Here is a 288,358-nt window from a genome sequence, read left to right as displayed (position 1 = left end):
CTACTATGAGCAATGATTTGCCGATAAATTGGTAAACCTAGAAGTGGACAAATTCCTAGACACATACAACTTACCAAGATTGAACCATGAAGAAATCCAAAACCTGAATAGACCAACAACAAGTAATGACAGTAAAGTCGTAATTAAAACTTTACCAACAAAAAAAAGCCCAGGACCCAGTGGCTTCACTCTTGTATTCTACCTAATTCTTTTTTTTTTTTTTCTTTTGAGACAGAGTCTTGCTCTGTCACCCAGGTTGGAGTGCAGTGGTGCAATCTCAGCTCACTGCAACCTCTACCTCCCAGATTCAAGCAATTATCCTGTCTCAACCTCCTGAGTATCTCGGATTTCAACCTCCTAGCCCACCACCACTCCCAGCTAATTTTTTGTATTTTTAGAAGATACGGGGTTTCACCATGTTGGCCAAGCTGATCTCAAATTCCTGACCTCAGATGATCCACCCTCCTCAGCCTCCCAAAGTGCTGGGATTACAGGCATGAGCCACCACGCCCTGCCCCTACCAAACATTTAAATAGGGACTAAAACTAACCCTCTTTAGTTTAGTTTTTTTAATAGTCAAACTATTTCAAAAAAATCAAGAAACAGGGAATACTTCCAAACTCATTCTACAAGTTCAGTATTATCCTGATACCAAAACCAGACAAAGACACAACGAAAAAAAAATAAAAACTACAGGCCAGTATCTCTGAGGAACATAGATGCAAAAATCCTCAGCACAAGACTAGCAAACCAAATTTAACAACGCACTAAAAAAAACATTAATCACGACTAAATGGGATTCATCCTAGGGATGCAAGGATGATTCAATATACACAAATCAATGAATGTAATAGATTGTATCAACAGAATGAAGGACAAAAACTATACGATTATTTAAATTGACACTGAAAAAGCATTCAATAAAATTCAACATTTATGATAAAACTTTATGATAAAACCTCTCACAAAATGGGGTACAGAACAACATACCTCAATATTATAAAAGCCATATCTGACAGACCCATGGCTAATATCATACTGAATGGGGAAAAACTGATAGGTTTTCCTCTAAGGTAGGGAACAAGACAAGGATGCCAACTTTTACCACCATTATTCAACATAGTACTGGAACTCCTAGCTAGAACAATTAGACAGAGAAAGAAATAAAGTGCATCCAAATTGGAAAAGAGGAAGTTAAATTATCCTCCTTTGCAGACAATATGATCTTATATTTAGAAAAACCTAAAGACTCCAGCAAAAAACTGTTAGCTCTGGTAAATAAATTCAGTAAAATTGCAGGATACAAAATCAACATACAATAATCAATAGCATTTCTATATGCTAACAGTGAACAATCTGAAAAAGAAACCAGGGAAGTAATTCCATTTATAATAGCTACAGATAAAATAAAATGCCTAGGAACAAACTTAACCAAAGAAAAAATCTCTATTATGAAACTTCTAAAACATTGATAAAAAATTAAATAAGATGCACAAAAATGGAAAGATATTCCATGTTCATGGGCTGGAAGAATCAATATTGTTAAAATGTTCATACTATCTAAAGCAGTGTACAAATTTAATGCAATCCCTATCAAAATACTGATGACAGTCTTCACAGAAATAGAAAAAGATTATTAAAATGTATATGGAATCACAAAAGACCCAGAATAGCCAAAGCCATCCTGAGCAAAAAGAACAAAGCTGGAGGAATAGAATTACCTGACTTCAAATTATACTACAGAGCTACAGTAATCAAAGCAGCATGGTATTGACATAAAAACAAACATGTAGAACAATGGAACAGAATAGAGAACCCAGCAATAAATCCACACATCTATAGTGAACTCATTTTTTACAAAGGTGCCAAGAACATACACTGGGAAAAGGATAGCCTCTTAAACAAATGATGATGGAAAAAATGGATATTTAGGACAGTAATTTTTAACCACAGGCAATTTTGCTCCCCAGGGGCACATGTGACAATAGTTGGCAATATGTATGGTTGTCACAACCGGGGAAAGCATCTACTGGCATCTAGTGGTTAGAGGCCAGGGATGCTGCTGAACATTGTACAAGAGACAGTGAAACTAGACCACTATCTCTTGCCATATACATAACTCAAGTAAAATGGATTAAAGACTTAAATATAAGACTGATGCTATGAAACTCCTGAAAGAAAACATTGAGTAAACTCTCCAGGACATTATTCTGGGCAAAGATTTCTTGAGTAATATCTCAAAAGCACAGGCAACCAAAGCAAAAATAGACAAGTGGGATTACATCAAGCTAAAAAGCTTCCTCACAGCAGAGGAAACAATCAACAATGTGAAGAGCCAAGCCACAGAATGGGAGAAAATATTTGCAAACTACTCATCTGACAAGGGATTGATAACCAGAATATACAAAGAGCTCAAACAACTCTATAGAAAAAAATCAAATAATTATATTTTAAAAAGAGCAAAAGGGACTAGGTTCAGTGACTCAAGCCTATAATCTCAGCACTTAGGGAGGCCAAGATGGGTGGATTCTTTGAGCCCAGACTTTCAAGACTAGCCTGGGAAACATGGCAAAAGCCTGTCTCTACAAAAATACAAACATTAGCCAGGTGTAATGGCGTGCGCCTATAGTCCCAGGTCCTAGGGAGGCTGAGGTGGGAGGATCTCTTGAGTCCGGGAGGTTGAGGTTGCAGTGAGCCATGATTTTTAGCTTGATATCACTGCACTCCAGCCTGGGCGGCAAAGCAAGACTCCATCTCAAAAATGAACAGGCCAGGCATGGTGGTTCATGCCTGTAATCCCAGTATTTTGGGAGGCCATGGCAGGCGGATCACAAGGTCAGGAGTTCAAGACCAGTCTGGCCAACATAGTGAAACCCGGTTTCTACTAAAAATACAAAAAATTAGCAAGGTATAGTGGTGTGCACCTGTATCTCAGCTACTTGGGAGGCTGAGGCAGGAGAATTGCTTGAACCCAGAAGGCGGAGGTTGTAGTGAGCCAAGACTAGGCCATTGCACTCCAACCTAGGCAACAGTGTGAGACTCTGTCTCAAATAAAATAAATAAATAAATAAATAATAAATAAATAATAAATAGGGCCGGGCGCAGTGGCTCATGCCTGTAATCCCAGCACTTTGGGAGGCTGAGGCGCGTGGATCACGAGGTCAGGAGATCGAGACCATCCTTGCTAACATGGAGAAACCCCGTCTGTACTAAAAATACAAAACAAAATTAGCCGGGCGTGGTGGTGGGCGCCTGTAGTCCCAACCACTCAGGAAGCTGAGGCAGAAGAATGACGTGAACCCGCGAGCGGAGGTTGCAGTGAGCTGAGATCGCGCCACTGCACTCCAGCCTGGGGGACAGAGCGAGACTCTGTCTCAAAAATAAATAAATAAATAAATAAATAAATAAATAAACAAACAAACAAATAAATAAATAAATATTAAAAGGGCAGGCCGGGCATGGTGGCTCATGCCTGTAATCCCAACACTTTGGGAGGCCAAGGAGGGCAGATCACGAGGTCAGGAGATCGAGACCATCCTAGCTAACACGGTGAAACCCCGTCTCTACTAAAAATACAAAAAATTAGCTGGGCGTGGTGGCAGGCGCCTGTAGTCCCAGCCACTCGGGAGGCTGAGGCAGGAGAATGGCGTGAACCTGGGAGGCGGAGCCTGCAGTGAGCCGAGATCGCGCCACTGCACTCCATTCTGGGCAAGAGAGCGAGACTCCGTCTCAAAAAAAAAAAAAAAAAAAAGACAAAAGGTCTGAATAGACGTTTCTCAAAAGAAGACATAGAAATGGACAAGCAGTGTATGAAAAAATGTTTAACATCATTAACCATCAGAGAAATGCAAATCAAAACTGCAATGAGATATCATCTCATCCCAGTTAAAATGGCTTTTATTCAAAAGACAGGCAATAACAAATGCTGGCAGGGATGTGGAGAAAAGGGAACCCGCATACACTGTCGGTGGGAATGTAAATTAGTACAGCTACTGTGGAGAACAGTATGGAAGTTCCTCAAAAAACTAAAAATAGGGCTACCATATGATCCAGCAATCCCACTGCTAGGGATATATCCAAAAGAAAAAATCAGTATATCGAAGAAATATCTGCACTTCCATGTTTATGGCAGTACTATTCACAATAGCCAAGATTTGGAATCTAAATGTCCATCAGCGGATGAATGGATAAAGTAAATGTGGCACATATACACAATGGAATATTATTCAACCATTAAAAAAGAAAATCCTGTCATTTACAACAGCATGGATGGAACTGGAGGACGTTACGTTAAGTGAAACAAGCCTTGCACAGAAAGACAAATTGTGCATATTCTCATATGTGGGACCCCACTTAGCCCCTGGTAACGTATATTGTTAAAATTAAAACAATGGATCTCGTGGAAATAGTAGAATGATTGTTACCAGATGCTAGGAAGGGTAGTGAGGATCAAGTGGGGAAGGTTAATGGGTACAAAAATATAGTTAGATAGTATAAATAATATCTAGAATTTGGTAGTGTAACAGGTGACTATAGTCAATAATAATTTATTGTATATTTCAAAACAACTAAAAGGCTGAAACTAGAATGTTCCTCACACAAAGAAATGATAAATGCTTGAGTAGATGGATACCCCAATTACCCTGATTTTATTGTTACACGTTGTATGCCTGTATCAAAACATTACATGCGCCCCATAAATGTATACACCTATTATACACCAATGATCATTAAAAAATAAAAAAAAATCAAGGCGATAAACCTAATCCTTCTGAAACTCATTTGGAAGGAATGAAAGATCAAGGACCCCAAGGCCGTGAGTACGTACAGAAGCAGTATAGTAATCGATAGGTATGTACTGCTGCATTTCCCCCATGCAGTCAGTGATACCTACTGGATATCTACAAAGCATCTGTCACAAGAGACAACAGAGGAGAAGTTTAACATAAAATCCCCTTCTTTAAAGAACTTCATTCTGGCTAGGCGCAGTGGCTCATGCCTGTAATCGCAGCTCTTTGGCAGGCCGAAGTGGGAGGACTGCTTGAACCCAGGAGCTGAGGCTGCAGTGAGCTATGACTGCACAACTGCACTCCAGCCTAGGTGACAGAGTCCCTGTCTCAAACAAACAAACAAACTTCATTCCATTTGCACAGTTAAGACAAACACATGTGAAGTAGTATATATACTCGGGAGCTAAGTGGGGCCTCCAAAATGTAATTTAATTATGTCAACCACCCTGTAAGGTAGGGATGGCTGTCCCCATTATGGTACTGAGGAGACAAAGCATAGAGAGACTAAACGAGTTGCCCATGTAACACAGCTCATATGTAGGAGTGTCAGGGCTGTACCCACATTCTTCTGATCCTGAAGTCCATTCACGGACCCACCAGAGCTTACTGCTTCCAAATCAAGAGGACACAAATAAGGGCCAAATAAATCAGGAAACATTATATGAAGCAGTGGGACTTATGCCTGACCTTGAAAGGCAAGCAACAGTTGGACAGGCAGAAACTAAAAGGTATGACACCATAAGATGCAGGAAAGCATGCACAAAAGCCCAACTGTGAGATTTAGCTTAATACAAGAGGACTAGGAGAGCAGGGAGGTAGTGACTGATTGATGGGATGAAGCGTGAAACCAGGAGGAGGTGGAAGCAGAGGTGACTTGAAATCACGTGGGGCCATTGACAGGTGTGAGGAGAGTTTGAACATGGTGTGATGGGCAGTAGAGAACCATGGGACTTTTAGGAGCATGGAAGTGATATCAAAAGTCACAGTTTAGGACAGTAATTCCTAACCACAGGCAATTTTGTTCCCCAGGGGCACATGTGGCAATACTGGAGACACTTATGGTTGCCACAACTGGGGAAGGCATCTAGTGGTTAGAGGCTGGGGATGCTGCTAAACACTGTACAATGCACAGAACAGCCCCCACAACAAAGAATTATCCACACAAAATGACAGTAGTAACAAAGTTGAGAAACCTGGCTTTAGGAAGATAGTCTGGCAGAGGCTGCCAAGATGGAACAGAGAGAAGAGGCCAAGAGCCCAGGGGAGATGCTCATTCAGGGAGATGGGAGTGAGATGAGGGACCAGAAGGGGAGAATGAACAGGAAATGGCAAACCCTCCAAGTAGTTCAAGGGAAAAAGAAAGATGCAATTTCTAATCCCTCTTACAGGAAGTTTTCTACAAAATGTGGAAAACTGCACTTAAGAACTTTTTCTTTTCTTTTTTTTTTAAGATGGAGTTTTGAGCCCAGGTTGGGGTGCAATGGCGTGATCTCAGCTCACCGCAACCTCCTCCTCCCAGGTTCAAGCGATTCTCCTGCCTCAGCCTCCCGAGTAGCCAGGACTGCAGGCATGCACCACCATGTCCGGCTAATTTTATATTTTTAGTAGAGATGCAGTTTCTCTATGTTGGTCAGGCTGGTTCTCAAACTCCTGACCTCAGGTGATTCGCCCTCCTCGGCCTCCCAAAGTGCTGGGATTACATGCATGAGACACCACGCCTGGTCAAGACTTTTTTCTTTTAAATCATCTGAGGGCACCTTATTTTCTGATCTAAAAAATTGTAAATAATACACAACTCCAAGAAAATCACCACCTTGAGAGTGTAGCGCACAAACCTTTAACTATTATCAGTAACATTTTCTGTCTTTTTGTTAGAACAGAATCTGAAGCAAATTTGGCAAAATGTTAACATCTGTTAAATTTGGATGATGGGTACATGGTTGTCTGTAATATTATTTTCTATACTTTATAGATACTTGAAAATTCTCACGACTAAAAAAAACAGGGTGGGGGAAGGAAGAAAAAGAAAGTCTTAGAGGGGCAGTTAATAACTTATACTAGAATTTTTCTTGGTATTTTAAAATATCATTTGTTAAATTACAGAAGTTATATGTGAATATGTGCTCATTGTAAAAACCATTCAACAGGCCGGGCGCAGTGGCTCACGCTTGTAATCCCAGCACTTTGGGAGGCCGAGGCGGGCGGATCACGAGGTCAGGAGATGGAGACCACGCTGAAACCCCGTCTCTACTAAAAATACAAAAGAATTAGCCGGGCTTGGCGGCGGGCGCCTGTAGTCTCAGCTACCAGAGAGGCTGAGGCAGGAGAATGGCGTGAACCCGGGAGGCGGAGCCTGCAGTGAGCCGAGATTGCGCCACTGCACTCCAGCCTGGGCGACAGAGCGAGACTCCGTCTCAAAAAAAAAAAAGAAAAAAAAACCATTCAACAATACAAAAAATAAAAAATAAAAAATAGAAATTCCCCTTTCATTTTATTTCAATCCTTTTCCTCTCTCCTTAGGTAAATACTGCTAAATGTTAGTGTGTGTGTATGTGTGTGTGTATGTGTGTATTGTGTATATATACACATTATACTACATATATATGTATATGTACTATATACATATACATGTATATAGTATATAATACATATACATGTATATAGTACATATACATGTATATGTATATAGTATAATGTATATGTATATAGTATATGTATATATACTATACATTGTGTATATGGTGTATATACTATATACATTAATGTATATAGTATATATTATATGTATTATACTATATATAGTATAATATATGCAATATCCTATATTACATATATTATACTATATATAGTATATACAGTATACATATATAGTATAATACATGTATTATATTATATGTATATATAATACATATATACTATGTGCATATATGTATATATAATGCATAATACATATATACTATATACACATTATATATACACACTAACATATATACTAACATTAGTATATTACTAGTATATTACCATTAGATATATACTAATATTAGTATAACATTAGTGTGTGTGTTTATATGTATACACACACATTTACTAACAGCGTGTATACATATGTGTGTGTGTGTATATACACACACACACTAACATTAGTGAGTGTGTATATATATTGATATGATTTGGCTCTGTGTCCCCACCCTAAATTTCATCTAGAATTGTAATCCTGATATGTCGAGGGAGGGACCTGGTGGGAGGTGACTGGATCATGGAGGTGGTTTTCCCCATGCTGTTCTCATGATAGTGAGGGAGTTCTCATGAGATCTGCTGATTTAAAAGTGGCAGTTTCCCCTGCACACTCTCTCTTCTGCCACCATGTAAGACATACCTTGTTTCCCCTTCTCCTTCTGCCATGATTATAAGTTTCCTGAGGCCTCCTCAACCATGTGGAACTGTGAGTCAATTAAACCTCTTTCTTTGTAAATTACTCAGTCTCAGGTATACTTTATAGCAATATGAAAGTGGAACATATAAATATAGTCACATAGAATAATATCTTATATATGTGTGTGTGTGTAAATACAGATATATGCCCCTAGTTATTTTCCTATGCATTTGTAGAAAGGAAGGAAGGGATGAAAGGGGAGAAAGGGAAGAAGGGAGGGAAGAAGAGAGAAAAAGAGATTTATGAGATATCTAGATAGATATCTAGATAGCTATCTACCTATCCATCTATCTTATGAGGGACCACAACACACAGGCAACATGTTTTCACATTAACACATTTTAGAGGGTTGCTCTTCCATGACAATTTATAAAGATCTACCTCTTTCTTTTTACTTCTTCAGAATATTTCATAGTATAAATGTACCATAATTTGTTTACTACTAAGATTGCTATATATTTAGGTTGATTCCAATGTTTTGCTATTTCAAACAATCCTGGAACATATAACTTTGTGTTCATATATAAGGATTTTTGTAGGGGAGATTCCTAGAAATATAATTTTTGTGTCAAAGGGTATATACATTTCTGGTGTTGATATACAGTAAGATTGTGCCCCCCCCTGCAAAAAACCGTGGGCTCTTCATTTCTCTAAACCCTCACAGATGCTGTATGCAATCAACCTTTAAACATTTTTCCACAATTACCAAAACTGCATCCAAAAACTACTCCACAGACATATTTACACTTATGGGAAGTCATGAATGTAAACTACACTGTTAATGGAAAAATACTAAAATATGTTTTAGACCCTGGAAAGAAAGGTGGGAGGGAGGCAGGGAGGGAGGGAAGGAAGGAAGGAAGGAAGGAAGGAAGGAAGGAAGGAAGGAAGGAAGGAAGGAAAGAAAGAAAGAAAAGAAAGAAAAGAAAGAAAGAAAGAAAAGAAAGAAAGAAAGAAAGAAAGAAAGAAAGAAAGAAAGAAAGAAAGAAAGAAGGAAAGGTGGGAGGTAGGGAGGGAAGGAAGGAAAAGTGAGAGAGAAGAAAGAAAGGAAAGAAAGAAAGGAAGAAAGAAAGAAAGAAAGAAAAGAAAGAAAGGTGGGAGGGAGGGAAGGAAGGAAGGGAAAGAAAGAAAGAAGAAAGAAAGAAAGAAAGAAAGAAAGAAAGAAAGAAAGAAAGAAAGAAAGAAAGAAAGAGAAAGAAAGAAAGAGAGAAAGAAAGAAAGAAAGAAAGAAAGAAAGAAAGAAAGAAAGAAAGAAAGAAAGAAAGAGAAAGAAAGGAAAGAACTATCAGAGAGCTTGGAGTTGGGGGAAGAATAATAAAACAAAACCCATATTCCTAGGTTGCTAAGACTTGCACCCAGATCTGTCAGCCTACAGAGTCCGATGTCATAACCATGGAACTCTACTGCCTCCCAAGCCTGAAAGTGCTATAAAATGACTCTTGAAATTTTAAAATCTCACATTTCTGTGTAGCTTTCTTTTCCCAGATGTGCATGCACACCATTTCTCTTACCAATCAGCAGTGTGTGTGTGTGTGTGTGTGTGTGCACCTGTATGTTTTCTTTTTACTTTCTCCATGATAAATTTTTCCAGGTTGTCTCAATAATTCAATACACAAATGTCCTATTCTACATTTTAGATATTCCTGTATCCAAATGTATTTTTTATAAAGCAGCTTTTACCTCCATGGGCCCAACTGAAATTTTTTTACATTTTAAAACCATAGGCATATGATAAACGTTTCACCTGCTTCCCAACTTTCTCTCCCATATGGAAACAGAAGCAGATATGTAGACTGCTTTCCTACATCCAAGTAAATAAAGATAAAATCTCTTTGGAGACCTACCATTTTGATAATGATCTTTTCCTACCCAAATTTCCATACTTGAAATTCTAAAGGGATCTAGAAAAACAGTTCCATCCAATAATCAATGTTTGCATAGTTCTCCTTGCTAGAACTCCTTTGGAGATAACTCTGGAGATAAGTGTAAGTATAAATTGGATTCAAAAAGCAACTGCCACGTAAAGAAATCTGTTTCTAAGAGCAACTGAAATTACAAGAGTCATGTGAAAGAGTGCTGAGAACACCATCTTTCCCCGAGCCCAGAGTTTGTCTCTTTTCTGAGTTATGTATCTGTTGTTTTGGTGCAATTTCTTCTGATCTATATGTTGTGCTACTAAGGCAGCTGAAGAGGTGATAAAGTTTATTTGAACTGGGCAGTGGAAGCATGAACAGACAGCTTGGATCAAGTCAGAGGACACATACGAGTAGATTCAAAAGACACTGGCAATTTAGCTTAACTCTAGATTATCTCTTACATGGAATTGCCAGTGCCAGCTACTGCATGGGAGTTATATTGCTTTCTTTAAATATTCATAAAGCCAGCAATAGCTGACACTCATGGATCTTCTAAAGTAGAAAGGCTCCCAAAAGCATGTTTAAAATATAAACTTGTTAAGAAACAAATCTAAAGGATAATGTCCAAAGATATCCAGCAATTTACACTTCTATGGGAAAATGGCTATCGCTGGAGTTGTTCTCTGTGCCAGGCCCTTTTTATATATACTTGTTATCGTCTGCAGGGCAAGTATTAGTATCCATATTTAGAGAGGAGAAAGCAGTCCCAGGAAGAAAGGCTGAGTTATCCAAAGGCACACAGCTGATGACAATCGTGTTTATCTGGTACCAATCCCTGGGCTATTTTTTACTCTACTAGGCTTATTAACTTTCTTTCCCGAAGACTCCTTCTCCAGAACACTCCTCAGTGACTTCTTGGACTTCACAATTTTATGTTGATTTACGTCTTCATCTTTCTAACAAGGAATCAGATTCCCTCAATAATTTCATTTCAGGCTATTTGTCATCAAGCTAACAACAAATGACTCCTTCAGGATGGAGTTATGTCGATATGTCTACTAATCACTCCCCTGGTTTGCAGATCTTGGTTACATTCAGTCTCTGGTCACAGAAGAGGCACTTTTGATCTCATATGATAGTTTGTGGAGCAGGCACAGGAATTATGAAGGACATGTTCTACCCTCCTGCCTCTGTCAGCCAAGAAGACCTTGGTCATCTGTCATGCATGGTAACCTTCTCTACAGAGCTCAGGCTTGGCCTCAGAATCCTTCTCAATCTGACACCCCACACAAACCAATCCATTAAAACTGACAAGTGAGAAGAAATTCAATTGCCATCACCTATATAGGAAAACCTTCTTTATGCCTACCAGTTACAGAAAACTTTCTTAATTAGTAAAATGTCCCAAAATAATAACTTCCAAGGATACACAGCTAGAATTCAAATTATCTTATTAAGCCAAAATTTAACCCATAATCAAGAAGAATTTGTAATTAAATCAGAGAGCTTGCTAAATAGGCATTAAAGTTTACTTTAAATATAACCAAAGAGGCACCTAGGGCTATATCTCAAAAGAAAAACAGAGGTATCTGGAAACCCAAATTCTTTGTCTGCTTTTATTGGGCCTTGGGTTAGTATATCAAATGCAACTCAGAATCAACCAATTAATCAAAGGAGCTGTTAAAAATCATCTGATTATTGGCTGGGCGCGGTGGCTCATGCCTGTAATCCCAGCACTTTGGGAGGCCAAGGTGGGCGGATCATGAGGTCAGGAGTTCGAGACCAGCCTGACCAACATGGTGAAACCCCATCTCTACTAAAAATACAGAAATGAGCTGAGCATGGTGGCAGACACCTGTAATCCCAGCTCCTCAGGAGGCTGAGGCAGGAGAATCGCTTGAACCCAGTAGGCGGAGGTTGCAGTGAGCCAAGATCACACCATTGCACTCCATCCTGGGAGACAGAGTGAGACTCCATCTCAAAAAAAAAAAAAAAAATCATTTGCTTATCTACAAGGAACTTAAACAAATTTACAAGAAAAAAACATCAAAAAGTGGGTACTTTTTGAACAGACTATAAACAGACACTTCATAGTCTATGAACAGACACTTCTCAAAAGAAGACGTTTATGCGGCCAACAAACTATGAAAAAAAGCTCATCATCACTGGTTATTAGAGAAATGCAAATCAAAACCACAGTGAGATACCATCTCATGCCAGTTAGAATGGGGATCATTAAAAAGTCAGGAAACAACAGATGGCTAGCAAGGATGCGGAGAAATAAGAATGCTTTTACACTGTTGGTGGGTGTGTAAATTAGTTCAACCATTGTGGAAGACAGTGTGGCGATTTCTCAAGGATCTACAACCAGAAATACCATTTGACCCATGAATCCCGTTACTGGATATATACCCAAAGGATTTATAAATCATTCTACTATAAAGACACATGCACACTTATGGCAATAGCAAAGACTTGAAACCAACCCAAATGCCCTTCAATGATAGACTGGATAAAGAAAGTGTGGCACATATGCAGCACGGAATAATATGCGGCCATAAAAAGAATGAGTTCACGTCCTTTGCGGGGACATGGATGAAGCTGGAAACCATCATCCTCAGCAAACTAACACAGGAACAAAAAACCAAACACCACATGTTCTCACTCATGAGTGGGAATTGAACAATGAGAACACATGGATACAGGGAGCGGAACATCACACACCAGGGGTCTGTCGGGGGTAAGGGGAGGGAGAGCATTAGGGCAAATACCTAATGCATGTGGGGCTTAAAACCTACATGACAGGTTGATAGATGCAGCAAACCACCGTAGGCACATGTATACCTATTTAACAAACCTGCATGTTCAGCACATGTATCCCAGAATTAAAGTTAAAATTTTTTTTAATTGTCTGATTATAAATCCAGGGAGATCAAATTTTCTCTTCTCTTGTTCAAGGGACCTTTTTATTTTTTTTCATTCATGTAACAAAGGCTTACTGAGTGCCAGCCCTCTGCCAGCCACAGTGCTTGATGCTGAGGTTGCCAGCAATGACTGTGGCAGAGGGTATCTCTGCCCTCACTGAGTGCTCAGTTTAGCCGTCTTCACTCATGCATGCATCCCTGGGCAGTAGCCTCCTGCTGGAAGCTCAGCCATGGCCTAAGGGGAGAGGCCCATAAGCCTCCAGTCTCTTGCTGTAGCTGCTGCTCCAGACAGCTCCAAACACTTCCTCATATCTCTTTTTTTAACCACATGGTGCATTTAACAGCCAATCTGATAAATCTAAAGGAAAAAAGTTCTAAGCACAAATACGATTTTTCAAGTGTTGGGAAAAGCCACGTTATTTCATGGAGAACTCCACTGTAATTCCTTGAAATCTTTAGTTACTCTAAATTGAGTGTAGCAGGCACATACTTAAATGTTTGGAAAATTTTACGTTACTTAATTTCTCTAATTTTTTTAAAGAGAAAGAAACAAGATTAAGGTAAATGGGAGTATGTGTTAAAGGGTGGGAAGAAGTTAGAGAAGTAAATACTGAGTATTTATTCCCACAAGTGAAATGTGAATTTTTCCTTTGAGCTCCTCAGTGGATTTTGGCATAGTTTTGTGACTTGGGTATTTAAAATATTTGAATATTTAAGCTATAGGTTTTATTGTAAATGAACATAACACTAGAATGTGATCCCTGCTACAGTATATACTCTCTGTAGGCAGGGATTATATCCATCCTCAGCACCCAACATAATGCCTGGTGCAGAGGAGTCACTTGATAAATATTTAAGGAGTCAATAAATAAGCAAACAACTGATCAGGAGACTATGGAATTATAATTACTAGACACTACTTTCTATATTTAGCATTTTCCTTTTGCCTTTGCATTTGATTTAAGATTGCACTGCTCCAGTGCTTTCTCTATCAATTTCAATGTACATAAAATTTTCTTTGGACATTACTTGGCTTAGGTGATTTCCTTCCTGGCATTTTCGTGCTTTGATCTGGAAAAAAAACTTGTCTGCAGCTTTGAAGGATACTACAAACCTGAAAATACATTTTAAAATATTGGTTTTACATTTCAGGGCTACAATAAATAAAAGACTGATTTACAAAATGCAGTCTCATCTTGAAGAATATGATGGAAAAAGAAAACTTGACTAAACCCAGGGCTCCAATCCTAAAGGCAGATGGATTCCAGCCATGCTTCTCCTAACACACTGGCCTTCAGAGCAAAAAACTATGGAGGAAGGAATTGTACCAAAATCCTTAGCCTGCACAGCCTCCTGGGAAGAAGGGGACTGTTACGGACAGAATGTTTGTCTTCCTCCGAAATTCATATGTTGAAATCCTAACACGCAATGTGATGGTATTTGGAGGTAGAGCCTTTGGGAGGTAATTGGGTCACGAGGGTGAAATCCTCATAAATGGGATTAGTGAGTGCCCTTACAAGAAGAAACCAGAAAGCTAACTAGCTCTTTATCTGCCATTTCAAGAGAAATGGGAAGTTTACAGTCCAGAAGAGGGCCCTCATCAGAACCCAACTATGCTGGCATCCTGATCTCAAACTTCCAGCCTCCAGAACTGTGAGACTATTTCTGTTGTTTATAAGCCACCAGTCTATCGTACTTTGTTATAGCAGCCCAAACTGGTTAAGACAGGGAACGAACGGACATCTGCTGATTTTGCCTGCTGAGAATTCTTGCTCTGTTAGGTAAAAGCACCTGGACTTTCCTTTGAATATACAGAAACCACTGAAAGCAGTTTTGGTGAACTGTCAATCATAGCCCTACCTAGTCCAGAGATGAACACATTCAATGAGCAAGACCAATCAAATGTTTTCTTCTAGGAATCTGAATCATGAACTGTAAAACACAAGGACGGAAAAAGATTACAACATAATCATTCCAACAGTGTTCTTAGTTTCTGATTCCTATATTTCAGGACCTGTGTAGATTCTTATCCTTTGAGCTACCTCAAATCTTTCCTTTAAATCCTTGTTTTGATTTTATTTTTGTGTTTTATTTAGACTGACTGGAATCGGTTGTTTTTGCTGCTCACAACCAAAAAATCCTGTTCATGCTGTAACTAAGGTTCCGATTACTTTGAAGTTAAAAGTTATCGAAAATTATCTGGTGGCTTGAGGTTAAGATAGAGCATGGTAAGACCTACTTTAAACCCAATGTCACAATTTAAAAAAATAGAACATGGAAGTAACAAATACAGAAGACATTTTCTTATGTGATGAGAGCAGGCATTTCAGACCTGACATGGCCCCACTCTGAGCCCATTGATGAGCTCAGGGATTAGGGTTCTTTCTACCCCAGATTCCTTACTCCATGCAAAATGCTAGGATCCCCACTTTAACAGGTACTTCTATGGAATGCAGAGGCCATTTGGAAGCTATGTCCTCTCATTGGGCTCTGCATGTGTGTGCTTTGCACTGAGTACTTGCTGATTCAATGTTTTAATGAGGAAAAGACCATTTTAAACCAAGTCCAAGTCATCCTTTTCTCCAGGATCCAAGTTCAATCCACTTTTTGTGGCCTGGCCCAGCCCAGGGATGACTGTGATCAAGGTCATAGAGATGGGAAGAAGGGAAAAGGAGGCTCCCAAGAGGGAATATTGTGTAGTTGAGAAGGACCATGAGTACTGACCTCTGTACCAGGAGTCAGTTGGATGGAAACTTTTAAAATAGGCCCAGTAGGCAGCTAAATCAGAACCTGCCTCATGCATCCCTGCTTCTTAGTGGTAAACATCAACCCACAGGAACTGGCAGTATGCAAAAAACTAATGAGCTATAATCCTCAGGCCCACCAATCCAGCAAAGGGCCCTGTTCCTTAAGTGTAACTCGGAGTGAAGATGTGCACCCCCTTCAGGGGCTATTGAGGCCTACTTTGGGGTTGGCTGCAGCAAGAGCAGCAAGAAAAGCCACCAGGGCAGGCAGATCGGCCCAAGCCACATCTCTTTCAACTACAGATAAACATTCCAAGTGCTGGTTTTGCCAGCAGCAGCAGCATGAATGAGAGATGATAAAAAGCAGGCACATGTGGCCACTTGGGTGTCTTTTCAAATGCACAGGTTTTATTAGGAGATGGTGCCAGGTCTCTAGATCTGACAGGAGCAGCAAATTCTGGAGCAGGCAGCATCCTGGGCAATGGTTGAGAGTGCTCAAGCCTCCAAGAGACACACACAAATTGTATACCTGAGGTGACAGCCCTCAGAACCAACCCTGAAGATCTGGGAGCTATTAAGAAAAGAAATCCTAGACAGAGGAAAAGGAGTAACAGCAGACTTGAGGGGAAGATAACCAGTTTGTTTGGTGCACTGCTGAGTTTGCTGTGTGACATAGAATATATATCCCTGCCAAATCTCATGTTGAATTGTAATTCCCAATGTTGAAGGTGGGCCTGGTGGGCGATGTTTGGGTCATAGGGGTAGAACCCTCATGGCTTGGTGCTGTCCTCACAATAGTGAGTGAGTTCACACAAGATCTGGTTAAGTGTGTGGCACCTCCTTCCCACTCTCTCTGCTCTTGCTTTCGCCATGTGATGTGCCTGCTCTGGCTCCTGCTTTGCCTTCACCATGAGTAAAAGCTCTCTGAGGCCTCCCCAGAAGCTGAGCAGATGCTAGTGCCATGCTTGTACAGCCTGCAGAAACATAAGCCAATTAAATCTCTTTTCTTTATAAATTATCCAGTCTCAGGTATTCCTTTATAGCAATGCCAGAATGACCCAATGCAGAAAATTGGTACCAGGCAGTGGGCATTTCTATAAAGATACCTGAAAATGTGGAAGCAACTTTGGAACTGGGTAATGGGAAGAGTTTGGATGGCTCAGAAGAAGACAGGAAGACAAGGGAAAGTTTGGAATTTTTAATAGCCTGGTTAAAATCCTAATAGTGATATGGACAAGAAAGTCCAGGCTTATGAGGTCTCCAATGGAAATGAGGAATTTTATTGGGAGCTAGAGCAAAGGTCACCCATTTTATGCTTCAGCCAAGAACTTGGCTGCATTCTGTTCATGCCCTAGGGTTCTATGAAAGTTTGAGCTTCAGAGTGATGGTTTTGGATATCTGGCAGAAGAAATTTCTAAGTAGCAAAGCATTTGAGAAGTGGCATGGCTTCTTCTAATAACCTATGCTCAGAGTTGGTAGCAAATAAATGATTTAAAGTGGGAATTTATATTTAAAGGAAAAGCAGAGCATAAAATTTGGAAAATTTGCAGCCTGGCCATGTGGCAGAGAAAGAAAAAGCTTTTTCAGGAGAGAAAGTCGAGCAGGCTGTAGAGCAATAATTTGCTAGAGAAATTTGCATAACTAAAAATGAGCCAAGTGCTAATAGCCAAGACAATGGAAAAAAGGCCTTGAAGGCATTTCACAGATCTCTGAGGCCGTCTCTCCCGTCACAGGCCCTTAGGCCTAGGAAGACTGAATAGATTTATGGGCTAGGTCCCCAGCCCCACTGCCCCATGCAGTCTTTGGGACAGTGCTCCCTGTGTCCCTGGGACAATGCTCCCTACATCCGGGCACTCTGGCTCCAACTCAGCTCAAAGGGCCCCAGATACAACTTGGACTCCTGCTTCAGAGGGTGCAAGCCATAAGCCTTGGTGGCTTCCACATGGCATTAAGCCTGTAGGTGCACAGAGTGCAATAGAGAAGGGGGCTTGGCAGCCTCTATCTAGATTTCAGAGGGTGTATGAGAAAGCCATGGGTGGAGTCCTCACAGAGAACCTCCACTAGAGCAGAACAGAGGGGAAGTGTAGGGTTGGGTGCCCCACACAGAGTCCCCACTGGGACACTTTCTAGTGGAGCTGTGGGAAAGGGGCCACCATCCTCCAGATCCCAGAATGGTAGATCCACTGGCAGCTTGCACCCTGCACCTGGAAAAGCCACTGGCACTCAACAATCTGTGATAGCAGCCATGCAGGTTGAACTCTGCAAAGCCACAGGGGTGAAGCTGCCCAAGGCTGGGGAGCCCAACCTTTGCACCAGTGTACTCTGAATGTGGGATATGTAGTCAAAGAAGATTATTTTGGAGCTTTAAGACTTAATGACTGCCCTGTTGGATTTTGAACTTGCAGGGTCATAGGTAGAAGGAATGCATTTCCACATGAGATTTTAGACTTGGGACTTTTGACTGAGTTGATGCTGGAACAAGTTAAGATTTTGGGGGGCTGTTGAGAAGCCATGATTGTATTTTGTAATGTAATAAGGACATGAGATTTGAGGGGCCAGGGACAGAATTATATAGTTTGAATATATGTCCCTGCCAAATCTCATGTTGGATTGCCAATCCCCAATGTTGAAAGTAGGGCCTGGTGGGAGGTGTTTGCATCATAGGAGCAGATCCCTCGTGGCTTGGTGCTGTCCTTGCAATAGTGAGTTAGTTCTCACAAGATCTGCTTGTGTTGCACCTCCCACACCTTCACTCTCTCTTTGCTTTCACCATGCGAAGTGCCTGCTCTTGCTTCACCTTCTGCTATGAGTAAAAGCCCTGAGGCCTCCCCAGAAGCTGACTAGATGCTGGTACCATGCTTGTACAACCTGCAGAACCATGAGCCGATTAAATCTCTTTTTTTAATAAATTGCCCAGTCTCTGGTATTTCTTTATAGTAGTGCAAGAATGGCCTAATACACTGTGTCTGCAGGATATAAAGGCAGAAATATCTACTTGGTAGTTGTTTAATAGGTTGGAGTCCAAGAGAAATGTCAAAGCTGAAGACATGGGTATAGGTAGGAGTCGAAGACATGGAAATGAATGGTGTGCACCAGAGAAAATGCATCAGGAGAGGAAAGTGAAAGGTTAAGGAAACTTGGGTAATTCCAAAATTTAGAAAATTATAATATGAAGAAGAAAAGAGAAGGGGTGATCAAAGATCAAGTTTCTAAATCTCAGCACAATTGATATGTGGGCCCCCATAATCCTTTGTCTCAGAGGGCTGTCCTTGGCATTTGTTTAGCAACAGCCCTGGCCTCTGCTCACTAGAAGCACTCTCCTCCCTGTTTTGACAATCAAAAATGCCTCCAGATACTCCCAAATGTCTTTTGTGGGTAAAATTGTCCCTGATGGAAAACCATTGATCAAAGATCTAAGAGGAAAACAGGAAACAAAGTATGTTACAGAAGCCAAGGGCTTGAAAAATAATTAACAATGTTAAAATCCTAAGAGATATTGAGTAAAATGAGAACCAAAGGAACAAGTGTTTGGCCAGAAAGTCATTGGTGAACCAATCAAAAGCAGTTTCAATGGAACAATTAAGGAAGGGCACCAGACTGGCTGAATGTCCATCCAACAAATAAACAGTAAATGACATTCACCCATTAAAAGGGTATTTGGTTGAACTAGGTGATCATTTTAAGATTCCTTCCAACCCTGAAATGGTGTCATTCCAAATGGTCTCCAAGGAAGATCTTTCAGGATCCCTCAAGCCCTGGGCTGCTGGTGGCTGCTCACAAGTTGACATGTCAAACTAGCATGTCTCTGCTTGCCTTACTCAGGTCACAGGAAATAAAAATCCAAGGGGAATTGCTATGTGATCTGGACCCAATGCATGATAAAAACTAAAATATGGTTTTGTTCATGTCATCACATAACCAACTGTTAAGCAATAGAATGTGTTAGACTTTAAAGGCAGTTGCGATTTGGAGAGAGGCTGAGTTCATAAGTGAAGTCCAGGTTTAAGGTTGGTCTGAGGAGAAAGGGCCATGGGGCTGAAGTTGCCCAGGGTCTGCTGGAAGTATGAGAGCATTGTCAGGTGTATTAGTCCATTTTCACACTACTATAAAGATACTACCCAAGACTGGGTAATTTATAAAGGAAAGAGGTTTCATTGACTCACTGCTCTGCATGGCTGGTGAGGCCTCAGGAAACTTACAATCATGGTGGAAGGCAAAGAAACAGCAAGTACCTTCTTCACAAGGCAGCAAGAAAGAGAGAAGAGAGAGTGAAGGGGGAAGAGATTCTTATAAAACCATCTGATCCCATGAGAACTAACTACTATCATGAGAACAGCATGAGGGAAACCACCTCTGTGATACAGTCGCCCCCCACCATGTCCCTCCCTCAACACCTGGGGGTTACAACTGGAGATGAGACTTGGGTGGGGACACAGAGCCAAATCATAACATCCAACACCTCTAGACTTGATCCTGTGGGCTGGATCAGATGAGGAGAGTCCTGTCTGCAGATCAAACCCACAGTGGCTGGAGTGCACTAACTGTGCCATGGAATGCCTGCATAGTAATTGACCTTCACAATTGCAGCACTCTTCTCAGGCTTTTGAACAATCAAACTAACTTCTATATGAGTAAAAAAGAAATTAAAAGCAAAGATCAGATTTTCAAACTAATTCAGAAAGAAAGGATAGCAGAGATTCTGTTTTTAAAATGCTGAATTGAAGGCTAGGCATGGTGGCTGACATCTATAATTCTACCGCTTTTGGGAGGATCACTTGAGGCCTGGAGTTTGAGACCAACCTGGGCAACATGGCGAGATCTCATCTCTACAAAAAAAATAGCTGGGCGTGGTGGCATGTGCTTATAGTCCCAGCTACTTGGGAGACTGAGGCAGGAGGATCGACTGAGCCCAGGAGATCAAGGCTGTGATGAGCTGAGATGGCACCGCACTGTACTCCAGCTTGGGCAATAGAGTGAGGCCCTGACTCAGAAAAAAAAAAAAAAAAAAAAAAAAAGCAGAATTAAGAAATAAGAGTTTTATTCCTGGCTTAGTTACTAACAAAGGGTGAGTCACCTCCCTTCTCTGCATTCAGTCTCCACACCTGAAAAACAGGGGTTTGAGCCAAGATGCTTTTTGTTTCTGTAGTAGAGTTGGGGTTCTTGATGTGTGTTTCCACTGTTGAGGTTCTTATTACACTTCATAGTATGGCTTGTTTAATTGACTGTCCTCCAATTAACAAGTGTAGTGGCCTGTTCCCTCACAGTCACTACACTTCACTTGTCTACCACTGAATCCCCTGCAGCCTGCAGTCCTTGACAAATATCTGTTGAAGGAATCGATACTTCTACCTACAAAAGGCAGCTCTAGGGAAAAAGTTATTTGGCATAAATTTCAATACCATGAGCTAGGATCAGAGCCCCCCATCACACTTTGCTTTAAGTTTTTATAAAAGCTCAGCTATGGGCTACAGTAAGTGGCAACATTCTACTAAAATACTTCCCACACCTCTGATACAGCTATCACTACCATCCTATCTTATGACTTCCAACTAAACCAAAATTGGAAGCTGCATCCCAAGTCATCTATTTTAAAAGACAAAAAATCCAACACTATTAATTCTGGTATGTCACTCACCTGCCCCAATGAGGTTAACTTGCCTTGGGACACCAGAAAATGACGCACAAGGTTTAATGGGTAAGGAATCATACTTTGGAGTGACAGGAATGTTTTATAGCCAGATAGAGGTGATGGTTGTACAATATTGTGGCTGTAATTAATGCCACTGGATTGTTCCCTTAAAACTGTTGAATTTTATGTTGTGTGATTTTCACCTCAATAAATTATTAAAAATAAGAAACATAGCACCTAAAATATATTTTTATGTGAATTTGCTGTTTCAAAAAACCCACTTTATTAAACATTTACTTGAATACAAAAATGAATTCCAAATTAAATAATTCCTTCTGGAGAAAGGCCCAGAAAAAGAATATAGAGCTGCTTATAATTCATTGTTAATTGGCAAATGATGCTGAACCCTTGCCATGCTTCTGCATAATGTGGTTCAGTCAAGGGTTTGGTAATGAGCAGTTCATTTGGAGCCATTTTTCCAGAATAAAGGATGCTATTCATGAAATGATTCCTCAAGTATTTATAGTTATATGCCAATCTTTATTTTTTAGTTTATGGGGAGACTTCTTTTTGAAAGGCTTAATTTGGGACTTAAGAAATTGAAGGGGCCTCAGGATGCTTCTCATTGATAACTGATCATTCCTTCTCCCCATATTCAATGTGTTTGAGTGGTGTAGTAGTTTTCTAAGGCTGCCATAACAAAATGCTAAAGACTGGGTGGTTTAAACAACAGAAATTAATTTTCTCATAGTCTGGAGGCTAGAAGTCCAATATCAGGGTGTCGGCAGATTTGGTTTCTCCTGAGGTCTCTCTTCTTGGCTTGCAGATGAGCACGTTTTTGCTGTGTCTTCACATGGCCTTTCTCCTCTGTGCTCATCTTAATTCTTCTTGTGTCCAAATTTCCTCTTCTTATAAGGAAGCCAATCAGGTTAGATTAGGGCCCACCTAATGGCCAAGGTTAGGGGTTACAGCTTCAACATATAAATTTTGAAGAAACACAGTTCAGCACATAACAAGTAGTATCTAAATGGACCCACCACATGTTACAAAAGTTTGTAATAATAATGCAATATTAAAGTAGATTCAACCTCAACATTGGCAAAGACAAGCAGCTTCATAATGTTTTTCCTGTTTTGCTTCTCCAGCCAAGAGGAGAAAAAAAGAAATATTTTAAATAGCATAAATCTGCTTTTGTTTTCCAAGGGTCTATTTTTTTTCTTTTCCTAGGCAAGTCCTAGTTATCAATAAAATAATCCTAATCAAGTTCTCAATAATTTCAATGCCCTTTTAATTAAGTACATGAGGTATTAAATATAAATTTAACTAAATCTGATTCCCATTGGGAAATGAATGACTACTCTGAGGTGATTCACATTTGTAAAATGGGAATGATACTCATCTATGTCACTGGAAACACATAAAAATAATATACAACAACATTGATTGTAATCTATGAAATGCAACATTAATATAAGGTGAAATTATTAATAATGCCATTCAATACAAACAAATGAAGAATGATGCAATTATATAAGAAATTAATTTGTGACAGAAAACTTCTCCATTAATTTTTATGTAAGCTTTGCTTTTTTGGCTTAGTTTTATTTCAAGAATTATTCAATGAGTTTAGAAAGAGTAGTGAGATGTATGTATATGCCATTAAGCAAGTTGCTCCTTTCGTTAGCTAAGAAAAGAATCTGGAGGTGGGGGTTTAGGAAGGAAAGAAGCTCAACCAGATTCTAATCTCGTTTTTCCTTCTATGTACACATTTTTTTTTTTTTTGCATGAATTTGTTTGAACTCAATCAGCACTCCTTTTGTGAAAGAAATGAGTGGAATAAAGGGGATTTGAGAATGGGCAAGTGTCTATGGCAACGCAACATTCTAAGGACTGACAGTGCACATCAATTTGTGCTATCTGATGGCAAATGAGAGAAGCTGGATGCATGACTGGAGAAAGGTGGCAATCAGCTTCAATTTGTCTGCCGTAAATAAGGATTCACTTTCTTTCAATGGAAGTTCAAAGCTTTTCATTTTTATCTTTCCTATCTGCATAGATGCTTACCAAAGAAACATTAGACTTAAAGAAGATCCTCACAATTTCGTAATCGCTTTCTCTTTTTCTCTTGTTAGGTACATGTTGTGAATCCTGGAGGAAAGCTGAGTTGTTAACACCAATTATTTTAATCCTGATTTATTATTCGGCTTTGCAAATGTCAGTCCCCATATGTCTCTGCTTCTACACCTAACTTTGAAGGTTATACATAAGATAAAGATACACATATTACAATTTTCAATGAGCAAATAATTCCGATCTTACACAAACTCTTCCAGAGAATAAAAAAGGAGAAATAAGTCCCAAGTTATTTTATAAACTTAATATAACCTCTACGTCAAAACAAGATTAGGAATATGTAAGAAAAGAAAATTCCAGGCCAATTACCCTCATGCACACCAAAACAAGAACCATAAATACAATATTGATAAGCTAAATTTTACACTACATATCATGACCAAGGTACGGTTATCTAAGAAATGTAAAACTGGTTTAACATTCGAAAAACATGTTAGTGTATTTAGTGACATTTCTAGATTAAAGAAGCAAAAAACCAAATGACCAACCCAATAGGACTGGAAAAAGTGCTTGATAAAATTGATATGTACAATAGAAGTTCTCATCCACTTCAGAATGAAAGTGAGTTTCCTTAACCTTCAAAAGGGTAACTATGAAATATCTACAGCAAATACCCTTCATAATGGTGAAATATTGAGCATTCCTGTTAAAAACAAGAAGATATTGGGGCCGGGCGAGGTGGCTCACACCTGTAATCCCAGCACTTTGGGAGGTGTGACCAGCCTGGCCAAGATGGTGAAACCCCATCTCTACTAAAAATACAAAAATTAGCCGGGCACAGTGGCAGGCACCTGTAATCCCAGCTACTCGGGAGGCTGAGGCAGAAGAATCACTTGGACCCAGGGGGCTGAGGTTGCAGGGAGCGAAGATTGTGCCACTGCACTCCAGCCTGGGCGACAGAGTGAGACTCCGTCTCAAAAAAAAAAAAAAAACCAAGAGGATACAAGTCAGCCTACGATCACCACTCCTGGTTTACATTATGTTAGAGATCCTGGTCAGCAGAGTAATATATGAAAAAGAAATTAAAGATACTAAGATTGGACAGGAAAAAAACCACATTTTTAATTTGAAAATGATATACCTGCTTACACAGAAAACCCAAAAGAATCTACTAACAAATTACTGAAATTAATAGTTATAAAATATAACATAAGTTTAATAGCAGATACAATAGTAATAAATAGCCAATATTGTTTTTAAAAGCCATACTGTTTACAGAAGCAAAAGCAACTATACAGACACCATTTGCAAGGCTGAAAACTGTGGGGTACATTAAAATAAATCTAGCAAGAGATTTTCAAGACTTTATGATGATAAAAAGAAGACTTTATGATAAAAATTGTAAAAATTTTATTTTTTAGATACAGAGTCTCACTCTCTCACTCAGGCTGGAGTGCACTGGCACAATCAGCTCACTGCAGCCTTGACCTCCTTGGCTCAAGCAATCCTCCTGCCTCAGCCTCTTGAGTAGCTGGGGAGCACAGGCACGTGCCACCATGCCTGGTTAATTTTTTTTGAATTTTTTTGTAGAGACAAGGTCTCTCTATGTTGCCTGACCTGGTCTTGAACTCCTGGCCTCCAGTGATTCTCCTGCCTCAGCCTCCCAAAATTCTGGGATTACAGGTGTCAGCCACCATGCCTGGCCAATTAACCCATTAAAAAAATGAAAAACTTTATTAATAATCAGGAAAGGCCAGGTGCGGTGGTTCATGCCTGTAATCCCAGCACTTTGGGAGGCCAAGGAGGGTGAATCACCTGAGGTCAGGAGTTCAAGACCAGCCTGACCAATATGGTGAAACCCTGTCTCTACTAAAAATACAAAAATTAACTGAGCGTGGTGGCAGTCACCTCTAATCCCAGCTACTCAGGAGGCTGAGGCAGAAGAATCACTTGTACCCCGGAGACAGAAGTTGCAGTGAGCCAAGATTGCGCCATTGCCCTCCAGCCTGGGCGACAGAGCGAGACTCAGTCTCAAAACAAACCAACAAACAAAACACACACACACACACACATAATAATCAGGAAAATGCCAGTTAAAACCAATGAGATACCATTACATATCTTCCAGATTGGCAAAAATTACAGATCTGAAGCAGAACATTTTGGTGAGGATTTGAAACAAATGCTTTTACAGTGCTCGTGGGAGTGTAATTACAAACTATTTAAAAAGTGATTTGGCCCTATCTGGTAAAGGTAAGGATACATATACCCTAGGAGCAGGAAATAGATATGAAATTACTTACAGCAGCATCATTTATAAGAAATAAAATGAAAACTGCCGGGCGCATGGCTCACGCCTGTAATCCCAGCACTTTGAGAGGCCAAGGCGGGCAGATCACGAGGTCAGGAGATGGAGACCATCCTGGCTAACACGGTGAAACCCCATCTCTATTAAAAATACAAAAAAAATTAGCCGGGCCTGGTGGCGGGCGCCTGTAATCCCAGCTACTCAGGAGACTGAGGCAGGAGAATCGCTTGAACCCGGGAGGCGGAGGGTGCAGTGAGCCGAGATCGCGCCACTGCACTCCAACCTGGGAGACAGAGCTAGATTCCATCTCAAAAAAAAAAAAACAAAAACGGCAAACAAACAAAAATTAATAGGTAAATGGATGTAAGTACAGCATGTTGTTATAAGTACTATACAGCAGTAAAAGAAGGAACTACTGGTCAAACATCAACATGGTTGAATCTCAGAAACCATGACATTGAGTGAAAAAAGCAAGGTACAGACGATTTCTTAGAATACGAATCCATTTATACAAAATTCAAGAGCAAATCAAATACTGCTAAAGATACTGAATTAGTTTTCTAGGGCTGCCATAACAAAATGGATTAAGCAACGCAATTTTATTTTCTCATAATTCTGGAGGCTCAAAATTTGAGTCAGCAGGCTTGATTTTTTCTGAGGCTTCTTTCCTTGGCTTATAGATGGTTCTCTTCTCTCAGTGTCTTCACATGGTCTTCCCTCTGTATATATTCTGTGTCCAAATTTCCTCTTCTTAAAAGGACACCAGTCATATTAGATCAGGGACCACCCATGTGACCTCATTTTAAGAGAATTATCTCTTCAACAACCATATTTCCAAATACAGTCACATTCTGAGATACTGGAGGTTAGGACTCCAACATATGAATTTGGCGTGGAAACACAATTCAGCCCATAACAGATGCATGCATATGAGTAAAACTATAATGAAAGGCAAAAAAAAAAAAGAAAAGAAAAAGAAATTTCCCTATGTAGCTAATCCATAAAAGATACAGAGAGTAAAATCCTGAACATGCGTTAATTGTGAAAGTTCCATATTAGCTCATCTAATTAGGAAATGAGTGCTTTACCATAATTTGAAAACTCATTTTAAAATTTGTTTCTTTTGTGAAACATCTATAACCTGAAAAAAAGTAATTATAGATGACTAGATGATAAAATGTTTACCCTTGAATTCGCGATTGAATCTCAAAAATGAATAGCATCAAATTCTTCTACTTAGAAAAAAATTAATGTATCAAGAAAAGAGAAATAAGGACATTCATATGATAAAATGAAACGACTTTAGCTTATTTCTACAATAGTAAACCCAGAGGGGCTCATGCAAACTTGAAAAGCGATATCCTCTCCACTTTCCTACTTTACAAGCTAATGGTCTTTATACTTATAGAAAGGAACAATAGACGAGGTGACAGTTAGAAAGTGCTCTCATTGACAATGGAAACATTATCCAAGAAGATTTGAATAAAGCATCTAGAAGGATAAATTGGATTGTTTTTCTCCCCTTTGGAACTCTTGTGGATACAGTATTTTGCACTCTGGCACAAGAAGGAAATAAATCTTAGAAAGTAATTATAATACATTCAGCAGACATTTATACATAGCACATACCAGGGGACTCAATTAATTGAGCACCTACAATGTGCCAGGGACTACATGTGAAGCCACAGCATATAAAACTTCTACATTTTTCTCCTGTTCAATTGAATTTAATTAGGTCAAAAACTTCTATATAGAGACCGAAAGCAGATCACTGGTTGCCTGGGGCTTAGGGTAAAAGTGTGGATTGGATGTCATTTACTTTTGAGATTGAATTTTTGAGATTTATTAGCTTGCCTGTTCAACAAGCATTTTATACTCTAGTCATTTACACATAATTACTCTTTTTTTCAGGTGATAGTTGTTCCAAAAGAAAAACACTTAAATTGTAGAGGAAAATTTCTGTGGTAGTAAGAATGTTCTGAAACTAGATGGTGGTGAATGGTAATGACAAATGAGTTTTCAAAAGGATTTTCTCCAAATCCTATAAATTAAACTTTGTATTAACATTAATAATGCTTGTGTGCATCAACTTTACATAAAATAGGTATTTGTGCATGAGAAATTTTTCTAAAAAACAATTACAAAATTTGACCTTTTTTTTTTTTTGATACAGAGTCTCACTCTGTCTTCCAGTCTGGAGTGCAGTTGCGTGATCTTGGCTCACTGCAACCTCCACCTTCCTGGTTCAAATGATTCTCCTGCCTTGCCTCCTGAGTACCTGGGATCACAGGCATGTGCCACCACACCGGACTAATTTTTTTTATTTTTAGCGGAGACAGGGTTTTGCCATGTCAGCCAGGCTGGTCTCAGACTACTGACTTCAAGTGATCTGCCAGCCTCGGCTTCCCAAAGTGCTAGGATTACAGGTGTGAGCCACTGCAACTAGCCTGACCTGTATTTTCATGACTATTTCATGTAACGGTTAGTAATATATTGCTAGAATTTTTAAAGCTCAAGTGAAATTGTTATATCTATGGTAAACATTTAATTTTATTTAGTAGGCAAATTTTAAGGAGTCATATTTAACTGATGATTACAGAGATATGAAAACATCTACCTTGGCTCTTGAAGTTTACACAAATTCCATATAATGATTTCCTACAGAAAACAGTTCATCTAAAATAAAATTCTTAAATTTGCTTTAAATTATGTTTTTTTTATTATTTGTCATATAACATGATCATTATTATATTTTAGAAAGCTACAGCTTGATAAAATTTGATTTAATTTTTACCACAAAATTTATATTTAACCAAGGGTATAACAGGTTCCCTCCAGCCACACGGCCTTTGCGCATGCTGTATGTCTTGTTTGCCATGCTCTTCATTCATCCTTCAGATCTCAATTCAGACATCTCTACCTATAGGAAGTATTTCCCCAGGCCCCTAGGTTAGATCAGACTCCTTTATTATACACTCTCTTGGAGGCATTTAGTTCCTTTAGAGCAGTTCTTTGGTTTGCAGTTGTATAATCATTAAGTTAGATGTTGAACTAAGGGCAATCTCAGACCAGGTGCAGTGGCTCATGCTGTAATTTCAGCACAAGGCGGGAGGATCACTTGACGCCAGGAGTTCAAGACCAGTCTGGAAAGCATAGTGAGATTCTGTCTCTGCAAAAAAAAAAAAAATTTTAGAGACAAGATCTCACTTTGTTGCCTAGGCTAGAGTGCAGTGGCAGAGGATCAAGGCTCACTGCAGCCTCGACCCCCTGGGTTCAAGATATCCTCCTGCCTCAGCGTCCCAAGTAGTTGGGACTATAGGCATATGCCACCATGCCTGGCTAATTTTTGTATTCTTTGTAGAGATGGGGTTTTGCCATGTTGCCCAGGCTAGTTTTGAACTCCTGATCTCAAGCCATCTGCACACCTCAGCTTCCCAAAATGCTGGGATTACAGGCATGAGCCACTGTGCCCAGCTTCTATAATTTTTTTTTTAAATTATCCGAGTGCAGTGGTACATGCCAGTAGTCCTAGCTCCTCAGGAGGCTGAGGTCGGGGAGGACCACTTGAGCCCAGGAGTTTGAGGTTGCAGAGAGCTATGATTGTGCCACTGCACTCCAGCCTGGGCGACAGAGTAAGACTCTGTCTCTTAAAAAAAAAAAAAAAAAAAAAAAAGTCAATCTCCCACAGTCCAACCCTCCAGAGGAGCAGACTCTGTGTCTGGTTTGGCACATTATTACTTATATCTCTTTCTTCTAACAGAGTGCCTGGAACATAGCAGATACATAAAATATTCACTGAAAAAGGAAAGAAGGAAAAGAAAGACAACACACCACATGGTTTTCCTGGAATCATCCCTTTCCTAGTCCTGCCAACTTTACTGAAGACTGAATGCTGGGTACTAATGTCACACACTCAGAAAGCAAACTGATTATGACCACATGCCTTGAATTAGGCCAATTAGACCTGTCTTCTCTCAAGAATTTGAATCTTAAGGGGTTACTTAGGCTGAGAGGTGCAGATGAGGCCATCATCTCAATGGCATGGGCCCCTGAGAAGATGACTGTCAGCTTTTGTTCTATTGGGTCCTGGACAGCCACTGAGACTTGGTTCTTCAACTTTCCTTAAATTCCATAAGCTACTCCAAAATTTTTCATTTTCGCTTAAATTAGCCAGAGTTAGTTTCTTTTGCCCACAGCCAAAGAACTGCAACTGTTATATCTTCCTATCTCTTTTACCTTAATCAGATGTAAAGATTTCTATATGCAGTACTTCTCAAGACTAGAGATGAATGCTATGAATTTCAGAATTGTAACTAAAGGACTGTGCTACATTTAACCAACACAAATGCTCACAGTAAATGGTTGCTTCAAAATGCTGTTTTGCATTGGCTCAGGCCAAGCCCTTCTCCAATTGCCCTTCTAGTTCATTTCTAGCACATCTTTTCCAAATCCTCCTTCATTCTCTGTCTCCACGCTGTGATGTGTAGTTCTTTCTACAGCCAAAGAATCTTTCTCAAAATTCAAACAGCTTTGTTAAGTCCCATATGTAAAACTCTAGTCCCATGAACTTCTTATTTATCTTGAGCTTACCTACCTCCATCCATCCTCCCACCTTCAGACCAGGCAACCTGGCACTTGTGTGTCTCTTACGGTCCTACCTTCTCGGTGCTTACAGCTAACATTCACTGAGCCAGGGACGGCTCCAAACACTTTACATGTGTTACTTCATTAAACCCTGACAACAGCCCTAAGCGATAGAGACTACTATTGCAGATCAGGGCAGTGAGGCTCACAGAAGGTAAGTAACTTGAGTAAGGACAGGAAAAAATATTTGACCTGGACAACTTGACTCCTGAGCAGGTACCCTTAAACACCATGTTTGTCCGCCTCAATGTTTTTCAAATTTCTCAATATTTTTCAGGTCTCACTCCTCTCCACTTCCCTCCCCATTAAAATAAAAGTCTGTCTTCATCTTTCATCTTCCTGTGGTCTTCTTCCCTTCACTTTCTGGTCTTCACTGCCTCCACTGTAGTCTAGCTTCCAGCCTTCCAGCCTTCTGTTCTCACTAAATCTGCCCTTGCTGAGATCACAAACAGGCTCCGCCAGGCACCAGGTACCTTACACATCCAACTGTGTTGAATTCATCTACTCATTCACCAAATGGTTTTGAGCACCTACTCTGTTCCAGAAACTGTGGAATATGCACTGGGTATATAGTAGTGAACAAAACAGATGGAGTCCCTGCCATCACATATCTGAGATCATCAGTGACTTCTTACCTTCCAGATACAGGAGCCACTTTGGCCACTCCTCATATTTTCTCCTGTTTAATCTCTGCAGCATTGGTCATGCCAATCATTTCTTCCTTGAAATTTGGAGCTGCTTTCGCTTCCATGAAGCCTCTTACACCTGATTGTCTATTTCTGGGACCATGCCTTCTCACTTCCTTTGATAAGTTTCTCTTTTTCCATCAACCCCTTAAATGTCGGAGTTCCTGAGAGTTCTATCATGGAGCACATTAAAGTCAATATGCCTGAAAAAATGTTTTTTCTACCTCCCACCCACATCTTTCCATCTTTATTCCTTGTTCTTGTGAATGGCAGCATTTGACACCCAATCTCCCACACTTTTTCTGCCCCATGCCCTTATCCAATTGTCAGAAAATCCTCAAAGTTCTACCTCAATATAACCCTTGCCTGTTAAGGCTCTCCTTACCTCTCCTTGGACAAATGCAATGGAATCTTTTTTTTTCTTAACAGCTTCATTGAGATATAATTGTTATAAAATACTGTTAATACCATTAAGCATATTTTTCATCTCAGACACTGTATTTTTCATCTTTAGAAGTTCAATTTGGGTCTTTAAAATATTTTCTATGTCTCTATTTCACTTTTTTTTTGAGATGGAGTTTTGCCCTGTTGCCCAAGCTGGAATGCCACGGCACAATCTCAGCTCACTGCAACCTCCGACTCTGAGTTCAAGCGATTCTCCTGTCTCAGACTCCTGAGTAGCCAGGACTACAGGTGCATGCCACCACACCCAGCTAATTCTGTATTTTTAGTAGAGACAGTGTTTCACCACGTTGGCCAGGCTGGTCGCAAACTCCTGACCTCAAGTGATCTGCCCACTTCAGCTTCCTGAAGTGCTGGGATTACAGGTGTGAACCACTGCGCCCACCTCTACTTCACTTTTAAAACATTTGCAATCCAGTTATAATAACTAATTTAATATCTTTCTCTGCTAATTCCATCTGTGTATGTTCTCAGTCAGTTTAAATTGATTGATTATTCTTATACTGGGCCATATTTTCCTGCTTCTTTGTAGGGTAATATTTGATTGGATGACAGACATCGCGAATTTTACCTTGTCTGAGTACAAGGTACACTTTTTGTATCCCTATAAGTTTTCCTGAGTTTGGGATGAAGTTAAATTACTTGGAAATAGTTTGATTCTTTCAGGTCTAGCTTTTATGACTTGTTAGGCAGATCTGGAGCAATGTTCAGTCTATTCCAATACTGAGGCAAAACCTTCCTGATTAATCTACCATGAATTTTGGGTTTCTCCAGTCTGGCTGATGGGAGGAGGTATTGTTCTTGGACCTGCCTGAGTACTAGCTACTGTTCTCTCTAACTCTTGTGAATGGCCTCACACGCGTGCTGCTCAGCACTTTGCTGAATACTGAAGGAGCCTCTGCACATCTCCAGGCTTCTCTGCCTTTGTGCAGCTCTCTCCTCTGTGGTGCTCTGTTCTAGGAACTTGTCTTGGTCTCCCCAAACTCTCAGCTTGGTCTCCTCACTCAGGGAGACCACTGGGCTCCACCTGGGTTTCCTCTCCCAGCATCAGAGTCTGGAAACTCTCTCAAAGCAGTGCGTAGGGCTGCAGGATTCGTCTATCCTTCATGTTTCCCATTTTACAAGGATCTCTGTCTTTTATTGTCTGATGTCCAGTGTTTTGAAAACCATTGCTTTAGGTATATTGTTTGTTTTTGTTGTTTCTGTTGGGAAGTTAAATCCAGTCCTGTACCTCCATCTTGACCAGAAGAGGAAGTCTTCCAATGGAATCCTAACCAATCAATCACCTTATCTCAAACTTTTGCAATCCAGTTTTCTCGATTTACCAAAATTTTATTTTTTCTTAAAATAATAATCTCGTTATTCCCTTGCTTCAAACTTTTTTATGTCACCCCCATATTTTTATAATAAAATTTGAACTGTAATTTTAAAAAGAAAAAACTGGATTTAACTTAGCATCTAACAGACGCCAATTTCATCAGGAATATTTGCCTTGTACTGACCAGATACCATCTAATAGTGGTATTGAAGTTAGACTTCAGAGATAGACTTTTTTTTTTTTTTTGAGACAAAGTCTTGCTCTGTCACCCAGGCTGGAATGCAGTGGCACGATCTCAGCTCACTGCAACCTCTGCCACCCGGGTTCAAGCAATTCTCCTGCCTCAGCCTCCCGAGTAGCTGGGATTACAGGTGTGTGCCACCATGCCCAGCTAATTTTTGTATTTTTAGTAGAGACGGGGTTTCAGCATCTTGGCCAGGCTGGTCTTGAACTCCTGACCTCGTGATCCACCTGTCTCAGCCTCCCAAAGTGCTGAGATTACAGGTGTGAGCCACTGTGCCCGGCCCAGTAGACTAATTTGACTCTACCCTTGCTCACCGTCTGACTTAATCAAGCTATTTTACTTCTCTAAGCCTCAGTTTTGTCTTCTGTAAGATGGAGAAAATATTAATATCTACAATGGAATTTTTGTTTGTTTAAGAATAGATTGAGACATCTTAAAAATGCTTAGTTCTATGTCAAATATAGTAAGTACTCAATAAACAGGAACTTATGTCAGTATATTATTACTAAAACAATCAATCAATTGGTCATTTTGTTGTCTGTTTAAGAATATCATGATTACAATTTTTGTTTCTATCCAGTGAACCTCTGTAGAAATAAAGTTGGGGGCTGGGAGTGGTGGCTCATGTCTGTAATCCCAACACTTTGGGAGGCCAAGGCAGGAAGAACGCTTGAGCCCAAGAGTTTGACGCCAACCCAGGAAACATAGTGAGACGCTATCTCTACAAAAAATTAAAAAATTAACCTGGCATGGTGACATATGCCTGTAGTCCCAGCTACACAGGAGGCTGAGTAGGAAGAATCACTTGATCCTGGGAGGTCAAAGCTGCAGTGAGCCACAATCATGCCACTTCATTCCAGCCTGGGTGACAGGGCTAGACCCTATCTCAAAAAAAAAAAAAAAAAAAGAAAGAAAGAAAGTTAGATAATTCTTGCTGTATCTATTTTGTTATTTTGTAGTCTAGGAAAATTAATGACACTTTCAAAAATAGATGCATTCCCTTCCAACGGTACAACATAAAATACAAAATTAAACTGTCACAAAAGTCTTCCCAAAAGATTGAAAATTATACGATTTGATACTTTTAAATATCTTTCTAAAGCGGCCCATTTTCAAATATTTCTAACATTAGGAGAAAAGCCCTTCTGCTGAATCTTCTAGTTGAAGCAAGGAGTTTTCAGTTCTCTTGAGCCTTTCCCAGGGAACGATAGGAAAGGTGGGTGGACCCAAAGAGAAGATGGCTGTGTACCCAGTGGGGAAGGAGTAAACAAGGCCTGTCACTAATTTCTGTGGAAATTCAGAGTCAATAAAGCTGAACACTGGTGAGCGAAATGAGACAGAAGTGGAGTTTCAGAATGGGAAAGAGGAAAGAAAGAAAGAAAGAAAGAAAGAAAGAAAGAAAGAAAGAAAGAAAGAAAGAAAGAAAGAAAGAAAGAAAGAAAGAAAGAAAGAAAGAAAAAACAATCAGGGCCTAACAAGGGGCAGCATATCAGAGACACATTGTTCCAAAGGCTGGGAAAGAAGGATGTCTGGTGACAGGTGTTTTTCCACATTCTGTAGAAGGGCAGAGAAAGAGAGAGAGAGTACATACAAGAGGAGAATAATGAGATTGGCACCTGGAAATCCTCAGGAACAGGCAGCTGTAGTAATAGTGTGAACACATTTTCACATTTAACTCTCCAAAAACCCTAAATGCCAAATTCTAATATTATCCCCATTTTATGGGGAAAGAAACTGAGACTTAGAGAGGCCAATGAACTTCCCCCGGACCACACAGCAAAGTTAGCAGCAAGTCAGGAATTTGAATCTGGGTGTATTTAATCAGAGCCCGCATTCTTCTCCACCTTGCTGTACTACTAGCTCTTGGTAATGCAAGGAAAGCAGGAGATTCAAAGGAATTTAGGAAAGCAGTGGGGGAATGTGAAGAAAATGTACTGGCAAAACTTCATACCTCTAGTTCTTATGTAAAAATTTATTTAAATTTTTCTTTGTGTGTGTGTTTTTTTTTTAAGTCTTGGCAAAAATGTTATCTTACACCACAGTAATAAAGCATGAGATTCTTGGCCAGGTGTGGTGGCTCACACCCGTAATCCCAGCACTCTGGGAGGCCGAGGCGGGCAGATCGCCTGAGGTCAGGAGTTCGAGACCAGCCTGGCCAACGTGGTGAAACCCCGTCTCTACTAAAAATACAAAAATTAGCCAGGCATGGTAACACACACCTGTAATCCCAGCTGCTCAGAGGCTGAGGCATGAGAATAGCTTGAACCCAGTAGGTGGAGGTTGCAGTGAGCCAAGATCGTGCCACCGCACTCCAGCCTGGGCAACAGAGAGAGACTCCGTCTCAAAAAAAAAAAAAAAAAAAAACAAAGAAAAGAAAAGAAAGTAAATAAATAAAATGTGAAGATTCTTAAGTAATTTTATATAAGGGGGCTTATTTGCAAAAGTCAAACTTCAAGTACTAGTTTATACAATGACTCAAATCTTGTGAAAATCTCTTTGGAGATGATTATTCCTATTTCTGCTTTAGAATTAGCTTTAGATTTATTAAGGAAGTATTTTTTAATAAGCTTAATATAATCAGAAAATGTGTCTCTAAGTCTTCAGGAAGAGAGTCATGATTTTCTAGAATTTTATATTTTCTGTTTAACCATTTAAAACCACGATTATTCAACTAAAATAAATTTCATCTGTGAAAACGTCCATATGGTATTGTTGTATATGAAGTTGGACCCACACTGCCATCTGCTGTGTCAAGATTAGTTTTAAAATCACCCACATAAACTGGGTTTAAGAAATGCAAAAAATATATATGGAAAATCTGTATTACTTTGCTTCTTGGAAAATGAATGCAGGGGAAAATATGTACTAGCAGTTATTTCAACTCTTATTAGCAGTGTGGGGAGGAATTGTATGTGTTTGTGTGTTTTAACATGACATATTTCAGGGACACAAAAATGAATAGAGAATAATATAACAAAACATATGTTTCCACCATCTTTACTAAAAAATGAATATTACCAATGCCATTGATACTTGCTGGGTTTGTCTCCCTGGTCTCATCGTCACCACTCCCACCCAAGGAAATTACCCTCATGGTTGTCATGTTTATCACTGGGAAAGCCTTTCATAGGCAAATATGCACATCTAATAGGTAAGTGTGTTCAACTTTTACTTCTGTGTGCTTTATTAAGATTGACCAGTGAATCTTCTCCATCTTCAAAGCCAACAATGTAGCATCTCTTTGATCCTGTTTGAAGAAGTTTCTATGCTAGCAACTTCACCCTGGAGAATTAGTGGAGATAGCTCAATTCCGAAACAGTCCTGTTATTCCCAGGAGGATTTTTTCCCAAATTTAAGATTCAGAGATGCCCAGATAATCTCTCCTTGGTTGCCACTAAGTGATTAGTGTTCCCTTTCTTTGGTATGTCTATGGTAATATGTAAATTATGAGCCCCCATTGTCTCATTGCAGGTTCAGGTGGGGAGAAAAGTATTCTACATGGAGGGAAAGCTGAAGAAGAGACACAGAAATGAGAGACGGTAGTAAGTATATTTGGGGAAGAGTAAGTAGACTGTCACAGCTGGAGCATCAGGGGATAGGGGACATAAAGATGGATTTCTAGGGGCTGGGAAAGCCACTGTGCCATTGACAGAATGAAGGGAAATGGAACCACAAGAGTCATGTTGGGAAAGGACAGTACAATGTAGCATTGCCTCTGCTGCATTCGAGGTGATTCCACACAGCCATGCGAGAACTGGCAGCTGCAACAGGAGATTGCATAGGTGAGGAGAGAAGTAGAAACTGGAAGTTTCAGACCCACTCTTACAATCCTTACAGAAATGAGAGTTCAAGGGAGGTAAGAGAGAGGTTGAGCAGTCAGAAGTAGGGCCTGGGAGAAGAGCAGGGGCCATGGATGCTAGAAAACAAAACTGGGGAGTCAGTCATGAGATGCAGCAGTATATCCCTCTACAAATGATGAAAATGCTCTTACTACAATTCTCCCCAGTATCTGACCACTCTTGCTAACTATAACTTAAACCTCTTTCTTTTGGTCTTATCTTGTAACTGCCCTTCTAATAATGAACCTGAATAGAGACAATTCCAGGAGGAAAAATATTGAGCCAGAGACACAACACCATCTGCAATCCAGTTCCCCATCTCCTTCAACGCTTTTATGTAAGAATAAACTAGTTTAAGGCCAGGCACGGTGGCTCACGCCTGTAATCCCAGCACTTTGGGAGGCCAAGGTGGGAGGATCACCTGAGGTCAGGAGTTTGAGACCAGCCTAGCCAACATGGTGAAACTCTGTCTCTACTAAAAATACAAAAATTAGCCGGGCGTGATGGTGGGTGCCTGTAATCTCAGCTACTCAGGAGGCTGAGGCAGGAGAATCACTTGAATCCAAGAGGTTGCAGTAAACAGAGATCATGCCGTTGCCCTCCAGCCTGGGTAACAAGAGTGAAACTCCGTCTCAAAAAAAAAAAAAAAAAAAAAAACTAGTTTAAATGTGTATCAGGCAGGCTAGAAAGAAAACAGAAAATAGCACCACAGAAGATCCTGCAAGGTCTAGGTTAAAGGACCCTAGAGAAAGCCATCTCAGATGGTATTGCTAAACAGAAATCTTAGACATATTGGTGACAGACTGCATCTTTCTGAGTCAGGTTTCTGTGCATGAAGTTGTATGTGTGTGTGGGTGGTGCAAGAAATGAGAGACAAGGAAAGCTGGAGAACTCCAAGCCATTCAAAACTCAAAAGCAAATCCCACAATTTGTTCATCTCTATAGATTTCAATTAGAGCTAGGGTCTCAACTCTTGTTGGGTACTGTACTGGAAAGGAGGGGTGCTTCATGGAACAAGTACAGTCATATGTCCCTTAATGATGGGAATACATTCTGAGAAATGCCTCTCAGGTGATTTTGTCATTGTGTGAACATCATGCAGTGTACTTACACAAACTTAGATGAGACAGCCTATTGCACACCTAGGCTATCTTGTATCGCTATTGCTCTGACCACCACTGTATATGTGGGCCGTCATTGACTGAAATGTGGTTATGTGGCACATGACTGTATATGCATTAGTTGTATTACTACTTTAACAAATTACCACAAATTTAGTGACTTAAAACAACACAACTTTATTATCTTATGTTTCTGTAAGTCAGAGGTTTGATGTGGGACTCACCGGGCTAAAATTAAGGTGTTGCCAGGGATGAATGTCTTCTGGAGATTCTAGAGGAGAATCCATTTCCCTGCTTTTTCCAGTTCCTAGAGGCCACCCGCATTCCTTAGCTTGTGGCTCCCCTTCTCCATCTTCAAAGCCAACAATGTAGCATCTCTTTGACCCTGTTTGCATGGTCATACCTCTTTCTGAATTTCTGTTTCCCTCTTTCACTTTTAAGGATCCTCGTAATTACATTGGGCCCACCCAAATTATCTAGGATAATCTCCCTATTTTAAGATGGGTTGACTAGCAATCCTAAATCCATCTGCAACCTTAATTCCCCTTTGCCATGTAAGGTTACATATTCACAGTTTTCAGGGATTAGGATGTAGACATTTTTGGGGGCACCATTATTCTGTTTGCTGCAAGGTGCTTCCATGTACATTGACCTGTCATAAACACAATTAATTGGTGGCACAATTCATTTTCCTCATAGATAAATGTGTTCACCTTTTACCTCTGTGTGTTTTATTAAGACTGACCAGAGAAGTCTCCTTGAAAGCAACAATTATCCTGGAGAGTTCATGCAGAGTTCTATTACAATACCTTTGCTCTCAAGATTTTCCCCAAATTTAAGAGTCAGGACTGCCCAGCTAACCTCTCCTTCATTGCTGCTAAGTCTTATAACAACCATAGTGTTCTCTTTTCTTTGATATGTCTAAGTTAATATATAAATTATGAACTTCTGTTGCCGCATTACAGGTTTAGAAGTAGCATGTTTCCATTTTACGTGATTCCTTTTCTAGCAGGCAGTTATTGGTTTACGGCAATTTTTATGTATCTTCTTTCCAACAGACATTTATTTAGAGCTTCCCATGTGTTAGGTTTTGGGGGGAATACAGAGCAAGGGCAGCATGTCCCTGCTCTCAGAGATTATACTCTAGTGGGCATTCAGGGACCGTCACAAATGCTCTGTGGAGGGAAGTGCAGAGTATACCCTGGAGTGGAAGAGGGGTCTAACCCAGAGATGGAGACAGTAAGGGAGGCTCCCAGGAAGATGTGACATCTCAACAACAACCCTGTAGAACAAGTTGCTCAGGTGAGGGGCATCCTGAGGAACAGCATTTCAGCAAACAGAAATAGATCCAGGAGGGCAGGGATTTTGTCTATTTTGGTTATAGCTTTATCCCTTGTGCTAAAACAATTCTGGGGACACATTAGGCACTCAATAAAATATGTGGAACAAATGACTATGCAAAGGTGGAAGATAGGAACAAGTGTGGCTATATTTGAGGAAATGAAAGATCAGTGTGTTAAGAGGGCAGTAGTGAGAGATGAAATGTAAAAGGTCGAGGCTGGGCGAGGTGGCTCACGCCTGTAAACCCAGCACTTTGGGAGGCCGAGGCAGGAGGATCACAAGGTCAGGAGATCGAGACCATCCTGGCTAACACGGTGAAACCCCATCTCTACTAAAAATACAAAAAAAATTAGCTGGGCGTGGCAGCGGGAACCTGTAGTCCCAGCTGCTGGGGAGGCTGAGGCAGGAGAATGGCGTGAATCCAGGAGGTGGAGCTTGCAGTGAGCCGAGATCGCGCCACTGCACTCCAGCCTGGGCGACAGAGCAAGACTCCGTCTCAAAAAAAATTTTAAAAAAGAATTTAAAAGGTCAAGATGGGACTCATGAGATTGTTAAGCCCTTTGTGCTTTGTATCAGGAGCAATAGGGTTTTTTAATTATTGAGAGGTTTTTCTTTTAATAGACTGTTTTGTAAGAGTGATTTTAGGTTCACTGCAAAATTGAACAGGAAGTACAGAGATTTCCCATATACTTTCTGCCCCTTCCCCAACCTACCTCTTTGTCAACATCCCTGACTAGAGTAGTACATTCGTTATGATGGATGAACTTATCCTAACAAACCATTCTTGCTCAAAGTTCATAGCTTCCATTAGAGTTTGCTCTTGCTCTTGTGCATTTTATGGGTTTGGATGAAAATGACATGTTTATTAGTCCGTTTTCATATGGCTATAAAGAACTGCCCAACACTGGGTAATTTATCAAGGAAAGAGGTTTGACTCATAGTTCAACATGGCTGGGGAGGCCTCAGGAAACTTACAATCACAGTGGGAGGTGACAGGGAAGCAAGGTGCCCTCTTCACAAGACAACAGGAAGGAGGAGGGCTGAGCAAAGTGGGAAGAGCTCCTCATAATATCATCAGATCTTGTGAGAGCTAATTCAGTATTACAAGAACAGCATGGGGGAAACTGCCCCCATGATTCAACTACCTCCACCTGGTCTCTCCCTTGACACAGGGGGATTATGGGGATTATGGGGGTCACAATTCAAGATAAGATTTGGGTGGGGACACAAAGCCTAACCATATCAACATGTATCCACTATTACAATATCATACAGAGTAGTTTTACTGCCCTGAAAATCCTTTGTGCTCTGGCTATTTATCCCTCCTTCTTCCAGTCCCCGGCAACCACTGACCTTTTTACTGTCTCCACAGTTTTGCCTTTTCCAGAATGCCATATAATCAAACTCATACAGTTTGTAGCCTTTCCAAATTGGTTCTTTCGCTTAGTAGTAATAATTTACACTTTCTCCATGCCTTTTCATGACTTGGTATCAAGCTCATTTTTTCTTAGTTCTGAATAATATTTCATTGTCAGGATGTGCCACAGTTTATGCATTCACCTACTGAAGGACATCCTGGTTGCTTTCAAGATTTGACAATTATGAATAAAGCTGCTATAAACACCCATGTGTAGGTTTTCCTGTGGACATACGTTTTCAATGCCTTTGGATAAATACCAAATAATGCAATTGCTGGGTCACGCACATGGTAGGAATATGTTCAGTTCTGTAAGAAACCACAAATGCCAGGTGCAGTGGCACACGCCTATAATTCCAGCACTTTGGGAGGCCGAGGCAGGTGGATCCCTTGAGCTCAGGAGTTCAGGACCAGCTTTGGCAATATGGCAAAAGCCTATCTCCACAAAAAAATACAAAAATTAGCTAGGCATGGTGGCACATGCCTGTAGTCCTAGCTACTCAGGAGGCTGAGGTGGGAGTATTTCTTGAGCCCAGCAGGTCAAGACTGCAGTGAGCCAAAATCATGCTACTGCACTCCAGCCTGGACAACAGAGTGAGACCCTCTCTCAACAACAAAAACGAAAAACGAAAAGAAAATCACCAAGATATCTTCCAAGTGGCTATACCATTTTGCATTCTCACCAGCAATGAATGAGATTGCATCCTCACCAGCACTTGGTGTTATCAGTGATCTAGAGTTTGACCATTCTAATAGGTGTGTAATAGTATTTCATTGTTGTCTTATTTTGCATTTCCTGATGACATATGACAAATAGCATCTTGCATATGGTTATTTGCCATCTGTATTCAGCATCTTTTTAGGTGAGGCATTCATCAAGGTCTTTGGCTCATTTTTAAAATTGGGTTGTTTATGTTCTTATTGTTTTTTTTTTTTTTTTTTTTTTTTTTTTTTTTTTTTTGAGACGGAGTCTTGCTCTGTCGCCCAGGCTGGAGTGCAGTGGCGCAGTCTCGGCTCACTGCAAGCTCCGCCTCCCGGGTTCACGCCATTCTCCTGCCTCAGCCTCTCCGAGTAGCTGGGACTACAGGCGCCCGCCACCGCGCCCGGCTTATTTTTTTTTTATACATTTAGTAGAGACAGGGTTTCACCATGGTCTCGATCTCCTGACCTCGTGATCCGCCCGCCTCGGCCTCCCAAAGTGCTGGGATTACAAGCGTGAGCCACCGCGCCCGGCTGATGTTCTTATTGTTGAGTTTAAAGATCTTTTTGTATATTTTGAATAACAGTCCTCTATCTGATATGTCTTTGGCAAATATTTTCTCTTAGAATGTGGCTTATCTTTTCATTCTTTTATTGGTGTCTTTTACAAAATGGAAAATTTTGATTTTAATGAAGTCCAGCTTATCAATTCTTTCTTCGATGGATCATGCCTTTGGTGTTGCATCTAAGCAGTTATCATCATATGATGTTAGCTGTGGGCTTGTTAAAAAAAAGTTATCATCAAATCCAAAGTCATCTAGATCTTCTCCTATGTTTTCTTCTAGGAGTTATACAGTTCTGCATTTTACATTTAGGACTCTGTTCTATGTTGAGTTAATCTTTGTGAAGAATGCAAGGTTTGGATCAGACTAATATTTTTGCATGTGGATATCCAATTGTTCCAGCACCATTTGTTGAAAGATAATCTTTTCTCCATTGTTTTGCCTTTACTCCTTTGTCAAAGACCGGTTGACTATTTATGTGGGTCTATTTCTAGGCACTCTATTTTATTATTTATCTATTTGTCTATTCTTTCACTAATACCACACTGTCTTAATTACTGTAGCTTTATAGTAAGTCTTGATGTCGGGTAGTGTCAGTCCTCTGACTTTGTTCATCTTCAATATTGTTTTGGCTGTTCTGGGTCTTTTGTCTCTCCATATAAACTTTAGATTCGGTTTGTTGATATCCACAAAATAACTTGCTGGGATTTTGATTGGCATAGTGTTGAATCTATAGATCAAGTTGGGAAGAACTGACATCTTGACAATATTGAGTCTTCCAATCTATAAACAGAATATCTCTCCATTTATTTAGTTCTTTGATTTCTTTCATCAGAGTTTTGTAATTTTCCTCACATAGATTTTACACATATATTGTTAGATCTATACCTAAGTATTTCATTTGATGGGATGCTAATGTGAATAGTATTTTGTTGTTGTTGTTGTTTTGTTTTTTGTTTTTTTTTTTGAGACGGAGTCTCTCTCTGTCGCCCAGGCTGGAGTGCAGTGGTGCGATCTCGGCTCACTGCAAGTTCCACCTCCCGGGTTCAGGACATTCTCCTGCCTCAGCCTCCGGAGTAGCTGGGACTACAGGCGTCTGCAACCACACGCAGCTAATTTTTTGTATTTTTAGTAGAGACAGGGTTTCACCGTGTTAGCCAGGACGGTCTTGATCTCCTGACCTCGTGATCCACCCGCCTTGGCCTCCAAAGTGCTGGGATTACAGGCATGAGACACCGCGCCCGGCCAGTATTGTGTTTTTAATTTCAGCTTCTATTTGTTCATTGCTGACATACAGGAAAGCAATTGGCTTTTGTGTATTAACCTTGCATTCTGCAACGCCGCTATACTCACTTATTAATTCCAGGAGGATTTTTTGTGGCTTCTTTCAGATTTTCCACATAGACAATCATGTCATCTGCAAACAAAGTTTTATTTCTTTCTTCCCAGTCTGTATACTTATTTCTTTTTCTTGTCTTAGCTAGGACTAAGGCTAAGTCTTAGGATTAGCTCAGACTTCCAGTGTGATGTTGAAAAGCAGCGATAAGAAGGGACATTCTTGCCTTGCTCTTGTTCCCAATCTCAGTGGAAAAGCTTCCACTTTTTCACTGTTAAGTGTGATATTGCGCTCTAGGGGATTTTTTTAAAAAAATAGAGATAGGGTCTCACTATGTTGCCCAAGCTGGTCTCGAACTCCTAGACTCAAGCAATCCTCCTGCCTTGGCCTTCCAAAGTGCTGCAATTACAGGCGTGAGCCACCACATCCGGTCTCTAGGAGATTTTTTTGTAGATATTGCTTATCAAGTTAAGGACGGTCTCCTACATTGAGGGATTTTAAGCAGCAGAGTGAATTAAGCAGATTCACATTTTAGAAATCATTCTGGCTACAGGCTCATGCCTATAATCCCAGCACTTTGGGAGTCTGAGGTGGGAGGAGTGCTTGAGGCCAGGAGTTTGAGACCAGCCTGGGCAACGTAAACAGACTCTGTCTCTACAAAAAATTTTTAAAAAATTAACCAGGTGTAGTGGTGCATGCCTGTAGCCCTAGCTACTTGGAAGGCTGAGACAGGAGGATCATTTAAGACCAGGAGTTCAAGGTTACAGTGTTATGATCGTACCAATGTAGGCAGCCTGGGTGACAGAGCAAAACCCTGTCTCTAAAAAAAAAAAAAAAAAAAAAAAAGAAAGAAAAGAAAAAGAAAAAGTGTTGGGGTGAAGAAATTAGAACCTCATATACATTGCTGGCAGAAATGTAAGATGCTGCAACTGTTATGAAAACAGTTTGGCAGTTTCTCGAAAAGTTAACCACAGAATTACCATGTGACCCAGTAATTCCACTCTTAGGTGTATACCAAGAAAATTGAAAATAGGGATTCAAACAGATACTTGTACATCAGTGTTCACTACGGCATCATTCACAATAACTAAAAGGTGGAAATAACCCAAATGTCTATTAATGGATGAATGAGTAAACGAACTGTGGTATATATATATACATAGAATGGAATACTATTCAATCATAAACAGATATGAAGCTCTGATACATACTACAACATGGATGCACCTTGAATACATTATGCTACATGAGAGAAGAAACAAAAGGACAAATATTGCATGATTCCACTTTTATGACATGAAATATCTATAATAGGCAAATTCCTAGAGACAGAAATAAGATTAGAGGTTTCTTAGGATTGAGGGGAGAGGAGAATGGGAAGTTATTGCTTAATGGGTACAGAATTTTACTTGGGGGTATTAAAAAGGTTTTGGAAAAATATACTGGTGTATTCCACAACATTGTATCATGGAATTGTCACTTGAAAATACCTAAAAATAGCAAATTTTAACACACATATTACAACAATAAAAAATAAAAAAGTAAAGGTTTGTGAGGCATTTAATAATTAATACCTTTCATTGTTTTTTTCTGGAAAGAGTGTGTGCAAAGATACTTAACAACCAAATGTAATGTGTGATCCTTGATTGGCTCTTGCTTTTTTTTTTTGAGACGGAGTCTCACTCTGTCGCCCAGGCTGCTGGAATGCAGTGGCGCGATTGGCTCTTGCTTTCTAAATAAAATGCCTATAAGATATTCTTAGGACAAGTGGGGGAAATTAAATTGGGAAGGGAATTATTATGAAATTAATAATCTTAGGTATAATAATTGTACTGTGGTTATATAGGAGAACATCTATTCTTAGGAGATACATGCTGCAATGTTAAAGGGTTAAGTGTTACAATGTCTGTAACTTACTTGCAAATGGTGACCCCAAAAAGGGTGTGTGTGTGTGTGTGTGTGTGTGTGTATATGTGTGTGTGCGCGCACGCGCTTTGTAAGGCTACAATTGAGAGAAGCGCAGGTCTCCGCCACAAGCCTTAGACTCATAAGCCGGGTCAGGCCAAATTCCGCTGCGCGTAGGGGAACAAACGGCACAAACGGGGCACAAACGGCAAACGCCACCGTCGCCACGGGGGCCTCGGCCTAGCTCAGCGCACCCGCCAGCATGCCCCACCCTGATTGGTCCACTTGTTCAGCTCGCCGGCACCCCTATATCCAATTGGCGTAGCGCTTGCTGAGCGGCGGCGGCAACCGACGTACACAAGGAGCTTGAGCGTTCTGTGGAGAGAGTGCGAGGTCAGGCCATGAACTTGGGGTAAGTGGGGTAAGCTGGGGTAAGCTGGGGTAGGGAAGGTGGTCGTCAGCGGAAAGGGAGGCATGTGTGTCTGGGTTGTCCCTTGGAGTCTTTACTGGAGAACGTTCCCAACTTGCGCCGCCGCGAGGGGCAGAGCCCAGTTCTCGGGTAGAAGATCGAGGCAGATGGGTCGGCCCTTAGCGACTCCACAGACCTTACGTTTTCACTTAATGACTCGCACTGAAACTGCCCGTGATCCCCTTTCGGTCCCTTATTTACCTTAGGATGGGGAGGGAAGAGAGGTGAGGAGGAAAGGAGAGAAATGACGAGACAGAGGAAGCGTGGCAGCTCCTGGGGAGGACTCCTGGCCCACGCCCCGGGTTCTTCGCCGCCTTGTTTTTGGAGTCTTGCAGAATGTTGGAACGCCCAGATTAGTTTTAGGCCCACGAGGCGGGGAACCAGGCTTCTCAAGAAATCGATGTAGTACCAGTGCCTAACATCTAGTAGGCGCTCCTTAAGTAGGGGTGAATAAATAAATAAGGACTGGTGCGTGGTCTTCATCACTCCCAAGTTTGATATTTTAAGAAGATGAGAAGCCACCAAACTCAGACCTAACTGCATATCGTTCAGCAAATGTTATTATGTTTTAGAATCTGGGGATAGGGAAATAAATAAGATAGTGTGTCCCTTAAGGAGATTACAGTGCAGTGCGTTATTGAAGATAGTTTACCATTGAAGGTCTTTTCTTTCTTGGTGACGTTTCACCAACAAACATGAACTGGTCATAACCCCGCAATAAGGAAAGCCGTAAAACCTATTCTTTGCAGTGTTTTACCTTTAACAGTTAAGTTGAGGTAATTTGATTTCCCCTACCTGAGCAACACCGCAAATTTCGCGTTCCTAATCAGACCTTTCCCAACCTTTCTCTCCCTTGACTGGCTTGCTGGATTTAATTTTCTCTCTCTGAATTATGAACTGTATGTATGGGCTGCCATTTTTGTTCTCAGTGGAGTTTTAGGACCTTAACAGACGTTCAAGTTTTGTTGGCAGTGCCTACTGTTACTTGATGCCTTTGCTTCTGACATGCACTTATAAAGCATCATACTAAATATCACTATGTATTATTTGAAATATTGAAAGTGGTACTCTTTGCTCAAGCAGTTACTAACCTTGATGGCATTGTTAGTAGTCATTTTCGATGCCCCAGCACTCCGTAGAATGTGTTAGTCATGAGTTCATTATGAAACTAATGAATGGCGGTTAAATATATCTTGCTCCTTTAACTTATGTGAGGAGTTTTGGTAACAACATTATAAAAAAATGGTGGTATGATAACTTAATTTATAGCTTACCAATAACAAAATGAGATTTCAGGTTAATGATAACAATGCTTGTATTATTGAAGAGTTTCAAGAATTTTCCCTCTGTAGTTGTGGGTTTTATCTTGGATTGCAAAACGTTTTTAATTAAAACACTGGTTCGATGTGTACAAGATTCCTGCATAAATTCAAAATAATGGATTTATTGTCAAGGTTCAAATGAACATTTCTGGTTATTTAAAATGTTGCGGTTTGTTAAAAATGGGAGACAACTTTCTTTTTTTATTGCAGAGATGGTTTAAAGCTTGAAACTGAATTACTGGATGGAAAAACCAAGCTAATACTGTCTCCATATGGTATGTTGTGTTACAGAAATCTGAAATGTTAACTTTTAAATTCATACATAAAATTTATATTAGTTCAACAGACTTTTTACTTGTAATAGAGTGATATTTAAATGATATTTTGGAAAAAGCTGTTTCCTCAAACTTCTGCAGATTTGCTTCTGGCCAGATAAAATCAGGTTACAACACTGCTTACTACTGTCAGTATTCAGACTCATAACATTTAATGTTCCAGTATATTGCGTGTTCATTATATTTGCATATAGCAGATATCCTTATTGCCTGATGAATAATACAAGTAAAATTTATGTAATTATGTTATTTGCATGTAAAGAATGTATCATTTGAGAAAAGTTTATAGTAAGACCACAGTAAAATGCTAAAGTCACTTTTAGTATTCGTTTTTAAACTCAGTGTACTTTGATACCTTCTCCGCATTTTTTTTCTGTTTATAGTTTTACCTTGGAAAGATAAAAAACAAAAATAAAATAGAAGTAAATCCTTGAACTGGATTAGAAAAAAATACTCAGTCAAGATCTAAAGTTAATGCTTTCGAGGATAATGTTGCTAGCTTAAAATCTTACAACAATATTAATTACAGTTTTCTTGCATTACCACCTTAGTATGTTTTTAGTGGATAGTTTAGTAATTTCTTTTTTCTTTTGTAGAACATAAATCAAAAATTTCTGTGAAGGTAAGCCATATGACTTTGACCTGACCTGTTTTCAAATGTAAAATGCAGTTTTATTTACAGTGGTTAGAAAATAATTCCTGGGAAATGTCAAGTGTTCTAAGGGGTTTGGAATTATAGTGAGAAGTTATTATTTTCTTGCTTTCAGATTGGTCCTTTCACAGAAATTGAATCATTTTAGGTTTAGCCCAAAAGAACCTCTTTCTCTAGATAAGTGCTATTCAGTAAAGCATCTATGTTAATGGAAGTATTCATTAATAAAATCAGTATTATCGAATATGAAAGCCACTAGTCATGTATAGTTATTGAGCACTTAAAATGTAACTAGTATGACTGAGCAACTGAATTTCTAATTTCCTTTAATTTTTAATGGAATTTAATGGATAATGGACTGTACTGGACAATGCAGCTCCAGAGATCTTTAAAAATAGATATTCAGACTTTAAACAGAAATGTTTTTTCTTTTCATACTCAAATTCCATTTGCCCACACCAAAGGGGAAATTTAATTCACAAATTGTAGCATGCATTTAGCTTTTTCCTTTAAAAGGTTGCACTTGAGCTTAAGGGTAATTTTCCTTTTAAATTATTTTCCGTTATCAGGAATCTATTGTGCTTTTTTCTACAAAATACATTATCACTTTATTTTAATTTTTGAGACAGAGTCTCACTCTGTCACCCAGGTTGGAGTGTAGTGGCATAATCATGGCTGCAGATCTTCCTCCTCCAGCCTCCTGAGTAGCTGGGACCATGTGCATGAGCCACCATGCCCAGCTAATTTTTTTTATTTTTAGTAGAGAGGGGATCTCACTATGTTGCGTAGGCTGGAATTACCATTTAAAAATTTTTTTGGAGGTTGAGCATGGTGGCTCATGCCTGTAATCTCAGCACTTTGAGAGGCCAAGGTGGGTGGATCACCTGAGGTCAGGAGTTCAAGGCTAGCCTGGCCAACATGGTGAAACCCCATCTCTACTAAAAATACAAAAATTAGGTGTGGTGGCGCTAGTCCCAGCTACTTAGGAGGCTGAGGCAGAAGCATCACTTGAACCCTGGAGATGGAGGTTGTAGTGAGCCGAGATCGCACCACTGCACTCCAGCCTGGGTGGCAGCGAAATTCCTTCTCAAAAAACAAAAGCAAAAAAAGCCAACTTTTTTGATACTTCTACTTTTCTTGGTACCTATTTCTTTTTTAATTTTTAGATTAATATCAGTAGGAATTTCTCTTCTCCTCTTTCATAACTTACTACAGCCCCCTTTTCTTTTATCTTTGCATTGTCTTAAAGTCTTTGCTTGTCTGTGGATAGAACCCAGTTTGGATGATGTACCACTTTGCCCTTCAACTCTAAGCCCTTGATGGCTTTACTTGCAGGTTTAATTAAGGTGAAGAAGTTGCTGGAGTACCCAAAATATCACTCAATAAATAGGTGAAGATGATCAGAACAATTCCACAAGCTATATATAAAAATTGTTTCTCTATCATATAGTTATATACCATGTATGCTCCCCTAATCACAGACTACAGATTGTATGTTATTCCTACCCCTTTCCCTATTAAAAATTGCAACTAACTGCTGTTATTTGAAACACATTCACAAATGCAGTGGCCTTTATCAAGTTCCTAGATGAAAAGCTATTTGTAATGGTTGATTTTTAGCTTCTCCAGGCTGATTTGTTATAGAAGCCACATTTGTGAAGACATTTTATTGTCATTTTAACCAACTCAGAACATCTGAAGATCCCCTTTATAGGCCTATAATAAACAGAATTCACTAGTCTTGGATTTTTGGTAGGCCTATAATAAAGTTACTAGTCTTGGACTTTTGATTACTAGACTTTTAATTATAAAATTCTATCAGCTGTCTAGAGGTGTTTTAGGATTTTTTTTTTTTTAAGAGTAACTACTATGTTCTCAACTGATGTTGAGCCTAAATTGTTTACTGCCTTAAAGCAAATTGTTTGGGTTTATCCCCATTGCATTTGGGACTTCAAAATACTGATGCAACGTAAGTTTCCCTTCTGTATTGATTGTTTTCAAGAAGTTTCTTTTCCCATATTGATAGAGGTTACAGAGATCCTCCTCATTTCTTTTTTGCTCTTCACAGACTATAAACACCAAAATCAGTAGTATTTTCTTCCTTTTTTGTTTTGTTTTTTAGTTTCCCAAATTTCACAGTTCTGCCACTAGATGTTGAATTCTCTTTTCTGCAAGTTATTCATGAATTATCTCTGCATAGTGCTTTTCTTTGTTCCTTCTAATGGGGTAAGCTCCTGAGTTACTACAACACCTACAGGTCTCTTTTTTTTCCCTATTTCCCACTGGTTGAATTATTGTAATCTCCATAGTGTGTTCTTTAAACACAGCTGAACTCTATCTCATTATCATCAAGTGTAACATATATGTGGTCGAAGCGCTTTCCTAATTCTATCAAAATCTGTGCATTTTTCTTTCTTTTTTTTTTTTTTTTTTTCTTTTTTGAGACAGGCTCTCTCTCTTTGTCCAGGCTGGAGTGCAGTGGGACAGTTATGGCTCACTGCAGCCTCGACCTCCTGGGCTCAAGGGATCTTCCTCCCTCAGCCTCCCAAGTAGCTAGGACTATAGGCGCATGCCCACACCACCAGGCTCAGTTAATTTTTTTAATTTTTTTGTATAGACGGTAGTCTTCCTGTGTTGCCCAGGCTTGTCTCAAACTCCTGGGCTCAAGCGATCCTCCTGCCTCAGCCTCCCAGAGTGCTGGGATTATAGGTGTGAGCCACTGTGCCCAGCCTCTCCTACATTTTTATTTTTCTTCAATCTGTGGTAATAAAGTAAACTTGGTTACTTGCCTAATTTCTTAGGTTTATAGGAAGAGAAATGGGAAAATACAGATAATACAGTATCATAAGTAATTTATTAAAATAATGGATTCTAAAACTCTTAAACTTAAAATAGTCTCAAAGATTAGTTGAACTATAAAACAATAAAAAAATTTTTATGAGTATGTCTGCATGTGAGAATCAGTGACATACTAAAAGGTATTTGTAATATTAGTGCTAGGTAGCACATTTTATATATATATATATAGTTTGTTTGTTTGTTTGTTTGTTATAGAGACGAAGTTTCGTTGTTGTTGCCCAGGCTGGAGTGCAGTGGCACGATCTCGGTTCACTGCAACCTCTGCCTTCTGGGTTCAAGCGATTCTCTTGCCTCAGCCCCTCGAGTAGCTGGGATTACAGGAGCCCACCACCATGCCCAGCTAATTTTTTTTTTTTTTTTTTTTTTTTTTTTTTAGTAGAAATGGTGTTTTACCATGTTGGCCAGGCTGGCCTTGAACTCCTGACCTCAGGCAATCCACCACCTTGGCCTCCCAAAGTGCTGGGATTACAGGCATGAGCCACCGCACCCTGGCCCACATTTTATATTTAAAAATGTTACTTTTCTCTGATTTGTTCTGGCCTTGGGATCCTGGCCCCATATAAATTGTGAAGTGAGCTGATATTAAACAAATCCATTGAACATTGTCTTTAAAATAATAAAAAATGGCTGGGCTTGGTGGCTCACGCCTGTAATCCCAGCACTTTGGGAGGCCGAGGCAGGTGGATCACCTGAGGTCAGGAGTTCGAGACCAGCCTGGCTAACATGGTGAAACCCTGTCTCTACTAAAAATACAAAAACTAGCCAGGCGTGGTGGTGGGCATCTGTAATCCCAGCTACTCAGTTGGCCAAGGCAGGAGAATTGCTTCAACCCGGGAGGTGGAGGTTGCAGTGAGCTGAGATCGTGCTGTTGCACTCCAGCCTGGGCAACAGAGTGAAATGCTGTGTCAAAAAAAAGTAGTTAAACAATTTTTTTTAATTGAAAAAAATAGAGGTAATGTAGGTGGTATAATCTAATGACATTAGATTCAAAGCTGGAGTATAGTGGAGATGTCCTATAACAACTATAATAAAAGTTCCTGAAGTAAGATAATTTCTAGTTGTTGATGAAGATTTGCAAGTATTAAGAGTTAGTTTCTTATGGTTATATTACCTAAATAGCAAAATGGAAAAAAGTTTAGAGGACTGATTTATCACAGATCATATAAATAAAGATAATTGGTGGTTTTTCTTGGACAGTTGTAAAGAATAAGCTTCTGGTGTTTTAACAGATGGGAAATAAGGCCAAGATTGCAAAATGTCCTTTAAGAACAAAAACTGGGCACATTCTAAAATCAACACAAGATACTTGTATTGGGAGTGAAAAACTTTTGCAAAAGAAGACAGTTGGTTCAGAAACATCACAAGCAAAAGGTGAAAAAAATGGAATGACTTTTTCATCTACTAAGGATTTATGTAAACAATGTATAGATAAAGACTGTCTTCATATCCAGAAAGAGATTTCATCTGCAACCCCTAATATGCAGAAGACTAGAAACACCGTAAATACATCTCTAGTAGGTAAACAGAAGCTTCACAAAAAACACATCACAGCTGAAAACATGAAGAGCAGTTTGGTGTGTCTAACACAAGACCAACTACAACAGATTTTGATGACTGTAAACCAAGGAAATAGATCTCTTTCCCTGACTGAGAATGGAAAGGAGGCAAAAAGTAAGATTTTTCTAAAGTTTTCATGAAGCTTGATTTTTTCAATATGTGTTTTAGAATATCAGATTCATTGGGTTTTATGTAACTGTGACTCTTAAACGCTAATTTAACCTGTTAATCTATTAAAATAATTGTTCTTTTAGAGGACTTTCTCTAATATGCAAAATTATTTCTATAGTTGTGCCATATTTTAAAGTTAGTGCTTAGAATATTAAACCTAGTTTCTGTGGATTTTAGAAAAAATGTTAGTACAAAAAACTATTATTATACTTATTTTAGAATATAGGAGGCTTTACTCATATTTAAAATAGTTATATGAAACATTGTTTAAAAACAAATTATGATATTTCCAGTGAAAATTAGGAAACCTTACTATGACTATTTGACTTGAGTTACTGAAAAACATTGCTTGGCCACTGCATTTACTCTTTCTATTCCTCATTCCATGCTAAGAATTGGCAGTACTTTTTTTAAAAAAACAAGGTTAACACAGATTTGGAAGGAACAGTAGAGTGTTATATGCTTTGTCTTTCACAAGTCCTGGCATTGTATTGTGTTTTTAAAAGCCTTCTAATTTCCACTTTGGGATAAGGAATTGCGAATATGAAGACAATAGAAATGTCTAAAATTGTATTAGGCAATAGTGAAATAAAAAATTAACAGTTCACATAGAGAGGCCCCACAAATGGTTTGGGGACCCAGTAACTCCTGAATATTCCCATGATACTCAAGATGGGATTATTTACTCTCTCTTGTTATAGATTATTCTTGGTAAAATGAGGGAGCTGGATTTTGTCTTTAAGGCTAAAATTCTAGCAACAACAACAACCTGCTTATTAGGCATAATGAGAAATCATATGAACAAAGTTAAAAGCAGAATTTGGCTAATCATGTAGACTTTCATATTAAGTATGCTTTCTCTTCATTGGGAGAACTAGCACATTCAAAAGAAATCAGAACATTTTTTGAGCCAGCCTGTGAGCCCTCTGTAAAACATCTGATTTTGATATTATAGCTGGGCATAGAGACAATTCATGAAAAGGTTTTCCACTGATTTCACAGCTAAATAAGAAAAATAATGTCAAGGTAATGAGTATTTATCAAGATATTTGTATTTATTTCCCTTTAGGTTGTGATTTGTGTTATAATTTTTATTTTATTTATTTATTTATTTTTTGAGATGGAGTCTTGCTTTGTCACCCAGGCTGGAGTGCGGTGGCATGATCTCGGCTCACTGCAAGCTCTGCCTCCCGGGTTCACACCATTCTCCTGCCTCAGCCTCCTGAGTAGCTGGGACTACAGGCACACACCACCACGCCCAGCTAACTTTTTTTTTTCGTATTTTTAGTACAGACAGGGTTTCACCGTGTTAGCCAGGATGATCTCGATCTCCTGACCTCATGATCCGCCTGCCTCAGCCTCCCAAAGTGCTAGGATTACAGGCATGAGCCACCGCATCTGGCCATATAATTTTTATTTGTATTTTTTATTTATTATTATTTTTTTAGATGGAGTCTCCCTTTGTCGCCCAGCCTGGAGTCTCACTCTGTTGCCCAGGCTGGAGTGCAGTGGTGCAATCTCGGCTCACTGCAAGCTCCGCCTCCCAGTTCACACCATTCTTCTGCCTCAGCCTCCCAAGTACCTGGGACTACAGGCACCCGCCACCATGCCCGGCTAATGTTTTGTATTTTTAGTAGAGACAGGTTTTCACCGTGTTCACCAGGATGGTCTCGATCTCCTGACCTCGTGATCCGCCCACCTTGGCCTCCCAAAGTGCTGGGATTACAGGCATGAACCACCGTGCCCAGCCAATTTTTATTTTTAAAAGCATGCTGGCAAGAGGAAATGGAGATTTGTTTTCTGTTGTTGCTCGACTGTTTTCTTCCTTATCTGATACAAGAAATTGTATGGCTATGGTCATGAGCAAGCCATTTAACCTCTGGGTTTCAGTTTCCTTTGTTTTTTTTGTTTTTTTTGTTTTTGAGACGGCCTCTGGCTCTGCTGCCCAAACTGGAGTGCAGTGGCACAATCTCAGGTCACTGAAACCTCCACCTCTTGGGCTCAACCCATCCTCCCACCTCAGCCTCCCAAATAGCTAGGACTACAGGCCTGTGCCACCACACCTACCTAATTTTTGTAATTTTTGTAGAGACGAGGTTTTGTCGTGTTGCCCAGGCTGATCTCGAACTCCTGAGCTTAAGCAATCTGCCCACGTCAGCCTTCCAAAGTTCTGGGACTACAGGTGTGAGCCACCACACCTTGCTTCCTTTTTTTCTTTTTGACAGGAAGGGAAACTTAATGGCCACCTCAAGGATTGTTTTGAGAGTTAATTTAAGTAACGTGTAAGACATGTAAGAACTGTATAGCACTATGCCAAGTATTATAATAGATGTAATTTAGTGTTAATTTTAAAACATGTATTTTACCTCCTAGGTCAATATAGTCTACGTTTAAACAGTATTTCTAATCAGCCAAAGGATGAGAACATTATGGGATTATTCAAAAAAACCGAAATGGTTTCATTTGTCCCAGCTGAAAATAAATCTGTCTTAAATGAACATCAGGAGACATCTAAACAGTGTGAGCAAAAAATTGCCATGTATGTAACTCCTATCTGTTGTTACTGTGTGGTCGTCTTTGGAATATGGTTTTGCTTTTCCGTTACTTGGATGTGAAATACTTACTCTGAATACTTAGAGCTATTTAAAAGCTTATTATTTAATATTTATGGAGTCAGTTGTGTAGAAATGTATGATACAGTTTCTGTTATCTTTTGTGTTTTACCTTAGAGACAATGAATGGAAACCAGCTGATGTATTCAGTACTCTAGGGGAAAGGGAACGTGATAGAAATTCGTTGGAAGCAAAAAAAGCCCAGTGGAAGAAAGAGCTAGGTAGGTAACTTTTATACCTTTATTATAGTATTATTGGCTTAAAGAATATGTATTGAAGCCGGGCGCAGTGGCTCACACCTGTAATACCAGCACTTTGGGAAACTGAGGCGGGTGGATCGGGGAGCAAGAGATCGAGACCATCCTGGCCAACATGGTGAAATCCCATCTCTACTAAAAATATAAAAATTAGCTGGGCGTGGTGGTGCACGCCTGTAATCCCAGCTACTCGGGAGGCTGAGGCAGGAGAATCGCGTGAACCTGGGAGGCAGAGGTTGCAGCGAGCCGAGATCGTGCCACTGCGCTCCAGCTGGGCTACAGAGCAAGACTCTATCTCAAATAAATAAATAAGAATATGTATTGAGGATGAAGTTTAGGGGCCAAGGGAAAACTTCCCCTTTGCCCTCTGAAGGTTTGCTGAAAAATCAGCTGACAAAAGGCAAATTAATAAAAGGCATACAAATTTATTAACATGCATGGAAGTTTTACAAAATATAAAAACTAAAATAAATGGCCAGATGGCTGACACTTGTCCACCATGTTGAGGTTACAGAAAGAATAGGGGTTGGAGCATGGCAAAACAGATTATGGGAGGGGGAGGAGAGCAACCTGGCCAGTAAAAGTGTTTTTTTGTTTTGTTTTGTTTTGTTTTTTGAGACGGAGTCTTGCTCTGTCGCCCAGGCTGGAGTACAGTGGTGTGATCTCGGCTCACTGCAAGCTCCACCTCCTGGGTTCACGCCATTCTCCTGCCTCAGCCTCCCGAGTAGCTGGGACTACAGGCACCCACTACCACACCCGGCTAATTTTTTTGTATTTTTAATAGAGACGGGGTTTCACTGTGTTAGCCAGGATGGTCTCGATCTCATGACCTTGTGATCCACCTGTCTCGGCCTCCCAAAGTGCTGGGATTACAGGCATGAGCCACCACGCCCAGCCAAAAGTGGTTTTATTATGTACATGAGACCTCAAAGGTAGTAGCCTTCAGAGAACAGATGATAAATGTTTCTTTCAGACCTTTAAAGGTGTCAGACTCAGTTAATTTATCCTAGATCTGGACAGGGGAGAATCCTCAGAGAAAGCCTGGCTGCGTCAATGCAGATTTTCTGTACAGATGCAAATCTTCCCCACAAAAGACAGCTTTGCAAGGTTACTTCTGTTTGTAGGCCCTCTGAACAGCCATCTTGAAATGTGTCAAATTAATATATTTTGGGGTAAAACACTGTAGTTTCCTTTAAAGTATAGTTATCCTTCAGTATCCATGAGAGATTGGTTCAAGGATAGTCTTCCCACTTCAGGGTATCAAAATGCACAGATGCTCATGTGGAACCCATGGATATGGAGGGCCTACTGTATATCTTTTAGTATGATATTATCAAAAGTCGTATTTTATAACATTTGACATCTAGAGTAGTTCTCTACAAATGTTTAAGAAACTTTGTGGTTTCATAATGCCTTAGGTCGTGTCTGTTACTCTGAAGTGGGCACCAAAAACCTTAATGTCATCAGTACATTCTGCAGCCCTTGTAAGGTCAAAGATTTGTAAACTTTTTGCATTTCCTGGAAATCCTTTTTTATAATTTTTCATAGCAGACATCCTATGCGTTTAAGTATGGTTTTACTAAAAACTAATTGATTTCACTTTTTTAAATAACCAAAATATTCTAATGAATAATCATTGTTGTATCAGACAGTATGTATTCTAGACAGAAATAAGCTTATTGCTTTCTTTCAGCTTTGGACCTTATAACAGAAAAATCTATAATTTCTTGAAATTTCATTAGTGACTAAGAAATATCCATTACTTCTTCAACTAAATTTGGGGTCTGCGTATCACAGTTTGCAAAACGTGTGACATAACAGTTGTATTTCTTAAGAATAGCTATGCTAAAGGCATGAGATGGGCTTCACCCTAGTTGAAAAACTAGAAAGTCTTGTGAGGCCGTCACTAACTTGGCTGGGATAGATGATTTAGAAAAAGAGATAAGCAAAACCAGGTGAGTGGCTCACATATAATCCCAGCACTTTGGAAGGCCGAGATGGGAGGATTGCTTGAGGCCAGGGGTTCAACATGAGCCTGCTGGAGCAACAGAGTGAGACCCTATCTCTACAGAAAAAAAGAGAGAAGCAGCAGAAATAAGGAGTGAATTGATGCTGGAAGTCAAGTGTGTTAGTCCGTTTTGTGTTGCTATAAAGGAATACCTGAGACTGAATAATTGATAAAGAAAAGAGGTTTATTTGGCCCACAGTTTTGCAGACTGTACAAGCATGGTACCAGCATCTGCTCGGCTTCTGGTGAGGCCTCAGGAAGCTTCTACTCATGGTGGAAGGCAAAGGGGGAGCAGGCATTTTACATGGCAAGAGAGATGCCAGGCTCTTTTACACAACCAGCTCTCGTGTGAACTGACAGAGTGAGAACTCAAGCATCATCCCAAGGGGATGCCACCAAGCCATTCATGAGGGATTCATCTCCTGTGACCCAAACATCTCCCCTTAGGCCCCACCTCCAACATTGGGGAATCACATTTCAACATGAGATCTGAAGGGGACAAATATCCAAACTGTATCATCAAGGTAAAAGAAGAATGAAGAGATTAAACTTACGTTAGCAGTATCAGAAGGTTTGGCGGTCTTGATGTATGTTTATATCACAATTTCATCTTTAAATATTTTCTTTCAGCACATTCCACATCAAAATGCAATACCAAATGTCTGAAATAAGATGGAACTACTTGGAAATGACCGGAATATTTTGTGCTTTAATCATTTTTGTTGTTGTTTTGAGACAGAGTTTCATTCTTGTTGCCCAAGCTGGAGTGCAATGGCGCCATCTCAGCTCACTGCAACCTCTGCTTGCTGGGTTCAAGTGATTCTCCTGCCTCAGCCTCCTGAGTAGCTGGGATTATAGGCACCCGCCACCATGCCCAACTTACTTTTTGTATCTTTAGTAGAGACAGGGTTTCACCATATTGGCCAGGCTGGTCTCGAACTCCTAACCTTAGCTGCCTTGGTCTTGATCCACCTGCCTTGGCCTCCCAAAGTGCTGGGATTACAGTTGTGAGCCACCACACCTGGCCTTATGCTTTAATTATTTTAAAAATCAGTTTACTGTTTTTTTTAACTTGTCTCAGTAAAATGCCTCTATTTAAGTCATGCTTCCAGTAACATTCTTGGAATTTAAGTTTATACAACATTGAATTTTGTATTTAAAGAACTACTGTTGATTGAGGGGTTAGTTTTGACTATATCTCTCAGACACAGGGTTTTATGTTTTTTACTTGTTAGCAATTAAGAAATAATAGCTAACATTTATTGAATATTTGTGCCAAGCCCTATATTGAGATAGGCACTATTATTATCCCCATTTTATAGAAGAAACCAAGGCTTAGAAAGCTTACCAGCAGTTGGCCAGGTGCGGTGGGCTCACTCCTGTAATCCTAGCATGTTGGGAGGCCAAGGCGGGTGGATTACAAGGTCAGGAGATAGAGACCATCCTAGCCAACATGGTGAAACCCCATATCCACTAAAATACAAAAATTAGCCGGGCGTGGTGGTGCCGCCTGTATCCCCAGCTACTCAGGAGGCTGAGGCAGGGGAATAGTTCGAACCTGGGAGACGGAGATTGCAGTGAGCTGAGATTGCGCCATTGCACTCCAGCCCGCTGACAGAACGAGACTCTATATTAAAAAAAAAAAAAAAAGCTTACCAGCAGTTTGCTAACAGTCACATAGCTGGGAAGTTGTTGAACTTGAATTTTAACCCATAGTTCTCTACTTCAGAATTCTAGCTTTTAATTCTCTTAATAATAATTGAATGAACATTACAGGAAACTAGAACCTCATGATAATTGACAAAGTATAAAATAAGTTATTCCAGTAAAACTGCTCCTTATTGGTAATTGTGATAATAAAATTGTACCATACTTAACTTTGGTTCTGATTAAATTTTTTCTTATTCTATGTCCCTAAAAAATTATTCTCCACTTTGTGAGTTAATCTCCTTCCTAAAAAAGAGTTTTGATTAGATCTGTGTTGGTATCTGCATTAAGAAGGTCATGATTTGTTTACATGGTTCTGTTTTTACAGTTTTTGTACATTTTTTTAAAAAGGACATTATTTACAGATGAACAGGTTGCTTTAAAGAAGAAAGAAAAAGAAGTTTCTGAAAAATGGAATGATCCTTGGAAAAAATCTGAAAGTGATAAAATAATATGGGAAAAACATCAAATTCTTGACCAATCTAGGGTAAGGCATCTTAATTGCAATCTAGGGTAAGACATCTTAATTGCAATTTTTAAAATACTAAGCAGTGTTCATATTATAGAATTTATTTTTAAAGCTTATTAAAAAAAAAAAAGTTGTTTTTTTTTTTTTTTTTGAAACGGAGTTTCTCCCTTGTTGCCCAGGCTGGAATGCAGTGGCACAATCTCAGCTCACTGCAATCTACCCCTCCCAGGCTCAAGCGATTCTCCTGCCTCAGCCTCCCGAGTAGCTGGGACTACAGGTACTCACCACCATGGCCAGCTAATTTTTTGTATTCTTAGTAGAGATGGTATTTCACCACATTACTCAGGATGGTCTCGAACTCCTGGCCTCACGTGATCTGCCAGCCTCGACCTCCCAAAGTGCTGGGATTACAGGCATAAGCCACCGTGCCCAGCCTATTTAAAAAAAACTTGTCATATTGTTGGGTTTTTTGTATGTGTGTTTTTTTAAAAAAAAAAGAAACAGGGTCTTGCTCTGTTGCTCAGGCAGGAGTGCAGTGGTGAAAACATAGTTCCCTGCAGCCTTGAACTTCTGGACTAAAGGGATCCTCCTGCCTCTGCCTCCCAAATGGCTGGTACTACAGGTGTACTCCACCATGCCCAGCTAATTTAAAAAAAATTTTTTTTAGAGACAGGGTCTCACTGTGTTGCCCAGGCTGGTGTCAAACTTCTGACCTCAAGCGATCCTCCCACCTTGGCCTCCTGAGTAGCTGGGATTGTAGGTGTGAGCCACTGGGCCTGGCTCATATGGTATTTTAAAACAGTGTTATTTTTCATTTAATTATGACCTCAACTGGTCTCTATTTACATTCTGTGAGTTGTCTCGTTATGTCGTTAGGTGAGTGTAGAGGCTCCCTTTAGAGTCTTATAAAAGAGCTGTGCAATTTTTGAAATGAATACAAAACTCTGCCACTATGTGTAAGTGTTTAGTTATCAAATATACGCATATGCCAAGTTTGCGTTGTGTAGTGCTTTTGTGATTTTTAAATTTTATCTGTGGTTAATTTTGGGTAAAGAAACAGTGTCACTGTTTTTCTATTTATTTTTACACTTCTGCTAGCTCTTCAAGCATTCTATCACAATCTCGTAGCCAGGTTATGGTGGTCCAAGCTGATGGGGCATTCACTACTTAGAGCTAGTCAGACTTTAGAGGTAAGTCCTAAGTGTCAGTACTTTGGATATTTAAACCTTTTAGTATTTGACCTCTAACCTATTTTCCTTGAAGGAGAGAATCTAAGTCCTCCTTATTTTTAGTTATCAGTTAATTTTTACTTGAGTGTATTATGCTTCATTTGCCTTCATTTCTTTTTTACATTTATTATCCCTTCCTCCTTGTGAACATTTACATTTTAGCAAATGTATTCTGAAAATAATGTAGTAACCTAAAGGGATGATTCTCCTAAAGTGATGATTCTGGTGGTAGAAATTTTTGGCACTATGGCCTAATTAGGTAAATTTCTTATAGAACGCCTTCAAGTTAAATTTTTTGCATGGCTGTCTATTCTGCTTCATGTAGAGCTGACTTGCCTACATTGAATACTTTTGTTGTCTGTTAATAATTTTACATTAACAAAAGGAATGAAATCTGAATTGCATTTGCCCACAATCCCAAAAGCACTTTGACTGAAAAGGCAATAAGGTTGTCTTGGTAGAACTCATTTTGGAAAATTCTGTAGCTCTGGGTGATAATTTTAAGTGTGTAAAGTTTAGAAGTTGTATGCAGACACCGTTAAAAGCTGTAGCTAAAACTAAGTTTTCATGAAGTTGGTGAGGATCTGTTGTTGGCTTATTTACTTTTCAACATCAGGATAAAAAATCTGTAATAACTAAAAATGTTAAATAATTTCAGTTGCCAAATTTTCAGTTCAATGTCAATATATAATTTATTTCTTAATTTGCATGGCTTTTTAGGTCGTTTATTATCTGGGGATAATCCATACCATGATTGTTAATGCAAGTAAAGAACCATTTGAGGTGACATTTAGGTTTTAAAATATTTTGTATATATTTTTTAATGATAGTATTTGTCAGCTGATGAAATGACGAGGCTCATGAATTTGGAAAGGAGAACTTTATTTCTCATCAGCGGTTGCAACCTGTAGCATGGCCATTCTGACAGGCTGGGAAGCATAGCCTTCAGCCAACCAGGAGCCAGAAACTTCAAGGTGTCGAGGAAGGGAACAGGAATTTATGCTGAGTGAAGTGGCTGAATATACGTATTTAATAAGCTATAGGAGGGGTCATGAATATTTATGAAAGGAGAAACACGCATGCACAATTGAGTTTTATGCCCCTTCATGGGTTCCATGTACAAAAAATGGCAGCGTTAGCATGATCCAAGGGTAGAGTTTTCAGCCCTCTGACATCAAAGAGTGAAGCAGAGGACACAAAAACCTTTTGGCCAGAAGCATCAGGTGGTTGGTTGGTATCAGTGCTGGCATCTTCTGAAGGGCTGGTTTCTGTTTAGCCCTTAGGCTAAATAATGGTTAGCCAGGGAGGGAGGAGGTATAATGTGGTGTGTCTGATTTCCCTATCCACTCATGGCCAAGAACTCAGTTTTCAAGGCACTTTGGGGTCCTTGGCCAAGAGATGATCCATTCAGTTGGTTGGGGGACTTAGAATTTTGCTTTTATTCCTCATGTGTATCTTTTTTTAAATGACTAAAAAAACCCAATAAAGTTATTTAAAAAATTTTTGGAATCAAAAGTTGTGGGGGTTGATGATGGGAGAAGGACTAGAAAACGAAACATATGCTATATCCAGGACTGGACAACGAAGAGTTAAAAGAGTATGATTATCGGCTCATTTTTTTTACTGTTTAAATGCAGTTTTGGCCAGGCGCGGTGGCTCATGCCTGTAATTCCAGCACTTTGGGAGGCTGAGGTGGGCGGATCACGAGGTCATGAGATCGAGACCATCCTGGCCAACATGGTGAAACCCTGTCTCTGCTAAAAATACAAAAATTAGCTGGGCATGGTGGCGCGTGCCTGTAGTCCCAGCTATTCGGGAGGCTGAGGCAGGAGAATTGCTTGAACCTGGGAGGCGGACGTTGCAGTGAGCCGAGATCGCACCACTGCACTCCAGCCTGGGCGACAGAGCAAGACTCCATCTCAAAAAAATAAAAATCAGTTTTTATGTATTTGTATGTGAATGTGGTACAAAATTGGAGAGATATTATTGAGGGAAAAGGAATTTGCTGTGTAACAAAAAAGCCCTCTTCTCAAATACCTCAGAGCAGTTGTTTTCAGAAATCCCAGCTGTAGCCACAACTATTTATATTGTTTGAATATCTAGTTAGCCTCTCCATATAATTGGGAGGGAAAGAAGTTTGGTTGTAGGCAGTCACCAAAGCCTGTAAAGCATAAGGAAATGCATATAAAGTGCCTAGAATAGTGACTGACAATAGAACAAATGCTAACGAAGTTTTGTTCTACTTATAACTTAAAGAGTTGGGGGTCTCACTTTGTTACCCAGGCTGAACAGGCACAGTCATGTTGCACTCCAGCCTCGAACCTCTGGGTTCAAGTTATTCGCCTGTCTCAGCCTCTGACTGGCTTATTTCACTTAGCATAATGTCCTCAAGGTTTACCCATACTGTAGCATGTGTCAGAATTTCATTTCTTTTTAATGCTAAATAACATCCTGTTGTATGTATATACCATGTTTTCTTTATCCATTAATCCATGGATAGAAATTTGGATTGTTTCTACCTTTTGGCTATTGGGAATAATGCTGCTATGAACATTGGTGTATAAATAATCTTTTTCAGTTCCTGCTTCAATTCTTTTGGGTGTGTACTCAGAAGTGGAATTGCAGGATTGTGTGATAATTTTTTGTTTAATTTTTTATGTTAAAATTTTTACCAATTTTAATTTTGTAATTTTGTGTTAAATTATTACACTGCTTTCCACAGCAGCTGTACCATTGTATATTTCTATCAGCAGTGCACTGTGTTCCAATTTCTTCACATCCTCACCAACACTTACTTACTGATTTATTGACAGTATCCATCCCAGTGGTTGTGAAATGGTATCATTGTGGTTTTGATTTGCATTTCCCAGTGATTAGTGATGTGGAACATTTTCCCACATGCTTATTGACTATTTGCATATATTTGAAGAAATGTCTGTTGAGATCCTTTGCCCATTTTAGTCAGGTTTTTTGGGTTTTTTTGTTGTTGAGTTGTAGGAGTTACATATTTTGTATGATAATCCCTTATCAGATACATGATTCACAACTATTTTCTCCCATTCTGTGAGCTACTTTTTCACTCTCTTGATAATAGTGTCCTTTGATGCACAAAAGTCCTTAATTTTGATGAAGTCCATTTTATCTGTTTTCTTTGGTTGCCTGTGTTTTTGGTGTCCTATCAAAGAAATCATTGCCAAGTCTGATCATCAGACTGTATTTTCTTCTAAGAGTTTTCTAGTTCTAGCTCTTATGTTTAGGTCTTTCATCTATTTTGAATTTTCTATATGGTATAAGGTCAGGGCCCTACTTTATTCTTTCGCATGTGGATATCTAGTTTTTCCTAGCACCATTGCTGAAGACTGTCCTTTCCCCATTGAATGGTGTTGGCTCCCTTGTCCAGAACTATTTGACTGTGTATTTGAGGATTTATTTCTGGACTCCTCTATTCCATTTGTCTGTATGCTACTGCCTCACCATTTTGATTACTGTGGCTTTGGAGTGAGTTTTGAAATCAGGAAGTATGACCCTTCCACTTTCTTCTTTTTTAAGGTTGTTTTGTCTATTCGTGTTCCTTTGAGATTCCATATGAATTTTAGGATGGATTTTTCTATTTCTCCAAAAAAAAAGATTATTGATATTTTCATAGGGATTGCATTGAATCTGTAGATTGCTTTAGGTAATATTAATATCTCAATAATATTAAGGCTTCCAATTCATGAATACAGGATATCTTTCCATTCATTTGTGTCTTTAATTTTTTTTCAGCAATGTTTTGTAGTTTTCAGTGTACAAGTCTTACTCCTTCTTGGTTAAGTTTTTCCTTTTAATTTAAAAAAATTTTTTTTTTCTTTTTATGGTTTTGGTTAAGTTTATTCCTAAGTATTTTTTCTTTTTGATGCCATCGTACATGGGATTTTAAAAAATTTCATGCCATTGTACATGGGATTTTAAAAAATTTCATGCCATTGTACATGGAATTTTTTTTTTAATTATACTTTAAGTTCTAGCGTACATGTGCACAACATGCAGGTTTGTTACATATGTATACATGTGTCATGTTGGTGGGCTGCACCCATTAACTCGTCATTTACATTAGGTATATCTCTTAATGCTATCCCTCCTCCCTCCCCCCATCCCACGACAGGCCCCGGTGTGTGATGTTCCCCACCCTGTGTCCAAGTGTTCTCGTTATTTAGTTCCCACCTATAAGTGGGAACATGCAGTGTTTGGTTTTCTCTCCTTGCAATAGTTTGCTCAGAATGATGGTTTCCAGCTTCATCCATGTCCCTACAAAGGACATGAACTCATCCTTTTTTATGGCTGCATAGTATTCCATGGTATATATGTGCATAATATTCCATGGTGTATATGTATTAATCCAGTCTATCATTGATGGACATTTGGGTTGGTTCCAAGTCTTTGCTATTGTGAATAGTGCCGCAATAAATATACGTGTGCATGTGTCTTTATAGCCGCATGATTTATAATCCTTTGGGTATATGCCCAGTAATGGGATGGCTGGGTCAAATGGTATTTCTAGGTCTACATCCTTGAGGAATTGCCACACTGTCTTCCACAATGGTTGAACTAGTTTATAGTCCCACCAACAGTGTAAAAGTGTTCCTGTTTCTCCATATCCTCTAGCACCTGTTGTTCCCTGACTTTTTAATGATCGCCATTCTAACTGCTGTGAGGTGATATCTCATTGTGGTTTTGATTTGCATTTCTCTGACGGCCAGTGATGAAGAGCATTTTTTTCATGTGTCTGTTGGCTGCATGAATGTCTTCTTTTGAGAAGTGTCTGTTCATATCCTTTGCCCACTTTTTGATGGAATTGATTTTTTCTTATAAATTTGTTTAAGTTCTTTATAGATTCTGGATATTAGCCCTTTGTCAGATGAGTAGATTGCAAAATTTTTATCCCATTCTGTAGGTTGCCTGTTCACTCTGATGGTAGTTTCTTTTGCTGTGCAGCAGCTTTTTAGTTTAATTAGATCCCATTTGTCAATTTTGGCTTTTGTTGCCATTGCTTTTGGTGTTTTAGTCATTTTTTCCATGCCTATGTCCTGAATGATATTGCCTAGGTTTTCTTCTAGGGTTTTTATGGTTTTAGGTCTTATGTTTAAGTCTTTATTTTTTGTATAAGGTGTAAGGAAGGGGTCCAGTTTCAGTTTTCTGCATATGGCTAGCCAGTTTTCCCAACACCATTTATGAAATAAGGAATCCTTTCCCCATTGCTTGTTTGTGTCAGGTTTGTCAAAGATCAGATGGTTGTAGATGTGTGGTGTTATTTCTGAGGCCTCTGTTCTGTTCCATTCGTCTATATATCTGTTTTGGTACCAGTACCATGCTGCTTTGGTTATTGTAACCTTGTAGTATAGTTTGAAGCGAGACAGCATGTGCCTCCAGCTTTGTTCTTTTTGGTTAGGATTGTGTTGGCTATTTGGGCTCTTTTTTGATTCCATAAGAAATTTAAAGGAGTTTTTTCCAATTCTGTGAAGAAAGTCAGTGGTAGCTTGATGGGAATAGCATTGAATCTATAAATTACTTTGGGCAGTATGGCCATTTTCATGATATTGATTCTTCCTATCCAAGAGTATGCAGTGTTTTTCCATTTGTTTGTATCCTCTTTTATTTCCTTGAGCAGTGGTTTGTAGTTCTTGAAGAGGTCCTTCACGTCCCTTGTAAGTTGTATTCCTAGGTATTTTATTCTCTTAGTAGCAGTTGTGAATGGGAGTTTGCTCATGATTTGGCACTCTGTTTGTCTGTTATTGGTGTATAGGAATGCTTGTGATTTTTGCACATTGATTTTGTATCCTGAGACTTTGCCGAAGTTGCTTATCAGCTTAAGGAGATTTTGGGCTGAGATGATGGGGTTTTTTAAATATACAATCATGTCATCTGCAAACAGAGACAATTTGACTTCCTCTTTTCCTATTTGAATACCCTTTATTTCTTTCTCATGCCTGATTGCCCTGGCCAGAACTTCCAGTACTATGTTGAATAGGAGTGGAGAGAGAGGGCATCCTTGTTTTGTGCTGTTTTTCAAAGAGAATGCTTCCAGTTTTTGCCCATTCAGTATGATATTGGCTGTGGGTTTGTCATAAGTAGCTCTTATTATTTCGAGATATGTTCCATCAATACCTAGTTTATTGAGAGTTTTTAGCATGAAGGAGTGTTGAATTTTGTTGAAGGCATTTTGTGAAACTATTGAGATAATCATGTGGTTTTTGTCATTGGTTCTGTTAATGTGAATAGATTACGTTTATTGATTTGCGTATGATGAACCAGCCTTGCATCCCAGATATGAAGCCAACTTGATCATGGTGGATAAGCTTTTTGATGCGCTGCTGGATTTGGTTTGACAGTATTTTGTTGAGGATTTTTGCATCGATATTCATCAGGGATATTGGTCTAAAATTCTCTTTTTTTGTTGTGTCTCTGCCAGGCTTTGGTATCAGGATGATGTTGGTTTCATAAAATGAATTAGAGAGGATTCCCTCTTTTTCTATTGATTGGAATAGTTTCAGAAGGAATGGTACCAGCTCTTCTTTGTACCTCTGGTAGAATTCGGCTGTGAATCCATTTGGTCCTGGACTTTTTTTGGTTCCGTTCTCCCCATCACTTTCAGGTACACGAGATGTAGATTTGGTCTTTTCACATAGTCCCATATTTCTTGGAGGCTTTGTTCGTTTCTTTTTACTCTTTTTTCTCTAAACTTCTCTTCTTGCTTCATTTCATTCATTTGATCTTCAATCACTGATACCCTTTCTTCCACTTGATCAAATCAGCTACTGAAGCTTGTGCATTTGTCATGTAGTTCTCGTGCCATGGTTTTCAGCTCCATCAGGTCATTTAAGGACTTCTCTACACTGTTTATTCTAGTTAGCCATTCGTCTAATCTTTTTTCAAGGTTTTTAGCTTCTTTGTGATGGGTTGGAACATCCTCCTTTAGCTTGGAGAAGTTTGTTATTACCGATTGTCTGAAGCCTTCTTCTCTCAACTCGTCAAAGTCATTCTCTGTCCAGCTTTGTTCCATTGCTGGTGAGGAGCTTTGTTCCATTGCTGGTGAGGAGCTATGTTCCTTTGGAGGAGAAGAGGCGCTCTGATTTTTAGAATTTTCAGCTTTTCTGCTCTGGTTTCTCCCCATCTTTGTGGTTTTATCTACCTTTGGTCTTTGATGATGGTGACGTACAGATGGGGTTTTGGTGTGGATGTCCTTTCTGTTTGCTAGTTTTCCTTCTAACAGTCAGGACCCTCAGCTGCAGGTCTGTTGGAGTTTGCCGGAGGTCCACTCCAGATCCTGTTTGCCTGGGTATCACCAGCGGAGGCTGCAGAACAGCAGACATTGCAGAACGGCAAATGTTGCTGCCTGATCCTTCTTCTGGATGCTTCATCTCAAAGGGGCACCCAGCTGTATGAGGTGTCAGTTGGCCCCTACTGGGAGGTGTCTCCCAGTTAGGCTACTCGGGGGTTAGGGACCCACTTGAGGAGGCAGTCTGTCCGTTCTCAGATCTCAAACTCCATGGTGGGAGAAGCACTACTCTCTTCAAAGCTGTCAGACAGGGACGTTTAAGTCTGCAGAAGTTTCTGCTGCCTTTTGTTCAGCTATGCCCTGCGCCCAGAGGTGGAGTCTACAGAGGCAGGCAGGCCTCCTTGAGCTGTGGTGGGCTCCACCCAGTCCAAGCTTCCCGGCTGCTTTGTTTACCTACTCAAGCCTCAGCAATAGCAGACACCCCTCCCCAGCCTTGCTGCTGCCTTGCAGTTTGATCTCAGAATGCTGTGCTAGCAGTGAGTGAGGCTCCGTGGGCGTGGGACCCTCCAAGCCAGGTGTGGGATATAATCTCCTGGTGTGCCGTTTGCTAAGGCCGTTGGAAAAGCACAGTATTAGGGTGGGAGTGTCCCGATTTTCCAGGTACCGTCTGTCATGGCGGCTTCCCTTTGCTAGGAAAGGGAATTCTCCAACCCCTTGCACTTCTCGGGTGAGGCGATGCCCCGCCTGCTCCGTGGGCTGCACTCACTGTCTGACAATCCCCAGTGAGATGAATCCTGTACCTCAGTTTGAAATGCAGAAATCACCCGTCTTCTGCGTTGCTCACGCTGGGAGCTGCAGACTGGAGCTGTTCCTATTTGGCCATCTTGGAACCACCTCTGGAATTTTTTTAAATACTCTTGAAGAATTGTTCTTTATTAGTATATAGATTAGTATATAGAAACACAACTTATTTTTGTGTGTTGGTTTTATCTCCTGCAACTTTGCTGAATTTATTCTAAAAGTATTTTGTAGAATCTTAGTGATGGTCATTGTCCAGTGCAGGAGTTTGATGTATATTGATGAGTAGATACATAAACTTTGATCTACATTAATGCTCAAGATACTCATATATGCATAATCATAACTGGATTCTACATATCTTTCCCTTTTTTGACTTCTCAACTTTCTTTATTATTATTTTTTTTTTTTTTGAGATAGGGTCTCATAATCTGTCACCCAGGCTAGAGTGCACTGGCACAATCACGGCTAACTGCAGCCTTGGCCTTCCTGGGCTCAAGCATTCCTCCCATCTCAGCCTTACAAGTAGCTGGGACTACAGGCACATGCCACCATGACTGGCTAATTTTTCATATTCTGTAGAGACGGGGTTGCTCAGGCTGGTCTCAAACTCCTGGGTTCAAGCAGTCCATCTGCCTTTGCCTCCCAAAGGGCTGAGATTACAGGCTTGAGCCGCTGTGCCTGGCCAACTTTCTGACTTTTAAAAGTATTATATATATTTGTGAAATGCAAAAAAACATAAAGGATAGTACAAAAGACATCTCTATCATGTCATACATGTTTAGGAAGAGCCCCTCGTATGGCATAGTTAAGAGTTTTTTAAGAAAATATTCACTCAGTTTTTATCTACTCATATCTTAAGGAATTGAAGTGGTCCAGGAAATCTTTGTACAGGAATAGGCCCAACATAAGATGAGGGGAAGAAAACAACAATACATACAATCATAGGAAAGAAAAAAGACTTGATATAACATTAAATTTAAATTACAGTGAGGAAAAAGAAGACATTGCTATGGGAACACTCCCAGAATATAGGAAGAAGTTTCAAAAGAGATGAAAAATCTGGCATCAAAGATATTATAAATAGCTTATAAAAATACAATCTTGAATCATAGGCTTTCCTAAAGAAGAAAACAGAAGTAATAATATATCAAGTTTCATAGAAAAAACTTTCTAGATCCAGAAGAAAATTAGGCTGAATGAATGAAGAGGCCAATTTGAAGGTATATCATAATAAGTTTACAAATATCAAGAATAAGGATATACTTCTTCAAGCATTTAAATATGAGAAAATGACAACAAAAATCAAAGTAACCTTTGTTTTCTCCTCTGTATATAGTATAGCAATATTTATAAAGGTTTAATAGGTAGAGCTAAAATATTCAATGCCTAGACAAGATATTCATGTATAAAGAGAACATAGACATACTCAGACCTGAATAATTACATAAAATATTTCTCCCAAATATTTCTTTTAATAGAAAAGTTCTTAAAGACCATTTCTGGATCAGAAAAATGTGTCAAAATTAAAACAATTTACAAGAATTTTGTAGTTAGAAAGTAATGAGTAGCTGACACAAAAGTCTCTAAGACATTGTGAAATGAAAAAAGTAAGTTGCAGAATAATGCATATACTATAACCATATCTATATTTAAAGAAAGACTTTAAAAGACTAGCACATACATAAACACACAAGCACACAAAAAGCAGAATGTTGGTATTGTCTCACTCTGGTGAAGGACAGTGGAAGGAAACAAGGAGAACTTTCTAATTCTTTATGCATTTGTTTTGTTAGAATATTGTGCAAAGTGTTTAGCTGTTGTGTGATCTCTCCATAAAGGCAGAGTTTATTATGATTGTGAAAATCAGATAAAAGTTAAAGAATGTACAAAACTAAAGTAACCAGCCAGGCGTGGTGGCTCACGCCTGTAATCCCAGCACTTTGGGAGGCTGAGGCGGTTGGATCACGAGGTCAGGAAATCGAGACCATCCTGGCCAACATGATGAAACCCCATCTCTACTAAAAAATACAAAAAAATTAGCCGGGTGTGGTGGCGCACGCCTGTAATCTCAGCTACTCAGGAGACTGAGGCAGGGGAATCACTTGAACCCAGGAGGCAAAGGTTGCAGTGAGCCGAGATCGTGCCACTGCACTCCGGCCTAGGGACAGAGCAAGACTCTTTCTCAAAAAAAAAAAAAAAAAAGAAAAAGAAAGAAAACTAAAGTAACCATTAGTATAATTATAAAGAGTATCTGCCAACATAGTTTGTACAGTAAACATCAGGATAAATAGTAATAGCAAAATAACAAGAATCAACTCTTGAAAAGTCAAAAATCCTTTGTTAAAAAGCAGAGGTATGAAAACTCCAAAGACTTGATGCTGAAAAGAGACACACTTACAATAAAATTATACATTATTAAAAATTATGGGCTGGATACAGTGGCTCATGCCTATAAGCCCAGCACTTTAGGAGGCCAGGGCAGAAGAGTAGCTGCCTTGAGCCAAGAGTTTGAGACCAGCTTGGGCAACATAGTGAGACCCTGCCTCCACAACACAAGAAAACTAAAAAATTAGCCGAGCATGGCGGGATGTGCCTGTAGTCCTAGCTATTCTGGAGGCTGAGGTGAGGGAATTACTTTAGCCCAGGAGTTAGAGGCTGCAGTGAGCTATGATTATGCTTGGGCCACAGAGCAAGACCCTGTCTCTAAAAAGAGATAAGATGCCAATATATTATTACTGTTTGTATTGGTGGTTCTAGGCAATATAACAAGGAAAATAAATTTCAAGTCCTAAGAATTGGAGAGGAAAAAATGAAAGTGTAGTTATCTGTCATGTATATAGAAACCCCAAAGAATCTGTAGATGAAATAGTCAAAGTAAAAAGTGAGAATTAATAATTTACTAGGCTATAAAAGTCTGAACAAATTTCATAGGTTCACATTACATAGAATGTTATAGTGGATTTTATTAGTTTGTTCTCTCATTACTGTAAAGAAATCTCTGGGGACTGGGTAATTTATAAAGAGGTTTAATAGGCTTACAGTTTTGCAGACTATACAGAAAGCATAGTGGCTTCTGCTTCTGGGGAGGCCTCAGGGAGCTTTCAGTCATGGTGGAAGGCAAAATGGAAGCAGGCATCTAACATGGCAGAAACAGGACCAAGAGAGAGGTAGCAGGGAGGGCTACACACTTTTAAACGACCAGATCTTACTATGAAAAACAATGTGGAGATTGCTTAAAGAACTAAAAGTTAGGCTGGGCGCGGTGGCTCATGCCTGTAATCGCAGCACTTTGGGAGGCTGAGGCAGGCGGATCACCTGAGGTCAGGAGTTCGAGACCAGCCTGGCTAATATGGTGAAACCCCATTTCCTAAAAATACAAAAATTAGTCAGGCATGGTGGCAGGCACCTGTAATCCCAGCTACTCAGGAGGCTGAGGCAGGAGAGTTGCTTGAATCCAGGAGGCCGAGGTTGCAGTGAGCCGAAATCACACCACTGCGCTCCAGCTTGTGTGACAGAGACTCCGTCTCAAAAAATAAAAGTAAAATAAAAATAAAAAAAGAACCAAAAGTAGAACTACCATTTGATTCAGCAATCTCACTACTGGGTAACTACCTAGAGGAAAAGAAGTCATTATATGGAAAAGATACTTGCACACACATTTATAGCAGCATAATTCACAATTTGAGAAATATGGAACCAGCCCAAATGCCCATCAATCAATGAGTGGATAAAGAAACTGTGAGATAGATATAGATATGGATATATGATGAAATCCTACTCAGCCATAAAAAGGAATGAATGAATAGCATTTGCAGCAACCTGGATGGAGTTGGAGAGTATTAAGTGAAGTAACTCAGGAATGGAAAACCAAACATCTTATGTTCTCACTTATAAGTGGGAGCTAAGCTATGAGGATGCAAAGGTATAAGAATGATAGATACAGTGGACTTTGAGGACTTGTGGAGAAAGGCTGGGAGGGGGCTGAGGGATAAAAGACTACAAATTGGATTCAATCTATACTGCTTGGGTGATGCGTACACCAGAATCTTCACGGATCACCACTAAAGAACTTACTCCTGTAACCAAATACCGCCTGTTCCCCCAAAACTTATAGAAATGAAATTTTTAAAAAAAGTAATTGCAGTTTTACCCATTACTTTCAATGGCAAAAACCGCAGTTTACTTTTGCATCAACCTAAAAATTAAAAAGAGCTCATGAGAACTTATCACAATGATAGCACCAAGTGGGGTGATGTTAAACCATGAGAAACCATCCCTGTGATCCAGTCACTTCCCACCAGGCCCTACCTCCAACACTGGGGATTACAATTCAACATGAGTTTTGGTGGGGACACAGAATCAAACCATATAATGGAATTAAGCTAGATATCATAACAAATAGTAACTAGAAAATTCCCAAATGTTTGATAATTAGGCAGTATACTTCTGACTGAAAGAGAAATTCACATTAGAAAATATTTTTAATTGAGTGATAATGAAAATATTACATATCAAAATGTAGGTTTCCTGTGCTGAGAGGGAAATTTTTCACCTTAAATGCATCTCTTGAAAGACTGAAAATCAAGTAACAGTGACCTAAAATATTCATCTCAAGAGGTTAGAGAAAGAACAGCAAAATTTAAGCCCAAGGTAGGTCAGAGTGGATATTAGTAAAACTGGAAATACGTACAATAGAATTAACAAAGCCAAAAGTTAATTGTTTGAAAAGTTATTTAAATTGATAAACTCCTCATAAAATTGAGATGAATTAAAAAGGAGATATTACCAGAGAATATGGACATTAGAAAGAGAAGGGGATTTTCTGAATAACTTCACCAATAAGTTAGAGAATTTGGGCTTAAAAATGAGCAATTATTAGAAACACATAGATTACTAAAATTGACACAAGAAGCAGTAAATCAGAATGGTACTATCTTTATTAATGAAATTGAGCTCATTACTAAAAACCCAACAAAATAAACTCCAGAACCAAATGTGTTTGCTGGTGAATTCTTCCCGACAATTAAGGTAGAAGAGAAAACCCTTTAGGTTGTTTATGAGGGTAGTAAACCTGATACCCAAAACTAACATTTTTTAATACCAAAACCTGACAGGAAATACAAGAAAGAATAATAAATCATGATGAGTTGGGTCTATTCAATGAATGAAAGCAAGCTAGGTTTAACATTCACAAATCGATGATAGTCATCATATTTATAAAAATAATAGGTAAATTTAATAAAGGTGGCTAGACACAAGAATTAACGTACCAGTGTCATTAGCACAACATAGAAAGGATGATCTGTTAAAAAAGAATTGATGAATGACCTAATCAAAAGTTTTGTTCTTGGAAGGTTAAAGTTAAGATTATAAAATAGAAGGAGAAAATGTTTGCAAATTAATCCTTGATAAAAGGACTTACATCCAGCATATATTTTTAAAAACTAAACATTCACTAATTAGACAACCCAATTTTTTTAATTGGCAGAATTTTAATAGATATGGCTCCAAAGAGGATATATGGCAAATAAATACATGAGAAACGGATTTTTAGCCGTTTGTTAAACCTCTATGGGCCTTCTGGTTCCAGAGGGATTTTAAATAATTTTTAAGTTCAAAGTAACTTCGTTTTTTAAAAAGTGGTTTCAGCTCTGTGTTTTGCTGCTGTTCCTCCTGTAAGGTAATGGTCTTTGTAATCCAGTGTCCTGACATCCCTACTACCCACATGAATACCTTTTCTGCCTGGCCAGTAGACAAGGTAGGCAGGTGGATGTTGTCATCTTAACTGGAGAATCATGAACTGGCAAGAAGGGCTGTTCTGGCCCATGGCAAAGTCAACACTGAGTGTTCTTTCCCAAAGCTGCATTTTTATAAGACTGCTTTAAGGGGAGAATTACATGAAATGGAAACAGGCATCTGTAGTGGACCATTTGAAAAGCCCTTTATTTTCAGTTCTGACTTAGCATCTGCCATTTGTACAGCATTTGAATCAAGAGTGAGACTAAGATTTCCTAACAGAATAATTTGAAGACTAAAAGAATTACATTAGGACTCTGTAACATCAGGAACTATTTTAGGGGAAGGTTGTAGTGGGTTTCCTATGAGTTTTCACACAAGGCTGTCATGTGAGAATAGGCCATGTGCAGTGGCTCTTTGGGAGATCAAGGCGGGTGGATTTCTTGAGCCCAGGACTTCAAGGCCAGCCTGGGCAACAACATGATAAACTCTTGTCTCTACAAAAAAATAAAAATAGCCGGGTGTGGTGGCGTGCATCTGTAGTCCCAGCTACTTGGGAATCTGAGGCAGGAGGGTCACTTGAGCCTGGGAGGTTGAGGCAGCAGTGAGCTGTGATTGTGTACTCCAGCCTGGGTGACAGTGAGACCCTGCCTAAAAAAAAAAAAAACAAAAACAAAAAAGAGAATAGGCTCAAAACATGTTTAGGAAACCAGTTTTTATGTAGGGGAAGTCTCAGGTCAATAATAGGGAGATACAGTGAAAAAGCCTGGGAAAAGAGGCTTCTTTCTTTAACTTTATGGAGGATTTAGTGAGAGGCAATGCTAGAAGAAGGTCAAAACACTTGTTACAGTATGTCTTGTGTTATACACAAATATGCCTTACTCACCTTCAACTAAATGCACGCAGTAAACCAAAAGGAATGCAGTTCTACCTACTACCTCTCCCCATCTCCCACCCCCATGTTTTTCATTCTTCTAACTGAATGCACGTTGGGAGAGACTTGTGAAAAAGAATGTAAGAATAATTTAAAGGCTTTCCCAGTCAACGACAGAAATGAAATGCAGTTAAGTGGTAGTAGCTTTGTAAGACATCCTTGAGTAAGAAATTAAAGACTAAACTGAGAGATCTGATTGTTCAGTTATCTTAGGGTTATGAATATATATAAAACATTTTGAGTGTTTAAGGAATTTTTCTTTTTTTTTTTTTTTTTTGAGACGGAGTCTCGCTGTCGCCTGGGCTGGAGTGCAGTGGCGCGATCTCGGCTCACTGCAAGCTCCGCCTCCCGGGTTCACGCCATTCTCCTGCCTCAGCCTCCTGAGTAGCTGGGACTACAGGCGCCTGCCACCGTGCCCAGCTAATTTTTTGTATTTTTAGTAGAGACAGGGTTTCATCGTGGTCTCGATCTCCTGACCTCGTGATCCACCTGCCTCGGCCTCCCAAAGTGCTGGGATTACAGGCGTGAGCCACCGCGTCTGGCCTGTTTAAGGAATTTTTAAGGGTTATTTTAACTGTTGTCTAATCCCTGAATAATTTGCAGTGCCACTACACTAAAATATGGAATCAGATCTGGTTACATCAAACTTAAACAAATATACAGCATTCTAAGACTATTTGTTACCTTGTTGAAAATTTTCTTTAGGGAGTTCAAAGGGTCCATTTGCAATTTGGGGGTATCCACTCTTTTAGCTTCCCTAGGTCACACTGGAAGAAGAAAAACGGTCTTGGGCAACAGATTAAATAAACTAACACTGTGATAGCTGATGAACTTAAAATTGCAAAACAGTTTCATAATATTTTAAGGAAGTTTACAAATTTGTGTTGGGCCACATTCAAAGCTCTCTTGGGCCACAGGTTGGACAATGCTTGTTTTTCTTTTCCCATTTTGACCTCTAAAACATTTCTTGAGGTATAAAAATTGTTAAATATTTTACCTAAAGATAATGTTCCTTTTGAAGTAATTGTTTTAGACTTAAATAAGTTTGACGGTTTTTAATCTGTTTAGAATGTACGAGGACCTGTGATAGAAGGATCTTTACTTTTTGTATAAATATTTCTTCTGATCAAAACAGCGAGTTGTAAACTATGAGCTTTGTGATCTTTTCTGGTAAAAACAAGGGAAGAAAGTAACATTGTGAGGTATATCGTCATTATAGGATTCTGTCAAACCATTTTTCTTAATTATGTCTTGTTATTTCATGTAATGAAATGTTTCATTGTTTGCCTGTTGCATTTCAGAACAATTTGAGTAGAATATATTTTTTCCTTTTTTAAAAAAGTATCCTAAACTCAACAATTAAAGTGGCAGCAAACTTTTATGCTACTGTTTTCATTTTTTACTTTTTCCTTAAGATTTAAAGACTTGTTCTGGACACAGTATATTTTTGTTATTGAAACATCATAGGCTGTGATAGAGCTGTAGTAGCAGAAACCTAGAGGACAGAGGTTCTCCTAGAGAGAGACATGATTCAGTAGGGAAAGTGTTGCTCTCACACATCTTTCTATATTCTCCTTGTTTGTGGTCCAAAGACAATATTTGTTGTATTCCAAAGCCAAATGTAAAACAATATTCATCTGTTTTAAATTGTTAATAACTCTTTCAGCCTCTAAAAGAGACTTAGAATTTTGAAAAACAATTTTTTTGAGACAGGGTCTCACTCTGTTGCGCATGCTGGAGTGCAGTGGCATGATTTCAGCTCACGTACAACCTCCACTTCCCAGGTTCAAGTGATTTGTGTCTCAGCCTCTCAAGTAGCTGGGATTACAGACATGCACTACCACACCTGGCTAATTTTTTTTAATTTTTTATTTTTTTTAGTAGAGATGAGATTTTGCCATGTTGGCCAGACTGGCCTTGAACTCCTGGGCTCAAGTGATCTGCCCATGTCAGCCTCCCAACATGCTGGGATTATAGTCATGAGCTGCTGCATCCAGCTGAATTTTGAAAGATTTTTAATTGTTTTAGAGAAAGAATTTTATGTTTTTCATTAGAAAATTCCCTTCCCTTACACTTAGATATCTTATTATGTCTCTCTGCTCTAGTATATTTAAAATATGATTCTGAGAATCAGAATATATCTACTTAATTCTTTGAATTCAAATTCATTTGAAGTTATTGCTCCTCTTACAGATAAATGCCTCACTAGATTAAATCTGTATAAGTTACTTTGGCAAGATTTGCACATATTAAGTGATTAGAAAAAGAACTGAACTTTAGATGGCTTTTATGACTGTTGTTTAGGAAACAGTACTGCTGGAGCACCCTTTCAGTGCTGTGAAACAAGAACTGCAGAGAAAATGGATTGAAGGGTTGAATAAGCAAATAGAAGATGACCGTCAAAGAAAAATAGAGGAAAAAATTATATATTCAAAGGTAACTTATGAGGTTTTATGGCTATAAAAGAAAAAATAAAATCAAATTCTTTAATCAATTAAAACTAGAAGTATTCTGAAACTCTTGACAAGACCAGAATATTCCATTTATTCCACATTTGCCCATGTGAACCTGTTTCATTGAATGCATTATGTGATGTTGCATAACTTCTTACAACTTTTTAGAAATTTCCTAATTCTTTGAATTTCTCAAATTTTCGAAGCTAGTTATCTATATGTATAAGGACTCTAAACAGTACAGTCTTGTTAATTTTTATGATGCTTATTCTGCCCTAAAGTGACTTAGAAATCATCTTTGGTTGTCATTTAGAATTATATATGAGAAAAATTGGAAAAATTCTTAGCAATTCTTATTTGTCATCATTAGGGTGAGGAACATGACAGATGGGCAATGCACTTTGATTCATTAAAGAGTTATCCTGGTTCTCAATCTCAGCTGTCCTCTCGGTCAACACACAAACAACCTGAGTACTTCTGTGTCTCTCCTGACACTCAGGAGCTGGCTGATGTCAGCAATGTTTGTACACCTACAACCGGAAGCCAGGTTGAACCTTCAGAGGAGGAGCATATAGCAAAACCTATTAAGGATGTGGTTATGGCAAACAGTAAGAAAACAAAGTAAGTTCATGCTTATGTATTTACTGATTTTTAAGAAAGTCTGTGTGCTTTAGTAAGGCTGTTGTTATGTCTAATTGGTTTCAGGTTTGATATTTGTCTTTGAAATAGAAATAATTAGTGGATTTATCCCAAACAAAAATGATTTAGCTTGTTGAATCTACCTTTTTGAGGTTTTGAATAGCTAATGAATGTATCTTGCCAGCTTTCTCCGTTCTATGACTGCTCTCTTGGACCCAGCTCAGATTGAGGAACGAGACAGACGACGACAAAAACAATTAGAGCATCAGGTATTGCATTGTTAAACATTGTTCTTTACCTTAATAAGTAACAGTCATGGTGAACATATACTTAAGTAAATGGAAATTTAAATTCGGATGTAAACTTTACAGCATAGGTCCTGTCCAGTTGTGTCACGAATCCAATCCCTACCCCAACTGGCATTGTAATATTAGAATTATGCTTATCACATACTACAGCCACCTGCTTTCCAGTAGAGAAGGTCTTTAATATATTAAGTTGTATATGTGAATTTGTACATTGTTTTAGGTTAGTACTTGGTTTTTTTTTTCATCAATTTATTTTTCCTGAGTTCTGTTTAAGATGAGAATTCATTCTTTGAGTAGGGATTGAACTAGAATTATGACTAAGAAATCTAATGCATAATGGCTGGGCACGGTGGCTCACGCCTGTAATCCCAGCACTTTGGGAGGCTGAGTGGGCGGATCACGAGGTCAGGAGATCAAGACCATCCTGTGAATGGTGAAACCCCATCTCTACTAAAAATACAAAAAATTAGCCGGGCGTGGTGGCAGGTGCCTGTAGTCCCAGGTACTCAGGAGGCTGAGGCGGGAGAATGGCATGAACCCAGGAGGTGGAGCTAGCAGTGAGCTGAGATCGTGCTACTGCACTTCAGCCTGGGCAACAGAGTGAGACTCCATCTCAAAAAAAAGAAATCTAATGCATAATAAAAGAAAGGAGGCTAAAATTAAAACTTCCTGTCCTGATTTTAGCCTAATGCTAAAGGGACTTTAATATCTGCATAATTCTTCAAATCCTTTGATATATGAATTTGGCATCATTAATGTTACGCTTAGTTAGTGAGCAGACATTTGCAGAGCATCTGCTACTTACCAGGCACTATGCTAAGCACTGAGATTATTTCTTCAGTTTTTTTAATATCATTTCCTCCAGTAGCCCTCCTAGGGTTGAAGAAAAGGCATGTAGAACTTGACAGTACAAATGAGAGATGGGAGAAGTGCATTGGAAATTTGACATTTCCACTTCACTTATATAAATAATACTTTCAGTATGCTGATAAAACGTATTTCTACAGTCACCAAACAAATGCTTCATGGATTTTAAAAATTGATATATAATGTTTTATATATTTATAGGATACATATGATACTTTGTTATATATGTAGAATGTATAATGATTCAGCCATAGTATTCTGGTATCTATCACCTTGAGTATTTATCATTTCTGTGTTGGGAACATTTCAAGTTTACTAGCCAATTTGAAATATATAATACATTGTTGCTGACCATAGTCACCTTACTATTGCTATCAAACATTAGAACTTATTCCTTTCATCTAACCATATGTTTGTAACCATTAACCTACCTCTCTTGATCACTACCACCCTCACACACACCCTTCCCAGCCTTTGATACCTATCATTCCATTCCTTAGCTCCTTGAGACCTACTTTTTAAGCTCCCACATATAAGTGGGAACATGTGATGTTTATCTTTATATACCTGGCTTATTTCACTTAACATAATGACCTCCAGTCCCATCTGTGTTGCTGTGAATGACAAGATTCTATTCTTTCTTTATGGCCAAATAGTAAGTATCCCATTGTGTATATACCACATTTTCTTCATCTATTTGTTCACTGATGGACACTTAGATTGTAAATAGTGCTACAATTAGCACAAGAATGCAGGTTTCCTTTTGATATATGGATTTCATGTTCTTTCAATAAATATCCAGTACTGGGAATGCTGGATCATATGGTAGTTCCATTTTTAGTTTTTTGAGACGTCTCCGTACTGTTTTCCACAGTGGCTGTATTTATTTACATTCCCACTAACAATGTATAAGGATTCCCTTTTCTCCACTTCCTTGGCAGCGTCTGTTAGTTTTTGTCTTTTGGTTTGTTTGTTTGTTTGCTTGTTTTTGAGACAGGGTCTTGCTCTGCTGCCCAGTCTGGTATGCTGTGGCATGATCATGGGTCACTCTAGCCTCATACCCCTGGGCTCAAGCAATCCTGCTGCCCGAGCCTCCCCAGTAGCTGATACTACAAGCATGCGCCACCATGTCAGGCTAATGTTAATTTTTTTCTTTTATAGAGACACAGTCTCACTATGTTGACCAGACTGGTTTCGAGCTCCTTGCCTCAAACAGTCCTCCAATCCCAGCCTCCCAGAGTGCTGGGATTACAGGCATGAGCCACCGGGCCCAGCATTTTTGTCTTTTTAGTAATAGCCATTCTAACTAAGGTGATATGATATCTCATTATGGGTTTGATTTGCATTTCTGTGATTAGTAATGTTGAGCATTTTTTCATATACCTGTTTGCCATTTATATGTCTTCTTTAGAAAAATGTTTATTAATGTTCTTTGCCCACTTTTTAATGGAATTATTTGAGTTTTGGTTTGTGTGTGTGTTTAGTTTGAGTTTCTTATGTGTTCTGGATACTAGCCTCTTGTCGGATGAATAGTTTGCAGATATTCAAACTACTGAATATGCAGGCTATTGAATATTCAAACTACTGAATATTCAAACTGGGGGACAGACTGTCTCTTTCACTCTGGTTATTGTTTCCTTTCCTGTGCAGCAGATTTTTAGTTCAATGTAGCCCTATTTGTCTGTTTTTGGTCCCTGTGTTTTTGAGGTCTCGACCATAAACTCTATACCAGTGTCTTGAAGTGTTTTCCATATGTTTTCTTCTAGTAGGTTTACATTTTTGGGTCATACATTTAACTATTTAATCCATCTTGAATTTTTTTTTTTTTTTGAAGTGGAGTCTCACACTGTCACCCTGGAATGCAGTGATGTGATCAGCTCACCGCAGCCTCCACCTCCCAGGTTCAAGTGATTCTCCCCACTCAGCCTCCTGAATAGCTGGGATTATGGGTACATGCCACCACACCTGGCTAATTTTTTTTTTTTTTTTTTTTTTTTTTAAGTACAGATGGGGTTTATCATGTTGGCCAGGCTGGTCTTCAACTCCTGACCTTAAGTGATCCACCTGCCTTGCCCTCCCAAAGTGCTAGGATTACAGGCATGAGCCACCACACCGGCCCTTGAATTGTTTTTTGAATATGGTGAGAGATGGGGCTCCAGTTTCATTCCTCTGCATGTAGATATCCAATTTTCCCAGCATCATTTATTGAAGAGTATGTGCTTTCCCCAACTATGTTCTTGACACTTTTGTTGAAAATCAGTTGGCTGTAAATACATGGATTTATTTCTGGATTCTCTATTCTGTTCCATTGATCTATATGTCTGTTTTTATGCCAATACCATGCTGTTGCGGTTACTGTAGTCTTGTAATGTATTTTGAAGTCAGGTAGTATGATGCCTTCAGCTTTGTTCTTTTGATCCACCTTGATTTGGTTATTATGGCTCTTTTTTGGTTTCAGAGAAATTTTAGAATTTTTTCTATTTCTGTGGAAAATGAAGGTGGTATTTTGATAGAGATAGCATTGAATTTGTAGATTGCCGTGGGCATAATTCTTTCTGATCCATGAACATGGGATGTCTTGCCATTTGTTTGTATCCTCTTTAGTTTCTTTCATCTGTTTTGTAGTTTTTTGTGTAGAAATGTGTAACCCCCCTTGGTTAAATTTATTCCTAGATATTTTATTGTTTTGTAGCTATTGTAGGTGGGATTGCCTTCTTTATTTCTCAGTTAGTGTATAGAAATGCTACTGATTTTTGTATGTTGATTTTGTATTCTGCAACTTTACTGAATTTATTGATCAGATGTGAGTTTTTTTGTGGAGTCTAGGTTTTGTTTTGGGGTTTGTTTTTTTTTTTTCTTGAGACAGAGCCTCGCTGTTGCCTAGGCTGGAGTGCAGTGGCGCGATCTCAGCCCACTGCAACCTCCGCCTCACAGGTTCAGGCGATTCTCCTGCCTCAGCCTTCCAAGTAGCTGGGACTACAGGCGTGTGCCACCGCACCTTGCTAATTTTTGTATTTTTTTAGTAGAGATGGGGTTTCGCAATTTTGGCCAGGCTGGTCTCGAACTCCTGACCTCAGGTGATCCACCCGCCTTGGCCTCCCAAAGTGCTGGGATTTCAGGCATGAGCCACTGTGCCAGTGGAGTCTAGGGTTTTTAAGATATAAGATCATAACATCATCAAAGGGGATGTTTTGATTTTATTTTGTTTTGTTTTGTTTTGTTTGTTTTGAGACAGCTCTGCCACCTAGGCTGGACTTCAGTGGCACAATGTTGGCTCCCTACAACCTCCACCTTCTGGGTTCAAGCAATTCCCATGCCTCAGCCACCCAAGTAGCTGGAATTACAGGTGTGCGCCACCATGCCTGGGTAATTTTTGTGTAGGGGACTTTTTATTTTATTTTATTTATTTTCTATTTTATTTATTTTATTTATTTTCTAATTTAGGTGCCTTTTATTTATCTTACCTGGTTGCTCTGGCTAGGACTTCTGTTGCTATGTTGAATAAGAATGGTGAAAGTGGGCATCCTTGTTTTGTTTTAGCTCTTAGGGGAAAGGCTTTCAGCTTTTCTCCATTAAGTATGATGTTAGCTGTGGGTTTGTCATATATAGTCTTTATTATTTTAAGGTATATACCTTCTGTGCCTAGTTTGTTGAGAGTTTTTATTATTTAGTGATGTTGAATTTTGTGAAATTTTTTTTTGTCTACTGAGATGATCATATGGTTTTTGTCTTTCATTCTGTTGATGTGATGTATCACATTTATTGATTTGTGTATGTTGAATTCTGCCTGCATCCCTGGGATAAATCCCACTTAATTCCTGGGTATTAGTTTTCTCATGTGCTGTTGGATTGAGTTTGCTAGTATTTTGTTGAGAATTTTGGCGTCTATGTTCATCAAAAATAGTGGCCTGTAATTTTCTTTGTTCTTTTTTGTTGTGTCCTTCTCTGGCTTTGGTATCAGGGTAATGCTGGCCTCACAGAATGAGTTAGGGGAAATTCCCTCCTCTTTGATTTTTTTGGAATAGTTTGAGAAGAATTGGTTACTTCTTTGATAGTTTGGTAGAATTCATTAGTGAAGTTGTCTGGTCCTGGACTTTCCTTTGTTAGGAGACTTTTTTATTACCGATTCAGTCTCATTACTCATTATTGGTTTGTTCAGGTTTTCTATTTCTTCCTGATTCAATCTTGATAGCTTGTGTGTGTCCAGGAATTTATCCATTTCTTCTAGGTTTTCTAGTTTGTTTGTTTGTAGTTGTTCATAATAGCCTCTGATGAGCTCTTGTATTTCTGTGGTATCAGTTGTAATTTCTCCTTTTTTATTCCTGATTTTATTTGGGTCTTCTCTCTTTGGTTCTTGGTTAGTCTATCAAGTAGCTTATTGGTTTTGTTTATCTTTTAAAAAATCTTTGTTTCTCTGATCCTTTGTGTTGTGTTTTTTGTCTCTATTTTGTTTAATTCTGCTCTAGTGTTTGTTATTTCTTTCCTTCTACTAATTTGGGGTTTGTTCTTGTTCCTTTTAGGTACATCATTAGAATGCTTTTTGAAATGTTTCCCCTTTTTTGATATAGGCACTTATTGCTAAAATTTCCCTCTTAGCACTGCTTTTGCTGTATCCCATAGGTTTTGGTATGTTGTGTTTAAATTTTCATTTTTTTCAAGAATTTTTTTTTTATTTTTTCCTTGACTGGATGCTTGTTCAGAAGCATGTTGTTTAATTTCTGTTTATTTGTACAGTTGCCAATGTTCCTCTCATTATTGATTACTAGTTTTGTTCCATTGTGGTTTGAGAAGATACTTGATATGAAGTCAGTTTTTTAAAGTTTGTTGAGACTTCTTTTGTGTCCTAACATATGATCTGTCCTGGAGAATAATCCTTGTGCTAATGAAAAGAATGTGTATTCTCTTAACTGTTGGTTGAGATGTTCTGTGTCCATGTGTTCTCATGGTTCAACTCCCACTTATGAGTGAGAACGTGCAGTGTTTGGTTTTCTGTTCTTGTGTTAGTTTGCTGAGAATTATGGTTTCCAGCTTCATCCATGTCCCTGCAAAGGACATGAACCCATCCTTTTTTATGGCTGCATAGTATTCCATGGTGTATATGTGCCACATTTTCTTTATCCAGTCTATCATTGATGGGCATTTGGGTTGGTTCCAAGTCTTTGCTGTAGTACTGCAATAAACATACATGTGCACGTATCTTTTTTTTTTTTTTTTTTTTTTTGAGACAGAGTCTTGCTCTGTCACCAGGCTGGAGTGCCATGGTGCAATCTCAGCTCACTGCGACCTCCGCCTCCCGGGTTCAAGTGATTCTCCTGCCCCCCCCTCCCAAGTAGCTGGGATTATAGGCGCCCACCACCATGCCTGGCTAATTTTTGTATTTTTAGTAGAGACAGGGTTTCACATGTTGGCCAGGATAGTCTCAATCTCCTGACCTCATGATCCGCCCACCTCGGCCTCCCAAAGTGCTGGGATTACAGGCGTGAGCCACCATGCCCGGCTGCATATATCTTTATAGTAGAATGATTTATAATCCCTTCGGTATATACCTAGTAATGGGATTGCTGGGTCGAATGGTAGTTCTGGTTCTAGATCCTTGAGGAATTGCCACACTGTCTTCCACAACGGTTGAACTAATTTACACTCCCACCAACAGTGTAAAAGCGTTCCTATTTCTCTACATCCTCTCCAGCATCTGTTGTTTCCTGACTTTTTAATGATCGCCATTCTAACTGGCATGAGATGGTATCTCGTGGTTTTGATTTGTATTTCTCTAATGACCAGTGATGATGAGCTTTTTTCCATATGTTTTTTGGCTGCATAAATGTCTTCTTTTGAGAAGTGTCTGCTCATAGTCCTTTGCCTACTTTTTGATGGGGTTGTTTTTTTCTTGTAAATTTGTTTAGGTTCTTTGTAGATTTTGAATATTAGCCCTTTCTCAGATGGATAGATTGCAAAAATTTTCTCCCATTCTGTGGGTTGTCTGTTCACTCTGATGATAGTTTCTTTCACTGTGCAGAAGCTCTTCAGTTTAATTAGATCCCATTTGTCAATTTCGGCTTTTGTTGCCATTGCTTTTGGTGTTTTAGTCATTTTTTCCATGCCCGTGTCCTGAATGATATTGCCTAGGTTTTCTTCTAGGGTTTTTATGGTTTTAGGTCTTACATTTAAGTCTTTATTCCATCCTGAGTTAATTTTTGTATAAGGTGTAAGGAAGGGGGGTCCAGTTTCAGTTTTCTGCATATGGCCAGCCAGTTTTCCCAACACCATTTATGAAATAAGGAATCCTTTCCCCATTGCTTGTTTGTGTCAGGTTTGTCAAAGATCAGATGGTTGTAGATGTGTGGTGTTATTTCTGAGGCCTCTGTTCTGTTCCATTTGTCTATATATCTGTTTTGGTACCAGTACCATGCTGCTTTGGTTACTGTAACCTTGTAGTATAGTTTGAAGTGAGACAGCATGATGCCTCCAGCTTTGTTCTTTTTGGTTAGGATTATGTTGGCTATTTGGGCTCTTTTTTGATTCCATAAGAAATTTAAAGGAGTTTTTTCCAATTCTGTGAAGAAAGTCAGTGGTAGCTTGATGGGGATAGCATTGAATCTATAAATTACTTTGGGCAGTATGTTCATTTTCACAATATTAATTCTTCCTATCCATGAGTATGGAGTGTTTTTCCATTTGTTTGTGTCCTTTTGAGCAGTGGTTTGTAGTTTTCCTTAAAGAGGTCCTTCACGTCCCTTGTAAGTTGTATTCCTAGGTATTTTATTCTCTTAGTAGCAGTTGTGAATGGGAGTTCGCTCATGATTTGGCTCTCTGTTTGTCTGTTATTGGTGTATAAGAATGCTTGTGCTTTTTGCACATTGATTTTGTATCCTGCGACTTTGCTGAAGTTGCTTATCAGCTTGAGATTTTGGGCTGAGACGATGGCGTTTTCTAAATATACAATCATGTCATCTACAAACAGAGACAATTTTACTTCCTCTTTTCCTATTTGAATACCCTTTATTTCTTTCTCATGCCTGATTGCCCTGGCCAGAACTTCCAATACTATGTTGAATAGGAGTGGAGAGAGAGGGCATCCTTGTTTCGTGCCGTTTTTCAAAGGGAATGCTTCCAGTTTTTGCCCATTCAGTATGATATTGGCTGTGGGTTTGTCATAAGTAGCTCTTATTATTTTGAGATACATCCCATCAATACCTAGTTTATTGAGAGTTTTTAGCATGAAGGAGTGTTGAATTTTGTTGAAGGCCTTTTGTGCAACTATTGAGATATATGTGGTTTTTGTCATTGGTTCTGTTTATGTGAATAGATTACATTTATTGATTTGCATATGATGAACCAGCCTTGCATCTCAGATATGAAGCCGACTTGATCGTGGTGGATAAGCTTTTTGATGTGCTGCTGGATTTGATTTGACAGTATTTTGTTGAGGATTTTTGCATCAATGTTCATCAGGCATATTGGTCTAAAATTCTCTTTTTTGTTGTTGTGTCTCTGCCAGGTTTTGGTATGAGGATGATGTTGGTCTCATAAAACGAATTAGAGAGGATTCCCTCTATTTCTATTGATTGGAATAGTTTCAGAAGGAATGGTACCAGCTCCTCTTTGTACCTCTGGTAGAATTCGGCTGTGAATCCGTCTGGTCCTGGACTTTTTTTGGTTGGTAGGCTATTAATTATTGCCTCAATTTCAGACTTGGTTATTGGTCTATTCAGGGATTCATGTTCTTCCTGGTTTAGACTTGGGAGGGTGTATGTGTCCAGGAATTTATCCATTTCTTCTATATTTTCTAGTTTATTTGTGTAGAGGTGTTTTTAGTATTCTCTGATGGTAGTTTGTATTTCTGTGGGATCAGCGGTGATATCCCCTTTATCAGTTTTTTTTTTTTTTTTTTTTTTTTTTTTTTTTTTGAGACAGTGTCACTCCGTCGCCGAGGCTGAAGTGCAGTGGCGTGATCTCGGCTCACTGCAAGCTCTGCCTCCCAGGTTCACACCATTCTCCTGCCTCAGCCTCCCGAGTAGCTGGGACTACAGGTGCCCACCACCACGCCCAGCTAATATTTTGTATTTTTTAGTAGAGACGGGGTTTCACCGTGTAGCCAGGATGGTCTCAATCTCCCAACCTCGTGATCCACCCACCTCGGCCTCCCAAAGTACTGGGATTACAGGCGTGAGCCACGGCACCCGGCCCCCTTTATCATTTTTTATGGCGTCTATTTGATTCTTCTCTCTTTTCTTCTTATTAGTCTGGCTAGTGGTCTGTCTGTTTTGTTGATCTTTTCAAAAAGCCAGCGCCTGGATTTATTGATTTTTTTTGAAGGGTTTCGTGTCTCTATCTCCTACAGTTCTGCTCTAATCTTAGTTATTTCTTGTCTTCTGGTAGCTTTTGAATTTGTTTGCTCTTGCTTCTCTAGTTCTTTTAGTTGTGATGTTAGGGTGTCGATTTTAGATCTTTCCTGCTTTCTCCTGTTGGCATTTAGTGCTATAAATTTCCCTGTAAACATTGCTTTAAATGTGTCCCAGAGATGTTGGTACGTTGTCTCTTCGTTCTCATTGGTTTCAAATAACATCTTTATTTCTGTCTTAATTTCGTTTTTTTTTTTTTTTTTTTGAGACGGAGTCTTGCTTTGTCGCTCAGGCTGGAGTGCAGTGGTGCAATCTTGGCTCACTGTAAGCTCTGCCTCCCGGGTTCACGCCATTCTCCTGGCTCAGCCTCTCCGAGTAGCTGGGACTACAGGCGCCCGCCACCACGCCCAGCTATTTTTTTTTTTTTTTTGTATTTTTAGTAGAGACGGGGTTTCACCGTGGTCTGGATCTCTTGACCTCGTGATCCGCCTGCCTTGGCCTCCCAAAGTTCTGGGATTACAAGCATGAGCCACCGCGCCCAGCCTTAATTTTGTTATTTACCCAGTAGTCATTCAGGAGCAGGTTGGTCAGTTTCCATGTAGTTGAGCGGTTTTGAGTGAGTTTCTTCATCCTGAGTTCTAATTTGATTGCAGTGTGGTCTGAGAGACTGTGTTTAGATTTCTGTCTTTTTTTTTTTGCATTTGCTTAGGAGTGTTTTACTTCCAATTCTGTGGTCAATTTTAGAATAAGTGTGATGAAGTCCTCAGAAGAATGTATATTCTGTTGATTCAGAGTGGAGAATTCTGTAGATGTCTGTTAGGTCTGCTTGATCCAGAGGTGAGTTCAAGTCCTGAGTATCCTTGTTAATTTTCTGTCTCGTTTATCCATCTAATATTGACAGTGGGATGTTAAAGTCTCCCATTATTATTGTGTGGGAGTCTAAGTCTCTTCGTAGGTCTCTAAGGATTTGCTTTATGAATCTGGGTGCTTCTGTATTGGGTACATATATATTTAGGATAGTTAGCTCTTCTTGTTGCATTGATCCCTTTACCATTATGTAATGCCCTTCTTTGTCTCTTTTGATCTTTGTTGGTTTAAAGTCTGTTGTATCAGAGACTAGGATTGCTTTTCTTTCTTTCCGTTTGATTGGTAAGTACTCCTTCATACCTTTATTTTGAGCCTATGTGTGTCTTTGCATGTGAGATGGGTCTCCTGAATACAGCACACTGTTGAGTCTTGATTCTTTATCCAGTTTGCCAGTCTGTGTCTTTTAATTGGGACATTTAGCCTATTTACATTTAAGGTTTATATTGTTATGTGTGAATTTGATCCTGTCATTATGATGCTAGCTGGTTGTTTTGCTCATTAGTTGATGCAGTTTCTTCATAGTGTCAATGGTCTTTACAATTTGGTATGTTTTTGCAGTGGCCGGTACCGGTTGTTCCTTTCCATGTTTAGTGCTTCCTTCAGGAGCTCTTGTAAGGCAGGCTTGGTGGTGACACAATCTCTCAGAATTTCCTTGTCTATAAAGGATTTTATTTCTCCTTCGCTTATGAAACTGAGTTTGGCTAGATATGAAATTCCGGGTTGAAAATTCTTTTTTTTTAAAGAATGTTGAATATTGGCCTCAACTCTCTTCTGGCTTGTAGGGTTTCTGCAGAGAGATCTGCTGTTAGTCTGATGGGCTTCCCTTTGTGGGTAACCCGACCTTTCTCTCTGGCTGCCCTTAACATTTTTTCCTCCATTTCAGTCTTGGTGAATCTGATGATTATGTGTCTTGGGGTTGCTCTTCTCCAGGAGTGTCTTTGTGGTGTTCTCTGCATTTCCTGAATTTGAATGTTGGCCTGTCTTGCTAGGTTGGGGAAGTTCTCCTGGATAATATCCTGAAGAGTGTTTTCCAACTTGGTTCCATTCTCCCTGTCACTTTCAGGTACACCAATCAAACGTAGATTTGGTCTTTTCACATACTCCCACATTTCTTGGAGGCTGTGTTCGTTCTTTTTCATTTTTTTTTTCTAATCTTGTCTTTTTGCTGTATTTCATTAAGGTGATCTTCAATCACTGATATCCTTTCTTCCGCTTAATCAGTTCGGCTATTGATACTTGTGTATGCTTCACAAGGTTCTTGTGCTGTGTTTTTCAGCTCCATCAGGTCATTTATGTTCTTCTCTAAACTGGTTATTCTAGTTAGCAATTGGTCTAACCTTTTTTCAAGGTTCTTAGCTTCTTTGCATGGGGTTAGAACAGGCTCCTTTAGCTCGGAGGAGTTTGTTATTACCTACCTTCTGAAGCCTTCTTCTGTCAATTCGTAAAACTCATTCTCTGTCCAGTTTTGTTCCCTTGCTGGCAAGGACTTGTGATCCTTTGGAGGAGAAGAGGCGTTCTGGTTTTTGGAATTTTCTGTCTTTTTGTGCTGGTTTCTCCCCATCTTCATGGATTTATCTACCTTTGGTCTTTGATGTTGGTGACCTTTGGATGGGGTCTCTGAGTGGACGCCCTTTTTGTTGATGTTGATGCTCATCTTTTCTGTTTGTTAGTTTTCCTTCTAATAGGCCCCTCTGCTGCAGGTCTGCTGGAGTTTGCTGGAGGTCCACTCCGTATCCTGTTTGCCTGGGTATCACCAGTGGAGGCTGCAGAACAGCAAAGAGTGCTGCTTATTCCTTCCTCTGGAAGCTTCGTCCCAGAGGGGCACCTGCCAGATGCCAGCCAGAGCTCTCCTGTATGAAGTGTCTGTCGGCTCCTACTAGGAGGTGTCTCCTAGTCAGGATACACTGGGGTCAGGGACCCACTTGAGGAGGCAGTCTGACCCTTAGTAGAGCTCGAATGCTGTGCTGGGCGATCCACTGCTCTCTTCAGAGCCATCAGGCAGGGAGGGATGTTTAAGTCTGCTGAAGCTGCACTCACAGCCACCCCTTCCCCCTGGTGCTCTGCCTCAGAGAGGTGGGGGTTTTATCTATAAGCCCCTGACTGGGGCTGCTGCCTTTTTTTCAGAGATTCCCTGTCCAGAGAGGAGGAATCTAGAGAGGCAATCTGGCCACAGCAACCTTGCTGAGCTGCAGTGGGCTCTGCCTAGTTTGAACTTCCAGGCTGCTTTGTTTATACTGTGAGGGTAGAACTGCCTACTCAAGCCTCAGCAGTGGTGGATGCCCCTCACCCCACCAAGCTTGAGAGTCCCAGGTCAACCTCAGACTGCTGTGCTGGCAGTGAGAATTTCAAGCCAGTGGATCTTAGCTTGCTGAGCTCCCTGGGGGTAGGACCCTCCGAGCCTGACTTCTTGGCTCCCTGGCTTCTGCCCCCTTTCCAGGAGAGTGAACGGTTCTGTCTCACTGGCATTCCAGGCACCACTGGGATATGGAAAAAAAACTCCTACAGTTAGCTCGGTGTCTGCCCAAACGGCCGCCCAGTTTTGTGCTTGAAATCCAGGGCCCTGGTGGCATAGGCGCCAGAGGGAATCTCCTGGTCTGCAGGTTGCGAAGACCATGGGAAAAGCACGGTGTTTGGGCCAGAGTGCACCATTCCTCACAGCACGGCACAGTCCCTCATGGATTCCCTTGGGTAGGGGAGAGATTTCCCTGACCCTTTGCACTTTCCGGGTTGAGGTGGCGCCCCACCCTGCTTCGGCTCGCTCTCCGTGGGCTGCACCCACTGTCCAGCCAGTCCCAATGAGATGAACCAGTACGTAAGTTGGAAATGCAGAAATCACCCGCCTTCTGTGTCGATCTTGCTGGGAGCTGCAGACCGGAGCTCTTCCTATTCGGCCATCTTGCCAACAACCCTCCATCTGCTAGAATTTTTATAGTTTCAGGTCTTAGGTTGAAGTCCTTAATCCATCTTGAGTTGATTTTTGTATAAGGTGAGAGATGAGGATCCAGTTTCATTCTCCTATATGTGGCTAGCCAATTATTCCAGCACCATTTGTTGAAAAGGGTATCCTTTCCCCACTTTATGTTTTTGTTTGCTTTGTCAAAGATCAGTTGGCTGTAAGTATTTGGGTTTATTTGTGGGTTCTCTATTCTGTTCCATTGGGCTACGTGCCTATTTTTATATGAGTACCATGCTGTTTTGGTGACTGTGGCCTTATAGTATAGTTTGAAATCAGGTAGTGTGATGCCTCCAGATTTGTTCTTTTTGCTTAGTCTTGCTTTGGCTATGTGGGCTGTTTTTTGGTTCCATATGAATTTTAGAATTGTTTTTTCTAACTCTGTGAAGAATGATGGTGGTATTTTGATGGGGATTACGTTGAATTTGTAGATTGCTTTTGGCAGTATGGTCATTTTCACAATATTGATTCTACCCATCCATGAGCATGGGATGTGTTCCCATTTGTTTGTGTAATCTGTGATTTCTTTCAGCAGCGTTTTGTAGTTTTCCTTATAGAGGTCTTTCAACTCCTTTGTTAGGTATATTCCTAAGTATTTTATATATTTTTTTGCAGTTGTAAAAGGGGTTGAGTTCTTGATTTGATTCTCTGCTTGGTCGCTGTTGGTGTATAGAAGAGCTACTGATTTGTGTACATTAATCTTGTATCTGGAAACTTTGCAGAATTATTTTAATCAGTTCTAGGAGCTTTCTGGAGGAGTCTTACAGACTCCTAAGGTAAACAGTTATATCGTCAGCAAACAGGGACAGTTTCACTTCCTCTTTACTGATTTGGATGCCCTTTATTTATTTCTCTTGTCTAATTGCTCTGGCTGGGACTTTCAGTACTATGTTGAAGAGGAGTGGTGAGAGTGGGCATCCTTGTCTTGTTCCTGTTCTCAGAGGGAATGCTTTCAACTTTTCCCCATTCAGTATTATGTTGGCTGTGGGTTTGTCATAGATTGCTTTTATTACATTAAGGTATGTCCCTTGTATGCTGATTTTGCTGAGGGTTTTAATCATAAAGGATGCTGGATTTTGTCTAATGCTTTTTCTGCATCTATTGAGATGATCATGTGATTTTTGTTCTTAATTCTGTTAATGTGGTATATTACATTTATTGAGTATGTTAAACCATCCCTGCATCCCTGGTATGAAACCCACTTGATGATGGTGGATTATCTTTTTGATATGTTGTTAGATTCAGTTAGCTAGTATTTTGTTAAGGATTTTAGCATCTATGTTCATCAGAGATATTGGTCTGTAGTTTTCTTTTTTGGGTGTGTCCTTTCCCGGTTTTGGTATTAGGGTGATGCTGGCTTCATAGAATGAATTAGGGAGAGTTCCTTCTTTCTCCGTCTTGTGGAATAGTGTCAAAAGAATTGGTACCAATTACTTGAATGTCTGGTAGAATGCTGCTGTTAATCCATCTGGTCCTAGACTTTTTTTGTTGGTAATTTTTAAATTACCATTTCAATCTCACTGCTTGCTATTGGTCTGTTCAGGGTATCTAATTCTGATTTAAGCTAGGAGGGTTGTATTTTTCCAGGTCTTTATCCGTTTCTTCTAGGTTTTCTAGCTTATGTGTGTAAAGGTGTTCCTAGTAGCCTTGAATGATCTTTTGTATTTCAGTGGTGTCAGTTGTAATATCTCCTGTTTTGTTTCTTAGTGAGGTGTTTGGATTTTCTCTGTTCTTTTCTTGGTTAATCTTGCTAATGAGCTATCCATTTTATTTATCTTTTCAGAGAACCAGCTTTTTGTTTCATTTGTCTTTTGTATTTCTTTGTTTGTTTCAATTTCATTTAATTCTGCTCTGATGTTGGTTGTTTCCTTTCTTCTGCTGGGTTTGGGTTTGGTGTGTTCTTGTTTCTCCAGTTCCTTGAGGTGTGACCTTAGATTGTCTGTCTGTGCTCTTTCAGACATTTTTGATGTAGGCATTTTAGGGCTATGAACTTTCCTCTTAGCACTATCTTAACCGTATCCCAAAGGTTTTGATAGGTTGTGTCATTATTGTCGTTCAGTTCAAAGAATTTTTAAATTTCCATCTTGATTTCATTTTTGGCCCAGTGCTCATTCAGGAGCAATTTATTTAATTTCCATGTATTTGCGTGGTTTTGAAGGTTCCTTTTGGAGTTGATTTCCACTTTTATTCCACTGTGGTCTGAGAGAGTGCTTGATATAATTTCAGTTTTCTTAAATTTGTTGAGGCTTGTTTTATGGCCTATCATATAGTCTATTTTGGAGAGAGTTCCACATGCTGTTGAATAGAATGTGTATTCTGTGGTTGTTAGATGAAATGTTCTGTATATATCTGTTAGGTCCATTTGTTCCAGGGTAGAGTTTAAATCCATTGTTTCTTTGTTGACTTTCTGTCTTGATGACCTGTCTAGTCAGTGGAGTATTGAAGTCCCCCACTATTATGGTGTTGCTGTCTATCTCATTTCTTAGGTCTATTAGTAATTACAAGTTTGGGAGCTACAGTGTTAGGTGCATATATGTTTAGGATTGTGATGTTTTCCTGTTGGACCAGGCCTTTTACTATTATGTAATGTCCCTCTTTGTCTCTTTTAACTGCTGTTGCTTTAAAGTTTGTTTTGTCTGATATAAGAATAGCTATCCTGTTTGCTTTTGGTGTCCATTTGCATGAAATGTGTTTTTGCACTCACATAAACTTTAGTTTAGGTGAGTCTCCTAAGAGGGCAGATGGTTGGTAAGTTCTTATCCATTCTGCAGTTCTGTATCTTTTTTTTTTTTTGAGATGGAGTCTCGCTCTGTCACCCAGGCTGGAGTGCAGTGGCGCGATCTCGGCTCACTGCAAGCTCCGCCTCCCGGGTTCACGCCATTCTCCTGCCTCAGCCTCTCCGAGTAGCTGGGACTACAGGTGCCCGCCACCATGCCTGGCTAATTTTTTGTATTTTTAGTAGAGACGGGGTTTCACTGTGGTCTCGATCTCCTGACCTCGTGATCTGCCCGCCTCGGCCTCCCAAAGTGCTGGGATTGCAAGCGTGAGCCACCATGCCCGGCCTGTTCTGTATCTTTTAAGTGGAGTCTTTAGGCCATTTATATTCAATGTTAATATTGAAATGTGAGGTACCGTTGCATTCGTCATGCTCTTTGTTGCCTGCGTACTTTGGTTTTGTTTTTTGTTTTTGTTTTTTAACTTGTATTTTTGTTTTATAGGTCCTCCTGTGTGATTTATGTTTTAAAGAGATTCTGTTTTGATGTGTTTCCAGGATTTGTTTCAAGATTTAGAGCTCCTTTTAGCAGTTCTTGTAGTGGTGGCCTGGTAATGGCGAATTCTCTCAGCATTTGTCTGAAAATGACTATATGATGCTTAGTTTCGCCAAATACAAAATTTGGCTGATAATTATTTTGTTTGAGGAGGCTGAAGATATGGCCCCAATCTGTTCTAGCTTGTAGGGTTTCTGCTGAGAAATCTGCTGTTAATCTGATAGGTTTTCCTTTATAGGTTACCTGTTGCTTCTGTCTCACAGCTGTTAAGATTCTTTCCTTTGTCTTCAGTTTGGATAACCTGATGACAATGTGCCTAGGCAGAGATCTTTTTGTGTTGAATTTCTCAGGTGTTCTTTGTGCTTCTTGTGTATGCATGTCTAGGTCTTTAGCAAGGCCAGGGAAGTTTTCCTCGATTATTCCCCTAAATATGTTTTGCAAGCTTTTAGAATTGTCTTCTTCCTCAGGAGCACCAATTATTCTTAGGTTTGGTCATTCGAGCTCTGAATTTCTTTCTTCTACTTGTTCAATTCCATTGCTGAGACTTTCCAGAGCATTTCATATTTCTAAAAGTGTGTCCACTTTCTTCGAGCTCTGAATTTTTCTTCTACTTGTTCAGTTCTATTGCTGAGACTTTCCAGAGCATTTCACATTTCTAAAAATGTGTCCAAAGTTTCCTGAATTTTTGGTTTTTTCTTTAAGCTATCTATTTCACCGAATATTTCACCCTTTACTTCTTGTATCATGTTTCTGATTTCCTTGCATTGGGCTTCGCCTTTCTCTGGTCCCTCTCTGATTAGCATAATAACTAACCTCCTGAATTCTTTTTCAGGTAAATCAGGGATTTCTTTTTGTTTAGATCCATTGCTGGTGAACTAGTGTGATTTTTGGGGGGTGTTGACAAGCCTTGTTTTGTTATATTACCACAGTTGGTTTTCTGGTTCCTTCTTATTTGGGTAGGCTCTGTCAGAGGGATTGTCTAGGGCTGAAGACTGTTGTTCAGATTTTTTTGTCCCACAGGGTGTTCCCTATGTATTACTCTTCCCCCTTTTCCTGTGGATGTTGCTTCCTGTGAGCCTAACTGCAGTGATTGTTGTCTCTCTTCTGGGTCCAGCCACCCAGTGAGCCTACTTGGCTCCAGGCTGGTGCTGGGAGTTGTCTGCACAGAGTGCTTATGTGAACTGTCTGTGGCTCTCTCAGCCATGGATACCAGTGCCTGTTCTGGTGGAGGTGGTGGAGGGTGCAGTGGACTCCGTGGGACTCCTTAGCGTTGATGGTTTAATGCTCTATTTTTGTGCTGGTTGGCCCCCTGCCAGGAGGTGGCGCTTTCCAGAAAGTATCAGCTATAGTAGTGTGGAGAGGGACCAGCCGTGGAGAGGGACCAGCCATGGCGAGGGCCCTAGAACTCCCAAGATTAAATGTCTTTTGTCTTCCGCTACCAGCGTGGATAGAGAAGGACCACCAGGTGGGGGTGGGGCTAGGTGTGTCTGAGGTCAGGCTCTCCTTGGGTGGGTCTTGCTGTAGCTGCTGTGGGGGATGGGGATGAGATTCGCAGGTCACTGGAGTAGTGTGCCTAGGAGGATTATGGCTGCCTGTGCTGAGTCATGCAGGTTGTCAGGAAGTGGGGGAAAGCCGGCAGTCACAGGCCTCACCCAACTCCCACACAAACCAAAGGGCCGGTCTCACTCTTACTGTGTCCCCCCACCCCCCAAACGCCTGCAACATCCCCCAAGTCTGTTTCCAGGTGTAGGGCCCAGCTATGAAAGAAGACCTCCCAGCTGCGAAAGAAAATGGCTTTAGTTCTTCCCCCACCTGTGGAGTCTGCAAGCCCAATTCATGCCCACCCCCCACCCCCCACGCCCAGTTCTGGCAAGGAAGCTTCTCGCCCTGTTCAAGTTGTTACAAAGTTCATCTAGAGAAGTCATTCTCCCTGTGGAGTTTTAAAAACCCTGCTTCTCTGCCCACCCGCCTGATGGATCCCTGTGGTGCCAGGCAGGGATGGGATCCTGGGGGATCCAGCGAGCTCCCAGTGTCTTTCTGCTACTTCCTCTACCCATGTATTTCACTGGGCTCAGCTCTCTAACTTGACTCAGCCCCAGGTGAAGTTGGGAGCTTCTCCCGCAAACAGACTTTCAGCTTCTCCAGTGGGGGTGTGTCTTCCGGAGAGGAGGGTCTTCCTTTCCCACTTCCACAGTTGGGGCACTCACAGTATTTGGGGTGTCTCCCGGCTCCTGCAGTGGCAGTCCGCTTTCTTCAGAGGGTCCTCTCAGGATTGCTGGTCTGTTCTTGCAGTTGATCTATAGCTAAAATTCACAATGCAAGCCTCCACATGCTGCTGTGTCCGGAGCTGCAGTCTAGTCCTGCCTCCCGTCTGCCATGGTCCTCAACTCCTATTTCCTTGCGTTTTTACATTTTCTGCACTCTTGATATCTGTGTATCTGGTATAACGATCACTTCTTCCGATTTTTTGAATTTGCTTTCATATCTATGATGGTGGTTGGGTAGGCACTTTGGCTTTGATTTTGGGTATGTGCAGCAGTGTAGTCTCTATAGGCCTTTTTGGGCCAAAAACAGTTATCTGTGGTATCTGTAATTTCCTTGGTGGCTTAGGGTGCAGTTGTTAGTGGAGGCTGTGGTAAAGTTTTGCTGTGAACGGGGACACCAAATGGACCAGTCGTCAGGTTGCAGGGTGGTAGCAGTAGGCTGAGCATGCCTGTCCTTGGGCCCCAGGGCTGTATACACTGGCACCAGTGGTAGCAGGTCAAGCCAGGTCAATTATTGGGCTTCTAGGTGGCTCGCTCAGGTTCTGAGAATGGTGGCAGTGGGCTGGGTGGGTGAGTAGGTTTTCAAGTCACTGGGCAGCAAACATGGGCAATGGCAGTAGTAGTAGTGGGACAACCCTCTGGGATCCAAGCAGCCAGCGGTGGTGTTGGCAGTGGCTATGATGGGCTGCGTGGGCCAGTCCCCAGACTTGCAGGTGGCATATGTGGGTGGGTGCTGTGATGGTAACGGCAGGTTGATTGGGCCCATACTCTGGGAGGAGTGCTCAGGTGCCACTGGTGGTGTCCTGGGCAGGGCAGTCCCCAGATCCCTGGACCAACGTGCTTGGTTACTGGTGGAGATGCAGCAAGGCTGGGCAGACCTGCCCCCAGGTTCCCAAGGTGTTTTGTGCAGGTTGCTGGCTGTTGTAGGCAGGGGTGGGATGATTCCCAGGCCACCAGCAGAATGCTTAGGTTGGGGTAGTAGCAGCTGCATTGTAGCTCTGCTACTAGGGAGGGTGGGTTTGCTTTCAGTGGGCTGCTCTTGCAGATGGTGAATGTCAGTGGGGCTCTAGGGATGTGGAGATGCAGGGGCTGTTGGGCCCCAGAGCAAGATGCAGGTCCACTAGGGGCTGGGCTCTCAAAATAGTGCCATGCTGCAGTTCCTTAGGTCTTGGGTGTTTGTGGGGCCTAGTGTGAGCTCCCTCTTGAGCAGTGCTTTCATGTGGTCTCCAGGTAACGCCCTGTTAGTCTTGAGACCCACAAGAGTCAAGGGGCTGTTTGATGGTTAGGACTGTAGGAGTCCTTGATGGGCATGTGGATTGCTGGGGATTGCTCACTTTCCTTTTCCTCCAATTAGGCAGCCTCTGTAGACTCCTAGCTAATCCTGTCAAGACAGGCTGCTTTGCTTCCTTCCTTGCTTTTAATGCTTCCTGTCATTTTGAATTCCACTGTTCTCTGTTAGATCTATGTGAAGTATGATTGTCTACTCATTATTTTGGTTCCCCTCTGTGGAAGAGGTGAGCACCAAATGTATCTAGTCAGCCATCTTGAATTCCCTCCTGCTTCACAGATTTTTATTTTTGACAATGATTTATGTGATTGCTTATGACTAGAAAGCCATCACTGCCCAGGTAGAAGAGAAGCGCAGGAAGAAACAACTGGAGGAAGAGCAAAGAAAGAAGGAAGAACAAGAAGAGGAGCTTCGCTTAGCACAGGAACGTGAAGAGATGCAGAAACAGTATGAAGAAGACATACTTAAGCAAAAACAAAAGGAAGTAGGTATTTACATTCTAATTGTAACTTTGGTTTTTGTTTGTGTTTTTGAGACAGGGTCTCACTCTTGCCCAGGTTGGAGTGCAGTGGTGCAATCATAGCTCACTGCAGTCTTGACCTCTGGGCACAAGTTGTCTTTCCACCTTGGTCTCCTCAGTAGCAGGGACTACAGGCATGTACCAACACATTTGGCTAATTTTTTTTGTTGGTCGTGGAGACAGGGTCTCACTATGTTCAAGCGATCCTCCCACCTCAGCCTCCTAAAGTGTTGGTATTACAGGTGTGAGTTACCATGCTTGGCCTCCTAATTGTAACATTTTAGAATAAAAATGGATATATTTTTAAAGGAAAAATAACCAGAAGCTGAATAATTCTATTATTTTGAAATTGTGAAGCTATGTATGGAAATGTCAGACCTTCATATAAAGTTAGGAAAGAGGGAAGCTTGAGAAAGTTTTATTATTTCACATGATATAGTTCTCAAATGTTATATTGGTTTGGCTTTTTTTTTTTTTTTTTTTGAGACGGAGTCTCGCTCTGTTGCCCAGGCTGGAGTGCAGTGGCGCGATCTCGGCTCACTGCAAGCTCCGCCTCCCGGGTTCACGCCATTCTCCTGCCTCAGCCTCTCCGAGTAGCTGGGACTACAGGCGCCCGCCACCACGCCCGGCTAGTTTTTTGTATTTTTAGTAGAGACGGGGTTTCACCGTGGTCTCGATCTCCTGACCTCGTGATCCGCCCGCCTCGGCCTCCCAAAGTGCTGGGATTACAAGCGTGAGCCACTGTGCCCGGCCTGGTTTGGCTTTTTCTGTTGAGGAGGTCAAGATGAATTATTACAGCACAAAGCAAGTTACCTATGTGCTTCATTTTTATCTACTCCTAGTTTCTTTGCTTCATTTCTAAGCAATAATTGTTATATCAATAATTATTCTAGGTATGTTAAGAGAAATGATTGTCCTTTCTATCAGTATCCACTTATGAACAGGAACATACATTTGCAGAATAATTGGCTGGGATTGATGATACAATTTGTGACTGTGTTAGATATCTCTGTGTTAAATGGCCTTTTTAAAAAGCAGATACCTAGTTGGCTAGGAGAACCCTAAGTGGTGCAGACAAGATAGGTATGTATGGTGGTGGTACCATATTTGAGCTAACCTAACAAAAATACTCACTTGCTAAAGTTTTAAAGTGTAGAGCACTTTAAACATTTTCTTGCCTTTTGCTGCAGTTTTCCCACTTGGCAACCTTCACTCCAAAATTGGGTGGTAAAGGGACACATGGTCTGGGTTCCAGTTTCATTGAGTTGAATAGGCTGAGCCAGTTACCCCTGTGTAACATGAGGAAATCAGTAAAGTATCATTTGAACTGCAAGAAGTGGTCATAAATCTTGTGTTTACCTTTTAAAATCTATTTTTAAATGTAATAGAACAGTTTTAAAACTTTGCAGACTTTTAGTATAAATTTGAAATGGGTAGAGTTATATTTGTGATTGAATACAGCTGTAGAAAAAGATGTTAAAATGTAAGCTCCAAAAGGGCAGGAACTTTGCCTTGTTGACTGTTGTACCCTTAGTGTCTAAACAAGTGCCTGATACATAGGAGAAGCTTAGAAAATGTTTACTGAGAGGAAATAGTCAAGTCTTTGTATGTTTAATAGTTGTATTTAGTAACACATCAATATTGACAGGAAATCATGACTCTCAAGACAAATGAGCTATTCCAGACAATGCAGCGAGCGCAGGAACTGGCACAGAGACTAAAACAAGAACAGAGAATCCGAGAATTGGCGCAAAAGGGACATGACACTTCTAGATTGATTAAAAATCTTGGTGGTAAGGGCTTAACCAGAACTTTATTTATGATATTTTTAGAAGATGATTTTAAATAATTCCTTTTTATCTTTGTTTGGAGACAAGGACTCATTCTGTTGCCCAGGCTAGAGTGCAGTGGTGCCATCACAGCTCACTGCAACCTCATGTTTTGTAGACATGGAATCTCGCTTTGTTGCCCAGGCTGGTCTTGCTGCCTTCAGATGACCCTCCCACCTTGGCCTCCCAAAGTGTTGGGATTACAGGTGTGAGTCACTGCACCCAGCCTAAATGATTGCCTATTTTTAATACCTTTAATATACCTACTATCTTTGTAGGAATTTCAGACTTTAGTATAATTTTATAAATAGGAATGCTTAATTTATGTGGAAAATTGCAATAAAAGCAGAACTAAAGGTTAAAATGTGTTGTTAAAATAATAGGTAAAATTATACTATTTTACCTATTATTTAAAAGTACCTATATAAAAAATAGGTGTGTCTATTTTTACCTCTGCGCACAAGGTAAAAATAAGAACAATTATTAAATTATCTCCCTAAATTCAGTAACTGATAGGAATGTGGGTAACTTTTTGTAAGAAAATTTTTATTGCAGTGTTCATTCTGATTAAGTGAAAATTACTGTATTTAGTTGCTGCTATATATAATTATTAATATTCCTTAAGTGTTGTTTTATCAGGTAATTTCTCTTTGCCAGTTGATACAATACAAATGGAATATAACGCATCTAACATTTCAAATTCAAGACATGATTCTGATGAAGTCAGTGGTAAAATGAATACATATATGAATTCTACGACTTCTCCTAAGAAGGATACTGGTGTGCAAACAGGTATTTGTGTGGAAATTGTGGTTTGATTTAAAATTTACTTAAAGTCATAATTAAAGCAATTAGAATTAAGTTCAATTTAAAAGTTCAAAAATTAATGAAACTTGAGGTTTTCAGCAAGTTACAAAATAAAGGGATAACAGCTTTGTTGAAATATGTCACATACCACAAAATTTACCCTACAGTTTAGTCTTTTTTGGTATTCAGTGGTGCAGCCATTACCACAATCAGTTCTAAAACATTTTGATCACTCTAGAAAGAAACACTGTACTCATTACTTTTCACTTTCTATTTCTCTTTTCTCCTCCAGTTAACATTCTCTGAATATTTTTGCCTGTTCTGGACATTTCATGTAACTGGAATTAGACCACATACAGTCTTCTCTGGCTTCTTTCTCTTAGCATGTTTTAAGGTTCATCCATGTTGTAGCATGTGTTGGTACTTCATTCCTGTTTGTCACTGAATAAATATTACATTTATAATACCACATTTTTATTCATGAGTTGAACATTTGGGTTATTTCCACTTTTTGGCTATTAATATACTGCTGTGAACATTCATATATTTTTGTGGATGTACATTTTTAGTTCTTTTGAGAGAAGAGTAGAATTGCTGAGTCATGAGTAACAGGTACTTTATGTTTAGCATTTTGAGGAACCACCAAACTCTTCTCCAAAGCAGTGGTACCATTTTACATTCCCACCATCAGTGCATGGGGTTCTGATTCTCTGTATCCTTGCCAACCTTTGTTATTCTACTGGTTGTTAAGTGGTATCTTAGGTGGTTTTGGTTTGCACCCCAGTGACTGATGATGTTGAGCATCTTTTCATGATTATCAATTCATAGAAATAGAAATTAGAGTGGTGGCTGCCAGTGGTTGGGAGTATGAGGGGTTGTTCTTTTTTTTTTTTTTTTTTGAGACGAAGTCTTGCTCTTTCGCCCAGGCTGGAGTGCAGTGGCGCAATCTCGGCTCACTGCAATCTCCGCCTCCCAGGTTCACGCCATTCTCCTGCCTCAGCCTCTCCGAGTAGCTGGGACTACAGGCGCCCGCCACCACGCCCGGCTAATTTTTTGTATTTTTTAGTAGAGACGGAGTTTCACCGTGGTCTCGATCTCCTGACCTTGTGATCCGCCCGCCTCGGCCTCCCAAAGTGCTGGGATTACAAGCGTGAGCCACCGCGCCCGGCCGAGGGGTTGTTCTTTAATGAGTATAGAGTTTCGGTTTTGTTGAAAATTAATGAAAGAAAAAAGTCTTAGAGGGCAATAATTGTTTAATGTTTTGGGGAAAATTATTTAAAATTGAACATTTTGTTTACAATTTTTACAAATCATTTGAAACTTTTTTTTAGATGACTTAAATATAGGAATATCCACCAATGCAGAATCACATTGCGGATCATTAATGGAGAGGGACATCACAAATTGTTCATCTCCTGAGATTTCGGCAGAACTTATTGGACAGTTTAGCACCAAGAAAAACAAGCAAGAACTAACTCAGGATAAAGGAGCCAGCTTAGAAAAAGAAAATGATCGGTGTAATGACCAGTGTAATCAGTTCACAAGAATAGAGAAACAAACAAAACACATGAAGAAATATCCTAAAAGGCCTAATTGGAATATAAATAAGCCACCTAAAAGGTATATTCCAGCATCAGAAAAGTACCCTAAACAGCTTCAAAAGCAGAGAGAAGAAAAAAAAGTAAGGAGGCAGATGGAATTGCTTCATTTGGTAGAAAAAAATAATCCTGGGCACCTCTCTCAAAACAGAGGCATTTCACCAGAAATTTTTCATTCATCTCATCAAGAAACTGAGTCAAAATTCAGGTGGCATCTAGTCAAAAAGGTAAAGCTCTTCCATCTTAGAAGATATGTTGACGTTTCTGGATTCAAAACACAGTTTATCATACGTATGCTTTGGTAAGGCTGTTCTGATCTGTTTCAGTTTACATTAGAGATCAGCAAACTATATCCCATGGGCAAATCCAGGCTGCTACCTGTTTTTGGAAAGTTTTATACAAATATAGTCAACTCATTCCTTTATGATTTGTCTATGGCTGACTTCACACACCAGACTAGCAACAGAAACAATATGGCCCAAAGCTGAAAAGGTTTCCTTATGCTTATCGAGTCCTTTACACTTACACAACTTCTATAGATGAATGCTATGTATTCAAATACCCCTGTAAAACCCGTTTATAGTCCACATGGACGGAGGTTTGAGAGATTAGGAACTCCCAAGGATTAGCTTGACTCTGGAAAAACTAAATATCTATTCTATTGCTCAGTCAGTACCTGTTATTCAAATATTACCCTCAGATTATTTCAACAAGTAGCCCTAAAAATGTTTGTGGGGACGTGAAAATGCTATATATTCCTTTCTGCATTTATCTATCCATCTTTTAGGAAGAAAAGCCTCTGAATATTCATTCATTCAGCAAGGAAAGGTATGTATGCATCAGATTAATTCTGCAGCTACTTAGTGCTTTCTGTGTGGGACAAAAAAGGGATTCAAGATCTGGACAGCATCATATGGTATACGTAGAGGACAGTCAGAAAGGGTGTGGCTTCCAGGTGAGGGTTAGAGGTTTAAGGGATAGGGTGGCACTTTAGCAGGAGCTTGAAGGCCCAAGCTGGACTGGGCCTAGGCAGGAATGTAGATAACATTTACTTTTATCTCTAGACTTAACTGATTTTGATATTCCAGGTAGTCACTAGCAGAATAGGCATTCTGCTTTGGGAGGAGGGATGGTGGGGGGCAGTGAATGGGAAGAAATGACTGATAAGGACAGTGAGAAATTCAGTTAATGAGAGATTTAGCGCCATTAGAATTTTTATTCTGTCTTTGTACATGAACCAGCTGGTTCAGTTGTCTCAGAATGGGGCTCTAAAAACAAGTTTCATTCAGATGGTGAGTACATTATTGTATGGTGAATTATCTAAGGAGAAACAGTAGGCTCAGATCAACCAAGCCAGCACTGTTCCTCAGGATCTAGTAATTAAATTTCTCCCTTGTGCTACAGTACACATACCATAGCTAGTGCTAGTAAAAACATAAATGAATACCATTCTCTTCCCCGGTTTTATGGAACAATATTACAGAGTTCAGGCTTCTATGCATATATTCCCAAAGGTGTTACAGGTACATTTAGAATAAAGTGAAATGGGCCAGGCATGTGGCTCACGCCTGTAATCCCAGCACTTTGGGAGGCCAAGGTAGGTGGATCACCTGAGGTCAGGAGTTCAAGACCAGCCTGGCCAACATGGTGAACCCCGTCTCTACTAAAATACAGAAACTAGCTGGGGACTGTGGCGTGTGCCTGTAATCCCAGCTACTTGGGAGGCTGAGGCAGGAGAGTTGCTTGAACCCAGGAGGCAGAAGTTGCAATGAGCTGAGATCGTGCCACTGCACTCCAGCCTGGGCAACAGAGTGAGACTTCATCTCATAAATAAAGTGAAATGTGATTAAAGAGATATACTTAATCTAAATACACAATTTTTTACTAAGGCTATTTTTTTTTTTCAAATAGGTCTCGATCATCACCAGTTCCAGCAGTGAAAAACAGGACCCAACAAACTCAAAATACATTGCACTTACCATTAAAAAACAGTAGCTATGAGAGAGAGAATTTGATCTCAGGAGGTAATCAAACAGAATTATCACCTGGGATTTCTGAATCATCCCATTTTATTCCCTATGTTCGAACAAATGAGATCTATTACCTTGATCCCGATGCACCATTGTCTGGGCCTTCAACCCAGGACCCTCAGTACCAAAATTCACAAGGTAAGTAAATATAAGCATTATAACTGTAAAAATTGAAGACCCATGTAAACCCCCAACTTTAAATTCCAAATTAGTAATTCCTGCACTTAGTTCTATAAAGTTTCTTGAATATGTCTTAAATTTTGCTTAGTACTTTCCTAGGATACATATTTATTAATGACTCCTTACAATACTATATAGCACAGGGCTATGTCATTTTACTAATGTAATTGACTGACTTGTTACTTTCATCTGGCTTTAGACTATGGCCAAGAACGACAGCTATTTGATTCTGACTGTGTCAGGGATCCGCTTCTTAATCCTAACATGGTTAAAAATAGGGATCGACAGCAAGCAATCCTTAAGGGACTTTCAGAACTGAGACAGGTATGAGCTTTTTCAGGTGTAGACAGATTTGTCTGTTCTTTATGTGGCGTGGGCGGCTGGGGGAATGTGTTGAATGCCTGTTTTAAGTTACTTCGGTGCATCCCAGGTTTTAACAAAAATATTTATTTCAGTTCCTGTATGTTAGACACAAATAAAATAGGATTTTCCTAAGACTTGCTTTTACATTGCTGTCTTTGAGTAGTTCTTTCCAGTACGAAATCATGAGACAGTTCTAAAATTAAGACAAGTTTATTGAGTAAAAAAATGCATACATTGGAACGGCAAAACATCAATAAGGCCCTAAAACAAAAAATAGTTATGCTTTAACAAATTCTTAGCAATTTAAAAAATTGACGTGTTGGCAGTGTTAGAACATTGACATACATCCCAAATAGTAATAAATTCAGTATGAAGTTATACGTATAACCTTACTCACCAGACTACTTTTTCTCCCAAACTATTGTGACTTCTTTTTGCTCTCTGATTAAAACAGGTAACATCCTTACACCTTTGCTCCATCCCTCGGGCTTTAAAAAGAATGGCTGTAGTTAGTTTTGATTCACTATATACTCTCTGTACTTGGGGAAGAGTAAGCTGTGTTTAAAAGTGCCCTTTTCCATGTCGTCATGTACCAATACCCTCTGCATTTCAAAATGTTGACTCAGATGTTTTTCCCTCTACAGAACTAGAAAATTGTCCCCCCACTTTGGTCTGTTTACTCATTGAAGACAAACAGGGTTACTAAGAGTTTTACATAAGTTATTTCTTCTTTAGAGTGACGAAGTGTTAGTTTATGTTAGTTTAGTTTACTTCTTGCTTAGTGGAGACAAAAGTTGTGAGAGAGATAAAGAGGAAGGAATATGATATACACATCAATACAGTGCCCAGTGTTATTTTAGCAAGACCCTTCTGTTAGCATCTAAGGTAAGGTTAGGACAGTCAAGATAAAATACTGGATGTTGGCCAGGCGCAGTGGCTCAAGCCTGTAATCCCAGCACTTTGGGAGGCAGGCAGATCATGAGGTCAGGAGATCGAGACCATCCTGGCTAACACAGTGAAACCCTGTCTCTCTCTACTAAAAATACAAAAAATTATTAGCCAGGCGTGGTGGCGGGTGCCTGTAGTCCCACCCATTCGGGAGGTTGAGGCAGGAGAATGGTGTGAACCTGGGAGGCAGAGCTTGCAGTGGGTCGAGATTGCACCACTGTACTCCAGCCTAGGCGACAAGAGCAAGACTCCGTCTCAAAAAAAAAAAAAAAAAAAAAACAACACTGTAGGTTAAGGGAGAGTCCTTCAGTATCTAAGAGCACTTGGGGGTGGATTGGGGGAGAAGGGATGACTTCATTCACCCCCATAGTTACGGAATCTTGATTTTTAAGAAAATTCTCATCCCTATTGATTTTTATGCTAAAAATACCTTACAAATGTGATAGCTATATATCCAAATGAGGTGGTCTAGTACAAGCATTTCTGACAAAATTTTATCCTAAGCAGTATGTTTTCCAAGTGAATAGAATTCTAGTTTAACACAACATTGCAAGTCAGATGTGCACATTTTACTAACATATATCAATATGATTTCAGGGACTTCTCCAGAAGCAAAAGGAGTTGGAAAGTAGTCTCCTGCCTTTAGCTGAAAATCAAGAAGAGAATTTTGGTTCTTCATTTTAAATGTAGAAAATCAAATCCTTCACATCTGATTTGTGTCTTCCAAATTATAAAATGTGCTCACTGGCTCAACTGTATTTTTCAAATAGCCTAGATTTACTTTTTTTTTTTTTACTTTTTTTTTAAATGCTCATTAAAAACTTGTATACTATGTAGTACAATGCTGTGCTTATTCTATACAATAAAACAGATACTTTTGTAAAAGCTTAGTAGTAAAAAAAAAAAAAAAAAAGGTTCTTCTGCTCTGTCACCACCTGGGTATTGAATGAAGCCTATAAAAACACTTTCTACTTACCTTAATATATATAGTCTGGCGTTCCTGGGACCTCACAGTGTTCTTTCACACTTTTTATGTAACTTAGTAACTGAAATACCACTCATGCATTTGTTCTAAAGTGCCAAAGTTCTATCTAACTTATTAACACGTCTAGACCCATAACTCCGTTAACTTTTACTAAATTAACACAAATTCAGTTTAGGCTCCTGTGGAAATTGTTTTCTTCTCTAAATCCTACTTTTATGACATTTATTTGCAGTATGACATTTATTTGTAGAAATTGCAATTTTCAAAAACATTTTTATAAGTTAGCATTAGTAACAAGTTAGTATTAGAGGCAGTAGTTAGGAATAGATATGAGTTTGAAAGCTATCTATCTCTACTGTATCTGTCTAGTATAGCATTAATGTGTTCAACAAATGGTAATTACTAAGACCACCTCAAAAATATATTTCCATTATACTTCCATTTTCCTAAAACTAATTTAAAAATCAAATTGTTCAATGCCTTTGATAAACAGAAGCCTATCTTTTGAAATATAAAATTTAATTTCATTAAATGAAGGATTGCACAGGTACTGAAAATTATCCAATACTCTCAAAAAGTTACCAGAATTTTAGCAATAGGCAGTTTTTACATGACTAAGCCTAGAGATAAAAAATGTGTCCTATGTACATAGTTTATTATCGAAATGAAACTGCATTGTTTGTTAGGTAAATCTTGAGGTATTGAGCCAAAATCCTGTAAATATTAACACTGCTATTACTGGCTTATACCTGTGTAAACACACTATACAAAAGCCTACATCAAAATAATTCACTTCAACAAAAGTACTTTGTATCAGGTGACATTAGAGGAAAAGAAGTAAAGCCTTTGCTGTTTACCGTCCTCCTGCAAGCATCTGATTTTACACATAAAACAGGCTTCAATTTGAAGCCTAAGTACAGGTAACATACAAAAAGTGAAACTTAGAAGTGCCAACATGAGATAATTCAAGTACAATATATGTTAAAAATATATATTTATTTCAATTTTTAGATGCTTCAACTGTTACAGACCATCATGATTTAAATAAAAGAAAAAACATTTGAGAAAGAACAAGAACCTTTTGTTTAGAGAATGAAATATAAATTGTTAATAAACAAAGTCCACAACAATCTATTAAAAAAAAGTTACTATAGTTATTTCTCTTGTGAATATGGCCTGGAAGAATCACTTTTCCCCCAACTTAAGGGAGGTGGAGATTTATCTCTATCCAAGCTTTGAGTATAAGCAGATAAGAAGTAATTTTCATTTTCTTGAGACTGACTTGATGAAAGGGCATATGGTATCCCCAAAAATGTCTGATGAGTGAGAACATTAAAATGACTAAACTGATGGGACATATTTAATTGACTATGATAAACCTGAAAGTTACTATATGAATCTTGTTCTGTTGAATTGCTGTTCTCTCCTTCAGAGCATACTATATCAATAGAAGTTCTCTCTTCAGAATCAAGATAAGTCTTATCTTCTAATAAACTGTTTTGCACATCAGGAGACGATTGCAACTCAATTTGAGTATTCTTTTTTTGATCTGTTCCACGTGCTCCTTTGGTCTCTTTCTCCCATATTTCTGAATGAAAATTGCTGCATACTTCTATATGTGAGATTTCATCCCCTGAATCCAGAGACATATCCTCTTCATCCTTTTCATCGTTTTCTAAAAGAGCTACATTTAAAAAACAAAAAGTCCTCCTCTATTGAAATACACAGTTTGTTTAAGTTTTAAAATTATACACTACTCACACAATATAACGCGTCAGGGTCTGCAAGTCCACAATCCCTTAAAGCTTGGTCTTCTGCCACAAGTTCACTTAGTCACAACACTCACACTAGATGTGAATGTCCAGATAATCCGATGCTAAAAGCTTCTGCGAAATGTGTTCACGTTTAATGTTGGGAAATCCCAACTCCCAGCTCCAAAGGGGTTAATGTCAAAACAGCATCTAAAGTTATACGGTAATTCAGTATTTGACAAGACAAATATAAAATAAAATTTTTTGACATCTAGCTTCACTGGATTACTAAACTGGTTAGCACTAATGAATGATCATTTCTGCTTTTTTTAATCAAAAACAAAAGTAAATCTTTCATTTTACACAGAACCTGGAACCAAAGCAGAGGCCATCTCACGAAGGATTAAAGCTATGACAGCTCTACTATCTTGCAATTAAACTGCTTTATACATGTGGGGAAATCTAGTAGCCCAATGCTAAATCGCCATATCTGGTTTCCTACCTTTTTATTAATATAACCCCTTTGCTGACAATAGTAATCAATAATGCTTACAAACCCTCAAAGAGAAAATGTATACTCCATAGTATGCATTGTCTACAATACAGATAGAAATGCATCACCTATAATAACTTAACAACTTACACTGGCTACAGTATAATAAATGAGCAGATCTTGTGCATGCTAAGTATTAGAATGATAAATGTCTTGAAACACTTTCCCTATGGCTGTTTATACTAAGGTACGTGGTTTCAAAATAGTCATTTCATTATTTGGTAACAGAGCAAAACCATTCCTCTTTTTCTGTCTGCGTTAAAGAAAATGAAAACCACTGAAAAGTTACCTGACTGCGACTCAAGATTCTCATTAGCACCAAGCTGTGGAAGGTTTTCTTCTGTGATTGAGTTGTGATAGCCCACAAGATTTTTAAAGTTTTGCATGAAGTCTTCAGCAGTTGCAACCACTATTCCATTATCTGTATAACTGGAAAGCATCTTGATGTTCTTCTCTAAATTAAGAAAAAAAGTTTCATGTATGAAACACTTCAAAATATAGACAGCCCCCAGCCCTCACAAAATCTTTTCCTTCACATTTTCAGAATCAAAGCTTAGCAATACCAACCACAGCCCCATAAAATCCTCTCATTCACATTCCTATATTCATAGTAGAAAGCTTAGGAGTGCTCTCTTTACCTGTTAAAAAGACTATGTGTCGTTGCTGTATGTTCTGAGCCTGAAGTCTGATAAGGCAATCCAATTCTGGAGCATTTCGAGTTTGTGAATCGCAATTGTGGTATGACAAAATTTCAACCAGATGTTTCTTCTGATAGACATTCAGAAGCGTCAACAGACTTAGAGCTTTAGCATTCAATCTGTGAAATTAAGCAGTTCAGTTTCTGGATCTGTACTTCTAAAATTAGTATGGAAATTTCTGCTTTAGATTAAAATTCAATTTCTCCATTGAGGCAACTAATGACAACTGCACTGCTTTAGCTCTCTGCCTGATGTAGGGGTGTGCTTCTTTGGAAAGAAAGAAGGGATAAGTCCAGGGGTTTCTCCATCGCAAGGCCTCAGGGCCAGCTATACAGCTTAGGCTAAAATCTCAGCTGATTATTCTACTTACTAAATAATAAATTATGATTACCTTTATTAATTTTGAACTTTAATGATTTGAACTTTAATGAAGGACTTAAAGGGACAAAAAAAGTATAAATCCTTCCTTCAAAAAACAATATACGGACCAATACCGGTGGCTCACACCTGTAATTCCAAAACTTTGGGAGGCCAAAGCAGTTGGATCACCTGAGGTCAGGAGTTCCAGACCAGCCTGGTCAACATGGTGAAACCCCATCTCTACTCAAAATTCACAATTAGCCGGGTGAGGTGGCTCATGCTTGTAATCCCAACTACTTGGGAGGCTGAGGCGGGACAATCACTTGAACCCAGGAGGCAGAGGTTGCAGTGAGCTGAGACTGCACTATTACACTCCAGTCTGGGCAACAAGAATGAAACTCTGTCTTAAAAATTAAAATAAAATACACTATTATGGCTCTAAGCTATTTTTTGTTGTTGTTGAGACAGAGTCTCGCTCTGTCGCCAGCCTGGAGTGCAGTGGCACAATCTCGGCTTACTGCAACCTCCGCTTCCCGGGTTCAAGCGATTCTCCTGCCTCAGCTTCCTGAGTAGCTGGGACTACAGGTGTATGCCACCACACCCAGCTAATTTTTGTATTTTTAGTAGAGACGGGGTTTCACCATGTTGGACAGGATGGTCTCGATCTCCTGACCTCGTGATCCACCCGCCTCAGCCTCCCAATGTGCTAGGATTACAGGCGTGAGCCACCGTGCCTGGCCAGCTCTAAGCTGTTTCTATATTGCAAGGGACAAGGCAACAAGTGGAGATAAGCTTTTAAAAGTGAATTGCTACAACGAATTACATACTCAAAAATTATTTAAGCCTGAATTTCCTGAAAAGTGTACCATGGAATGTCATATTTTAAGAAATAAAATTTTGTGGTATAAGTTTAAGGAAATAATGATTGACACAATGTAAATTCTTTTAACTAGAGTTCTTCATATCCTTTAATGTGTAAGTACATTTTACAGACTTTACTAGTAGAATATAGTGTCCCAAACGTGCCTGATTACCATAATCATTTATGGAATCTCTCAAGTGACTAGTGTTCCAAAGATCACACTTGGAGAAGTGACTTCCATGCATATTAGAAATTATCTATATATACATGAATTGATGTCCTTCTCACAAATCACTTCACCAGGTCAAGATTAATCCTTGTCCAAATACATGTAATTTTATTAGCTACCTATAAAGTAGTCAGTTGGAAGAGGGCCTGATGTAGTTGGCACATACAGTTTAGTTAAAAGGAAAATACTGGCTGGGCACGGTGGCTCACGCCTGTAATCCCAGCACTTTGGGAGGCTGAGGCAGGCGGATCACCTGAGGACAGGAGTTCAAGACCAGCTGGGCCAACGTGGTGAAACCCCATCTCCACTAAAAATACAAAAATTAGCTGGGCGTGGTGGCGGGTGCCTGTAATCTCAGCTACTTGAGAGGCTGACGTAGGAGAATTGCTTGAACTCAGGAGGCGGAGGTTGCAGTGAGGCGAGATCACCCCACTGCACTCCAGCCTGGGCTACAAAAGCAAAACTCTATCTCAAAAAAAAAAAAAGAAAAAGAAAAATGCTGATCATTCCATTTGGATGATTACTCTAAATCCACAAATGGCAAAGATTAAACCAATTTTACCTATGCACATAACAACTTCAGCAAACGCCTACTGAAAAATACTGCTGCTTCTTATAAAGGCTAGAATAATTCAGTATCTATACTCAATTATGGCCGGCTATGGACATCTGTGAAAAATAAACAACATCCATAATCTACAAACATGGGAAGAGAGAAATATTATGAGTACAATGTTAAAATCAACAACCATTATATAGTTATGTTTCAAAGCTTACCTGCCTAGTTCCTTTAGTTTCTTCTGAAATTTACAGTGGACTTTCCATTGCCATTTTCCTTCTGGAGTACTAAGTTCTTCAAGGAATGTCAAAAAATTTTTAAGGTTCTCTGTTAGAGATAATGAAGTTCGTTTTTAATTCAATTATCATTCCGCAAGTGAATTATGAAAGAAGTGCTTTTTCATATTATGTAGAAACACCTACTTTCCTATGTACTATTTTCATTTCTCTTTAAGGGAGACTTCTATACATGCCTAAAGCTCTAAGAATATAACATCTACACATAAAAAAGAACATGTTAATGATGGTAATACAAGAAGTGATTCAACTGCAGCAGGGGCAGAGAGCCTTGCTTTACACCAGATTTAAAGGATATTATTGGTCTAAGAGAAGGGGAAAGAAATTTGAGTTAATAAAAGCTCAAGAAAAGACTGAAATGTACTAGTTATCTGTGAATGGCAGAATAAATGGACAGTACATTAAAAAGTATGAGAGTCAGAAGAGGAGTTACATGCTCAAAAGAACATCATCTTACCAATTGTGACAACCTCTGGGTTTAGAATTGATTCATCAGATACGATAAAACCTCCAGATACAAATAATTCATTGTATGTATGATTTTTAACATCATCCAGGCTATCAACACCAGCAAAACTAACACAGGGGAGCTTCTTTAAAGTCACCAAGCCAGGTATCTGTTTAAATCCCAAAATAAAAAGAGAAACAGATGAATGAAGGAATGAATTGACAGACTCAAGTGTGAAGGAACTTACAAGAAGTCTAACAGAATGCATTATGACTCATCTATATTAGTGGATTGCCTCTGGAAAGCCACACAAATAATATTCCCAACATTATTTCCCAATACATAAACCAACATTTATGTACTGGGACCTACCACAGACCACTAAGGAAAAGGAGCTTACGATAGACCTCAAAACACAAAATGGACAAAAGCTGACCTCTCTATAATCTGTGAGTACAGTCAGAATTCAGATGAAGGCAAAAGCCTATGTGCTCAAAGAGTCAAACAATCAGGAAAGGCGTCCAAGATTTAGGATGGAGATAGGGCTCCTAAGACTAGATGGGATACCTCAAAATTTAAGGGAAAAGGGGATTGGTCTGGCAAAGATGGAGCACAAATAGGTTTTTCCTAGGACATAAAAATGAAGATGAAAACATTACGTAGTCAGTCAGCAGACCCGATGGCATTCAAGGATTCAGTACTCTTATTAGTCTTGACTACTTGAGTGACAGGGAAGATCTGTGATGTGCAGCAATTTAAAATTTTGCATAGGTAAACTTGAATCTCACAAGCTGATTCATAGATGGGTCCTTAAGTTTAATCTCCTTTAAAGCTTATTTTAAAAACACTAGTCTGGCAGACAGTAAGATTTTACAATAAGGGAGTTTTTAAAACCAAAGCAAGCAGTGAATTTGACTTAATAGTCTACCTTGTGAATGAAACCTGCAATGTCTTCATTTTGAATAATAATCAATAGTTTATCTAATTTTGATCTTCTTTCCAAAAACTGTTCTGGATGACATTCTGTATTGCCTAATTTGATAAGATATTCCTGTTAAAGAAAAACAACTAAATCAATATTAAAATACTTCTTTGTAAACATCAATTTAACAGAAATGCAAGATAAACTGATAAAGCTTAACTACTAGGACATTAACAACAATGAATGAACTTACACTCTAAGAGACCATCAAATCCTTTTTATTTTTCTTTGAGTCTCACTGTTGCCTAGGCTGGAGTGCAGCAGCATGATCACAACGCACTGCAGCCTTGACCTCCCAGGCTCAAGCAACCCTCCCACCTCAGCCTCCTGAATACATGGATGGCACTAGGCTCACGCCACCATACCAGGCTATTTTTATTTTTTTTAAGAGACAGAGTCTCGCTGTGTTGCCCAAGCTGGTCTTAAATTCCTGGGCTCGAGTGATCCTCCTGCCTTGGCCGCCCAAAGTGCTGGGATTACAGGCGTGAGCCACTGCATGTGGCCCAAATCCACTTTTCTAGAAGAGGAATCTAAAGGTCAGAGATTCACCAATCACACAGTCACAATGTTACAGCACTATGCAAAGCCAGCCAAGTAACAGTGTGAGTTGACAGAAAGAACTGTTAATTAGGCCAGGTTCTTAACCCAGCTCCTTTAGTTATTATACAGGCTAATGACTGGACTCTAGGTTGCCTATAATATCCTATGAGAAACACTTTAAGGCAACCTAGAGTCTAATAATTAACCACTCCCTAGCTCACCTTTTCCTTTCCATTCTAAGCAGGCCCTTGGTTATTTGCAGCAGTATTAACTGGGATAAACGCCTTCAGAGTTAAGAACTTTCACAACCATAGATCCTTTAATTCACAACAGCTCAAAAAGCATTTATATAGAGCTTCATTATGTACAATGGTATTCACATACAAATTAGCCATTTCTGTCAAGTTTCTGTGTTCAAAGTAGGCTCTCCCAACTAGTAACTCTTCCTCTATGCTGGTGAACATGGTACTGCCTTTCACAGGACACAGGCAGACTTCCACGCAGAGTTCCCTTTGCTCTCTGCTTGCTGGTGGAATCCTGAGCACTGAAGCAAACTGCAGGATCCTGGAGGTCACATTCCTCATTTCAGAGATTACTTTTAATGTCAACACAGCTGGTCAGACAGCTATAATAAAAACCCAGCTTACCTGACAACCAGTCTGCTGCCCTTTCAACCTAAAGTGTCACCCCAAAGAGGAGGATGTTGTGCTAAAGCAGCACCTTCTACACTGATTTTGATCCAAGCTCTGGAACTTTTGGGCAGATCTCAGACCAGCTTAGGCAGTTAATGAAAAGGTAACTTACCATCTGACATGCCTGCTGGTAATTTTTTTTTTTTTTTTTTTTTTGAGACGGAGTCTCGCTCTGTCACCCAGGCTGGAGTGCAGTGGCGCTCTCGGCTCACTGCAAGCTCTGCCTCCTGGGTTCACACCATTCTCCTGCCTCAGCCTCCCGAGTAGCTGGGACTACAGGCACCCACCACCACGCCTGGCTAATTTTTTGTATTTTTAGTAGAGACAGGGTTTCACTGTGTCAATCAAGATGGTCCCGATCTCCTGACCTGGTGATCTGCCCGCCTCAGCCTCTCTGCTGGTAATTTTTGATGTCTCCTTACATTAAGAAGCTTTAAGTTCATTTTATATAAGACAGTTTAATTCATATAATAAATCAGTTTGACTCCAGAAATATTTAAAGTTTACATTTGTATTCACAGTCTTTTACTGTAGTATTCTTGCTGGAATATTTCCAATGGATATTGATTAAAAGAATTAAAGTTTCAATCTGGTTTTCTATCAGATTCGTAAAACAAAGAATGCTCTTTTATTCTATATAAATGACAGAAATGACTTATTCTATGCCAGATAAATTAAAAGCACAATTCATTAGGAAATGCATCTCCTATCCCCTTAATCTAAATGTAATAGCTGGGTGCGATGGCTCACGCCTGTAATCCCAGTACTTTGGGAGGCCAAGGCGGGCGCATTACCTAAGGTCAGGAGTTCGAGACCAGCCTGGCCAATATGGTGAAACCCCGTCTCTACTAAAAATATAAAAATTTAGCTGGGAGTGGTGGCGGGTGCCTGCAATCCCACCTACTTGGGAAGATGAGGCAGGAGAATTGCTTGAACCCAGAAGGTGGAGGTTGCAGTGAGCCAAGATAGTGCCATTACATTCCACCCTGGGCGACAAGAGCAAAACTCCATCTCAATAAATAAATAAATTTTTAAAAATGTCAAATAGGTGTGTGTTACAAACCCTTTTTAAAAAAGGAGCGGGGGGTGGGGGGTGCGGGGATGGAGGAAGTTGGAGTTATGCTAAGCACACCCGGTACTGTGCCCAACCTATTCTCTCATCTAACCCCAAACCAATATGCAGCTAGCTATGCCCCCAAAGAGTACTGTGCTTGGGAACTTGTTGCTGGCTGGTGGGGAAAAGTTGAGAAACTCTACATTGTCATGTAGGGCAAAAATGCAACCAAGGAATTCCTAGAAGTCTCATTTCATTTTCCCAAGAAACCATTAGGAATCAGTAAGGAAAGCCCAACACAGTACTCTGACTCATGTCATTTCTATGTTCTTCGGGTCTTGACCAGGTAACATCACACAAAACATGCTGACCTCAGAGATCCCCAAACTTACAAAAGGCTTAGGACATGTTAGTAGCTACAAAGCCCATGGTCCCTCTGCTTCCTCTAATGAAATTCCAGTCATGCTAAGTAAACTCCATAAATGAGAGCAGGCATTTATTTCAAAATCCTAGGCATTCCCTTGAGGAATTAAAATCCCATAATTTATTATTAATTTTACTAATATTATACCACTAATATAATTGCTCCAATGTGTTACCATTTACCTACCTACTGGTAACAAACTTACATATCTATGTCTAAACATACAGACACACAGAAAGGTATGTCTGTGTATGGTTTTTTTTTTTTTTTTTTTTTTGTTTTTTTTTTTTTTTGAGATGGAGTCTTGCTCTGTCGCCCAGGCTAGAGTGCAGTGGCGTGATCTCGGCTCACTGCAAGCTCCGCCTCCCGGGTTCACCCCATTATCCTGCCTCAGCCTCCTGTACTGTATGTACACAGTACAGACGGGGTTTCACCATGTTAGCCAGGATGGTCTCAATCTCCTGAACTCGTGATCCACCCGTCTTGGCCTCCCAAAGTGCTGAGATTACAGGCGTGAGACACCACGCCTGGCCGTCTGTGTGTTTAAACCAAATATCTGAAATGTTAGTCTGCAGCTTTGGTAGAAAAAATACACCTCACAATGAGAAATCTTTCATGATTGATAAGTTGTTCAAGATTATCAGGTTTCTTGATCAATAAAGGCTAAAGGGAATTTTACATGGCTAGGGTATCAAGAAACACCAAAAGTGTATCATTAGGCCAACCCTGGGCAGTTTGTTTTTCTATGTGATTGATCAAACCCCATGAGATAAACCCTGGCAACTTGACTTTTCCTCTCTGTGTTTTTCCTTCCTCATTAAAAATCCAAGAAACAGCCAGGTGCAGTGGCTCACACCTGTAATCCCAGCACTTTGGGAGGCTGAGGCGGGCGGATCACAAGGTCAAGAGTTCCAGACCAGCCTGATCAACACGGTGAAACCCCACCTCTACTAAAAATACAAAAAAAAATTAGCCAGGCATGGTGTGGCACACCTGTAATCCCAGCTACTTGGGAGGCTGAAGCAGGAGAATCGCTTGAACTCGGAAGGCAAGGTTGCAGTGAGCCAAGATCACGCCACTGCACTCCAGCATGGGCGACAGAGGGAGATTCCGTCTCAAAAAAACCCCAAAGATCCAAGAAATACTTAAAACCTTCAAATCAAGTTTAAAAGGTATGTGCATAAAAGACACTATAAAACAAGATTCTAAATTCTAACATAGATCACAAGTTCTGAATTTACTTGGACTTACCACTCTTTTATTCCACCCTGAGTTAAATTATGAAAATACACAATCAACATTTATTTTTATTATTTATTTTTAGAGACAAAGAGTCTCACTCTGTCACCTAGGCTGGCACAATCATAGCAAACTGTAATCTCGAATGCCTGGGCTCAAGTGATCCTCCCACTTGAGCTTCCCAAGCAGCTGGGACTACAGTAGTGCCACCACGCCTAATTTTTGTTATTAAGAGACAATGTCTTGTTATGTTGCCCAGGCTGGTCATGAACTCCTGGCCTCAAGCAATCCTCCTGCCTCAGCCTCCCAAGTTTTGGGATTACAGGTATTAGCCACCATGCCTGGCCTAACATTTAAACACAAAACATTTAAACACAAAAAAACTTCCATTTTATAGAGGTCACACCAACAAGATAAGTTTGTACAGCATTATTATTACCTTCTGGTTTAGTTACCTTTATTTCTTTACAGAGCACACTCTCTTCTTCTTCATGAATATAAAATTTCACAGTATTTTTCTGGACATCTTTCATGATTTTAACCAAACTATTAAATACTTCAGGTTCTAACTGGCTTATAAAATTTGAAAGAGCTGGTTGAGCAGAAATGTTTACATCACTGGGGGATTTTGTTGTTTCTTCTACTGTTTCCCGGGCCATATCACCAGGTACAATATGATCAGAAGTCACCATTAACTCTGTGGCATGTTGAGGCTGGTTCATTTCTACTTCAGTTAAAGTCGAAGTGGAATGCTGCTCATTAGAGTTGGTATCTTTCAAAGGATCACTACACAGTGGCTCAGGGAGATGTTTATTGTTGAAGTCACTTGAGGAAACTGGTATGACATGCCTTTCCAGAGGATTCGACGCTATCTTAGCACCAGAATCATTAGGACTGACTGGTGGCAAATTCCCACCCTTGGCTGATGCTTTAATAATAATAGTATTTAGCTTCTCATGCAAACCATCTACAAACTCCTGCACACCAGCTTTGGAAGTCTTAGAATATATGAACTCGGAAAGCCGTTTCATCTTCTCTTGTGTTGAAAAGATAGGTGTGGAAACTCTACTGACATATGAAACATTCTTTTGCTTCAAAATCTCTTCTATCTTCCTAGAAAAGAGATTGTACTCTCCTAACACTGTCCTCTCTGTGGTTTTGCTCACTGCAGGCGGCTCTGCCTCTGCTGCTGGCACACACTGCTCCTCCACCTGACCTGTCAACACGTCATCCTCAGTGGTGCCCTTTAGTGTGTCTGTAAATGGAGAGGATGGAAACTGGTAATCAGAACTTCTCTGTCTATTTATTACCCGGGGGTCGTTAGGAAAGGCCTCCTGTGGTGGCACACACACCAGTTGTTCTTCTGGTGATTTCATACCTATACAGGAAGAGTTCATTATTATAAGAGCAATCCAAAAAGATACGAAAACATAAACCCTTAAATTGGGGGAAAAAAGGGTTAACACACATTTAGAACTAATTTTATATTAGAAGGTAAAATAAGATCCTAAAATTCTGGTATGAATTCTATTCCCTGTGTGCCCTACTTATGGGATGGTCCTTAGAGTTGTAGCTAATGTTAACAACTCTGCTATTTTGAAGTGCTCAAGCAAGCACCAATTTGGCATCAATACAAATTAAGTAATTTGCTTGTTTCTGCCTCCCTACCATTCTGTAGATCTAAGTTTAATACACATGTTTTAATCAAGATGGTCAGTTGCATCAGCTTGCTCAATCCCTGTATTTATTATTTGCCAAGTAATACCTACTATGGTAATGGCCCCTTAGTGGGTGTAAGGCAATTGTAAGAATACCAAACAGAAATGCTGTGGGAATAACTGCCAAGTTAAAAGTTGCATCTAGGATCTAGGATAATTAATTTTATCTGCTTTCAGACTTGTTCTCACTTATGAGGTTGCTAAGTAGATTTCCTGTAATGTCAGGGACTTCATTTTATCAGAAAATAAAAGGAACAATAAGACAAGAGAAGAACATATTTCACAGCTGCACACTTTTGACAGTCCTTTCATAAATATTTTCCTTTTGTTTGGAAATAATGCTAAGAGAAAAGAAGATAGCTATACCTCATTTGAGATACAGAGGTTAGCTGATACTAATGGGATTAAAACCTTTCACTCTTGACAAATAGCTCAATCCAAAAGATCATACTTTCCTCCAAAAAAATCCTAAATTCAAACAAAGTATGTTTTTGAAACTACATTTGAAAAAGGGAACTCTAATTCCATTTTTAAGCAACAGGGGGAAAAATATATTTAACTTCAATTTTAGTGTTATATTTTAGGAAAAGACAAAAACTCATGATCTTTGCTTAGAAGACGTATACACAATTTTACCCACTAAAAAATTACTGTTTTTCCTTAAGCCTTGGCCAACATTCCCTAACAAATTGCTGCTGTAGTATAGGAAATGGTGCCTCTAAATCAGACAGTCCAGGTACAGATAGTTTTCAAACCTACAGTAAAGATTTTGCTCACACTCACCACACTTTTCTAAAGGTTTAAATAGCCTCACTAGGAGTCAAGCTTACGACATTCTCTACCAATCCTGGTGGTTATCATGAACCAGTACACTCATTAACTATTGCAAAGGCAATTTGTCAGCACAGTGAAAAGACCTAAGGCGGGTCTGTAGGAGGAGGTGAGAGGGGAGCAAAATATCCAACGTGTCACGATAAGAATTAGAACTGTATGAAATTGATAAACCAGAAAATCCAAGTTTCATAAGATAATTAGGAGTACTAAATATCCTGAATATCTTAAATCTCCAACATTAAAATGTGCTTTAGTACACGTAAAGTGTCTGGAAGGATATACAAGAAATTGGTAACCATGGCTAATATACGGGGAAGAATCTAAGTGTCCAAGGCTGGGATAGTATTACTTTCTCAAGTATTTTTGGACTTCTTGAATAATGTATCGTGTCAAATATATCTGATATATTCAAAGAAAAAAATTTGAATTGCATCTCATAAAACATATGGGTTGGGGAGAACTACCTTAATTTAAAAAATTCTGAATTATTTATTAGACATGGGGCCTCACTATGTTTCCCAGACTGGCCCTGAATTTCCGGCCTCAATTCCTCCTGCCTCAGTCTTCCAAGTAGATGGGACTACAGGTGCATACCACCACACCCAGCTATTTATTACTTTAAATGAAACAGTGGCTCCCAAAATATACAGCTAAACAACAAACCAGTAAGTTTACTCCTGAAGGGTTATAAATAAAGGGAATATTTTTAACTTGAAATATAACTTAAATCCACATGCAGAATTTTCCATAATTAAAAACCTCTAAGCCAAATAGATCCCTTTATAAAATATAAATAATCACAACCTAATTTTATTTTGCACAAATTTCCTTGTATGATTTTATTAAGAACTTAACTGCTCAGGCACAGTGGCTCATGCCTGTAATCCCAGCACTGTGGGAGGCCAAGGCGGGCAGATCACCTGAGGTCAGGAGTTCAAGACCAGCCTGGCCAAAATGGTGAAACCTTGTCTCTACTAAAAAAATAATACAAAAATTAGCCAGGCGTGGTGGCGAGCACCTGTAATCTCAGCTACTCAGGAAGCAGAGGCTGCAGTAAGCCAAGATTGCACCACTGCACTCCAGCCTGCCTGGGCAACAGAGCAAGATTCTGTTGCAAAAAAAAAAAAATAGAAAAAAAAAACCAAATTATTTTGAAAATATCTTCATCTATAAGTGATTGAAAACACACATACATGTCAATCCATAATAATGCTTTTTTTGTTGTTTTTTTGAGACAGAGTCTCGCTCTGCCACCAGGCTGGAGTGCAGTGGTGCGATCTCGGCTCACTGCAACCTCCACCTCCCAGGTTCGAGCAATTCTCCTGCCTCAGCCTCCCGAGTAGCTGCAACTACAGGCGCGAGCCACCATGCTCAGCTAATTTTTCTTTTTTTAAGTAGAGACAGGGTTTTACCATGTTGTCCAGGATGGTCTCAATGTCTTGACCTCCTGATCCACACACCTTGGCCTCCCAAAATGCTGGGATTACAAACATGAGCCATTGTGCTTTTTAAAAAACACTCGCTCACGCTTGTAATCCCAGCACTTTGGGAGGCCGAGGCGGGCGGATCACGAGGTCAGGAGATCGATACCACGGTGAAACCCCATCCCTACTAAAAATACAAAAAAAAAAAATTAGCCGGGCATGGTGGCGGGCACCTGTAGTCCCAGCTACTTGGAGAGGCTGAGGCAGGAGAATGGCGTGAACCCAGGAGGCGGAGCTTGCAGTGAGTCGAGATCGCACCAGCCTGGGCGACAGAGCGAGACTCCGTCTCAAAAAAAAAAAAAAAAAAACACTCATTGCCATTAAATAATTGCAGTATTTTAACTTTTAAGTGAAAGGGGAGTAGTCAGTTCTCTAAAGGCACCATCATTCAGATGTCTACACTTTAGCTTACAAAATATAAAGATGGTATTCCCAAATAAGAGGAATGCAGGTGCTGATGGAACATTCTGAAGCATAAGAAAGATAACTACTAGCCAGGCACAGTGGCTCACACCTGTAATCCCAACATTTTGGGAGGCCAAGGTGGGCAGATCACAAGGTCAAGAGATCGAGACCATCCTGGCCAACATGGTGAAACCCCGAAATCAGAAAAGAATTACTGATAGATGCAAAACATGGACTCCCTGACATAATATTGCATGAAAGTACCAAACACGAGAGACGACATGAGTAGGCTCTATTTATCCTAAGTTCAACAACAGGCAAAACTAATCGGATTAGAGCTTACTTGGGAACAAGGAGAGTACTAACTAGGAGAATGTGGAAGAAAATCTTCTAGGATGCTAGAAACATTCTATACCTTGATTTGGGTGGTGGTCATGTACATATGTAAAATTTCAAAATGCTGTACATTAAAGATCTGTGGCCAGGTGCAGTGGCTCACTTGAGGTCAGGAGTTCGAGACTAGCCTGGCCAACAAGGTGAAACCCTGTCTCTACTAAAAATACAAAAATCAGCTGGGTGTGGTGGCACATGCCTGTAATCCCAGCTACTTGGGAGGCTGAGGCAGGAGAATCGCTTAACCCAGGAGGCAGAGGTTGCAGTGAATCAAGATCATGCCATTGCACTCCAGCCTGGGCGACAGAGAGAGATTCTATATCAGAGGGGAAAAAAAAAAAAAAAAGATTTGTGAACTTTCCTCTATGTTATGTATCTGTTGTTCATGGTTTCTTTTTTTTTTACCACATTTTCCTAGAAGGAGATGGTGAAGATTTTCTTGAAGGAAGCTAGTAAATTTAATTAGCGGGGGAGGGAAACTCCCAAAGGAAATAAATTACTACAAAGATGAAGTAAGAAAGTCATTTCACATTTCTTACAAATAAAAAAACACTTTAATTTCTGAAAGAGTCAGATACAACAAAACTGAAGGAAAACATAAAAAAGATCACCACCAAACTGTAAGCAAGAAAACAATGCCTATGACCACCTGCAGAGAAGCTGAATCCACCAAGCTCAGACAAAGATTATCTCCTACATACCCACTGCCAACTAGCTAATCAGTAATATCTGCAATTGTTTCTGAAATCCAAGTTTCTTAATCTCTTAAACTACCTGCAGAAATTAGTTTTACAATCAGAACTAGGTTAAAAGACTATGAATAGTATACCTAAAATATAAATGGCTTCCCCCTTGGCTATTTTTTAAAAATTTAAAAAACAAGAAACCCAGGTTTGGGGGCTCAATCCTGTAATCCCAGCACTTTGGGAGGCTGAAGCAGGTGGATCACCTGAGGTCAGGAGTTTGAGACCAGCCTGGCAAACATGGTGAAATCCCGTCTCTACTAAAAATAAAAGAATTAGCTGGGCATGGTGGCATGTGCCTGTAATCCCAGCTACTTGGGAGGCTGAGGAAGGTGAACTGCTTGAACCTGGGAGGCAGAGGTTGCAGTGAGCCGAGCTCACGCCACTGCACTCCAGCCTGGGTGACAGAGTAAGATTCCATCTCAAAAAAAAACAAAAACAAAAAAAAGAAGTTTCTCATAAAATATACTGCACAAATGGCTTAGGAATATATTCTGGTCTTCCCAAATCATATTGTAAGATAGACTCTACTGTGGGTGAAGAAAACTTAATCTATATAAATATTCGGTAACTTATTTGAACACTCTTTATAGTAAGAATATTGGATACAACTCAATGATTTACATATAAATAAATATGGTACTGTCCAAATTTTCTGTAATTAAAAAAATTCAAGTAAATGCCCTATTGATGGAGTATCAGAAATGCAAGTAGCAATTCTGAAGGGCACATTGGGAAGAAAAGCAAAGCAAGCCTTCTCACCTGGTGTTTGTTTCTCACCATGTTTCCCCAGCTGGTCTTCTGGGCTTCTTGCATTCCCTCCTGAGGGAAAGCATCCATTAGACTCTCTTCAGACATTAGTGATACCTACTAAGCACCTTTCAGACAACCCCAAGTGGTAACGATGCAAGCATTCCTTCTTCTGCCTAAAATAATCTGAAGGGTCATATTGGTGATGATGGAATATCAACACTTAAGACATTGTACCTTCAAATGACCAACACCAAGTATGAAGGTGCCTAAACGAGAAACGGTTAGGATAACCTTCTTATATCAAATACTTCTTTTGTTTCTCCTACTCAAGCTGATGTTTCCACCTCATAAAACAATACTAGGTTCCCTCTATCATCACCTACAGGCCTCCTGCCCTCCAGAAAGGTGTTAAGTAGAAGATGGTGCTAAAGCCCAATGGGAACTCATCAAGTTTTATAAATTCTTCTCAGAGTCCTCGGAAGTCTCAACAGGTTCTAGTCTAGTTCACAGGCCAGTCTCCTTTGTAACAAAAAGTTGTTTGCTGTTGTTATTTTTTTTAAAAGGTTAAAGATGTAGGACTGGAAAAGACATATACCCTGAAAATATTTCCAAAAATGTTCAGCTAAGAAAAGTAAGAACTTGGAATACTAAGAGTATGTATTTATGTGTGTGTACGTATGTGTTTGCACAGTGAAATTAGAATGCTACCAAAAAAGAGATAGTATTTCAACATCTGCTAAACTTTTTGCCTCACAGTTCAATAACATTTACATTTGATCATTCAGGCCATTCTCTAAGATAATCCAATTTATTTAAGATAACCCAGTATTAAGAAATCAAATTTCTAATAGATGAACCTCAACATTATCACTTATTACATGACAGTTTGTTAAGGTGAAGTTTAAAGTTTGAGAAGACAGCATTTAATTGGTTGTCCAAAGAGCACCATTTTATCTCTGCAGCTACCTCACCTTATCAAAAACTCAGTTTCTGCCAACAGTCTTCATTCAGCAGTCTGCATGCTAAACTCCATACAGACAGTGTGTCTTAACCCTGTTTTTAAGGTGATTTTGCAGGTGCTTGCTGATGCTGACCAAGAAGAGCAACACTCAGTGATGAACATTGTATTACTCAAAATAAGACACTGAAGATGTCGGCGCCAAGTAAGATGAAGCACCTAGTGACCCACGAGTGAAATCCACAAAAGATGGAAACCTTCAGGAAATTGGTCTCTAAGTAAAATGAAGCAAACCCAAGTCCAAGTATACTTTTCTTACCTGTAATTGGAATCAGTTTCCAATGTATTTCAGTCTCTTCAACATTATTTGACTTAGATTGTTGCCTACGAAATCCATGTTCAATGGGAACACTGGGACACAAACTGCAGTCTTCAAAATTATTCACGCTAATTAAATTTGGATCCTAAAAATCAAAGTACACACTCAATAGCTTTCTTTTCATTTTAATGTCAAGAATAAACTTTTTTCACTGTAAATTCACGTGCTTCAATCTAAACATTACAAATGCATAAAATCAACATGGTAAAGTTATACTCTAGTCTCAAAATTAAAACATAACTTTTCCCTCAAAACGTAATTTTATGTTAATTTAGAACAGGGATTGGTAAACTTTTACGCTAAAGTGCCAAACAGTAAATATTTTAGGCTCTGCAGGCCAGACTCTCTAGTCTACCACAGGCAATACCTAAACAAACGGACACAGCTGTACTCCAATAAAACTTTAGTTATAAAAATGGGTAGTGTGCTAGGTTCAACCCACATCCCCGCCCCCCATCAACTTGATTTAAAATACAAAAGATAGCACGAGGCCGGGCGTGGTGGCTCACGCTTGTAATCCCAGCACTTTGGGAGGCCGAGGCGGGCGGATCACGAGGTCAGGAGATCAAGACAACGGTGAAACCCCGTCTCTACTAAAAATACAAAAAAAAATTAGCCGGGCGTGGTGGCGGGTGCCTGTAGTCCCAGCTACTCAGAGAGGCTGAGGCAGGAGAATGGCGTGAACCCGGGAGGCGGACCTTGCAGTGAGCCGAGATTGCGCCACTGCACTCCAGCCTGGGCTGTCGACAGCAAGACTCCGTCTCAAAAAAAAAAAAAAAAAAAAAAAGATATCAGGAAATACTAATACAGGTTAGTTCCTCAGTGCCTACCTTACATAACCCAACAAATAAGCCTCTTGCCATCATCTTCCCCTTGAAATAAATATCTCAAAATGACATCGAGAAAGAATGGGGACATGCATACAACTTTAAATAAAGGCAGGGAAGAGACAATGGAGACAGTAAATGAAGAAATAAGCCCATAGGAATATGGTGCCATCCTAGAACTATTCCCCAGTGATGCAGCGACTACTTAAGGGAGATAAGGCTACTTCTCAGCTATAAACCAGCACTCTGAACATATATCATAAATATACTGGACACTCTAATAAGCAAAGGCTGACAGTCACTTCACAGGTAATCCTAAAGGCTGCTTATGTTCCATTCCTATTTGTGTAAGAAATACCAAGTACCTAACTTTGTTACACTGCTGTACTGAGACTGGTATCCTCATCTGTCTCACCTTTGGGTTCTCTGTTACTGCCAACAGAAAGTCAATGCTTTGATAATTCAACTTCATTATGAAACAATAAGGAATTAACTCCCAATAAGCCATTTCTGACAAATATTAATAGATTGTTCCACCTTAGCTTTATCACAACAAGTAAACTGTAGACAATATATTAAGCTTCTAAGAAGGAAGGAAAACTACTTCAGCATTTATCTCTTTGTAACAAGGAATAACTTAGGAAGTACCATCCTAGACAAGCACCTTTACTCGAAAGTGCATTTTCTTTCTTTTTCAAAGAAAAAATCATTCCCTGAAGCATACTCACAGCACCTCTTTCACACACACACTCACAAACACAAAGGTAACCAACAGCTATATGCTTACTTCTTTCAAATGTAGCTTATGGTCAGTGCCCACTTCGCTGGTAGAAATAGCAACAGAATACTTAGATGTTGCATCAACTTCTAGTAATAAGCTCTGAGTACCCTTAAACTGTTCATTTTCAATTTTTGCACAAGTAGGCTGCTCAAATTCTTTCTTATCTGGGGTAGAGTTCAACTCATACTCATGTTTTTGCCTCAGCTCTTCATAGGCATCATCAGTGCTCAATCCTAAGGCTTTGTTGACTGTGTCTGTCAGAGATGCGTCAGAATGGCGCGCATTTGCTAGTGTTTCTGATAACCAATTAAACAGCCTATGGATATCAGCAATGCCGGAGTTACAGGTATCCTGCTGCTGCCGCCTCAAGTCAGCATCATGTCCAAGTGAGCCAATAGGCTGTGGAGACTCTGAGAAAAGGAAGTCATTGGTTGAAGTTAAGTTTAAAAGCAAGCATAAAATTTTTAAAATCAAATATACCTAAAAAATTATCATAAAGCATTTATGGTCAGGAACTCAACCAATTTGCTTAGACTTTACAAATATTCGCATCACTTTACAAACAGAACTGTAAAATTTTGCACATAGTTCAAAATTGCTATTAAAGTTTAATTTCCATTGTAATTTAAGCATTCTATCAACAGGAAAATAAGCTCATGCATTAGGTTTTAAATATGTGTATTAGTAACTACCATCAAAATCTCAAAGTCAACCAGGTGCTTGACAAGAGATGAAACATTTGTACTTACTATTTTGCCAATTGTTAGGATTATATGTGTATTACACTAGGCTACTAAAAAAATGACTTAATTTGATTTCTATCTTTTCCATACCTATTATATTTTGTCCTTAAGGCACTGGCTGACACACTTAAAATCTACACCTTATCTTGAATGACTAGATTACTTAAATTCATGATGAAGATAGGATATTATAGACATAAAATCACCCTGAAGAAATCTCCACAAAATTTGCATCAAGAACAAAAAGCATTATAAGAGGAAACACGTTAAGACATGGTTCCACGCATGCACTATATATCTGTATAATCTGTAACAACCAATAATATATTTTAAAACTTGTAAAGGGAGCAAACATTCAGAAAGTCATGTGCTTTAATATTGGGGTAGGGTAGGGACGGGGTGAAGCCTGAGTTAGGATTTCTAATTTAAGAGTATAACGTACCACAAAAATAAATGTCAGAAACAAAGGACTGCATACTGTATGATTCTAATTATGTAAACTTTTTATAGAGCAGGCAAAACTAATCTATAAAGACAAAAAGCAGATCCGTAGTGGAATGCGGTGAACTACCTAACAAAGAACACAAAGCAACACATAAAAATGTTCTGGCCACGCACAGTGGCTCACGCCTATAATCCCAGCACTTTGGGAGGCTGAGGCGGGTGGATCACGAGGTCAGGAGATCGAGACCATCTTGGCTAACATGGTGAAACCCTGTCTCTACTAAAAAAATACAAAAAAATTAGCTTGGCATGGTGGCACACGCCTGTAATCCCAGCTACTCGGGAGGCTGAGATAGGAGAATCGCTTAACCCAGGAGGCAGAGGTTGCAGTGAGCCAAGACTGGGTCACTGCACTCCAGCCTGGAAGACAGAGTAAGACTCCATCTTAAAAAAAAAAAAAAAAAGTTCTATATATTGGAGCAGTGATTACACAGCTGTCAAAACTCATCAAACTGTGTGCTTAAATAAGCACACTGATATAAATTGTACCTCAAAACAGTTTATGTTAAAAGTTATAAGGAGTGGTGGGAATGGGTTAGGAGGTTACCTCACAAAATGACTGGGCTCACCACCAAATCAAGATCAGGGTGTTTTAAAAGTTAGAATATGGCCGGGCATGGTGGCTCACGCCTGTAATCCCGGCACTTTGGGGGGCCGAGGTGGGCGGATCACGAGGTCAGGAGATCAAGACCATCCTAGCTAACACGGTGAAACCCCGTCTCTACTAAAAACACAAAAAAGTAGCCAGGCATGGTGGCGGGTGCCCCAGCTACTTGGGAGGCTGAGGCAAAAGAATGGCATGAACCCGGGAGGCGGAGCTTGCAGTGAGCCGAGATTGTGCCACTGCACTCCAGCCTGGGTGACAGAGCACGACTCCATCTCAAAAAAGAATACAAACTTGAAATGCAAAATTACTTAAAAAGAAATAAATGAGAAACACCTAAAAATGCCAAGTCTGACAGTCACTAGTTTTATTTAAGCACGCTACCCTTCTTCCTCTGTCCCATTTCTTGTTTCATTTATTATAATTAGTATGGCTTTCTCATCATTTTAATTATTGATGAAGCCTGATTTTTACCCACAACTATTTTTTCACATACACAGAATTAGTTACCAACAAAGACAGTACCAAAAAATAAGTATCTTATTTATTGAGTGCGTATCATGTGCACAGTGACAGAAAATGCAGCAGTTTGTTGTGAACAATGCTTTGGAGTCAGTCAGAACTGACTTCGGATTGTGCCACTAACTTCATAACTTTTGGTAAAGTTATTTAACTTATCTGAGATGATTTTCTCATCTGCAAAATTAGGATAATAATGCCTACCACTCAAGAACTATTAATAAATGAGTTCATATACATAAAGTACCTAGCACACAGTAAACAAAACTCTCAAGACATGTCACAAGATAAGACAGTATGTGTCAGTAAGTGCTAACAGTTTCAGCACAGATTGCAAATCCAGCATAAAGGAGGAGACCATTAAGGAGAATAGACAGAAAGCTGAGGAGAAATATGAACTGCAAAGATATAAGGCTTGAAAGAAATGGAAGCTACTTCAGGAAAAAAAAGAGGGAAATAAAAGACTGACCATGACATACTCTAGACAGAGAGAGATGACCCTTAACCAAGACATGTGAGAGAAAAGTGGGAAACATGGCTGGACATGGCTAGTCTATAACAAAGCCTTAAAAGGCAAGTATATAAGATGAGATTGGTAGCAAATTAGCAAAGCAATACTGAGAAGAACATGATAACGAAACAGGTGCAAGAAGGTAGTAAGTCAGGAAGGCCACCAAAGAGATAAAGAACACAGACAAAGAGTAACAACATTGGAAAGAGAAAGAGACACACAGGTTAACTAAAGAAAAAACCATGACAGTTACTGCAAAGAACAGTAATGTCAAATAGAACTTTCTGCAATAATGAAATGTTCTCTCTGTGTACTAATACAATGGTGTGGTTGTTGAAATGTATTTTAATTCAAACTTAAACAACAACATATGGCTAGTGGCTACCATATTGAATACCGTAACAATAAAAGAAGTAAAAGGAGAGCAGGCTGAGCATGGTGGCTGACGACTGTAATCCCAGCACTTTGGGAGGCCAAGACAGACAGATCACTTGAGGTCAGGAGTTCAAGACCAGCCTGGCCAACATGGCAAAACCCTGTCTCTACTAAAGATATAAAAATTAGCCAGGCATGGTAGTACATGTCTGTAATTCCAGCTACGGGGGAGATCAGGCACGAGAATCATTTGAACCAGGTAGGCAAAGGTTGCAGTGAGCCAAGACTGAGCCATTGCACTACAGCCTGGGTGACGGAGTGAGACTTTGTCTCCAAAAGTAAATAAATAAATAAAAAGAGCAGAAAAGTGAAAAGTGAGGATACAAATACAGATTGCTAAAAGCAAAAGTGTAAAAAGACACTTATCTGACTAACCTAGACTAAGACACTGATCTGACTAACCTAGACTAAGACACACTGAATTTGAAGAGACAAGTTGCTTAATAAAAAACATAAGAATACTGAGTTCTGCCATAATTACTCAGAGGAGCAACGGCAACACAAAACGTGGATTGTTATGTCAACTTTCTCTGAATGCAAAAGAACTCATTCCGTGCTTATCAACTAGTAGTGTTAAGATCTTAAAAATCTAGACTAAAGTATTTTAGCTGACTTGCAATATTGAAACAAACACACTTAAAACAAGCACCTTACATGTCTATCTTTTTCTATCAACTAAAACAAAACAAAGGAAAAAAGAACAACAAAAAAAGAAAAACCCAAAGATATTCCTGGATTCTTGGGGTAGAAAAGAATATGTGTATGCATATTTTATTTTCCAATTCAGAAGGTTCCTTTTCATTATGCAACAGCCTAAAAGATACTAATATTCTGACATTATACTTCTTCAACTATAAAAATAAAGGAATATGGCTGGGCGTGGTGGCTCATGCCTGTAATTCCAGCACTTTGGGAGGCCGAGGTGGGCGGATCACGAGGGTCAGAAGATCGAGACCATCCTAGCTCACATCGTGAAACCCCATCTCTACTAAAAATACAAAAAATTAACTGGGCGTGGTGGCAGGCGCCTGCAGTCCCAGCTACTCGGGAGGCTGAGGCAGGAGAATGGTGTGAACCCAGGAGGTGGAGCTTACAGTGAGCCAAGATCATTCCAACTCCACTCCAGCCTTGGCGAGACATCGAGACTCCGTCTCAAAAAAAAAAAGGAATATAAAAGGACAAGAGCTCTGATTAGTAGTATTATGTCATGTTAAGCTAAACCAAACAATTTAGAAATCTGACGTACCAGGGCAGGAATTGTAAAGTATTTCCTGTACTGGGCCACGTAGCAAATATTTTAGGCTTTGTGGGCCATACAGTCTCAGTGCCAACTCTGCCATTACAGCATGAGAGCAGTTACATACACATAAATAAATGGGCATGGCTGTATTCAAATACAACTTTCTTTACAAAAATAGTGAACAGGCTGAATTTGACCCTCAGGCTTTAATTTATACGCCCCCTACTACAGGAAAGAACAGAACTACTTTATCTTTGGCTGTTATTACAAGAGCAATCTGATATTTTACCTTCATACGGATGGCAATTTTCAGATAAATTACTGGTTTTGGCGAGCTTTCTCATATTTTCAGGTAGATCCTCAAGCTTCCTCTTCAAGACAGTTTTGCTTCTCATATCTTCTGTGTCTGAGTCCCCACCCACATTCTTTTTCCTACACTGAATTAAATTAATCAATTCTTTGACTCTATCCTTATCATAATCCAAAGAATGAGATGATCTTTGCTTTCCAGATATAATGGCTTCACCTCTTGAGTTATTTCGTTTTCCAAATTTCATTTTTGTACCATTCATTTCTTCTTCTTGACCTTCATAATCTGAAAGTGGACTAAACTGTTGAAGTTTTCTATTTTCTTCAAATAGTTCTTTTAATTTACAAATAGGTAACTGATACACTTCAGGCCGAAAAATATAGGCATGCAAACAAGTATCAATATGGGATTTATTTCTGGGAGCTGAGTATAAGAACTTTTTATCATCTAATCGTGAATCATATGGAAACATAATAAACTCTCGTTTACCCGAACCAAAACCTCGCTTAAAAAATTCACTTACATACTTTTCAACAACAGAATGAAAATTTATAGTGCTTATATTTTTGAATTCCTTTCGACACTGAATCAAAGAAAATTGTAAAAATTGAGCTATTTTTAATACATCTGGCATGCTCTCATGCCTCTCCTGTGGTGCTGCACTGGTTGAACCTTTTTGCGCTGTAAATAAAAAAAAAAAAAAAAAAAAAAAAAGCAAACCATGTTAGCAATCAAGAAACTAATCAAATACAGATCTAAGTATTGCCAAGTAAGTATAAAAACATTTATACATTAATGTTGAACCAGACCAGTATGTACCCTAGTACATATATAATATAGCAAATATATGAATAGCATGCTTGTAAAGTCCAGGATCCTAAAACAGGCCAATAAGAAACTAAAACAAATGAAAAAGCAGAAAGCATTTTTAAAGGAAAAACCACCCACTCATTGAAGATCTCACTTCCTACTGCCCCCAGGAAATTCAAATAGTGGCAAGCAACATGTAAGAAGAAATAGAGACAGAACAAGATCTGAGGCTCCAAGCAAAATAGTCCTGCATGTCATCCCTTCCTCTTATAAAGTAGTAACTTCACATGAACAGATATGTAGATGCTGAGTAGCCACAACTGAGAAACTCATCCTTAATCCAACAGTAAAATAAAGCCATTAGTGGGAACTTTAGCTTAACACATAGTATTAAAGTTCATTCTTAGAAAAGGTAGTTAACAAATCTTGTCTTAATATCAGTGCCAAAAATTCTTATTAATTTTGAATGGCCTAATATTTATCCTGGCAAATGATGCTTTAGAGTTACTAAAATTTGAATGCAAAATTTAACTAAGCTAAAAAATCATACAAAACCCTCATAGATCGGGCATAGTGGCTCATGCCTGTAATCCCAGCAGCTTGGGAGGCTGAAGTAGTTGGATTGCTTCAGGCCAGGAGTTCAAGAACAACCTAGACAACATAGTGAGATACTGCTTCTAAAGGAAAAAAGAAAAAATTTAAACTTAGCTAGGTGTGCTGGTGCACGCCTGTAATCTCAAGCTACTCAAGAGGCTGAGGCAGGAGAATCACCTGAGCCTAGGAGGGAGGGCAAGGCTGTATGTAGTGAGCCATGATCGCACCACTGCCTGAGCAACAGAGTGAGACTCTATCTCTAAAATAAATAAATAAGTAACCCTCATAACTAAGCTACAGTACTATAACAATTATAATCAAGCTTTATGAGAGCACTGATAAACACAAATTAATTTTTCATAGTTAAAAAAAATTGTCGGCCAGGCACAGTGGCTCACGCCTGTAATCCCAACACTTTGGGAGACCGAGGCAGGAGGATCACTTGAGGTCAGGAGTTCGAGACCAGCCTGGCCAACATGGTGAAACCCCGTCTCTACTAAAAATACAAAAAAATTAGCTGGGCATGGTGGTGGATGCCTTGTAATCCCAGCTACTCAAGAGGCTGAGGCAGGAGAATCACTTGAACCTGGGAGGTGGAGGTTGCAGTGAGCTGAGATCGTGCCACTGTACTCCAGCCTGGGCAAGAAGAGCAAAACTCTGTCTCAAAAAAAAAAAAAAAAAAAAACATATAATTTGTGTCTTATATTGCTAATACCTCTTAACCCCCAGTATTTCCTGAAACATGATGTAAGAAAGACAGAATGTTTAGTAAGTTATCTGGAAAATTTCAATGAAATGTTAAGTATCTATAAGTAACCAGATTTAGATATTCAAAGAACTTACAAGTAACTAGGCTTCTAGGTTCTTGAAATAGAAACAAAGCATGTAGGACTCGAGACTTGGCAGTCTGATATTCTAAAAAACAGAAGCCAAACTCATTAGCAATGTGTTGTAACTAAAAAGTTAAGACAGAATTGTAAAAATTAAAGAGAGACCACCTACCATATGGAGGAACCATCTGATAAGGGGAGAGAAGAAAAAGGTATCCTCGGTCTCCCAAAGGTTTAACAAGAACCTGTATTTTGAGGGGAAGGAAGAAGTTGTATCTGCTTTATTATTATTCACCATAAGGCAGACACACAGCATTTTCTACTAATTGTAAAGAAAAAAAGTTCTTAATCATCTTTTAAGAAAAAATATTGCTAATGAATTAGTTAACTCTTTCTACCAACTCTGCTGATTAACAGGATTCCAATCACATAAAAATTCCTTGGTTTTCATAACATTAATGAGAAAATGTTACTGAAAGAACTCCCCTAACTGCAAAACCACGTTAATTTTTCCCTGAAGCTAAAATACAAGAACGAAACTAAAGACTTCAAATATTTTCTTCATCAATTCAAAAGACATGTTTATTAATGGCCAGGGTAATGTGCTAGATGCTAGATATAAAACATGCTTCGAAACACTGCGTTGCAGGAGTTCAAACTAATCGCAAACCCAATGTGTTGCCATAATCTAACTGCACACATATTACATGAACACTTTTCACATGTAAGGCACTTTGCCCAGAGACATCCAAATACAAGCAACACAAGATCCTTGATCACAAGAAGTTTATAATTAGGGAGACAGAGTACCACAATAAATACCAGTAATTACATAAGACAGAAAAGTTCCCTAAGAGATTTACAAAATAACAGAAATGGAAAAATACAGTTTGTTTACGGTAGTAAAAGATGGTCAAGAAAGGTTTACTGAAGGTGTATCAAAAGTGGATTTTGAAGGATGGGTACACTGACAAGAGCCTGAGATTATAGGAAGGACATTTCAGTAGAGGCAACACCATGAGCAAACCTGAGTTATAATGGACAGTTTACAAACATCACAGCACTTATCACTGGCAACAGGGTGAGGACAGACTAGGATAAACATGTAAGACAAGTCGGGAATGAAAGATCATGGGTTAGCTGTAAAAAGACCAGAAGCCAGGTTGGCCAGGAATGTCCTTGAGAGCATACCCCTTTGAACTAGTGTTTCCTTAAAACAACAGTAAGAAAGAAGACTTGACAGCACTGTGCAGGAGGCAGAAAAACAATCTAATGCAAATAATTTATTTCAGGGGCTACTGCAATAGTTCACAATGTTTTGGGTAAATGAGAAACTGCGCATGGCAACTGAACACAAAAGGATACCTGAGTTCTGAAAGAAAACTCGTACTACCTAAATTCCTACTAAAACAATTCCAGTAAACAACGTCTGTATAAAAACGAATAATTCAGAGGACAAAAAGTAACTGTGCTACTAATTCACATTTAATAAAAACATTGTTTGAACACTCAAAAGTGGTGTTGTGTTTGGGGGTTTCAGGTAGTGTAGTTGACCACCTTCTCCAGGGTCAACTTCTCCTTCAGTTCAATCTGTGCCAAAAATGAGTCTTAGATACCTGGTGCTCAAGGAGTTTATTTTAGTGGAAGCAGGCTGGTGGCATGAGCCAGATAAAGTCAGGGGGTCAGATGACTAATGACTAGGAAGGTCTCCATCTGAAGACCATTCTAAACTTTGGGGAATCTTTCCCCATTTTTATTGCCTGGATTCCGTGAGGGTCAGTTATCAGGTCTTTCTTTTATAAAGGAAGTTTAAATATTCTTGTAAGGGTGAACTTTGTTGTAAGGTTCCTAATAGTTACATCTGTGCTGAGGTGGCCTTGTTTCCTAAAAATCCCAGGGCCAAGGTTAAAAATCCTGAGGCCAAGTTACATCATACTGCTGACATATAGTATTGGCCCTGTAAGACATTTAACCGGAGCTGGGCACGGTGGCTCACGCTTGTAATCCCAGCACTTTGGGAGGCCGAGGCGGGCGCATCACGAGGTCAGGAGATCGAGACCATGGTGAAATCCCGTCTCTACTAAAAATACAAAAAAATTAGCTGGGCGTGGTGGTGGGCACCTGTAGTCCCAGCTACTCGGAGAGGCTGAGGCAGGAGAATGGCGTGAACCCGGGAGGCGGAGCTTGCAGTGAGCCAAGATTGCGCCACTGCACTCCAGCCTGGGTAACAGAGCGAGACTCCGTCTCAAAAAAAAAAAAAAAAAAAAAAAAAAGAGACGTTTAACTGGGTCTTACGGCTACCATTTATAACCACGCTAAGTCTCTTAGAGTATACTACAAGTGGACAATGTACCTGAAAATTTTGTTTCAAATACTTTTATCCAAAATATTTTAGATAATACTTCTTTTAATATTTTGTCCAAACTCCTAGTTGATGAAATAAAAAGTTAGGAAGCACAAGTAAGATTTTCATGTTTTGTGCGCACTGACGAAAACCAATCAGATGCCTTTAACCTCTCACTCACTCCAAATACTAGGTTTTATAAATTCCACTACCAGTAACCTAAAGATTCCTGTACTTTAAGGGGGCCCTATGTTTCCAGAAATCCATGGAGTACAGGCAATCTATAATCAGAAACAACATTAAGGCTGACAGAGGCTTCAGCAGTTCTATCTGTGGCTTCAGCCCAATGAAATCCATTCAACTTTGCAGAAAAGAAAAATCCTGGAAATTGTGCTCCTGTTGCCTCTATTTTAGCTGTTTGGTTATTCTTAAAAAAAAAAAAAGGTATTAATCCAATCTCTGGGGTTTTTAATTAGTTTATTCTACTATTTTAAATTTCCAGATAACACTAAAGGTATTATGGCACTCCCCCACCCCCACAAAAAAATAGTATAAATACATGTACAATGGCCAGGCACAGTGGCTCATGCCTGTAATCTCAGCACTTTGGGAAGCTGAAGTGGGAGGACTGCTTGAAGCCAGGAGTTGAAGACCAACCTGGGCAACACAGCAAGACCCCAACTCTACAAAAAAAATTTAAAAAGTAGCCATGTGTGGCATCATATGCCTACAGTCCTGGCTACTTGGAAAGCTAAGGTGGGAGAATTGCCTGATCCTGAGAGTTCAAGCTGTGAAGCTGTGATTGTGCCACGCACTTTAGTACTTCAGCCTAGGCAACAGAGTAAGTCTTGTCTCAAAAAAAAAAAAAAAAAAAAAAAAAAGCTTAGAAGGAAATAAGCTACACTAAAGTGAGATTCAGCAGAAAAAAAAAGATTCAAACACTCAAAGCCATCAAAAATTGGAATTATCGGATGCAAAAAGGAAAATAATCTACTATGAAATCTTTAAAGACATAAAATAATTGGAAGAATTAAAAACATTTTCACACAAAAATGTTTACACTAATGTTCATAGCACCATTATTCATAGTAGCCAAGAAATAGAAATAATTGATAAAAGAACAAACAAAATGTGGTATTATCTACACAATGAAAGAATACTGGGCCATAAAACAGAATGAAGTTCTGATATATGCTACAACATCAATGAGCCTTGAAAATTACACTTAGTAAAAGAAGCCAGGCACTGAAGGCCACATATTGCTTGACTCTATTTATATAAAATGTTCAGAGCAGATAAATCCATAGAGACGGAAGTAGATTAATGGCTGTTAGGGATTGGGAAGGGGGAATGTACAGTGAATTCTAAGATGAAAATGTTCGGGAATTAGATAGTGTTGATGGTTGCACAACAGTGTGAATCTACTTAAAAAAAAAAAAACATGAAATTATGTACTTTAAAATGGCTAAAATGGCCGGGCACGGTGGTGCACACCTGTAATGCCAGCACTCTAGGAGGCCAAGTTCAAGAACAGCCCAGGCAATATGGCAAAACTCTGTCTCTACAAAACATACAAAAATCAGGCAGGTGTGGTGGTACGCACCTGTAGCCCCAGCTACCCAGGAGGATGAGGTAAAAGGATCACTGGACCCCAGAAAGTCGAGGGTGCAGTGAGCCAGGATCACACCACTGCACTCCAGCCTGGATGACAAAGCAAGACCCTGCCTATTAAAAAAAAAAATGGCTAAAATGGTTAATTTTATGTTATGTGAATTTTATTTCACTTAAAAAATATTGGCAAAGAATACCGGAATATAACATGCACCTCCTAGAACTCTGCCTGGCATATAACAGGTACTCACTAAATACTTCTGAAAGAATTAACAAGAACCTGCTATAAAATAACCAGGCAGATCCAAAAAATTCAAATATAACTTTTAAAAATAAAAAACATTCCCTGTGAAATTAAAAACACAATAAATAAATAAAGCAACAAATGAGACATAGCTAAATACAGGATTTTTAAACTAGAAGATAGTTATGATGAAGTTACTTAGAATGCAGCACAGAGAAACAAATAGATGGAAAACATAAGACAAGGTTAACAGACGTGGAAAATATGCCTCTTCAGAGTCCTAAAAAGACAGGCCAGGCTGGGTGCAGTGGCTCACACCTGTAATCCCAGCACTTTGGGAGGCCAAGGCCAGTGGATCACCTGAGGTCAGGAGTTCACGACCACTGGCCAACATGGCGAAACCCTGTCTCTACTAAATACACGAAATTAGCCAGGCGTGGTGGCACACACCTACAATCCCAGCTACTCGGGAGGCTGAAACAGGAGAATTGCTTGAACCCAGGAGGTGGAGGTTGCACTCAGCCAAGACCATGCCACTGCACACCAGCCTGGTTGACAGAGTGAGACTCCGTCTCAAAAATTAAAAAAAAAAAAAAGACAGGCTAAAGAAAATGAGGAAGAAGTACAATAAAAGAGATAACTAATTTTCCAGAAAAAAAGACATAAATCCACAGATATGAAAGGAAAATATATACCAAGCTGGATAAATAGAAATCTACACCTAGATACTGTAACTGCTAAACATCAAAGACCAAAAAAAAAAAGATTTAAAAAGTAGCCAGGGGGCAGCAGGGGACCTACAAATGAACAATTAGACTGAGAGCTAACCCCTAAACAAAAGCAGAAGCCAGAAGACACTGCAGCATAGTCGAAGAGCAAGAAAATAGCTGTCAACCCAGAACTGTGTACCCAGCACCCAACAATTATAGATTATACATTTTTCTCAAACACAGAACTCAAACACAGAAGGAGCATGTACAAAAATTGACCACATAGTAGATCTTAAAGTCTCAACAAATTTCAAATAATCACCATTGTTGATTACAATGCCATTAAATTAGAAATAAAAAAGACAAAAGTATCCCTGTTTCCCTATACACATACCTCTACATCATATATCAAAGTTTAAAAAAAATTGGAAACTAAAAAATAAAAATTTCTTAGAAATGAATAATGAAAATACTGCACATTAAAACGTGAAATGCAACTAAAGCAGTACTTACAACTGAGTATTTATTGACTATTTTTCTGACTTAAAGACAGAAATAGCAAAACAAGTCTCAAAAAAGTAAAAGTTGGCCAGGGTTGGTGACTCACCCTGGTAATCCCAGCACTGTGGGAGGCCGAGGCAGGCAGATAACTTGAGCCCAGGAGTTTGAGACCAATCTGGGCAACATGATGAAACCCTGTCTCTACCAAAAATACAAAAATTAGCCAGGTGTCATGGAGCATGCCTGTAATCCCAGCTACTTGGGAGGCTGAGGCAGGAGAATCTCTTGAACCCGGGAGGCAGAGGTTGCAGTGAGCTGAGATTGTGCCATTGCACTCCGGCCTGGGGGACAAGAGCGAAACTCTGTCTCAAAAAAAAAAAAAAAAGACAGAGATGGTATAAGAAAGGAAAATTGCAGGTCAATCTCATTCATCATCACAGATACAAAATTCCTAAACAAAAGCCAAACCCCACAATTTACTTTAAAAGCTGTGGCAGGGGTGGGCAGGGCTCAGGGGGTTGTTTCTATACAAGCAATGCCGGGGTAGTTTAATATTGGAAAACTGTAAATATAACTCACCTTAGTAGGTCTACAGAATAAATACCATGTGTGATGGTTAATTTTTTATGTCAACTTGATTTGGCCAGGGAGTGCCCAGGTATTTAATCAAGTATTTTTCTGGGTGTTCCTGTCAAGTTATTTTCGGATGAGTTTACAACCAATAGACTGAGTAAAACAGGCCAATCCCTAATGTAGGTTGGCCATATCCAATCAGCTGAAGGCCTAAATAGAACAGAAGGCAAACCCTAACCCCCACAAAAAGAGAATTCCTCCTGTCTTCCAAGTTGGGATGTCAACTGTTCCCTGCCTTCAGACTTGAATTGAAACATTGGCTCTTCCTGAGTCTTGAGCCTGCCAGCCTTAGAACTATACCATTGGCAGTCCTGGTTCTTGCACCTACATACTCAGACTGAAACTATACCACTGGCTCTCCTGGGTCTCCAGCTTGTTAACTGCAGATATGATCTTGGGACATGTCAGCCTCCATAAATGTGTGAGCCAATTCTTTACAATAAATCTCTTTTTACATACCACCCCCACCATACACTATTGGTTCTGTTTCTCTGCAGAACCCTAAAATACTGTGTGACCAGATTGATAAATGCAACCCCCGACCCAAAACAAAAACCATTTGCTAAAATTCAAAATCCATTTATGGTTAAAAAAATAAAGAAGCAAAGTTTAAAACATAAAAAATTACTGTGGACTTCCTACTTAATGGTAAAATGTTATAAGGCTTTTTTTCCTTTAAATCAAGAAGGCAAGAATGCCCAAAATCACCATTTTTATTCAACTTCTTAGTACAGATCCTAGACTGCACATTAACATGGAAAAAGAAATAGTATATAGTAGTTCCCTCTTATCTGCAGAGGATATATTACAAGACCCCCAGTGAATGTCTGAAACCACAGATAGTAACAAACCCTATGTTTTTTCCTATGTATACATACCTATATAATAAAGTTTAACTTTTAAATTAGGCATACTAAGAGACTAATGACAATAATTAATAATAAAACAGAACATGCTGGGCATGGTGGCTCATGCCTATAATACCAGCACTTTGGGAGGTCGAGGCATAAGGGTTGCTTAAGGCCAGGAGTTTGAGACAAGCCTGGGAAACACAGTAAGACCCCGTTCTCTATTAAAATTTTTAAAAAATAGATAAATTTTAAAAACTAGCTGTGCATGGTGGTATACACCTGCAGCCCAGCTACCCAGGAGGCTGAGGTGGGAGAATCACTTAAGACTAAGAGTTCAAGGCTGCAGTAGCTATGATCATATCACACCACTGTACTCCAGCCTGGGCAACAGAATGAGATCCTGGCCCCCCACCAAAAAAATAGAGTAACTGTGGCAACATATAATAATAAGGGTTACATAATGTGGTCTCTCTCTCTCTCAAAATCTTATTGTATTGTACTCACCCTTCTTATGATGACGTGAGATGATGAAATGCCTATGTGATGAGATGGAAGTGAGGCTGATGACAGACATTGTGATGCAGCATTAGGCTACTACTGAAAACTAATTTAAAACTTATTATTTCTGGAACTTTCCATTTAGTATTTTCAGACAACAGCTGACCACAGGTAACTGAAACTACAGAAAGCAAAACCAAGGATAATAGGGGACTGCTATAAAGATGAGAGGAAAAAAATAAAACCTCCCAGATAATGAATTCTATATAGAAACCCCCAAAAATGTACAAAAATAAACACTTCATTCAAATTTCACATTGATCTGCATTAAATCAATATGTAAATATCAATTACATTTCTATATATACAAGAAACAGAAAATGTACTAACATGGAAAATACTATTCACGGGCCAGGAGTGGCAGCTCACACCTGTAATCCCAGCACTTTGGGAGGTTGAGGCAGGCAAATCACTTGAGGTCAAGAGTTCAAGACCAGCCTGGCCAACATGGCAAAACCCCATCTCTACAAAAAATACAAAAAAAATTAGCCAGGTACGGTGGTGCATGCCTGTAGTCCCAGCTACCCGGGAGGCTGAGGCAGGAGAATTCCTTGAACCTGGGAGGTGGAGGATGCAGTGAGCTGAGATCACACCACTGCATTCCAGCCTGGGTGAGAGAGCGAGAATCTGTCCCCCTCCCCCCGCAAAAAAAAGAAAGAAAATACTATTTACAAAAGCATCAAAAAATGTAAGACAGCTGGGGATAAATCTAACAAAAAATGAGCAAGACTTGTATCCAGAAAATTCCAAAACTCTATTAAAAGAATACACTAGGCTGGGCGCAGTGGCTCACACCTGTGATCCCAGCACTTTGGGAGGCTGAGGTGGGCAGCTGATGAGGTCAGGAGTTCGAGACCAGCCTGACCAACATGGAGGAAGTCCCGTCTCTACTAAAAATACACAATTAACCAGGCGTGGTGGAGTATGCCTGTAATCCCAGCTACTCTGGAGGCTGAGGCAGGAGAACTGCTTGAACCCAGGAGGAGGAGGTTGCGGTGAGCCGAGATCGCACCATTGCACTCCAACCTGGGCAACAAGAGCGAAACTCCGTCAAAAAAAAAAAAGAATACACTAAAGAAAGGGCGAGATGGCCAGGCACGGTGGCTCACGCCTGTAATCCCAGCACTTTCGGAGGCCAAGGTGGGCAGATCATGAGGTCAAGAGTTCGAGACTAGCCTGGCCTACATGGTAAAACCCCATCTCTACTAAGAATACAAAAATTAGCTGAGCATGGTGGCGGGCGCCTGTAATCCCAGCTACTCCAGAGACTGAGGCAAGGGAATCACTTGAACTCAGGAGGCAGAGATTGCAGTGAGCCAAGATCACGCCACTGCACTCCAGCCCAGCAACAGAGCGAGACTCCGTCTCAAAAAGAAAAAAAAAAGTCAATATAATCTTATTTCGTTTATCATCTCCCTGGGTGAAAAGAAAACTTCCCTGGATTTCTAAGTACTACTGCAAAAAGTCCTAGCCTTCTAATATACAAAAATGTATATGATATCAAGATAAGGGAATGTTCGCTTTCATATCCCCCACAAATATTTTACTCTTCACATACCTTAAGATTTAGATCTGTAGCCATTTATCTAAGTTAATTGCTCTGCTCCACAATAATAAAACTTATTTTATCTCCCTGAGAGCATCAAGTGGGGTAGATTAAGAGATTACAGCAAAGAGATGTTCCTAGGTTAAGTCCAGAGGTGCCAAGAAGACTATGGAGATCTCCCTAGGTATTTACATTTCAATATGGAATGAGTTCCCAGGAATTTGGAAATGTCTCTTGGTCCAAGAGGGCTAAATAAATGGCTCCTGAAGAGATTTTATTTATATACCAAAGAGTTGGAGTTAATATTCATAACATTTCAAAGAGACACATTCAGGATAGGAGGGAATAGCTGCCTCTTCCCTTTTATAAGCAAAGAGAAATATTTGTCCCCATCGCTTACCTATGTAGTATGCAGCTACTCAGGATAAGTGGCTTAGGTCTGCATGCCCTAGGGAGTTAAGGACTAGGGCAAAGGAGGGCCAATACATTTTTACTTACTGTGGGGTATTCACAAAATCTGTCTCTGATTCAGAAAACCTTGTGTGCGTATCTTAGACAAAATTTAAAAATCAGTATTCCTCAATGCACTGCTCATTATCAAGACAACTATGAATAAAGTAGCTATAGATGGAATAATCCCAGTGAGGCCTGCTGGAAAACGGACAGCCACACAATTCCTAGGTACATTAGATTCTAGGAGTGTATCCTTGTGGAATGCTAGCAACCTTTAAGATCTAGGATTTTACTTTACTTCTTGATTCTGGAAAAGACCCAGTCTTCCATGAACATAATGTAATACTTGGTCAGGTGAGAAACGAAATGCCATCTTTCCTATCCTGATCCTCACTATCAGTAACTGAAAAGATATTGTAATTTTCTGATAAACCCCTCATTGTCCAAATTCTCAATACTCACTGTCTGAAACACAAAAACCAAATAGATTTGACTGACTCAGTATCTCTCCATATCCAAACCTACTATCTCAACTTTCACTTTCTGAACTCGGGAACTGAATAAATTTTGATAAGGAATGCTTTCATTGTAGTCAGGCTTTCAGAGGAAAACAAGCAATGTAATATAAACATAAAATTATGTTCATATGCAGTGAGAAAGTAAGAAGGAAGGGCCGGGCATGGTGGCTCACCCAACACTTTGGGAGGCCGAGGCGGGTGGATCACTTGAGGTCAGGAGTTTGAGATCAGCCTGGGCAACATGATAAAACCCCGTCTCTACTAAAAATACAAAAATTAGCTGGGTGTCGTGGCACATGCCTCTAATCCCAGCTACTCGAGAAGCTGAGGCAGAAGAATCGCTTGAATCCGGAAGGTTGAACCCGGAGGTTGCAGTGAGCTGAGACTGCGCCACTGCACTCCAGCCTGGGCGAGACAGAGTCTGTCTCAAAAAAAAAAAAAAAAAAAAGAGAGAGAGAGAGAGAGAAAGAGTGTGTGTGTGTGTGTGTTTTAATTCTAGGACATTTAATTAAAAGGTTTCTAGCCTGTAAGTCAAAGAGTCGCAAGGGTTTTATAACTCTGCCTATAAGTTTTATGTCAATCTGACTATCCCATCTATAAACAAGAGACTGATTAAGCATATACATATGAAAATTAAATTCTATGTAGCCATTAAACATGAAGTTGCACATTCTGAAACTCAAAGATATTTGACTGCCATTCGACTACCTGGAAACTGAGGCTCAACAAAGCGAGAAGTAAAAAGTCAACTGTTGTAAAACTTGTATTAAATGGCACACCTATGCAAAAAAGTTGTATCCCTCTTTCTTGGAACTTCCCACCACCATTTAGCAAGACAAAAAGAAACCTTGGAACAGCCACTTCCCTTCTCTACAACCACCTCCTCACCTTCAGCTAAACCACATATATTGGCATCACATTCATTTTCCATTCACTTCTCAACCCATCACAATCTGAAGTTTGACCCAATCCCTCTACCCAAACTAGATACACTTCAGTATTAAATTGGACCTTACCTCAAAAATATCCCATAAATCATCTCTTCTTATATCATTACCTTTCTCATCCCAGCCACCACCACCCTGTAATGTAATAGTTTCTACCTCATCTCCCCTCTTCAATTTATTCTCTACAGAGTAACATAATTATTCAAAACACAGATCTATGTTGCATACACTTTCAAAGTTTCAATGCACACCCTTGAAAACCCTTCAAAATCTGCTGCTCTTAAGATCAAATCTAAATTTCCAAACACTTGAACATTGCCTGAATGACGCTGTATGACACAGGTCCCTACTACTTTCCCCCAACTACTCTAGTGTTCCTTTATCTCCTCAACCTCACCGAGTTTATTGTTCCTGGATTTTCTTTTTTCTTGTTCTTTGAGATGGAGTCTCGCTTTTGTCGCCCAGGCTGCAGCGCAATGGCATGACCTTGGTTCACCACAACCTCTGCCTCCCGGGTTCAAGCGATTCTCCTGCCTCAGCCTCCCGAGTAGCTGAGATTACACCACACCAAGCTAATTTTGTATTTTTAGTAGAGACAGTTTCTCCATGTTGGTCAAGATGGTTTCGATCTCCTGATCTCATGATCTGCCCGCCTCGGCCTCCCAAAGTGCTGGGATTACAGGCGTGAGCCACTTCGCCCAGCCTGACAATCAAATTCTTAATCACAAAGTGTAATAAAGATATCCCATGGGGGCTGGGCACGGTGGCTCACGCCTCTAATTCCAGCATTTTGGGAGGCTGAGGCGGGCAGATCACGAGGTCAGGAGATTGAGACCATCCTGGACAACACGGTGAAACCCCGTCTCTACTAAAAATACAAAAATTAGCTGGGTGTGGTGGTGTGCACATGTAATCCCAGCTACTCGGAAGGCTGAGGCAGGAGGATTGCTTGAACCCAGAAAGGCGGAGATTACAGTGAGCTGAGATCGCACCACTGTACTCCAGCCTGGTGAGACAGCAAGACTCTGTCTCAAAAAAAAAAAAAAAAAAAAAAAAGATATTCATGGGAAAGACTGGTTTGCACAAGCTCCAATACCATGGCCCAAATACAAGAATACCAGAACCACAGTAAAACACTGTTAACTAAACAGCAGCAACAGACAGACACCTCATGGTACTTTCAGAGGCAAAAATAAACTGAAACACTAATATGATCACACATGAATATGCATATTTGTAAGAAAGAATGCGAAACATTAAAAAACCTTTCACTCACAAGTTTTTCTCTGTCTAGTTTTTGCAGTAAACTCTCCATGTTACTTCCAATTCTTGTCTTTTCTACAACTTCATAAAGGCTGCAATACATTCCATTCTTCAAAACTGACATAAGAAAAATACATAGTAAATATCCAAACCAAGTCTGCTTCCAATGCATTTCAATAAAATTAAATTACCTTACCTTCATTTGGACCTAAGTATGTTTCCTTATAAAACAGTGCTGGAGGGATTTTCTGTTTCAGATGATCAATACTCACAACTGTTTCAACATCTAACTTCTCAGGTCTGAAAGAAAATTTAAAAAACATGTTTGCCTTATCTGTATTTTCAACTCTAGCAATCTTAACATATACACAAAAAAGTTTACTTGATGTAAAATAGAAGAGCATATCTACTAATATCTCACCTTATTCTAAACATCTTTTGTTTTGTTTGTGACAGTCTCACTCTGTCACCTAGGCTAGAGTGCAGTGGTGTGATCACAGGTCACTGCAGCTTCAACCTCCTAGGATCAAGTGATTCTCCCACCTCAACCTACAGGGCAGCTGGGACTACAGGCATGTGCCACCACGCTGGGGTAATTTTGGTTTTTTTGGGTCTTTTTGTAGAGACAAGGTCTCCTTACGTTGCTCAGGCTGGTCTCAAATTCCCGGTCTCAAGTGATCCTCCCACCTCAGCCTCCCAAAGTGTTGGGATTACAGGAGTGAGCCACTATGCCCAACAGTAAAGGGGATTTGATACTGGAAGTCCAGATATATACATAGGCAGATAGCTAGCCAGGCAATATTTCCAACCTTCCATCCTTAAGCCAGAAACTAAAAGGCTGTCACTTTATTAAGGACAACTGAAGTATAAACTGTTAATCTTCATACATTTATGAAGGCCCACAACGATGGAAGCAAGAGATTTTAGACCTTTCTATACCAACATATGCTGCATAGGACTGAAAACAGCCTGTATATTTTCACTCACCAAATCAAAGTTCTTCCCAACAAAGAACTGGTAACTTTTAAGTCTACTATATTCAAAATGCTAAATAAAAAATATGTATCTACTTAGGATAAAACTAAAAAATTGTATTTCAGACTTAAATCACTTAGAAAAAGTTTTAGGCCGGGCGCGGTGGCTCACACCTGTAATCCCAACACTTTGAGGTCAAGGTGGGAGGATCATATGAGGTCAGGAGTTCGAGACCAGCCTGATTGACATGGCAAAGCCCCGTCTCTACTAAAAATACAAAAAAAAAAAAAATTAGCTGGGTATGGTGGTGGGAGCCTATAATCCCAGCTACTCAGGAGGCTGAGATGAGAGAATCGCTTGAACCCGGGAGGCGAAGGTTGCAGTGAGCCGAGATTGCACCACTGCACTCTAGACTGAGTGACAAGAGGGAAACTCTGTCTCAAAAAAAAAAAAAAGATAAAGTTGTATACTGTAAATGTACTGACTAGCCTATCCTCAAATCAAGACAGAAAGGTAGAGGACTCATACTGCCAAATTACCTAATTTCAAATCAACCTTTTAAAAAACAAACCAACATTTATACTGAAGTTCTTATGAAGCAAAATAAAATTTAAATATGAAATAAAAATAAAATTTAAATTAAGGAAAATGGCTCAAGAAAGTGATAAAATTAGCAACCACGAACTGCTCTTTACTTATACTTACAGTTTGATAGGCAAAAAAGCACGAGTAGCTGACCTCAGAGAAATATAACACAAAAGTTTTCCTTTATTTAAAAGCTGTCCTTTCCACAAGGTATAGTTATATTTATCTAAATAAAAAGAATATAATGACACAGCTTAGTCACTTGGCAGCCCAGAGAAGTGAGTGCACATTTATTAGAAATGAGAGGGAAAATATCTAGAAACAAGGTTTAAGTAGGAGGGGGAAAAAAAAAAACAGTGACTCTTCTACACTTCTATTTACTAAGAGTTCAAATATTAGGATTTTTGCTTCAGGTATTTATCCCCTACAAAATCATTCCAGTTGCAAAGAGTAACAAATATATCTGTCTAAATGTCATTATCAGAAAAGTTGGGGAGCAAAGACAAGATAATTATTCATCTCTTATTTCCTCCAAAGGGACACTGTATGAGATCTGGTTGATTATATGAATGCCTACAGTGTCCTGTATCTTCTACTCATTGTGTTTTCATTATAAAGAAACTTTAAAATAGGCCGGGCATGGTGGCTCACACCTGTAACCCCAACACTTTGGGAGGCCAAGGCAGGTGGATCATTTAAGGTTAGGAGTTCGAGACCAGCCTGGCCAACATGGTGAAACCCCATCTCTACTAAAAATACAAAAAATTAGCCGGGTGTGGTGGCGGGTGCCTGTAATCCTAGCTACTCAGGAGGAGGCTGAGGCTGGAGAATCGCTGGAACCCAGGAGGCAGAGGTTGCAGTGAGCTGAGATCATGCCACTGCACTCCAGCCTGGGCAACAGAGTGAGACTCTGTCTCAGAAAAGAAAAAAAAAACAAACTTTAAAATAGTTTAATGTCAATGCTACTTTCAACCTTCTCTAATTCTAACTCCTATACCTCTGGTGAATTTAATACTTTTAAAAAGCTGAGTTATGAAACCTGTTTTATTTTTTATCTTTTTCAATTAAAGTGCTAAAACCTTTTGTTCTATTCACAGTAGCAGATTTTCAAAGGAGATCTTATGCTTGGACAACCAAACGTGCTGATGCTATAACTTTTTTTCATACTTTGCAGATTTTCATTCATTATAAAAATAATACAAAGCACTTAATCTTTTGCTATATGTACTTATTCTTTCCATTTATAAAACTAAAGAAAACATAAATCTCTTACCTATGTTTCTATCTGCATTAAAGCTGTTAGATCTACAAATTTTTTTAAAAGAAAAACATTACTCATTAGTATAATCATAAAAATTAACATGTAAGACTTTGATATAAGTACAATTTTTAATGGCATACTACAGTTAAGTCCTTCCTCCAGGTAGGAAGAACAAAGAAATTACTCATTACAAAATCTAGTAAATCCAAGTCTACTTAAAGAAAACAGAAGTACTTACTTTGCTCAAATTACCACATTTACCCAAATTTAAGGGAGCTGTTTTTTCCAAAAATATTAACCAAGAGAGAACAGTGTCCACCAAAGTCTCTTGTCAATTATTTTGTTGGCATTGGAAGACACGGCCTCAATATATAAATATATTAATTCATCATTCAATAAATACGTACTAAGCTCTTATTATTTACCAGGCACAGTTCTAGGTAATAGGATTATAGAGATAAACAGAACAAAGTTCCAACCTACATAAATCTAATGAGGAAGACAGAAAACAATGGTATATAACAGATCATGATGGTTTTAAGTGCTATAAAAAGAGACATAAGAGAATAGAGGTTAAAAAAAAAAAAGAGAGAGAGAGAGAAACCTCAATGGTAAGGAGATACGTGAAGAAATGTAGAATGAATTATGCAGCTTACTGGGGAAAGAGAGAGAACAGCAGATGCAGAGGCCCTGAAGCAGGAGCATTCATGGAATATTCAAGGTACAAGGATGGATGTTCAATCAATGCTCCTTTGAAATGATATAGAGGTCAAGAGATGGAATCAAAGAGGAGGCAAAGAAATTAACAGTCATTATTCCTGGGGGCATGACCTCATAATTTTAAGTGCTAGATGTCTTTTAAAGACTACTTATAAAAAACACTATAGTGAAAGTATGTATCACAGTGATCATAAATTTAGAGCCAGAAAAAATGAAAGCCACAACTGTCTTGATACTATGTCAATTGGTACCTGTGGCTATAGATGGTTTCCAAGGATTATTCACCTACATGAAAAAAGGACCGTAAATGGAAGAGAAGATAATTTGATCTGGAAAACTGACAAAGAGGTCAACCTCAAAAATGTACATATATGTTTCATGATATATGGTTTTAAAACAGCAGTATTTCTAAATTAATAGATATCATACATGACTTCAAATACGTATAGACACCCAAAGTAAGAATGAGCAGACATTTGACCATCTCACCTACATCCCTATAAATTTACTTATTCCACTTGGCTAAAACATTTTTAGAATCACCACATGGGGAAAAAAATGGTAACTGCTTCCTATTTGGTCACCTTATACTAGAGCTTGTAAGAAATACTCAGTAACACAAGAACAGAAAACCAAAAAAAAAACAAATCATCAGGCCAAGTGTGGCAGCTCATGCCTATAATCCTAGTGCTTTGGAATACCAAGGCAGGAGAACTGCTTGAGGCCAGGACTTTGAGACTAGCCTGGGCAACACAGCAAGACCCATTTCCACAAAAACTAAAAATAAACCAGACATGATGGTGCATGCCTGTAGTCCCAGCTACTTGGGAGGATCGCTTGCACACAGGGGTTTGAGGCTGCCAGCAAGCTTCATGATTGCACTGCTTTACTCACTGCAACCTGGGCAACAGAGCAAGACCGTGTCTCTAAAGAAAAAAAAAAAAAAGAAACCAACAGTCCTCAACACTGGCTGAAAATCAGGATCACCTGGAAGCTTTTAAAAACTATCAATGCCTTGACTGCCCACTAAATATTTGATTGGTTTGTGGTGAGGCATAAGCATCCTTTGTAGAAGTTCCCCATTTCCAAGGGTGCAATACACAAAATCTTTTTTTTTTTTTTTTAAATACAGATGGAGTCTCGCTCTGTCGCCCAGGCTGTAGTGCAGTGGTGCGATCACGGCTCACTGCCAATCTCCACCGCCCAGGTTCAAGGGATTCTCTTGCCTCAGCCTCCCAAGTAGCTAGGACTATAGGCACATACCACCACGTCCAGCTAATTTTTTTGTAGTTTTAGTAGAGACACAATTTCACCATGTTGGCCAGGCTGTTCTTGAACTCCTGACCTCAGGTGATCCACCCACCTCGGCCTCCCCAAGTGCTGGGATTACAGGCGTGAGCCACTGCGCCTGGCCAAAATCTCACTTTTTAAAACTGCCACTTACTGGCCAGGTGCGGTGGCTCACGCCTGTAATCCCAGCACTTTGCCAGGCCAAGGCAGGTGGATCACGAGGTCAGGAGATAGAGACCATCCTGGGTAACACAGTGAAACCCCGTTTCTACTAAAAATACAAAAAAATTAGCCAGGCATGGTGGTATGCGCCCTTAGTCCCAGCTACTTGGGAGGCTGAGGCAGAATGGCGTGAACCCGGGAGGCGGAGCTTGCAGTGAGCCGAGATCCTGCCAACGCACTCCAGCCTGGGGGACAGAGAGAGACTTCATCTCAAAACAAACAAAACCTGCCACTTACTCAACTACACAAACCTTCATTTCTAAGGAAGAGATTAACCAGATGAGGTTTAAATTTTAGCTTGTATTTATTTCCACATGGTAAACTGTCTGTTCTTCACACTGACCATTTAAAAGTCATTGTAAACACTTCAGTCTCCAACCAACTTCAAGGGAAGTTAAAAAAAAAAAAATGGGAAGGAAACAAAATGGTCCTCCTAACTCAGTAGTGCAGGATCTGTAGTAGAATTATCACTGTGGATGATGTCTAAAACTCCTAAGTCTTACCTTGATGAAGGTACAAACTTCGGAGTTTGTATATCATCTTTGTAAGTAAAAGACACAACTGCATATGGACAAACGTGTCTTGGTCTTCGCCTTAGCTCATCAAAGCCATACTCATAAAAATAATACTAAAAATAAGAAAATGCAAAATTAACTTCTTTAAAAAGGCAAGGTGAAACCTTATATTTATCTGCCTGATTTCTGAGAAATAGAAAACCATACATGCACTTCTGACAAAAAATGTCTTTAAGCTCTGCGTGCCAATTTAACTAAAATAATTAGTACTTTGTATTCATTTTGTGATATAAAATATTCTGCATGTAAGTGCGTAAGATCCCAGAGTATTACTAACTATTCCAAAAGTTTACCTCTGAAGAGTTGACCACTGAGAGTTTCCTAATAAAAATATTATAAACAGAGTCAAAGCTCCCAGGTCAGCTCAGAATAACCAATCTAATACAAAAAGCAAAATACTAAGAACACAATCTCAACTAAACCAAACTATGGTTTTACTATTTCAAAAGAAAAACACACCTGGGCTCCAATTGCAAACAAAGTAGCAAAGGAGATACGGAAAAGAATCTGAACATAGGTGACAAAGATAGCTGACCCTCTTCCCATTACCCATCAGTCTTTCCCCTTCACCTCTTCACCACATTCAGTATAGTACAGTTTTGTAACTTTCAGAGTAGTGATTTTCACTTTAAGAATGCCTGAGTTTATGAACACAGTAGTACAGTCCTTCAAAGTCCATTCCCGTGGGAAACTATTGATTTCAATAATGTCATTATTGCTCTAAAAATGGCTGGAGTTTTTTAAAAACATAAGGCCAGTTTGCAAGTCCTTCTAGAAAAGCCAATAACTATCTTACATGTATACTTCACACCTACCAATATTGCTACTGTCCAGAGGGTAATCAAATGAGTCAATTCCAAATGACTTTGGTGAATGTAATTTTTGCTAAAAGCCCACAACAATAGTTCTTAAAATTTTATTTTACATAAATAAAGCTAAATTAAAGAAAGAACATTTCCAGGGAAGTTAACATTACTACTTTTCACAAACAGTCCATTTGGTTATAGACATTTTTTTAATGTTAAAAAGAACAGGTGCTGGGTGTGGTGGCTCACACCTGTAATCCTAAGTTTTTGGGAGGCTGAGGCAGGCAGTATCACCTGAGGTCAGGAGTTTGAGGCCAACATGGTGAAACCCCATCTCTACTAAAAATATACAAAAAATTAGCCAGGTGAGGTGGCAGGCACCTTTAATCCCAGCTACCTGGGAGGCTGAGGCAGGAGAATCATTTGAACCTGGGGGGCGGAGGTTGCAGTGAGCCAAGATTACGTCACCACACTCCAGACTGGACAACAGAGCGAGACTCTGTCTCAAAATAACAAAATACTAATAATTAAAAAACAAGAATAGGGAGGCTAAAGTGGGAAGATCACTTGAGCCCAGGAGTTCTAGACCAGCCTGGGCAAAACAGTGAGACCCCCATCTCTATTTAAAAAAACAAACACAAAAACAAAAAAACCATTGCTTTATAGTCAAACCTCATATAAAAACTTAACACTAAAGCTCATCAAATGTTACTCTTATATATGTGTAGTACATGTCAATTATACTTGAATAAGCTTAAAAAATAATTCTAGGTTTGCATCTTTAAAAATGTTAATAAAGATAGAAAATACCTACCAAACCAATAGTACAAAATGTTATGCATTAAGATTATTTCAAGGGGTTTCAACTTTACCTTGAAAGATGAGTAGTATCTTATTAGGCAAGAGATCTTTCTAGGCCAGGAAATGCCAAGGTTTCAAAATGAAATGAGGTGTGTTGAGGGCAATGATCATATAAAAACCAAGCCACAGTCCACTGGCAGGAAGAGCTAGACTAGGGAGTCTATAAATACTACCCTGTAACCTTGAAGACCCACTCTATGTTTCTGAGACATCTCAGAAAACACTGAACAAACAGCAGCAACAGACACTGGAGTCTGGAAGTGATATGCAGACACCAGAATCTAGACTAGTGTGGGGACAGAGAGAACTGAAAGGGAGACATTTTAAAGGATTTGGTAACAAACAGGTATGAGGTCATAACATTACAACGGATCCTGGCACCTACCTGAGTAAGCTCATAGGCTCTGTAAGCCAAAAGTGATGTAATTCGATTGGCATTCTTCGACACGTGACATTCATGCTTTGGTGTGGGGTCCAAAGCACTTTTATTTAACATAGATTCCAAACTTTTTACACCCATGGGGTCATATATACTTTTTATTTTACCCTAAAATAGAGAAAACCTTTTAAGTGCCTACCTAAATCTAATTGTTGACTATATAACATTAATATTATGAAATACTTCTTTGAATATAGATCAACTATCCCAACCATTTTTTCCCTTTAATATCTCACAGAACAGCTGGGCGTGGTGACTCCCGCCTGTAATCCCAGCACTTTGGGAGGCCAAGGCAGGCGGATCACCTGAGGTCAGGAGTTCGAGACCAGCCTGGCCAACGTGGCAAAACCATCTCTACTAAAAATACAAAAATTAGCCGGGCATGGTGGCACACGCTTGTAATCCCAGCTACTCAGGAGGCTACGGCAGGCAGAACTGCTTGAACCTGGGAGGCAGAGGTTGTGGTGAGCCAAGATTGTGCCACTGCACTCCAGCCTGGGTGACAGAGTGAGACTCTGTCTCCAAAAAATAAATAAAATAATATCTCATAGAACACTTTTACCAAATTTCAAGCCGTAAGAAAAAGCTAATCACTAAAAAAAAAAAAAAAAAAAAAAAAAAAAATTTGAACTTGTTATTAAACAAGTAAACAGAAACTCCATTCATAATACTCTTCACTAATATAAATCATATTATCAACATATTACTCTCTACATTCCTTTCTTTGGAAAGGAAAACAAACTCTTAAGTACGGTTAGCTTAGATCAAAGACGGCAAATAGGCCAGGCACAGGGGCTCACACCTGTAATCCCAGCACTTTGGGAGGCTGAGGCGGGTGGATCACGAGGTCAGGAGATCAAGACCATCCTGGCTAACATGGTAAAACCCTATCTCTACTAAAAATACAAAAAATTAGCCAGGCTTAGTGTCGGGCACCTGTAGTTCCAGCTACTCTGGAGACTGAGGCAGGAGAATGGCATGAACTCGGGAGGCGGAGCTTGCAGTGAGCCAAGATGGCGCCACTGCACTCCATCCAGCCTGGGCAACAGAGCGAGACTCCGTCTCAAAAAATCAAAAACCAAAAAACAACACATACACAAAAAAAGATGGCAAATAAACCATTTTCAAAAGTATCTTTAACTACCAAACACTAGCAAGCATGAACTTTTAAACAATCTCCTAAAGACTTAGCATCATCTAAAAATTAAAATCCAAATCAAGTGTATTTTTCATACATGAAATGTGGAAGTTTAAATTACCTTCATTATTTTAAAAATAACAACATCACCCATTGCCCCCGTGTCCAAAGGATTCGCTTGTAATAAATCAGCATACCTAGAAAGATAGACACCTAGAAAAGAGGGAAAAATTAAGGAAACTGATTACATTTTTCAAAATCACTAGGACTAAAATGAGACATTTTTAAAAAGTTATCCTTCATCAATTTGAAGTGTGCAAAAATCAGAAACAAAAGATAAAACTGATCTTACATTTCAGAACCTATGTCTAGTCTCTTTTTCTGGGAATATAATAAAGCACGAATTTAATAACAACTGCAGTGAAATTACGAGACAATATATTTTTAGACAGCAACTTAGTAGTAGGTATTCATATTTAAAAAGAAAAAAGATTACCCATGGAAGGACTGCCAAGAATTGTTATTTTGGACTGACCCACATGTAATCCTTTTTCACATATGCTTTGAACCTAAATTAAAAAAAAATACTTCATCTTGCAGTCATAATAACATTTAAAACATGAAAAAATAATTTTATAAACTTGGTTTAAATAAAAACAAAGCTTCTAAACTATATATCATTCTAGATCACAGAAATCTTATATATTTGCCACTTTATAAATATTAATGTAAAACTGACTTACACTTCTCAAAGTAACCATATCTAGAATCCATTTTTCTTTATTTAATTTTTTTAGAGATAGGGTCTCCCTCTGCCCCCTAGGCTGGAGTGCAGTGGCATGACCTTGAACTCCTGGGCTCAACTGATCCTACCACCTCAGCCTCCCAAGTAACTAGAACTACAAGTGCTCCCCACCATGCCTGGCTACTTTTCAATCATTTTTCTTCATGCCAGGTGTGACAGATACTCTTAACTCCTGCCACTCAATATATATAACCATTACTTTTCAAAGAGAATTAGAAACAGCAAAATATTATTCCACCCAAATATCTTCGATTAAAAGGGGAAAAAACAGACCAGGCATGGTGGCTCACGCCTGTAATACCAGCACTTTGGGAGGCCAAGGCAGGTAGATCACTTGAAGTCAGGAGTTCAAGACCAACCTGGCCAACATGGGGAAACCCCAACTCTACTAAAAACACAAAAAAATCAGCTGGGTGCGGTGGTGCGTCCTGTAATCCCAGCTACTCGGGAGGCTGAGGCACAAGAATCACTTGTATCTGGGAGAAGGAGGTTGCAGTGAGTGAGCCGAGATCACACCATTTCACCCCAGCCTGAGCAACAGAGTGAGACTCCATCTCAAAAAAAAAAAAAAAAAAAGGAAAAATGGTTCCAGGCATAGAATCAACAATATAGAAGATAATCTCACATATAATCAACAAGATAATCTTTTTAATGAAGAGAAAAGGCCAGGTGCGGTGGCTCACACCTGTAACCCCAGCACTTTGGGAGGCCGAGGTGGGTGGATCACAAGGTCAGGAGTTCAAGACCAGCCTGGCCAACATGGTGATACCCCGTCTCTACTAAAAATACAAAAATTAGCCAGGTGTTGGGGGGGGTGTGTCTGTAACCCCAACTACTTGGGAGGCTAAGGCAGGAGAATCACTTGAACTCAGGAGACAGAGGTTGCAGTGAGCCAAGATCACGCCACTGCACTCCAGCCTGGGTGACAGAGCAAGACTCCATCTCAGAAATAAATAAATAAATAAATAAAGAGAAAAGTATTATTATCAAGCACATTCTAGGGGAAGAAAATAGGACTGGTCAGAGAAAAAACTGAGTACATTTGAAAAACAAATTATAAACAATAAACATTTTGCCCCATTAAATCATGTATTCCACTTATATACCAAAAAAAGTCTATAATTGTCAAGAATACTGTTGAATAATCACAAAATTGTAACTTACAATGGAAACATCCCCAAATTGTTTTTTATAAAATGCGTTAACTCACCTGGTATCGATCAACCATCAGAAATGCATAGGATTCTGAAAGTTCCTTATCTAAACGACCATCAAACTTCAGTTCTCTTCGCTTTTCTGTAAACTAAATGAAATTAAACCTGTAACAACTACTTAGCACGTGATTATGTTTTTCAAGCTACAAGTTTTATTTTTTTTCCCAAGAAATCTCACACCTACCAAAATGGAAAAATAATCTCTCTCTCTCTATACTCTCTGTCCTTCAGTTTTTCCCCTATTTTAACTGGCTCTTTATATATAACATTAATATAGTCAAATAAACATCTAATGCTCACCAATCTTTAAATTTCTCTTATAGTTTTACCACATTACAACTCTCCCACAGATTATAAATTCATGCTTTATCTTTGTATCTTCCACTTTACTTAACATGGTACACTGCATCCAACAGGTGGTTTAATAAATCTGCTGAATGACCAACTTCTAGACTATAAACTCAATTAGGACTAGAAAAAATGCTTCTTTTCTCTGTAACTGTATTCTCAATGCCAAGCACATAAGATGTGCTCCATACATATTTATAGGATGGAAGAGTGACTTTATCTAAGTAGCTGGAACTATAAGTTATCCTAAATCACTGGCTTTCCTATCTATAAAATAGATATGCATTTAAAATATAAAACATCTAACATTTTATATTCAGGCTATTACTGCTCTTTAGTAATATAACTAATCAATCTTCAGACTAAAGTTTCATATAAAATTAACAAATAATCGCTATCATACCATGAAACTACATCAATTCAAACTACTAAGATTTTAATTTTCTCTGCGATTCAGTGCCCTTTAGGGAACCTTTCGAAATTAAATCCTGGTACCACTTGGTTAACCAACTTGCAAAAATAAAAAATTCGTATTTCAGGTCCATTGGAAAGCATTATCCATCAAATATTTCAAAACATCTATACATGCTGGCTTTTCCTAAATCAAAACTCAAATATTCTAATTTGTACATGAAACTTAAGTTCACTAACACGCTCAATTATTCTTCTTTGAACTTTTTCACTAAGAATATCCACTAATGATAAAATCATAATATAGCCACCAGGCAATAATTGTGGAAAAATTTAAGCATGTCCTGGCTGGGCGCGGTGGCTCATGCTTGTAATCCCAGCACTTTGGGAGGCCGAGGCGGGTGGATCACGAGGTCAGGAGATCGAGACCATGGTGAAACCTGGTCTCTACTAAAAATACAAAAAATTAGCCGGGCGTGGTGGCGGGCGCCTGTAGTCCCAGCTACTCGGAGAGGCTGAGGCAGGAGAATGGCGTGAACCCGGGAGGCGGAGCTTGCAGTGAGCCGAGATTGTGCCACTGCACTCCAGCCTGGGTGACAGAGCAAGACTCCGTCTCAAAAAAAAAAAAAAAAAAAAAAAAAAAAATTTAAGCATGTCCTAAAAACAAACACACCCACATATTTGACTTCGTTAATTACCTTCTAATTTAGGCATTTAATTAACATGTACAATACTCAAAGAGCAAAAACCCCTACGTATTCACAATTTATTTATTTACTTATTTATCTGAGACAGAGTTCTTGTTCTATCACCCAAGCTTCAGTGCAGTGGCGTGATCTCGGCTCACTGCAACCTCACGGGTTCAAGCAATTCTCGTGCCTCAGCCTCCCAAGAAGCTGGGATTACAGGCATGTGCCACCACGCCTAGCTAATGTTCGTAGAGATGGGTTTTGCCACACTGGCCAGGGTGGTCTCAAACCCCTGGCCTCAAGCGACCCATCCACCTCGGCCTCCCAAAGTGCTGGGATTACAGGCATGAGCCACCATGCTCAGCTGAATTTACAATTAAACCATTAGCTAGTAAGCTATCTCTACACTTAAGATTTTCAGTTAAAAAGTTATTTTACATAATTGCATATTAATAACAATTTAACACAGCAGATAAATGTAATGCTACAGCAACATTTGGTGGAAAAAAAGAGATGTCATTTAAAACTTGTTTTCCCAATTAGGCAGGTGCAGTGGCACATGACTGTAATCCCAGCTACTCTGGAGGCTGAGGCAAGAGAACTGCTTGAAACCAGGGAGGCAGAAGCTGCAGTGAGCCGAGATCGTGCCACTGTACTGCAGCCTGGGCAACAACAGCGAAACTCCATCTCAAAAAAAAAAAAAAAAAAAAAAAAAAAAAAAAAGCAACTTGTTTTCCCTTCATAATTTGGTTTTCCTAAAAATGTTAGTATTTCTAGACAACATTTTTTTCCCAGGCTGTTAACTGGTTCTGAAAACAATCTTACAGTAAGTATAATTTAAAACATACCTCCTTTTCCAAAAGCTCATTGTGTATCAAGCAAGCACGTCTGTAGTTAAAATTTGTTACTGAGGTTGGTTCAAGGTAAGAAGAATGGAGAATATTTACAACATCTTCAAATTCTCGAGAGCCTGGAGTTAACGGCTGGAAAAGTGCTAAAATAAAAAAAACAAACATTTAAAATGTTTAACATTACTCCATCTTAAATATAGCTTCTTATATTTTTGTGGGTTAACGTAACTTTAAATAACATGAAAAAAGGCATCAAGGCTATTTAACTTTGTGATATGCAAAAAAGATACTTATTAACTCATTGAAAAAAATGTAAAACAGTTGCCTACGGCCGGGCACGGTGGCTCACGCCTGTAATCCCAGCACTTTGGGAGGCCGAGGCAGGCGGATCATGAGGTCAGGAGATCGAGACCATCCTGGCTAACACAGTGAAACCCCGTCTCTAGTAAAAATACAAAAAACTAGCCGGGCGCAGTGGCAGGCACCTGTAGTCCCAGCTACTCGGGAGGCTGAGGCAGGAGAATGGTGTAAACCCGGGAGGCGGAGCTTGCAATGAGTGGAGATCGCGCCACTGCACTCCAGCCTGGGCGACAGAGCGAGACTCCGTCTCAAAAAAAAAAAACAAAAAAAACAGTTGCCTACATATACCAGTTCCTTCAACAATGAGGATCTGGCATTACACAGACAAGGAAGGTCCCCTCAATTTTGCAAACCTTAGGCATGCTATATTAGGCAACCTAAATTGCTTAAAAACTCTTAGAAGAACCTGTGTTTATACTCAGCTCCTATTTTATGTTACACTGAAGTAGGTCTCAGACTGTGTATTTCAGCAAACTACCTATACCATGTATGAGAGCACAAAAGCATTTAAGACATTATGTGAAGTAACAAAATATGCTGTTACTGACACACTAGTCTTTAAAAAAAAAAAAAGCTTGGCTCATGCTTGTAATTCCAGCTCTTTGGGAGGCCAAGGCAGCAAGACTGCTTGAGCTCAGGAGTTCCAGAGCAGCCTGGGCAATATAGTGAGACCCTGTCTCTACAAATCATTAAAAAAAAAAAAAAAAAATTGCCAGGCATGGTGGTGCATGCCTGTAGTCCCAGTTACTTGGGAGGCTGAGGCAGGAGGATCCTTTGAGCCCAGGAGTTCAAGGCTGCAGTGAGCCATGTTCTCCCACCGCACTCCAGTCTGGGAGACAGAGCGAGACCCTGTCTCAAAAATAAAAATAAAAAATAAAATGCTGCACTCACGTGGCTTCTTGTATAATCCACAAAAAGTAGTAGAACATTTATTATGACAACTTAATAAAATGAAAACATGTGGGATTTTAGAGTCAAACCTGGACACAAATACCAGACCTAGCATTACTGGCTTGGAGTAAAATGCGGGTAAATAAATAACTTATATAGCTCAGCTCTCTCATATGTAAAACGGCAAACTCCAGCTAGCCTAATAACCACTATACGCCACATGCCACGCATGAGACAACACATGGAAAAAGCTCTAAGCATAGCATCCAACACATACTAGGACATTTAAGTTTTTTGGTTTTTTTTTTTTTGAGACGGAGTCTTGCTCTGTCGCCCAGGCTGGAGTGCAGTGGCACAATCTTGGCTCACTGCAAGCTCCACCTCCCAGGTTCACGCCATTCTCCTACCTCAGCCTCCCGAGTAGTTGGGACTACAGGTGCCCACCACCACACCCGGCTAATTTTTTTTTTGTATTTTTAGTAAAGACGGGGTTTCACCGTGTTAGCCAGGATGGTCTCGATCTCCTGACCTTGTGATTCGCCTGCCTCGGCCTCCCAAAGTGCTGGGATTATAGGCATGAGCCACCGTGCCCAGCCAGGACATTTAAGTTTTTATCCTCCACATCCCCAACCATTCTACATCCCACTGAATTTTTTTTTTTTTTCTGAGATGGAGTTTCGCTCCTGTCGCCCAGGCTGAAATGCAGTGGCACGATCTCGGTTCACTGCAACCTCTGCGCCTCCCAGGTTCAAGCGATTCTCCTGCCTCAGCCTCCCAACCAGCTGGGATTACAGATGCCTGCTACCACGTCCAGCTAATTTTTAGATTTTTAGTAGATATGGGATTTCACCATGTTGACCAGGCTGGTCTCAACTCCTGACCTCAGGTAATCCACCTGCCTCGGCCCCCAAAGTGCTGGGATTACGGGCATGAGACACCGTGCCCAGCCCCCACTTAATTTTTAAAACATTTAAGTCAACTATGCAATTAGTTCTTGAGAATTACTGGTCTAGTAACCTCAAATTTCCATCTTATGCACAAAATAATTTACTAATACACCTAAAAGTCTATACATATATATATTTCCCCAAATCAAAAAGGAACCACTTTTCACTGTAGAGAGAACTACTCAAAGAAACGATGTTATTCTCTATTACCTTAATTTCTTTAAAGACACTATTTAATAAGGGTCAAGAAATGTAACAGTCAAAACAGGTCACTACTGAAAACATAATGTTCCACTTGTACATACTGCTAAAGGTAACAGATGCAGCGAACTGTTGTCTTTTTTATACATGATTATTAGACTTTAAAGGACATGTCAAATGACAGAGCCTTTCATCCATTCATTTACCAAACCATGTATATATTACAGAAGTGTCTGTAAAAACGTAGTTTTCAATGGCACAATGTGTACAAGCAGTCACCACTATTTTGGAACTGCACACCAAAAAAAATAGTCAACACAGTTATAGCAATACAATTAAAAAACAAACAGCAGTAAGCTCAAACAAGTACTCAAATAGAACAAGACTACTCAACACAAAGTGTCCTATAATCAAACTTGTAGCAGACGAATATGTTCAGTAACCTATTGATTGTAAGCTCCATGAGAGCAGGAACTGCACCTGCCTTGCTCATTACTCATGTTTCCCATATCCCAGTAGCTAGACCTGTGAGTGCCATCCCTAAAAATATTAAACAGTCAATAAAGTGAGAAATTTTGTCATGAGCTTTAAAAATGGTAACAATATATTCCACTACTAAATGACTGTGATATAAAATTAAGACTCATTCACAAATTCAACAATTCAGTAACATACAAAACACAAATGAAAGCTCAGAAAAGAGGGTAGAAGGCATATACTGTCTTCATTCAAACCTGTTACGGAATGTAGGACAAAAACATCTTATCTTTGTGATGATTGTCCCCAATTAAACTGCGAAAAACTTGGCAAGGAAAGCAGCATGTGGAGGTCTTTATAGGCTTTCACAACCAAAGTGGGCCAAGCATGATTTTAAAAGTTGGGTTTTACACATGATTTTGTTTCTAAACAAAATGACTTCAGATATATAAAATGTACACAAAAAAGGTATCACATGGCTGCCAATTTCTATGAAATTTTATGGTCTACATAAAAGAAATTTTCATTAGTTAAGCTACCCAATACAATTTCTACCATTAATCTAATCGTAAGTAAAATATTGGTCAAATCATAAATCTGCATAAAAGTTCACATCCAAATTATTCTCAAAGTACTTAACATTTCCAGTTCACTCTAAAGCAATGTCCAGTCACATCCAACGTACTAAAAATGACAGCTGACAGGAAAAAAATTATTGCAAATGAAAAGAAAAAAGCATTTTAGCTCTAACAATAAATATCTGTATCCTAATTATTTTGTATTGCAAATGCCTCAGTGGCTTCGTTAGGCCAGTTATACTTTCTCATTTTTTCTGGTGATAATTTCTAAGATAATAAAATTATCCTGCAACTATTTTTAAGGATTTCAAGTCAACTTGCTGCTAACGCAGTTCAGAAAATTTATTAAGTTGATGTTCTGCATTTTTTTTTTTTTTTTTTTGAGACAGAGTCTTGCTCTGTCGCCCAGGCTGGAGTGCAGTGGCACAATCTTGGCTCACTGCAAGCTCCGCCTCCCGGGTTCACGCCATTCTCCTGCCTCAGCCTCCCGAGTAGCTGGGACTACAGGCGCCCGCCACCACGCCCAGCTAATTTTTTGTATTTTTAGTAGAGACGGGGTTTCACCGTGTTAGCCAGGATGGTCTCGATCTCCTGACCTCGTGATTCGCCTGCCTCGGCCTCCCAAAGTGCTGGGATTACAGGCTTGAGCCACCGCGCCCGGCTAAGTTCATGTTCTGAATGTACGTTCTCTGGTAGTCTATTTTATGTCCTCAGAGGTCGTTTAACACTACATGTATCTTGATCAATGTATCTTGTCACTCCTTTTAAAGAAAATATTTTAAGTCAAAAATCTCAATTATGGGTCACTATTTGAGGTAGTAATAATAAACAACCCTGTGTCTATCCAGATAGGGAAACCATTATATGAATCATCCATTTCACTCGGGGAACTCAGTATTCAATAAACTGTTCTCTAGATTATGACAGTTATTGTCTAACCATTAGTGGTTAAGTACCACCTTCAATACTGTACTAAGAGCTTTACGTGTATCATCTCAATCATCAAAACTACGCTATGAAGTTCAACATGCCCGTTTCTCAATTGAAACAGACAAGTAGCCTTTGAGTTGGCCCAAGGTTACAGGGTTAATGAATGAATCAAACTGCTGGGATTCAAATTCAAGTGATTAGGCTCCCTACCTTGCATCCTGAAATATATGATGTATGTGTATATGGGTATCAGACGTACAATGTCCAATCATGTCAAGAGCTGGAAAAATGACTGTTTCCTCATTTTACGGACTAGAAATCATATACAACACTTAGGCACAGGAAGTTAACATAAAAGAACAAACAAGTTGGTTCTAATACTGCTCTTTCTACCCTCATATCTTCTCTCAAATGTCTTAATTTTTTCTGATTTTAATTTTCCTCTAGAGATAACAGGGCCAACAGTCGTAACACCCTTTGTTTTATAAAGGTTAACAGCAGTAGCAATAGTAGTTCTTTCACACATTAAGAAATGTGTAATTTTGCTTATTTAATCGACTTCCATTAAATGCCTGTCAGAAAAACAGCTAAGTTGATTACTGATCATACAAGGTTTCCCTACTTACAAACTAACTATAGATGTATTTTACGAGACTGAAGAGCAGATTCAGAAGGGCACTTAGAGATTTGTAATTCAAATAAGGAAAGAGTATCATAGAATTTGAACTGGAATTCAAATTTCCTGACTCTTAGCCATACTATCATCAAATATTTTTCATTAGTAGTATCATACAAAGCACACTCATGTTTTTTGGGGGGTTTTTTTTTTTTTTTTTGAGATGGAGTCCTGCACTGTTGCCTGGGCTGGAGGGCAGTCACGCGATCTCGGCTCACTGCCACTTCCACCTCCTGGGTTTAAGCGATTCTCCAGCCTCAGCCTCCCGAGTAGCTGGGATTTCAGGCGCCCACCACCAGGCCCAGCTAATTTTTTGTATTTTTAGTAGAGTCAGGGTTTCACCACGTTGGCCAGGCTGGTCTCAAACTCCTGACCTCGTGATTTGCCCACCTCGGCCTCTCAAAGTACTGGGATTACAGACATGACCCACCATGCCCAGCCCACACTCAAGATTTGAAGGTTGTATTTATAAAGGCAGTCGGCATAGATATATAATTTAGGTCATCAAACACCTTTGTTCCTTAATCAAAAGAACATTTTCATCAATTAGTTTTACCAATTTGTTTGGTGTTAAGGCAGATCGTTTTGTATTATGTATATATGTATCACAAAAAATATTATCATATATACATAAATTTTAAAAAGCTAAACTTGGCCGGGCGCGGTGGCTCGCGCTTGTAATCCCAGCACTTTGGGAGGCCGAGGCGGGCGGATCACGAGGTCAGGAGATCGAGGCCATCCTGGCTAACACAGTGAAACCCCGTCTCTACTAAAAAAGAAATACAAAAAATTAGCCGGGCGTGGTGGCGGGCGCCTGTAGTCCCAGCTACTCGGAGAGGCTGAGGCAGGAGAATGGCGTGAACCCGGGAGGCGGAGCTTGCAGTGAGCCGAGATTGCGCCACTGCACTCCAGCCTGGGCGACAGAGCAAGACTCCGTCTCAAAAAAAAAAAAAAAAAAAAAAAAAAAGCTAAACTTAAAAGACGGACCATTCCTATTAAAACATACAAATGGGGCTGGGCGTGGCGGCTCATGCCTGTAATCCCAGCACTTTGGGAGGCCAAGGAGGGCAGATCACTTCAGGTCAGGAGTTCCAGACCAGCCTGGCCAACATGGCGAAATCCCATCTCTAAGGAGAACACAAAAATTAGCTGGGCGTGGTGGCACATGCCTGTAATCCAAGCTACTGGGGGAGGCTAAGGAAGGAGAATCCTTTGAACCTAGGAGGCAGAGGCTGCAGTCAGCCAGGATCGCAACACTGCATCCCAGCCTGGGCGACAGAGGCTCTGACTCCAAAAAAAAAAAAAAAAAAAAGACATACAAATGGGTAATACGAAGTATAAACAATTGTCTGATTTAAAGCAACTAATTCATAGAAGACGACGAAATAATTAGCAAGAAGAGGCTGGGGATCTGAAAGTTTCTCTGAATTCACAGCTGACTTCTATTAATGATTATAATACAATCACTCTCCATCCATTTGTTCTTCACAGTAAGATCTTTTTTTAAAATCACTTTTCCTCAGTCTAAAAAAAATTACCACGGACAATACTTTAGGAGTGGGTACTTCATCTTTACATCAACAAGGGTGAACATAGTGTACAATTAGAAATGAATATGCTGGCAGGAATTGAGAGTACAAATACAAAACAATGTTTTCTGGACTGAGGATAGGTCAAAGTAAATTTTACCTCGATTACTTTGCTATTATGTATGGAGAGAGCTATTGTTCTCAGAACCCACTCATCCATATACAACTAATGAAATACCATGGAAATTTCCTTAAGAATGAGACTTCGCTCCAATGGCTTCAAAAAGGCAAGTGAAAATTTTGTGGGGGAAGATGGAGGTTAGGGGAATTAGCCATTACTTCTGGACTAAACCAGTATGGAAACTTAGTGCATGACAGCAATTAATTTTTGAGACTCCCTTGGACCCTACAAAAACATGAACCAGTAAACGTTTTCCAGAAAGTGAATCATCGCTACTCCATTTCCCAAGAACTTTGGAGGGAAAAACTACATCAAATGTAATTACCAATTTTAATTTACTTTTTATGACTCACTAGATTTAAAGAAGGCAATAGTGAAACATCTACCAACAAAATGCAATTCTACTATTTGAATTCTAAAATTTGGTTAAATATAAGAATCATGCCTCAGCCAATAAATTACATCAAAAACAGTAAAATGTATACCTTTCCAGTCAAAGAGGCACTTAATCTGTCAGTACCAATCAAATGTTGATAGTGAACATAATTTCTGAATGTCAAAATTCCCCAAGGATGAAAACATACTAAATATTTCTATATTTAATAGGGGGAGAAAAACAGTTCTTGTTACTAACAGGTCAGATCAAAAGCAGCTAACTTGGCCGGGTGCCGTGGCTCACGCCTGTAATCCCAGCACTTTGGGAAGCCGAGGTGGGCGGATCACAAGGTCAGGAGATCGAGACCATCCTGGCTAACACGGTGAAACCCCAACTCTACTAAAAAACACACACACAAAAAAATTTAGCCAGTCGTGGTGGCGGGCGCCTGTAGTCCCAGCTACTCAGGAGGCTGAGGCAGGAGAATGGCGTAAACCCGGGAGACGGAGCTTGCAGTGAGTGAAGATCGCGCCACTGCACTCCAGCCTGGGCAACAGAGCGAGACTCCGTCTCAAAAAAAAAAAAAAAAAAAAAAAAAAACAGCTAACTTAAACCCTTAGATAATTCAAACTGGGTAGCAAGATTTTTCTTTCTTATAGTAGTAAAAGTACTCTATAACTATCTTCAAATTCCATCTCCACAACTTAGCTGTGTGACCTGGAGCAGGTTACCTAACTTCTCAGTACTTTAGTCTCCTCATCTGTAAAATGGGAATAGTACCTACCACAAAACATTGTTGAGATTTAGTCAATGTATTTAATTGCTTAGAAAAATGCCCACAACTTATTAGGCACTATACAAGTGTTTGCCGATATTATTACTCAATTACAATGGCAGTTATTTTGGATGTCACACTACTGGCAAGACCAAAAAAAGAACTAAGTTATATTTGCACAGTAGTGACCTTTAAGGTATTAAAATATTTAAGTCGTAATCTTAAATTTCACTGGAAAAGCACGGTCACAAGAAAAGATCTGCCATATTAAAATATGAATGCAACAGAACCTTTGATACTGGAAAGTTCAAGCAAACATACTTACTGAAAACCATCTAATATTCATGATAAAAAGACTGAGATGACCACAACTAGTAATACCTAGCCAAATCCTACACAAAGTGAAACCTTTACCTCTAGAGCCTTCCAAGAGATGACGTTGGGATGAAGAGTATGGAGTAAAACTAGCAGCACCTGCACTGTTTATGATGAATTTTTTTAATAAAGTTGAATTTATGTATTAACTTCTCTCAGCTTGAACAAGATAAAATTCATGGTGGTAAAATAGCTGCTTATTTAATTTTTTAAAGTTATATTTAAATCGCTATTTTACTATTTGAACAGCTGGTGTTCAGGGTATAATTACACAAGTTAAAAATTGCTCATTTTCACTAATCATGAAAAAGTCCACTGCGATATACTTTCCTCCCAACTTTTGTCTCTAAGTAAAAATGGAAAATACAAGTTTTACCCAAGAGGTACAAGACTATGGGAGACAACAGCTAGGTTTATATTTCCTAATCCCTCAATTATTTCCACTTTTAGTGTGTTCAACTGAAGTCTATTTTACAACAATCACTGGATTTTATTTATCTAATTAAAAAAAACACACAAACACAGTGCCTTTCCAGTTCCTACTGCCTTCCCACATTTCAAACTAAATTTTGAAGAGTTTGTAGGCTAATCTTCTGGTCCTAACAAACAGTAAAAAAAAAAAAAAAAAAATCACAGTTTGTCCATATTCTTAGGCACTTAAACCTTAAAAAAAAATAGACTTCAAACGGCTTTTATCAAGCTGTGAAGAAAAAAAATAGTTCCACCTCCTACCTCATAACCAGAGCCCATTTGAATGTACCTATTCTCTACCAATTGATTACACTGGGAACTTTTCTCATATAGACTATAATCATACATCTCAAATCTTAACTAAATACACGAAAAGAACTGACAGTCTTGACCCTTAAAAGTATCTCTCTGAACCCTAAAATTATTACATTAACTCAAAAGATATTTCTAGAAACATTCCTCATGCTAATTTCCAAAGGTTAACTTCATCTTTGTCAACATGGTTTCTCATACCAAGTATTTTCTTGGCTTTGCCATCCAAACAAATGAACTTTATTTGTATTTTTCCAATAAAAGGCTCAAATAATTCCAGTAGTGCAAATGGAACTGGTGATGCTTATGGAAAGTCAGTATAATGCTACAGCCAAGATTCTATACCAAATAAATGGAAAAGATACGGAAAAAAAACAAATCCTATTATTTTCCAAAGTAAATAATGAAAATCCAACCACACAGCAGGGCAAAAAGGAAATTGTCTGAATTCAGAATATCCAAAGTTTACTGGTTAAAAAATAATACCCCAATAACAAAAAGCGATACTAATTTTGACCTCCATTAGGAATTCTGACTCCATATTAACGATATGGCATTAAGATTTTTTAAAGGTACAAGTAATTAATGTAACTGTTTCCATATGGGTTCCAAAAACTAAGACTGGACTTTTTTTTAATCTCAAGTTCTACCATCTAGAAGACCAGCTGGTGACTCTTGAGGATAAGGTAACTTCTCATTAGTTTTTTTCCATTGGGAAATTACTGCGCCAAGAACCTACCTTGCCATTCTGTTCAAATGTAAGAAAAACAATACTAAGTTCGAATTTAAAGAGAGAGAGACCTATTTAATCTAACGCTTCAAAAAGAAGGGGGAAAAATCTACATGGAAATGAAGTGTGATGGAAAACAGCAGTGTGCATGGATCACATCTACTAATAGAGATTTCTAAATAAGGGAGGACGCTGACATCAAGCACATTTCAAGTAGACACACAGAACTGAAGAATTTCCACGGGGAGAAGCACTCGTGGTCCTCAGAACATTGGCAATGGCCTTGGAGAAAGCCCCAGAATCCATGGCCACGGTCTATTTCCATAGCGAGACTTCTCAGAAGCATCTTTAGGAGGACACAACGGCTTCTCTGCCTTCGGGGGCTGGGAGGGAGGGGCGCCGAGCACCATCTTTCCTCTCTGGGAGCTGCAGCCTTACGGACAAGCTTCAAACCTGAGCTACTTCCAACTTCCGCGGGGAGGGGCAGCAGGGGAGCGTGGTTCCACCGCTTTCTCTCGCACCAAGCGCGGCAGCTGGGCGGCCGTGGCGGTGAGGGGAGAGGCGGCCGGCGCTGCATGCGTGTTTACGTATCTCGGATGGGTGTGGGAAGAGGAGATAGAAAGGTTCTAATGAAAAGATGGAGGGGAGAGAGAGAGAGAGAGGATTGAGAAGAAGGAGAGGCACCACCTTTCTTTTCTCTGCTCTTCCTGGGAATCTGAAAACTCCTCCTAACAGGCCTTTCGGGCTCTTCGGGGCCTCTGGGCAGGGCGGCCGCGCCCGTCTCAGAGGAGTCCTGAGGCTGCTCGTGGCTGAGGCTCTGGGCGGCCTCGGCCCCCGCGTTCTCCTCAGGCCCAGCGCCGCCGCCGGGCTCAGCGATGTTGAGGCCGCCGCCGCCGCCATTTTGTGGGGAGGACTCAAGCTCCGGAAGCGCCTGCTTCATCTCGTCGTCTCCGCCGCCGCCACTTTCCCAGCTCGCATCCGTCGGCTGAGAGGCCTCCGTCTCCACAGCAGTAGCCATCGCGCCGGCGTAAGGAGCTCTGGGAAGCTTCTGCCCACAAGGTCGACGGGTGTGGGGGGAAGGGGCGGCGGGGCAGTCTCGCCACCGAGCTGCTCTCAGCCCACCCACCCCCTTCCCCCCGTGGCCTCAGGCTGCGCTCCCGACCTGGCAGCCTCTTGGGGGCCCTGTAGCGGGCACCCCACCCTTGCTGCCCGGCCCTCGGAGCCGCTCCTCGATCGGGCAGTTCTTCTGCCTTCCCCCGCCACTCAACGTGCGCGCGTCGGGGCCGGGAGGGGGCGGGGCCACCGCGGGCCACTCCACCAATGGGAGCGCGGCACCCGCCTCCGCGAGTGTGGATATACCGCGCCGGGGGCGGAGTTTCGGGGCGCCCGAGCCCGCCAAAAGGGGCGACCGCAACGCCCCGCGAGGGCCTCGACGCCGCAGCCGTGGCCTGTGTAATGCGTGGGCCCCTGGCGATCCTCGGGTTCCCAGGAATACCCCGCCGCGCTGCAGGCGAGGGAGACGAGCTTGGCCTCTTCACCGGAGCACAGGCGTCGCCCATTTGTGGGCAAAACCCTTCCTCTGCGCACGAGTTATGTCGGCCCAAACGGGCTTCAGAGCAGTGGATGCGGGACGATCTCGGTTTTATGAACTATTTGCAGGTGTACAAAAACCTGGAGAGGAGATAGAATGGGCTACGCGGTAATAGCTTAAAAGCTTCGACGGCCTCTGCGACCTGCTATTCTCACCAGATTTTTTATCTTTATGATAGATTACTCGCACCCGGCCTTCTCTTTTATCTCAAAGGGTGTGACCCAGTGTCACAGCTCCAGCAAGCACTTTCACCTGAGATCCTCTGATGGAACTTAACAACCTAGTGTTAACAGGATTTGATTCTGGGGAGTTTGAGGGGAGGAGGCTGTTAACTTTTCCCATTTTTTTCCTTTGGTCGCACCCCCCCACAACGTTTTCCTATATTAAAGAAAAAATAAACTTGCGGTCACATCAAAAAATATACAGCAGGTCGTCGCTCTCCCATAAAGGGAACAACTTCATAGTTAAGAGCCCTTTACATAGTAGTTTGTACCTTGTCAGTATAAACTATCATGGGTTATCACGAGTACAGCCAATATTTACTGAGTGCTTTCTATGTGCTAGACACTGACTGGACAAGTGATTTACGTGCATTATCTCCATTTAATCCTCACAACAACAGATATGAGGTAGATACTAGTTTGCACATTTTAAAAGAAGCGTTGCAAGACATTGGACAAATTATGGTAACAAACCGAAGATTTGAAACCGGGTCTGTTTAACTCTCCCAGTAAGTGCTTAAGCACTGCACTGACTGCTTCTCTAAGACCTAATTTTGACAGCAGCTGTGCACTTTTATTCATTTTATGGACGAAGGAACAGAGGGCTGACATTTTGTTGAGGGTCGCCAAGCAGCAGGATCAGGTTTGAGACCCAGATCTCTAGTCTCAAACTGTCTCCCAAGGAGTTTACAGACCAAATTATCATCATAATAAGGCCCCAGGCTTAAAGGGCATTCCCAAGGGCAACACAAAAGTTGGATTCCTTTGTCCTCTAATAAACATTACCACTGTTTAACAGCTGATATTAAAAAAAAAAAATCATGAATTGCCCAACCTATTGGAATCAATTTAGTAAATCATACGAAAGAGAGTGTAAATCCATTATTAGTAAATAGTTTAAAAACACATTTTAGGCCAGGCGCAGTGGCTCACGCCCGTAATCCCAGCACTTTGGGAGGCCAAGGCGGGCAGATCACCTGAGGTCAGGGGTTCGAGACCAGTCTGGCCAACATGGTGAAACCCCATCTCTACTAAAAATACAAAAATTAGCCGGGCATGGTAGCACATGCCTGTAATCCCAGCTACTCAGGAGGTTGAGGCATGAGAATTGCTTGAACCCGGGAGGCGGAGGTTGCCCTGACCTGAGATGGCACCATTGCACTCCACCCTGGGCTGAGACTTTGTCTCAAAACACACACACACATTTTAAAATGTTTAAATGAAAAACTGAGGTCTAGGTTGAGGGGAAAATACATTATTTTAAATAAAAGGTTTTTAGCTGGGGGAAGGGCTTTACTTGATTTAAAAGAGAATACAGAATATCAGAAACTCACATTGCAGTCCCAAATTGGTAACTTTCTTTTTTGTTGATTCATTGAAGGCATCCCTAAAAGCTCATTTTTATCAAATTCAAAAATAAGAACTAATTGTAGCCAGGTGTGGCTCACGTCAAAATCCTACTTCGGGAGGTGGAGGCAAAAGAATCACTTGAGCCCAGGAGTTCAAGCCCAGCCTGGGCAATAAGTGAGACCCTGTCTCTATTAAAAACAAACAAACAAACAAAAACAACTAATTGCATACTAATGCCACCACTCATCCACTCAAGAAAAGGCAACTCTACTTGGAAGCTCGTAGGCTATGCATAAAGCAATCACAGGTTGTTAGTAAAGAGTACCTAAAACTAAGGCTAGACAGAACCATGAGCCCTCCACAGAGGTTGAATCTTAAATTTTGTGAAGATAAAAATTGCTTCCCATTCCAAATCACTTATTTTAAAAAAAAAAAAAAAAAGTTTAATGATATGTGGCTGGGTGTGGTGGCTGACGCCTGTAATCCAGCACTTTGGGAGCCAAGGCTGGAGGATCACTTGAGCCTAGGAGTTCAAGACCAGCCTTCACAATATGGTGACACTCTGTCTCTATTTAAAAAAAAAAAAAATAATAATCCTAGCACTTTGGGAGGCCAAGGTGGGTGGATCACTTGAGGTCAGGGGTTCGAGAATAGCCTGGCCAACATGGTGAAACCTTGTCTCTACTAAAAATACAAAAATTAGCTGGGCATGGGCCAGGCGTGGTGGCTCACACCTATAATCCCAGCATTTTGGGAGGCTGAGGCAGGCTGATCACGAGGTCAGGAGATCGAGACCATCCTGGCTAACACAGTGAAACCCTGTCTCTACTAAAAATACAAAAAATTAGCCGGGCATGGTGGCAGGCGCCTGTAGTCCCAGCTACTCAGGAGGCTGAGGCAGGAGAATGGTGTGAACCCGGGAAGCAGAGCTTGCAGTGAGCCAAGATCGTACCACTGCACTCCAGCCTGGGCAACAGCTTTGTCTCAAAAAAAAAATTAGCTGGGCATGGTGGTGGGTGCCTGTAATCCCAGCTACTTGGGAGGCTGAGGCAGGAGAAACTCTTGAACCCAGGAGGCGGAGGTTGCATTGAGTCAAGATTGCGCCACTGCACTCCAGCCCGGGCGACAGAGAGAGACTTCATCTCAAAAATAATAATAATCATAATAAAAGAAAAAAATTTAGTTAAATCAGATTTTCTATATTATGCCTTATAAGGTATAAAAAAATTGGGAGTCTCTAAAATATAATTTTAAATACATATTCATTTATTGTAGATAGCAAAAAAATTTCAGTTCAGCTGGAGAACATTACTAATGTTCACTATTAGAAATATTTTTTATTTCTTGGGGACTAAGCACTGCTACTACTAAGGAAGTAATTTTGAAGCAAATGAACAGGGTTACCTTCTTCAAATTTGCTGTTCAGTGGGGAATGCATCTGAAACTAGGATGTATGATGATGGCTAAGCTGAGACCTAAAGGTAAAGTAAGGAGTCAGAAATATGAGGCGCAGAAAAGGGGTATAAATTTGCTGAATCTCACCTATTTCAGGAAAACTAACACAGTGACATGCAGAAGATATCCATCTAGGTATTCATATATGTTTATGTATATAGACATCTGTGGGGGGTGTGAGTACCACAGATGCACATAGTTCTGAAGCAAGAGCTACAAAAGTTTATGCTTTTAAGTATAAAGCCTGTAGTTGTCTCCTCCTATCAGTAATGGTCAAAGCAGCAGCACAAGGAATATTAGAGAACAGTATAAAATAGTGTAAAATTAAATTTCCAGGCCGGGCGCGGTAGCTCACACTTGTAATCCCAGCACTTTGGGAGGCCGAGGCGGGCGGATCACGAGGTCAGGAGATCAAGACCATCCTGGCTAACACAGTGAAACCCCGTCTCTACTAAAAAATACAAAAAATTAGCCGGGCACGGTGGCGGGCGCCTGTAGTCTCAGCTACTCGGGTGGCTGAGGCAGGAGAATGGCGCGAACCCGGGAGGCGGAGCTTGCAATGAGCTGAGACTACGCCACTGCACTCCAGCCTGGGTGACAGAGCGAGACTCTGTTTAAAAAAAAAAAAAAAAAAAAAAAAATTAAATTTCCAGGGACCACAATTGCCTTTTAAAATTTGGAAACATAAAAATAATCAATTTCAACTCCACAATTTAAAAATAGGAAAAGAGAGGCCAGGCACGGTGCCTCACGCCTGTAGTCCCAGCACTTTGGGAGGCCGAGGCAGGTGGATCACTTGAGGTCAGGAATTCGAGACCAGCCTAGCCAACACGGTAAAACCCTGTCTCTACTAAAAATACAAAAGTTAAGGCTGGGTGCAGTGGCTCACGCTTGTAATCCCAGCACTTTCGGAGGCTGAGGCGGGCAGATCACGAGGTCACAAGTTCAAGACCAGCCTGGCCAACACAGTGAAACCCCGTCTCTACTAAAAATACAAGAATTAGCTGGTCATGGGGGCAGGCTCCTGTAATCCGAACTACTCGGGAGGCTGAGGCAGGAGAATCGCTTGAACCCGGGAGGCGGAGGTTGCAGTGAGCCGAGATCGTGCCACTGCACTCCAGCCTGGGCAACAGAGCTAGACTCCGTCTCAAAAAAAAAAAAATTAACTGGGCGTGGTGGCACATGCCTATTATCCCAGGTACTCAGGAGGCTAAGGCAGGAGAATCACTTGAACCTGGGAGGCAGAGGTTGCAGTGAGCCGAGATTGTGCCATGGCACTCCAGCCTGGGTGACACAGTGAGACTGTCTCAAAAAAGTAAAAAAATAAAAATAGGAAAAGACATGACTCAAGATCATATAGCAAGCTAGTAACATTTATTGAGTACTTTCTATGTGTCAAGACACTGTTCTTTTTTTTTTTTTTTTTGAGATGGAGTTTCGCTCTTGTTGCCCAGGCTGGAGTGCAATGGCATGATCTCTGCTCACTGCAACCTTCACCTCCCGGGTTCAAGCGATTTTCCTGCCTCAGCCTTCCAAGTAGCTGGGATTACAGGCACCCACCACCATGCCTGGCTAATTTTTGTATTTTTAGTAGAGACGGAGTTTCTCCATGTTGGTCAGGCTGGTCTCAAACTCCCGACCTCAGGTGATCCGCCGGCCTCGGCCTCCCAAAGTGCTGGGATTACAGGTGTAAGCCACTGCGCCCAGCCCAGACACTGTTCTAAATGTGTTACATGTGTAGTCTCATCAATCCCCAGAGAAGGTACTAATGTTATTTCCATTTACAGACGAAAAAAACTGAGGCAGAGCAGTTAATTAACTTAATGTCATTTAGAGTGTAAGTGGCAAAACCAAGATTCTAACACAGGCAGTGTGCCTCCAAAGCCCCATGCTGTTAATAACCACAATATATTAAACTTCTCTTAAAACAAAGTCCAAAACTCAGTGCATTTTCCACTATGCCATTTCATCTCCCTTCCTCAAACAGTACTTTAAAAGACAGGATACTGGCTGGGCGCGGTGGCTCACGCTTGTAATCCCAGCACTTTGGGAGGCCAAGGCGGGCGGATCACGAGGTCAGGAGATCGAGACCACGGTGAAACCCCGTATGTACTAAAAATACAAAAAAAATTAGCCAGGCGTGGTGGCGGGCGCCTGTAGTCCCAGCTACTCGGAGAGGCTGAGGCAGGACAATGGCGTGAACCCGGGAGGCGGCGCTTGCAGTGAGCCGAGATTGCACCACTGCACTCCAGCCTGGGCTGTCGACAGTGAGACTCCGTCTCAAAAAAAAAAAAATAAATAAATAAATAAATAAATGGCAGGATATACATAGCATAACTCAGCAATAACTATCAATATTACTGATGCGTAACCTTTTGACCTAGCAGTTCTACTTCTAGAAATGTATATGGTACAGATGTACTCATTCACATTCTAAATGTGTATTCAAGGATATTCTTTACAGTGTTGTTAGTAATAGCAAAGGATTGGAAATAAGTATCTATCAAAAGGTATGTCCATACAGTGGAATACAGCCATAAAAAGGAATGAGGCACTGATGCATGCTACAACATGAATGAACCTTGAAAACATTATGCAAGTAAAAGAAGCCAGACACAAAATCGATATATTATACATTCTGTTCATATAGAAATTCAAAATAGGAAATTCCATAGAAACAGAAAAATGGATTAGTGGTTACCAGGGGCTAGAGAGAGGGGGGATGGGGACTGACTGCTAATGAGTACAGGGTTTCCTTTTGGGGCGATGAAAATATTCTGGAATTAATGGTAGTAATTCCACAACTTTGTGGATATATTTAAAACCATTGAACTATGTACTGTATTTATGTATTTATTTATTTATTTGAGATGGAGTCTCATTCTGTCACCCACACTGGAATGCAGTGGTGCCATCTTGGCTCACTGCAACCTCTGCCTCCTGGGTTCAAGTGATTCTCCTGCCTCAGCTTCACGAGTAGCTGGGATTACAGGCGCCTGCCATCACACCCAGCTAATTTTTGCATTTTTAGTAGAGATGAGGTTTCGCCATGTTGGCCAGGCTAGTCTCGAACTCCTGACCTCACGTGATCCACCCACCTCAGCCTCCCAAAGTGCTGGGATTACATGCGTGAACCACCGCATCCAGCTGAACTATATACTTTAAAAAGATGAATGTTATAATATGTGAATTATATCTCAAGGTGGTGGGAGGACTAGGCATTCCTTGAGGTCAGAGACTCCAAGCAGCGGAAACTCTCTCCTATGGCTGGGTTTGAACAAATAAGCTGCCATGAGTTTTATAGCTGCCAACAACTTGAAGGAATTTGGGAGCAAACCCTTTTGTAGTTGAGTCTCCAGGTGAGAATGCAGCCCAGCTGCATGATTTCAGCCTTGTGAGACTCTGAGCACAGACCCCAGCTAAGCCATGCCTGGACTTCTGACTTGCAGAAACTGTGAGCTAATACAGTATTGTTCTAAGCCACTAGGTTTGTGGTAAGTTGTTATGCAGTAACAGAAAACTAGTACAGAGGTTACAATATGCCTGGCATTTTCTTTTGCTTTCTTTCTTTCTTTTTTTTTTTTTTTTTTTTTGAGGGGGGTCTTGCTCTGTCGCCCAGGCTGGAGTGCAATGACACAATCTCAGCTCACGTTTACAACCTCCACCTCCCAGGTTCAAGCAACTCTCTTGCCTCGGGCTCCTGAGTAGCTGGGATTACAGGCACATGCCACCAGGCCCAGCTAATTTTTGTATTTTTAGTAGAGATGGGGTTTCACCATGATGGCCAGGCTGGTCTTGCACTCCTGACCTCAGGTGATCTGCCTGCCTCGGCCTCCCAAAGTGCTGGGATTACAGGCGTGCACCACTGTGCCCAGCCATGCCTGGCATTTTCTAAGTGCTTGTGTGACATTTTCTGTTTTTTTTTTGTTTTTTTTTGTTTTTTTTTGTTTTTTTTGAGAAGGAATCTCGCTCTTTCACCCAGGCTGGAGTGCAGTGGCGTGATCTCGGCTCACTGCAGGCTCTGCCCCCCGGGGTTCACGCCATTCTCCTGCCTCAGCCTCCTGAGTAGCTGGGACTACAGGCGCCCGCCACCTTGCCCGGCTAATTCTTTGTATTTTTAGTAGAGACGGGGTTTCACCGTGTTAGCCAGGATGGTCTCAATCTCCTGACCTTGTGATCTGCCCGCCTCAGCCTCCCAAAGTGCTGGGATTACAGGCGTGAGCCACTGCGCCCGGCCTTGCCTGGCATTTTCTAAGTGCTGTGTGTGTGTGTGTGTGTGTGTGTGTATTTTTTTTTTTTTTTTTTTGAGACAGAGTCTCGCTCTGTTGCCCAGGCTGGAGTGCAGTGGCGCGATCTCACCTCACTGCAACCTCTGCCTCCCGGGCTCAAGCGATTCTCCTGCTTGCCTCAGCCTCCCGAGTAGCTGGGACTACAGGCGCGATGCTACCACACCCGGCTATTTTTTTGTATTTTTAGTAGAGACGGGGTTTCACCATGTTAGCCAGGATGGTCTCGATCTCCTGACTTCGTGATCTGCCTACCTTGGCCTCCCAAAGTGCTAGGATTACAGGCATAACTCACTGCGCCCGGCCAGTGCTTTGTATATTTTAACTCATTTGATTTTCACAACAACACTATGAGGTAAGTACTCACATTATTCACATTTTTCTAATAAAGAAGCTCATTAGGTGCTAAGTGTTTAAAAAAAAAAAAAAAAGTGGCTGGGTACAGTGGCTCACACCTGTTATTTCAGCACTTTGGGAGGCCAAGGCAGGTGGATCACAAGGTCAGGAGTTCAAGACCAGCCTGGCCAACATAGTGAAACCCTATCTCTACTAAAAATACAAAAATTAGCCAGGCATGGTGGTGCATGCCTGTAATCCCAGCTACTCGGGAGGCTGAGGCAGGAGAATTGCTTGAATCCAGGAGGCAGAGATGGCAGTGAGCCACAATCACACCACTGCACGCCAGCCTCGGCGACAGAGCAAGACTCCATCTCAAAAAAAAAAAACAAAAACAAAAAACAAAAAACAAGGTGCAGAACAGGATGAATAGAGTGTTAGTATTATATCAAAAAATGGGAAATACAGTGAAATATATACAAATATTTACATCTATTTGCATAAAACTTTACTGGAAGCCTACATAAGTAGCTAGCAGTATTGATTGCCTATGGAAGGGGAACAGGGGCTAGAATATAGAGATGGGAGAGACTTCTCCCTCTATATCCTTTTATACTTTTCATGTAAAAGACACATTATATATTTTTTCTTTTTTTTTTTTGAGACAGGGTCTCACTCTGTCATGTCATGGCTCACTCCAGCCTTGACCTCGTGGGCTCCACTGATCCCTGCCACAGCCTCCGAGTAGCTGGGACTACAGGTGTGTACCACCATAGCTGGCTAATTTTCTTATTTTTTGTAGATATTGGGGTCTTACTATGTTGCCCAGACTAGTCTCGAACTCCTAGGCTCAAGCAATCCTCCTGCTTCAGCATCCCAAAGTGCTAGGATTATAGGCATAAGCCACCATGCTTGGCCAAAAGATGTGATTTTTGATGCTCACATATATCTTGAGCCTTGTAAATCACACAGCTAGTAGGCTTTTTGTTTTTTAACATTTCCATTAAAAGACGGTAGTAAAAATGATAAAGTCCAGTCAACAAAAAAGTACCACTAACATCTAATTCATAGAACTTTAAGGATCTTAGAGATTAATTAGTTTGATGAAGAAAATATTACAAGGTTACAACTCCACTGTCCATTCAGATGCATTAAAAAATGTGAAATTGTCATTCCTTCCATATATTGAGCAACAATAATTCTACTTCCAAGGAGTCATCCTCTTTCCCCAAAGGGCTTGTCTGGTTACTCACTGAGCAAATATTTCTTAGGTGTGTCCTAGGGAAGCCTGAAAAAGACCCTCTTAGTTTGGCAAGAAACCATGTTGAAGTTGATTCGTGGTTAGTGACTGGAAGGAAAACTTCCATGCAATGAGGAGAAGCAACAAAAGGGAGAAATTCAATTGAAAATAAGAATATAGTTAGCAATGAACAAGAAGCAAGTGTCCTCTCACCAACACAGCTGACTCTGGTAACCACAAACCTCAGCTAAACCCAGAAGTCAAGAGCTGTCACTTAAGTTTTGTTTCATTTCTGAGTGAAACCCTTCTACGACTTTATTACATGCAATGCCATGGATTAATCTCATAGACATAATGTTAAATAAAGACGTACTGTATGCTCCCATTTACATGACATTCAAGGACAGACAAAAATAATCTATGGTAATAAAAGAATTGTGGTTCCCTTGTGAGGGTAGGGGTGGTAGGTAATTGACTCAGGGGACATGAAGGAACTTTCTGGAATGATAGAAATGCTTTGTATCTTGATCTGGGTGGTAGTTATACAGACGGGCATACACATAAAAGTATTCATTGAACTGTATGCATAGAGTTGCATTTTATTGTATGATGTTATTCTTCAATTAAATAAACAAAAACAAAACTTTTCTATGGATTCTCATCATTCCAGGGACAAAGATAAGAATTCCTCATGTGGGCCATGGAGCCTTACTGATTCTGACCTTTGCCTGCCTTTCCATCTTGCACTTCAGTTCCCTAAGCTCCTCCTTGGTGCTTCCTATGTCTGACACGCTTGCCAAACTCCCTGGCCATGCAATCAACCTCAGCACATGATATTTCTCCTGTGTGGGATGTTATTCTTCCCCGTGCCACCCTCTTCTCCAGTTCCAGTAAGCTCCTGCACTTCCTTTGGCTGAAGCTTCACTTCCTTGTGTGAACTTCTTTCATAATCCACCCCCTGTTCTAGGTCGAGCTCCCCATTGGATGCTCTTACAGAATTTTGCTCCTTTTACTCAGACCATTTACTTCCCAATTTCCTCAATTTGTAATTACTCCCTCATTTGTGGGACTATTTAATTAAATCTATCTCTCTCACTAGACTCTGTGCCATTCCATGGACTGAGGGTCAATGTCTGGGTTTTGGTTACCATGGTATCCCCAGGGCTCACCACAGTGCCTGGAACACAGTAGGTGTTTACTAAATATGTTTTTGGGCTGGGCGCGGTGACTCACACCTGTAATCCCAGCACTTTGGGAGGCCAAGGCGGGTGGATCACAAGGTCAGGAGATCGAGATCATCCTGGCTAACAGGGTGAAACCCCGTCTCTACTAAAAATACAAAAAAAAAATTAGCCAGGCGTGGTGGCGGGCGCCTGTAGTCCCAGCTACTTGGGAGGCTGAAGCAGGAGAATGGCGTGAACCTAGGAGGTGGAGCTTGCAGTGAGGTGAGATCACGCCACTGAACTCCAGCCTGGGCGACAGAGCTAGACTCCGTCTCAAATAAATAAATAAATATGTTTTTGACTCCTGAGGATAAAGTGACTATCTGATATTCTCTGGCAGGAAAATTGCTGATGTCTCACATAACGTGATTTGGATTTATCCCCGTTAAATGTTTACTGGTATATCTCGCTTTAAGCAAACTGAATCCATTATATGGAAATCTGTATTTATCCAAAATATAAATTAGAATGCATCTATTCAAATACATGTTACATAATTTATACAAGTTCCAGGTGTTTTCTACTGCATTTGAAAGATAGATGAGCTTCATTTGCCAAATTCAAGACTAGTTGAAATCAATAGGATTTAACAATTGGAAGTGATGGTTTTCTTCTATCAGCTGACTGGCCAGTATAGAGGTAGTTATAGAGTCATTTACACCAGTGCCATTGTCATCTGAACAAAGACCTAAATTTATACCAACTTCACGTTGTTGTTGGTGGAGTTCTGTAAGTAAGAAGGAGGCTGGTGCCAACAATCCAAGTTACACAAAGAGAAAAAAAAATGCTCAAGAGGAAGTGGTACACTACAAAAGTGCAAACGTAGGTGGAATGTGTGAACAAAAATTTTTTCAAATTAAAAGTGTCTTCGATTTTATGTTTTTATGATAAAAGAGGACAAAAGAAAGTTGTCTGGAACTTCCTATTTTCAAGATAACCCATCTCAGCACTCAATTTGGAAGACAGTGAATAAGTTGGAGGAAAAGAAGTAACAATACAGAGAGAACATGTGAATAACACCTTGCAATTTACCAAACGCTTCACTTATTCTCTCAACCTGCTACCAGGCCCTAAGATGGGCTTCTGAGGTTACGGCTGTAAACAAGCAGATCCATCCTGACCCTGTTTGTTTTCTGATGCTTCCATACCCATTGCCTCATTTAATCTTCCCAGCATTGTCAGAGAAACATTGTTACATTTGTCAGATGAGGAAATGGTAACTTAACTGCCTTGCTCAAGGAAACATCACCAATAAGTGAGGGAACAGGACTCAGATTTGCCTCCTAAATCTAATTGCAAACCCTTGCAACTACCCCAATTCTACTTGCTTGTAGGCCTCTGGGATGGCTACTGTATTAATCAAGACTCTCAATGGAAATCAAGAAAAATTACAAAGTTACACCACGGGGCATTTTAATCATTCCTCTATGTATCATTTCTCTCTCTTGTTTTGTCCTTTTATTTTTCTGAGTGAATAGGAATATTCCCACCAACTCCCTTAAAAACACGGTTCTTCACTCATTTCTCATAGCTCCTACAGATTTGTAGATGATTTCTGGGCAGACAGAAGTAATCAAGTCATCCAATTTCTTTGGCTGACCAATAACTAAATTGAGAGCTGTTTCCCTTTTAAGTCACATGATTCAGGTTATTGTTTTATTATTTGGTGCTTCATAGTACCAGAAAGGTATTCAGACTTAATTTTGGACATTTTCTCCCCAGTCCATAAAAGCCTGGTAATAAAAAGATATTTGACATGACCTTTTGCTATATGGTTGGTGCTACAAAATGCTGATTTTAAGAGAAATTAGCAAAAGTCCATCAACATATGAAGAGATGAACAAAATATCTTATATTCATACAATGGAATATTATTTGTCCATAAAAAGGAATGAAGAACTGATACATCCTGCAACATGGATGAACCTTGAAAATATTGTGCTAAGAAAAAGAAGCCAGTCACAAAATGCTGCATATGGTATGATTCTGTTTATAGGAAATGTCCAGAACAGGGAAATCAATACAGACAGAAATTAGATCAGTGGTTTCCTAGGGCTAGGGTAATGAGGGAATTTGGGGATGATAGCTAAAGGGTACAGGCTCTTTTTAAGGTGATGAAAATGCTCTAAAATTAATTGTAGTGATAGTTGCATAATTCTGTGATTATCTTAAAGACAATTGAATTGCATGCTTTAAGTCAGTGAATTGTATGGTGCATGAATTGTATCAATGAAACTTTTTTTTTCATGTCTGACGGGTAATGTGCTGACATTTATGAACTACCAAAGGATCTAAAACTGGTTTTTTATTATTTATTATTTATTTTTATTTATTTATTTAAATTTTTTGAGACACAGTCTTGCTCAGTAGCCCTGGCTGGCACGATCATAGCTCACTGCAAACTTGAACTCCTAGCCTCAAGTGATCCTCCCACCTAGGCCACTCAAAGTGCTGGAATTACTTTCAGGCGTGAACCACCACGCCTAGCCTAAAACTGTTTCTTAAAAAAGGAGGTTGATATATTGTTCCACTAATAACTTGGGGAAAATTCTTTCTCAGGTATGTAATACAGAAAGTTATTTGACAGGCAACTAGTGCTTAAATTTATGTTAATTGTGTAGAAAGAACTGAGTAAATCATTTCCTGTTTTCTCTCCACCTGCTCCCACCAAAGAAAGAAAATAAAAAATTCTAAATTTGACCAATACAATAATAGCAAGATAATGCAAATATTACAATGGGATATGGCCTGGTCAATTAAAGCACCAGCAATTGACATTGGACCCTCCACCTTATGCATGTCTATATCCAGCCATGATGTGAATATGTGAGTAGCAAAAGTGCTAACTGTGTCGTTTCCTGATTTTGTTTTTTTTTTTTGAGATGGAGTTTCGCTCTTGTTGCCCAGGCTGGAGTGCAGTGGTGCCATCTCAGCTCACTGCAACCTCCACTTCCCAGGTTCAAGTGATTCTCCTGCCTCAGCCCCCAGAGTAGCTGGGATTACAGGCATGCACTACCACGCCTGGCTAATTTTGTATTTTTAGTAGAGATGGGGTTTCTCCATGTTGGTCAGGCTGGTCTTGAACTTCCGACAGTAGTAAAGAAAAAACAGTGTACCCTATTCCTTTAAAAGCCAGGGTAAATATCCATCTACCCAGCCAAGGCATATTCTACTTATGAGGATCTTCAACCCATATCTGCCTCTCAAACAGTTTGCAAGAAATAACGAAATCTATCCTTACTTTACAATCCCAAATAGACTCTTTGGCAGCAGTGACTCTCCAAAACCACCGAGGCCTAGATGTCCTCACTGCTGAGAAAGGAGGACTCTCACCTTCTTAGGGGAAGAGTGTTGTTTTTACACTAACCAGTCCGGGATAGTATGAGATGCCGCCCAGCATTTACAGGAAAAGGCTTCTGAAATCAGACAACGCCTTTCAAATTCTTATACCAACCTCTGGAGTTAGGCAACGTGGCTTCTCCCCTTTCTAGGTCCCGTGGCAGCCATCTTGCTGTTACTCGCCTTTGGGGCCTGTATTTTTAACCTTGTCAAATTTGTTTCCTCTAGAATAGAGGCCATCAAGCTACAGATGGTCTTACAAATGGAACCCCAAATGAGTTCAACTAACAACTTCTACCGAGGACCCCCGGACCGGCCCGCTGGCACTTCTGGCCTAGAGAGTTCCCCTCTGAAGGACACAACAACTGCAGGGCCCCTTCTTTGCCCCTATCAAGCAGGAAGTAGCTAGAGCGGTCATCAGCCAAATTCTCAACAGCAGTTGGGGTGTCCTACTTAGAGGAGGGATTGAGAGGTGACAGCGTGCTGGCAGTCCTCACAGCCCTCGCTCGCTCTCGGCACCTCCTCTGCCTGGGCTCCCACTTTGGCAGCACTTGAGGAGCCCTTCAGCCCACCGCTGCATTGTGGGAGCCCCTTTCTGGGCTGGCCAAGGCCGGAGCCGGCTCCCTCAGCTTGCAGGGAGGGAGAGGCACGAGCGGGAACCGGGGCTGCGTGCAGCGCTTGCGTGCCAGCTGGAGTTCGGGTGGGCGTGGGCTTGGCGGGCCCTGCACTCAGAGCAGCCAGCCGGCCCTGCCAGCCCCAGGCAATGAGGGGCTTAGTACCTGGGCCAGCAGCTGCGGAGGGTGTACTGGGTCTCCCAGCAGTGCCAGCCCACTGGCACTGTGCTCAATTTCTCATCGGGCCTTAGCTGCCTTCCCGTGGGGCAGGGCTCGGGACCTGCAGCCCGCCATGCCTGAGCCTCCCACCCCCTCCGTGGGCCCCATGCAGCCAGAGCCTCCTCGACAAGTGCCACCCCCTGCTCCACGGCGCCCAGTCTCATCGATCACCCAAGGGCTGAGGAGTAAAGGCGCACGGCGCAGGACTGGCAGGCATCTCCATCTGCAGCCCCAGGGAGGGATCCGCTGGGTGAAGCCAGCTGGGCTCCTGAGTCTGGTGGGGACGTGGAGAAACTATGTCTAGCTCAGGGATTGTAAATACACCAATTGGCACTCTGTATCTAGCTCAGGGTTTGTAAACACACCAATCAGCACCCTGTGTCTAGCTCAGAGTTTGTGAATGCACCAATTGACACTCTGTATCTAGCTACTCTGGTGGGGACTTAGAGAACCTTCATGTCGACACTCTGTATCTAGCTAATCTAGTGGGGAGGTGGAGAACCTTTGTGTCTAGCTCAGGGATTGTAAACGCACCAATCAGCGCCCTGTCAAAACAGACCACTCGGCCGGGTGCGATGGCTCACGCCTGTAATCCCAGCACTTTGGGAGGCCGAGGCAGGTGGATCACGAGGTCAGGAGATTGAGACCATCCTGGCTAACACAGTGAAACCCTGTCTCTACTAAAAATACAAAAAATTAGCTGGGTGAGATGGCGGGCGCCTGTAGTCCCAGCTACTCAGGAGGCTGAGGCAGGAGAATGGCGTGAACCCCGGGGGGGGGAGCTTGCAGTGAGCCAAGATCGCGCCACTGCACTCCAGCCTGGGTGACAGCGAGACTCTGTCTCAAAAAAAAAAAAAAAAAAAAAAAACAGACCACTCGGCTCCAGCAATCAGCAGGATGTGGGTGGGGCCAGATAGGAGAATAAAAGCAGGCTGCCCGAGCCAGCATTGGCAACCCACTCGGGTCCCCTTCCACACTGTGGAAGCTTTGTTCTTTTTTTTTTTTTTTTTTTTTGAGACGGAGTCTCGCTCTGTCTCCCAGGCTGGAGTGTAGTGGTGCAATCTCGGCTCACTGCAAGCTCCGCCTCCCGGGTTCACACCATTCTCCTGCCTCAGCCTCCAAGTAGCTGGGACTACAGGCGCCCGCCACCACGCCCGGCTAATTTTTTGTATTTTTAGTAGAGACGGGGTTTCACCGTGGTCTTGATCTGCTGACCTCGTGATCCACCCGCCTCGGCCTCCCAAAGTGCTGGGATTACAAGCGTGAGCCACCGCGCCCGGCCGGAAGCTTTGTTCTTTCGCTCTGTGCAATAAATCCTGCTGCTAGGCCAGGCGTGGTGGCTCACGCTTGTAATCCCAGCACTTTGGGAGGCCGAGGCGGGCGGATCGCGAGGTCAGGAGATCGAGACCACGGTGAAACCCCGTCTCTACTAAAAACACAAAAAATTAGCCGGGCGTGGTGTCGGGCGCCTGTAATCCCAGCTACTCGAAGAGGCTGAGGCAGGAGAATGGCGTGAACCTGGGAGGCGGAGCTTGCAGTGAGCCGAGATTGCGCCACTGCACTCCAGCCTGGGCGACAGAGCGAGACTCCGTCTCAAAAAAAAAGTAATAAAATAAAAATAAAAATAAATAAATAAATAAATAAATCCTGCTGCTGCTCACTCTTTGGGTCCACGCTGCCTTTAGGAGCTGTAACACTCACCGCGAAGGTCTGCAGCTTCACTCCTGAAGCCAGTGAGACCACGAACCCACTGGGAGGAACAAACAACTCCAGACTCACCCCCTTAAAAGCTGTAACACTCACTGCGAAGGTCTGCAGCTTCACTCCTGAGCCAGCGAGACCACGAACCCACCAGAAGGAAGAAACTCTGAACACATCCGAACATCAGAAGGAACAAACTCCAGACGCGCCACTTTAAGAACTGTAATGCTCACCGCGAGGGTCCGCGGCTTCATTCTTGAAGTCAGTGAGACCAAGAACCCACCAATTCCGGACACCCGACCTCAGGTGATCCACCCGTCTTGGCCTCCCAAAGTGCTGGAATTACAGGCGTGAGTCACCATGCCTGGCTCTTTTCCTGGTTTTTATATTTTAATGATTTGTATTAGAGTTAATTAACCTTAACCCTCTTCAAAAAGAACATTAAACCTAAAGCCCAGTGACTTAACAACATTAAATATTCCAGATTCTTTTCCCCAAAAAATTCCATTTTAACTCTTGGAAACAAAAAGTTAGATAATGGTTTGGCTTAAATACCTCATTTCAAACGTCCTTCCCCATAATATTCCCAAGTGAAAAAAATATTTTTCCCAATTATTTTTTCATTTAATGTAAAACATTCCTAGTTAAAAGAGATTCTCAAAAATAGAGCTTTACAAAAAATACAAGTTCAAGTTTCAGTACCCTCCCCTTCCCCCACCCCCCGGCCCAGTGGCTCTGAAAAGATAGGCAATTAATTATTATAAGTTTTTTTCCTAAGAAATCTTTGGGAAACCAGCCAAGTTTAAATAGGGTAATTGGTAGGTCTATGGTTGCAATTTACATAAATTATAGAAACATAACACCAGACATTTATCTAATTGAAGAAAATGTGGTGTTCAGTTACTTATCTAGAGGAATTCTACTTGCGGTTTGTGCCATTTGGTGATTAGTCCATTCTCTTGAGAATCTGAGTTGCTCTAGAGACAGAATGTAGGATAATAATGGTCCAAAAAATCAGTTTTGCTTACTTAGCAACAACTCAAAATTTATATTAAAAATAAAATACTATTCATATGCATTTCCTTGATAAAAATAGTATTGAAATAATATAAACCCATAATTCCTTTAGAAGATGCTTATCCGCATTCCTGTTAGAGATGTGGAGTAGTTAACACTCACCAGATGATGCTCTCCTTCCTTCCTTCCTTCCTTTCTTTTTTTTTTTCTGAGATGGAGTTTCACTCTTGTCGCCCAGGCTGGAGTGCAATGGCGTGATCTCGGCTCACTGCAACCTCTGCCTCTTGGGTTCAAGTGATTCTCCTGCCTCAGCCTCCCAAGTCTGGGACTACAGGTGTGCGCCACCACGCCCCGCTAATTTTTGTATTTTTAGTAGAGATGGGGTTTCACTATGTTGGCCAGGCTGGTCTCGAACTCCTGACATCAGGTGATCCACCTGCCTCGGCCTCCCAAAGTGCTGGGATTACAGGTGTGAGCCACTGCACCCGGCCAATGCTCTCCTTTCTTTCAGTGCTAAAGAACTTTTCACTCTCTTAATCAATCTGTTATTATAGGTCCTATGGCCCTTTGTTGAATTTCTGTTTACTAGAAATATAATAAGCAATGTAAGATATTTAATTTTGTCAAAGTTGTTCCAAATCTCTTATACTAAATAAGTATAAAGATACTATATATGTGTATATATGTATGTGTGTATATATGTATATATGTGTGTATATATATATGTGTGTGTATATGTGTGTGTGTGTGTGTATTTTTTTTTTTCCCGCCCAGTCTGGAGTGCAGTGGTGAGATCACAGCTCACTGCAGCCTTGATGTCTCTGGCTCAGGTGATCCTCCCACCTCAGCCTCCCGAGTAGCTGGGACCACAGGCATGCACCACCACCCAGGCTAATTTGTATTTTTTGTAGAGATGGGATTTTGCCATGTTGCCCAGGCTGGTCTGGAACTCCTGGGTTTGAGTGATCTGCCTACCTTGGCCTCCCAAAGTGCTGGGATTCCAGGTGTGAGCCACCATGCCCAGCCTGATAAGCAAAATTCCACTTCCCTAGTGCTACAGACTAAATTTTTATGTCCCACCCAAATTCATATGTTGAAATTCTTAGGATTTCACCATCCTTGATAATTGTCAGGTAATTGTAGGACTTTTGGGAGGTAACTAGGTCATGAGGGTGGAGCCCTCATGCATGGGATTAGCGTCTTTATAAAACAGACCTCAGAGAGCCCCTTTACCCCTTTAGCCATGTGAGGATGCAGTGGAAAGATGGCTGTTCACGAATGAGGGAGTGGTTCCTCACCAGACATTGGATTTGCCACTGCCTTGATGTCAAACTTCCCACCCTCTAGAACTGTGAGAAATAAGTGTTTGTTGTTTATAAGCCAGCGGCATGTGGTACTCTGTTACAGCAGCCCAGACTAAGACATCTATTTATTACCTAAAGGAGTTTGAAGTGGGGTCAAATGCAAGTTTTACATTCTTTTAAATGTAAAAGGCCGGGCGCAGAGCCTCATGCCTGTAATCCCAGCATTTTGGGAGGCTGAGGCAGGCGGTCACCACGAGGTCAGGAGTTCAAGACCAGCCTGACCAACATGGTGAAATCCCCATCTCTACTAAAAATACAAAAATTAGCCGGAAGTGGTGGTGTGTGCCTGTAATCCCAGCTACCTAGGAGGCTGCGGCAGAAGAATTGGTTGAACCTGGGAGGCAGAGGTTGCAGTGAGCCGAGATCACGCCACTGCACTCCAGCCTGGGCAACAGAGTGAGACTCTGTCTCAAAAAAAAAAAAAAAAAGACATAATAGCATACAATTCTGTGTCAATGCCTCAAGTATCTTTAACCACAGTCTGTCTACAATAACCTAGGACATTCAAAAGACAGGAGAATGCCTCATACCCTCATGCTGGGACACTGACAATTTGGAGCTTAGTACATTGACATCACTGGCACCCACTTACTAAACACATGCCATTACGTAGCAATTAGTTCTTGAACAATTTGTGTTTGCTAAGAACTGTGTCTGACCCAGGGAATAAAACATACACAGTTCCTGCTTGTAAATACACTAGCAAAAGAGAAGAAGACTATTTTGTAGAGACTAGCTGTCAGTGAATGTCAGAGATGAGGAGGAAGGGCAGTGGCATGGTGGAATTCCAGGTAGAGAAACAGTGAGAGAAAAAAAGAACAAAGATACCAATGTGAGAAACAAAAAGGTTTCTGCAGCAGAGAAGCACAGTTGGCTGTTGTGGTATACAGGATGAGGCAGCAAGTGGAGAGGCAGGCTTCTCTGAAGGCTCTAGCTGAGTCAGAGAACATATGACATGTTAAGGGATTTGGATTTAATCCTGATGCAAAATATAAGAAGCTAAGGATTTTAGGTAGAAGCTGACCCAATCAGTCGTGCATTTTAGACAGATCGTTCTGGGTTTCTTTGTTGTTTTTAACTTTTCTCTCTTTCCTTTTTTCTTTCTCTTCCTTTCCTTTCTTCCTTCCTCCCTCCCTCCCTCCTTCCTTCCTTCCTTCCTTCCTTCCTTCCATCCTTCCTTCTTTCTTTCTTCCTTTCTTTCTTTGGGTCTTACTCTGTCACCCAGGCTGGAGTGCAGTGGCACAATCACAGCTCACTGCAGCCTAAACTTCCAGGGCCCAAGCTATCCTCCTACCTCAGCTCCCCGAATAGCTGGGACCACAGGTGTGTGCCACCACACCCAGCTACTTTTCTTATTTTTTGCAGAGACAGGAGTCTACCTATGTTGTCAGGCTGGTCTCGAACCCCTGGGCTCAAGCAGTCCTCCCACCTTGGCATCCCAAAGTGCTTGATTACAGGTGTGAGCATTCTGGTTCTTGTTATAGAAGGTGGATTTTAGGTGGATTGGAGTTAACAAAACTAGTTAGGACATTGTTGCAAAAATCTAGGTAAGGATGGCTTAGAACTTCTCCATCCTTGGTAATTGTCAGCCTAGATACAAACTGAGGTTGCACTACAGTGTGAGAGAATTTCAAAGAAGAAGGAAAGAAGTAAAGAGATGGGTTTTACTAAAGTACTAGTAATCATAGTTACTAAAGGACGCTGTTGTTTTTCCCCCACTCCCCACCACATTCTTTTTTTAACATGTCAGTAATTTATAACTTTCTGAAAGGACCAAGTAATAAACCACAAAATGATGATGCCAGGTGTTTTGTTATGTGTTTTTGTTGTTGTTGTTTTGAGATGGAGTCTCACTCTGTTGCCAGGCTGGAGTGCAGTGGCTCAATCTTGGCTCACTGAACCTCCGCCTCCCAGGTTCAAGCGATTCTCCTGCCTCAACCTCCCAAGTAACTGGGATTACAGGCACGCACCACCATGCCCAGCTAATGTTTTTGTATTTTTAGTAGAGATGGGGTTTCACCATGTTGGCCAGGATGGCCTCAATCTCCTGACCTCGTGATCTGCCCGCCTCGGCCTCCCAAGTGCTGGGATTACAGGTGTGAGCCCCCGCGCCAAGGTGTTCTAATGGTTTTTGGTTTTTTGTTTTGTTTTGTTTTGTTTTTGAGACTGTCTCTCAGGCTGGAGTGTAGTGGCAAGATCTAGGCTCACTGAAACCTCTGGCACCTGGGCTTAAGCAACCCTGCCACCTCAGCCTCCCAGGTTGCTGGAACTATACAGGTGACTACCACTTCACCCAGCTAATTTTTGTATTTTCTGTAGAGATGGGGTTTCACTATGTTGCCCAGGCTGATCTTGAACTCCTGAGCTCAAGCGATTCACCCAGCTTGGCCTTCCAAAGTGCTAGAATTACAGGTGTTTTAAAATAAGCCAAATAAGGGATATAAACACTTCCAATTCATAATTCAGATGCAGAGGACCTTACAATAGTTAACAATTTTCAAGCTAAAAATCACATCATCTGTGAAACATTATAAGTGTTTTCCTTATAGAAATGGTTTAGTGGAAGGCCATAGGGCTTGAAATGGAGTGACGTAACACAAACATGTAAGAACAGATAAGAAGAATGAATGGTTGGTTTAGGAAGGTTTTCCCTTTCCATTCCAAGACTAGATTCTGGCAATATCTGGTATGTCAAACTAAGATATGTAACATTTAAATACACAATATTGTTTTTATTGTGAAAATAGTTTAAATATGTTTAGAATATAAAATTTGGGCTGGGCATGGTGGCTCACACCTGTAATCCCAGGACTTGGGAGGCTGAGGCAGGCAGATCACCTGAGGTCAGGATTTCAAGACCAGCCTGGCCAACATAGTGAACCCTTGTCTCTACTAAAAATACAAAATACAGCCAGGCATCATGGTGCGTGCCTGTAATCCCTTGAACCCAGGAGGCGGAGTTTGTAGTGAGCTGAGATCTTGCCACTGCACTCCACACTGGGCAACAAAGTGATATTCCGTCTCAAAAAAAAAAAATTGTGCCAGACGCTTGCAGAATGCCTGAGACACCTCCATGAAATTCCAACACTGCATACTAAATGCTTTATAATCCTTCTGTTGAAAACCAGACATTCAAGCGTATACAGCTTAATTCCAGCAGAGGGCAGCAAAACTTCACTAAGCAGTTTTCAAAACCCTAGCAGCTTTTCTGTATTAGCTAATAATATTTAAAAAATATTCCCCCGGAAGAGTTCTGTAGTTCCACAACTACAATCCTATAGTAGTTGTGGAATTAAAGTATTACCATACTTATATTTAGGCAGGGCAGAATTCTTCCCAGAGTTCAAAGACTGCAGAAGGCTCTTAGATGAATAGGACCCGGGGCAATGACAAGAGGGGATAAAGATGAGCCACAGTGTCTTACTGGGGTCATCTGCCTGGTGGTTTTCCAACTCTTTTACAAAGAGTCATGATTTAAGGTACAATGGGATTCTTTTAAAAAATATGTTGTCACTGCAGGTATGGTGGCCCATGCCTGTAGTCCCAGCCACTGGGGAGGCTGAGGTGGGAGGATCACCTAAGCCCAGGAGTTAAGAGTCCTGCCTGGGCAACATAGTGAGACTGCATCTATAAAAGCATGCATATATATGTATATGTGTGTGTGTGTATATATATATATACACACACACACGTACACACACATATTTTATAGTTGTTTATATAAGCATGTGTTTATATATTTATAATAACAGTTACAACATATATATGTTGTAACTATGTGTCTGAGTTTTCTCATTTGTAAAATTGAGATAATAATTGCACCAGCAGGGCGCGGTGGCTCACACCTGTAATCCCGGCACTTTGGGAGGCTGAGGTGGGTGGATCACGAGGTCAGGAGTTCAAGACCAGCCTGGCAAATATGGCGAAACCCCATCTCTACTAAAAAATAAAAAAAAATAGCTGGGCGGGGTGGCGGGCACCTGTAGTTCCAGCTACTCGGGAGGCCGAGGCAGGAGAATTGCTGGAACCTGTGAGGCAGAGGTTGCAGTGAGCAGAGATCGCGGCACTGTACTCCAGCCTGGGCAACAGAGTGAGACTCCATCTTAAAAAAAAAATGGCACCTAGGCCAGCACCTGCAGTGGCTCACACCTGCAATCTTAGCACTTTGGGAGGCCAAAGGGGGAGAATCCTTTGAGGTCAGGAGTTCAAGACCAACCTGGGCAACAAAGCAAGACCCCATCTCTACAAAAAAATTAAAAAGTAGCTGGGCATGGAGGTGCATGCCTGTAGTTCTAGCTACTCGGGAGGCTGAGGCAGGAGGATTGCTTCAGCCCAGGAATTCAAGGCTAGAGTGAGCTATGATCACGTCACTGTACCACACACTGCATAATAGGGCAAAACCATGTCTCAAAACAAGTGAAATAATAACGATTGCACCTACATCTTAAGAGGTTGTTGCACAGATTAAGTGTAACGTAAAATGACTGGAACACTGTTAGCTGTGTTTTTTGTTGTTGTTGTTTTGTTTTTTTTTATTCGAGACGGAGTTTCACTCTGTCGCCCAGGCTGGAGTGCAGTGGCACGATCTTGGCTCACTGCAAGCTTGGCCTCCTGGGTTCACGCCATTCTCCTGCCTCAGCCTCCCAAGTAGCTGGGACTACAGGCGCCTGCTACCACACCCGGCTAATTTTTTGTATTTTTAGTAGAGACGGGGTTTCATCGTGTTAGCCAGGATGGTCTCGATCTCCTGACCTCGTGGTCCACCTGCCTCGGCCTCCCGAAGTGCTGGGATTACAGGTGTGAGCCACTGCACCCGGCCACTGTTAGCTGTTTTTTTTAAAAAAGTTGTAAAATAAGGCTGGGCGCGGTGGCTCACGCTTGTAATCCCAGCACTTTGGGAGGCCGAGGCAGGCGGATCACGAGGTCAGGAGATCGAGACCACGGTGAAACCCCGTCTCTACTAAAAATACAAAAAAATTAGCTGGGCGTGGTGGCGGGCGCCTGTAGTCCCAGCTGCTCGGAGAGGCTGAGGCAGGAGAATGGCGTGAACCCGGGAGGCGGAGCTTGCAGTGAGCCGAGATTGCGCCACTGCACTCCAGCCTGGGCGACAGAGCGAGACTCCGTCTCAAAAACAAACAAACAAAAAAAAAATTGTAAAATACATATAACAGAAAATTTACCATCTCGACCTTTTTTTTTTTCAGACGGAGTCTCACTCTGTCACCCAGGCTGGAGTGCAGTGGTGCAATCTAGGCTCACTGCAACCTCTGCCTCCCGGGTTCAAGTGATTCTCTGGCTGGCTAATTTTTGTATTTTTCATAGAGGCACATTCACCATGTTGGCCAGGCTGGTCTCAAACTCCTGAGCTCAGGTGATACGCCTACCTTGGCCTCCCAGAGTGCTGGAATTACAGGCGTGAGCCACTGCACCTGGCCTCAACCATGTTAAGTGTACAGTCTACAAAAGCAGAATATATATGGGTGAAAAAAGCATACAGTCCAATAGTGTTAAGCATATTCACACTGTTATACAAATAATCTCCTAGCCTCTTTTCATATTGCAAAACGGAAACTCTATACCAATTGAGGAACAGCTCGCCATTTCCCCCTCCCCGCATACTTGCTAACCATCACTCTACTTCCTGTCTTTATAAATTTGACTACTCTAAGTACCTCACAGAAATGGAATCATATAGTATTTGTCTTTTTGTGATTGGCTTATTTCACTTAGCGTAACATCCTCAAGGTTCATCTATGTTTTATCATATGTCAGGATTTCTTTTTAAGGCTGAATAATATTCCATTGTATGTATACAGAGCTGTTACATTTTAAAACAGAAATTTAAAAAATGACTTTGAGACTCCTGCTTCCAGTTATACTGATCCCCCCATAAACAACTAGAAAACTGGCCAAAATACTCTAAACAACTATATTCAGAAATCAGACAATAGGCAGTGTGGATTGTAATCCCTAAAAGAAAGGAAACAAAAAGGTAAACCCTAAAACCACACCGGAATTTTGTGTGAAGGCAATTTCCAGGTTGTGGATGTGGGGAGGGGAATGCAAGTGAAGCTGACCAATCTCTCTAAGATTTGGGGAGCAGAAGGTAACTGAAAGTTGCCAGGCAAAATTCTAGAGAATTGGAAGCTTTGTAGAAAAAGAGTTTCAGAAGACTGCATAGGAAGTCCCCTTGACTATGCATGTGTGGGGTAAAATCTTCATGAGGCTGAGAAAACAAAGACTTGGAATTGTAAACTGAATAATACTTAGTGTTCAAACTGGGTGGGGAGAAGTGAGAACTTCAATTAGCCAAGGTCCTGAATAACCAATGGAAAGTTTTCAATAATTAACTGAGCCATGTGACAAATATTCAGGGGGATCATGCTTAGATGGAATAATCCTGGAGTAAAGGCTAATCAACATCTGCCATAGCAAAAATTAAAATAGGCCTTGAAAGTATCAAACTAATCTATAATTAGCTTACCTGCCTGCCATAACAAAGCCTGATCTTCTCTTCTTCCCTTCCTTTCCCTTCCCTTCCCTTCCCTTCCCTTCCCTTCCCTTCCCTTCCCTTCCCTTCCCTTCCCTTCCCTTCCCTCCCCTCCCCTCCCCTCCCCTTCCCTCCCCTTCCCTTCCCTCCCCTTCCCTCCCCTTCCCTCCTCTCTTCTCTTCTCTTTTCTCCCCTCCCCTCCCCTCCTCTTCTCTTTCTTGTTTCCAGCTGCGATTGCACCACTGGAGTATGATGGTGCAATCATGACCCACTGCAGCCTCGACCTCCCGTGCTCAAGTGATCCTCCTGGCCTCCCAAAGTGCTGGGATTATAGGCATAAACCACCATGGCTGGACTAATATTCTTCTTTTTTATCAAGGTGCTCAACAAAAGTAAACTGGCCTAATATCCTTAAAATAACAACAACAGCAACAAAATTCAGATGCTTACAATGTCCAGCATCCAATAAAATATTACTAAACATGCCAAGAAGCCAGAAAGTGCTAGCTTATAACCAAGAGAAAATCAATCAATGAAAACAGACAAAAATGATAGGGATGCTGAAACTAGCAGATACAAATATTAAAATAACTATTATAACAGTGTAAACACAGTTAAGTGAAAATATGAACATCATAAGCAAAGAAATGAAACTACCAAAGAGTAACACATGGAACACCCAAAGATTAAAATATAGTATCAGAATGAAAATGGAAGTTTCTCTGGAGGTATTAAGATTAGAAACTGCTAAAACATAAATCAGTAAACTTGAGAACCTAGCAATAGAATCTGTTTTTAAAAATGAAGCACAAATGTTAAAAATATTTTTTAGCCAAATGAACAGAGCCTCACTGACTTCTGGAAAAATATGGAGTGGTCTAACATATTCATAGTTGGAGTCTCATAAGGAAGGATACTACAAAAAAACTATTTTAATAAATATTGGCTTATAGTTTTCCAAATTTTATGGAAATCACAAACTCAGAAACCCAAGAAATTCATTGAATGCCAAGTAGGATAAACATTCTCACACATACAAACCTCACAAAGGCATGTCATAATTAAAATCACTAAAAACCAATGATTAAGATACAATCTTAAATGCAGGCTCCTCTCAACCCCAAATACACATTACATTAAGAAGAACAAAGATAAGAATTATTCACAGGCTTCTGGTTAGAAACTGCAAACCAGAAGACAATGAAGTAGTATCTTTAAAGTGCTCAGAGAAAAAAATATTATAGATTAAAACTCTTGTTTTCAGTGAAAATACTGTTTAAAAATTAAAACAAAATTAAAGATTTTTCAAACAAAAGCTGAGAGGTTTATTGTTAGTATATATCTCCAATATAAAAAATGTTCAAAGAAAGTTCTTCAGGCTGAAATAAAATAATACCAAATGGAAACTTTTTTCTATACAAATGAAGTAAGAGTACTAGAAAAGGTAAATATGGCCAGGCAAGGTGGCTCATGCCTATAATCCCAGCATTTCGGGAGACCAAGGCGGGTGGATCACCTGAAGTCAGGAGTTTGAGACCAGCCTGACCAACATGGAGAAACCCACCTCTACTAAAAATACAAAATTAGCCAGGCATGGTGGCGCATGCCTGTAATCCCAGCTACTCATGAGGCTGAGGCAGGAGAATCACTTGAGCCTGCGAGGTGGAGGTTGCGGTGAGCCGAGATGGCGCCATTGCACTTTGGCTTGGGCAACAAGAGTGAAACTCCACCTCAAAAAAAAAAAAAAAAGAAAAGGTAAATATTGGCACAGATATAACAATTTTTTCTAATTGTTTTATTTCTTTAAAAGATAAATATCGGCTGGGCGCGGTGGCTCACGCTTGTAATCCCAGCACTTTGGGAGGCCGAGGCGGGTGGATCACGAGGTCAGGAGATCGAGACCATGGTGAAACCCCGTCTCTACTAAAAATACAAAAAATTGCCGGGCGCGGTGGCTCACGCTTGTAATCCCAGCACTTTGGGAGGCCGAGGCGGGCAGATCACGAGGTCAGGAGATCGAGACCATGGTGAAACCCCGTCTCTACTAAAAATGCAAAAAATTAGCCGGGCATGGTGGCGGGCGCCTGTAGTCCCAGCTACTCGGAGAGGCTGAGGCAGGAGAATGGCGTGAACCCAGGAGGCAGAGCTTGCAGTGAGCCGAGATTGCGCCACTGCACTCCACCCTGGGCGACAGAGCGAGACTCCGTCTCAAAAAAAATAAATAAATAAATAAAATAAAAAAATAAAATAAAAGATAAATATCTCCATCTGTATTATGTTAAAATAATAATAAAATTTGGAGGTTAAAACATGAGAAGACACGTGTAACAACACTACCACAGAGAAGGGGGTGAAGGAAATGGAAGTATATTGGTGTAAGATTCTATGTTATACATGAAACGGTATGATACTATTGTTATTATTATTTTTGAGATGGAGTCTTGCTCGGTCGCCTAGGCTGGAGTGCAGTGGCATGATCTCAGCTCACTGCAACCTCTGCCTCCTGGGTTCAAGCAGTTCCCTGCCTCAGCCTCTCGAGTAGCTGGGATTGCAGGTGCCTGCCACCACTTCTGGCTAATGTTTATATTTTTAGTAGAGACGGGGTTTCACCATATTGTCCAGGTTGCTCTTAAACTCTGGACCTCGTGATCCACCCACTTCGGCCTCCTAAAGTGCTGGGATTACAGGCATGAGCTACCGCACCCGGCAGTTATGATATTATTTGAAGGTAGATGGTGATAATTTAAAGAACAAACACTAAACAAACAAACAAAAAAACAAAAAAGAACAAAGAGAATAACTACTAAAGGGGAGACAAATGCAGTATTAGAAAATACTTAATCTGGTCAGGTGCGGTGGCTCACGCCTGTAATCCCAGCACTTTGGGAGGCCGAGGCGGGCAGATCACTTGAGGTCAGGAGTTCGAGACCAGCTGGGCAACATGGCAAAACCCTGTCTCTACTAAAAATATAAAAAAATAGCCGGGCGTGGTGGCACGTGCCTGTAATCCCAGCTACTTGGGAGGCAGAGGCACGAGAATTGCTTGAACCCAGGAGGCGGAGGTTCCCTTGCCACTGCACTCCAGCCTGGGTGACAGAATGAGACTTTGTCTCAAAAAAAAAAAAGTAATTAATCCAAAAAAAGTTGGTAAAGAGAGAAAGTGGAATCTAAAACAAATGGAACATACAGCAAACAACTAACAAGATGGCAGACTTAAAATGAATTATATCATTAATTACATTAAACATAAAGGGTATTAAGCTTCCAATTGAAAGAGACTGTCAGGTTAGACTAGAAAAAAAAAAAAAGCAAGAGGCCGGGCGTGGTGGCTCATGCCTGTAATCCCAGCACTTTGGGAGGCTAAGGTGGGTGGATCACAAGGTCAGGAGATCGAGACTATCCTGGCCAACATGGTGAAACCCTTGTCTCCACTAAAAATACAAAAATTAGCTGGGCCTGGTGGCATGTTCCTGTAATCCCAGCAACTCGGCGGCTGAGGCAGGAGAATCGCTTGAGCCAGGGAGTCAGAGGTTGCAGTGAACAAAGATCACGCCACTACATTCCAGCCTGGCGACAGAGCAAGACTATGTCGCAAAAAAAAAAAAAAAAAAAAAAAAAAAAGCAAGACTCATATATGCTCTCCACAATAAATCTATTTAAATACACATTAGCCCAGGCGTGGTGGCTCAAGCCTGTAATCCCAGCACTTTGGGACGCCAAGGCAGGCAGATCACTTGAGGTCGGGAGTTAGAGACCAGCCTGGCCAACATGGTAAAACCCCATCTCTACTAAAAATACAAAAAATTAGCTGAGCATGGTGGCAGGCGCCTGTAATCCCAGTTACTTGGGAGGCTGAGGCAGGAGAATCGCTTGAACCCAGGAGGTGGAAGTTGCAGTGAGCTGAGATTGGGCCATTGCACTCCAGCCTGGGTGATAGAGTGAGACTCTGTCTCAAAAAAAAAAAAAATGTATATATAGATAGATAGATTAGATAGCTAGATATAGATAGGTACACATAGATTAAAATATATAAGATGACAAAATATATACCATATATGCTACAAGTCAAAAGAAAGCTAGAGTGGTTATGCTAATATAAAGAGACTTTATAATGAGGAATACTACTAGAGCTAAGGGAGAAACATTTCATAACCATGAAGGGGTAATTTCATCAAGAAGATAAAACAATCCTGAATGTGTTGGTATCCAATAACAAACCTTCAAAATACATATCCCAAAACTGATAGAATTTAAAAGAGAAATAGACAAATCCAAACTTATAGTTGGAAATTTTAGTACTTCTCTAATTAATATAAAAGGTAGACAGAAAATCAAGGCCAGGTGTGGTGGGTCACACCTGTAATCCTAGCTTTTTGGGAGGCTGAGAAAGGAGTTGGAGACCAGCCTGGACAATATAGTGAGACCCTGTCTGGAAAAGCAAACAAGTGGCTGGACTCGGTGGCTCACGCCTGTAATCTCAGCACTTTGGGAGGCCGAGATGGGCGGATCACCTGAGGTCAGGAGTTCAAGACCAGCCTGGCCAACATGGTGAAACCCTGTCTCTATAAAAATACAAAAATTAGCTGGGCGTGATGGTGGGTGCCTGTAATCCCAGCTACTTGGGAGGCTGAGGCAGGAGAACCACTTGAACCTGGGAGGCAGAGGCTGCAGTGAGCCGAGATCACACCATTGCACTCCAGCCTGGGTGGCAGAGTGAGACTCTGACTCAAAAACAAAAACAAACAAAAAAACACCAAGAAATTAGCCAGGCATGGTTCCAGTATTTGCCATTCCTTCTCCACATTGTACCTGGGTCATCTTTTCACTGACATTTTAATTGAGATAATTGCAGAACTGTAATAAATAATACAAAGAGATCCTATGAACCCTTTACCTTCTTCCCCCCAGTGGTAACTATTTTGCAGAACTATAGTAGGGCATCACAAGCACAATATTGACATTGATAAAACCTGACAATCTTATTTAGATGTCCACATTTTAACTTGCACACATTTGTGTGTGTATAACAATGCTGGATTAAAAAAAAAAAAAAAAAAAAAAATCTTACAGGTCCCTGGGGACTCTGCTCGTTTCATTTCTTTTTTTTTTATTTTAAGCGTATTTTATCTTTTTACTTTTTATTTTTTTTGAGACAGGTTCTCACTCTGTCACCAGGACTGAAGTGTAGTGGCATGATCTTGGTTCACTGCAACGTCTGCCTCCTGGGCTCAAGTAATCCTCCCACCTCAGCCTCCCCAGCAGCTGGGACTACAGGCAGGTGCCACCACACCCAGCAATTTTTTTTTGTATGTTTTTGTAGAGACAGGGTTTTGCCATGTTGCCCAGGCTGATCTTGAACTCCTGAGCTTAAGCAATGCATCCACCTCGGCCTCCCAAAGTTCTGGGATTACAGCGTGAGCCACCTCACTCATCATTGTTTGTTAATATTTAAGTGTATTTTGTGGTTCAGATAAATTCTATTTATCTGTCTTCAAATTCCCTGATTCTTTTGTCTGTCATCTTCACTTTACTATGGAGCCCATTCAAAGAAGTATTTTAAAATTTTTCTGTGCTTGTATTTTTAAGTTCTATATTTTCCATTCAGTACATTTTAATGTAAGATCTATTTCTTTGCTGAGACTTCCTGAAGAGAACTTGTAATGACCTTTGAAGCATTTTTATGATAGCTGGTTTAGAATCCTGTCAGATAATGCCAGTATTTGACTTATTTTTTCGTTGGCATCAATTGATGATCTTTTCTCATTCAAGTTGTAATTTTCCTGGTTTTTGGCATGATGGGTGATTTTTTATTATATTCTAGACATTTTTCTATTACATTAGGAGCATATTACTTAAATCTTTTAACAGGCAGTTACCTTGTTTAGGTTTAGTGTGCAGGTCCTGGCCTAATTTTATGGGCTGTGGTTCCAATGACAGTTTTTCAGAGCCCTTTCAGTGTTATTTTGGTCTGCTTGGTTTATCTGATGCTGCTGAGGCTCCCACTGGTCCTTATTCGTGCTGCTGGAGGGAACAGAGCTTCCCCAGACTGGACCACCAGGTGTCTCTCAGTTGGGGAGATGAGACTCAGAGGCTTGAGGACTAAGATGTCTCCCTGGCTGGGTGCTTGGCAGGATCCCCTTTGCTTGTGAGGGACAAAGACTGCTTCCTGGGCCAGGTGCTTGCTGTGGTGGGACCTTGCCATCTCTGGGTCGGGGAGAGGAGTCTCAGGCCAATGGGAACAAAGAGGCTTCCTGGGCTGAGCCACTTGTGGCAGGGTCCCTCTTGCAGGTACCACCTGGTTATCTTGGTATCTCTCAGTGGTGAAGGAGACTATTTCCCATTGCACTTATTGTTAGCAGGGCTCCCAACCAGTCCCCATCTCTGGTGGTGCTGACCTCACCTGGTGGTGTTGGAAGGCTCCTGTTGGATCTGGGAAAATGAGCCTACCGGGGCTGTCTTCTATTGCTGCTTCAAGAAATGCTGGGCCTGGATCAGTGTCTTCTGTTGGGTGGGGAGTAAGATACCCTGCCACTCTGTTGTTTCTCTATTTCCAGGGTCCCAAACCAGTTTGCCTTCCTATTCTTAGCCTTCAGAATTCTTCTTGGTTGCCTCTTGAGTTATTTCTAGGGTTTATAGTTGTACTTAGTGGAGAGGAACAGGAAGGAATGAGTCTACATCATCTTATCTGGACCAGAAGTTTGGTTTATTTTTATTTTTTAATTTTTTTTAGAGACACGGCCTCGCTCTGTTGCCCAGGCTAGAGTGCAGTGGCACGATCCTAGCTCATCACAGCCTCAAACTCCTAACCTCAAGTGATTCTCCCACCTCAGCCTCCCGAATAGCTGAAACTAATAGGCATGCACTACCATGTGTGGCTAATGTATCATTTTATTTTAAGTAGAGATGAGATCTCATAACTTTGTCCAGGCTGGTCTAGAACTCCTAGCCTCAAGTGATCCTTCCACCTCAGCCTCCTAAAGCACTGGGATTGTAGCCATGAGCCACCATGCCCAGCCCTGGTTTATTTTTATTTATTTTATTTTATTTTTTGAGTCAGAGTCTTGCTTTGTCACCCAGGCTGGAGTGCAATGACATGATCTTGGCTCACTGCAACCTCCGCCTCTCAGGTTCAAGCAATTCTCCTGCCTCAGCCTCCCAAGAAACTGGGACTACAGGTGCATGCCACCACGCCAGCTAATTTTTTGTATTTTAGTAGAGACAGGGTTTCACCATGTTGCCCAGGCTGGTTGTGAACTCCTGAGGTCAGGCAATTCACCTTCCTCGGCCTCCCAAAGTGCTGGGATTACAGGCGTGAGCCACTGAGCCCAGCCTGTTTTTATTCATTTTTAATTGTAGTTAAAAAACCCCACATAAAAATTAGCTGGGCGTGTTGGCGGGCGCTTGTAGTCCCAGCTACTCGGGAGGCTGGGGCAGGAGAATTGCTTGAACTCAGGAGGCGAAGGTTGCAGTGAGCCGAGATCGCACCACTGCACTCCAGCCTGGGCAACATAGTGAGACTCCATCTCAAAATAAATAAGTAAAAACCCCACATAATATTTACCACCTTAATTGGATTCAAGTGTACAGTAGTGTTAAATATATTCACATTATTGTACAATAAAGCTCCAGAACTTTCTTATTTTGCAAAGCTAAAACTCTTATCTCCATTAAACAAAAACTCCTTATGTTCTCCTCCACCCAGCCCCTGGCAACCACCATTCTATTTTGTTTTTTGTTTTTTTTTTTTTGAGACGGAGTCTTGCTCTGTCACCCAGGCTGGAGTGCAGTGGCGCGATCTCGGCTCACTGCAAGCTCCGCCTCCCGGGTTCACGCCATTCTCCTGCCTCAGCCTCTCCGAGTAGCTGGGACTACAGGCGCCCGCCACCACGCCCGGCTAATTTTTTTTGTATTTTTGGTAGAGACGGGGTTTCACCGTGGTCTCGATCTCCTGACCTCGTGATCCGCCCGCCTCGGCCTCCCAAAGTGCTGGGATTACAAGCGTGAGCCACCGCGCCCGGCCTTATTTTGTTTTTATGAATTTTACTACTTTAGATACATCATATAAGTGGAATCATACAGTGTTTGTCTTTTTGTGACTGGCTTATCTCACCTAGCATAATATCCTCAAGGCTCAACCATGCTGTAGCGTGTATCATAATTTTCTTCCTTTTTAAAGCTGACTAATATTCCGTTTTGTGCATTTACTATAGTTTGTTTATCTATTAATTCATTGATACTTGGGTTGCTTCCACGTCTTGGCCATTGTGAATAATGTTGAAACAAACACGGGTGCGCAAATATCTTTTCAAGATCTTGCTTTCAATTCTTTTGGGTGTATACCCAGCACTGGGCTTGCTGAATCACATGGTAATTCTGTTTTTTGTTTTTTGAGGAACTGCCGTACTGCTTTCATAGCAGTGGCACCATTTTACATTCCCACTGAAGTACAGTTTTCCACATCTTTGCTAAGTTATTTTTTGTTTTTTTTTACAGTAGCCACTGATGGGTGTGAGATAATATCATTATGGTTTTTATTTGCATTTCCCTGATGATTAGTGATGTTGAACAATTTTTCTTATGCTATTTGCCATGGTTAGTCTTTTTAACTTTAGATTTATAATAGCTGAGTAGGTGAGTAGTGGTATCTGTTAGGTGACGCAAGGCGCCAAAATATGGCACTGGTTCCGGGTTCTTCTTCACCCAGCACTATGTCCGCCCGCCAAATGAGACCCAATAAAAGAAGGCACCTCCTACTCCTCCCTTCAGGCCCGCCCCTACCCAATCATCAGTGCCCATATAGCCCTGGGGGCTATAAATTACTCCACCCAACAGCTCTCTCTCTCTCTTTCCCCTGCGTGACCTGACCTCAACCTCTCCAGTAAAGATCTCTTGGCCATACTCGGTGTGGTTTGAGTTTGCCAGCATCTCTTTCATTTGGTGCCGTGACTCGGATCGGGACTCCCCACTTTTAGTGGGATCCCGATCTCTTCTTAGACTCAACCCAAACCCCCGACCAGCCTTCACCCATTCTCCTGTTCGCCAAGCTGTTTGCCCAACACTGGCCTCGTCTTGGTAAGTCTTCCCCTCTGGGGTCTACCTCTCTAGGCAGGCAAGAGACCCCACCAAGCGCCTCGCCTCAAGCCCCTAAGGCCATGGTAGACCCCAAATAGCAAAACTGGCCCACATATCCCCTAGACAACCAAAGCAAATGGCCCACTTATGGGTCTCTCGATCCTAACATTCTCCAGGATCTCTACAATTATTGCGAGCGAACAGGAAAATGGGTAGAGAACCCATATATCCACGGCTTCTTTCTCCTACGGGATAGACCTAACCTTTGCCTCCCTTGCAAACTGCAGCAGCTCCTTGCCGCTCTTAAACCACCAACCTCTCCCTCTGCCCCTGACTTCGACCCAGCCGACGAACCCCCCCCATACCACCACCCTCCGCCGCACCCTCCGGCCGCCACCCAACCGGAAGTCACCCAGCCTCCCGCTGCCCCCCACTCCACGCCCTCAACCACCTATCCTGTCAGCCCCGGCCTTCAGCCCCCTCTTAGAGAGGTGGCAGGAGCTGAAGGTATTGTCCGAGTCCACGTCCCCTTTTCTATGGCTGACTTATCACAAATAGAAAAACGCCTAGGCTCCTACACTTTCAATTCTGCTTTATATATCAAAGAATTCCAATACCTCATCCAAGCTTATAGCCTTACCTTCCATGACATCTATATGATTCTCTCTAACACCCTCCTCCCTGAGGAGCGTAGGCAAGTCTAGGAACAAGCTCGAACTTATGCAGATGAGGTTCATCAAACAACCCCAGCCCTACCGCTAGGAGCGCAGGCGGTACCTGAGCATGAGCCCAATTGGGATTATAACACCCAAAATGGAGTATCAGCCCGAGACCATTTCACTACTTGCATCATAGCCGGTCTACGGAGGGCAGCTCAAAAGGCAGTTAACTTTGAAAAACTTCATGAAGTCATACAGGATAAAAATGAAAACCCGCCCGCTTTTCTAGACTGCCTTACACAGGCACTCCAACAATATACCAACATAGATCCCAAAACCCCAGATGGTAGGCAACTACTCATGTCCCATTTTTTTGCTCAGAGTTTTCCTGATATCAAAGGTAAACTAAAAAAACTGGACAAAGGCCCCCTCACCCCTCAAACCGAGATCTTAGCGACGGCATTTAAGGTGTATCACAATCGAGATGAGAAGGCAAAGAGGCAAAAGTACCAGTTACTGGCACAAGCCCTTCAAGCCCCACCTCGATCACATGGCCATAAGTTGTCATTTGCCCATCCATCCCAACGTCAGCCCCCAGGGCCCTGTTTCAAATGTGGAAAGGAAGGGCACTGGGTCCGAGAGTGCCCAAATCCCAGGCCCCCCAACCGGCCATGTCCTAAATGCCACCAATCTGGCCATTGTGGCGTAGACTGCCCCGGCTCCCGAAAGGGGGCCGGGCCGGCCACCATCCCAACTCCCGATCTTCTAGGATTGGCCATTCAAGACTGACGGGGCCTTGGGACTTCCTTCCCGACACAAATCATCGCCACTCAGGAGCCCAGGGTCTCTTTAACAGTGGATGGACGTCCCATCACCTTTCTCCTAGACATCAGAGCTACTTTCTCGGTTTTAAGGCAATTTTGGGGGCCACTTCCCTCTTTGGATCTCCCACAGTCGGGGTCGGAAGCCAAACCATACGTCCAAGAGCCACTCCTCCCCTCTCCTGCACTTTCTCCGGCCACATCTTTTCCCATTGATTCCTAGTCATGCCACAATGCCCACTCCCTTTGTTAAGAAGAGACATTCTCTCTAAATTTAAAACTTCCATCACCTTCAACCCAATCACCCTCCCAAAATCCACCTCACTCATTGCCTTGGTGGCGAGTTCCATAGATCAAACTCCTGCTCCTACTCTGCCTTCGCTCCCAGCCAGTGTCAACCCCATAGTGTGGGACACCACCACCCCCTCATTAGCACTCTGTCCTCCCGTACAAATATTCCTTAAAAACCCACACCACTTCCCCAGCCAACCCCAATATCCTCTCCCCATCTCCAGCCTGAAAGGATTACAACCAATTATTTTAGACCTCTTAAGAAAAGGGTTCCTCAGGCCAACCCATTCTCCATTTAACACCCCTATTCTAGCAGTAAAAAAACCCAATGTTATGTTCCGCCTCGTCCAAGACCTCAGCTCTTATCCTCTATTCCTCCTAGTGCCACACATTTCTCAGTCATAGATCTTAAAGATGCCTTTTTCACCATTCCCCTCTCCCCTCAGTCACAAGACCTGTTCGCCTACACTTGGACTGACCTGGACACTAAACAGTCACGACAGCTCACGTGGACAGTGCTTCCCCAAGGGTTCAGAGATAGCCCCCATATCTTTGGTCAAACTCTTGCCTCAGACCTAAACAAATTACACTTTCCCCAGCCCACCTTCCTACAATATGTTAATGACCCCCTCCTATGCAGGCCTTCTCTAACTGTCTCAAACTGACACCACCTCTCTTCTCAATTTCCTTACTGACCGAGGTTACTGAGTATCCCCCCAAAAGGTCCAACTCTCCCCTCACTCAAGTCACCTATCTAGGAGTCCTCCTTGCCCATGACTCAAAGGCCATCACCCTAGACCAAAAGTGCTTCATTAGAAGTCTTCCCATCCCAAAAACCAAACAAGAGATACTCTCCTTCTTAGGACTAGCAGGCTACTTTAGAACTTGGATCCCCAACTAGTCTTTTTTTTTTTTTTGAGACAGAGTCTCGCTCTGTCGCCCAGGCTGGAGTGCAGTGGTGCAATCTCGGCTCACTGCAAGCTCCGCCTCCCGGGTTCACGCCATTCTTCTGCCTCAGCCTCTCTGAGTAGCTGGGACTACAGGCGCCTGCCACCACGCCCAGCTAATTTTTTGTATTTTTAGTAGAGACGGGGTTTCACTGTGGTCTCGATCTCCTGACCTTGTGATCCGCCCGCCTCGGCCTTCCAAAGTGCTGGGATTACAAGCGTGAGCCACCGCGCCCGGCCTACTTTTTATTAGCAAAGCCCCTATATGATCTCTCCCAAGGTACCCCATCCGAGCCTGTAGAGGCCACAGTCAAGCAGCCCTTCCTGTCACTCCAATAGACACTACTCAAAGCCCCAGCCCTACATCTTCCAGACTTACAACAACCTTTCATTCTATATGTACATGAGCACAATGGCTTGGCTCTTGGAGTCCTAGGTCAGATGCACGGACCCACCTTTGCGGCAGTTGCATACCTATCCAAACAATTCTGAGAGCGAACTCGGCCCACAGGGAACTGAGTTTTCTCCTTTCCCTCCTCACTCGTCCGGCCTGGGTTTCCTCCCTTCTCTTGCTCAAAAAATCCTGGTACTAGGTAACCCATGGCCCTCAGCCTTACAGAGGCCCATCAGTTCTTTCGTTTCAGTGACGACCAGCTCGAAGGTTCTGACTCACAACACGTCCATCGGCTAATAGGGGACGCCCTGTTCAGCCAGCCGCCGTAAACATATACCCCTTCCTCTCTCACCATGGGAGGCTCTGCATCCCTGCCGGCCGACTAGACCCCACCATGTGAGGGTGGGTCCCCTGCCTTCGGGCCCTGGCTGCAGCCTACCTACTACTTCAAGAGTCAAAGAAATTAACGTTTAGGGCAGCTGTTGTCATTACCTCCCCCCATCAACTCAAGGAACTCCTGACCTACAAAAGTCTACAAACCCTTCCCCCTTGCCACGTACTGTCTCTCCTAGTTTCCTTCCTGCACGATTCCACTGTAACTTTCCAAACATGTGCACCCCTCAATCCTGCCACCCTCCTGCCTGTCTCTCCTTAAACACGAACCCACAAACCCCTCTAAAGCCAGGCATGCCCGTACCCCACAACCCTCTCAAAGTTCGCATTTCTAAAACGCCCTCCCTTCCTACTATTCCTAAGGCGTAAGCTGTCGCCCTCATGCCTGCTCCGAGCCCGCTCTTCTGGCTCTCCGCCTCTTACATCTTCTTCTATAGACCCTCCTCTGCCAACAGGCCCCCTTCACAACCCTACTACCTGTTCACCCTCAAAGAAACCTACAACACTAACTGGAGGTCACACACCAATGTCATCAGTTACACCTGATGCTCCATCGACGCATCCTCAGTAAACCTTCCCCTCCCTAAACTCACCATAATAAATAGCGGTTAGGACCCTTATTTCCACAGGTTCCACTTTGCCATTTGCTTTCCACACCAACAATCCCGCAGCGCCTGTAAAACTGAATGGCCCCAAAACTATGGGTGTCCCTGTACCAGCTGTGTTATGAATTAAATCACCAAAAAAAACAGACAGACCCCATTCATATATTATGTCACTAAAACAATGCCTCATCTCGAGCAATTCACACCACCGACCCAGCCAACGCAATCTGGGGCCAGGCAGCCACAGGGGGAATATACCCAAGCAACGCCTGGTCTTATCCAGCAGAAACTATAACCATCACCCGTACCCTAAAAACTGACTCCCAACAGGTTCTAGCTGAAATTAACACACATATTTCTCAAGGAGAGACTGAACTACAATCCCAGCTACACCCACAGGCCGACACAACTTCCATACAGGCTTCCTGGCTTCTTTCTGTTCCTCAATCAAGGATTACTACTATTAAACACCTCTCAGGTCCCTACTTCCGATTGTTTCTTATGCGCAAACATCAACAAACCCCCTCTTACTGCGGTTCCACTATCTAGCTCCATAAACACAAGCAACTCCTCCCACCCCGACCACCGGCTTTGCAATCTCCCATGTCCCCCTCCTTGCCAACCTCAGCGTCCCTATTCCTACCTGTTACAACACCAGCTACCACCCCCCATCGCCCCACAATGTAACATGCAAACAAACTGTCATCCCCCCGCCCCAACTTTCCAGCTCCTGACAGCATTTTTTTTTTTATTGGTGTAACGGCCATTAATTCCTCTATCCCTGGCCCCTGCATACCCACCACACTAGTCCCTCAACTCACATTGCTCTCCTTCTCTGAAGGCCTTCAAGCCTATCAGTTTAATCACCCTAAACCCAACTCTCCTGAGGACCGTCAGAAAAAAAAAGCAATCTTCCTACCTATCATGCTTGGAATCTCTCTAACAACCTCTCTCATAGGTATACAGCGTATCCCAATTTTCAGACGGCCATTGAGGAAATGGCTCAGTCTCTAGCCGCCCTCCAACGACAAATCACATCTCTAGCTGGTGTCACCCTTCAAAACCGCCGCGCCATCGACCTACTCACAGCCAAAAAAGGCGGTACTTGCATCTTCTTACAGGAGAACTGTTGTTATTACATTAATGAGTCCCAAGTAATCGAAACTAGCATTAAAAACCTACATCAGATAAAACGTAAACTAACGAATGCTAGCACTACTCCCTCCCTCTGGGAAACTCTCAAAACCCCCCTCTTAGCTTGGCCCCTTCCCTTTTTAGGCCCCCTAATGGGTATCCTCGCTTTCTGCGCACTACTCCCCTAACTCATTAAGTTTATGAAAAACCAAAGGTCTTCCATATCTAACCAAACATTTAACCAGCTTCTCCTCAGAAACTACCAACTTTTAGCCACCAGCGAGGACAGGACAGATTCCACAGACAGGCTCACAACCTGCTAACCCTAGCCAGTCATGACAACCGCCAACCGATTCCACAAATTTCTCAATGATCTCTGTGCCGACAGCTGGCCCATAGCCAATCCATCACTACCCTTCGAATGGATCACAATGTTAGAGGAACCTTCACGGACTTCACACCCCAAGAGGTGTTTACATACGCCGCCACACTACTCGGGCTTGTTCTACTGATAGATGCCCCTAACAGTCCTCCCTTTACTCCCCCTCAACGCCCCCACTCAGCAGGAAGTAGCCAGATGAGATACGACGCCCCTCCACCCACCTCTAAGAGAAACAAAAGGGAGGAATGTTAGGTGACGCAAGGCGCCAAAAGATGGCGCTGGTTCCGGGTTCTTCTTCACCCAGCACTATGTCCGCCCGCCAAATGAGACCCAATAAAAGAAGGCACCTCCTACTCCTCCCTTCAGGCCCGCCCCCCATCCAATCATCAGTGCCCATATAGCCCTGGGGGCTATAAATTACTCCACCCAACAGCTCTCTCTCTCTCTCTCTCTCTCTCCCCTGCGCGACCTGACCTCAACCTCTCCAATAAAGATCTCTTGGCCGTACTCGGTGCGGTTTGAGTTTGCCGGCATCCCTTTCAGTATCTTATTGTGGCATTAATTTGCATTAACCTAATGACTAGTAATGTTGAGTATCTTTTCATATGCTTATTTGCCATCCATATATCTTCTTTGGTCAGTGTCTAAATCTTCTGCCCATATTAAAATTGGGTTGTTTTCTTATTGTTGAATTTTAAGATTTTTTTTTTTTTTGAGACGGAGTCTCACTCTGTCACCCAGCCTGGAGTGGAGTGGTGCGATCTCCACTCACTGCAACCTCTGCCTCCTGGGCTCAAGTGATTCTCCTGCCTCAGCCTCGCGAATAGCTGGGATTATAGGCACCTGCCACAATGCACTGCTAATTTTTGTATTATTAGTAGAGACCAGGTTTCACCATGTTGGCCAGGCTGGTCTCAAACTCCTGATCTCAAATGATCCACTTTCCTCAGCCTCCCAAAGTGCTGGGATTACAGGTGTGAGTCACCACACCTGGCTGAATTTTGAGATTTCTTTATTCTGGATTCAGGTTCTCTGTCAGAGATGTGATTTGCAAGTATTTTCTACCACTTTTTGGCTTGTCTTTTCAGTGTTTCAATCCATATCTTGAAGAACAGAAATTCTTAATTTTAATGATGTCTCAGTTATCAATTATTTTCTTTTATGGATTATGATTTGTGGGTCCCACTTAAGAAATCTTTGCCTAACCCAAGGTCACAAATATTTTCTCCTGATTTCCTCTAGAGGTTATATAGTTTTAGGTTTTACATTTATGTTTATGATCCATTTATTTTTGTATAAGATGTAAAGGCCTAAATTATTGGGTTTTGTTGCATATAAATATCCAATTGTTCTAACAATATGTATTGAAAGGATTATTCTTTATCACTGAATTCACTTTGCAACCCTGTTGAAAATCAATTGACCATACATGTTTGGTTATATTTCTGGACTCCTATTTGTATCTATTGACTGTCCATCTTTTTTTTTTTGAGACAGAGTCTCCCTCTGTTGCCCAGGCTGGAGTGCAGTGGCGTGATTTCAGCTTACTGAAACCTCCGCCTCCCAGGTGCAAGCAATTCTCCTGCCTCAGCCTCCTGAGTCGCTGGGATTATAGGCATGCATCACCATGCCCGACTAATTTTTTTATTTTTAGTAGAGACAGGGTTTCACCATGTTGGCCAGGCTGGTCTCGAAACTCCTAACCTCAGGTGATCCATCCTCCTTGGCCTCCCAAAGTGCTGGGATTACAGGCATGAACCACCGCGCCTGGCCAACTGTCCATCTTTTTTGTTTGTTTGTTTTGAGATGGAGTTTCGCTCTTGTTGCCCAGGCTGGAGTGCAATGGCAAGATCTCAGCTCACGGCAACCTCTGCCTCCCGGGTTCAAGCAATTCTCCTATCTCAGCCTCCCAAGTAGCTGGGATTACAGGCATGTGCCACCACACCCAGCTAATTTTGTATTTTTAGTATAGACAGGGTTTCTCCATGTTGGTCAGGCTGGTGTCAAATTCCCGAACTCAGGTGATCCGCCTGCCTCGGCATCCCAAAGTGCTAGGATTTCAGGTGTGAGCCACTGCGCCCAGCCCCAACTGTCCATCTTTATACCAGAATTACACTGTCTTGGCTATTTGTAGCATTATAGTGAGTTTTGGGTAAGTCTTTCAACTTTGTTGTTCTTTTTCATAATTGTTTTGGCTATTCTAGTTCTTTTAGATTTCCATTCCAATTTTAGAATCAGATTGTCAATCTTTACAAAACAGCCCACTTAGATTTAGGTTTGTATTGTGTTAAATCTATGAATTAATTTGAGGGAGAGCTGACATCTTAACAATATTGAGTCTTCCATCTATGAACATGGTATATCTTTCCATTCTCTTAGGTCTTTTAAGTGTTATTTTCTTCAATGTTTTATAATTTTCAGTGTACATTTTGCATATTTTTCTCAAACGTATCTCTAAGCTTTTCATATTTTTGATGCTTAATGGTATTGTTTCAAGTTCAAATGTGTCACTGTTCATTGCTATCATATAGAAATATAATTGCTTTTTGTATGTTTATCGTGTATCCTGCAAACTTGCTAAGCTTATTCACTAGTTTTAGTTACTTTTTTGTATATCCATAAAATTTTCAACCTAATCATGTTACCTATAAATTAAGACAGTTTTACCTTTCCTTTTACAACTGGGATGTCTTTTATTTATTTTTACTTACTACACTATTTAGGATCTCCAGAACAATGTTGAATAAAAGTTGTAAGAATAAACATCCTTTTTTTGTTCCCAATCTTAGGGGGAAAGCATTCAGTTTTTCAGTAATGTGGGGCTAGTCATAATTTGTTATAGATATCCTTTATCAGAGTCAGAACATTTCCCTGTATTCCTAGTTTGCTGAAGATTTTCTTTTTTTAATCAGTATGCTGAATTTTGTCAAATGCATTTTTCTGCATCTAGTTTTTTTTTTTACTTTGGTAATTTGCATTGACTAATTTTTGAATGTTAAAGCAACCATTTGGCATCATTTTCTTTGCTTCAGGGATTTTTTTTTTTTTTTGAGTCAGTGTCTTGCTCTGTCATCCAGGCAATGGCGCAGTCTGGGCTCACTGCAACCTCCACCTCCCAGGTTCAAGCAATTCTCCTGCCTTAGCCTCCAGAGTAGCTGGGATTACAGGTGCCCGCCACCACGCCTGGCTAATTTTTGTATTTTTAGTAGAGATGGGGTTTCACCATGTTGGCCAGGCTGGTCTCGAACTCCTTACCTCAGGTCACCTGCCTGCCTCAGCTTCCCAAAGTCTTGGGATTACAGGCTTGAGCCACTATGCCCGGCCATATTTTTCATCTCATCGATGGTTATTTTCATCTATAGAAATTGTGTTTGGGTCTTTCTTCATCTCTTTCATGTTTCTACTCAACATTAAAAATACGGAATACAGCTATAACAACTGTTTTAACATCCTTGTTTGCTAATTCTAACATTTCTGTCAGGTATAAGTCAGTTTGGATTGGTTTTTATGTTTTTCTTCTATGGGTTGTGTTTTCCTGCTTTGCATGTCTTGTAGTCTTTGATTAGACGGCAGGCACTGTGAATTTTACCCTATTCAGTGCTGGATAATTTTGTATTCTCGTAAATATTGTTGAGCTTTGCTCCAGGATGCAGTTAGGTTACTTGGAAACAATTTGATACTATTTGGTCTTTAAGATTTATTAGGTTGGACCAGAGCAGTGTTTACTCTAGGTCTAATTATTCTCCACTACTGAAACTAGACCCTTCTGAGTACTTTACCCAATGCCCTGTGAATTATATTCTTCTAGTCTGGTTTGTGAGAATAGGCACTATTCCAAACACTATGTGTGTTCTAATTTTCTTAAGGTATTTCTCCTCAGCCTTGGGTATTTTCTTCACATGTATGCACGTTTCAATACTCTGCTTAATACCTGAGGGGGACTGTCTACAGATCTCTGAGGTTGTCTCTCCATGGAGTGCTCTCCTCTTTGTTCTGTAAACTGTAGCTGCCTTGGTCTCCATAAACTCTCAGCTCCAACACTTCCACCCAGGAAGTTCACTGGAGTCTACCTGGGATCCCCCTCTGACACAGTTTGGATGTTTGTCCCTTCCAAATCTCATGTTGAACTGTAATCCCCAATGTTGGAGGTGGGGCCTAGTGGGAGGTGTTTGGACCATGAGGGCAGATTCCTCATGAATGTCTTGGTGTCATCCTCACGGTAATCAGTTATCTGAGTTCACACAAGATCTGACTGTTTGAGTCTGGAACTTCCTCCTTGCTCTCTCACTCTCTCTCGACATGTGACACGCTGGCTCCCCTTCACCTTCTGTCATGATTGGAAGCTTCTTGAGGCCCTTACCAGAAGCAGAGGCCAGCACTATGCTTTGTGTACAGCCTGCAGAACCATGAGTCAAATAAACTTCTTTTCTTCATAAATTAACCAGGCTAGGTATTCCTTTACAGCAATGCAAATGGACACCCTCCCTGTGCTGTGTCCTGAAATCCCTTTCAAGACTGTAAGTTGGAGCAATTGCAGGGCTCACCTCATTTATATTTCTTCTCTTAGTGTCACTGTCCTTCATTGCCTGATGTCCAGTGTCTTCAAAGCTATAGCTTTATAGGTTTTTTCATCTTTTTGTTTTTATTTCAGTTGCAAGGGCAAATCTGGTCCCTGTTACTCCATCATGGCTAGAACTAATTACTTTTTTTTTTTTTTTTGAGACGGGGTCTCACTGTGTTGCCCAGGCTGGAGTGCAGTGGTGCAATCTTGGCTGTCTGCAACCTCCGCCTCCCGGGTTCAAGAGATCCTCCTGCTTCAGCCTCCCTAGTAGCTGGGACTACAGGCATGCACCATCACACCTAGCTAATTTTTGTATTTTTAGTAGAGACGGGGTTTCACTATGTTGGCCAGGCTGATCTTAAACTCCTGACCTCAGGTGATCTGCCCACCTGGGCCTCCCAAAGTGCTGGGATTATAGGCATGAGCCACTGTGGCCACCCTTTTTTCTTTTTTTTAAAGACGGCGTCTTGCTGTCACCCAGGCTGCAGTGCAGTGGCTCGATTTTGGCTAACTGCAAGCTCTGCCTCTTGGGCTCAAGTGATCTTCCCACAGTGCTGGGATTACAGGCATGAGCCACCACGCCTGACCTAGAACTAATTACTTTTAAAGAAGTTTAAATAATAAGAAAAGCCTCTCCTATTTTCCGACATAGTTGCATTTTTTTTTTTTTTTGAGACGGAGTCTCGCTCTTTCACCCAGGCTGGAGTGCAGTGGCGCGATCTCGGCTCATTGCAGGCTCCGCCCCCCGGGGTTCACGCCATTCTCCTGCCTCAGCCTCCCACGTAGCTGGGACTACAGGCGCCTGCCACCTCGCCCGGCTAATTTTTTGTATTTTTAGTAGAGACGGGGTTTCACCGTGTTAGCCAGGATGGTCTCGATCTCCTGACCTCGTGATCCGCCCGCCTCGGCCTCCCAAAGTGCTGGGATTACAGGCGTGAGCCACCGCGCCTGGCCATAGTTGCATTTTTAGTGCTCTTCATTCTGTTGTTTGGATCCATATGTCCACAGGGTATCATTCTGTTTCTCTTCAAAGAAAGTCCTTTTAACATTTCTTGTAGCCGGGCGCGGTGGCTCAAGCCTGTAATCCCAGCACTTTGGGAGGCCGAGGCGGGCGGATCACGAGGTCAGGAGATCGAGACCATCCTGGCTAACACGGTGAAACCCCGTCTCTACTAAAAATACAAAAAATTAGCCGGGTGTGTTGGCGGGCGCCTGTAGTCCCAGCTACTTGGGAGGCTGAGGCAGGAGAATGGCGTGAACCCAGGAGCCGGAGCTTGCAGTGAGCCGAGATCATGCCACTGCACTCCAGCCTGGGCAACAGAGCGAGACTCCGTCTCAAAAAAAAAAAGAAAATATGTAAGAAAAAAAATACAAGAAAAAATTCCAAATTATCTGGATTGAAAATTCTCTCCAGGTATACAGTACAATGAATGAAAAAGACCCAGGCCAAAGCCACACTTTTGAGAAATTTCACATGTACAGTTTGTTTTATTTTTTATTTTTTTGAGACAGAGTCTCACTGTGTTACCCAGGCTGGAATGCAGTAGCGCAATCTGTGCTCACTGCAACCTCCACCTCCCAAGTTCAAGTGATTCTTGTGCCTCAGCCTCCTGAGTAGCTGGGATTACAGGCACCTGCCACCATGCCCGGCTAATTTGTTGTATTTTTAGTAGAGACAGGGTTTCACCATGTTGGCCAGACTGGTCTTCAACTCCTGGTCTCAAGTGATCTGCCCTCTTCGGCCTCCCAAAGTGCTGGGATTACAGGCATAAGGCACCATGCCCGGGCAACATGTACAAATTTAAAAGTGATTATTAAATAACAATGAAAACTACTAGCTCTTAGTATCTTTAAAAAGTGATTTCACATACAGTCTCACATTTAAATGGGCTTGAGGGGTCCAGTGTCCCTGGCAACAGAGAATAAAACACTTGCAGGATGTCATTTTCAAACCTTTCACAGATCAGAGAGCACAGCTATTAATACCTAGGTATGTTTGCATGTGGACAAGCTTTGGAATGCATGTCCAGTTTCCTAGGCTAAGTGATTAGCTCTTAAAGATACAGTGCATGACTTCTAATTCCTTGCTATTCCCTCAGGTCAACTGAAAACTGCTTTGACTAGGTAGGTCTGTGCAGCTAACTGATACATGAACCAAGCCTGGAGAAAGGAGATATGATGTCATGAGTATTTTTTTTTTCCAACTTGTTTCCCTCAATACCCTTGAGGTACAGTGAATACGATCACCTTTTCTCACTGTGTGCTCATGTGGACAAGGTTTTAAATTTTGATGATTGTCAGATTTCTACTGGTAGGTTTGGACTTGGGGAACCCTCTTCCCTTCCAATAGTGTAGTTCTAGAACTCTGTCAATAAATAAGCTAGTGTGAATTAATTCAATCAACTGCATCAATAAGCGGGGGTATTCAGTGTCTTGTCTCCGCAATGCCAAGGGGAACCAGGTGAGTGAAACTGACTGGCCAGTCTCTTCACCAAATCTTCAAGAGTCCTCAGGCTTTGGGAGAATTAGTAAAAAATGGACATGGACAGAATGTAAATGGAAAGTTGAACAGCCTCTTCGCCAAGATGGTGGGTTGCAGTTTCCTGCAGCCACACAGTCTTTGTTGAAACAGGGCTGTGGTTATGAAGAGTTGTGCATTCTTAGCTGTTGCAGACTGTGCTGGGAATGGAAACTAAAGCAGTCAGTGGCGGTGACCACAACCCAGAAGCTGAAACCATGCTTTAATTTTACAGAAAATTGCTAGTTCTGGCTCTGTTCATTGCTTATTAGTTTTCATTTAGACTGCAAGGATTACATCTAGTTGTATGTGAAATAACATCTTGAAAATTGACTGAAGAAAAACGATTTAGGCCTCACTCATTTGTACTAACCCACAAAATGTCAGTACAAACACTTTCTAATATACTGTAAGATACATCCTTTAGCATTGACAGTCACTACAATTATAGGAGTGAAAAACGGAGGGAATAGCCAAAGCAGCAGTGAGAAAAGAGGATGGACAAAAAAGATGAGGAGGAGGAGGAAGAAAAACAGAATTAGGAGAAGCAAGTTTGCATTTGGGAAAATATTTGGACTTACATTTATTTATGTGAATATCTTGCCAAATTTGGGAAATAACAGTACGTTAAAGAAAATGGTGAGAGCTGGCCAGGCGTGGTGGCTCACGCCTGTAATCCCAGCACTTTGGGAGGCCGAGGCGGGCAGATCACAAGGTCAGGAGATCCAGACCATCCTGGCTAACAGTGAAACCCCGTCTCTAGTAAAAATACAAAAAATTAGCCGGGCGTGGCAGCGTGCGCCTGTAGTCCCAGCTACTCAGGAGGCTGAGGCAGAAGGATGGCATGAACCCAGGAGGTGGAGCTTGCAGTGAGCTGAGATCGCGCCACTGTACTCCAGCCTGGGCGACAGAACAAGACTCTGTCTCAAAAAAAGAAAAAAAAAAGAAAAGAAAAAGAAAATGGTGAGAGCTTATTGTAAAGATAAGACTAACTACCAGCCTTATTGGGCCAATGTGCTATTGAGAATTGGCTACTAACAGCTTAAAAATGTTTAGCCTTTTCATCTAAAAAACCTCACTCATTGTGGGAAAGAGTATTAATCTTTTTTTTTTTTTGATAGGTTCTCCCTCTGTCACCCAGGCTAGAATGCAATGGTGTGATCACAGCTCACTGCAACCTCTGCCTCCTGGGCTCAAGGGATCCTCCCAACTCAGCCTCCTGAGTAGCTGGGACTATAGGCACATGCCATCATCCCTGGCTAATTTTTGTGTTTTTGTAGAGATGAGGTTTTGCCATGTTGCCTAGGCTGGTCTTGAAATCCTGGGCTCAAGCAATTCACCTGCCTTGGCCTCCCAAACTGCTAGGATTAGAGGTGTAGCCACTGCGCTCAGTCTAGAAAGAGTACTAATCATTTTAATTAAAGTAGACTGAAATTCCAGTAAGAATTTCAAAGTGATATTTCTAGTTCTAGATCCCTGAGGAATCGCCACACTGACTTCCACAATGGTTGAACTAGTTTACAGTCCCACCAACAGTGTAAAAGTGTTCCTATTTCTCCACATCCTCTCCAGCACCTGTTGTTTCCTGCTTTTTTAATGATGGCCATTCTAACTGGTGTGAGATGGTATCTCACTGTGGTTTTGATTTGCATTTCTCTGATGGCCAGTGATGATGAGCATTTCTTCATGTGTTTTTTGGCTGCATAAATGTCTTCTTTTGAGAAGTGTCTGTTCATGTCCTTTGCCCACTTTTTGATGGGGTTGTTTTTTTCTTGTAAATTTGTTTGAGTTCATTGTAGATTCTGGATATTAGCCCTTTGTCAGATGAGTAGGTTGCAAAAATTTTCTCCCATTCTGTAGGTTGCCTGTTCACTCTGATGGTAGTTTCTTTTGCTGTGCAGAAGCTCTTTAGTTTAATTAGATCCCATTCGTCAATTTTGGCTTTTGTTGCCATTGCTTTTGGTGTTGTAGACATGAAGTCCTTGCCCACGCCTATGGCCTGAATGGTATTGCCTAGGTTTTCTTGTAGGATTTTAATGGTTTTAGGTCTAACATTTAAGTCTTTAATCCATCAGGGATCTAGAACTAGAAATACCATTTGACCCAGCCATCCCATTACTGGGTATATACCCAAAGGTCTATAAATCACGCTGCTATAAAGACACATGCACACGTATGTTTATTGCGGCACTATTCACAATAGCAAAGAGTTGGAACCAACCCAAATGTCCAACAACGATAGACTGGATTAAGAAAATGTGGCACATATACACCATGGAATACTATGCAGCCATAAAAAATAATGAGTTCGTGTCCTTTGTAGGGACATGGATGAAACTGGAAAACATCATTCTCAGTAAACTATCGCAAGGACAAAAAACCAAACACCACATGTTCTCACTCATAGGTGGGAATTGAACAATGAGAACTCATGGACACAGGAAGGGGAACATCACATTCCGGGGACTGTTGTGGGGTGGGGGGAGGGGGGAGGGACAGCATTAGGAGATATACCTAATGCTAAATGACGAGTTAATGGGTGCAGGAAATCAACATGGCACATGGATACATATGTAACAAACCTGCACATTGTGCACATGTACCCTAAAACCTAAAGTATAATAAAAAAAAAAAAAATTTCAAAGTGAAATTTGCTTTCTTTTATTTAGCCTCAAGTTCCTCAACAGTTACCTATATTAGCAGTGAGATTCAACATTTCTATAACAACTACGACTTATCACTTGACTTTATACATAGTATGGATTCCAGATAGAGTTATTAAAAATGAACACATAAGTAAGTGAATGGAGAATGCTTGAGAAAATAGATTTTAGAATTATGAGTTCTTGGACGGACTCAGTGGCTTACTCCTGTAATCCCAACACTTTAGGAGGTTGTGGCAGAAGGATCACTTGAGGCCAGGAGCTCAGGACCAGCCTGGGCAACATAGTGAGACTTCAATTTTTACAAAAAATTTAAAAATTAGCCAGATGTGGTGGTGTGCACCTGTAATCCCAGTTACTTGGGAGGCTGAGGCAGGAGGATTGTGTAAACCCAGGAATTTGAGGCAGCAGTGAGCTATGATCACACTACCACACTCCAGCCTGGGTGACAGAGTGAGACCCTGTTTCAAAAGAAAGAAAAAAAAAATGAGTTCTGTGAAAGTTTTGATAGATCAAATAAAAGCATTTGTATCAATCTGCACCCTATTTTAAAGTTTGTATTCAGGAACCACAAACAAAAATTTCAGAAAGAACCTCCCCAGGAACACAGCTGAAACCTGTATTTTGTTTGTAGGACAAACACTGTACACATGGAGGATGACTTAATAATGTAATTTATTTGAAATACTTCCAGAAAAGTTTAAGGCCATTATACAAAAACATTCATTTCATCAAAACATTCATTGACCACCTTCCCATAGGCCAACACTTGACAAACCTCTTCTCCCAACACACTGGCTGATGGCTCCTAAAAGTGGCTGATGGTTCCTGCAAAGAATCATTCATTCTTTTCTTCACCATTAAAGGCTGTTCTTGGCTTTCCTCTGCTTCTGTCTGCAGTAGGTTCACTTGCTGTATCAATAACAACTTGAGAAACAAAGCAGTTTTAAATAAACTTGTAATAGAAAAAATTCACCATGTTTAAGATCTATAAATACAGAAATATGTTTTACAGGGTAAAATTGACCACAATATCCTTGTTTTTAAAAAATAATAAAGTATATACCTTGTTTTTATATTGATATATCTTGTCACACAGCTTGAATGCACATGATATATGTACATAATAAAATGACATCAATGCATTTACTGCTTTCTTTTCTGTAAACTTGAAAGACAGAAGATTAAAAAAAAACTTTTTGGCAATAATTTAGAATAATTACCACTAGTGCTGGTGTGGGTATAATTTTGCACAGGTCATCCTCAATATTTACACTTGCAGGGAGCTCTTCTAGGTATTTAGCTGTTTTTAAGGTCTGCACTTTACCCTGCACTGTAAATCAAGGCTGGACAGAGAGGTTACTTATCTGGCTAGCTGATCCTAATTAATCAGAGTTAATGAAATTGGCCTCTGAAGAACATAATTACAATTCTGATTATAGCACAGAACCAGAGATGGCAAACTGACGACCCAAAAGCAGAGCAGGAAAGCCCAAGGCTCTGGCCTTTCTCAGAAGGCCCTGGACCATGCTTTTCTCTCAACGGCTCCCACAGAAGGTTCTGACGAAGTGCTTTTCATTCCAAATTCTTCCTCTCCTGTGTTTCTATAAACAGTGTCATCGATAGAGTCATGGTCTCTCTTCCTTGTTGCTTCATTCATTCTCTAAAATAATGAGTAGGCCTAGGCAGATGAAACACAATGAACACAGGGCCTTCTTGTTATCCTGGCAGGCTTTCCTAGGCCCTTTGGGTTCTATTCCGATGTTTTAGGCTAGCAACCAACTATGAGAGACACCTCCTGGTGTGCATTTCAGCTAAAGATTCAGAGCTGACAGCTGCTTTTGTCTTGGCCCTTTTAAGGTCAGCCTCTATTTTATGTCCTAATACATTCTTGCATCAAACTTGCACTGGATGAAGTTGCAAGGTTCAGACAATGCATCCTCCTTTGCAAAATTAAGCCTTCAGAATCCCCAGGGATGTTTTCAAGCTTTCTGGTTGAGTAAGATCAAACCAAGTTCACTTCATGAGTTGGTCTTTCCTGATTCTCTCTCTAACGCCATCCCGATACACAGGTGACTTCCTCATGCCCTATTTACAAGGCCCTCTAAATTCCGTGCCTTTAGCTACCACATCTAAGAGCTGGGAAAGTGGTACAGAAGCACAAGAGGAAGGACTCTTCAAGCAATCTATGTAAAACAGTAGTTTTGAGATTCTTTTTCTATTTTTTTAAAATCCAGCAGGACAACTGAAAGTAACTTGTTTGAGTACCTCTCCATCCATCCAGACACTTGTGAAATACAACACAGGGTAATAGTTGCCACAGATTCCAGCTTACACAGACAGATTGGCAGTTACAGTACTAGGGACAAAGGTACAGATACAAGAGACTGGGCCAATATGTATACTCTCACAAAAGTATGAAAAAGTGCTTCTCCAAACCGTTCCATCTGCGGAATGCAAATACTGTACAGGTAAGATGCAGGCCTGCTTCCTGAAGTGCACATGCTCCTGTCAGACATTGCTTTCACCATGCCTGCTGTTCCCACAGGAAGAGTCTGTCTGTTCCATGCGCTCACAGTCGAGGCTGACCTCACTCGTGTCCATACTACAGTCTGACTCACTGTCCGATTGGTCCATCTGCTCAAGTTTTGTTTCTCCCTGTAGCTCTCTGCTCCCGGTGGTGGGATTTAGGAATGATCCCTCGGAGTCAAACACCCCAGCTTGCCCGGCAGCACATAAAACTGTTTCTTTGGCTTGACGAATACAGTTAAGCCACTGCTGTTTGTTGAAGGTGTCATTGGCTTGTAGCGAGTGGGTCTGACTTTGGGATCCGTTTTTGAAACTGACTCTGAAGAAGTTTTTAACTAGAAAGGAAAAACACATGAAAAACAAAGTCAATGGACAGATCCTTCCTCAGGCCAAAGAGAACACACATAGTGACACTAAACCCCAGAATCCATGGCAGGTATTGCTGATAACAAAATGTTTCCCACTGATCGGGACATGGCTCAGCTCCACCCTGCAGCCACCATCAGGGAGATGGGGTTGACACAGGTCTAGCGTTCAGCTGCCCTCGTTGCTCTCAGAAACCAGCAGGTGGAGATCATCTTGGAACCACAAAGTCAAGTGATTTAGGGGAGCCCAGAGTACTGGTGACCCAATCTGGCTGCATAACAAAATCCCTTCGGGTGAGAGCTTGTTAAAAAGACAGATGCTCTCAGGAGACTGAAGTGGGAGCACTGCTTGAGTCCAGGAGTTTGAGATAAGCCTGAGCAATATAGTGATGCCTTTTCTCAAAAAATAAAAATAAATCAATAAAAATAAATCCCCAGGCCCTTTTTTAGAGATTCTGATTCGGAAGATCTAAAAGTGGGTTTCATAATCTGTAATTTCAACAAGTACACCAAGCTGGAGCTTTTTCAGTTTAAGAGGCTCTTTTTAACATTAAAACATGCCCATGTTTCTTCATATGAGAGTATCTATATACTTAGTATCCAATGATGGAGAAGATATATGCAGACAAATTTGGTTTCATTGTCAAACGAAATTACATTTTAATTACCTCAACAGGAGCCATCTGCATTTAAAAACAATGGTAGTCCACAATATGGAAGACATTTCATTTAATCTTTTTTTTTTTTTTTTTTTTTTTTGAGACGGAGTCTTGCTCTGGAATGCAGTGAAACAATCTCTGCTCACTGCAACCTCTGCCTCCCGGGTTCAAGCAATTCTCCTGTCTCAGCCTCTGGAGTAGCTGGGATTACAGGCATGCACCACCACGCCCGGCTGATTTTTGTATATTTTTTTTAGTGGAGACAGGGTTTTGCCATGTTGGCTAGGCTGGTCTCGAACTCCTGACCTCAGGTGATCCACCCACCTCAGCCTCCCAAAAAGATGGGATTATAGGCGTGAGCCACCGTGCTTGGCCTATTTAATCTAATAACAACAATATAATGGACATTTAAAGGACCCTGCATGCCACACGCAATACTTGGTTCACAGAAGCATCTGCAGTCAGTCCCTTTGCACTAACCCTGCAGCCAGTAGACTGGGAACCACTACCACTTCCAATGGCTTAGAGGCTAAGCAACAGAGGGAAAGGAGGCCAAAATGTTTTACTGCTGGCCATCTTTGGCTAGAAGCTATTCTCTGTCCTTCAAATTTAGGCTCCACCCTTTGATCTTGGGCAAGTACCTTAAATCCTCTGTGTCTTAGTTTCTAACTTGTAAAATGGAGAAAACAAGAACCTACTTTATATGATTGTTATGAGGAATAAATGTAATACACGTAAATGCTTATACAACGCCTGGCACATAGTCAGTACTCAAGAAACATAAGCTCTTATTTCTACTACTCCTACTCCTAGGGCAGAGGGATTGATCAGTAGGTAGAAGGCAGTACATATTAATTACTTTGACAGTATGATGCCTATGTTAACCCAGGAAGTTCAAACACTACTTTCTCAAAGAAGTGTTCCCTATCTCATTTAAAACAGACCTCCAGGCCGGGCCCGGGGGCCTGTAATCCCAGCACTTTGGGAGGCTAAGGTGGGTGGATCACTTGGGGTCAGGAGTTCGAGACCAGCCTGGCCAACATGGCAAAACCTTGTCTCTACTGAAAATACAAAAATTAGCCAGGTGTGGTGGCCCGCCCCTGTATTCCCAGTTACTTGGGAGGCTGAGGGACGAGAATTGCTTGAACCCAGGAGGCAGAGAGTGCAGTGAGCCGAGATCACGCCACCACACACCAGCCTGGGTAACAGAGTAAGACTCTGTCTCAAAAAAATAAATAAATAAAAATAAAAATAAAACAGACCTCCTATTGCTATCCCTTCCTATTCCCTTACTGGGTTTTACGTTTTCTTAACAACACCTAGAGTATTCATGTTTATCATCTTTCTCCTCCATCACAATGCAAGCTCCACAGGGGAAGGAAGTTACCTGCTTGTTTCACCGAGTATCATGTTAGATACTCGATAGATACTGCTACCTTGGCTTCTTTTAGTTAATTTGTTTATTAAGTCTTAATTTAGGCCCACTGAGTAATGTTACAGATGAATCCACATTCCAGCTGACCATTCTTATGTCTCTTTAGGGACAAGTTTACCAGTTCAACTGCAAAACCCACCACAATGCAACTGGTATTCATGTAGGGACTATCTGGTATTAAGCATGTTTTTATCCAATGGAAAAAGACAGAGAAAGGGAACTTAAGGAGCACTAACTATGTGCAGACAGGTTCACTTAGATTATCTTACTAAATCCTTATAACAATCTTATGAAGGAGGTACGTATGCATTTCCATTTTGGAGATGAGAAACTGAGAATCACAGGGACTAAACAAAGTACATAATCAGGAAGTCATGAAATAGCATACAAATGCAGTTTGACTTCAAGACCGTGGCTTTTCTCTTTCCACCAGCTGCCCACTCCCTCCAAACTACCACAGCCAAAAACATTCAACAGGTCAACCCCGACTGCTATCCATACTTCTCTCGTTGTTGCTGAATGCCCCTCGCAGGGAGCCGCCCAGCCTCACTTCTCCATCCTGGAGGTCTTCCAGCAGGAGGTCCTTCACGGGGATTGGCTGACGGTACAGCTGGTAGCAAAGCTGCTCATTGTGGGTGACGGCTCGAGTGATCACAAGCACTTCTTGGAACAGGAAAACATGCAGTTTCTAGAAGAAAAAAATCCACAAGCTTTCGCTAAGCAATAATGTAATGAGTGGTTGATATGTGGACCTCTGTGGATAAAGAGGTCCCCAGGTACCAGGTTTACACTGGATTATGAACTCCTAAGTTCAAATCTACCTCCGGGAAAACCAAAGTTGGGCATGTTGGAGGCACTTCCAGATATGTCCACTGCCCTTCCTGTAGAAGCACCTCCCTAGGGACTCAATGGAGAAAGCCCTTCTGCCTACAGATATCTACAGCCAGGGTTGCCAACTTTGGGGGCCCTATTCACATTGCAATTCACAACTTGTACAGACATACCTGCCCCAGCTCCTATAAGAAAAAAACGAGAAAGGGAAATAGAATCAAGAAGGTAATGAAGGGAAAAAAAGTTGGCACTCTCTTGACTTTAGTTTATATTACTCAATATAATTCTAAGTAATCAGGCCGGGTGTGGTGGCTCACACCTGTAATTCTAGCACTTTGGGAGGCTGAGGTGGGCAGATCACTTGAGGTTAGGAGTTCGAGACCAGGCTGGCCAACATGGTGAAACTCCGTCTCTATTAAAAATACAAAAACTAGGCTGGATGCGGTGACTCACGCCTGTAATCCCAGCACTTTGGGAGGCTGAGGCAGGCGGATCACGAGGTCAGGAGATAGAGACCATCCTGGCTAACACAGTGAAACCCTATCTCTACTAAAAATACAAAAAATTAGCCGGGTGTGGTGGCGGGTGCCTGTAGTCTCAGCTACTTGGGAGGCTGAGGCAGGAGAATGACGTGAACCCAGGAGGTGGAGCTTGCAGTGAGCTGAGATCATGCCACTGCACTCCAGCCTGGGCGACAGTGTGAGACTCCGTCTAAAAAAAAAAAAATACAAAAACTAGCCAGGCAAGGTGTGGGGGGCGCCTGTAATCCCAGCTACTCGGGAGGCTGAGGCAGAAGAATCATTCAAACCCAGGAGGTTGCAGTGAGCTGAGATCACACCACTGCACTTCAGCCTGGGTGACAGAGCGAGACTGTTTAAAAAAAAAAAAAAGAAAAAAATTCTAAAAGATCAAAATTAACAATAGTCTATAAAAAATGAGACTGGTATATCAAAGCTAATATTAACCTTTGCTTCCCAAACCCATAAAAAACACGTTCCTTCAACCACGGAGTCATTATCAGCTTTATCCAAGAACTCCAAGTCAGAACACTGCTCATTCCTGAGGGGACCAGAGTATGCTGCCACAGCCACAAAGAAAGATGATCAGGCCAGGCACAGTGGCTCACGCCTGGAATCCAGCACTTTGGGAGGCTGAGGTGGGCAGATCACCTGAGGTCAGGAGTTCAAGACCAGCCTGGCCAACATGGTGAAACCCCATCTCTACTAAAAATACAAAAATTAGCCAGGCGCGGTGGCAGGCACCTATAATCCCAGCTACTCAGGAGGCTGAGGCAGGAGAACTGCTTGAACCCAGGAGGTAGAGGCTGCAGTGAGCTGAGATCGGGCCATTGCACTCTAGCCTGGGAGACAAGAGCAAAATTCTGTCTCAAAAAAAAAAAAAAAAAAAAAAAAAAAAAAGATGATCAACATTTTCCTTCTAAGTTAATCAGAACCTTGGTTCTCTGAAGAGGCTTAAAAAGTTGAGTGTGATGTGGGCAAAAAGAAAATTGCAAAAATGAAGGCTTGTTTCAGGCCCCATTATGAAAGCAGGTGTGCTTGGTGGAGTTGGGGTAAATTTGCTCCGTTCAATGCTAAGTGCCAGACTCTTCTCACAGTTTGGAGAACTGAAGTGAAAATATCCACAACTTTATAACTAGGTTCTAGCTTTCTGGTGGAAATATTTGGGAATGTCAATCCAGCAGTCTTAAAGGGGAGAGACCAGAAGAGGAGAGGTTCTCACTTGTAAGTGGGAGCTAAATCTTGGGTTCACATGGGCATAAGGATAGGAACAACAGACACTGGGGACTCTAAAAGGCAAGAGGGAGTGAGAGGGGCAAGGGCTGAAAAACTTCCTATCGAGTACTATGTTCACTATCTGGGTGATGAGATCAATAGAAGCCTATTCTCAGCACCATGCAGTATATCCTTATAAGAAACCTGCACATATACCCCCTGAATCTAAAACAAAAATGGGAACTGAATCAAAAACTTTGGATTAAAATTTTGACTTGGGATAGTGGGAGCACATTCAATATTATTAGATCATTTTAAATTTAGGAGAAAAGAAACCCATAGGTCTCCTACCCCATCCCTACTACCTCCCAAACACACACAAACACAGAAACAAAACCCAACCAAATCTTGGCTAGAGGGAATAAAATGTATATTTAAGAAGACTGAAAAACAGGATAACGCACAAAATAACCAAGTTAAAGTCTTTTTGGTGTGGTAGTTGTGGAAATAATGTGTTAAGAATTTTCTTTTGGGGACTGTTTTAATGTACAGTATTTGGAATAATCAGATTTTTACACTGTTTCTACTTCAATCAATCTTCTAGCCAAGGTGGGCTGAGACTGTCTGGGCAACCTTTTAAAAATACAACTCAGCTGGGCACAGTGGCTCACTCCTGTAATCCCAGCACTTTGGGAGGCCGAGGTGGACGGATCACTTGAGGTCAGGAATTCAAGAACAGCCTGGCCAACATGGTGAAACCCCATCTTTACTAAAAATGCAAAAATTAGCCAAGCGTGGTGGTGGATGCCTGTAATCCCAGCTACTCGGGAGGCTGAGGCACGAGAATTGCTTGAACCCGGGAGGTGGAGGTTGCAGTGAGTCAAGATAGTGCCACTGCACTCCAGCCTGGGCAACAGAGGGAGACTCTGTCTCAAAAAACAAACAAAGAAACAAAAAACTCATTTATGAATGTTCACTGATAATTTCTCTTATTGGTCTCAGCTCCTTCCTGCCCTCAAACTACTATGCTTTTTTTCTGACCCAAGACTTTATTCACAATGACTTTTACTGGGGGAAAATGATTCTACTGGGGGAAAAAAAACCCATAAGCCTACCACCCCAACTATCTTTGTTCTCAAACATCTATCTGCCTGCAATAAAAACTAGAGTTTATCTTTATGCCTTAGGCACATCTAACCAGAAAGTTCTCAGTCCTTCACTGATGTACAGAAAGATAATAGGCTTACACCCTGTGGAGCAGTGCATTTTCCTACTTCTCATTGGGCTTCCTAGAAAGAGCGTTCAAGGAGCTTGGTGTAAGATACTAGAAGTCCACAGGTGCTTTCTGAAAATAAGCAAGAAACAGAAAGCACCTTTCTAGCAATCAGTAACTCTCTAGTCCCACAGACACGTCTTCAAGCAACAGACTTGACAGGTCTCATTACCCCCACTGTACCATCCACTGGCTGGATCCACAGCATCCCTGATAATGGGTTATAATATGTACTCACTGATTTCAAGTAATATTTCCATGCCTGCTCAGTCTAGGCTAAACGGATGTCCCTGGAATTATCAAAACTTTATTAAGAACCCTTCAATCTAGTTCTGGCTTTCATTCTAAGGGTTGGCTAGATACTGAAGATGAAATACAATAAAAATGCAGAGTCTCTCTCCCAATGGCTATCTCAACACAGAAATTTAAACACACACACACACACACACACACACAAATTTCTACTGGCTATACATACAAATAGCTTGGTGAGCTGAATGAATTTTGAACTCTCATATAATTCAAATTCATCTTTCCCTTTAAACACGCATTCATTCATTGAGTACCCAGTATGTGCCAGGTCCCCATGTTACGTTCTAAGGTTGGCAAACCACCAAAATAACATGGTATAATGGAATATACTGACAAATGGAGAATTGCAAATCACTATATTAAGTGCTCCAAGGGAGATATACACAGTTGCTATGATAGCAGAAGAGGAACCATTTCAGTATCTACTTGGGAATAAAAGCCAGGAAATGGGTATCTATAGGTCAAAGCTAAATATGCAACCAATAGAAGATAGATTGTTATTTTAAAAAAACTGGTTTCAAAATGCCAGTGTGTGGATGGGTCCCAATGCACACGAAAGAAGTTAAATGCATTCAACTGAAGAGCTGTTTCTCTGAGATTAAATCCTTCTAACATCTTATTAAGATCATCCTTTGTTTTCTGAAATCGAAGTGAGAGATGTTAACTGTTCTGCATTTGTTTTTCAAAGTCATGATCAGATAAAATAAATAGCTGGCAACCCTATGTTGGTTTCCAAAATTCTTTCTGAATATGTACTGATCCTTAACATTACAAAATATGAATGAATATATATATACATACACACATATGATCCTGTGATATAAATGACACTGGAAAAGCAATTTTTGTTTGAAAGAACGAAGGACAGGCACAGTGGCTCAAGCCTGTAATTCCAGCACTTTGAGAGGCCAAGGCAGGCGGATCACTTGAGCTCAGGAGTTTGAGACCACCCTAGCCAACATGGTGAAACCCTGTCTCTCCAAAAAAAAAAAAAACCACAAAAATTAGCTGGGTGTGGTGGCGCGTGCCTGCAGTTCCAGCTACTTGGGAGGCTGAGGCACGAGAATTGCTTGAACCGGGAAGGCAGAGGTTGCAGTGAGCCAGCCTGGGTGACAAAGCGAGACTCCATCTCAACAACAACAAAAAAAGAACATGACCCTAGATAAGGAAGAAATTGTAAGAGGAGGCTCCACATCAAATGAATTAGGGATAGGGGAGGTAGATAAGACTGCTTAAAGGGAGTAACTACTTACCACGCCCCGATTGTTCTTCAGTTCACCATGACAACACAAGACTCGAGAGCTGTCGATCAGGGAGTCTTTCTGGCCTTCTTCCAAGTAAAGAAGCCGCTCTTTATAATAGCGGCATTCAGATTCGCCAGTCTTGGTATTGATTTCTGCCACAATTCCCTGAATGATATTTATCTACGGAAACAAAGAGGAAAATTAAGTATGGAGGAAAGCAGCAAACCATTCACACCAAGTCGTAGGGGCTCAGCTTAGAAGGACACCAGGACACACCCAGATCTAATTCTGTTATCTAAGTTGCTACTTTGGGAAAAGAGAAAAAAAAAAAACAAAACATAAATACTTTTAGTATACTGCATCTATCTATCCGTCTGTACACATACACACACATTTATTTGTATACATATAAAGATATTTGTATTATATATAAAACTAATATTGATGAATAATTTTATCTGGGAGGAAGGGATACCTATTGAACTCCAGGCTGCATATTTCTTAAAACGTGCTCACAATGTTGAAAATGTAGCCATATAAAAAAGTTGGCTAAGGAGAGAAAACAAAGCAGAATGTAAGAGTCCAAAAGAGGGACTTTGAGGATGTGACACAATTAATAGCTTCAACGTCTCTCTATATGTACTCAATCTAATGTACAAACAATATTTGCAAATTGGGTTTGAACAAATGGTTTGAATATCTTTTTTTTTGATATGGAGTTTCCCTCTTGTTGCCCAGGCTGGAGTGAGATGGCACAATCTTGGCTCACTGCAACCTCTGCCTCCCAGGTTCAAGCGGTTCTTCTGCCTCAGCCTCCCAAGTAGCTGGGATTACAGGTGTCTGCCACAACGCCCAGCTAATTTTTGTATTTTTTGTTTGTTCGTTTTGAGACAGAGTCTCACTCTGTCGCCAGGCTGGAGTGCAGTGGCGCAATCTCAGCTCACCGCAACCTCCGCCTCCTGGGTTCAAGTGATTCTCCTGCCTCAGCCTCCTGAGTAGCTGCGACTACAGGCACCACTACGCCCAGCTAATTTTTTGTTTTTTTGTTTTGTTTTGTTTTGTTTTGAGACAGAGTCTCGCTGTCGCCCAGGCTGGAGTGCAGTGGTGAGATCTCGGCTCACTGCAGGCTCCGCCCCCTGGGGGTTCACGTCATTCTCCTGACTCAGCCTCCCGAGTAGCTGGGACTACAGGTGCCCGCCACCTCGCCCAGCTAATTTCTTGTATTTTTAGTAGAGACGGGGTTTCACTGTGTTAGCCAGGATGGTCTCGATCTCCTGACCTCCTGATCCGCCTGCCTTGGCCTCCCAAAGTGCTGGGATTACAGGCATGAGCCATCGCACCCGGCCAATTTTTTGTATTTTTAGTAGAGACAGGGTTTCACCATGTTGGCCAGGGTGGTCTCAATCTCTTGACCTTGTGATCCGCCTGCCTCAGCCTCCCAAAGTGCTGGGATTACAAGCGTGAGCCACTGCACCTGGCCAATTTTTGTATTTTTGGTAGAGACAGGTTTCACCATGTTGCCCAGGCTGGTTTTGAACTCCTGAGCTCAAGTGATCCGCCCACCTCTGCCTTTCAAAGTGCTGCGATTACAAGCGTGACCCACCGCGCCTGGCCTGGATATCTTTTTCAATGATATAATATAAATGTTTATAAAGAACAGAGCAAAAATAATGGGAAAAAAGACACCAGTATAATGATGGGGATAGTCTGTATAAATACACTCACACCCAGGATCTAGAGCACATGTGAGTGAGTAAGTTTGGGCAGAAGATTCCAAAGTGATGGTGGATGCAGTGTTGTCAATACAAAAACAAGAGTACTGCCTGAGATGTAGTCAGTGGATATTTATTCTGATGTGTTGGTCATTCTGTCATATGAATATATCTAAATGTTATAAAACACTAGAAAACAAAGGGATGAGAAATTAGTTGAGGAAAACTCAATGACACCAGGCCAGGCACAGTGGCTCATGCCTGTGATCCCAGCACTTTGGGAGGCCAAGGCAGACAGATCACTTGAGGTCAGGAATTCCAGACCAGCCTGGCCAACATGGTGAACGCTATCTCTACTAAAAATAAAAAAAAAAAATTAGCCAGGAGAGGTGGTGCCCACCTATCATTCCAGCTACTTGGGAGGCTGGGGTGAGAAAATCACTTGAACCTGGGAGGCAGAGGTTGCAGTGAGCCGAGATCACTCCACTGCACTTCAGCCTGGGCGACAGAGCAAGACTGCATCTCAAAAAAATAAAAAACTCCATGACACCAATCAGAGGCAAAATAATGATTTCCTTAGCGGGATTCTCTGTCCCCTAAAAGTGAAAAGACCAACAGTCCCATTGTTCTTGTGGTGGTAACTGAAAAGTACTTAACAGATGGCAATGTTGATAAGGCCTCTTCTTCATCACATTTACTTAAAAGAAAAGCCAATCTCTGAAAAGCAAGGTTCCAAAAGAGGCCTTTGCTCAGTCAGAAGTTATCATATCTTAAAATAATAATAATAATAATAATAATAATAAATTCTATCTAGGATTGTTAAGTAATTATTTTTCTTTTTTTTTTTTTCAGTTGAGACGGTCTCATTCTATTGCCCAGGCTGGAGTGCAGTGGCGCCATCTTGGCTCACTGCAACCCCTGCCTCTTGGGCTCAAGTGATCCTCCCACCTCAGCCTCCTGATAGCTGGGACCACAGGCGTGCGCCAGCACATCTGGCTAATTTTTGTATTTTTCATGGAGATGGGCTTTTGCTATGTTGCCTAGGCTGGTCTCTGACTCCTAGACTCAAGCGATCTGCCTGCCTCGGCCTTCCAAAATGCTAGGATTACAGGTGTGAGCCACTGAGTCTGGCCAAGTGATTATTTTTTCATATGCCACTAAAATGATATTGTCTGCCAAAAGCAACTGGGTAAAAACTGTTACTCAGTTATAACTTTTGTACTTCCACACAAGTTTGACAGAAGATCTTACAGCTTTGAGCTGAAGTTTGGTGAATGTATCCTACGGAGAGATGTATAATCTGTACATTTCTGTAGCTATTAAGAGTTTCAAAGATTTCTTTCTTTTTTTTTTGAGACGGAGTCGTTCTTGTTGCCCAGGCTGGAGTGCAGTGGCACGATCTTGACTCACTGCAACCTCTGCCTCCTGGATTCAAGCGATTCTCCTGCCTCAGCCTCCTGAGTAGCTGGGACTACAGGCACCTGCCACCACGCCCAGCTAATTTTTGTATTTTTAGTAGAGACGGGCTTTCTCCATGTTGGCCAGGCTGGTCTAAAACTCCTGACCGCATAATCTGCCTGCCTTGGCCTCCCTAAGTGCTGGGATTACAGGCATTAGCCACCATGCCTGGCCAAAAGTTTCAAATATTTCTTTATTCTTTTTTTTTTTGAGACGGAGTCTCGCTCTTTCACCCAGGCTGGAGTGCAGTGGCGCGATCTCGGCTCACTGCAGGCTCCGCCCCCCGGGGTTCACGCCATTCTCCTGCCTCAGCCTCCCTTGTAGCTGGGACTACAGGCGCCTGCCACCTCGCCCGGCTAATTTTTTGTATTTTTAGTAGAGATGGGGTTTCACCGTGTTAGCCAGGATGGTCTCGATCTCCTGACCTCGTGATCCGCCCGCCTCGGCCTCCCAAAGTTCTGGGATTACAGGCGTGAGCCACCGCGCCCGGCCCTCTTTATTCTTTTCTCTATTTCTCAAATTGTGGTGGTAGCACTCACTACTTTGATTAAAAAAAAAAAAACCCTTATTTTAAAAAATATAGGCTCTTTAGTGTTATAGAAGAAGCTTTTTGGCCTTTGATGTCAACCTAATATTAAATGTAAATCCTGTAAAAGTAATTTGAGTTTTATTAACATAAAACAATAAATAGCAGAACACTTCGGTATATACTTTCTTAGTTTCTTTTTTCCTTTCTTGGTTTTCAAAAATGAATGATTATTCACTGTTACTTTCAAGATAAAATAATTTCACAAAATATACTAAAGCCATGACTCATCCTTCAAATTAATTTGTTTATTGAGAACCTGTTCCATGTTGGACTAAGTGGTAGCATTCAAAGAAATGAGAGGATTCCTGCCTTCAAGAAGCTTAAAACAAATGGGAGGTATCTGAGCAACTGTTTTATGTCTACTTTATCCTTTTACCTTTCCATATTTTTTAATATGTAGCAAAATCCATGCTTTTTCCTTACTCTTAAAGACCTCAGCATTAGTGGCTATGACTTCTCAGTTAACTGTTACCAGGTGTACCTGGACAGCTGGAATTAATCAGCACTTCAGTCAATTTTCTGAGTTGCCTGCAAGTATCCAGGAAACCAGAAAGAAGATGCACTATAGTCATAAATATGTGTTCATTTCCTAATTTAACTCAGGAACTGAAGAGCTGGCATATCACATGAAGATTAATAAACTCAAATGCCATGGCAGTTCCTTATGCAGCTATGATTAGTTTCAAATACTGCTTCTTTTGCTGGTGTTTGAAAAACAGAGACAAAACAATGGAAACAATCAGTGTTCTCATTCCATGTTCTATGTATACATTTATAATAGTAACTCTGGGTCTGCTTTCATTTATTAAAAATAATGTTTTGTATTTCTATCTACTTGAATATCATGAGGGTCTTATCTCTCTGCATTGGTTCTTTTTTTTTTTTTTTTTTTTTTGAGACTGAGTTTCACTCTTGTTGCCCAGGCTAGAGTGCAATGACGCAATCTCGGCTCACTGCAACCTCCGCCTCCTGGGTTCAAATGATTTGCCCGCCTCAGCCTCCCGTGTAGCTGGGATTACAGGCATGCACCACCATGCCCGGCTAATTTTGTATTTTTAGTAGAGATGGGGTTTCTCCATGTTGGTCAGGCTGGTCTCGAACTCCTGACTTCAGGTGATCCGCCTGCCTTGGCCTCCCAAAGTGCTGGGATTACAGGCGTGAGCCACTACTCCTGGCCTCTGCATTGGTTCTTGAGAGAGATTTATTTTGCAGAATTTCAGGGAGGCATAAAGTTACATACAGCAGGCTGCCAATAGCCAGCCAACAGTCACAGTAGTTGTGCATTTAAATTAAATTTATTGTTGCATCTCTCACTGGGTTCAAACTGAAGGAAGGGACTGGTAAAGGGAGATGATGAGAGATACCTGGTAACAGTACAGAGATTAAGCTCACACGTGCTGGACTCATCATCCTGAAAGTGGACTCTGAAAGCCCTGACTGTCTGGTCCCTTGTGCCCATGATACTCCTTGGCTCCTGCCATGAACGAAGAATAGCAGTCTTCACGGCTGTTCCATCAAAAGCAGGACTGTTTTTCCCACTGATTTCAGTGATTTTTTTTTTTTTTTTTAGGAGTTGAGAAATAGTGGTGAGGTGGGGGGTAGGGATGCTCTGCAGGATCATTTTCTGGCAGAAAAATTCTTAGAATTTAAAACATTAAACAACCAAGCTCTCTGGAATATCTGAATACCCAAACTCCTATTTTAAGAAGTTCTCTTTTGAGAAAAATTTTTATCAACCCTCAAAGCATTATTATGAAATTCTAATAAAGGTGTGGTAATTTAGGCACTGCATTAAAGGCAAGACCTCTTTTTAGATCTAATCATAGGTCTGAATGCAATCAACTCCCTCGGAACGGAAGCAATTTACTTAGCGCTCTCTGATGTTTCCCTTTTCATTGATGGGAAATTTATTCAGGGGATATTTCTCAAGCTATATTGGTGCTATGGGTTTTATGTTTATCAAACATTCATAATGCACCCAAGAGTACAGGGCTAAATAATTCTGTTCATGTGGGGTAATGAATGCTATGAGGATTCTGTCAAGGGAAAAAAAAAACTCCTGTGCGTATACTGTGTAAGTAGGCATTTGGAAGACTTGCTTTGCAGACATTTCCAAATGCAGGTATACCATGTTTCATGCATAGATCTGCCTGAATAACTAGATGCAGAGTGAACTTTTGAAAACGGTTTCATCCTTTATGCACTAGGGAAACTGGTTACTGGCATATCATTTTATATTACACACAATCATATTCTTATCTGTTTTTAAATTCGAACTTTAGCTCACTGGATATTTTTAAAAAAAAAACAGAACAGCATTCTTTCATGCTCCATATTAAAAAGAAATCTTTACAGTAACTCAGAACACGCTCCCATGCTTCAAAAAAGTCATGACTTTGAGTAGCTCATGCTCCCTGTTGTTTGTATTCCTGCAGACCACACACTTGCTGGGATGAAATATGGAGAGGAGGCAACTCTATCGCACTCTTCCCAGTAATAAAAACAGACATGACGAAGTGAGATGGGCCTCAACCCCAGTGCCTGCGTCCCCCATCTGTGCTGGACCGGGGGCCTGATCTCTGTGTGTTGGGCCTGCCAAATACATTGAATACCTCATGAATCAGAAGAGGGTCCTTTATTATTCTTTTCTATCCTACTTGGAGGCACCCAGCCCAGTTCTGCACCAGTGAGGCTGGTGACCAGACAGCTCTCCACAACTATAAAGGCAACAGAAACTCAAAGTAGTGGGCAGGCTTTCTGCATCAAGGTATAGAATCATAAAGAAGTAGAAGGACACAGGATTTGGAGTCTACACTGACAGGGTTTGAACATCAACTGTATCACTTGCTGGCTGTGGACCTGGGCAAGTTATTTAACCCCTCCAAGCCTCATCTGGAAAATGGTCCTAATACGAACAGCTATCTCCTAGGCTGTTGTGAGGGTTAAATGAGATATATAACCTATGAGGCAAATTACATAAAGTTGATTTACTAGGTACTCAATGCCAGCAATTATTACCATGATTGTTGTTACTACTACTTATTATTAAACCCCTCTCTGGGAGGAAATAGGCAGTTTGCTCAGCAGGTTCAAGGTTTCTGATTTTCAAATTACCTATGCATATCCTCCTTCTATTATTGTCCCAGATTAAATCAGAAAATGAGCCCTTTGAATGGTCTGTTAGCCTCTATCCCCACCGCCACCTCCTTGATCAGGTTTTCACACCCGGACAGCATCCTCCCAACTTGCATCCCTATCACCAGTCTCTTCCTCCTCAGTCCCCCGTTCTACCAAGAGTATGTGTCCAAGGTTACAGAGCTTGTAAATGATGGAGCTGGGATTTGAATCCTGAATCCCAGCTACTTAGAAACCAACCAACAAACAAAAACAAACTTCAATTAATTGCACGACAAAGGAAAAATCTCTTAAATTGATATTTAAAAACCTCTATAACCAGATCTGAACCCACATCCTCTGTCTTCTCTCCTGCTGCTTTCTCAGAGGACCCCTAACCCCAGGCCAGCTGATCCATGATATTCCCCAGGCACGACCTGTCCTGTCATTTCTTTTTTTTTTTTGAGACGGAGTCTCGCTCTGTCGCCCAGGCTGGAGTGCAGTGGTGCAATCTCGGCTCACTGCAAGCTCCGCCTCCCGGGTTCACGCCATTCTCCTGCCTCAGCCTCTCCGAGTAGCTGGGACTACAGGCGCCCGCCACCACGCCCGGCTAATTTTTTGCATTTTTAGTAGAGACCGGGTTTCACCGTGGTCTCCATCTCCTGACCTTGTGATCCGCCCGCCTCTGCCTCCCAAAGTGCTGGGATTACAAGCGTGAGCCACCGCGCCCGGCCCTGTCATTTCTTTATACCTTTGCTCAGGCCACCTGCTCCCTGTGGCCTGCCATCTGCCATGTCTACCATGCAGAGTACCTCAACCAGAACGGTGCTCTGTGGGTGGAATGCTCACAGTTTACAATATTCTCATGATATACACCCCCTTTTTCCTCGTCTTCTATTGCTGCTAGGGAAAAATATATATATATTTCCCAGATTACCCAGCCCACACTCAATAAACTTTTCTTTCTTTTTTTTTTTTTGAGAGAGAAGTCTCACTCTGTTGCCCAGGCTGGAGTTACAGTGGCGTGATCTCAGCTCACTGCAACCTCCACCTCCCAGGCTCAAGCAATTCTTGTGCCTCACCCTCCTGAGTAGCTGGGATTATAGGCGTATGCCACCTCGCCCAGCTAATTTTTTTTTGTATTTTTAGTAGAGACAGGGTTTTGCTTTTTTGGCCAGGCTGGTCTTGAACTCCTGGCCTCAAGTGATCTGCCCGCCCCGGCCTCCCAAAGTGCTGGGATTACAGGCATGAGCCATTGTGCCCGGCCCACACTCAACAAACATTTGCTGAGTGAGGATCCCACTAGTGAGCAGGAGGTTTGACAAGGCAACCCACTGTAATCGGGGGCTAAATGGAGCTAGATCTTAAATGGATGTCCACTTCACAAATTAGCTTTGGGGCTAGGCTAAAAGGCAACTTATTATTTTCTAACTAAACAAAATTTAAAATCTACACAAAGATCTTGTCCCTCACAGTCAGCAACTGTAACACCAGATTAGACTCACCTGTATAAAATTAAGAATTTTACTGTCTAAGGGACCTTACAGTGTGTTTTATGTAAACCTTGCATTTTACAGTTTAGGAAACTGAGGCAGAAAGAGGAGAAGTGACTTGCAAAATCAAAACATGGATGATGGCAGTGCCAGGCCTGGAACCCAAGATTCCTGAGTACTAAGTACCCAGGGACTCTTCCATTCACCCACTGACCCAATCCACCAGCCATTATGGTGGAAATAACAAGAAGAGAGAGAAGGAAACAGACAAACTTACAGCTTCTTCCAAGTGCTGCTGATCTGGATTATCATTTGGTGTGTGCCTCAAGATTTCTCGGAGAAGCAGAGGGTATTTTACCAGGCGGCTTCTTGGAATATCGAGGAAATTCCAGAGATCTAGTTTGCGGCTAAAGGGGGATTCTAAACATCGCTGTAGGAAATCCTGGACTCGGTGATCTTGCTTTTTGTGGTCCAGCAGAGCTTTGGCAGCTACTTGATTGCTGCAGTAGCTGTCATAGGAGCTGAGGCAAGGGAGCTAAGAAGGAAACAGAAAGAGAAGGTTGGAATGTCAAAATAATTGAGCTCTGAGGCTACAGGTGGTGTCATTTATTGGGACTGAACAAACACCTAACTGGTCTCTGGGTCTGGCTGACATTCCTTTATCTGCATGGCTGGAGGAAACTAGTGGAATCTTCAACATGGCAGGCAGTGAACAGTTTTCTTAGGCTCTGGCTTGCTTTCACAAAGTAATTTTTTTTTTTTTTTTTTGAGACGCAGTCTCGCTCTGTCACCCAGGCTGGAGTGCAATGGCACTATCTCGGCTCACTGCAAGCTCCACCTCCTGGCTTCACGCCATTCTCCTGCCTCACCCTCCCGAGTAGCTGGGACTACAGGTGCCCGCCACCATGCCCAGATAATTTTTTGTATTTTTTGTAGAGATGGGGTTTCATCATGTTAGCCAGCATGGTCTCGATCTCCTGACCTCGTGATCTGCCTGCCTCAGCCTCCCACAGGCGTGAGCCACCACACCTGGCCTTCACAAAATAATTTTCTTAATTGCATGTTTACTTTCTTAAGACTCTTATCATAGTTTGTTTGCATTTTCTGCCAATCTAAGTGATATGGTTTGGATCTGTGTCCCCACCCAAATCTCATGTCGAATTGTAATCCCCAACGTTGGAGGAGGGAACTGCTGGGAGGTGAATGGATCATGGGGGTGGATTTCCTCTTGCTGTTCTTGTGACAGTGAATTCTCAGGAGATATGGTTATTTAAAAGTGTGTAGCACCTCCCCCCTGCTCTCCTCCTCCTGTTCTGGCCATGTAAGACGTGCCTGCTTTTGCTTCTGACATGACTGATAGTTTCCCGAGGCCTCCGCAAGCCATGCTTCCTGTACAGCTTCCTGTACAGCTTGCAGAACCATCATCCAGTTAAACCTCTTTTCTTTATAAATTACCCAGTTTCAGGTATTTCTTCATAGCAGTGCAAGAACAGATTAATACACTAAACTAGAAACAAAAGAAGTGAAATTACTGCATACACATACAGTTCAGAATTTTCCTAACCTTCCAAAGATATCCAGTCAGGTAAAAGTCTCCTATTTTATTTAAAAAAAAAAAAACAGGATTTCCTTTAAAATTATTAATAAGAAACTCATTTAGAAGACTTAGTGGCACAAAAAGGAGGCAAAGGGTCACACTCCACAGCCCAGCCCTTTGCATGGCTCGAATACCTATATTAGTCAACATTAGTTTAAGATTACCCGATTCCAAGGTGCCCAATTATAAACAGCCTCAAGAAGTTAAAGCAGAAGTATGATTACTAAAAAATCAGATGCAGAAAGCATTCACAAAAATATTCTAAACTAGTTCTGACAGGCCAGAAACAAGTTTTGGCTATCACTAACAGTTAACATCACAATACTATGTAATGAACAATTTAAGCTTAAAGACTTTGGAACATTTAACCTTCACTGCCTTCATTCCAGCAAAATGCTAATTTCTCTGACACATCCCATCAGTCACACTGTACAAACACCATGTCAGAGATTCAACGGAAAAGACTTCTCATCCACTTTTTCTGCCTTGGTATTCTAATCTAAGAGCTATCAGCCTCCAGAAAGTTACCAGAAGCAATCAAATGCAGCCAATGGCCTAACTGCTTTTGTTTCTCTCTCGTACTAGGAAGCCCTAGTCCCTGTAACACCTGCTTTTCAGAGAGATTCAGTGCAAGACACTGGCAAAAGAGTGTCTTTCATTTCTGTATCGTCACTACTTTGCATTGGGCCTACTATATGGCAGACACTTTGTGTTCTGAATGAACAAATAAATGCATGTTTAATGGATTACAAGGTTAGGTAATATTTGATGGTTTGGGAACCTTGCTTAAAAATAAAGTATGGTGGCCAGGTGCAGTGGCTCATGCCTGTAATCCCAGCACATTGGGAGGCTGGGGCGGGCAGATCATGAGGTCAGGAGTTTGAGACCAGCCTGGCCAGCATGGTGAAACCCCGTCTCTACTAAAAATACAAAAATTAGCCAGGCATGGTGGCACACACCTGTAATCCCAGCTACTCAGGAGGCTGAGGCAGGAGAATCGCTTGAACCTGGGAGGCAGTGGTTGCAGTGAGCCAAGATCGTGCCACTGCTCTCCAGCTTTGGCGACAGAGTGAGACTCTGTCTCAAAAAAAATAAATAAATACATAAAAATAAATAAAGTAAGGCAGCATCTGAAATTTTAAATACTCTGCTGCTGCTTTTACACCTCTTATTGAAATTATTTCCTCAGTGACTGAAACCAAAAAAAGGATACCAGGAAAGTAATATTTCACAAGCTTACTGTTGAGCTTAACATCCCTTAGAAATGTCTACCTTCCTTACATATTATTAAAAATCTCTACTTGTGTTACAGAGTTGCAGAAACTTTTTCCCTCAACCTTATATTTGTGTAAGTACTAGCTATTATTATTTGAAAGTAATGATAATTGGTACTTATACATGCACACACGCACACACACACACACAGACAGAGAGAGAGAGAATCCAAATGTGGTACTGTGGCTTGTAATTTAGACTTTCAGAGTTAATTAAAAAGGGCCTCAGGCCCTCTTCATTTAATTTCCACTTCCTCACCTTTTAAAAAGATCTGGAAATGCCCAATGTTTTCATTAGGAAGAAACAAATCAGCAGTAACCATCAGATGTAAACTAGCAAGGAACCTTGACCACACTGCTGCTCACTGTCCAATGGGCCACTGCTCCCTGTGATCCTGCTGCCCTGCTACCATGGCAACCAAATGGGGCTCTGGTCCTGTGCTCTCACCTGACAGGGTGCTCATTTCCTGGGCATGATCTGAAAGGCTATCTGGTTCAGTCACCGGCTAGGAAAGGCCCCAAGTGATCTTTAACTACATAGGGTGAAGAATGTACAAGATCTGGTGCTCAAATACAGATATTCCCTTATTCAGAATGAGAGGTGAAAATGCAGTTAAAGAGACTAGGCCAGGTGCGGTGGCTCACGCCTGTAATCATATTACTTTGGGAGGCTGAGGCAGGTGGATCACTCGAGGTCAGGAGTTTGAGACCAGCCTGGGCAACGTGGTAAAATCCCGTCTTTACTAAAATATATAAAAATTAGCCGGGCATAGTGGTGCACGCCTGCAATCCCAGCTTCTTGGGAGGGTGAGTCACAAGAATCACTTGAACCCAGGAGCCGAAGGTTGCAATGAGCTGAGATTGCGTCACTGCACTCCAGCATTGGCGAGAGAGCGAGACTCTGTCTCGGAAAAAAGGACAGACTCAGAAATAGGGAGAATCAGGTTCAAAGCCTAACTCACATAGCTGTCAGTGCCTCTTCCAAGCCTCAGTGTCTCCACCTACAAAATGTATATACTAATGTCCCCCTCTCCCTTAATGAGGTAAAGCATACAAAACGTGTAGCATGGAGCCTGGCTTCTGATTAAGAATCAGTAAGTACTAGCTATTATTACTTGTCCCAAGAAGTTCTTTGTTTTTGAGACAGGGTCTCACTTTGTTGCTCAGGTGGAGAGCAGTGGCATGATCATGGCTCACTGCAGCCTCTTCTTCCCAGGCTCAAACAATTCTCCCTCCTCAGCCTCTCAAATAGCTAGGGCTACAGGCATGCACCACCATGCCAGCTAGTATTTTTTTTGTAGAGACAGGGTTTCGCCATGTTGCCCAGGCTGGTCTCCAACTCCTGGGCTCAAGCGATCCACTCGCCTCAGGCTCCCAAAGTGCTGGGATTACAGATGTGAGCCACCGTGCTTGGGCCCTAGAACATTTTTATTGAAGAAACTGTCATTTAGAGAACCAAAGCTACTTGCTCATCTGGAGACAAAACTAGAGTCTGAAGCTTGTTCTTGCTTCCCCTTTACCCTCAGAGTTCTGAACTATTCACCATCTCTTTATTAAATAGACTATCAAGAATTTATAAGGGAAACTCACTTTTTAAAGAAGTTCTTTTATCCCCCTAATATTGTGAACAAATCTATTTTTTTTTTTTGCTTCCATGTACCCTGGCTCTTTCTTAGGAATTAAAATTTAGTGAGACATCAAATTAACACGAGAACTTTCTGCCTTGGAGAGCTTATAAAGTATTTTATCATTGAAAAAACGTTGGCATGGAGATAAGTCACTTGGGAAGTTGTTTCTTTATGCTAGGGAAGGCTTACACAAACAGGCTGACCCCATTAGGGAGCTGGGACACTGATTCTCAGTAACCGGGGTAGTTCCCTGAAAAAAAGCAACCACTCTGTTTAAGGTCTTCAAAGTAAAGGTAATTGATTCATTCTAAGGTCAAAAGGACTGGCCAGGGCTGTCCCACTTGGAAGGCTCACTTGTTTAAAAGGGTCACCCCCCCCCACTTTTTTCCTTTGCAGGGAAAATAAATCAATTTTTCATGGGTCGAATGGGCTCTGACTTTTCTCATCCAAAGTCCAATAAGATGTTTATTTTGTTCTGTTAAAAATACAGTAACTCAAACATATGTACCCCTAGGTTTACTGTTCCCACTCAAACGCACACATCTGCAGTTAAAAGAGGAAAAACATTTAACAGCTCATCGGGCCTGATAAATAAGGGCCATTTCTCACAAAGTCTGGAAACAACGGGCCAGTTGTTTAATTTTAGGCTGCTCTTCAAGATCCAAGCCCTCATTTGATGCCTGAAGCATCCAGATAGCAATGGGCCAGCATGGTCACACTTCCTTTGGGTATGTACAGAAAAGGACTACAAAGCTGCTCTCAGATCAAATCAATTTTCTAATAAACGTGACAAATGTTTATTTCAGCAAAAAGTTACTAACAAGGCAAATTCCTACAATTTTGCTTCTGGCATAAATTGACAATTTTCATATGATGCTTAAGGAAACCATGTAATCCTGTACTGCTGTCTCATCAAAAGCAGAGGAGTTATCCTACAAATTCTGGAGTGTGGCCTAACTGCTCTGTTTACCCCCATATCAAAGCAGTCCACAGACTCAGGAAGTTTAAGAGATATTGAGGCAGACTCTCTACTCATTATACCTTCTCTGTCTCTGTCTGTCTCCAGTTGGCTGGCTCTCTTTGGAGAAATTTCTTTGTGGGCTAAAGAAGTTAAAACATCTATGATGGTTCATAATAAAATGAAAGTCAAAAATATAAGATGATAGTCTCTCCTGAAATATTAAGGCATATTTTCTAAATTATTCATCTTAGAACATTACTTGCCTTTCGGATACCCTTGGGATATTTCAGCCTTGGTGCTAAAATTGACTCCTGAACTAAAGCTATCTAAGTCAGGAAACTCTCATCAAGTATCTTGATCAAGGCAGTCATTGAGAAACATAAGTTAAAAGATCAATGTTAAAACTTTCTGCACATCTATGTGTTATCAAGGCATGTTAACTGAAAGGTTTTAGGAAGATTAAAATGCAGATGTAATGGAATAAAGAGAACTCACATAGCAACAGTAGGATTTATAACCTTCACAACACTCTCCAAACAGTGAAAATAATCTCTAATATTAGCTGTTGTGGTACTTCCTGCCTATTTTTCTGGAATACTGTGTGCAACAGAGTGATGAGAGACCTAATCTTGCCTGGAATAAGTCAGCAAAGTAATCTCCTCTCATTATCTGCTTTATAACAAATGAAAAACCTGGAACTGGGGTGGACCATTCAAGTACTCACAGAAGGAAACATAAATGTATAGAATAGGGAGTGGTGGGGACTGAGGCAAAATAGAGCACACGCCTTGTCTAGCGTAAGTGAAACAAACAAACAACAACTTTATGTACACAATAAAACACAAATCCAGCCCCAGGATCATAAATTTATGACTCCTAATCTAAGATCACAGCTTATTTCTTTTTATTTAATTAGGAAAAGGAATGGATTATGTTAGGATGAAGGTCACCATATACCCAGCTCTCCTATAAATTACTTAGCATGGTATATATGCTAAACATTAGCAACCTTTACTTATTATCTTGCTTATAAAACTACATTTTGACCATGAGATTATTTTTTATGGCCTGAAAAGTCTTTTTTAATATGCTAAACATTAGCAACCTTTACTTATAATCTTGTTTATAAAACTGCATTTTGACCATGAGCTTTTTTTTTTTTTATAGCATGAAAAGTTTTTTTTTTCTTGGTAGTGGATATATGTCAATAAATTTTTATTGGACCATATTATATTAGCGATTGGCCTGATAGAATATTAACTAGTTTTATTTTGATATGAAACTAGTAATAGTTTCATGTGTACCTTTACTTATTATGTTGCAAAAGGCCCGGTTACTTTTAAATGCAATAAATTTGTAATAAGAAAAAAACTATTTTCATGCTTTAAAGATACAAAGCTTAAATTTAATTACAATTTTACTAGGATTTTTTTTTCTGATGTGAAACCAATATTTGTAAAAAAAAATAAAAATAAAAATAAAAAAAGTCTAGCTAAAATGAAACTCCCATCTACATTATTGAAATTTATCTTCAATAAAGACCAGCGAACTTTCTTACCCAGCCCACGAGGATGGGACCAACATGTTCAGTTGAGCCATCAGGCTTCCGAACATCTCGAAGCTGACTAAGGAGCTCTGGCAAAAAACAAACAGATGCTTATTTGTTAGGCATTCAAATATGAACAGGGCTGGAAGTAGGTTCTGGGTTATTCACATTGCAGGCATTTAATAATCACTCACTCATTATAAGACAACTCAGTTAAGGCTACAAGTCACAACTCATCCTGGGAACAAAATTATACCTTCATGTAGAGGAATTAGAGAGTCCAGCGTTCCAAAAATTTGATTCAACTCTTGTTCTGTCATTATGGAGAGTTTCAGCATGGGGTCATGATAGGCCTGCACAAAAATGGCAACAGATGGAAGCAAATGTTTAAAATCAGAGGAAGTACATTGTTCATGTAAATGGCTCCTGAGAGGTCCTATCCAATAACAAAACTTCTGGCTTTCTAACAACTTCTCTCATAAAGCTGCAGAAACAGCAGAGAGGTATGGCTAGAGGAGAGGAGAAACCAGCACTGCCTTAAGCCTTTGTGGTTGATAAACCAAAGCAGATTTTTCAAAAGCTTTTTTACTCTAGTATATCATATATCTAGGAAAGAGCACAAATCCTAGGTATAGAACAGATTTGACTGTTAAAATGTTTTCAAAATCAAGATCCTGCCTCCTAAAAAAAAATCCCACTTTATTCAAAACTAGCTACCAGCAGATTCTTTTTTCAATTAGTACATATTTAAAATAAAGAAAAAGAGGAAAGAAACAGTGATTGGTATCATTTACTACTGATTTGAACAAAGAGAACAAAGGTGATAATCCTATCACCTCTTACTAGAGAAAATTAAACAACAAGAATACGCAGTTATACCCAGGGCACTAAAATAGAATACAAAGACTTAGAAGTCTCCTACCTTCAAGGAATTTTATAAAGCTAATGGGGAAGATAAGAAAAACTAAAATATTTTCTAGTTTATATTTTAGTTTCTGATCTCATGGAAAAAAAAATTTTGTTTGTTTTTGTACTTTTTAGTACAGACAGGGTTTCACCATGTTGGCCAGGATGGTCTCGATCTCTTGACCTCGTGATCTGCCCGCCTCGGCCTCCCAAAGTGCTGGGATTACAGGCGTGAGCCATAGCACCCGGCCTAATTTTTGTTTTTAGTAGAGACGGGGTTTCACCATGTTGGCCAGGCTGGTCTTGAACTCCTGACCTCAAGTGATCCGCCTGCCCCAGCTTCCCAAAGTGTTGGGATTATAGGTGTGAGCCACCGGACCCGGCCTATGTTTAAAAATTAAAGATTAAAAACAAGACTGATGTCACATGACAGCAAAAAGCCATCAAATCAAAACTGCTCTAGAAGGTCAGATAATTAAAGCTGGAGTGGCCAAGGGAAATTTTGAAGATGAGCTGCTTGGTACAGAGAAGGAGGCAATAAATGTTATGTAAGAATAAACTGAGATTTGAGGTGGTTCCTGAAGGATGGGTAGATATGAATGGTTGAAACGAAAGAGAAAAGTTTCTAGGAAGGTAGGGCCACCATGAACAAAAGGATGGCCAGGAAACATCTGAAGGTGCTTGAGTTTGGCAAATCTTGATGCAGGAAAGGGGAGTTAGACATATGCCCAGCATGATAACTCTCAGAGTGAAATAACTTCTTTGTCCTCTCTGATCTCCTCCTCCTCCAGCTCTGCCTAAAACTCAGTTTCTTGGCTGTGTCCAAGCAAACCTTGGGTGGCCATCTCTCAGGAATGCTAGAGGTGGAATTTCATCTTAGCAGAAAGACTAAAAACTCTTAAAGGAAGGGAGGTAGCATTCCAACCCTGTGATTCTTCGAGGAGGCTGTGAATATCAGATGAAGGAGTCTGGATTTTAGCCTCCAAGCCATGGAGTTGGGGGTCTGTGCCACTGGAACGAAAACGTTTTTGAGGAAGGTTTCTTGTCCACCTCCTCCCCACACAAAATGGTGATTAGAAAACAAATTCCTATATAAAAGACCCCAACTTATATGATAGTATGCAATTGCCTCAGTTCACTTTATTCACTTTTGAGATTCAAATGGCTTTATTTCTAAGACTCAGTTCAAGTTTCAGACATGCACACATTCTCTCCTATGGGCAAAGAGTCCTACATATGAGACTTCTAGGACAATGAACTATACATAAAGTGAGGCCTCCATGGACACTTTCTGATTTAGGCTGAAGTATTCTTTGACATGCATTAGAGACATACAGAGGTAAACCCCTAAAGGTGCCAGGTCTGGAGAGCTATTCTGCCCTCTTGTTTTGAAGCACTTTCCCCACTGCTTGGTGTGTGGTAGCAGACCAGTCTTGGTCATAAAGACAGTTCTCATGAAGCACCACTTTAGGGTTGTGAAATTACTCAAGAAAAAAAATGTGACTTGACTCAAATGACTGCTGGATTTAAATTTACCTTTTTTGCTAATTTCAAGTCTTCTATCAAGTCTTCTTCTCCTTGGGAAAGCTCAAAGATTGCCTGCAAGGAAAGATAAACATATTCACTGAATTCTCCCTTCATTTACAAGACCATATTCAAATAGTGCTGGCTCCACCACTCAAAACCCCAAATTTACATATTTAAGTATTTTAAGTTACGTTAACCTGAAGCAAATGCATCTATGCTTAAACCTGCAATGAAAAGATACTGCAAAACTACTGCATATTGTGCTTCTCTGTTTGTGGGAGAAAGTTTCTACACATTTCTAATCCAAAAAGTCATCTTTCATGTTACAGAACTTTGATGCAGCCAAACAAGAGGGAACTATTTTAGGTAAAATAATTACAGTGTGAACCATGGATTTGGTACCCTTGTTGTGAGAGGCAATCATAAGAAGTGATTCAGAGGCTGTTCTAGATAATGGATGTGGCAGTATTATTAACTTGGCCATCCCCACTTTTTCTTCTACTCGACAGAAGGCGAATCTCAGCAGAAAGTTTTATTTGTATTATCCACTGCCTTGAGGCTGAGATTGTAGGAAGAATCCAACATTTTATCACTCCAAATACAATCTGGTGAAGTTAATTCATTCTAAACCACTTCTCAGCCCCACAGGTACAACAAATAAAATTACAGGAGCTGGCTGTGTGGAAGAGTATGTAAATGGACCGTTTCTAATTTGGCTCTATTAAGCCATCATGCTAAAGAGCTATGATGCACAGAACACTCTTTCACTTCCATCTGGGAAGTCAAACTGTCAGCAAACATTACATTATTAAAGGACTACAAGTTTGTAACGATATTTCAGGGTCTACTGTGTTTCAGGATATACGGAAAAAGCGGTCAGGCTTTGAAAGCTCCCTCCACCTGGGGCTGCTTGGTAAACTGAGGACAAAGCAGGTGGAGGCACAACCCTGAGCTGGATACTCTAAGGATCTCATCAGATGATGTACACATGAAGTGCTCAGCACAGCCTGGCACAAGCACTTAGACAAGCTCTTCTATACAGGGTAATATTATCAGAGCCATTTAGGGCAATTGATACAGAAAACTTACAGGGAATGAAATTAACTGGATTCTATAGAAAGGAAGTTTTCCACAAAGCTGAATCAAAGTTATGTAAACTGAATATTTTAAAATAGTCTGTAAGTTGCTAACAAAATATAACTAAAATGATTATTTTTGTGAACTTCAGAATCCTAAATAGACACTTGGTTTCATCTTCTTGTAAATTCATATTTTCACATCAGTTTCTTTTTAAAGTGGGGGCCACACCCTCCCAGCTGGTTTCTGGTTTCTCAGTTCCTTCCCCAAGGTCAGACACTCCCGTTTGTCCTTCTGCAAATGCAATGAAGAATTGATTTGGAGACTAAGGCGCAAACTCCAGCACGGCTGACGCAGCAATGCACCTTTGTTCCAGACACACAGCCAGCTCCATGGGCCCCGAGCCTACCTCCTGACGTTTGATTTCCTTGGATGTAAGCATCTGATTGACGCACACATCGAAGGTCTCACTCCACAGCTTGCTATCTCTCCGTTTCGTGCTCGAGGGGGTGGCATTTCTGGACCAGGGTCGAGGGGCGAGGATGTCAGGGCGGCTCTCACTGCGGAAGCTAATGGAGCGCTAAACAATGAGAAAAACAAACCATCACGCGGGCAGCAGCAGGACTGGGTGGATCTTTGAGCAGTTTCCTGTCGTTGACGGAACATAAATCATATATGTGAAAGAAAAAGAGGACATTGCCACAAAGCCTTTGGGAAGTGGGGCATTGTCTTGAGCCTACGTGCTAAGGAAAATTGAACAGGGGGCTGCTTTGGAACATGTGCTGGGAGTATCCGTTCTGTGTGACCTGGATACCAAGTGGGCTATAGTGCAAGCACGTATCAGGCCAAACTCACGCATGAAGGCAGTTCTTGGATACGTGATGAGCTCTACTTTTTTCCAGTGGACATCTCCCCTCTTTAAAAAAAGAACAAGAGATAACAATAGTGGATGGCCTTTATTTATTTAAACATTTGGCCAGTACTCCTACTCTCCTCCTATAAATAGAATCCCACTAACTTTGGGTATCCTATTACATATAGTTTTGGTGGGCTCCCCCAGACCTGACCAATAGAGTATTCCACCATCCTAGTTCAGGGATGGGCATGTGATTCCCTGAAATTTGTCACATGATTTACAGGAGAAAGGAGGAAAGAGTATTCCTTTGGGATTGTGAGTTCAAGAGAGAACACAAGCAGGGCCTTCCAGCAGCAACTCTCCCTAGTTACACAGAAGCATCTGTCCGCTACAGGAGAGAATAAAGGGACCCAGAATGAAGGATGGAGTGACCGATGGAGTGACCAATGGGGGCAGGAAGGGAGCAAGCTTTACCAATACTGCCTGAGCCTCTGGATCCCACCGTGCCTGAAACCAGAAAGAACCACCCTTAGACATTTTCGTTATGTAGAGAAAGACATTTCCCTTTCTATTATCTCAGTTGGTGTTCTGTCAACTTGAAAAGTCCTGACTAATACACAAACTAAATACCATCTTTGCAGCACATGAGTCTTGTCCCTGAGGTATTTTCCTATTTCCCAAAGAGGCCCCAGTAGACTCTGCGGCAGTCTAACCATCCAAAGTCCACCTGTGTGACTTAAACATGCTACCAAAATGCTTTTCATGACAAATACAAATGATCCAGAAGAAAGCTGAGTGCATCATTTTCAGTCTTCAACCTAGAAGATTTCATCACACTTACTGGAGACTTTGCCAAAGCAATGAGGTTACTGTGCTTCAAAACCACATTCTTATTTAGGAAGTGTTCCCCGCCATGGCTCTCTGTGGCCTTCAGCGTGAAGTTTCAACTCTTCAGCTTGGCACAGGAAGTCTCTTGTAATCTGACCACAGTCTCCATATTTAGGATCCCATCCTGCCACTCATCCATGAGCCTCCATTTCTCCAACCATACTAGGCTATCTGTCATTCCCTAAATATGTCATGCTTTGCCATCCGTCCATACTCCCTTCAAGCAATCTTCTCTTCCTGGAATGTATTTCCATCACTTCATAGCTGTTTTTTTTTTTTTTTTTGAGACAGAGTCTCGCTCTGCCGCCCAGGCTGGAGTACAGTGGCGCGATCTCGGCTCACTGCAAGCTCTGCCTCCTGGGTTCATGCCACTCTCTTGCTTCAGCTTCCTGAGTAGCTGGGATTACAGGCGCCCACCACCACGCCTGGCTAATTTTTTGTATTTTTAGTAGAGATGGGGTTTCACCATGTTAGCCAGGATGGTCTCGATCTCCTGACCTCGTGATCCACCCGCCTCAGCCTCCCAAAGTGCTGGGATTACAGGTGTGAGCCACCATGTCTGGCCATAGCTGGCTAACTCTTAACTGCCCTCAGGATGTAACTCAAACAGCACCTCCTCTAAGAAGTCTTCACCAACATTCTCCCATCCTCCTACCCCAGAGCAATTCAGACATACCTCTGATATAGCAATGATCACACTTGATTATAATTATTGGTCACCTGCTCTTAACTATAAACTTCCTGAGGTCAGGAATTGAATTTGCATATGACATATGAGCCTTCATCACAAAGGCATTCTAAGGTAGTTCCCAATTATTTTGAGATTCAACAATAAAATTCCAGAAAGTAAAGAAAAATTTTAAAAAGAACTATTCAACATAAGGGCATTGTTAAATAAGTTATAATTGGCTGGGCACAGTGGCTCACACCTGCAATCCCAGCACTTTGGGAAGAAGCCAAGGCGGGTGGGTCACCTGAGGTCAGCAGTTTGACACCAGCCTGGCCAACATGGTGAAACCCCGTCCCTACTAAAAGTACAAAAATTAGCCAGGGCGTGGTGACATGCGCCTGTAATCCCAGCTACTCAGGAGGCTGAGGCAGGAGAATTGCTTAAACCCGGGAGGAGGAGATTGCAGTGAGCCAAGATCGCGCCACTGCACTCCAGTCTGGGCAACAGGAGAGAGACTCCGTCTCAGAAAAAAAAAAAGTTATAATTACCTGCTGGATGGAATATTATCTAGACAATTCAGAGATAATTTAAAATGTAAACACTCCTTCTATGTAGCCTAAAATAAAATCAGAATTAAAAATCAATATGTGAACATTTTATAGTTATGCAAAAAATGCACATGAGCAAAGATATAAAGGGAACATCACAAAATTCTATTGTTTTTTCATGTTGACATTATGGGTGATTTCTGTCCTCCTTTATACATTTTTTAGTTTTTTTTTTTTTTGAGATGGAGTCTCGCTCTGTCGCCCAGGCTGGAGTGCAGTGGCATGACCTCAGCTCACTGCAAGCTCCACCTCCCGGGTTCACACCACTCTCCTGCCTCAGCCTCCCGAGTAGTTGGGACTACAGGCACCTGCCACCACGCCTGGCTAATTTTTTGTATTTTTAGGAGAGACGGGGTTTCACTGTGTTAGCCAGGATAGTCTCAATCTCCTGACCTCGTGATCCGCCCACCTCGGCCTCCCAAAGTGTCTAAAATGGCCAGGCGTGGTGGCTCACGCCCGTAATCCCAGCACTTTGGGAGGCCGAGGCGGTCGGATCACCTGAGGTCAGGAGTTCAAGACCAGCCTGAACAACATGGTGAAAACCCTGTCTCTACTAAAAATACAAAAAAAAATTAGCTGGACGTGATGGTAGGTGCCTGTAATCCCAGCTACTTGGGAGGCTGAGGCAGAAGAACTGCTTGAACCTGTGAGGTGGAGATTGCAGTAAGCTGAGATTGCGCCACTGTACTCCAGCCTGGGCAACACAGCAAGACTCCCTCTAAAAAAAAAAAAAGAAAAAGAAAAAGAAAAATGAGTTGGGGCTTGGTGGCTCATGCCTGTAATCCCAGTTCTTCAGGAAGCCAAGGCAGGCGGATCGCTTGAGCTGAGGAGTTCGAGACCACTCTGGGCAACATATCAAGACCTCGTTTCAGTTCTAAATTTAAAAACTATGTGTGTGTGTGTGTGTGTGTGTGTGTGTGTGTGTGTATATATGAATAAATGAAAAATGTAAAAAGAAACTTCCAAAGAACTTCAGGGTATTACCACAACCTTCTGGAAGCAGGACACTCACTCTGCAAGTAGCAACACAAGCCCCTTAGGCTGGCACAAGTAGCGGGGGTGCTCCTGGGCTCACTAATGAGCTCATGATGGCTGGACCAGCCCTATGCAGGTCAAGAAAGTACTTGCACCAAATACACAGTTCACTAATGGTATCTTACAAATCCTTGTGATCTCTTAAAAACAGTCCCTTGTAAACAGTAACCAGGAACTAAATGCACGCAGATCCCCAGCACTTGGAATCAATTAGCCACAAGCATTAAAAGGTCAAAACAAGTGCAGTGAGTCATTAAGTAACTTGCTCAACCCAGTTTGCAGTTCTGATGGCAGCTGAGTTGAGAATTAAAGAGCAGAAAGAAAGGAAACACACACAAAAAATTCAAAATGAAAGTTTCCACTTTCACTTGAGAGAATCAACCTCCTACCCTGTTATATTTTCAGTCCTTGGCTAACTTTAAACTCCCCCTACCAATTTGAAAATAATGTATGCTAACTTTAAATTTTCATACATTACAAAAGTGTATAAAATTAAGTACAAATGCCCTCATTTCCCCAAGTCTATCTCCTAGAAGTAACAACTGTTAAGTTTGTTCTAGCTCTTTCCAAACTTTTTCCATGCATTTGTTAACATTCATAGAAAACTGAATGTTTTCTCTTTTTTTTTTTTTTTTGAGAGGGAGTCTAACTCTGTTGCCCAGGCTGGAGTGCAGTGGCACGATCTTGGCTCACCGCAAGCTCTGCCTCCTGGGTTCACGCCATTCTCCTGCCTAAGCCTCCCGAGTAGCTGGGACTATAGGCGCCCGCCAGCACGCCCAGCTAATTTTTTTGTATCTTTAGTAGAGATGGGGTTTCACCCTGTTAGCCAGGTTGGTCTCGATCTCCTGACCTCATGATCCGCCTGCCTTGGCCTCCCAAAGTGCTGGGATTACAGGCATGAGCCACTGCGCCCGGCCGCGAATGTTTTCTCTTTCTACTTGACAGTATCTTGAGGTGAAATTTACATAACTCAATTACTTTTTTTGTTGTTGTTTTTTTGGAGATGGGTCTTGCTCTGTTGCCCATACTGGAGTGCAGTGGTGCAACCATAGCTCACTGTAACCTCAAACTCCTGGGCTCAAGTGATGCTCCCACCTCAGCTTCTTGGGTAGCTGAGATTATAGATGAGTGCCACTGCTAAGCAAGTGCCTGGCTATTTTTTTTATTTTTAATTTAGTAGACATGGGGTCTTGCAGTGTTGCCCAGGTTGGTCTTGAACTTCTGGTCTCAAGAGATCCTCCTGCCTCAGCTTCCCAAACTGCTGGGATTACAGGCATGAGCCACTGTGCCCAGCATACAATTAACCATTTTTTTAGTGAACAATTCAGGCTATTTAGTATATTCACAAGGTTGTACAACTACCATCTCTATTTAGTTCCAAAACATTTCCATTACCTCAAATTCACTTATTCTTTTTAATGGCTGCAGAATTAGTATCCTTCCCATAGTCTGGACAGACCTATTGATTTAATCAATCCACAACTGATGGACATTAAAATTGTTTCCAGTGTCTGGCTATTACAAAAAGTGCCTCAGTGAACATGCTTTGTGTATTTGTGCTGATACTTCTAAAAGGCAGGAATTCCTTAAGTGGAATTCCTTGGTCTAAGAAGTATGAACATTTTAATGTTTGAGATGTACCACTGAGTTGACCTCCAAATAGGCTATTCAACTTTATATTCCTCAGATAGGTACGTAATAGTACACTTTGCTCACACTCTCATCAACAAGGTATTATTATCAATCTGAGAGGTTAAACAACTATACCTTAATTTCAGTTTTGTGTTTTGAAGGTGAGATTGAGCATACTTTAATTAACTTATTTAAAAATTTCCCAGAGAGTTGGAGATTGTCTTCTGCTGCGGCATGGGAAAAAAAGAGAGCAGTAAGCTGTACTAGGTGAGCTCTGTCACTACGAATTTCTTGCTTTGCGTTTCCCTAGTGATCGCTGGGCTCGGGGTACTATGGGGAATATCACAGAGGGTCTTTTATGTGCTTTGCCTACACTTAGCACTTCTGATATATTCTCTCTGATTCTCACAACCACCCTGCAGGTTGGGGGTTTATTCCCATTCTACTGAGGAGGAAACTGAGGTTGAGGGAGGCTAAGATGCAAAACCAGATCTGTTTGGTTCCAACAGAGCCTGAGCTTTCTACTATGGGGAATGCATCTACTGTTTACATGCAAGACATGCATTTTGGGGAGGTTTCAATGAGATAGGATCCAGCTCCTGCCTTCTAGGAATATAAATCTAGTTAAGGAGAGAGAGAGAATGCATTTGCTCAGTTCTAGGAATAATGGCTGATCTCTGACCAATCAAACTTCAAATTTACACCTTTAATTAGGCTGGATTAAAAGAAACATTTTTTCTTACTCCACTCAGAAGGGACTGGATGTTGAAAGAAGAATCCCAAGGGAGGAATAAAGAATGCCAACCATTTGTCCAGGTGAGGTTACTGACACCTGTAAGTCTAGCACTTTGGCAGGCTGAGATGGGAGGATTACGTGAGGCTAGGAGTTTGATACCAGCCTGGGCAATGTAGCAAGACCCTGTCTCTATAAAAAAAGAATAATAATAAAAGAATACCAAACCAGTGAGTGGTCAGCAGCTGGCTGGCCCCGGGGAAAAGGGGCAGCAGCTGGTCTGGTCTGGGGACAGCAGCTGGGTGATGGGCAGGTGTTCATAATAGTACTGACCACATACCATGAGCTACCCCTGAACCCATCACCAGTACCACTGGGAAAAACTATATGCGAGAACTAGAGTTGAGGGAGGAACAGGCAACTACTACTAGAAGAAAAAAACTCCAAGAGGATGCCTCTTTAGAGAGAAGAACAGCCACATCCCTATCAGCATCCCTGCCACTGTCCATCTACACACCCTCTGCCCTTCTCTATTTTTCTCTATATTCAACATGTGCTGTATTTATAGGTTTGTATGTTTCTTTCATGTCTATTTCCTTCCAATAGAAGGTAAACTCCTTGAAGGCAGGCATATCTACCTGCTCAATTCACTGATGGATTCATCAGCAACTGATATAGTAAGATCTCAACAACTTTTCCTTAATGATTAAATGTTATGCTTGTTATGTGCTGGGCACTGTGAGGAGAGCTTTGGAGCCCTGCTTATCTGAGAGGTAAGGATTCTGTCCCCTTTACAGATGAGGAAACTTGAGGCTCAGAGAAGGTGACACTTTGCTGAAGGTCACACAGCTAATGAATGGTGCTTTATTATTTAAAACCTGGTGGTAAGGTGACTGTCAGAATGACAATCCAAGTCTGGTCTATTTCAGGGCAACCCCCCTGCCCCAATATTTAACCAATATCCTACCCTAATTGCCCTAGGATAAGATTCATAGTGTAGAGGGGTACATGTGCCCAAATAAATGAACTGTAGTTTACTTCTTGGCCTGTAGAAAGTTTCTCAACCTGGCCATCACAACATTTTGGACTACAGATTCTTTATTGTGGGAGGCTCTCCTGTGCATTGTAGGATATTTAGCATCATCTTTGGCCTCTAACCACCAGATGCCAGCAGCATAGCCAGCCCAGTTATGACAACCAAAACATCTCCAGATATTGCCAAATGTTCCTGGGGTGAGAAACGCCAGTCCACGGTAAGTAGGAAAGGCCCACCTCAAAGTGAGGGACCTGGCCTTGGGCAGGACCACATAAAAACAGAAGCACATACATAGATCTCCCTGGGTGTGGGGATGCTGGGACCGGAGTGAAAAATATTCCAGGACAAGCAAGAGTTTCCATGAGGGAATCTGGCCTAGCAAATGAGTCAAAAACTGAAATCTCATAATTGCTGGCAGCTAAAACAACAGTGACCATAAAACAGAGACAATGGTGCTCATGTTTATGCCCAAGCTGGATATGTGGAAAAGATGCTGCAGATGCAAAACAGACTGTCGGGGGTTGGGGAAGGGGGGTGGCATGTGCGCTTTACACGTGTCAGAGGAAATGTAAACCCAGCAGGTAGACATGATGGGACAGATCTGATTTGTTAATGCCGCCTGTTCAGAGGAGTCCTCCCTTGCCCTTTCCAAAAACCGTTTTCCACAGCCACAGATAACATGCTCCAATAAAGTATTCAAGCCAAGGAAATTCTCCACACTTACCATCCTAACCATATTGCTATTTTGTAGCAGACGGTTTATTATCAAGGATTGGAGGTTGGGGTGGGACTGTAAGAGGAAAACACTTTCCTGTGTTACCACTGCGGTGGGTTAAACCAAAATGCACAGCAATAATGGCCAGGACAGGAAAATGTTAACCAACAGCATCCTGGAGGAGTCTCCTATGAGGCTCCATTACAGAAATTAATGTTAAGTGAGAAGTAACACTTCCCAGCTGTGTGGTCTCTGTCACATTTGACCCTCATGCTAATCCTAGGAGAGGCATTGGGCACGTCCTTGTATTTTTCTCCTTTTAACAGACGAGAAATTTGAGTAGCAGAGTGGTAAGTGACTGGCACAAGTTAAGTGTTGGAATAGGAACTGAGTGCAATTGTTTGACTCCAAAACATGGATCTGGGTGAAGAACATAGGCTTTGGAGTAAAACAGTCATGGCTTCAAGTTGATTCAATGGCTGAGAGACCTTTCATCTCTCTGGGTCTCAGTTTCCTCATCTCTAAAAGGTGCATAGTAATAAGTACCTCACAAAGTTGTAGTGAGGATTGGATAAGATAAAGTACACAAGAGGCTTGGCCAAGTCCCTGGCACTCGGTCAGCAGGGATGGTAGTTACCTATCATTGTCATACCACAGACCGCACTGCCACTATTAGTGCTTGTTTATACGTGCTTTCATTCATTAGCAAACAGCAGACACATCTTTCTGAACTACCTGGACCAAATGGCTAATAGAGGGACTTCCATTAGGATAACTCCTAGGGAAAGAAAAGCCCTCAGCAGGACACTGTTGTTTATAAAAGATCTGGAAACAGCCTAAAATGTTCTACAATAGGGATTAAACAAATTACTCTGCAACAATAAAAGAGAACCTTAAACGGTTGTTAAGAAACATTCTTTTTGAGAAAAGCTTAATGATAAGGAGAGAGCCTCACATGCAGAGTTAAGTGAGAGAAGAAAGATCCCAATTTGAAATACAACAAAATGTTAACAAGGGTTACACCCCTGGATGGTGGGACTATGGATAATTTTTGTTTTCTTTTTAAAATTTTATTTTTAATTTTTTGATTTTATTATTATTATTATTATTATTTTTTTAGAGACAGGGCCTTACTATATTGCCCGGGCTAGTCTTGAACTCCTGGCCTCAAGCAATCCTCTTGTTTCAGCCTCGCAAAGTTATGGAATTACAGGTGTCAGCCATTGCACCTGGCTGATTTTTATTTTCATCTTTTAATTCTCTACATTTATTTTCTAGACTTTCTTTAATGAAGAAATATTAACTAAGAAGAAACACGGTCAGTTGACGAACGCGAAAGACAATGAACACTGAGTTAGAAATGGTGCAATAAACATAAAACCACGTATTTAGAATCTGATTCAGATTGATGCACATTAAAACCAAGGTAAAAGGGCACCCAATTAATTCATAATCAATGAATGTCAAACCTCAAAGACTCAGTACAACAAGAAACCCTTCTGTAGCTTGGAGATATTCTGAGTAGAATGAATGAAAAGCTGAAGAAAATATTTGGCTTAGGTGTGGAGAAAATATTATACAATTTGCATAGTGCAAGTCCCAAATTAGGAAGGCTTCCAGAGGCTTGGGGCAGTGGCCCAACATTTTCACTGGGCTCCCATAAAACGGCTTTTGCATGAGAATGTTAATGACAAAATATTCCACAAGCTGAAATGGAAATGATGACTCTCCCTGCCACAGAAGGTGAACAGCAGTGAGGTGGGATGCTCCAACTCAAAAGTCTGGTGACTATTTTTAAATTCTGGCAAACTTCAGGCTTTATGATGACCAAACTTTGACTTTTTGTGATAAGCCTATGGCAGGAGAGGCACTCTGAACACCCTACAGAATCCCAGCTCTGGCACTTACTAGCTGTGTGACCTTGGGTACAATTTTAAACCTTCAGATCTCTCCCTATAAGTGGTGATGAATCCTATCTTGCAGAGTTTTGGAGAAGATGATGTGAGGCCATGAACATAAGGTAAGGTACTTTGTGCAGAACCTGGTCCATCATAGATACTACACTAATGAATGTTATTACTAAATAAAAAATGACAAGCTTTAAATTACAACAGTCAACAATTTTTTTTTTTTTTTTTTGAGACAGTTTCGCTTTGTTGCCCAGGCTGGAATGAAGTGGCATGATCTCAGCTCACTGCAGCCTCTGCCTCCCGGGTTCGAGCAATTCTCGTGCCTCAGCCTCCTGAGTAGCTGGGATTACAGGCGCCTGCTACCAAGCCTAGCTGATTTTTTTGTATTTTAGTAGAGACAGGGTTTCACCATCTTGCCCAGGCTGGTCTTAAACTCCTGAGCTCAGGCAATCCGCCTGTCTCGGCCTCCCAAAGTGCTGGGATTACAGGCGTGAGCCACCGCACCCAGCCCAATATCAACTATTTACAGTGGCTTCCAGGAACAGTAAAGAACAGTAATATTCTACTACTCCAGGAATAGTAAAGAACAGCTTAGAATCAGGAGTTCCTCTTGAGATGGACTACAGATAACTTGTCAGCTATACTCTCCAAGCTTGTCCAACTCGCCTTATTTTGTTGTTGTTCTTTTTATTTTAGGCTTTTAGCAGCCTGAAACCATGGTTTTTAGTTTCTGTTTCTAGTGATAAGCGGAAAAGAGGGATAAGGAAGGGGCTTTACTGGCCCAACCAGAAAGAGAAACTAAGAACCCATGACTGTATCCTCTCCCTTGGATACCCATTAAAAGACAGTCTGGTTTCTGGTTGCTTTCCCTAACACACATGTGCCATCCACCCCCAAGCTCATCTCCATGTCAGCCAAATAAGTGAGTTACAGAAAACTTATGACCTTGGACCAAGGGACAAAGTTTGAGGTCCTTGGAGAAGGAAATCATGGTTGCCAGACATGGAAGTCAGCACATATGCTTGGGTAATTTCTTACTTATTATTTCTTATATCTAGATGGCATCAGCCATCCCATATTCCCTTCTTAAGCCTGAAATGCTTTCTCCCTTTCATCTTTATCATCTGTGAGCCATTCCAGGCCCAACCCAAATCCCTCCACCCTTGCTAGGCAGCCTTCCTTGACAACCCCTCAGGCCACTGCTAAACTCTCTGTAGTGTATTTTATCATAGAAGATTTTCTAACCTTATTCATTTTTATCTGGTTGCAAAGGTAATACATATTAAAAAATTCAAGTATAACAAATATATAATGAAAAAAATCAGTAGTTCCATCTCATTTCTTTTCTTTTTTTTTTTTTTTGAGACAGAGTCTCGCTCTCTCGCTCTGTCGCCCAGGCTGGAGTGCAGGATCTCGGCTCACTGCAAGCTCCGCCTCCGGGGTTCACGCCATTCTCCTGCTTCAGCCTCCTGAGTAGCTGGGACTACAGGCACCGGCCATCACACCCGGCTAATTTTTTTTTTTGTATTTTTTAGTAGAGACGGGGTTTCACCGTGTTAGCCAGGATGGTCTCGATCTCCTGACCTTGTGATCCGCCTGCCTCGGCCTCCCAAAGTGCTGGGATTACAGGCGTGAGCCACCGCGCCCGGCCCATCTCATTTATTTTCTATTCATCTGTAATTCTTACATACTGGGGAAAAAAGGAGGAGAACACAAAATAAACAAAAGAACTGCAAAAGTATCTTATAATTGTATTCTCAAGAGACAACAGAAAAAAAAAAAGAATTTGACGTTCCTGGTTTTTTATCCTATCCATATACTAATATGGGTGTATATTATTAATTGGGACAGTGGTTTTGAACTTTCCCCCAATTTTCTTCCCCCACTTGCTAATATACCTTAGACAACTTTTACCAAGGAGAACTTTTACAATTCTCTACAGCAGGACTACCTACCTTTCTGTATTGACTATCTCCCCATTAAGTCTAGGCAGAATAAATAACACAGTAGATCCAAAGAACATTAATGGAGACCACTAATTTATCATATGTTCATGCTGCATCTGGGTTGAATAAAATAACTCCCTGATTTAAGGGCCAGAGGATGGAGCAATGAGAGGCTGTGGTTGCTAGAAACCCTTCTTTGCCATAGCAATACTTCCTGGAGGGGCTACAACTGGGGGAGGGGACACATATTCTATTATGAAGTAGCCCAGCTGAAGGAGATGGGCAGGGCCCCATCACTAGGCTGGCAGCCACTGCCAGGCCCTGGAGAGAGCTTAGGAAAAGCAATGGCTGCCTTTTCTAGTCATAACAGTGATAATAGTAGCAAGTACTAATTTTTGAGCACATCCTAAGTAATGTGTAGTATTAGGCACTGTGGATACAGAGATAAGTAAGACATCACCATGGCTTGCATGGAAAACCCAAGGGGCCCCTGGGAAGAGCTATCTTGCAGGATATCACAGCAAAGAAAAAAACTGTGGCAAAAGAGAAGGAGAAATGTAAGAAGTCTAGATTTAGATGTGAAAACAGAAAAGCAATTCTATCCAAAACTGACACACATCAAGAACAGATGCCTTGCTGTATCAATGGCCTTTAGTAGTCACACCCTTTGACCAGAATTCCACTTCTAGTAGTATAATCAAAGGAAAGAAAGAAATTCAGACATACACATGATCAGGATGCTGAAAGCACTGTTATCTATAATGATGAAAAAACAGAAACAAATGTTCAACAACAGGAGAGTGATTAACTAAACTGTACATTCTTTTGATGAAATGCTATACGAGTCCATTAAGAATCAGGTCTGTGGCCAGGTGTGGTAGCTCATGCCTATAATCAATCCCAGCCCTTTGGGAGGCCAGGGTGGTAGGACTGCTTGAGACCAGGAGTTTGAGACCAGCCTGGGCAACATAGTGAAATTTTTGTCTCTATTAAAAAAAAAAAAAATCAAGTCTTTGAAAAGTACTTAATGACATGAAAAATACTCTTCTATTGTAGAGTTATTTTATACTGTTAAGACCAAAGGGAGTAAAAAAATAGCATATACAGTGTGATAGTGATTTTGTTTTAAAAAATGCACATGCAAGTATAGTAAAGGGTAAGATTGCCTGAGTATGTACCAAAATATTAATGGAAGTTTTTTGGTGATGGGAAGTAGGATTACAAGTGACTTTTATTCTCTTTTATGTGCTTCACTATATTTTTCAATATTTATTTATTTATTTTGAGACGGTTGCACTCTGTTGCCTACGCTGGAGGGCAGTGACATGATCTCAGCTCACTGCAACCTCCACCTCCTGGGTTCAAGTGATCCTCCCACCCCAGCTTCCAAGTAGCTGGGACAACAAGTATGCGCCACTATGCCCAGATAATTTTCGTATTTTTTGGTAGAGAAGGGGTTTCACTATGTTGGCCAGGCTGGTCTCAAACTCCTGACCTCAAGCGATCTGCCTGCCTCGGCTTCCCAAAGTGCTGGGATTACATGCATAAGCCACCATGCCCAGCCCCATCATATATATATATATATATATATATATATATATATATATATATATATAATTTTTTTTTTTTTTTTTTTTTTTTTTTTTTTTTTTTTGAGACAGAGTCTCACTCTGTCACCCAGGCTGGAGTGCAATGGCGCAATCTCTGCTCACTGTGACCTCTGCCTCCCGGGTTCAAGTAATTCTGCCTGCCTCAGCCTCCACAGTAGCTGGGATTACAGGCATGCGCCACCATGCCCGGCTAATTTTTTGTATTTTTAGTAGAGATGGGGTTTCGCCATGTTGGCTAGGCTAGTCTTGAACTCCTGACCTCTGGTGATCCACCTGCCTCGGCCTCCCAAAGTGCTGGGATTACAGGTGTGAGCCACTACACCCGGCCTCAATATTTAAATGATGTTATATTATCAGAAAAGAAAGCACAATAGAAGGTAATTTAAAGAAAAGGACAAATGCATTTAAAAAATTCAACATAGTTATTTAATATAAAAATATTCACAGCCTAAATATGTGTTAATAGGAAATTGGTTATGTAGAATAATGTATACTTAGCCCATAAAGATAATATTTTCCAAGAATAACTGTGACATAATACTCCCGCTAAGCTAAATAAAAACTCCTTGCCCAGCCAAATAACAAAGGGAGGAGGAAAATAGAGAGATGGAACAAAACACACTAAGCAAAATGAAAAAAAAAAAAAAAAAAAAAAAAGACGACAAAATCCAAGGCACAAAGCTTTAAAGGAAATAAACAGGAATATTTAATCCTAATAAAAGGTGCAACTCCCACAGGGGGCTATAATGGTGACAAATTTGAACATTTGTGCACCTAACTGCATAGCTTGGAAATGTGTGAGGCTGAGACCGACAGAGATGCAAGAGAAACTGATCATCCACAGTCACTGTGCGAGGCTTTAACCTAAAAGTGAGCAGATCACCCAGACAGAGATAAGGTTGAATAGACTGTGAGGAACCCAAAACTAGGCTCAGAGTATGTGAGCTCTGCACCTATGCCTAGAATAGTGCTAGAGGGAAATTGGTAAACTATTAATGGATTGTTTTGGAGTTGGAAGACTATACGTGTTCTTTTTCGCTTTCTCCTTTTCTGCATTTGTCCATAATGAATATTCACTTTTATAATGGAAAAGGAAAAAGTGCAAGTCCAAAGAGAATGAGGGGCTACATCACAACATCATGAACACAACATTCCACAGCATGTGCTGAACTCAGCTCAAATGAGTCCAGCAGCCGTGCACAGCTGTGGACAGGGAGAGGCAGGGCTCAGGGAGCGACTGGCCAAAGGCGAGCTCGCCTTCGTCACTCCACACCAGAGGAGTGCATGAGGGCCCCTTTCAGAGCTGGGCCAGATTTTCCTCTCAGGCAGGCCAGGGAGGGGATTTATAGGCTCAGAGGGATCCAGACATCTGTGCTTGAGTCTACCGGCAGTGCTAACCTTCCTGGTAAGAAGCAGACAGAGCGCCATGCAGTCAGGCTGTCCCTCCCCAGCGTCCACAAATGCTGCCTTTGTGTTGGGGCACAAGCCCCCAGCCCATATGGGCACAGGAAGCAAGAGAGAACAAATCCTGCAGTGTCTTGCTGAACTGTGGCTGCAAGGACCACTCACATGTGTGACTGGGCTTTTAACATTTTTGGAAGTGGCTGCCAGCCCAGAGCTCTCCTGATATCCTCCTGGGCTAACTTGTGGTCTCCCGAGGAACCAGTGGAAGGACTGCTAAGTGTTCCAGCACTGATTAGAGCACCGTGTTTGGGCTTAAGTCATCTCTTCTATAATTAAAAGAATCCAACCTGAGAGACATAATTGAATATCCAAAGGGATATATATGTCTCTAAGGTGTCAGAAGCCAGGGAAAAGGAATACTGCAACAGAGAACCAAGCTGCTCAATTACAGCCTTGAGTCATTTTTGGAATAGAAAAGGCATAAATAATACACACATATGGGTAATGGATGGCTGCTGAGAGGTTTGGGGCAGCTGATACACTCTTTGTTCTCTGTTTCTCCCTTATTGGAAAGGGAACCAAGACTTAGACAAGATCGGAGAGGATGTGAAGTGAGCCCACTGAGCACCCTTATGGGGCCAGCTCTTCCCCCGCATCCTTACTGCTCCCAGGCCCATTAAATCAGCATCCAGCCAGGCACAGTGGCTCATGTCTGTAATCACAGCACTTTGGGAGGCTGAAGTGGCGGATTACCTAAGGTCAGGAGTCTCAGACCAGCCTGGCCAACATGGCGAAACCGTCTCTACTAAAAACACAAAAATTAGCCAGGTGTGATGCTGGGCATCTGTAATCCCAGCTACTTGGGAAGCTGAGGCAGGAGAATCACTTGAACTCAGGAGGCGCAGGTGGAGGTGAGCCGCGATCATGCCACTGCACTCCAGCCTGGGTGACAGAGCAAGACACTGTCTCGAAAATAAATAACATAACATAAATAAAATAAAATATCAATTAGCACCTTCTCTCAGTCTAGCTGGTGAGGGAAACTATTATTGAGATGCTAGGGCTGGAAATAATGCCATAGAAGTTGCACCATGGGCACCAAGGTGAGTTACAAGAAGACATGTGGGGACAAGCTGGCATTCTCCATGCTTTGCAAATCATTCTGCAAACATGGCTGCTAACTCTGCATACAACTTGAGGGGTGTATTTCCATTCACTGTCCCCCCAAGGACACACTCAAACATAAGCACATTGCTCAATTCTCTCCATATCTATGTACATTACCATTATGAATAACTCTTCTGTTTCTGCTGGGTTGTTTCTGGCCAATATATAAAGCTTAGAGTAAGCTATTTATCACGATATTTGAAAAAATTAAATTAAAAACTTATTTTGCACTTTGGGAGGCCCAGGCAGGTGGATCACTTTAGGTCAGGAGTTTGAGATCAGCCTGGCCAACATGGAGAAACCCCATCTCTACTAAAATACAAAAAATTAGCCGGGCATGGTGGCAGGTGACTATAATCCCAGCTACTTGAGAGGCTGAGGCAGGAGAATCGCTTGAACCCGAGAGGTGGAGGTTGCGGTGAGCTGAGATCGTGCCATTGCACTCCAGCCCGGGCAGCAAGGGTGAAACTCCATCTCAAAAAAAAAAAAAAAAAAAAAAAAAAAAAAAAAAAATTATTTTGCCAAAAAAATCTTTGAGGTTTTAAAAACCAATTTCCACATGTCAGATCCTCCTTTGGGTCTGGCTTTCTCATCCTTGTTTGGCCTCAGTCTGCTGGATTTCAGACATGGCTTGATTTTTTTCTGTTCCAGTTCTCTAGGTCAATGTAAATTTCTGAGGTGAGCAAATGTTTCCTGCACTGTTCCCTGTGAAGGAACCCCAGAAACAGAAGAAAGAAATTTTGCCTGAGAAGCCTAGGAAGCCAAAAGAAAGATTTTGAAGGTGTGATAACAGATCTTAAAGCAGCCAGGGCTGGGCTGTAGTGGGAGGCACAGATTGTGTTCATCCTAGGCCCAGGAGCACAAACACAAAAAGCCTACCAACTAGGCAAGGCAGTGACGGAGAGTAAAGGGCCAGGTATTAGAAGGGCAACTGGGAGAGGTGGGGACATTTGTAGGTGATGGTTGGCTGGCTGCCTAGGTCTAGCTCATTACTGCCATGTGGGAACACAGCACTGCAGCAAACCTACCAAAAGGCAATTCTATTATATCTGGAACATAGTAATATGAGGGCAGGAAGAGCCTAATGCCTGATGAGGGCTCATTCAACACTGATTGAATGAATGAGGGCCTTCCTGGGCAGAGGGTGGACTGTCCTGGGAGCAATAATGGGAAGAGATGGCTGGTAATTTGGAGGTCTCATAATCAAGGGAGGAAATAATTGCAGGGTGAACTTGAGCCACAGCCACTGGGATGGAGAGGAAAGGGTGAAATGCAGTAGACATTCTAAAGAATTTTCAAAAAGCAGTACTCAGTGAAAGACCAGATGTGCAGGACTAGGGTGGTGATGAATCTTCCAGGGGATGCCTGTGATGAACTTGTCGAGAGGGCTGAAGGACTGGTCACAAGGGAGAAAAGGTAAACACATCCTTCTTCACTAGTTTCAAAGCCCTTCATCTTGCTCTCCCAGACAACCTTATTTTCTCTTTCCTCCATTCTCCCACAAAAGGGATCAGGGGATTAACCAGGGATCCAGAGGCCCAAGTGCTGAGAGAAACAGACCCAAACCTATAGCTAATTAGGTGGGGTATTCATTCAGGAGAAACTGCAACAGAGTTAACAGAGGAACGGGCAGGGCAGGGGAAAAGCAATGGAGAGGAAGGGCATCTCAGGAAAGTGGCAAGAACCACTTGGGCTATGTGGAGTCACGACATATTGGCTATATGGTAGTCAGGCAAGGACAGAAAGGGCTGAGGGAGAACCTCAAACACTTCTCGAGTCATGGATTTTCACAGCATGAGGCATGCCTTGGTTTCTGGTGCCCAAGTTTTCTTAAAGACTCAGAAAGCAGAGATATAAAATATTGCCAAGGAAAAGTATTCAGGACAAATACATCACAGACTCAAGACTGCTGCTCAGCTAAACCAGGTGAGCCTTTTCATGGCATATTTTTTGTGGGCTTCAATCTAAAAGAAAATTTGTATAATTATCAAATTGGGTCCAAGGACTTGGATAAATCTCAACGTTCACTTTAAAAGATACACTTCATCAACAGTTTAAGAACAATTATAACTACTTGTTAACTAAAAAACTATCATAGTAGCTAATATTTACTACTTAGTTAACTAATTCGAAGATTAATGATTGCTAACTAAGGGCCAAGGAGTTATGCTATGCCCTTTAAATGCACTGTCTTGTAAATCTTTACAATGATTCCATGAAGGTTTGGTGGCATCATGGCAAATTTACTCATAAGGAATAGAAGCAAGACCCATCTGTAGGACGAAGTATGGAAAAAAAAATTTTAATAAAAAATAAAAGCAAGACCTAGAGATGTTAAGTCACCTGCCCAAGGTGAGCCGAAGTTAGAACCCAAGGTACTTCCACTCCGAGGTCCTTAGGTCCTCGTTCTAAGCCAAGGGTCAGCAAACATTTTATGTAAAGGGCCAGATGGTAAATATTTTTGGCTTTGTGGGCAATATGGTCTCTGTCACAACTACTCAATTATGCCATAGTACAAAGCAGCCATGGACAATAAACAGATGGGCATGGCTATGTTCCAACAAAACTTTATTTATGCATACTGAAATTTGAATTTCATGTAGTTTTCATGTGTCACGAAACAGCACCATTCTTTTGACTTTCCCCCAAGAATTTTAAAAAGTAAAAATCAGGCTTAGCTTGTGAGCCATAAAAAAAACAGGTGGTGAACTGGATTTTCTCCACCCAATGCAGTTTGCCAACCCTGGCTGAAGCTACTAGGCTCTGTTGCCCTCCAGCTAACATCATGTGCTGCTTTCCTCAGAAGGCCCATAGATATTTCAGGAAAAAAATCGCGTGAGAGTATGTCTGGATGGGGCACATAACTCTGAAATACAATTGTGGGGAAAGGCCCAACTACAACAGCTCTGGCTCTGCATGACCCTTGACTGCAACTTGAAAAACATCTTTCTTCCTCCAAGTCTCCTCACTTGCGCTCTTCTATTGAAATAAGCATTGATTCAGGTCACTCTGAAACCAGGGGAAATTCTAGGTAGGCTGGGGATGTTCCCTCCCATACACCATGATTTCCTGCAACCATAGGCCCTGTGTTCCCTTCTTACCTGCAGGGTTTGACTGAAGCGCTTTAATGGCGTGGCCTTCACGGGCGGGATGAGGTTTGCTAGTGACGTGACTCGGGAAAGGGGTTTGACCCGTTTATTACTAGGCTCCTATAGAGTTAAAAAAAAAAAAAAAAAGTAAAATGTCAAGGTCAATTGCAAAGACAACATAACTCCACCATACAACTGTGTTCCACTCCACGAGGTACTGGCTGTACACTGATCTATGGAATATAAAGTGTCACGTCTCACTCTGGCTGTACGGAGATGACCTGGCTTAGGAGGCAGGGAAGTAGAAATGGCAGGCAGGGGATGTCAACAGAGGCAGTATCTGGGAAGACAGGAAAGGAGCAGGATCTGCTCCTTATCCCTCACCCTCAGTATCTGCCAGCTTTTAATTCAGAAGCTTCCACTTAGTAGAATCAGTCTCCCCACCCCTTCTGTAGAGAAAAGCAGCCTCTGATTTCTCACCCAATGACCTTGTCTTTTGTTGCTTCTGGTTTCATCTTTTTAAAAACCTTTTCCCCATCTTGCCTAAAGCCACTCTTATGCAATGGCTTTCCTACAGCACCAAGATTGTTTTCTTAGTTCATTAAATTAAAAAAAGATTTTTAAAAAAGAAGTTCTATTACTGCGCTCTTAAGAAAGCATCTTTGTATCTACAGCATATTTGAAATGCACATATATTTATAAATTATAACCAGACAGCAAAAGAAAATGTACAGAGAAAGAGCCCTACCACGGACATCGGTTTCTATACCATATATAGCCACAAGTTTTGAAAATCACCTCCACATAAAACATTATTTGCAAATCTGCAAGTTACTTCAAACCAGGCTGATAGGTGGGAGGGAGCCTACCCATTCCAAGGACTTTGCAGACAAGAATTACATAAATTAAAAAAACAGGCTGGCTGGGCGCGGTGGCCTATGCCTGTAATCCCAGCACTTTGCGAGGGTGAGGTGAGTGGATCACGAGGTCAGGAGTTCAAGACCAGCCTGGCCAAGATGGTGAAACTCCGTCTCTACTAAAAATACAAAAATTAGCCGGGCATGGTGGCAGGTGCCTGTAATCCCAGCTACTCGGGAAGCGTGGGATTGCTTGAACCTGGGAGGCAGAGGTTGCAATGAGCTGAGATTGCGCCATTGCACTCCAGCCTGGTTGACAGAGACAGACTCTGTGTCAAAAAAAACAAAAAACAAAAAACAAACAAACAACAACAACAACAACAACAAAACAGGCTATGGGGAAGAGAATGATGATAGACAAAACATTTTACAAAGACAAAGAGAAGAGTTACCCTTGTCCTCCTAAGCTCCATCTGACCTGTAGTAGATGCTAGACAGCACATGAAGATACCAAATTTTGACGGACAAAGCCTAAGTAGCCAATTGTGGTGGCAAACCTCGATCATTTCCAGAGGGAGCCTCTAGGTATTCATCTTTCCTTTTCAGCCATTGCTTTCAAAGTTTCGAGGGTTAAGGCAGAACTTCAGATTCTCCAGGACATCTCTGCATCCCCGTTCTGAACATAGTAGGTGCCTGGAAAAATCTTTCGTGAATTTGGAATCCTGCTGAGACACTCTCATGTCATTTTATGCCCCTGCCAGTCTCAGAAATCAAAAGCCTTCTTTGAAATAGACTGTCTCCAAGCTTTCCAGCATTTACATATAAAAATTTAAAAACTTAAAAAAAAATTCAATGCAATCCCACAATGTGGCCAGGAACGATTTCACGATTTCTCAAAGCAGTTAAATACTTTTCCAAGACGGAGAATGCAACCAGGCTGCTGGGTACCTCTCCGGCTTCTTAGCTTGCTAAGCTGAACAGACAGCAGAAAACTCTCAGAACATTAGGAAGGCTCAGTTCCAAAATGCAGAGGATGAATCTCCCAAGATGAGAGCCATTGCGTGACAATGATTTAAGTGCTGAAGGGAAAGATCTGACAGCTCTTCTGCTTCAGGTGACAGTGCCCTTCAGGATGCTCCCTATCCAGTGCCAGGCTCTTGAGCATTTGTGCCCAGAGGAGGGTTTAAAACATTTTTTTACGTCAGAGCTGCACCACTGGCGTACTGCACACACACACACACACACACACACACACACACACACACTGCCTCTTAAGCATCCCCTGAATTTGTCTAAATGGCTCCTGCTTTAGGCTGAAAATGCCATGTTGGTGGCACAAACTGCATTACAGCAAGTGAGGTGACAAGGATTCCCTGAGGGAGCAGGACCTGGTCTCAGAGAATCTTGCCCATTGACTTTGAGTCTTTCTGTTTCTCTCTTTTTTATGGTCAAAGCTGCTGGGTCACAGATTTTTATATCAGAATGGGGAGGCTGAAGGGCAAACGCCAACTGGGTTCCCTTGTTTTAAAAAGGGGCCAGAGAGCACTGCACGCTTGACAGGATGGGGGATGATCCAGCTGTGTTCCACTTGCTGTGTCATCTTTTCTAAGGTTCTGCTGACTTTGCTGTCCATTTTGCATGACCCAGTCGGACAGGCATTTTCTGCACAGCTATAAGATGTAGGTTCAACACAAATGCCAGCCTCTCTGCAGGTTGAGTGCAGTGCTGCTACGTGAGATTGTAATTAAAACTGATTTCCTAAGGCATTGCCGATTTGGATGTAAACATCGGGCTGCTCTCTGGCAATCTGACATTCCCAAGTAATGAACAATTGAACCAGAAGCCGTTGCTGTGTGATTTAGTGCTATGATCCAGCAATGTAAGCAGGTGCAATTTCAAAACCAGAACACTTACAGGTTATTGGATCTATGGGGGAGGCTTTATGCCTAACCCACATGAGTAAAATATGAATTATGGTGTTCTCCTTGAGGGTTTCTGTGAGAATAGAAGATTAAAAAAATTCCTGGCCTCATTTGATTTTTCTTTTCCATTTACTCAATATGTCTCCAGCTAAATTTTACTGCTGTCTAAAGAGAGCCCTCAGGGAAAATGTTTCCAGATTCTTGTTAAATAGCTCTACTGAGAACTAGCAAATGCAATCGCAGGGATGCTTTCAGGCTTTACAGAGAGGTAACAGAACACAACCTGCAGGGACGCTTCCTAGTCCAACAACTCAGCTGCCAGACCAAGCTGGGCAAGGTCAATGCTAAACCCAGGAACCAAGTGTCCTGTTTCAAGTGCAGACACCAGCCCCACCACGTGATTTTAAGACAGGGCAGAAGGGTATCTCACTAAAAAAAAGGGTATCTCACTAAAAAAAAAGAAAAGAAAAAAGACATTGAGCATTCTGTATAGACAGTATTTTGTGAATAACAGTTTTGTTTCATCTTTTCTAGGCTTTATAACTTTTTTGTTTCTCTTGTCTTATTGCACTGGCTAGAACCACCTGTATATATTGTTGATTACAAGCCAAGACAGTGGGTATGCTAGTTTAATTTTTGGTTCTACGGTGATTATTAATAAGATTTCATCATTAAATATTTGCTGAGAGCATGGGAGAGGCACCCTTTATCATGTAGAGAAAGTTATTTTCTGTACCAACTTTGCTGTGAATTTTTATCATGAATTGGCAGTGGCTTTTATCAAATGTTTGTTCTTCATTTAGTCAGAGGACAAGAAAAGAAAAAAAGGAAGAGAAGAAAAGAAGGGAGGGGTGGGAAGAAGGAAAGGAGAATAAAGAAAGGCATACAGGTCATATTTTTTCATAAAGAAACTGATTTGACAATTTAAAATATCTTGTGTTTAATTATGAACAAAGGAGAATAAAACACTCTGCAATTTTATTCTTAGTATGAGTTTTTTTATTAAATAGATTTTGATATTCCTTCTCTAGGGGATACAATGATTTTTATCCTCTCCTCATTCTTCCCCTCAACAGGTAAAAGCCAAAGCAGACTGTATGCAATGTAAGAAAATGCCTATCCTATCAATATAATCTAGCATACTTTTTTATTCCTCCAAAAATAGTTCCATTGAAACAGACATGGCATACAGAACTCCCCACTCATTTTCCCTGCACTTCCTTTTTGCAGCCAGAGTGGGGTGAGGAATAGTAGGAATATCATCCATGTCATGTCTGCAGCTGCCCTGAGACTCTACCCCTATTGAGCCTCAAACACCATCCAGGAGCGGCTGGAAATGTAGCCACTGGCATAAGGACTCAGGCTGCTGCATTGTAGGGCAGTGTGGCTCTCACCTGCTTTAACATCTGGCCAGGAGCAAGGAAGAGGTGAGAACTGATTGTGCTAGCAGGTACTCTTACCCATGAGTTGACGGAGCCAAATAAAAAAAGTCTTTCAAATGTTTGGAAATTCCAGGAAAGCCTTTTCAGGGTTCTATCTGTGTGCCAGGTGGTGTGTGGAAACTGTACTCCCAAGGGTCATGTATAATCCACCCAGGAACCTTCTAGGTGGCTTTCATCGTCCTCATGTTAAATAGGAAGTTACAATCTTACAGTGACTGAGAAACTCTAGCATAAACAAATAATAATAATGAGCTAATACTGGTAGCAGGAACTCAGCTCAGTGCTTTACATATAGTTGCATATTTAATCCTACTAACAACCTTACAAGTTAACTACTATTACGATCCCTATTTTAAAGATGGAGAAACTAAGGCATGTAGTAGAGCAATTTGCTTAAAGCCATTCAGCTAAAACAAGGTGACCAGGATGTAAACCCAGGCAGGCTGACTCCAGAGCCCATGCCCTACCCCAGGGCCTGGCTAACTTTTTCTGTAAGGGGCTACCCAGCCTCTGTCACAACTACTCATCTCTGCTTTCGGACACAAACAATCTGTAAATAAATAAGTGTGGCTATATCACATTAAACATTTATGAACACTAAAATTCAAATTTCATAGTTTTCATGTCACAGAATATTCTTTGAGACAGGGTCTTGCTCTGTCACTCAGGCTGGTGTGCAGTGGCACGATCACGACTCACGGCAGCCTCAACCTCCCGGGCTCAAGCAGATCTTCCCACCTCAGCCTCTCAGGAAACTGGGACTACAGGTGCTCACCACCATGCCTGGCTAAATTTTTAAAAATTTTTTAGAGAAGGGGTCTTGCCATATCTCCCAGACTGGTCTCAAATTCCTGGGGTCAAGCAATTCCCCCGCCTCAGCTTCCCAACGTGCTGGGGATTACAGGGTTGAGCCACTATGCCCCACTTACAAAATATTATTCTTTTGATATTTTTCAATCATTATAACATGTAGACATTATTCTTAGCTTGAGGCCCATAGGAAGTCGGCTGTATTCGGTCTTCAGGCCATAGTTTGCTGACTGCTGTTTGCTGACCAGTCATGTCAGCCTCAGCTTTTCTACTGTAACACACCCAAAGACAACACTCCCAGGCACTGCACTCTCCCACAGGCACACCTAGTCATCAGGCTCCAGTAGATAGCATAAGCTTGATTTGCATATTCTCCCTGCAGCTGGACATGCAGGGTCCTCCCCTGATAAACAGGGGAAACATTTGACTTACTTTTTATGTGAGTAAACCCTATTTTATTGCATTTTATTCTCTTAACTTTCTAAACACAATGCCAACTTTCCTTGACCATTTTAATATATATATGAACAAAGGACATAAAAAGTGATATAATGCCTGGGATCTACTTCAAAATAATGACAGTGGAGAAAGAGGATGGAAAAAGAGGAAAACAGGACTGGTCACAGGTTGGTAGTTTCAAAGCTAGGTGCCAGGCACAGGTACATGACAAAATACATGTCAAATGGTACATGTATTTGGTACATGCCTGCCTATGGTACATGTCGAAATAAAAAGGGTTTTTTTTTGTTTGCTTGTTTGTTTTTTTGAGACGGAGTCTGGCTCTGTCGCCCACGCCGGAGTGCAGTGGTGCGATCTCAGCTCACTGCAAGCTCTGCCTCCCGGGTTCACGCCATTCTCCTGCCTCAGCCTCCCGAGTAGCTGGAAATACAGGCGCCCGCCACCACGCCCAGCTAATTTTTTGTATTTTTAGTAGAGACGGCATTTCACTGTGTTAGCCAGGATGGTCTTGATCCCCTGACCTTGTGATCTGACTGCCTCGGCCTCCCAAAGTGCTGGGATTACTGGCGAGAGCCACCGTGCCTGGCCAGTTTTTTTTTTTTTTTAAATGAACATAAAATTGTTTTGCAAGTGTGCCAGCGAATGCTGAACCGGAGTAGACAGGTGCCATCTGTGATTTTTTTACCTCAGTTATTAGGGAGGGCATAGTGAGAAAGGATACTAAAGAGACAGACATTATCCAGAATAGAAGAAACCTATTTTTGTGTGTTTGCTTTTTAAAAGTCCCCACTACTGAATTTCAATAACTTCTAAATAACACACACTGGAATAGGGAAAGCTCCATGTGTTGGGAAAGAGAACATTGGGAAAGCTACTTCACAGCATTTAAAGACAGCAACCCCGTGGAGAGCCATGGGCCAAGTCGCCACACCCCCTGAAGTCTTTTATTGTATTGACTGGCTTAATTCACTCTCATTAAGAAACCCTGGCCAGGTGCGGTGGCTCATGCCTGTAATCCCAGCACTTTGGGAGGCTTGAGGGGACAGCGAATCATGAGGTCAGGAGTTCGAGACAAGCCTGACCAATATGGTGAAACCCCATCTCTGCTAAAAATACAAAGGTAACGGGTGCCTATAATCCCAGTTACTCAGGAGGCTGAGGCAGAAGAATCGCTTGAACCCGGGAGGCAGGAGGGTGCAGTGAGCCAAGACCGTGCCATTGCACTCTAGCCTGGGTGACACAGCGAGACTCCGTCTCAAAAAAAAAAAAAAAAAAAGTAAATCCATTAATGGTTTTCCATCACTGAACTCCATGACAAAAAACAATCCAGGGGAGGTCAACTCTAATTTATTTTAGAAACACACAGAAAAATAAGGGCCCTTCAAGATCAGCTTGTCCATGGACAGGGGTACTTCGTGTTCCTGCTGTATATATTTTAACTTGTGAGCATGTTTTGTTTTCCTGTGAATCTCTTGCAAATTCATGTTTTTCTCTCAATTGATACAATAATATGACCTACAAACGAGGCTAAAATCTCCATTTTTGCCAGATCCTCACTCCCCTTCTGCCTCTTACTGATCAAACCAATGTAAATTAGCTCATTATCCTACAATTGCCTTGACTTTACCACCCCTATTCCTCAGGGCTAAAGAGTGGTTCACATCATTTTACAGTTTATGCCCAAGATTCTCACCCTTCAAGACTTATAGGCTACTACAAATATTCTTGTATTCTAATTTCCTCTGATACCTCCTATTGCGAAGGCCTTCCCCACCCTTTCAGGGTCTCTGTTTGTTTGCCCACTGGACAATTCTTTTTTCTTTTTTTTTTTTTTTTCTGGAGACAGAGTCTCGCTCTGTCGCCCAGGCTGGAGTGCAGTGGCACCATCTTGGCTCACTGCAAGCTCCGCCTCCCGGGTTCACGCCATGGACAATTCTTTAATTCCTGCTTCTGCCTCTTCCCAGCTATAAGCTTTACTTCAAACGGTCCCACTCCACCCAGCATGGGGGCACTTGACAGCTTGCTTTGTATCTTTTCTTTCAATGAATTCCTACAGATTTTCCCTCTTGTGTTAATGTTTTTCTAACAAAATGGTTGAGAATGAGCCATATTATTTTTATAGATTTATCTATTTTAGTCTGGCTCTCATATTCACTAATCTTGTCTTAAGCACGTTACTTACTCAGTTTCTTCAACTGGAAAATGGGGAAATAACCTCATAATACAGCAGTGAGAACTCTGTGGGTAGGAGCTATGCTTTACAGGGAATTTACAATCTGCGCAGGTGCTGGGCGGAGAGCTTTGTAAGGATTTGCTCTTGGCATCTTCAGAACATCTTATGAGAAAGCTAATATCATTATCCCCATTTTATAAGTGAGCAAGCCAAGGTTCAAGGAGCACAAATACAAAAGATCACGTAGGCCGGGCGCAGTGGCTCACGCCTTTAATCCTAGCACTTTGGGAGGCCGAGGCGGGCGGATCACGAGGTCAGAAGATGGAGACCATCCTGGCTAACACGGTGAAACCCCGTCTCTACTAAAAATACAAAAAATTAGCTGGGCGAGGTGGTGGGCCTGTAGTCCCAGCTACGCGGGAGGCTGAGGCAGGAGAATGGCTTGAACCCCGGGGGGCGGAGCCTGCAATGAGCCGAGATCGCGCCACTGCACTCCAGCCTGGGTGAAAGAGCGAGACTCCGTTTCAAAAAAAAAAAAAATCACGTATTTCAGGTAGAGGCAAAATGTGGACCATGTACTGGACTATACGCCCCTGCTTCATTATTCTGCCCAAAAACAGACAGATAATGACGATGAGCACATGGCACAGTACTTTGTGAATAGCAAGATAATTATCAGAGCCTAGAATAGGGCTCACAAATTGGTATGTTTTTGCTAAAGATTATTCCCCGTCACCTTTGCCTCTAAGAACAGGTGAGCTTATCTATTCCCTTAATATGAGCATACTCTTTTTATGAAATTGATTTTGAAATAATCTTAGATTTACAGAAGAGTTGCAAAATTAGTAGAGTGTTCCCATACATCCTTTACACCACTAGCTCTAATGTTAACATATTACATAACCACAGTACATTTATCAAAACTAAGAAATTAACATTGGGGCAATACTATTAACTAAACTACTCACAGAGTTACTGGGATTCTACCAGTTTCTGTTTTCCCACTAGTGTCCTTTTTCTGTTCCAGGATCTAATCTAGAATCCAAAGTTATATTTCTGTCCAATCTGTGATATAGTTCCTCTGTCTTGTTGTCTTTCATGATCTTATAGCAAAATACTAGAGCTCTTTAATTGACACTTGTGAAGAGTACTGGTTGGTTATTTTATAGAATGTCTCTCACTTTAAATTAATCTTATGTTCTCTCACGATTAGGTTCAGGTTATGCATTTTTGGCAAGAACACAACACAAAGATGTACCCTTCCTGGTATATCATATAGGTGGTACACCATGTTGCTAAGTCTTATTACTGGTGATGTTAACTTTGACTACGTGGTTAAGATGGTCTTATGGATTGAATTATGCCCCCAATGAAAGATAAGTGTAAGTTCTTACTCCATATACCTGTGACTGTGACCTTATTTGGAAATAGGATCTTTGTAGATAAAATCAAGTTAAGAAGAGTCACACTAGTTTAGAGTAGGCCCTAAATCTAATCACTGGTGTCCTTATAAGAAGAGGGAAATTTAGAGACACACATGGAGAAGATGACCATGTGACAACAGAGAGGTGGAGACTGGAGTGATGTATCTACAAGCCAAAGAACACGAAGGATTGCCAGCAAACACCAGGAACTTGGAAGAAGCAAGGATTCCTCTGCAAGTTTCAGAGGGAGCATGGCTCTGCTGACATTTTCTTTTCTTTTTTTTTTTTTGAGACACAGTCTTGTTCTGCCACTCGGACTAGAGTGCAGTGGCACAATCTCAGCTCACCGCAACCTCCATCTCTGGGTTCAAGCGATTCTCCTGCCTCAGCCTCCTGAGTAGCTGGGACTACAAGAGTGCACCACCATACCCGGCTAATTTTTGTATTTTTAGTAAAGATAGGGTTTCGCTATGTTGGCCAGGCTAGTCTCAACTCCTGACCTCAGGTGATCCACCCGCCTTGGCCTGCCAAAGTGCTGGGATTACAGGTGTGAGCCACCACACCCGGCCTCTGCTGGTATTTTCATTTCAGACTTAGCCTCCAGAAGAAGACAATATTTTTTTTGTTGTTTTAAGCCACCTAGCTTGTGGTACTTTGTTATAGCAGTAATAAGAAACTAACACAGGTGGTGTCTGCTGGATTTCTCCACTGTAAAGTTAACATTATTCTCTTTGTAACTAATACATATTTTGGAGGACTTTGTGACTTTGTGCCTCCTTCTTAGCCCAATTTAGGGAGTGTTTACTGGTATGTGCAAAGTGCCTTAATTGAAGTATACAGGTGTCACTGTTGTGGGGAATGTCTCCCAGCTGAATAGGGAGAATCAGAAGGTTGAGCCACAAAGAGTCAAGAGCGTCAGTGTCAGGTGGAGCTGGCAAGGAAGGAGCAGGTGAGGTGGCTGGAAGGCAGGGCATGGTGCGATGGACAATATAGGAACGTAGGACACATATGCAGCACTGAGGAGGCCTTCATAGAGCTGCTTGAGCAAAGGAGGAGTAAGACTGTGGGTACAGAAAGGGGAGCTGCCTTCGAGCTTGCAAATGACTCTTCATCTTATTTTTTTGGAAATAGAAAAAGATAATAATAATGAAATAATTGTTCCTAATTCTAAAATTTCCATTGAAATTTTTTTTTGTTATTTTTTCCCCTGGCACAGAGCTAACTGACCTGGTGTCATCTGTTCCCAGAAGATGAAAGACAAACAATGACGCCCAAATCCCAACGGAAACCTGGCTTCATTGATTAGGCCAAATGTGTTTCAGAATTATTGGTTTTTAACCCCCAAGGTGAGAAAAGGTCTTCAAACTCAGAACTATAATTTTCCTCTTGTATGCTTATCAGCGATTTCAACAAAGGGACTACAAGCTTTGTGGACTTTGACAAACCACCAGGAACTGTTCCGGGAGGCATCCCTGCTATCTTTGTCTTGGCTAATCTCAAACATGGAAGCCACATTCTTGTGTTTGTTTTCTCCAGCCGTGAGTTTGGTTGCCAGTTGCTTCACATTAGGCATCCAAGGGGGATTTGATTTCCTTTTTGATAAAATGGCTCAACTCTTTCCTCCATATTAAGATAAGGTGCTATGAGGAAAAGATCCCAATTTCCTTCTTAAAAAAAAAAAAAAAAAAGCTGGGGTTTGTTTTGTTTTTGTTAATGAGGGAACAGGGACAGCCTGGATAACTAACATCCACAGAACACCCTGAGTTAGTTCAGTCTCAAACCCAAGCTGCAGACAGGCTTTCGGGCTGCTGGATTGAGACTCCAACAATCTCTTGCCCCGTCTCATGGAAGTGCTAAAGAGCAGATGATGAGAGAAGTCACAAGAGAGTCTGGACAAACCCACAAATTAAACCATCAACTCTCAGGTGCATAAAACTGAACATATTAATGTTAGAGGGATGACGTTTATTCTCTGTATATCAAGCTCTGTCTGCCTAAGCCAGTCAGCACCAAAAGCAGATTCAGCACCTATGGCTTCTTGGCCAAAGTCTCCCTGTGAAGTGGTTGCTTTCAGGGAGAGCCTTGAATAAGGGAGAGGTATAAGGAGGACAGTTGGCAGTTGGCTGAGCTCACACAATGCTGGCAGGAGCCTCTGAAACCATGCTCAGAGGCCCTGCCCAAACCAGCTTCCCATAAAACGCAAATTAAAAAAACAGGGGTAGAAAGAAATCACACTTTATGACAATTTCTGTAGTCCTCCTAGCTTCATTTCCTCCTGGCCTCCCCTGCTTCCTTCAAGTCCAAAACACACGGTAGCAAAATACTATAGCTCTCTACTGTTTGTATAAACTGAATGGCAAAATGAAGGAAAGGTGGGGGTAGGGGGCAAGAGAGATGGATTTCTTTCGGTACACCCAGGAGAAGCAATTAATTTTACTACAAATTTGGAGAGGGCGAATGTTCATGGCATACCATTTTGTTTCTGAGAGAAGACTCAAGCAAGTTATTACCTTTATTCTTCTTGGTACCATTGAGTTTTTGCCCCCACATTGGAAAAGTAACCTGTCCTACTTGCCTGCCATGGGGAAATTCATTTTTGCTGAGTGAAGGTTTATGGGCTGAAAAAAAGAACCTTGGGAAATAATTCAGTAAAATACAAGACTCTAAGAGGTGAAGCAGGCAGCAGCCTAGGTTACAAACATAATCTCTAAGCAGAGCCAGTAAAATGAAACAAAACCACTGTTTCAGACACTATTTCTGGCTAAGGTTTCACTCTGCAATAACTTTCAAAGTTACTCGTTTTAGTCAACATTATAAGGGTAAGTCAACATTTGTCCTGGCAGCAAGCCCAAATCTGTTATTTTATTAGTCTGCTACTGGTTAAATTGGCCCAAGATTAAACAATCTAATAAATAGCCCTAAAATATTGAAGTTTAGCAGAAAACCACATTCAATTCTCTTTACACAGGATGTTACTATTACTTAACCTTGGGCAGAGGGAGAAATGCACACCCACACCCCTGTTAAGTTCCTTTTAGCAAACACCAGCCCCCATTGCCTGAAATTCATCTTGGTCATGCCCAGACATGATGCTATAGACCTTCAGAGAAAGAGGAAGCCAAATATTTAGCTCTCTCTGCGGTCCCTGGCTCCACATCTGCCTTCTGAGGCAGAAAGGGCCAGATGCTCAGAGCTGGAGAACTTTAAAGAGTTCAACCTCTTTAAAAATTAGGAGAGTTGCCAGCAGCATCAAGTCTCTGTGGCCCTTACGGGAAGGCCAGCCATGGGCCCAGAGGATGTTTTCTCACATCAGATTATGCATTTTTGGCAAGAATGCCACAGAAATAACGTGCCCATAATGCCACACCCATCCCCCGGTCTGGAAAATGGGGTTCGACATCCCTGGTTGGATGATGCCAACAAGGCACCCAGAGGTAGAAAAGGTCTCCTGGTCACAGCCACAGGGTCCAGAGGACGGTCTCTGTGACTTTGGGGTTCCGGAGTCAGTCATTTCCTACTGACTTCTTGGAAACCTTTGGGTGGAATATATGTTCTGCATTTGTTTATCTCTGTAAAAGGGATTCCCTGGCTTCCCCTTGGATGGGGTTGGAGGAGAAGGGGGAAAAGGATGCCACTGGGAGTTCCATTCCTGCTTCTTTAAGGACATTTTCTGGGCTCTCTCAGAGCTTAGGAATAATCTGAATGCCTCTGCAGCAAGTGACAAAGTTCTTATCACTCTGGCCTGAAGAGTGCATCGATTCTTTGCAAAGGATCTAAGGATAAAATATGAGCCAACCTGTCTGGACAGAGTGTAATACCCTATGACCTTGGGCCCAAAATATAACCTCTATAAGCTAGTTTCCTCTGCTGTGAAGTGAAGATGACTTTCCTACCTCCTCACAGAGTTGTTGGGAGGATCACAGGAGACTAGGTGTATAATATGCTTGGCAGATACCCACCTGTTAGTCCTCAGGAAATATCAGAGTATTGTCCTTATTTCTGATGTCCTGGGACAGGCAATGGTCTCTCTGCCAGCCTGCACCCCTGCCCTCTTCTATTCTCTGAAGCACTAGATTTTGTCTTGATCCTTCCAGGGACAAAGCTGGAGTTTCATGTCACCTGCCAGAATCATACCAATAACTGCTCTGGCCACTGAGGCTGCTACGAGACCATGTATTTTGATTCCACATTCCTGCCTTCCTTTTCTTCCTGTGGTTTTATCATCTGTTTAGTCAAGCTCTGGCTGGATACAGCAAAACTAGCAGTGGTCTGGCAGGATTCAAGGCTATACTGGAAGAGAGGAAAGCAGTAAAATCTCTAGATAAGGACCCAAGTCCTAATCTTGGGTCCTTATAGATGTGTCTTGAGGTTTACATTATCCTCCCACCCGCCCACTGCCACCGACACTGCTGAATTATGGACTAGAAGAGCTGGTCTCCAGTCTTGCCAGATCCCAATACTGTCTGGAATTAGGCAATGAGAGGAACTCTGGTCATTCAACCCATGTCAGATGTGCAAGGTGAAACTTCACAAAAATAATGTGTAACCAAGAAAGGACCACACAGAACCACAGAAAAGTCCTCTCTCTTTCTCATCCATCTGTCGTTCTTTGAAGCTCAGCATTATCTTAGCTTCCCAGAAGAGGAAAAAGAAGTACAGAGATGAAAAAGGATGCGCAGATCTTAATCTCAGTGTCCCAAAGGAAGGACAGACTGTTCCAGCTGAATCTGGGATGATCAAACACATCTCAGGTAAGCAAAGCTGACAGGTCTGTCATCTGACTGAAAACTAGACAGGGACCAGGGATCCCAACTGGTTGCTGGGTAAAAAACTACAGGGATGTCTGACCAAGGGCACTGGGTCTGCAGAAGAAAATGGATCCCCTTCTCTTGATGTCTAGTTGGTTTCTGTTTTTGACAACAACGATTTTGAGCAGACAAGCCTTGCAGAGATGTGACCTCCAGAGAGAAACACAAAATACGTTCAAGGTGCTCCCTGGTAACTCCCAGCTGTCCCTTCTAGCACAAATTATCCCTTCAAATGTTTGGTCCATGTGTGTCCTCAGGAGCACATGCCCACACTTAGAACCAAGGGACACAGCACCCGGGTGTTTTAGAACACTCTGCTCCCAGCCGAGAACAGAATACATTGAAATCTGATTATTCAGAATGGAAAAAGCTACTAGTCAGACAACCACATGGGACTGATTAAATTGGAAATAAATTTTTAAAAATCTTAAACTTTTCTGTTTTTGGCTTTCAGCTGACATATTACCACCCACTGAGCAATGGTATGCAGAAAAATAAGATGCAAAGCATGCTGTTCAGGAAACTGTGAGGTAAGTAAGCTAAAACGGATTCATTTGGCATTTCTGTTGCCCCCACACACCCCAAATGAGCAGATGAATAGCTTCGAAATGTTATTCTTTGGGAGGGGTGTATGTGCATGTGCATGTGTGCATAACACAAAACTGATTTCATTTGTTGAGACACTTTCCATTCTGTAGTGCATTTTTAATGACAAGAATTTAAAAATACCCAGTAACAATGGATTTTTCCAAACGTTCATAACAAACATTGGCTCTCAGTGCTGTACATTTGCAACCTTGAAACATAGTGATTACGTGTTATTTTGAACTCTCAGCAATTAATATGCAACCAGATGTATCATTATCTACAGTTGATTAAAATGCAGAAGCCTGTGAATATAAAAAAACGATGTAGCACACAACAAAGAAGGCAAGGAGCTCAGAGACTCAGCTCTGCTCCCAGCATCACTCTCAGCTAGTTTCAATTCCAAAGAGATAATGGGGAAAATGGGTAGACAGTGGCAACTGACTTAAAATGAAAGAATAAGGCCGGGCGCGGTGGCTCACGCCTGTAATCCCAGCACTTTGGGAGGCCGAGGCGGGCGGATCACGAGGTCAGGAGATCAAGACCACGGTGAAACCCCGTCTCTACTAAAAATACAAAAAATTAGCCGGGCGTGGTGGCGGGCGCCTGTAGTCCCAGCTACTCGGAGAGGCTGAGGCAGGAGAATGGCGTGAACCCGGGAGGCGGAGCTTGCAGTGAGCCGAGATTGTGCCACTGCACTGCACTCCAGCCTGGGCGACAGAGCGAGACTCCGTCTCAAGGGAAAAAGAAAAAAAAAAAAAGAATAAATACAAACCGGTGATTTGGTTGTTGGGTTTTGTTAAAAAAAAAAAAAAAAAAAAAAAAAAAAGTTGGCTAGCCATTGTCGAGTCAGTGGTAAGAGATGTCAATAAAAGTTTCCAGAAAAGACAAGGACATTTTGGTGGTAAAATAAAAATGGTATTTATTTCTGAGGCAAAGGATGCCTATAGCAGAGAGCAGCAAGGTTCTCAAGTGTTTTCCAATATGGGTCATCTACAGAGGGACAGAAGGGAGGATTCCTTTGAAGACTGCTGGGAGTCTAAACTGGCAAAATAATTTCCTTGGTAAAGGTCTCCCAAGCACTGCCAGGTTGGGAAGGGCACAAGGATGGAGTGGAAGGTTCTTCTTTTACATACCAGTCCCTCCTTCCCTCTGCCCCAACATTTGAGAGTCAAGCGAGGGGTGCCCCTGAGTTTGCAAAGCAGGACTGTGCAGAGGGCCACCTGACCCTGCAAAGCTTCGCTCAATTGTGATTAAATAAATTATACCCTGCCAAGGCACTTGCCTACTAACAGACTCTAACAATTTTCTAGAAACAGAGCAGTCATCCTGCTACACCTGACGCAGGTGTGACTCTTGTGACTCTGAAGCACTATGTAAACAATGAGGGAAGCCTAGGAAAGGGAAGGAGGAGGCACCAAGAGCCATGAAGTCACACACGCTCTCATCTACGCCATACAGCAACCCCGTTATCCTATTTCATAGAGGAGGAAGCAGGTGTTCAGAGAAGTGAGATGACTTCCTCCAAGTCATTCCCAGTAATTAACTGGCAGTGGTGAAATCTGAATTCAAATCTACCTGCCTTGAAAACTTTCCCGCCACCCCCACACTGGCTTCGCAGGATATACAACTTCCTCTGATAATAATAATAATATAATAGCAATATACAAGAGGACTTTGTGCTAGGCTGTGCCAAAGTGCTTTCTGTGCATTATTTCCTTGACTTCTCTTAAGTTAGTGCTATTAATATACCCATTTCACAGTGTAGGCAACTGAGACTCCGAGGGGTTAAGGGCCTTGCCTGAAGTCACACAGTCCAAATTGAGCCCAAGGCTATTAATTTAGGAAGGCCTGGGTTCTTAATTAAGCACAGCATTGTTAGTTTCCTAAACCAGGGAGGAACCCTGAAATGACTAGGCTGTAGAGGCAGTAGGGAAGTAGACACTGATGCAGAGAGTGGAGGAGGAGAGAATGTTCATTCGGCATTCAAGCCCTATCACTCTGGAATCAGCAGCTCCTCTTGACTCCTCCCTCAGAATCTTAGTGAGCCCAGGTTCAAAGGTGTCCTGCTCATGTGCCCCCAGAAGATGCTGCCCTCTGCTAAGGGCACACCTGAGGACTGAGGGGTGGCAGGCATCCAGCATCAGGGAGCTCATTGGATGACCACTTCTCAATATTCCCCCTCCATAGTCTGCTAAGCTCCCCAGTGAAATTGCCTGCTTCTCCCCATCCCCGTGGTTGACAGTCACTACCCGTATGGTCATGTTGTTAACGACTTGGTCAAACTGAAGTAGAAGTTCCTTGAGGACAGAAAGCATGCCTTTTCTAAACCAGGGGGAAAATGATACACAGAGCCATGTCTCAATAAATATTTATGGACAATTAAAGAGCATTAGGGGTCATTTTTTAGTTGTCTAGCTCTTTACCAGCTCGTATCCATCACACTATGGAGTTTCCCTACATTTCCAACAAAGGATCTATTTATAATTAAAGCACCCTGCAAATGAATAGGGCATGAAGAGCTCAAAGCAACCTAATCCACCCTCATCTGCTTGCCTTGGGTCTGTGTCTGTGGTTGGCATTTGGCTAGGATTCTCAGATGATGCACGTCAGGTGGGAGCCGGCCTCAGGACAACTTGCTCCCTACTCCTCTGGCCAGGGTGCCTCTCTACCCAGAGCTCACACACCAACCCCTGTTTGAAAGTCATTCTGGGAACAACCAGAAAGCCACACTAGATTTTTTTGTTATTCTACCTGGCAGAAATGAATGTGAAGCTTGCCAGTATCCTTGGAACATCTTTTGTTTTAAAAATAATAATGCCCAATGCTAACTCTGATCCCTTTATTTCCTACAAAGGAAGGAGCTACCTCCTAGCAGATGCCTTGCTAAGTATAACCACCTATAGCTTCTACTCAACTGATCTACATTCAAGATAGATGCTGCTGCTGCTGCTGCTGCTGCTGCTAATGACCTATTAAGTACTTGTTTGGTGGAAGCCCTTTATGTGCCTATTTCATCTTCACAATTCCCTTGCAAATTCCCATTTTTCAGCTGAGGAAACTAAGGCTTAGAGGATGAGACACAAGTCCAAGATCTCTCAGCTCACAGGTGGCCAAGTGGGGATTCAAACTCAGTTCAGGCTGACTTCCAAATCCAGGTTCTTAACCAGTACATTCTAGGGCTGACTCCAATTAAGGTGTAATCTCACCCAGTCCTTCCCACCAGAGTGAAGGGAAAAAGGAACAGGATGGATTGAATCATTTTAGCTGGAACTTTGGCATGTTCTTTGAAGCTTTGAAAAGAAAAAGATTTATGTTCTGAGGACAGAAATCTAGTTTTATTTTTTAAGTTGGCTAACATGTAGCACAGATTCATTTCCTATAACACATTAAAGCCAATTTTTATCTACTTAGTATCTGAAATTTGGGTCCTATGCTAAATGTCCAAATTTCAAGTTTAGTTTTGCAAGTGACTGTGTCAAACTTGGGAACTTATTGTAGAATTCTAATCCTAGAAAACCCCTCAGAACATGTCTTGTTCACTGTTTCCAAACTCTCTGTATTGCCATGATAATTTTTTGCCATACGTACATGTCACCTGAGCTATTATGTACTATTTCCTTAATTAGTCATTTTTTACTTAAAAACTTATTGTAAAAATAAACTCTATCACTGCCTTAAATGGAAAATCACTATCACCTGCCATAAACAGACACTAACTTTAAAAAATGAACCCTGAGGCCTACACTTAGTTACACAGGGAAATTATCAAGTGATGGGGAGGTGTTAAAGACACACTAATTCCAAGTGGAAACTTGACATAATCAGAAGGATCAGAGAATTTAAAAGGGAAAGTGATTAAATTATTTTGGGATTTGTCTTTGTAAGATTTGAGCTGCCCAAGTGGTATGAAACCCACCTTCTGTGAAATAATGAACTAATCCAGTCCTCTCATTCCAGAAACAGACTCTGAAA

The 288,358-nt window shown here is 41.1% G+C and overlaps 3 protein-coding genes and 1 long non-coding RNA gene across 35 annotated transcripts in view; 2 read left to right on the top strand and 2 right to left on the bottom strand.

The window, feature by feature from the left end:
- Positions 1-45,459: 45,459 nt before the first annotated feature.
- CCDC66 (coiled-coil domain containing 66) lies at positions 45,460-108,066 on the top strand. Of its 14 annotated transcripts, none has more exons than XM_055273614.2 (18): positions 45,460-45,744; positions 47,334-47,398; positions 48,055-48,080; positions 52,199-52,640; positions 55,071-55,236; positions 55,427-55,530; positions 59,647-59,768; positions 78,010-78,141; positions 78,529-78,779; positions 78,982-79,066; positions 99,278-99,439; positions 101,124-101,268; positions 101,962-102,096; positions 103,443-103,936; positions 104,497-104,537; positions 105,621-105,877; positions 106,119-106,243; positions 107,828-108,066. In XM_055273614.2, the coding sequence occupies exons 1-18, from the start codon at positions 45,734-45,736 to the stop codon at positions 107,912-107,914; spliced, it is 2,850 nt and encodes a 949-aa protein (XP_055129589.2). In that variant the 5' UTR covers positions 45,460-45,733; the 3' UTR covers positions 107,915-108,066. The 14 variants fall into 14 exon arrangements, with proteins under 14 accessions (XP_055129589.2, XP_055129662.2, XP_063501411.1 ...); XM_055273687.2 differs by having other exon boundaries at positions 45,595-45,744; positions 55,071-55,215; positions 78,658-78,779; XM_063645341.1 differs by lacking the exon at positions 59,647-59,768 and adding an exon at positions 60,849-60,940 and having other exon boundaries at positions 45,595-45,744; positions 101,944-102,096.
- Positions 108,067-109,192: 1,126 nt separating this feature from the next.
- TASOR (transcription activation suppressor) lies at positions 109,193-171,777 on the bottom strand. Of its 9 annotated transcripts, none has more exons than XM_055273567.2 (24): positions 171,143-171,777; positions 160,644-160,789; positions 158,344-158,436; positions 156,825-156,897; positions 156,450-156,541; positions 155,137-155,298; positions 153,013-153,137; positions 150,290-150,321; positions 149,137-149,242; positions 147,653-147,756; positions 147,470-147,573; positions 135,450-135,522; positions 135,291-135,362; positions 133,023-133,724; positions 128,184-128,587; positions 126,510-126,654; positions 125,242-125,301; positions 119,358-120,280; positions 114,900-115,022; positions 113,981-114,140; positions 113,446-113,554; positions 111,158-111,336; positions 110,809-110,973; positions 109,193-110,176 (listed from the first exon to the last, which is right to left on the bottom strand). In XM_055273567.2, the coding sequence occupies exons 1-24, from the start codon at positions 171,471-171,473 to the stop codon at positions 110,121-110,123; spliced, it is 4,539 nt and encodes a 1,512-aa protein (XP_055129542.1). In that variant the 5' UTR covers positions 171,474-171,777; the 3' UTR covers positions 109,193-110,120. The 9 variants fall into 9 exon arrangements, with proteins under 9 accessions (XP_055129542.1, XP_055129508.2, XP_055129550.1 ...); XM_055273533.2 differs by having other exon boundaries at positions 109,193-109,899; XM_055273575.2 differs by having other exon boundaries at positions 119,358-120,157.
- Positions 171,778-221,999: 50,222 nt separating this feature from the next.
- ARHGEF3 (Rho guanine nucleotide exchange factor 3) overlaps positions 222,000-288,358 on the bottom strand; it is a 361,980-nt gene continuing 295,621 nt past the window's right edge. For 7 of the 11 annotated variants that reach the window (XM_063645526.1, XM_055273347.2, XM_055273309.2 and 4 more), the window contains 9 exons: positions 269,916-270,023; positions 251,014-251,184; positions 249,537-249,599; positions 247,351-247,447; positions 247,107-247,183; positions 240,366-240,623; positions 231,732-231,902; positions 226,831-227,017; positions 222,000-224,205 (listed from right to left, as the gene is read on the bottom strand). In XM_063645526.1, coding sequence (XP_063501596.1) covers positions 223,853-224,205; positions 226,831-227,017; positions 231,732-231,902; positions 240,366-240,623; positions 247,107-247,183; positions 247,351-247,447; positions 249,537-249,599; positions 251,014-251,184; positions 269,916-270,023 — 1,485 coding nt within the window. In that variant the 3' untranslated portion in view covers positions 222,000-223,852. Of the gene's footprint in view, positions 224,206-226,830; positions 227,018-231,731; positions 231,903-240,365; positions 240,624-247,106; positions 247,184-247,350; positions 247,448-249,536; positions 249,600-251,013; positions 251,185-269,915; positions 270,024-271,212; positions 271,931-288,358 lie in introns of those variants that run through there. The other 4 variants (XM_055273338.2, XM_055273384.2, XM_055273373.2 and 1 more) reach the window with 4 other exon arrangements.
- On the top strand, positions 283,654-287,393 carry LOC134737466 (uncharacterized). The gene is made up of 3 exons (XR_010122393.1): positions 283,654-283,741; positions 284,253-284,328; positions 287,241-287,393. It is a non-coding gene; the product is annotated as an uncharacterized lncRNA (long non-coding RNA).

The sequence above is a fragment of the Symphalangus syndactylus genome, chromosome 1 (assembly GCF_028878055.3).
Source record: "Symphalangus syndactylus isolate Jambi chromosome 1, NHGRI_mSymSyn1-v2.1_pri, whole genome shotgun sequence".
Taxonomy (NCBI): domain Eukaryota; kingdom Metazoa; phylum Chordata; class Mammalia; order Primates; family Hylobatidae; genus Symphalangus; species Symphalangus syndactylus.
The sequence above is the reverse complement of the archived record's forward strand: the minus strand, read 5'-3'. Positions and strand labels throughout refer to the sequence as shown.

Bases quoted from the DNA above. Each gene is read 5' to 3' on its own strand.
- CCDC66 (XM_055273607.2), top strand. The intron at 101,269-101,943 runs GTAAGGGCTTAA...TTGTTTTATCAG, and splicing joins ATTGATTAAAAATCTTGGTG to GTAATTTCTCTTTGCCAGTT. The intron at 106,244-107,827 runs GTATGAGCTTTT...ATATGATTTCAG, and splicing joins GACTTTCAGAACTGAGACAG to GGACTTCTCCAGAAGCAAAA.
- TASOR (XM_055273533.2), bottom strand. From the start codon at position 171,473: ATGGCTACTGCTGTGGAGACGGAGGCCTCTCAGCCGACGGATGCGAGC. The intron at 156,898-158,343 runs GTGAGTTAACGC...TTTTTAATTTAG, and splicing joins TGATGGTTGATCGATACCAG to GTTCAAAGCATATGTGAAAA. The intron at 133,725-135,290 runs GTAAGTTCTTTG...TTTTATTTACAG, and splicing joins ACCTAGAAGCCTAGTTACTT to CGCAAAAAGGTTCAACCAGT.